The 278,978-nt window shown below is 40.1% G+C and overlaps 1 protein-coding gene and 2 long non-coding RNA genes across 9 annotated transcripts; 1 reads left to right on the plus strand and 2 right to left on the minus strand.

The window, feature by feature from the left end:
* Positions 1 to 2,789: 2,789 nt before the first annotated feature.
* Positions 2,790 to 230,145, plus strand: exoc3l2b (exocyst complex component 3-like 2b). 7 transcript variants are annotated; one of them, XM_076281811.1, is made up of 14 exons: positions 2,790 to 3,023; positions 5,156 to 5,186; positions 76,803 to 77,291; positions 113,087 to 113,313; positions 168,073 to 168,748; positions 170,444 to 170,558; positions 170,901 to 171,011; positions 171,759 to 171,859; positions 178,220 to 178,333; positions 181,985 to 182,120; positions 186,216 to 186,338; positions 186,531 to 186,686; positions 205,306 to 205,427; positions 229,043 to 230,145. In XM_076281811.1, exons 3-14 carry the CDS (start codon positions 76,825 to 76,827, stop codon positions 229,320 to 229,322), a joined length of 2,628 nt encoding a protein of 875 aa, XP_076137926.1. In that variant the 5' UTR covers positions 2,790 to 3,023; positions 5,156 to 5,186; positions 76,803 to 76,824; the 3' UTR covers positions 229,323 to 230,145. The 7 variants fall into 7 exon arrangements, with proteins under 7 accessions (XP_076137926.1, XP_076137925.1, XP_076137922.1 ...); XM_076281807.1 differs by having other exon boundaries at positions 2,795 to 3,023; positions 5,156 to 5,191; XM_076281806.1 differs by lacking the exon at positions 2,790 to 3,023 and adding an exon at positions 4,850 to 4,992 and having other exon boundaries at positions 5,156 to 5,191.
* Positions 90,743 to 91,449, minus strand: LOC143121015 (uncharacterized). Its single transcript, XR_012986354.1, has 3 exons — positions 91,417 to 91,449; positions 91,158 to 91,317; positions 90,743 to 90,827 (listed from the first exon to the last, which is right to left on the minus strand). It is a non-coding gene; the product is annotated as an uncharacterized LOC143121015 (long non-coding RNA).
* LOC143121016 (uncharacterized) lies at positions 135,226 to 143,503 on the minus strand. Its single transcript, XR_012986355.1, has 3 exons — positions 143,438 to 143,503; positions 135,385 to 135,442; positions 135,226 to 135,245 (listed from the first exon to the last, which is right to left on the minus strand). It is a non-coding gene; the product is annotated as an uncharacterized LOC143121016 (long non-coding RNA).
* Positions 230,146 to 278,978: the final 48,833 nt, after the last annotated feature.

The raw sequence follows: 278,978 nt of genomic DNA on the forward strand, positions 1-278,978 counted from the left end.
AGACAAGTAAAATAAATGTTTTTTTCTTTTTAAAGCTGTCATCGTCATAGGCACGATATTTAGGCTACCTCTGTTAAGCCTACACAAAGTTGCGTATTAAGGAGTATTCTGATCGGGGAAACCTTTCGTTCCGCAGTTCAATTGTGCCGCAGGCCAATAAAGGCAAGCGTGTTTGCCACTTACATTTCTGACGTCTGATAGGCCTACTTCACACTGCTGCAAGTGCATCAAGAAAGGTCCCGCCTTACACCATGTTAATGGCCAATCGTAGACTAGGATTTGGGGTGGCACCTGGGGTGGCCAATCGAATCTCAAGGGTGGCCTGTGCCACACGGAGCCACCCCTCTGGCTCCGCCCCTGTATATATATTATACATACATACATATACATAGCCTAAACATTATGATGCTCCGGACCTTTGCTTGAGGAAATTTTCCATAACTGGACCTTGCTGAAGATTAATTGAATACCCCTGGTTTATGGTGATGAGAAAGGTAAAAAAGGCATGGGGGATAACAGATTTTTATTAAATTAATCAGATAAGAAATCAGTCATGCACACAAAGTTGTGGACACTTCATGAAGTATTCAAAATGTATCATGGCATATTGATATGAATTAGCATTTGAGTTCATTGATTATGTTAGCCTATGTTAGGCCTGTGGCTCTTAAAATGCATTGTATGAATATTAATATTCCATTTCTAAGTCATCCTTTCACATTCAACTAGTAAGCCTAGGCTAGGCTATGCAGGAGAAACAAATAGCCAATGGGCCCATTAAATAAAAGAAATATACACTGACTATGTCAGCGGAACTAAAATAACGCTTGATCTGCACAACCTTCCTCTTAACACAGGGAATATACACAAAGAACAGAAAAAATGAAAAAAAAAAAACATGTTGCTGTGCACGGTCGCTGTGTTTTCGAACTGACTGCAACGACAGCAAACTTGAAAGTAGCTCGAGAAAAGCGATCACTATTGACAGAGCTGCATCAGAGCCCGCTTACGGAGAGCCGGATCTGTTGCAGTTCCGCTAGGGGCGATCACGAATAAGTGCAAAAACAATGGGGATCTTATGGAGCTTCTATGGAGCTAGACGGCTAAATGTGTCTCTTTCACCTGGTTGTAGTTGAGAAATCAAAGATTTGATTGTGGTTTCTGCAAGCTCAATATGGATTATAGGTCAAAAGTTGAATGAACGAGTAGTCACGTCCTTTCGATTTCTTACAGATTGGGTTGTTGTTGCCCACAACACACTAGCTTTCTGCTAATGAATGACGTCATTGACACATTTGAAAGGCTTTTTAGAACAAATAAGTGACTCAAAAAATATAATACTCAGCGGTTTGTATTTTATCTGCCCCCTCTTTCGACTGCAACATTCGATTTTCTGGGCAAAAAATTATATCCCGAGAAAAGTGGATTTGCGGGGTACAGCTCCATAGACCTCCATTCATTCTGCACTTATTCGTGAGCGCCATCATGTGGAACCAGAAAAGGAACGGCAACCAGTTCAGAAACCGGAAGTTTCCCGAGAGTGGCGGTTCTCCTCTTATTAGACATTCTCTGGCTGCATAATTGCTCGATGTTGCGATAAACACTGCCACCCAATGGCCGAAACTTGTATTTTTTAAGGTGGAATCGAAACTTAGTGATAAGGAGAACCGGAGGCGAACGTGGAGCCAACTTCAGCGTTGTAGTTCTGCTTTGCAGTGGACAAATTGCACCTTGTCTTCTTTTCTATGTTTGAAATTATCCCGTAACTTTGGACATTCGCTGCCTTTTACGGACGGATTCTTGGCTCTCTGTCATCTCGCCAACTTAATTCTGAAAGTGGTGTGCAGGTCAGTAATTACAGTCCGTGTGAAGCAATAATCCCTGAGCTGAGTAGGCCACATAACGCAAATGATAGGAATTAAACAAAGCTTTGAGAGAATTTTCCTCGATAATTTTTTGTAATCAAATTATTGGAATTACTCGTAATCGTTTCAGCCCTATAAAATAGAGTCAGCATAAAATGCCTATACACAGAGATGTGTCTGATTAGTCCCATTAAGCCGCAATGAATATGTTGAATATCTGTATCTATCTTTTTCTGGGACTTCTTTGTTTTCAGAGGCAAACTGCTTATGTTACCACCACCTGTATCCAAAGTATATGGGTGAATAGAATTGCCCACTGAAGGTGATCCGACATACTGGGCCAAGAGGCAAAGGCGCCCATAAAGTCTAATGAACTTTTGAAAATTGCAAGAATGTGAGTGGCCGCACTCACAAATCTGATTAACAATAAAACAATCTTCACAACCTTAGAAATCCAGGGCTTCACTCGATGGGGATCATCCATTTCTAAAACTGAAGATGATACAGGGCTTCAGCCTGCAGCCTTCAGCCTAGATGTAACATCTACTGTTTCAAGGTTACCACATCCACATAAACAATAACCACCTCCAGAGGTCACCAAAGTGCTATTCCCCTGGCCTACCTCTACCCTGATGCACTAAAACAGAAGTTACATTAATTTTGTCTGTATTTAAACAGATGCCCCCTCTCTGTCTGTAATGCAAACATACACACAATCTCTTTCACTCATTCGCTCTCACACACACACACTTCTCTCTATATGAGATAGGTGAATGTACATGTATATGTGTATTATATGCATAGTTCCTCCTTGTTTCAGTCTTCCTACATTCTGAAAGAATTTTCCAATTATAAAATGCATGGGCTTATCAAAGCCAGCATCCATAGACTGACTTGACTATTCAAAAGGAAGTCTTCCTGTTGAGGCCTTTAGGCGCTGGGGGCAGGGGTGCTTGAGGAAAGGGGATGGCCCATTTCCTCAGGAAAAAAAGCATCACCGGCACACTACAAAACAAGCCTGCCAGGAAATATTTCCAGCCCGGCCGATCCAGAGGTTCATTCTGGTTTCACTGTGCCAGTGGGACATTATAGCCCAGCAACCGAGGAATTGGATATGCCACTACTGACAGATTCAACCGTTCTCATGTGCTGAGCAAGGTAAGAGTTGAATTTTGGGCTATGAGCTGCTCAGTTTCTAAATGCTGCCCCACAAACATTTTCCAGTTGTTTACATTTTTTGTCGATTTACAAAATCCAGCAGTGAAATAGACTGTTCAGAAGAATGGGGAAGACCTGTTATAATATCTGTAAATTGTTGTAAAATTTCTTTAATGTTTTTGATGACTTTGTTTGTTTTGTTTTTACTGTGTTATTTTCTTTTTTTTTTTTTTCATTTCTTACTTCCAGTAACTATATGCATGTGACAATACATTTCCTTGTATCCTTGTATCCTTGTATTTAGTTGAAATAAATATAAAGTAGGAATGTGAGGAATAGTTTAGAATCTGTTTGATTACTTTGAACAATATGCTTATAGCGTTATAGTTCAGCAAGGGTATCTTTAGAAAATTTGCAGAGAGAGCAGCTACAATCCCACATGTATGAAAATACACCTTCCTATTAATTGTTCTTGTATAATACTTTTGGCTCGCTGAGATTGTATCTCCTAATCTCAATTTCTTGCTTGCATCCTTCAAATCTCAATTAAAAAACAATCTCTTAGTCTTTTCTTAGAGTTGTTGTAGGCCTGCAACAATTCCATGCATGATTAACTGCAGGTAGAAATATAAAGGAGATAAAATCACATCTCACAAGCAAAAATGTAAGATGTGAGTCAAATACTATTCATAAGTGGCTTCCATACCATGGAGATACTAAGCCATACAAAGGAGAACAATGTGAGTGTAATTCTTTTTCTCCCTGTGTGTTTTGCTCAAGAAAATTGCAGAATATTTTGTAACTCACAAAGATTTCAAGTGCCAGTAGGCTAACTTTTGGCCTAAGCAGACCCATTTGTCCACTTGGATCACATAGAATGCAACATGGCCATGTGAAGTATTTTACTGATAACTGAAAAATCAACCAGTGGATTTCCTAGAGAAGATCAGATGACAAAAGTGGTGCACCGATGACAATAGTAAGAGGTACTGAACTCAGCCCTGAAAATGCTTACTGGACTATTTAGGCTGTTCAGGATCACAAAAGACAAAGAGCTGCTGGCATTTGGATGCATCCACTGTTTACATGTCAACTCCTTAGCTATTTACAACAACAGAGTGGAGGATCTCAGTTCATGGTGGTTATGTTCAATGTCTTTCTCAGCTACATGTTTGCTATTCCAATGTTTTGTAAAGCAGATGGCATAGTGACAGTCCTATCATCTCCATATTAGGTGGCAACCAAACATTTAACAATGATGTTAAAATGATCATACTACATCAAATCATAATACAGAAGTTGAGTTTTTATTATTGTATAAGATAGGCTACATCTGTCTTTGGCACCAGTAACAACCAATGACATAGGCACACTAATGTAGGCCAACATTAATTTCTTAAAACAGTTGCAAGTATGAATTAATAGGTCTACATGTTTCTTGCACACACGGTTTAAGATGACATGTTTTTATTTACTTAGTTCATGGATAATGGTGAGCACCATCCATTTATTTATCTAATTTATTTATCAAATTTAAGAATCTCTGTATCCTCTGTCATAGCCTAATTCCATCCCAAGTTGGTGGAATTCTGTAGCCTAATTCCATTGGTAGATGGATAGATAGGCTACTGCTGAAGCCTACTGAAAAGTTGTTCATGCATTAAGTATAGGCCTATGTGAATTCTAGACATTGCAGCATGATCACCATATTAAGGGATATCAAAAGTGGTTTTAGTGCACAAATATTATCTGATTCATTTATATTATGGCTTGGGATAGGGCTATTGAAGTGGTAATGCTGTGTGAAAGTGGTAGACCTCGCCACGTCTGCCAGTCAAGGGTAGCCTAGCCTAGTGTAGTGTAGTCCAGAAGGGGATTTTTTTTGGTAGGCTTGTCTGTCCGTTTTTATAACAATGACATCGAGCTCAACAGTCATCAAACACCAAGAAAAGTCTGGCGCTCCTCATAGGTTGGTAGGCGTAGGCGTATCATTCCTGTGCGGGAGTCTTGAGGAACCATCCCCTAGGTTAAACTCCAACAAACGTTGGTAATTGATGACACATCTTTTTGGTCTGCAGCGAGCCGCCTAGTAAAAGTTAATTCACCTGGATTTCTTTTTATTTTGGCATTAGGGTACGGCGCTTAAGGATCTACCAGACATGGGTAATGTGAGTAGCCTAACTTTTTACTTCTATAGTAGCCTAACTCGTCAATCAATGTTAGCCTACGGAGTTTGTTACGGAGGGCAAACGGCAATCTTCAGAATTGTTTTAGCAAAACATAGTTCTAACATAAAGCCAGTGCCACGATAGCCTAGAGCCAAAGAATAATAAGCTAACTGCTTTAGCATCTGCATTAGGCTATAATTCATAACTAACAATTTACGGTCGAATGGTTATTAAATTATCACGGGACAAGGGGCACTCCATAAGTGGGTGTAGCCTATTCTGGATTGTAATTGTGTGACCTTCACAACACAGGTGAAATGGAATGGTTAGGCTAAATGATACATCCAGTCTTAGCTGAAAATTAAGCCATAAGAAATAGCCTACAGCTCAGAAATATCCAAACATGTCGTTTTTCCGCCATATAGTAGGCCCTATATTTTCTTTTCAGACAAGGTTTACTCTATAAAGTAGGCTAGGCAGCATTGTGACTAGACTAACGTTAGACCTTGATCTAGCGGCTTGGGGTTAAATATTGACCAAATATACCAAGAGGTAGAAAAGGGTGTGTGATTATGGAAAAACACCAGGTTTATGGCAGTTTTATGGTAGGCTAGGTCATTCTCCTCTGTAGGCTGCCTTGCAGTTTCGAACCCTTCTAATAAGGACTAAAGCCTTCTAATGATTGCTTAAAAAAAATTAGATAGGCCTAATAGGCTACCATTTTAAAGGCCTAGCCTACATCAAATGGAAAGAAGAAAAAATTAAACCAAGCTTGCAGCTAAAAAGCCAAAAGTAGGCTATAGATATGGAGAGAGAGAAAGGCCTAAATGCTGAGATAACAATGGCAAGTTAATCTACACAATCCAGTCAGGAGATTAGGCATCACAGGTCTGTCCAAAAGTTTTCTGTGACAATCCAGATAGCAAAATCAGATTGACAGATAGCTGGTGGTATGCCGCCGGTGGTGTGCCACTGCTGTTGGACCACCATCTCTTTAAATTTAACTTGTCATGAATATTAACAAAAGTTAATAAAAATGATATATGGAGTATAACTGAAAAAATGAAGAAGATTTTAGACCAATAGTGGCAAAATATTGGGCAATTTGTCTGCAACCCGTCAGCGGACCGCCAGAGAACCGATGAGCAAAATGACAGCGGACCGCCAGCTATGCCCCCAATGGACTGACAGTGGTCCGCCAGCCTCTTGCTATCTGGGAAACCATGGACGGATAATGAATCGCTGGGCCCCTGGGCACAGATTTGAAAAGTGCTCCCCTGAGCAAATAAACACAGGCATGAAAAGTGCTCCCCTGCCCTGGTTAGTAACTCTGGCGGGTTTTGTGGAAATGGATTTAAGGCATCTTGCTGTGAAAAAAGATGCCAATTGCAAAGCATGATTATCACACATAGTGTGACCCGTGTCATTTGACTGAGGGGCCCCATTCAGATATCAGGAGTGAATAACATTACCCATAGTATATGATTAAGGGGCCCTATTAAGACATCACATAACATAACCCGTGTTATGGGGCACTATTGAGCCATCTCTGCCCATAACTCCAAAAATGAATTATGTCCGCTGCATTTTTCATTTTTTTTTTACTTATCAGTAATTTTGTGTCAGTGATTCGTGGGACACTGAAAGACCAGGCTGCACAAAACCTGGTGGGCATGTAGCCCAACAAGGATGTACATTATACTCTTTTGATCCTGTGAGGGAAATTTCCCGTGATCCCGTGAGGGATGACATAGAACCATTGATTTTCGTTTTGATCCATCGGCCACCCACTGCACCGGACCCTCTAAAAAAGAGGGTAGGGTGGAGACCGATGTCAAGAACCGTAGGGCCTAACCACTCATAGCGCCACTTAGTTAAAAATGAACTCATGCACGCACACACACTTACACACGCACGCACGCACATACTGTACATAAACACACAGACACATACACACACACACAGACACACACACACACACACACACATATACACACAAGATGTCTGATATATCAGCTTTGATAAAAGAACACCACCTCCAGCTAAACCTCCTGTAAGACTGAACTACTGGTCTTCCCAGCCAAACAAAAAAGAGCAAATAAAAGTCTTTAGAAGAAAAAAGAAAAAGATGACTCCAGGTCAAGAACTAATCAGTCTCACCGGCTTGATGTAGGCTACAGGTCTCCAGTGGTCTCCCTGAGCGTAATACGCGCCTCGCTTTCAAAGTTGGCGCATTAGCTGATAGCTGACGGCTAGGTCAGTCAGCTGACTGGTTTAACAACCTGCTGATCCATTCTCCACACCAATAGAGCTGGTAAGTCCTGCCTTTTCCGCTATCCCCGCTGAACCTCTAGATTGAAAAATCGTTAATGCAAGTGAATGTGAGAAAATAATTATTTTCTGGTCCCGTTTGAATTTTGCCATGAATGTGAACATATGTTGTCTGTGAATTTTTAATATAAATTTTCGTGTAAAGATTGCTACAATTGAGCGGGTTTGATGCGGTTAAACTTTGTGTGAGAGCACTTTGTGGACTACAACTTTCCGCTAGACAACAGCTAACTAGTTTCCCATAACAACCATCAGTTGGTCGAGATGTAGAGGGTTATTAAGATTGACTTTGAACACAGTGAACCATACAACTTTACAATCACACTATCATATTGTTAATGTATTGAGTGAAGCTAGACATGTTTCGAATATTTTTGTTACTATGTGTGTTTATTCCTGACGTTACAAAAACTAGCATCTCAGTTAATGTTAGCGATTAGAGCTAGCTCACGTCACAGGCGACATGTAGTCTTTCTCGTTATGTCTTTTCCACAACTGATAGCCGAAGAATCATATAATATACTGTCAAACTCGTAACATGAAAAATTATATTAAAAATTCAGACAACATATGTTCACATTCATGGCACAATTCAAACGGGACCAGAAAATAATTATTTTCTCACATTCACTGGTACTGCCTGCCGAGCATTTATTAGTTTATCATAGATCCGGCTCTCCACACACTTTAATCCGGCCTGCCGAGCATTTAATTATGTTATCATAGGCTGCTCGCTATTTTTTTTCCAGCAATAGACGACGTCGTGGTTAACTTTAGGCTACTGCAAACTGCTTTAGAACATTTACAATGTCAATGTCAAAACAGCTTGTTACATCGAGATGCATAGTATCTCCATTGCAGGAGATCTAACTTATGTTATGCTGCTCCATTTAATTGGGAACACATTTGAGCGTGCACAAGAGGGAGAGAGCGCGGTAGGTTCCAGCTGGCTTGTTATATCTCCTTTTTATTAAAGACTTTCAAAAGGAAATCGTGATTGCAACAGTAGTTCCCTGGTCTGACGTTGTCATACTCAAAGCTTGAGACGGGGAACAACTGGTGGCTGTGGGGTGGTGGAGGCGACGTCGAAGTTAGCTTACTGAAAGTAGCAAGGAGGGGAGTTAGACACAGAAGTTTTTAAGAACCGCATTCGTTTCCTATTGGTTCGTAGTAGGCTGATTGAATGAAGGGGGGGCGTAGGCAATGTGACTGTGAATCGACTGTGATTGGCTAGGAAATTAATGAATGGATGTTGTGTTGAGTTAACTTGCTAGAAGTACTTCTCCTGAGCTGTGATTGTTGTAGAAAGAAATGGTAGTTTTACGGCTCCTACACACAGTTGCGTGCGTTGCAGTGCTGGAGACGCATCCCATTCACTTTACATGGGCTCACGTCATCCGTTGCCGAACTGAATCGTGGATCCGTTGCGTCGCGTTTCTCTTGTCACTCGCGTTGATAAGTTCAGCTGTTGCTGCACCGACAGACGGCACCGGGCAATCAAGCCAATCGACGGACGGCACCAACCAATCAAATTACCCTTTTACTTCAAGTCATTTGCATAGCTACCGTCGGGAACACCCACTGGCATGCGTTGACGGAACGCAACTGTGTGTAGAAGCCGTTAGCTAAGTTCTATAGGGAACTTGTAGTCACATATTCAGTTCATAACTTGCTAACCAGTCATTTAATTGCAACATTAATGGCATTAATGATGAAAACAACCATTTCTAAGTGACTCCAAACTTTTGAACGGTAGTGTACAATGGTCTTTTCCAAAACATACATGCAAATCCTCATACATGCAAAAACAATACATGGATACTTCTTGGACATAGCATATGATCCTCATGCCAAGTCTTGTGGCTACTCAAAGGAAGTAAGATAATAGGTCAATACAATATACATTCTTCAGCATTTTCTTGTCCTAGTATGCTAATCGTAATATTACTGCCTCAGGCAGAATATCCCTAACTCATGACAAAAGGGGTCGCATGACCTTTATTAGGAAGTTGTGACATGGAGAAAGCAAATGACAGCCAAAGCAAAGTTGATGCGTAGAATTGAATATACAGAAAAGCATACACATAATGAAAATGTAATATTAATCATCTCTATGTAATTCATGTAGATTAGTATTCATTTCTAATACATATAAACATATTAGTAATCACTTCCACTGCATAAGATTACCACAGTAATTCCTAACTTGTCTCCTCTGCACTGTAGTTTAAACGTTAGTCTAATGCTGTAGCTATAACTCTGTAGTTTAAAAGATTAAATATTAAAATAGCTTAAATGTGATTAAATATTGCTGTAGTTATAGCTATGTAGCTTTTTGGAATTTGATTTTACTAATTTCCAGGTCTGGATAAGTATGGAAAAATGAAACAAGGGCATTATGGAGAAATATTTGTATTTCCAGACTATTGCATCTTTAGTACTAATCTAGTACTTTTTTGGAAAAGAATTGCTAGCTTCATGGTCACATCTGTCAGTCAAAATAGCCCCACATTGATTTGTACCAGGGGTGTCACTAGACGTAGAACTGCACTGGGGAACAAGCCCCCCTAGGGAGGTCCGGGGGCATGCTCCTCCATAACGGAATTGTGCATATTTTAACATTTAAATGCATCAATCTGGTGCGCTTTGAAAAGAAATTCAAAAATTAGATTTGCTCATTTTTATCTATGGATGGAAATATTTGTGCTGTAGCCAAAACTGTATGGCACACACAGGTGGAATAGTTTTGATGATGATAGCCTACAGCAATAAGTTCACAACTACAAAGCATATTTGCTGAGTTTCACAGTTGAAATGGAAATTAGGGCTGTCTAATCCTGTTCGATTTTTGAGACATATAAAGTGTTCATTGAATCGATTGTAAAATCGATTTTTTATGTCTAAAGACGTTTCCATTTTCAACGCCAAATATAGGCCAATCCACAAACAACTAATGTAATGCCTTTATTTGTCCCCCAGTGGGGCAATTAGTTTTGCAGCAGTAAGAGCACACAAAATTACAAAAAATACATAAATACACATAATATAATAAATAACATGGTGCACATCATTATCATAGGTGAGTAAACTACCTTTTCCTCCTAGCTTTTATAAGGGAGACAGCAGAAGGAACAAAGGAGTGTTTGAATCTATTTGTTTTAGCAAATGGGAGTCTGAGCAATGAACCTGATGGTAGAAACTGAAACTGTTGATGTAGAGGATGAGAACAGTCAGACAAGATGGAGTTTGCTTTCTTAAATAGCTGTTGGGTCATTCCACGTCAGTTCAACCAGGGCCCACGCACTTAGGTCTCAAAAAATTCTGAAGAAATTACCAGGTGTACCTATGTTACCCAGGAGACACACTGTAAAATTACTCTTATGTAAGATCAATACTTTCCAAGATACAGCCATACTTTCCAAGACACACTAGAGATGCGCTGATGGGCTATTATTTCAACCATAACTGCATAGCAAAACTTATCATCCATCAGCACCAAAGTTTTTTGACCAATTTTCAAAACCGCACCCGCCCACCATCCGCTGGTTGTTTATGGCTATATGGGTGATGCAGCGCTGCTGACGTGAGGCTAGAAAGCCCTTGCCTGTTCTAGAAAGACTGATCCAATGCAGCAAATATATTAAAAGGCTAAAGTCGTACATTGGCTATGTTGTAGCCTATCCCCAGAATATCAGCAGCAAACTCAGTCTCTGTCTCGCAAAACAGTCTCCAAATAAAACGCACATCGGCCTGTTGCCTATTCTGCCAGCTTGTGACAATATATCGTCCAAAATGCTTGATTGCATTGCATTCTCCACATTTTTAGCTAAATTTTCATGTACCACATCAGCATTTTTGTTCAGTGAATCTTTTCTTGGAAAATCGCCACGTTTCATGTTGCGTGGCCGTAGCATTTCTATCAACTACTCGTGCAACTGTATTTAAGTCGGGAAAACGTGGATGTTTTTAATTACTTCTACGCTTAGTTACGGTGAGTGCACGTACCGACACGGGAGAGGTATGACTCAACTCGTGAAAGTTAAGGTAAGAACATGTATTACTACTGACATTGGGTGGCATGTTCCTTTAAGAATATTCGCTGAAATTATCCAGGTAGCAAGTAAAGCGTGTTATAGACATGAACTGAGCAATACTAGCTGGCTAGTTAATGTAATGTAGTTTAATGAACATTGAAAATCGGCACCTGAAAGCAACAGGCAGGTGCAAAGTAAAGTGATTATAAAGGCTGATGCAGACTGGTGATTGGTCGGAAGTAATGAATGAATGAGTGACGCATGCATTGAGTCTTCCTGACAGAATTTAACGCTAACGCTTCCATTTCTATCAGAAAGACTCAGGGAGGTACAATGCAAGTTAACACGCGTTTTAATCCATCAAAGGATATACAAAAGGCATAAGCAACAATAAGACAGGGCATAGGCCCCGTCCTCGGTCCAGGTCACCGAGTGTGCAGACCCTTGCAGATCCTGCCGGTATGAGATGGCAGGGGCGGAGCCTACCCCCAAAGAATAAGAAATAAAGATACCCACCAGAATGCTTAGATGGTCATCCTCTCTGAAATGGAGCATAACAATATTAAACAGTGCATGTTGTATTATCCGGTTGAGCTCGGGAGATGAATCAGAGAAACACATGAAGAATATACTATTAATAAAATAACTGATGATTTGATGAGGATGACTATGATTATGATTATGGATTCAACCACCTGTGACTCAAATTCTGAGATTGATTTAAAGTTATGGAAGGGAATTGAGCTTGCAGATGTTCAACCCATTGAACAAGACTGCTTGAGTGACTAGTGCTTGCAGAAGCTTAGCTTAAGGGTTAACTAACAACGTGCAGGGCGATGAGCTTGCGATTACAAATGCTCAGGGTCAGTGTAGGGGATAGAGCCTTCAGTTGCAGATGCTCAGGGTCAGTGCAGTGGAATAGAGCTCGCAGTTGCAGATGCTCAGGGTTAGTGCAACGGGATAGAGCTTGCAGTTGCAAATGCTCGGGGGACAATGAGCTCGCAGTTGCAGAAGCTCAGGTTAGTGCAGAAGAAATAGCGCTTGCAGTTAAAGAAGATTATGACCTGCACAAATGCGACCAAGCCAGTACGGGCACCAGAAACGAAGAGATGAGTAACATGATTAAATTTAGATAACCACCACCAGACATTTGCAAGAGGAAGTACATCGATTACAAAATGCTCATTACTGCTGAGTGAGTCTTCAGTAATTAAGAACTCAGTAACCGTACAGTCCATAGATTCTTGTGAGCCTTGTGACGAGCAATGGAGTAGCTAGCTCTTAATTGATAAGCAAGTTGATGCAAAATATTACAGTTTGTGAACTCCATTTGTTACGGTTCAATGGTGAACAGAAGCTGCAAGGACAAGATGTACAGCAGATGAAATTAACAGATACTGTCCATCCGGCAGAGGTAAAGCCATGTTAAAGAAAGCTAAATAGCACAACGTATAGGCCTACTATTAGGATAGAAATGTAAACAAAGCAAGGTTTAGATTAATGAATTAATTATGTTGACTTACCCAAAATAACAGCACGGTGTAGTGTCCATGATAGATTATATCCGATTTAAGTACGACCCCTAAATGTGATAACTGTTTCCGTGAGCAAGCCGCATCCTGTAACGGAATGGAGCTAAAGCAGATCCAAGGGCAAGATGGAGTGAGGCCATGCTTTTGCACCTTGCTCTTGGAAAGGCCCTCCAAAATAAGATGAGCAGCATAGGTAACGTTAGCTAAACAAGACAGGAAAACATGAAATAGACATTGTCCATGGGTAATAACTTCAGAGAGAAAGGTATAGAGAAACAGATAGAAAGCTTGAGCACTCTCTGGTGAAAAGAAGAAAATGACCAGCATGGTCTGCAGCGAAGTCGAGGAGCTTGCACAAGCTCAGAGCTTTCGTAAGCTCGGTTCTTGCATGGCAAGAAGGTAATGCAATGTGGTGCAAATCCCTGTGGAAAGTGCTTAATGATTGTTCGGTTCGATAACGATTGATGATTGTGATTTGATGATTGCGATTCGAGTCGACTGTCGAGTCGCGTATGTATATGATGAGTGAAGTGGGGTGATTGTAGGATATAAAAGACATTAACTGTTGTGATGTGAGATTACCCGAGGTTTTGCTTGCAGAAGCTAGACCAAGGGCGGCGGTGCGTAGTGACTAGAATGTATTAACACTTTATTCTGTGCCTAAAGTGCCGGCTGTGCATAGTGACTGGAGAAGAGTGGCTCGGGTCCATCGTAATTAATATAATGCTTTAGCTGAGCCGAATTACCACCACCAGACCTTTGAAAGGTAGCTTACCTTATTTGACGCTTGCGAGAGCTATTTGCGCATCTAGAAGGGCTTGATCCTGAGGTCTTATATAGGACTCGTAAGTCGACGAAGACCATCTTCTGAGCAACTTGATCGAGGATGCAGGTAATCCTAGAACGGCTGCTGACGTTGCAGCGCCGATGCGAAAGGAATGGCCAGTATATTGGGAGGTTGAGAGCCCGCAGCTACCAACCGCTGTCGACAAGTGGATTCTGAACCATTGTTTAGACATAGATAACCCGGTGGGTAGAAGAAAGAGGTGCATTAGGAGAAGTGTGTGGGCGAAGTTTAAGATAGTTGATCATAGAAGTATAGGGACAGAAGAGTTATTTACTTTATAATCTCTGATAATGACAACAGAACCTGAGGTGTCAATTTTAGAATGTTTCAGAAATACATAGAAGTGGGAGGAGAAGAGGATGGCTGAGCAAGCCAGATCTTGAGAAGGGTTAAGAACCTGGCTGTCAGAACAAAATTCCCCGGAGCGCATGAACCCATAGAAAGCCATGAGGAACACGGCTTCAAGGAGTGAATTGATAGGAAGTGAAAAGAGAGCCAGGGTTAACTAACCAACAGCAGACCTAAGGACACAACAGGACAAGACAAAATACAATCAACTAGGGCTGGGATAAACGATTATTTTTTAAACGATTAATCTAGCGATTATTTTTTCGATGCATCGATTAATCTAACGATTAATTTTTTCAGTTCGATTTCGATTCGATTATCGATTATCTCCCCATTAATTCACTAATAGCAACTTATACATGTTTATTTACATATCTGAATGAAAAAACATGAATTATTTAACACTGCAATATATGTTTATTGCTCTTAAGATTCCAAAATAAAAGACTGAAGTGCAAGTAACTACAAGTGCAAAGTAATGTATTATTAGTCAGAGGTAGCATTCTATAAAGTTTCAGTTAGTCATTTTAAGACGTTCGTGTGGGAATCATGTGTGGATGCAATTCGTAACGTAGTTCAAATAACAGTTCGTACTTCTCCTTTGGACAAGCACTTTTGAGTCTTGGAAAACATTTTTCCATTTCCATCTGGATTTTGCAAACAGAGTCAATAAAATGAGCCCTGCATGAGTAATACAACCAGCTGCAAGTAAGCATGCTAAACTTGACATCCAAACAGTATTCTAACGTTAGCTTTGAGATAAGGCTACTGCTTGATTGCATACTGTAACTTAACTTCGTTTAGTCTCCTCAATGTACTATGTTGTGATAAGACCTTAGCAGAGTTTACTTTAACTTTAATGCAGCGGTTTTGAACAAATTTGCGCAGCATGGTCACAATGCTAATCGGATTTAATAGCAATGTAGCCCACTGTGTTCTATGCAGTGCTTCTATGTGGCAACAACAATCCTTCAACAATCGTGAATATTTTGTTAAACGCACATGCAGAGGAGGAGCAGGGGCTCGTTACGAGAGAGAGCGGGCGGGGCGAGGAAAGGCTGTGTGAGTAAGTGGTAAGTGCAGCTCAATGAAATTATTTTATCTTATCTTTAATTTAAATAGCAGGCCTACAACATAGAGCATCAATGTGTGGTGGCCGGTTTTGATTTCGTGGTGCCCAGCCACAGATTAGTCAACGTATGGAAAACACTGAAGGTGTAAAATTAAAAATATTTAGCAGCACACGTTATGCGAATCGACGCTCATATTTTGCGTCGACTTATTTTTTGCGTCGACGTCATCGATTACGTCGACGCGTTGTCCCAGCCCTACAATCAGTACACTAGCACTTATGGATGGTCGCTGAGGATGGTTTAGCATTTAACTAAATAAAGACAAAAGATGGAAGAGTAATCCTCATCATGCTGACTGGGTGAAATAAGATTAAATGTGAAACAAGCACTGCTCCAGAGCCAAGAGTAAGTGGGTGTTTATAATATGTGAACCAGCATCACAGACCTAGTAAATTAAATAGTTAGAGTGAATTGGTGATGTAGCCTAATAATTGCTGGTTGATTTGATTATATGACGATTGAGAATTATGTGATTGAGATTCGAGGCGATATGGATATTCGATAGTGAATTGCAAAATCTAATGATTTAACAATGCAAGTTCACTATTCTGCTGCTCCTACTGTGGTGGGATAAAGACCTGAAGGGTTAGCGTATAGCTTAGATGAGGAGGTAAATAAGTTGACATCACATGACCTGGATGAAGTAAGATTAAATATGAACCAAAGCACTGACCCTCGATGAACGTTTTGGCTATAGGCCTACGTGAACCAGCCCCGCATCCCTGCATGAAGTAGATAGTTACGGTGAGGGTCAGTACTCCACTGCCGACAGATGCATACCCTTAAATTAAAGAGAGAGGCATTTACATTAAACGAAGAGGAGCTGCTCCTGAAATGGAAAGATTATTAAGATGTTAAGTAATGAAGAAATGGGAAGGAATGCCATCCCTGTGCTTGCGGCTGCCGTGACGTAATGGGAGATTACGAATGACGACAAGCAAAGTGCATTATGCTTGGAAAAAGTATGAGTGAGTGCAGTATTGGCCTGAAGGAGAGTTTGTGCCTGCTAGAGGTGTTGCTCTTTTGGCAGAGAAGAGTTTGAGGAAAGATCTTGTTCTAGTCCCTACAGCCTGAAGACCTGCAAGGAGGAATGGAGTGGTTAGAGAGGAGACATAGCATTTTCAAAAGGACCTAGCAGGCAGGCAAATAAACAGCCATGATTTACGTTGCCATTAGTTAAATCAACGAACACAATGTATGGGGCCTACATATTATGTAGACACATAACCAATGACAGTAACAGACAATAATGATCAGCCAGACAGGAGAATGAAAATAAGATTAATATGGCCTTCAGGTGCATCGGAAATATTATGGGTTAATGACAGTAGCCTAGAAAGGGACAGGGACTAGGAAGAGTACTTTTGTCCCTGTTGGCCTTCCATACACGACAGCCTGACCAGCGAGACAATTTGCCTAGGATGTGGACCTAGCAAAGCTGTATCATGGCAGCTTTGGCAAGGAAACCATCACCAGTGTCGATAACTGGAGTAACGGAGTTTTTTTTTTTTTTTTTTTTAAACGGTTCCGTACATGCATGTTAACAGCGTAGCCTGATAAGTCTGACGGTTTTCGTCAGAAAAGTTTAGCAACCATATTTGCGTTGTTAGCGATACGACGTTAACCTCATTAAGCAACTAGGATCTAACACGAGACTAGGGTGAAAGAGAAACCTTCAAGCCGCGGAACTTGTCTCTTTCCGTTGATAAGACCGGGCGGACAACCCGAACGGTGGCAACAATTTGGCCTACCTTACTCTCCGACGTTTACGAGCTACTATCCTACATGGAAACCCCCGAGACTTTGGTGAGATGCGTCCGACTCGGTTGAAGCGAACGTAAGGTAGGCTAAGCTACTATGACTGCATCACATGTTAAAGTTGTGGCGAAGTGAATGACTAGCTACCCGTGCATGGATACGGAACATCGAAAATCGGCACCTGAAAGCAACAGGCAGGTGCAAAGTAAAGTGATTATAAAGGCTGATGCAGACTGGTGATTGGTCGGAAGTAATGAATGAATGAGTGACTCATGCATTGAGTCTTCCTGACAGAATTTAACGCTAACGCTTCCATTTCTGATAGGCCTATTTGACAGAGTAAGCATATTAACAGAGAGGTTTTATTTTAAATTGTATCATTTTCAAAAAAGTATAATTATTGCAAGTTGCACTACTTTTTGTATTGGTTTTATACAAGATGTTTGTGAAATTTGCTCAGTAAAACTTCTGTATTTTGACTGCAATTGTCTTTGCATTCTGATTAGATTCTTCATTAGAATCATGAGTGGCTCTTTGTAAACAGCATCATTTTCTGGGGCCATGCAAAACTGCATTTCCACTAGTGTGGAGTTATTCTACATCATGACAGTAAAATAGACCATCCTTAGTCAATGTACTGCACCAATTCCTCTCTCAACCTGTAGAAAATGCTGTGAACATCTGATTATGCATGGTAAAAAAAATACCGTCATATACCGTGAAACCGTAAGAATTTTGAAAAATACCGTGATATACATTTTTGGTCATACCGCCCAGCACTACTTCAGGGTCTGAATAGCAGACCTCACAAGTCTGAAAAATCATTTTGGTTATCATTTTCAGAGCACCTAAACACCTTGTGGGAATATACAAAGATTTTTTAAATATGTTTTTCTTTATTCTCCATGATCCCTTCTTTTTGAAAACACCAATTTGACTTGTCTTATGCAAATCTTTATTTTTTATTTCCCACCCTGAACATGGGCAAAATGCCCCATTGACATCAAATATGTTATATATAGGGTCACCACACTGCCACCTGTGGTTGTATAGAGTAACCTGTGGTAGCTCTATACAAAACATATTGATGTCAATGGTGCATTTTGCCCATGTTCAGGGTGGAAAGTGAAAAAGAAAGATTTGCATGAGACAAGACAAATTGGTGTTTTTAAAAAGAAAAGAGAATAAAGAGAACATGGAGATTAAAGAAAAAAATATTTAAAAAATCTTTGTATATTCCCACAAGGTGTTTAGGTGCTCTGAAAATGAGAACCAAAATGATTTTTTAGACTTGTAAGGTCTGCTGTTAAGACCCTGAAGGAATTTATTTTCTGTTCATTGTTTTTTGTGAGAGTGTTTCTACTTATCTCAGTAAGGAAAATAAATCAAGAGCCTATGTTGAGTACAAATATGTCTTCTGAAGGCTTAAACAGAGCCCAGCCAAAAACTCCAATAAAATTTGTATCAACTTTGAGGGACAGCTATGACCATGCAGGACTATCCAGACCAAACATGACGATTTTGCTACATACTATTCCTATTTATGTACCAGCATGCAAAATTTGAGCCTCCTACATAGTCAAGTCAAGTCAAGTCAGATTTATTTATAAAGCGCATTTAACATGCACATAGTGCAATCCAAAGCGCTCCACAAACAAGACACATAACAACAAGACAAAAGATGCCTGATGGAGCGGCGTAGTCGCCAGCGTACCCATGACATCAAGACAAGACAAATACATTTAAAAAATAACAAATACAAAAAATGCCGGACGGAGCGGCGTAGTCGCCAGCGTACCCGTGACACCAAGACATACAAGACAGACAAATAAACAAATAAAAAAGAAAATATATTTTAAAAGGGGAAAAAGTGATGTTAAAATTAGTCCAATTTCCAAACCAGCTGAAAATGTCCAAGGGCAATGATGATCCGTGAAAACTGCGCACAGAGCTGTGTCTTTACAACCGATGCAATGCCAACAAAGTTCTTTAGCAACTGACCAACCCGGTGAATTCACTGGCAGTCTGAAGATAACGTTAACGTTAGAAGCTAGGCCTGCTAGACTGCAGTCTGGAGATGATGGAAGCACAGTCCAAAGTACTGAGCGATCGTGTAGATCCGCAATTCGGTGGACTTAACATTAGATAACGGTAGACTTACATGGTTTAGTTCTTGCGCTGTGGGCTTGTGAACTTTGACAAAAAAAAAGAGGCTGAACAAAATCGACACCCCCTTCCCCCTGTAAAACTGGCTGTATCTTGGAAAGTATTGATCTTACATAAGAGTAATTTTACAGTGTGCCTCCTGGGTAACATAGGTACACCTGGTAATGTTTTCAGAATTTTTTGAGACCTAAGTGCGTGGGCCCTGGTTGAACTGACGTGGAATGACCCTGTTTGTTGTAGAGATCCTGTAAAGTTTCTTGTCCAAGCCCAATAATTTTGCTACTAACACTAACAACCTTGTTCAGCAGGTTCCTCTCCTTTACCCTCAAGGACTGAAACCGAAAAATTAAGGAGAATGTAATAACAGACTCAATAAAAGAACGATAAAACATAGTCATCAGGGTAGAGTCAACGTAGAATTTGGAGAGTTTTCGAAGACAAAAAAGACGCTGCTGGCTTTTCTTATAGATCAAGTCAGTATTTTTCTCAAATGTCAGCTTGTTGTCAAGAAAAGTGCCTAAGTACTTATAAGACTACAGATTCGACTGTCTGACCATCAATCACTATGATATCCGGAGAAGGCTGCACACTTCTAACTAACAGGCATTAGGACGAACGTAAAGAGGGCGCAACACAGCAGCTGATTGAAACAGCTGTTTCCGGTGCATAAAATTGGTGGGAATTTTCTTTTTAGCTTTCGCAATGCTTACTGCACTTCGGAATTCTTTTATATTCTTATATTCTTGTTTGTGAATTTTGTTACATCTATCTTTTTTATTTGTTTAATTCGTTTAAAATTAATAGTGTACATATTTGGTTAAAATCGATTCCCTATTTTAGTTTTCGAAACTTGTGTTGTTTGGTCCAATCGATTGTGCAATCGATTTTCAAACGTTAAGTGACAGCCCTAATGGAAATGGTCAAAAATAGTACATTTCAGCACTCCATGAAATTATGCAGAAGTGGTCACCTGTGTTGTTAAGCTAGTTATCTTGGTCATTGTAATGGCCATCTATAGGCTACATGCTATAGCTTCCTTTTTCATTCTTGGCTACCAATCTGGAAAAGTATGATTTGTTTTCCCTCATATTTTTGTGCAATGTCACTAGGAAGTACAGAACCCTAGAGGGGTCATTGCAATAAATGTTTTGGTATCCAGAAAACGTGCGCTCATTTTACTAAATCGTGCGCACATTTTACGAAAGCGGGAACCCTGCTTCTGCATATTAGCGTATTAGCATACAACATAGTGTTATATTGTATCTATCTATAAAGCAAGAAGCGTCTGTGTGTGTGTGTGTCTGTGGCATGCATATCTCGCTGACCGTTTGTCAGACTGACCTAAGATTTCGTATGTGGCTCGCGCGTGGCACAGGTGTGCACTCTCGATTTTGAAGATTTTTGAATGCATATTTCAAAATATGCTTATTTATGTAGGACGTTTATCGCTGCACTGCACTGTTTCCAAGGGGACCAGTTTCAGGGGAGCTCTACCCCATGGATCGTGTACTGACAGTAGCTAGGTCCAGAGAACGGGCTCTGCTAGGTCTCACTTTGATGATAGTCAGTCGCAATTTAAACGGATTACTCGGGAACCGCTTGTGGGTTAAGATGCAAGATGATTCTCATGTCTGACCTCAACAATAAAGACTCCCTGTATGCAGTTTGCTTGCATAAAATGATTACTTGCAAAAACACGACAACAAACACGGGTATGTAGTGACCACTCGAATAGACTTTCAAGAGACTTTGACTAAAACGACAATTCCGACTGCAAGGTCCCAAATTGAAAGCGATAGGCTAATGCCACATAGCTAACGTTAGACAAGTTGCAGACTGAGCGACGGCACTTATCACGCCATCAAACACGGGTATGTATGTAGTGACCACTCAAAATAAAAGTATGTGCAAGCTTCGAATAGCATTAGGAAGTTATTCAGTAAGCTATACACATTTAGCCTTAACTCAAAACAGTTGTCATTATGTCATTCTGATCTGTAGAAATGTCACATGCAGCCATGCCTAAATTTATTAGAGGCCACATTAATTATAGGCTAATATATTATAATATTCAGTATTCATTATTGAATGCTTAGCTGGAATGATGTTTCCCTATCATCCTATTTTTTAAAGCAGGCATACCTGTGGGCATGTAGCCTAATTGAGCTACGGGTTTTCTTTAGGAATGGCATGTTTGAACGGGCACTGCACTAGTTATATTAACCCTTAGAACCCTAGACTGTTTTAAGGGCATTTTCACTACCTTTAGTTAGAAGCATTTAACCTGGTCATTGTAAGTGCCATATTGTGTTTTTTTTTCAGCAGAGTCTAGGCTAAAATCTGCCACAATTTCATGTATTTTGCATTGATTTAATTTTGATTTTTAAATAATAAAAATCCAAAAAGCGTATATTTTGACATGTATCTCACCACTACAAGCTGGCAGCTCGACTTGCCTTTCATATGTGTGTAGAGCAGACTGTCCTGAATCTGGCAATATCATTGCCATGGTGGAGGAATTCTCTGGGGCTGAGCAATTTACAGACATGTGGTGTGCGCCTTACAGAAATGAATGCCATTTTTTTAATTTAGTGATTAGAAATGACCTTTCTGCGCTACATATCTGTGACACGAACTGATCTGACCTGACTTGACCCGAGTTTACGTGTTAGCCTGTGTGTGCCTATGGTGTCTGCACTCATGATTCTCTACAAATTTTTACTGCATTGCCATGAACAAAGTAAAGGCAAAAAAGGTGTTTCTTTGTCGAACAAATTGGGATGCAATGTGAGCCTTGAATTGGATGCCATGCAGGAATTTGCTAGGATCTCAAAACCGGATTATGAACATTCTTTGCCATAGAGAAACACACAATAGCGTTGGATTATAAACATGCTTTGCCACAAAAACAGACAAAAACGTGAGGTAAGTTGAGCTATATGAAGTTATTATTTTGCTGTCACTTCGTCTGTTTTATAACCCAGAAGGATGTACTTGGTATCAAATGATAGCTCTGTGTCTCCTCTTTCATAGACATGCGTGGCATATCTATCCGATCACGGGTTCGTGAGTAATTCAAACGAGAGTAATGGGTGCGCAGAAAAGTATGTAAATATGATGCAATTTAATTTAATTTAATGATTTTCTTTCATTTTCATACTTTAACATACAGACAAGTGTGTGGTCTCGTTGGAAAGCCCCACTTCTGCTCTGTCATGCAATAAAGGTTTCATCTCGCTGCGATGAACAGTTGCGGAGCTATTGTGAAATTTGGGCTTTTGAATTTTCTTGATGTTGTGTGCTTACCAATACACATTTTGTAATTGTCTGTGGCTCAATGGGATAATGCCTTGTACTGGTGATCCTTAGGTTGAGAGTTCAAATCCCACTTAGAGCATTATAATCTAGGTGCACATGACATCCTGCTATTGCTCATTTAAGATTCACATCATTGAACAGCACCTGAATGACTAGAATAGAGTACAATTAGAATACTGTTGGGTTGTGGAGGTTAGCACACTAGAATAGAGTATTGTTAGAATACTGTTGGGTTGTGGAGGTTAGCATCTTATCGACTCCGACACAGAACCTACCCCCCCTTCACCTACCACCACAAATACAATTAAATTCTGTGGGAAACACTGCCTTCCATTATCAGACCCTTAATCTTATCCACGACAAAAAAATAGTCCTGTAGAATAGAGTATTGTTAGAATACTATTGGGTTGTAGAGATTAGCACACTAGAATAGAGTATTGTTAGAATACTATTGGGTTGTGGAGATTAGCACACTAGATTAGAATACTGTTGGGTTGTGGAGGTTAGCACACTAGAATAGAGTATTGTTAGAATACTGTTGTGTTGTGGAGGTTAGCACACTATAACGTTACAGCTACTTGTCAATATGGACTTGTCGTGCAAGGCAAGTATAACTGTATAATTATAGGCCGTTCATCTTATTGACTCCGACACAGAACCCACCCCCCCTTCACCTACCACCACAAATACAATTCAATTCTGTGGGAAACACTGCCTTCCATTATCAGACCCTTCATCTTATCCACGATAAGATTTAGGATAGGATCTACAATTAGGTGTTAATTAATATTACTACGCTAACGTCGAAGTACTCCCAAGTGCTATTGCGCCACACATTGTAGTTCTCCTGTTTATTCGCTTGGAAAATCGCCACGTTTCATGTTGTGTGACCTTACACATTTTTATCAACTACTCGTGCAACTGTATTTAAGTAGGGAAAACGTGGATGTTTTTGATTACTGCTATCTTCCTCTCTCTATGGCTACGTCTGAGCCCGCTAGCATAGCAACATGCTAACACATTCGCGCCGCGCACCAGAGAGTTTGAGTGCACGTACCAACACGGGAGAGGTATGACTCAACTTGTGAAAGTTAAGGTAAGAACATATATCACTACTGACATTGGGTGGCGTGTTCCTTTAATGTCTACCCTTAACCCTTAGAACCCGATTGACGCAAAGTGCGTCAAAAAACACACCCTTTCTTCTCTGTTACATTGCTCCGCGACTGTTCATCGCAGCGAGATGAAACCTTTATTGCATGACAGAGAAGAAGTGGGGCTTTCCAAAGAAAGCCTGCACACCCATTACTCTCGTTTGAATTACTCGCGGACCCGTGATCGGATAGATATGCCACGTATGTCAGATGAAAGAGGAGACACAGAGCTATCATTTGATACCAAGTACATCCTTCTGGGTTATAAAACAGACGAAGTGACAGCAAAATAATAACTTCATATAGCTGGACTTAGCCCACGTTTTTGTCTGTTTTTGTGGCAAAGCATGTTTTATAATCCAACGCTATCGTGTGTTTCTATAATGGCAAAGCATGTTCATAATCCGGTTTTGAGATCCTAGCAAATTCCTGCATGGCATCCAATTCAAGGCTCACATTGCATCCCAATTTGTTCAACAAAGAAACACCTTTTTTGCCTTTACTTTGTTCATGGCAATGCAGTAAAAAGTTGAGAATCATTATGAGTGCATGCACACATGCTAACACGCAAACTTGGGTCAAGTCAGGTCAGATCAGTCCGTGTCAGAAATATGGAGCGCAGAAAGGTCATTTTTCATCACTAAATAAAAAATGGCATTTATTTATGTAAGTCACACACCACATATTTCTGTAAATTGCTCAGCCCCAGAATATCCCTCCAACATGGCAATTACATTGCCCGGTTCAGGACAGTCTGCCCTACAAACACATGAAATGCATGTAGAGCTATGAGCTTGCTGTGGTGAGATACATGTCGAAATATAAGAATTTTTATAATACACTTTTTATATTTTAATTATTTAAAAATCTAAATAAAATCAATGCTAGTACTAATACATGAAATGATGGCAGATCTGGATAGCCTAGACTCTGCTGAAAAACAATATATAATATGTGTGTGTGGCACTTACAATGACCAGAATAAATCCTTATAAATAAAGGTAGTGAAAATGCCCTAAAAACAGCTTAGGGTTCTAAGGGTTAAACTCTTTTTGCGCTTATTCCCAGATCTAGGGCCTTGTAGATAATCAAGTTTGCGCTGCCTATGAATAATTATTTTCATTATACAGGCCTTGGTTTTTGGATTCATTCTTGATATAGACAAGGAACAAAATCTGAGATGGTGCAGCAACAACCTTATCTGATTTTGCACGGAATAGCCCTCTTGCATTTATGATAAATACTGCCAAGGTGTTCTCAACAGGGAGGAAAAAGAGTGAGACAGGAAACGCATGTGTGTGGCATGCAGACCTCACTCAGCCTCCTAGTAAACATCTTTAAAAAGCATAGTTTATAATTAGAAATGGAAATTTGTGTGTGGTTAATAAGACTGACACATGTGTGCAAGAGTGGTGTTCCTTTTTTGTTCTTTGTATCATGTGACACATATTTTATTTGTGTATTTCGCTTATGTGTTCTTCCAGTTTAATTGAAGCTTTTTTGTGCAGTACAACAATTTAGAACTGTCCTTTTTGGTGATGCCTGCAATTAACATTTTTATTTTAAAGTGGCTTTATAAGTGCTGATTAATAGTTAAATTCAGAATGTCAGACTGAACAATCATTCTAACTGTGACCAATTGTCAGTGACTGCACCTGTAACTGCAGCTAGCCACTAAAGCCAATTAAAATCAGACAAATCACTATTTATCTCAGTATTTTGTTCACAATGTGCTGATTAGTCAAAATATTTCCAGCTTAACCATGCTCTTGCTAGGGCTATTTTTCACTTGTTCTATTTCCTGGGAGTTTGTATCAAGGTCTAGCAAGCACTCACACAAACCAATGTGAAAAGGGGAAGTGATTAAGCATTGTTCCTCTGTCAGCAGCAGTAAATATCCTAGTTGGTTTGCTGGAGCAGGATGTGTGTGGGAAAGGATAAACATGATGTCTTGATGAAGGTTAAAGGGTCCAAAACCTACGATATAATTATCTTAATGATCCAGACACTGAACCACTGATGGACAATTAAATTAAATGACCAAAACCAGCCTAGTAAATACTTGGGTTATACTTGGATAATAGAGAAGAGAGAATAGAGAAGTTATGTTTCCTATGTTTCCTTGTGGAGTTTAGTGGCAAAATAGGTGAGTGTACAAAACACTTTGTCTTTGTATCTGTTGGTTCAACTAGTGGGTATTTGAGGCAAGAGCCAGAGGGTAGGGCCTGGGGTTCAGGTAGCAGCAGTATTGTCAGGCAGAATGGATTTAGCACTTGTTTATTATACAATTCAGATAGACCTTTCTGTTGAAGACACACCTTAACTTAGCTAGCTACACACCAAGCTTAGCCAGCTTTCTCAGAAAATAAAGATGGTGCTGACCTTTCGTACACAACATATTGTTACAGCCAAAGTTCAGCGTGTTACCAATATAATCCCCACATACTTGTATTGCTCGACCGAGTTGGAGTCCTTATTCCTAAAATCAATACACATGTCCTTGGTCTAAGTCACATAGTCCAAGAAGGTTTTAAGACACCGGGCCCTATCGTGTGCCCAGTGTAAGGTGGTGCAAAGCAAGTTAACCTTTAAGTTAACAAAAGTTAATCTTTTGTTAACAAAATAACAGGCCAGGTCTTTTTTTGGCTTTGCAACATTTGAAGGTATTTACAACATTGTACAAAGAAAAGTTCTCTTTTTGGACAGGAATTTCGTTGGTAAAATTATGTTTGTCAAATCTTAAATAAAACATGTTCAAATCCAGCCAGAACTGTATCCGATACAACAGCCACCCTTTTCTTTGCTTTTTCATTTAACTGACCATGGTTCTTACTAGTGTTATCACAACACCAAAATTATTGTTTTGATACCGATACCAAGTCAAGAATTGCGAGATACGAGAATTGGTTTTCTCATCAGATATAGAACAAACAAAGCCCTGTTGCAAAATGTGTTTAAAGGCTGTTGCTATCAAAGGTACCACATTTTCTATAAGTCGCTCTGGAGTACAGTGGGCATTACTTCAAATTGGCCGGCTTCACACGTGACCTCACGCGCGATCACACGATTTTAATTTGTATTTCTCCAGTGACGCTGCAACAACCCAAACAACCAGCAGATGGGTCTTGTGAGCAGGATGTCTCGTGAAAAGAAATGAAGCCTTGTCCCTCCCAATAGAGCTACAGTATCAGTCCATGAGTAGGCCTACTAGAAGGCATTGTTTCAATTTATTTTATGCTATTTGGCTACGGCATAAGGCTTGGCTACGCATTAAGGCTTAACGTTCACTTAACGTTCAATGAAAGAATGAAGCGGCTATTGGCTCGCGAAATAAACAGCGGCTGGAAAACCCTACACAGACTTCACTACAGACTTTAGTAGACTGGTTTAGAAATAATTTAAGAGCCAGAAATATGCCTGCCCTGCCCTAATAAAGAAATATTTGGTTAACTGCGAGTGAATCCCGTTTGCAGCCGTAGAAGAAATGTATACGCCCTGGCTGTCAGTAGACGGAGGAGGAGCGCACAGTCTACGAACGCACGCGAAGCTGCAGCTCAGCGATTTAAAATGGCTCTAAACCACTTTGTATTAAGTTTTAATGACTCAAAAACGTCATTTTTAGAATCCGAGAATGAAGAACGCATCAGGTTCATTAAAAAGTATTTTCTATGCGTCACGAAAGGCTTCAGAGGGTGTGTTACAGTTAACACGATAGTACCCAAATTTCGATAGCCACAGAATGGACTGAATTTGGTATGTTTTAGGAATCATTAGCCTACATGCTTTTGGCTACTTCAGGACATGGCCGCCGTCACCAGTATTGCCACGGCAATACTACTTTTCATAGTAGTATTGCCTGGCAATACTAGTTTTCATACATGAGGGACAACGTCACAAACTGCTGCTGCGCTGCGCTTATCATCAAAGGGTTTTTCCCCATCATGCATTTATTCTACTGTCAGTGACTGACGCGAGAGAAGCGGGTTCTGTGTTGCGTTCATTTCAGTGACTGGCGCGAGAGAAGCGGGGTCTGTGTTTTGTTGCATTAATTTATTTTCATTGGGCGTGCCCTGCCGTGCCGTCCACATCTCTTCAGCACCGCTGCAGCAATGGCAACTCTTCGTTGAAGTTTTAAGTGGTGTTCCATGGTTTTCTATAGGCCTAAATCAACATTGAATTAGTTATTGGATGATATTAAAAATAATCGGAATTATTTGTGGTTGAACTGGAAATTTCAACTTGGTGATCAAAAAGTTTTGGATTTCATGTTGACCGCGAATTCAGAGCATTAAGTTACGTTGTGTGAGTTAGCTAGCCTAGTCTAACCAAATCTGTTTTGTCTTGTGACAGTCTCCTGGTTCAATGGTTTCCAGTTTCATAAACGAGGGTGTTACATTGGCCGTAGTCTAACTACAAAATCCAACCTAATAACATTAGGCCTAGGCATTGCGTTGATGTTTCTCCATTTCTTGTTCTCTTCACCTATCAGGCAGCCAGTGACGTTGGAAGTGGGGGTGCGGCCACCCCCGAAAAGCACTAAGACATTTTCCTTGTAGACATAGGCCTACCCATGGTTACACTAGACCGGCATCTGTGCTCTGTTCCCAGAGCATGCTTTCTCTGTCTATGATCTTCAGGCTTATAGGGCCTCCTCCACAACACTGGCGGAGCGAGGGGGTGGCTTCAGGGGCTCAAGCCCCGAATCTTTTTTCAAAAGCCCCAAATCTTTTTTTTTTTATGTGTTTTAAATTTCCAACAAATCTAATTTCTAATTTAACTAGCCCCTAGGTTTCTCTATAAATGTTACAAAATATCAAATATTAATATATATATAATATATAGTAGCAAATATATCTTATTTTCAAAGCCCAATATTGACAGATAATCTGATTTCCCACACGATGAGTTTAGGCAATGCCAGAGCCGTGTTGAGATGTAGCGGTTTACGTCATAAACCTGGCAGGAAAGTTCAGAGCGGCTTCTGGAGGGGCGCAGTCAGTTTAAACAGCAAGCCGGTAAGAAAAACTATTGTCAAGCTACTGTACCCCGGAATACAAAAATAAACTTCAGAAAGACAATGTTTGTTCTGTATTCACAGAGTCTCAATGACCGAATCAGTAGATTTACCTGTTGTCAGTCGAGTTCGTTCAATTAATTTATTGTACACTAGTAGCCTAGTATTAGCCTAGAAATTTAGACGCACCCTAGCGGCAGCAAATTACATTTGCTGCCAGGGCTAGTCTAGCAACTCTCCGTTGGCTTGTGAGCTCGAAAAATTAAACTTCTATCAGGCCAATCAAATCGTGTATAGAGTCGTTAGGCAGGCTTAACATAATGATTGATGGCTACTTAAAAACAAATAAGATAATGTTGCTGTTGTCGAACAGTATGACACGAGTTAAGCTTTTATTAAGTTGGCAAAAGTTTGAACTAGCCAACTAGCTCGGCTGGTGGGAAACGCATGGTACTCATAGCGCTGTCCTATTGCGTGCAGAGGGAATTTGAAAGACAACCGATTATCCCGCCCGTCGGACTGAGCACTGCGAACGGTGAGTGCCCAGACCCTACATTTTAATGTGGGTCTGGCTCGTCAGGCTAGCCTAGTATATGAAACGGAGATGTAACAAGGCTACCAGCGGGATTTTGAACTTGCATGTTTCATGCATTTTGGGGCAAAACATACCTTCTTCGACATTAGCAGATGTTATCCAACACCCCACTTCTCCACTCAGGTCCAGATTACGAGTCGAGCATGAGCCCAGCACAACCAACGTTAATTATTGGCAGCAGTCAACCAATCAGCAAGATATAGCTAGCTAGTAACTAGGCCTAGGGCAAAATAAAATATAGCCTAGCCTAACTGATTACAGGGCCTATACATCGCAGGATTGCGGATATAGCGCATGATTTATTCAAGTCCCGCAACTCTAGCCATCATAATACGAGAAATTCCTGCACACATTTTACGATGTCTAGTAACGTTAATCTATTAATGGAGCGGCGTGAATGCGGGACTGGACGGACCAACTTCTGACTTGAATCGAACGTAACCCCATGCAGAGACACACACACACACACACACAGAGAACCACTTTGCAGGTGCGCTCTTTCTCTAGATCTCGCAGCAGGACTTGTCACCGCTAAAGTCAAGTTATGCATGCTTCGATTTACATCAACTGCTTCCCAGGGAAAGAAAACAAAGGTTTAGCGATCAGGAACTGTCAAGAATGCATAGGCCTAGGTTAGTCAAGTCAAGTCAAGTCAGTTTTATTTGTATAGCGCATTTAACGTGCACAGAGTGCAACCCAAAGGTTAGGCTACTTTCACTTTCTAGAGTGCGCATTCATTAGCCTACGTAAAAGATGCTTCATACCAAAACAACGATCAAACATTATCAAATGTATCATGACGTGTTGTCACAAAGACGTACTCCAATTGGAAAATCGAAACCAAAATCATGTAAGTGTAAGTGTTGTTCTCTCATTGACGCCTGCAGGCCTATAAGGAAAATGCGATTTCAGTTTGTAAAATGTATCCTCCCCAACTGAATTAATCCCCTTATGTGAAGCACTGAAGGGGGGAATTTCCCCCCATTTTGAAAAATTAATTTTAAGCCCTTACAGGCTTTAAGCCCGGACCGAAAGAAAAATAAACGAAACAATATACCTGATTAGAAAATATTTCTTAATTTAGTGTTCTCAAATGAAGAGACACGCAATTAGGGGGGAAGTGGTGTCAGCGCTCATCCAATCTGCGCGTCTGCTGCGCAAGTAAAAGTGAACCACTGGAGATGGCGTGTGTAAGCAACAAACAACGTTATTTAAAACAATGAATGAAGCGGGTCTTGCTGCCCCCCCCCCCCTCCCTCCCAATTGAGCTTGGCAAAAAAATCGGCAATACTACTTTTACTACTACTACTAGTTAGTTTATTTGGAGCTCCTCAAAAAAGGCCAATTGTTTTTCATAAGGGTAGGTTTTCAGAACAGACAGGTCACATACAATCCACTTGGCTTTTCATAATTAGAGCTGCAGCAGATGTCACGCAGCTCAGAATTGATCATTACACACTGTGTTCATAGACATAAACTGTTTGCTTTTGTTTTACTAATAATTAAAAAATAATATTAAAAATGTCAGTTTGGGTTTTCGGAACACATATTTGAATGGTAGTTTATGGATACATGACTTGGGCTTAGGAAGCAGTCAGTCAGTCATTCCTAAGTTTGATTAGGCCTTAACAAGCCCGCAGTAAGCTACAATGCTATGGTTCAGCTTATTATTTTAACCCTGTGTGGGTCTCTTAAAAAATGCATCAAGTATAATTAATAAATGTGGTTTTCTGTGCAACATATGCATACTTTGCTAATGTTTCAACCCGCCTGTTGTCCATAGCCTGTCAAGAGAGTGGCACTGGAACGATTTTAAGGCTATTCGCATAGGCTACTCAATGGTGCTATTTCACACGCATTATAGCGACCCCCACTCACCGGGGCTAGGTGGGAGGTGTTTTAATAGCCGATTGGTGTAGCCTACAGTGGACTAGGGCTGTCAATTGCTCAAAAATGACGTTTGTATTTTCCCTCTAAAATAAACACATGTATTCGAATATATTTGAATATCTAGGCCAGGGCTATTCAATTACAAATTCATTTGGGCCACATTTTAAAACCACAGACTTGAGCCGGGCCACACATTTTCAGCGACCAGAAAGCAGGAGGTAATTATTCAAACCAACACAAAAACAATGTTTATTATTTGATTGACCTTTCAACTTGGCAACAATGAATAATGTCACTTCAACAATAAAATAGTTATAACCAACCAATTGAGGTAGCCTAGTAGCAATAATTTTTTTACACTTTTTAAATAACAAACCGAAGGAAAAAAATACCCTGGTACATATCAAAGTGCATAAAAACAGAGCCTACAAGAGGCCTAACATTTGCTTCCCCTTTGAAACCAAAATAATACAAAATAATAATACTCAAAGCAAGTAAAAGTTATCTGCTGCACATGAATGAGAAGATTATCCACCCATTGCTAACTGTTTTAAATCATTCATTTTCATTAGCATATTATGCTGATAGGCCTAGCAGCAGTTATGCCTACCCTGCATGCTGATTTTTTAGTGGGAGAAGTGACATTTTTTAGTCTGAATGAGTTCAGTGATTTTTGGCTCATAAGACGTCAATGCAATCCGAAGGCACTGGTGAAGGTTACTGTCAGTCAGGGAGCAACGAGTTGCTTTTGATTGCATCCATGTGTGAAAAGATCCAAACATACTGAGCACAAAGATTGCTACTTTCTTAACGTATCAATTCAGGTGTTTGAATATGTCGCTCAGAAAGCACACATCAGCCATGAAGATGTCGTGTAGTATGCGATCCAGGTGTGCCTCCGCTTTTTTGTGCCTGCTGCTGCGGAGAAAAGTTGCGATTTCCTCTCGGAGATCACAGATGCGCTCCAGTGCCCTTCTTTTTGACAGCCATCTGACATTGTTGTGTAAAAGCAGGTCGTGGTGCACTGCAGACATATCTGACAGCAGCTGGTGAAATAAGCGATGTTGCAGGCTTGATGTGGAGCGAATAAAATTGATTGTGGCCATCACATTATCCATAGTAATTTTAAGCTGATGCCGTCTGATGCACAATGCAGTGTAAATGCATTAACTGAGGAGCAATAGCAGACCAACGTGCTACCAAACCACTTATTTTACCGGCCATGGATGGAGCACCATCTGTCACAAGCATGCACACACGTTTCATGTCCAGACCATTTTTTTCAAAAAATGCGGAACTATTCCCAAAGACTACCTCGCCAGTTGTGTGTCCTTTCAATGGCAGTAGGCCGAGCAACTGCTCTCGGAAGTGTTTGCCATCATAAAAACGGACATAGATGCACAATTGTGCAATGTCTGTTTTGTCTGTAGACTCGTCTACAGCTACAGACATGACATCAACCTTTTTAAGTTCACCCAACAGTGTTTCGAATACGTCTGTGGCAAGAATATCAACCCTACGAATGTTTGTAGTGTCTGACAGGGGAACGTCTTTAATAGCAGATGTCACACTTGCTTTAACTTTAGCGTCAACTAACACTTCATCCACCACGGCCAACATACAGTCTTTCATGGTTTTGGAGTCAGTGAATGCCCTCTTCTTTTTGGCCAATATCCATGCAACGCGAAGTGAAGCTGCTGTAGCCCTCTCTTGTGCAGTGCATGACCGCACCATGGTAGCACAGCTCCGGTTGTAGGATGCAATCAAACTGCTTTTACAGCCCTCTCCGAAGAGCCCTCGGGGAAATTTGTCCGGAATGCCGCGTGTTTTTCAATGTGGTGTCTACGGACATTATATTCTTTATGAACAGTAATGCACTCATTGCAAATCAAACACATTGGCTTTGCGTTTGCAGCGGATGGCAAAATAAAAAGATACCTGTCCGTCCACGTTGGGTTGAATCGACGGTTTTCATCTGTAATTTTACATTTTGGGGTTGAAAGAGACATTTTATTTTAAGCGCAAACTGCAAACACCAACTCAGGACCCTGCTCTGCGCTGAACTATGCGCATCATTATGGGTCGTTGCCAAGCGACGCGCAGAGTTTTTAAGGCTTTCCCAAACTAGCTACTTGGCCCTCCCTTATTCATTTTCCCTCGCTTTTGCCCATAGCCAGAATGCATGAATTCAGTGGAATTGAGTAGGGCTAGATCGAAGTAACTAGCTTCGGAAAGGGCCCTCGTGTGTCCGTAGGACTTTCAGTGCGTAGCAAAGCCTATATCTGATTGTGAGCAGTGTTTTCCTTTTCTGTCTGGACCATCGGCCGGGCCACTCGGAGGCTGCGTCTGGGCCGCATGCGGCCCGGTAATTGAATAGGCCTGATCTAGGCTATATTTGCGCATTATGTCAATGACGCGCATCACGTCATCTGTTTTTAACTTTTTGGAAACTTTTGAATTAACTGAAAGAAGATAAATATTTTTCGTTAGTTTTGGAAGTTTATTTTTACGTAGCCTACAATGGCCAGTTCGACAAAGCCGAAATTGTTCCTTTTTGAAACAATGAGTGAGCAGGCCGTACATTTGTATGGTTATATTGCTTGACAGGGGGGGGATCCCAAGCAGCTTTCAGCCATAAGGCTACTTTTCCTAATTCACCCGGCACTGATATTCAAAATGTTGAAAACTATTTCGGCATACAAGCAGTTTAATTAAATGTAATTTTCGTTACAGGCTACTTGGTGAAGCTTGGCCTCATAGATGCACTCGTGCCTTAGATGACAAGAACATTTTTCACGTTATAGGCCTATTAACTGACCGCCCGATTCACGTTGGCTGGGGGGCCCATCAGACATTTGTGCCCAGGGGTCTATGAATTGTTAATCCGGCCCTGCCCCCAACAAATCGCACCTTTCCACCTCAGGGATCCACAAAGAATTTTAAGGTTAAAAGTAGCTCCTAACTGGCGAATTTAGGAGCAACTCCTAAAAATAATGGGCGTGTCACTTCTAACTTTAGGACACCTAAAAGTAGCACCTAAGTCTGGGACAGCTTAAAAGAAGTCGAGAGGACTCCCTAAGACCTATTCACAAACCGCTTTTTGTGGCATTTCACGTCGCAATGTTTTGAAATCCTATGCGGCTACAGGAGCTTCCAATTGCGAGGAAACAATTTTGCATTGTAGGCATAACTAACTGATGCAATAACGCCACCAACAACAACCAAAACTAGGCTACTCATTGTCAACATGTAAATTAAATGTAACATTTCATTGTGAATCAAATATAAATGTTCTCCTCTTTGCAAACGTAGGCATAGGCTATGGTGACAGATTATTTTAATAATGTTACAAAGATACTGCATCAATCCGTATGTTTCATTAGGCTACTAGGCATTTGTTTTGCCTTACTCTTGATTCATTTAGGCTAGGCCTTTTTATTAACCCTTAAGAACGTACCGTCACACTGGTGTGACGGCCGTTAACTATCCGTAAAAGCGTACCGTCACACTTTTGTGTTTGGAATGTTGCTACATAAGTATTCTAATTGCTGCTTAACAATGGGCTACCACTTGTTGGCTAACATGGGCTGACATTGTACATTCTCAAAGTCAAAGATCTCTCGCAAATCACTTTGCCACTACCATTTTGTTATGTCCACATTTTGCAGATCTAGTTTATATTATGATTGTGTGGTCGGGCTATACATGACAAAATCAACGGAAGTGGCAAGTATTGGGAAGACGTTTACTTACAGGAGGCTACAAATGTTGCTAGCTTCACTGCCATTTATTGCCATATTTCTGAATGTCAGTCATTACACCAAGCACAATAAAACAAGCAAAATTTGTGCTTTTTAAAAAAATAAATGATGATGTTATTCAGTGTTTAGTCAAATCTCATGGCCACTGATAAGATGAAAATCAAAATGACCGCGAAATGTACGGAATGCTGGAAACAAACATCGTTCATTCACGAGCTATGTAGCTTTGAGTAACGCACGCGGCTCAGGAAACATAGTTTGCTACATTCATGACATTAAAACTCGCACAAGAAATGCGCATACATCTTTATCTTGTCCCATTATAATCACAGCTTTATTTGCGCAATAGCAGTGCATCCATCAAGTCCGTCAATGCAAAACATTACAGCGACCGGCATCTCGAAGTTCATTCATTCAGAAAACAATCGTAGTATTTACAGACGCTATACAATTTCATCGATAATATTAGTCATGGCACATTTGAAAAGGCGTCAGCTTACTGATGAAGAGATCAGGGTTATTTTTACATCTAATGACGACTCTGATGTGGACATCAGGGAGATATCCCGGGTTTCTCACGCAGAATACGGGAAAATGTCAACATTCGTCCCCCAACGTTGGAAGAGTACAGTATTAGTCCGTTTCATAATTGCAAGCTCGTGCATTGGTCAGCTAAACAATACAACAAAGTAGCCTACTTTATTTACGCCTAACAACAGCCTATATTAATTTGGTCAACTTTATACAGCCCTAGCAAGGCTAAAGTTCTGTAGCCTAATCGATGGCCCTGTGCGCTGTCATTCTCTCTCCTGCGCAAACAAAATGTGTGCGTTCCAAGTAGCCTATAGTGCGTAATTCTTCTTCATAAAGTTGAACAAATGCATTTGGTTATTTTAGAGATTTTAGAGAGAAAATATAAATAGCCTGTCATGCAGTTTATGGGCTTTAGTGCAGAGTTGGGAAGTTATGGTAGGCCAACTTGGAGTGAATATACAAACAGGGGAATTCTTTCTCTACTCGTAGCTGAGTGGTAGGCCGATACACACAGCGTTCGGCCGTAGCCTACACTATGCAGGTGCCACTGAATCGTGCTCTTGTGCATCTTAAATAGTCTCACTGTCGCCTTCAAGCAAGCAAAACGTTGCTTTGAAAACATCTGTTTCGTTGGAAGGGCAAGGGTGTAGCAACAGGACAACAGTACAGAGACTGACAAGTCCGATGGTAGAGCTAATGTTATGAGATTGTTAAAATACGGGATATTTACGGGAAAATATTAAAACGAGAAGACAGCGGAAAAAAAGTTAAAATACGTGAGAAACCCGGAAAAAACGGGAGGGTTGACAGCTATGATGTGATCACATGATGAAAGCATGTGTGTGTGTGGTACTTTGCAATATTCACGTGAAATAAAACAGATCAGGCCATGCTGCATTGTATAGATTGTAGGCCACCTAATAATGACTATAGAATGTCAGTGTAGAACGCTAGTGACGCAGCCCAAAAAACTCACCCAGTGGAGTACGTTGGTTTAAATAAAACCTACGTTCTTAAGGGTTAAGTTATTCATCATCTTCCGTCCTTGTGTAGGCCTAGCGCACGCATTCTCAGACCCGTCACCTTGCTCGTAAAAAAATCATCATATCGCATCTCTTCTTTCACACAAACACACGCGTATTTGTGGGTGTTTTTGCGAGGTAACCAGTTATGCCATGTTTTTGGAGGTGAGATCACATAGTAAGGAGCTGGCTCAAGGGTTATAAATGTATTTTGTCGTGTTTCGTTGTATAATGAAAGCACAGCTTTTATAGCCATAGCGATCATTTTTAGTAGTTATGCTAACTAGCATGTTAACTATGCTAACATGTTAACTATGCTAACCATGTAACTTAGCTAACCTAGCTAATCATTTTTAGTAGTTATGCTAACTAACATGCTAACAATGCTAACTATGCTAACCATCAGTGTTGTGCGTGAACGAGTTCAAAAGAACGCTCATTTTTTCGTGAACGTTGAACTGAACGCAACACATTTTTTAATAAAGAACTTGAATGTGAATTAGTTCACATTATGTGTCATGAACGGCAGACATCACTGTAAATAAACGTTGGAATTTGTTATCCATTGAAAACTGAGTGGCATTTGTTTTCTCTTTTGAAACGCAACGAGAGAAAGTTCCTCCCTCCTGTATTCTCGCTGGTGCCGCTTAAATCATGTATCACCAGACAGAAATGGTTTTGACATTGTGTGCGCAATGCATTGCGGGCAACGTAGTGTCCGGCTGAGAATAGTTGAATAGCATACTGGCTTCCGCACAACGTTACCCGTGATGAATTGCAGCAGAGCGGGGTAGGCATAGCAACGCCGCGTAGCAGGCAACAACGAGAGCGCGGAGGGCTGGAGGAGCGAGAGAGAGAGAGAGAGACAGACCAATGACGAGAGTGAGAGAAAGCGCTGCAATTTAAAAAAAAAAGGCAGTGGAAGTGATGGCACGGAGACTGGTCTGCCTTGTCTGTACTGCTGCAAGTTTCATCACCTGGTAAGAAACCCACAATTGCAGTGTCATGAGCAAATGTCTACAATGAGCAGCTTCAAAGAACGTATAGTGATTTCTAGCTCGTAATAATGTGAAAAAAATTATTTATTTGAATATCTCACGAAAAAAGTAAAATGAACTGAACTTTGAACTAGTTCAGAATTAAAATTGTGAACTTTGAACGTGAACTGTTCACTTTGAGCATGTATGAACTGAACTTGAACTAGTTCAGAAAAGCTGTGAACTGGCACAACACTGCTAACCATGTGACTTAGCTAACCTAGCTAATAATTTTTAGCCGTTTTGTTAAAAATGCTAACGATGCTAACATGCTATGCTAACCATGCTAACTAGCTACAGTGGGTAGGAGTCATAGTTGATGTCAAGTGTTGACATAGTTGATGACAAGTTAAAAGTTGTTGATGGACAGCTAGTTTAATAGATAGTTTAATAATAGTTTAAAAGTAGACTGTTTAAAAGTTGAATGTATATAGTTTAAAAGTTGTTGATAGACAGCTAGTTTAATAGATAGATAGTTTAATGATAGTTTAAAAGTAGACCATTTAAAAGTTGAATGTAAAAAGTTCAGTAGTTTAATGGGTTACATTGTTTAACCCTTTCGTGCCCATGCCAAACATTCCATTTTTGGTGCTGGATGACCTCCTTACACAAAAAAACGTATTACTTGAGTATAATACATACCATCAATGGGATATACATACCACTGTAATCAGAAGGATCAGTTCTATCAAATGATGTAAAATACATATGGTAATGTTGATACAGTAATGAACAGTCTTTGAAAATCCTCTCCAAATGTATACCGAAATTTGTTAAAATGTAATTTCATTCACATAAAAATTAATTTTCATCATATTTCTATACGAGATAGAGAAACATATAGAGTGTATGACATGTTCAGCAAGTTGTGGGCTATTTAACAAAACAGACTGAATTGGAATATCATTAACCTTTCAAAAGTTATGATAAATTTAGTGATCAGTGTAAAAAAATGCAGGAAACGGGATTTAGAATGTTGACAGAATTCCCATTCTTTTTCTCACCAAAAACATAAAAGTATGCATAAAAACTAATAATGAAGTCAGACACAATGGTTTAGATTGATTTGGTCCATAAGAATAAACCATTTATTTGTAAATAAGCAAATGCTACAGTCAATAATAATGATATATAAAAGAAAAACATGTACCTTACCGTAAGTATACTGTATATTTATTGAAGATCAATTCTGAATAGAGACATAAAATACATTTGATTCAACAGATACAACTTCCTTATATAAATTAGTGTAATATGAAAATGATATACATCTATAAAATGTATTATTTATGAAAAGCTAGGAATACAATCAACTTCAACAACACTCAAAAATCAATGTGTTCTAAACATTTGAAAGTGGATTACATAGAACAAGCCTGCCACACACAAACACAAACACACACACACACAAACACACAGAGGAGGATAGGGAAAGGTGGGGTGGGGAACCAGAAGGTTAAACACAGAAGACCTATGACTCATAACGAAACGCATCCCCTTCTGTAGAATGCCAAATCTGACAGCAATTTTGTTTACCAAAAAAACAAAGTCACCTACTGCTAAACTCCAGGCCATACAAGCTACTTTAGTGTTATTATGTATTGTTTTTATAACAAAGCCAACAATTTTTCTTTGGGTCCTGCTGTACAGAAATATGTACTTGATGAAAAGACGACAAAGTAGTAGTTGGAGCAGCTGAAGGCGAGGCTGAAATTTGACGGAAATGCCTGCCAGCTGTTGTGATAGATTTTCTCCAAAGTCTTTCTGGCTGTAGCTACCAAACCTAGGTACAACACCAGATTCTGCATTGCCAAATTGAAATTAGGGCTGCACGATATTAGGAAAACATGCGGTATGCGATAACATTATTGAGTACTGCGATAACGATATATCTTGCGATATTTAAATATTTAATGTTTTTCTCCAACCTCATACGCTGCACATCCCACGTTATTAGGCTACCGGCATGCCAAGTGCAGCGGAAAGTGAAAGTAAGGGGCACATCGCACAGTCCAACGAAGTAGGCTAAACAACTTTTACAAATAACGAATCCTGATTACCTCTCTGCTGCTGTCTGGGGCTTTTGCTAAATGCAAATCATGAAATACAAGCCTTACAGTGAAAGACAGATATCTTCTGATCCTATAACGAAAGAAATTGTTTATTTTAACACAGTGGAGAAGGACGCATTTGGCGTTATGTTTGTAACACGTCATCCTTAATAAAACCAAAATATTTCCATAGAACAGACATGCTTTTCCTTTTAGTCACCAATTCCTCTTCACCTAAGTGTAACCTACCTTGCTTGATCTTCAGCCATCACGACATTAGCTCCCGCCTCAACACCTAAAACACCACACACCTAAACTGGTAGGGGACGGACTTCTAGGGCAGCATGACAGCTTCGGTTTGGTAAAATATGTTGACATTCAGAATGTGAATACACCATAGACTGTATGGAATGCGCATGGCACAGAAAATGTATCGAAATTTATCGAAAATTAAGTAATCTTTGCGGTATGTCCATCGCAAATGTTGATATCGCGATAACGATTGATTTTAGATATATTGTGCAGCCCTACTTGAAATAATAAGAAACTACTGACAACGGCAATGTCAATGGAGAAAAAGTGTACACAATATGTATTTCTCATTTGGTCAACGCTCCCTGATCCCTTCAGAGACTTGGTTCCCCAGTAGCAATGGATATTAGGGAGGGAAGTGAAGTCCCATGTCAATGATCAGTGTTTCCCACAGAATTGGATTCAATTTGTGGCGGTAGCTGACTTTGACAAGGGTGGGGGGGTATTAAGATCGTCTTGGTAGTGTAGGTCTAATTGAGTGCCTGTCACTTTTTAAGACGTTTGAGGGAACCCTTGCAATTGTAACACAGTTGAAAGGCTGCTGATGTGTGGATGCAATTCATAAAGTTTTCTACATAGTTAAAATAAAGGTTCGTACTTCTCCTTGGGACAAGCACTTTTGAATTTTGGAAAACACTTTTCCATTTACATCGGGATTTTGCAAACATTCAGTGTCAGAGTCAATAAAATGACCCCTTCAAAGAAATTGACAAGCAGCTGTAAGTAGGCTAAGCATGCTAAATTTTACATCCAAACAGTATTCTAACGTTAGCTTTGAGATACTGCTTGATTTCATAACTTAACTTAGTTTAGTCTCTTCAATGTAGCCTACTATGTTGTGATAAGACCTTAGCAGAGTTCACTTCAATGCAGAAGTTTTGAACAAATTTGCGCAGCATGGTCACGATGCTAAGCGGATTTAATAGCAATTTAGCCAGACGTCTTCTATGCAATGCTTCTATGTGGCAACAATAATCCTTCAACAATCGTGAATATTTTGTTAAATGCACATGCAGAGGAGTGGCAGCGGGCTACGAGAGAGAGCGGGGCGGGGCAAGGAAAGGCTGCGTGCGTAAAAAGCGCAGCTCAATGTCAATGCAAAGATTTGACCTTATATTTAATTAAAATTAAATTAAATTAAACATAGAATATTCATCTGTGGCGGCCGATTTTTATTTCGTGGCGCCCCGCCACAGATTAGTCAATGTATGGGAAACACTGATGATCAATCCCAGAAAACTGTGAAACTCTTCTGGGGTCTCTTCGTCCCATGCCCCTGTACTGTGTGTTTGCATACGACGGCCTACTAAGCACAACCTCCCACCCGTTCCGGTTGGTAAAACCACATATGCCTGGGACAACAACATATAAAAAACAACATAACAAGTCTATTTCACAGTATTTTAGTGGCAGTCTACACCACCCTACGCACGCCACCTAAATCTATACCTTCTTCCTCCATCCTCACATGGTCTTCAACATTGTGAGCGCAAGCTCATCAGCAGTCAGCTACCTCTTCAGGCCTGTAAGGAGGTCTGTGTAGGTCTTGTCATCCTCCATCTGAAACAACAGTAAAATCATACAAATGTAATACCTTTATTAATTTAAAAAATAAAATCACAAAACTACAGATGCGTGCGTGTGTGCACATACATACACAAGAAGAGGTAGCCTAAACTATTATAGCATTCTGAGTAACTTAAAAATATTTAGAAGTATGAAAAGTCATTTTATTACACATGGGTTTAGCTACCCTAAATCTGATTGCCTGGCTGGCATTAAGATAAAGACAGATTACATTTCACCTAGTAACTAACTGCTGAAATGCAATAATGACATTTCTGACATACAGTAATATGTGATTTCACATCATGTTTTCTATAACTAGCTGCTACATATTGAGAAGAGTAGAATATCAAGTCATGCCATCTTAGAAAATGTTGAGACAAGCACGTCTGATGTTTGTCATTTAGAAGTTAGCAAGGTAAAACAGTTCACTACAAACTGCCTAGCGAGGTAACAACCAGAGGAGAGGCAATAAGTTAATTAGCACTACATTTCTGACAGAATCCGTGATTTCACATCTTGTTATCTACAACTACATATTGAGAGGAGTAAAAATATCGCTCAACTTATTTCATGTAAGAGAACGCAACTTAGAAACGCGGCGCCCATTGATTTATTCAACTTTGGTATGCTATACTGACTTGCCAATATAATGCTTACCTAACAAGCAAATTGGTACTAGAAAACAAACTTACTTACAGGTTATATACTAACAGGTTTTTAAATGAAATTGTCAAATGAAAATAACTGATATCAAAAGCAAACGAGAATACTGCAAGCAGTTCAGAGTAATGCAGCTAGCTAAAGTTACATGACGATGCACTTAGCCCCCGCTATGCCATAATGTTGACGCTGATGAGAAAGCATATTACTGTCAAATAACATGATTTTATGACTACAAATTAAGATTAACCATAACTAGAAACTATGTAAAAACATATATTACCTCAGTTTATCCAGCTGTAAACTCCAACGAAGTGCAGGTGGCATCTGGCGGTCCATGTCAAAATGTACGACTGAAGTGAAAAGTTTTTTTCACGACTCATCTTCAAGTATCCAAAACATTTCGCGCCATAAACCCCTTAACCAATCATATCAAATTGAAGCTTATGTTGTCAGCATTACGGGGAAGATTTCAGAAATAAAATCAGTCATTGGACAGCTGAGATATTAGATGATTGGTCATCGTTAAAATTAGAACGGTCGGACTTGTAAGGGTTAACAGTGGATTATTGTAGTGAGGACTTTTATTTTGAAACAATTTTGGGCAGAGGAAGCAGTTGAACAGGATGTGTAGTCTTAATAGGGCCAGTTTGTATGCTTAAAGCCTGAGACTGGCAGTTGATCCAGGTGGCCTGAACACCTGCCATAGGATTCTAATTGCTTAACGACCGTATTATGATGTCATAATCGGCAATGTTAAGTCTATGGGGATTTTTTAAAAGTTTTTCTTTAATAGTTTAAAAAGTATAAAAGTTTCAAAGTTGAAAAGACATAGCAACCCGATATGTTTGAAGACCTACGTTACAAAGTTTGAATGAAGTTTCTAAGTTAAACTGTTCAAGAGAAATTGCGTATGGAAAAAGTGGTAAGCGGAATAATAAGAAGAAGAAAAACTAGAAACCAGTGCATGAAAATGCTAAAGTTTGATGTAAAATATCATGTATAGTTAAAACAGATAATACAGAGATGGTTACTAAGGTGATGCTAGGATAGACATGGTGGTTGCATAGCTTTATAAAAGTTGATAGTTTAAAAGTAGACTGTTTAAAAGCTGAATGTAAGTAATGTAAGTAATGAAAGTTGTTGATAGACAGTAGATAGTTTAAAAGTTGATAGACAGCTAGTTTAATGATAGTTTAAAAGTAGACCGTTTAAAAGTTGAAGGTAAATAGTTTAAAAGTTGTTGACAGACTGGAAGTTTAATGAATGTTGATATTCAAATAGTTTAATGGCTGTGTATAGGTAGATATTTGACGATAACTGAAAGTTGGAATGGCTCTAATGTTTGCTAGCAGTTATGCTAAGATTTTTAACTATGCTAACCATGCTACTTAGCTAATGTTTTATAGCAGTGCTAGCAATGCTAACATGCTAACCATGTTACTTAGCTAACATTTTCTAGCAGTTTAATGAATGTTGATATTCAAATAGTTTAATGGTTGTGTATAGGTAGATATTTGACGATAACTGAAAGTTGGAATGGCTCTGATGTTTGCTAGCAGTTATGCTAAGATTTTTAACTATGTTAACCATGCTACTTAGCTAATGTTTTATAGCAGTGCTAGCAATGCTAACATGCTAACCATGTTACTTAGCTAACGTTTTCTAGCAGTTTTGATAAACATGCTAACTATGTTAGCAATGCTAACATGCTAACTATATAATAATAATAATAATAAGCTTTATTTGTATAGCACCTTTCATACACAGAATGCAGCTCAAAGTGCTTTACATTTGAAGCATGTAACAAAATAATAGTCAGTCAGTCATTATCAATCACATTTCTTCATTGCTGGGCTGTTTATGATCGATCCACTCAGCAACATATCAAAAATATAGAAAATGACATGTCATAAGACTGGCAGCCTTAACCCTCTTACCCCCCACAAGCACGCCATATGGCAACTGTGGCAAGGAAAAACTCCCATATTCCAGGAAGAAACCTTGAGCAGAACCTGACTTAATAGGGGGAGCCCATCTGCTTCTGGCTGGCAGCGCCCTCCAATAGCAACAGATGTAGAATATTCTGATAAAGTAGTCTACAGAATAAGATGAGTTAACTAAAAGCTTTCTTGTACAGGTATGTTTTCAGATCTTTTTTAAAAATATTTACTGAACTCGCCTGCTTGATGTACAGAGGCAGGGTGTTCCATAGTTTTGGGGCATAATGGATAAAAGCAGCTTCTCCACTTTGTTTGTGGAGCACTTTGGGTACGATTAAAAGATTAGAATTGGATGATCTAAGTTTCCTTTGTGGTTGATAAGATATTAAAAGCTCAGAGATATATGAAGGTGCTATGCCATTCAGAGCTTTGTAAGTAATTAACATAACCTTAAAATCAATTCTATAGGAAATAGGGAGCCAGTGCAGTTCAGCCAACACAGGGGTGATGTGTTCTCTCTTCTTAGTCTTAGTTAAAAGTCTAGCCGCAGAGTTCTGTATGAGTGCCAATTTCTTTAGATGTTTTTTGGGAAGACCAGTGAAAAGTGCATTGGAGTAGTCTAACCTGCTAGTGATAAAGGCGTGAATTAGTTTTTCTGCATCTTGTTGAGTTAAAAAGGGCCGCACTTTGGCAATGTTTCTCAAGTGGAAATAGGCTGTTTGAGTAACTTTACTGATATGGGGCTTAAAACTTAACTCTGCATCTAAGATGACACTGAGGCTTGTTACTTTTGGTTTGACCTGGTGTGCCAAGTTCCCCAGATTACTAAGAACAATATCTCGCTTTAGTTTTGGTCCCACCAAAAGTACCTCTGTTTTGTCATCATTTAGTTTCAGAAAATTTTTGCTCATCCACTGATTAATGGAGGTTAGGCATGCAGTGAGGGAGCAAAGGCCATCTGGGTTAGTTGGCTCCACAGAAATAGCAGCTCCCCTGGGCCACACCAAAAGGCAAGTCATGTTTTTCAGATACATGATCTCCTAGACTGATATAAAAATCTCTGCCAGTAATGTAGGTTTGAAACCCGTTTAGAGCATTATCAGAGAGACCCACCCACTTCGCAAGGCGGTGAATTAGGATGCTATGATCAATGGTGTCAAATGCCGCACTCAAATCCAGAAGAATAAGGATTGAGACTTTGTTTGAGTCAGTAGCCAGTCTGAGATCATTGACTATTTTTACTGGAGCCGTTTCTGTGCTGTGCTGCTTGATCTAAAACCTGATTGGAATTTTTCAAGGATACTGTTTTCGTTGAGGAAGGTATTTAACTGATTAAAAACAACTTTTTCAAGTACTTTGCTCAGGAATGGTAGATTTGATATAGGCCTGTAGTTGCTCAGATTGGTATGGTCAAGATTTGACTTTTTAAGTAAAGGTTTCACAACAGCGGTTTTAAAAGCAGTTGGAAATATACCTGTTTCTAATGAGGTATTTATTACCTTGACAATAAAGGGAGCTAAGCTATCATATACTTTTTTGAGGAATCTAGTAGGGATTGGATCTAAAACACATGTTGAGGAGCCGGTTTGAGTTATAATTTTACCAAGCTCAGATTGAGTAATAGTGCTAAAGGACCTTAATTTTGGGGGGCTGTTTTTGGGTGTACTATCAAACATATTACTTGTGTTAGCAATAGCCTCCCTTATAGAAATTACTTTGTTTTTGATGAAGTCTGCAAATTCTTCGCATCTTAGAGAGGTTGCCTGACTGAGTGTATCAAAAGGTGTTTGATGCAATAGCCTATCAATGGTAGAGAACAACACCCTAGAGTTTCCACTGTTTTCAGCAATTACCTTAGAGAAGTGGTTCCTTCTCTCATTCCGAATAGCGCTATTATAATTTGCTATTTTTTCTTTTAGAATGGCACGGTGAACCTGTAACTTAGTTTTTCTCCATGTTCTCTCAGCTTTTCTACGTGATCTTTTTAGATCATGGATATTTTCGTTCATCCAAGGTGTCAGTTTGCTACAGGGCCTTTTTTTAATCTTTAAGGGTGCCACTCTATCAAGCATAGCGCCTAATTCATGATTGAGAGCCTCTACCATTTGATCAATGGGATGATGTAAAATATCTAAATTTGTGGAGTCTATAAGAGCTATGAACTGCTGTTCTGCTCTAATGTCCAAGAGTCGCGATTTGATTGCAATTTCGGGATGAATTTTTGGAGTATGTAGTACTATATTAAAAGATACACAATAATGATCAGACATATTTATATCATTTACTGATAAGACTGTGACTTCGATCCCTCTAGAAATGACTAGATCGAGGGTGTTGCCAAGGTTGTGGGTGGGTCCTGTAACATGCTGCTTTAGCTCTAAACTGTCCAACACATTAAGGAACTTACTGGCTTTAGCATCAGTTGTCTTATTGACATGAATATTAAAGTCGCCATTTACAATTATCCGATCATAGCTAGTGATGATGAGCGACATAAGTTTAGAAAATTGGTCGAGAAAGCCAGCCCATAGTTTAGGAGGGCGGTATAAGGTTAATAGAAGTACAGCTGGGTCAGCCTTCAGAGTGAGGGCAATGTACTCAAAGGAAGCGAATTCACCAAAATTGACTCTAGTGCAACTATATTTGTTTGAGAGAATGGAGGCAATTCCACCACCTTGTTTGCCTTGTCTAATTGAGTGGAAGAAATTATAATTTGGGGGACAAGTTTCAACAAGAACAGCTTCGCTGTCTGAAGTCAGCCAGGTTTCAACAAGAAACAGAAAATCCAATTGTTTTTCACTAATAAAATCATTGATTGCAAAGGTTTTGGTAGTAAGTGCACCTATATTCAGTAAACCTATGTTAGCTGAAAATGCCTCTGGCTTTTGAGGAATATTCTGAAGTATGGAAAGAATATTTGTTAGGTTTCTAGTTTTAAATTTGTCTTTTCTTTTTACTATACGTTTGGTAGAAATCAATGTCGGAATAGAACTATAAGCATAAGTCATGCTATTGCATGAAGCAGCTTGATCTATGGTAGTAGTATTGTATGTTACCCTGCAGAAAACATTCTCAGACCCATCCACATGTATAATGCCATTCGAATCAATACCTGGGGGGCGTGAATCTGTAATATTTTCTACAGAATGTCAATGCCTCATTTTTGCTAAAATATTAACCATGTGACTTAGCTAACCTAGCTAATCATTTTTAGCAGTTATGCTAACTAGCATGTTAACTATGCTAACCATGTTACTTAGCTAACTTAGCTAATCATTTTTAGCAGTTTTATTAAAAATGCTAACAATGTTAGCAATGTTAACATGCTAACTATGTTAACCATGCTAACTAGCTACAGTAGGTAGGAGTCACAGTTGATGACAAGTAACAGTTACAATGGCTGAACAGTTAAAAAGTTCAGTAGTTTAAAGGGTTAAATTGTTTAATAGTGAAATATTGTAGTGAGGACTTTTATTTTGAAACAGTTTTTGGCAGAGGAAGCAGTTGAACAGGATGTGTAGTCTTAATAGGGCCTGTTTGTATGCTTAAAGCCTGAGACTGGCAGTTGATCCAGGTGGCCTGAACACCTGCCATAGGATTCTAATTGCTTAACGGCCGTATTATGATGTCATAATCGGCAATGTTAAGTCTATGGGGATTTTTAAAAAGTTTTTCTTTAATAGTTTAAAAAGTATAAAAGTTTCAAAGTTGAAGACATACCAACCTGATCTGTTTGAAGACCTACGTTACAAAGTTTGAATGAAGTTTCTAAGTTAAACTGTTCAAGAGAAATTGCGTACGGAAAAAGTGGTAAGCGGAATAATAATAACTAGAAATGCAATTCCAAGGAATTACCAGTGCATGAAAATGCTAAAGTTGTGATGTAAAATATCATGTATAGTTAAAACAGATAATACAGAGATGGTTACTATGGTGATGCTAGGATAGACATGGTGGTTGCATAGCTTAATAAAAGTTAGACCGTTTAAAAGTTGAAGGTAAATAGTTTAAAAGTTGTTGACAGACTGGAAGTTGAATGAATGTTGATATTCAAATAGTTTAATGGCTGTGTATAGGTAGATATTTGACGATAACTGAAAGTTGGAATGGCTCTAATGTTTGCTAGCAGTTATGCTAAGATTTTTAACTATGCTAACCATGCTACTTAGCTAATGTTTTATAGCAGTGCTAGCAATGCTAACCCGCTAACCATTCTACTTAGCTAATGTTTTCTAGCAGTTTAATGAATGTTGATATTCAAATAGTTTAATGGTTGTGTATAGGTAGATATTTGACGATAACTGAAAGTTGGAATGGCTCTAATGTTTGCTAGCAGTTATGCTAAGATTTTTAATTCTGCTAACCATGCTACTTAGCTAATGTTTTATAGCAGTGCTAGCAATGCTAACATGCTAACCATTTTACTTAGCTAACTTAACTAACAGTTTCTAGCAGTTTTGCTAAACATGCTAACTATGCTAATAATGTTAGCATGCTAACTATGTTAACCATGTTACTTAGCTAACTTAGATAATAATGTTTAGCAGTTATGCTAACTAGCATGTTAACTATGGTAACCATGTTACTTAGCTAACTTAGCTAATCATTTTTAGCAGTTATGCTAACTAACATGCTAACTATGTTATCCATGTTACTTAGCTAACTTAGCTAATCAATTTTAGCAGTTTTGCTAAAAGTGCTAACTAGCATGCTAGCATGCTAACTATGTTAACCATGTTACTTAGCTAATCATTTTTAGCAGTTATGCTAACTAGCATGCTAACTATGTTAACCATGTTACTTAGCTAATCATTTTTAGCAGTTTTGCTAAAAGTGCTAACTAGCATGTTAGCATGCTAACTATGCTAACCATGTTACTTAGCTAACCTAGCTAATCATTTTTAGTAGTTTTGTTAAAAATGGTAACAATGCTAACATGTTAACTTTGTTAACCATGCTAACTAGCTACAGTGGGTAGGAGTCATAGTTGATGAAAAGTGTTGATATAGTTGATGACAATTTAAAAGTTGTTGATAGACAGCTAGTGAATGTATATAGTTTAAAAGTTTAGAAGTTGAATGTAGATAGTTTAAAAGTTGTTGATAGACAGCTAGTTTAACCCTTAGAACCCTAGGCTGTTTTTATAGTAGGGGGGCCTATGTGTCTAATTTGGGGGCCTGTGGGATTCGCATGTTAATTTTTGGAGAGTGTTATATCTTTGTTCTAGGGGTTCTTAAGAGTAAAAAAAAACATGTCTCCATTTTTTTTATGGTTTTGAAGGACCCAAATCAAAGGTAAAATTCAGAAAACATCAAATTTGGTGTTTTGTCCATAAACCTCACATTGCTGGTATTATAGCATAGGGTTTGGTGCCAAAAAGCAAAGATATTCTACAAGGTAGTGTGCAAAAGTGGGCCACATAAACAATACAACATTATAAAACATTTTTAGGCTGATGATTGATCTATTTAACAAGAAATTGTGCCTAAAATTCTAGAAATTGTCTGCTTAAAAAAATAATACTTCAATATCAATACTATCAATTCATGCCTATTAGTGTGCTTGAGTGTAGGCCTAGCCTGCTCTGTCAGTTCTTGTCTACACCCATTCAGAGCACAAAGTGCAGAGATCTCTGTTAAATCAAGTTTAATAGACTTTTACATAGTACCAGCTGAAGTCTGTAAGGCCTTCCGTAGCCTATGTAAGTGTGAAGAAAAAAAAGGGTAAAGGATCAGATAGACAGACAGGTGTGTGTGTGTGTGTGTGTGTGTAAGAGAGAGAAAGAGAAAGAGAGACACTACCAGCATGGACGGATTATGAACTTTCAGGCCCCTGGGCCCAGATGTATTAAGGGCCCCCCACTAATTGTTGCGGGGGACATTTTTTTACATTTATTTGATGTGATTTCCTGTATTCTGGTGCATTTTGGGGATGGCCAATACTTTTATTCAATCAGATTCATAGCCTATGTGTTGAAATGATGTGTTGATATTGAGTCAGTGAGGATAGGAGCAGGCTTCACTCAATTTGTCTATTTCTAAACTTTAAGAGTGCTGGCCTGGATAGTAAAAGAGTATGTATGCATAGTGCGGCCTCTCTCCTATTTTTCGTGTTGATATTGAGGCAATGATTCCATGCAATGGCTTGGGCCCCCTGACTCCTTGGGCCCCTGGGCTTGGGCCCGGTAGGCCCGTGCAGTAATCCATCCCTGACTACCAGTGACAGTTGGCTGATGATAGCTGGCAGTGATATAATTTAGAATATCGAATAACCTGAAGCACATAGTGCTCTGTTCTTCATGGTTGGTGATATTAGTGACCTTCGTGCCTTCTACATTTGAGCAAGCACATTTTCATAGTTCATGGTGGCACAGTCTAGTTAGGTTATATTCTGAGGTGTGTCTTTCTGTTAGTCAGGTGATGGCACACATATTCTAAAAGAAACAGATTTTGGGCTATGTATCCAGTGGCAGATATGTGTGAACTGGTGAATGACCCATCACTAGAGACATATGCCAAATTTCTTGTTTTTGTCCATGAGAGAGTATGGAGATGGGGATCACAGATCAGCCAACGATTACATTGTTACAGTGCAGTTATTTTACAACAGAACTAAGCAGTTTGGCACAGGAACTGCTACAAATCCACCTGTAACAGTGAGCATCTGCAGCATGCTAAGATTCGCTACTAGAAATCATGTGAAGCAGGCAGGACTCAGTGTCTTCAGAAACGACGTGGTAGACCATCTTCTGAACCTGCAGCAACACCTGCCACTGCATCAAGTCCATCTAGGGACTTTGTACACTTGTTCAGCAGCAGCTGCTGCCAGCATAGATAAGTGCTTCTTCTGTCAGAAGCAGACAAAAGAGTGTCTTCATGAGGTGTCCTCTTTCAATGCAGGCAACCAACCAAGAACTATAAGTAATATTTTGAAGTCAGTGACTTTTAACAGGTAGCCAGTGTAAAGATGCTAGGATGGGGGAAATATGTTCATATTTTTTTTTGTGTGTGAGCAGCTGCCTTTTAAATAAGCTGTAAGCTCTTTAGACAGGTATTATTACAGCCAGCATAATAGCATTGCAATAACATTGCAATAGTCTATCCTTGAGATGACAAAACATTAATTTCTCGGCATCTGGTAAGGATAAGGACTTCCTTATCTTTGAAATGGTCCTTAAATGGTAAAATTAAGTTTTGGTGATCTGTTTTATGTGATTACTTAGTGCTAGGTCCTGGTCAATTATAACTCCCAGGTTTTTAACACTTGTGGATGAGGTCAGTGGAAGATCACTATATGAAGCCTGTGATGTGGATAGGATATCCCTCATCTTTTTAGAACCTAAAACCATGACTTCTGTTTTATCTGAGTTCAAAAGCAGGAAATTATTCGTCATCCATGTCTTTATATCTCTTATACATGTGTCAAGTTTGGCTAACGGGGTTAATTCATCAGGTTTTATAGAGAGGTATAGTTATGTATCATCTACTAAACAACAGGGGCCCCAGTACTGAGCCTTGAGGCACTCCATATTTTACCATAATCTGGGTAGATGGTTTATTATGGACCTGTACAAATTGTTGACGGTTAGGAAGGCATGATCTAAACCAAGCGAGTGCTGAGTCTTTGATGCCTATCAAATTTTCAAGCCTAAGTAGTATGTCATAGTCTATGGTGTCAAAGGTAGCGCTGAGGTCCAGGAGGACCAGTAGATACAAGGCTAGGTTTTTTGAGGGAGGGCTTAATAACAGATGTCTTAAACGACTGTGGTACATGCCCTGATAGAATTATTTATAATCTAGAGCAAAACATTATCCAGGAAGGGGAGACCAGTCTTAAGAAGGTGAGTACAAATAGGGTTTAGTAGACTAGTTGTAGATTTTGATGAGGAAATTGTGGAGTGGAAGTGAGATCTAATATGTTGTGTATATGTAAATGAATAAAATGTTGTTTGAGGTCTCATCTGTGATTCTGTGATTTTGCTATCTTTCAGCAATGGAGTATGTGTATTTGGTGAAACTGATTGGTTATTGATCTTATCTCTAATTGTTTGACATACAATCATAATACTGACATACAATCATACTGTTGAAAATAAGAAAATAACTGTTTTGTGAACTTTATTCAACATAGCCAGTGATTTAGGCGAAATTTATGGTGTTAATTATAGTGAAATATACAATTTTACAAAAATAGGGTTAAAACAGGTTAAATAAAATGGAGACATAATTTTTCTCCATGTTCAATGACCTCTAAAGACAGTCCAACCACTCTCCAAAAATTAACATTTCAATCCCACAGAAACCACATAGGCCCCCTGACTATTAGGGCATTTTCACTACCTTTATTCATAAGGATTTATTCTGGTCATTGTAAGTGCCACACACATATATTATATATTGTTTTTTTCAGGAGAGTCTAGGCTATTCAGATCTGCCATAATTTCATGTATTAATACTAGCATTGATTTTATTTAGATTTTTAAAGAATTAAAATATAAAAAGTGTATTATAAAAATTCTTATATCTCGACATGTATCTCACCACAGCAAGCTCACAGCTCTACATGCATTTCATGTGTGTGTAGGGCAGACTGTCCTGAATCGGGCAATATAATTGCCATGTTGGAGGGATACTCTGGGGCTGAGCAATTTACAGAAATATTTGCTGTGTGATTTACGGAAATAAATGCCATTTTTTATTTAGTGATGAAAAATGACCTTTCTGCGCTCCATATCTGTGACACGAACTGATCTGACCTGACTTGACCCGAGGTTGTGTGTTAGCCTGCATGCCTGTGTGTATGCAGTCATCATAATTCTCAACTCTTTACTGCATTGCCATGAACAAAGTAAAGGCAAAAAAGGTGTTTATTTGTTGAACAAATTGGGATGCAATGTGAGCCTTGAATTTGATGCCATGCAGGAATTTGCTAGGATCTCAAAACCGGAATATGAACATGCTTTGCCATAGAGAAACACATGATAGCATTGGATTATAAACATGCTTTGCCACAAGAACAGACAAAAACGTGGGGTAAGTCCAGCTATATGAAGTTATTATTTTGCTGTCACTTCGTCTGTTTTATAACCCAGAAGGATGTACTTGGTATCAAATGATAGCTCTGAGTCTCATATCTATGCGATCCCGGGTCCGCGAGTAATTCAAACGAGAGTAATGAGTGTGCAGCGTTGGTTTGTGTACATGACGTTATTATTTTGCAGTCACTTCGTCTGGTTTTATAAGCCAGAAGGATCGATAAACGTGGTACCAATGGATAGCCCTGTGCCCCCTCTTTCATCTGATATGCTTGCCATATCGATGCGATCACAGGTTCGCGAGTAATTCAAACTAGGGTAATATGTGTGCAGGTGAATGCAGAGAAGTATAGACTGTAAATATGATGCAATTTGATTTTTTTGCACAAGTGTGTAGTCTCGTTGGAAAGCCCCACTTCTGCTCTGTCGTGCAATAAAGGTTTTATCTCGCTGCGATGAACCGTTCCGGAGCAATGTAACAGAGAAGAAAGGGTGTGTTTTTTGACGCACTTTGCGTCAATCGGGTTCTAAGGGGTAATAGATAGATAGTTTAATGATAGTTTAAAAGTAGACCGTTTAAAAGTTGAATGTAAAAAGTTCAGTAGTTTAATGGGTTACATTGTTTAACAGTGGATTATTGTAGTGAGGACTTTTATTTTGAAACAGTTTTGGGCAGAGGAAACAGTTGAATAGGATGTGTAGTCTTAATTGACCCAGATTGTATGCTTACAGCCTGAGGCTGCAGGTGGCCTGAACACCTGCCATAGGATTCTAATTGCTTAACGGCCGTATTATGATGTCACAATCGGCAATGTTAAGTCTATGGGGATTTTTAAAAAGTTTTTCTTTAATAGTTTAAAAGGTATAAAAGTTTCAAAGTTGAAAAGACATAGCAGCTTGGTCCGTTTGAAGACCTACGTTACAAAGTTTGAACAAAGTTTCTAAGTTAAACTGTTCAAGAGAAATTGCGTACGGAAGTGGTGGTAAGCGGAATAATAATAACTAGAAATGCAATTCCAAGGAATTACCAGTGCATGAAAATGCTAAAGTTGTGATGTAAAATATCATGTATAGTTAAAACAGATAATACAGAGATGGCTACTACGGTGATGCTAGGATAGACATGGTGGTTGCATAGCTTAATAAAAGTTGATAGTTTAAAAGTAGACTGTTTAAAAGCTAAATGTAGATAGTTTAAAAGTTGTTGATAGACAGTAGATAGTTTAAAAGTTGATAGACAGCTAGTTTAATAGATAGTTTAATGATAGTTTAAAAGTAGACCGTTTAAAAGTTGAAGGTAAATAGTTTAAAAGTTGTTGACAGACTGGAAGTTTAATGAATGTTGATATTCAAATAGTTTAATGGCTGTGTATAGGTAGATATTTAACGATAACTGAAAGTTGGAATGGCTCTAATGTTTGCTAGCAGTTATGCTAAGATTAAAAACTATGCTAACCATGCTACTTAGCTAATGTTTTATAGCAGTGCTAGCAATGCTAACATGCTAACCATGCTACTTGGTTAAAGGAATTATCCGGAGTAAAATGCACTTTAGATCGATTTACGGATGATTGGGGGTACATACGTTGAGTTGACATCAAAATCATGTCATTCGGATGTGTTTTTCAGAAAGTTCGTTTGTACCGTTTTCAGTCACAACTCGTAGCCTGGAAGTGAGCGGGGCATTTCAATTGCGCCGCTACAAAACGCTATTTTTATACCTCTTCTACAGTTCCAAACAACATAACACTTGCGTGGTAGTGAGTAGAGGGTCCCTAAAGCCAAACCGAAGTATCCCGAGGTCTTTATGTGGTCGAATAGAGAGTCCAGAATGAATTTTATCAAGCCAGTACCTTTCCGGAAATGTTGCCATCTTTGCCGCCATCTTCAGGGGAAAGTCCGTAGGAGTCTTATTGCTGAGTGTGTTGTAACACGCTCTGGAAATTCACAATTTCGTCGCCGTTTAAAAAAAAAAAAAAAAACATAGCTAAACTTTGAAATGCCCCGCTCACTTCCAGGCTACGAGTTGTGACTGAAAACGGTACAATCGAACTTTCTCAAAACAGATCCGAATGACATGATTTTGATGTCAACTCAACGTATGTACCCCCAATCATCCGTAAATCGATCTAAAGTGCATTTTACTCCGGATAATTCCTTTAACTTAGCTAACGTTTTCTAGCAGTTTTGCTAAACATGCTAACTATGTTAGCAATGATAACATGCTAACTATGTTAACCACGTGACTTAGCTAACCTAGCTTATCATTTTTAGTAGTTATGCTAACTATGCTAACTAGCATGTCAACAATGCTAACTATGCTAACCATGTGACTTAGCTAACCTAGCTAATCATTTTTAGCAGTTTTGCTAAAAATGCTAGCAATGTTAGCAATGTTAACATGCTAACCATGCTAACTAGCTACAGTGGGTAGGAGTCATAGTTGATATAGTTGATGCCAGACAGTCAGGAAACAACCGAGGACGCAGCCGCTGCCGGTAACATAACATGCAAACATTTACACAAAAGTTTGTGCACCAACCTGTATGAAATAAATGTTATGCATAGTAAATAGTCTTTGTGTTTAGTAGGGTTGGGCACCGAAACACGGTTCTAATATGGCACCGGTGCCGACGCAAACGGTAGTAACTGCATCGAATAACAAGTGGATTTCGGTGCCTCATTTCGGTGCTTAAATAGCGTTTTTTTATTTAATTTTTTTATACGAGGCATCACTGCACCATCTCTAACGTCTTGCTCTGATAGCAACACATCCAGATACAGTTAGCTAACATAACACTGGATGCACCACATGGTTATGGTTATGGTTATGGATTTAGCAGACGCCTTTGTCCAAAGCGACATATAAATACAAAACAACATAATAATATTTAAAAATGAACAGGGAACAGATTAAAATCTAGGTCAAATATAGTAAGGAGAATAGTTGTAGTACACAATAATATCAATTCAATCAATAGCCTAATAAAAAAGCCATATAAAAAAGGGGAAAGGCAATAATAAAACAATAATGTCAATTCAATCAATAATATAAAAACAATAACATGCTAAGACTACATTAAGGAGAATATCAATAATAAACAATAATGTCAAATTAATTAACAGCCCAATTAAAATAAAACAACATTATATAAACCATAACACATAAGCGCTTAAACAACTAAGTATATGTTGAATAGGAATGTCTTTAGACCCCTCTTAAACGACCCAAAACTACCACAGGAACGGAGACCACTGGGCAGTTCATTCCACCAACATGGAACCACTGAAGAAAAGAGTCTGGAATTAGACCCAGTTTTTATGACTGGTCGACACAACATACGCTCACCAGAAGACCGCAGTGGGCGGTTGGGGATGTAAGGCTTGATTATTGAATTAAAATAACTAGGAGCAGATCTAGTTAGTGTCCTATAGGCCAAAGTGAGAGATTTAAATTAAATTCTGGCTACTATAGGGAGCCAATGGAGAGTAACTAGGAGAGGAGTTACATGTGTCCTCTTTGGCTGATTGAAGACCAGGCGTGCTCCATAGGTGAGTGGACAGTGTTTGACAGCTTGCGTGAGCCCAAGTAGCTTACTTAAGCGATATCGCGAGCTCCTGTCAAAATCTAGCAGTGGGCCTAACTACACACAAGCAAAAGTCTATGAAACAACATCAACAGTAGCCTATATATACAATATCCTTGCTAATGCGCTAACTGACATTTATTTGAAATGTTATCAGCAAAGTTGTAGGGTGAAAACTTTATTTCACGGTGTGTTCTAAACAACATAATGGCATGATATTAATCTTTCATGTGCATGAGGCCCATATAGCATCACAATGAATATGAATATCATGTTAAAAGTTAGCTGACAAAAACATAAATATGTAGGTTACATACCTGATGTCACTGAGCTGTCAAAGAGGCTACGAAACCATCTCCGTATTTTATCGCTAATTAAACTCAGCTGACTGGTGTTAGCGCATAGCATAGTTGCTGTTAAAATGCCTACTAGGCTAGCGCTGGGAATCTAAACACTTCCACACCGACATGTAGCCTAACATGTTAAAAACTATTGCGTGTTATGGGTTAAGACATGACATTTCTTGAAGCATTTGGGAACACACGGAATTAACTGGAAAGTAGAGTCCCTGTTAGATTAGCTTGCTTGCAAATGCCATTGTCCATGACCTGGCAGTTATATGGCAAGCGGTTTTAACATACCTTATGGCAAACTGCCTACACTGGGTAAACTTGAAAGCGAGCTTACCATTGTGTGTGCATGCATGGCAAGCTGTTTTAACATTTAAATATATTATTCGTAGGAGCAATGAGATATTGATAGCAAATTGAATATAACAGTTCAATTTCATTTTCAAATGTGTCTTATCAATAAAAAAAGCAATTCATGCTTTAAACCAGGTGTCTCCAACCTTTTTGGGAATGAGGGCTACCTGAAGACCCGAAATCATATGGAGGGCTACTCATTTGAAACAAACAGACCCTCACCCCTTTTTTGCGAGGGTAGTCCTCCTAAATAATAGGCCTATGTGATTTTTACTTTTAAATTAGTCTTTATATATTAAGTAACTGTATTTTCAGCTGATTCTTCAATACTTTAATATCAATATGCAACACTACCAACATATTTGTTCAGTTTGTTCATTTCAAAGTTTGCATGGGGAATCTAATCTTAATTTCTTAACAAAAAAAACAACAATATTTTTGTGCAATTAATAAATTGGGTTTAAATAAATAAATAAATTTGTACCCAATTTATACCCACCCACCATTATGAATTCAGGGGTTGTTTAAGTTCTGATTTCAGTGGACAATTCGATTTTAACATTTCAATTCACCCACCCCACCCTAACATATGAAGACCTCTTTTTAAAGTTATTGCACACCTGAAATCTCTCCATGATCTGACAAAAAAAGGTAATGCACAGTCCTGCTCAGTCAAGCATGCCACAAAATTGTCAGCGCTATTATACGGCAGTAGCCTACGGAGGAGAAAAGGCCTGTGAGCTAAAGCAATTGTTTTTCAGTCCTTGAACAATCATGCAAGAACCGTATTTGATGAACATAGAATGGCCATAGAACATTTGCAAATATATGCTTCCATTGGCTACACCAGACGAGCAAGTTTTTTCCACTTTACTGTCTATGCGTGCGAGCAGCGTGTATGCGCTCCGCTTCCGTTGTCGTTTAAAGATTGAATGGGAAACGGATTTGGCGCCAAAGGCTAAAATTTAACGAAGCTACAATTTGTAAGGTATCACCAATATTAATGTAATGTTATAGATCTATGAGTACATACATTCTTAAAATGGTTCTGGTCTAGACTTAAGAACCATTTCGGCACCGGCACCGTTTTGAAAGTATCGATTTAGCACCGGTATCGGATAAAACCCAAACGATACCCAACCCTAGTGTTAAGTGTTAATTTCCATGTACTTGACTTGAGTGACGTTGCTTAATGTGTCTGTGCATTTGTTTGTGTGTGTATGCGCGTGTATAAGACGGCATAGTCCATAGTCTGTGCCGTCAGGGCATTAGATATGTGCGGTCACATTTAGGACTGTCACACGCTCTCTCGTGGCTTTAGACGGTAATGTTTCATGTACAAAGACGCAATTAATCAGAAATAAATAATGTAATCTGCATCGCTTTATTTAACAAACTGCAAGCAATAAGAGTATTGAGTTCGCTGTGAGGCCAAACCCAAGAGCAGAGCCTATCTGTTAAGACAGTCGATAGGCTATATGGTAACGAGCTGTGTGCGCCTGGAAAGACAATAGAAGATGCTTTCTGAATAGCATAGCGAAGACGGCTCTGGTCATCCCATACCCTCCCCCCACTTCCTGTAGCCTACCATTATGAAGGCCTGCGGGGAGTAGCCTAAAACGACTCGTTGCTGTTTTGGGACATTAAGCATTTTCACGTTAAGCCCCCCTCCCCCATTCCCTTCTTTCACAAGCAGTGGGGGAGCGCGGGGCACAAAGTAACACTTTTTGGCTTTGGCTAAATATTTCTAAAATCATTTGAGTTTCACTAGTCACATGTTTTAACAAGCAACACTTGTTATTGAACTAGATAACAGACGAGTGTCGACAATTGACTTTATTTTCCATACGGAGAAATAACAGGGGAGTCTAACCAAGGTCAATCTTGGCAAAAAAAAACCCTCAAACCTGAAAACACATGAGGCAAAAGTGCAAAACATCACAAAACTAACTAAACTAACACACGCATATTTTTGTATTGCAATCATTGCAGCCTACAGTTGTAACAGCGCGTTACAACTAACCCTGCTGGGTCACGTTTCTTTTAAGATAAGATAGCTCCTATGTGTTGACTACATGTTTCAAAACGGTGTTCATTTTTAGCCTACAAGATGATTATTAGTCAGTGAGCTGCACCAACAACTCAGTAATCGAAAGACAAGTAGCCTACCACTTATTTACTTTGATGCCTTTAAAAGACGTTTTGCTGTAGATCTACATGAAAACACGTCCATACGGACTGAAAATTTGTGGAACACTGTCTCATAGTAGGCCTAATGTGGTTAACTGACGAATATGTCCCGATCAACCATCTGCAACTAGGAAAAAAGTCCATGTTACATTTAACCCCGCGTTACTTTGTACACCGCGCTCCCCTGCAGCTTTCTGAAGCGGTGTTTCTGAAGCTGTAGGCCTAACAACACATACCACCTTGACGTGAAAAAGCTTAACGTAGCTTATGTCCCAAAATGGCAACAAGTCGTTTTACTCCCCGTATGCGCTCATTATAAAGAATGTTTAACGTGTCACAAAAACAGCTATCAATTAATCACCAAACGTCTTATAAACAAGTCTTGCCAGGAGCAACACCTTGCAAAAAATGATAACAATAGGCCTAGGCCTTTATACTCTGCTCCTGCCTAGATTCGAACGCAGAACTGCCTGAAAGTTGCAGATCTGTTCTGGAAATGCGTGCATTAACCCACTCGACCGTCAGACAACGCTATCTGCTTCGAGTAGGCCTATTGGGTAGGACTGTAGCCTACACTGGTTGCTGTGGCACAGTCTTGAGTGACCGAATTCGTTTTCCTTTGTCATATGAATGCTGTCATTTTGTTAACATTACTGTTAAGGAGATGCTGTAGGCAAAGGCTATATTTCAACCTCGTTAGTGTAGTAAAAAAAGAACTATTCACGAGGTTTCTGGGCAGCATATTTATGTTCTGTTAGCAAGCGAACTTCTCATGACTGCCGACAAAGTAGCCTACTGCCAGCTGACGAAGCTCTCATTTTAAAACATTACTGAGAGACAGGCACTGTACAATCAAGAAATCTTGCCACTGAATCCAAAGCTATGTTTAACATTATGTACAAAGCTTATAGGCTACAGTGGACTAGCATGTTGCAGGGGCTGCTAAAAACACAGAGAAACAAACTGAAAACTCGGCCAATCACAGCCCTTGCTCGGCCAATCACAGCCTCTTGCTGTCCGGTTCGACCGCAGAACGCCACAGCGGACTATGCTGCCCCCAAGCAGCTGCAGTTGTACTTACATTTCACCCAGCTGCGTGAATCACCTTGATCGTGAATGAAGTGTCAATTTTTAACTGGGACCCACTATAGGGTTCATGTCAGTTAATATGAATTAACATTTAAAAACATGTTCAATTATATATTTTTCATCTATAAGTCGCACCTGACTATAAGTTGCAGGACTAGCCAAACTGAAAAAAAGCGTGACTTCTACAGTCGTAGAAACATTTTCAAACTATCCTGTATGATAATGCTGGCCTTAGACCACACACTTTTCAAGGGATTTAGCAGTTGGCAACAAATGCCCAAAGTTGGAATGAAATCATGGGAGTTTTAGCCTACTGCACGTGGCACACTCATCTATCGCATAGGCTATGTAAGGTGCTGAATCAAGTGTTGACGTTACGACATATCAAGTGTCTTGGTTCATGCAAATAGTGCTGTGGGCAATTTATAAAAAACAATAATGCACCAAACAAAGTGGTTACAGCCGTAGCCTAGCCATGTGATTATTAAGTGTGCTTGCTGAAAGCAGCACACTTATTGTTCTTCTTAAGTTTTCTTATTCCTGTAAGCCCGCTCCTAGACCTTTTGAGATATCGCCACCGGTCCAACTCTGGAACGTTCGGCCGGAACCGGTGTAGTGTGGAAATTGAAAATGATGTCACTGACCCTTGTCATTCTTCCGCCATATTGGATTGAATAGAAAGCGAAACTAAAGTTTCACAGGTCACAAATGTGGTCCGAACTTCACGAAACTTGACGTACATGATCCTTGGACCAAGCCTCACAAAAGTTACAGAAAGGATTTTTGATTTTCAGAAGCGTTTGCCCGTCACAGCCAAACAAAATCGGCGGCGAAGCTCCGAAACAGGAAGTCGTCCATATCTCAGGAACACTGTCACATATCGATACCAAATTTTGTGATTGAACTCGGGACTCCAATGTGAGGGTGCATAAGCTAAAAAAAAAAGAAAACATTCCTAAAGTTTCCAGCATTTGGCAAACCACCCAGCCACAATGTCTCCGGGCAACCTTGCCCAATCATGAAATCCTTGCTCTGCCATGGGATAGTATGGACTTACGAACTGAAATGGTAAGGAGAACATTAGCTATATATTGCTGATGTAGTACAGTTATTTTCACATTGACGGTATTCAAATTACATTTTTCATTATTGTTAAATATCATGATGGGAGAGTATTATTAAAAATGTTACAAGTATGCAAATGCATATTTTACGGGCATTTAGATTTTACTGTGTTGTTTTGTTGTAAAGACATGCAAGGCATTCTGGGCCGTAATGAACAGTGGTCGGCAGCACTCCATAGGCTACGTATTAATATGAATAGGTGTTTCTGTAAACCTAGGGACAATAAACAGCTATCTCTGTTACAAAAACGAGCTGGTAATCGCTCATTGAAGAGGGAACTATGATAATAAAAAGATTGTTTTCCTAAAAGCATGGAGTTGACAAAAGAATAAGCAAGCAATGTCACGTTAATGTTAAATAGCCTACATCTGAACGCTAGGTAGCAACATTGTATTACATTTCACCAGTGTACTTGAAATACGGTGTGAGCTTCACAAGTAAGGAAGGTGCAAATATTATGTAATTTATCATGGGAAATTATTGGAAATGTTATTTCTTGTTTATTGTAATTGCAAACCACACACATCCATTCGTAATCACACGTACACTTTTAATACCTTGAAAAGACTCTCATTTCCTAGCATTGCCTAGCAACTCAGCCTTCAGAGCAAAGATTCTAGAACAGAGCTTCAGAGAGACACATTTTGAGTTCGTGGCCAAGTACCTAAAATATCGGTTTCCACGTGTATGTGCTGAATGGTGTGCTTCCTTTATGAAAGTAAGTGTTTTATAGAGTTACAGACATAATGAGTCATGTTGTAGTGGTCCACATAAATGTGCCCCTTCTGTTATTAGAATGCTAAGCGGAGATTTAACATCATTCATTTCTTGTGTGGCTAGAAGCTAGCTAGCTATGTCATAGGGAGGAGATGTTGCTGTAACGTTATGGGATTTATGTTGCTTAGCGTAATGCCATGGTCATTTGATATGAGATGCTTGTACTCGTAACTTCGTCACTCTTAACTTTAGGACTCCTATTTTTTTTTACTAAGAGTAATTCAGGAAGCATTTTAGCCCTAAAAGTAGCGCCTGAGTCTGTGACAGCTTAAGCGAGGACTCCTAATAAGACCGATTCACAAACAATGTTTTGTGGTGGTATTTCACGTCGCAATGTTTTGAAATGCGTCTAACAATCACGAGGGAACAATTTTGCATTGTAGGCATAACTAAGGGATGCAGTAACACCACCAACAACAACCAAAACTAGCCTACTCATTGTTTACATGTACATTAAATGTAACGTTTCATTGTGAATCAAATTAAAAGATTCTCCTCTTTGCAAACGTTGGCATAGGCATATGGTGACTTATTCATTTAATAATGTTGCTGCGTGAATCACGGTAAGCGCGAATGAAGTGGCCACTTCTTAATGGGACTCACTGTATGGAAGTAGGCTAAAATAGAGATGTTTCAAATAAGATAAGGTTAGGATATGCCCACTTGACAACGGCAGAGATAACTGGCCTTTGGCCATAGCAACCATCCATTTAGAACGACTGGCCTTCATAGCAACCAAGGATCTTAGCTGTGATTCATGTAGCTACAGTATGCATGCAATGTGAAGCAAAGTATAGAAAGGTGATGAAATATACAGAGACAGGTCAAGAAATATAGTGCAATGTTGACAGTAGTATACAGTTGATTTACAGAAGGTGGTTTAGAGTAATATGAATTAAATATAAATATGTGCAGTGTATTAACAGAATATAATAAAACAGAATATGGATATTCAATATGACAAATATATAACAGATATGTACATAACATACAGCTAGTATAAAGATCAGTAGAATAACTATGTATAAATGTAATTACAGTAGGCCTATGTACATTTGTAAATAAATAGAAAACTATGGGTGAGAGGGATAAATTAATTTTATTTAATCGTAAAAGTAAATTGCATTCAATTAAATTGCAATTAAAAATCTTTCCAGTAGCCTTTAATGTCACGCAAAAAGTACAACCAAAGCTGAGCTTGATCAACTAGAACGTCTAAAGAACCAGAACTTGAGTGTAGTTTTTTGCTGGGTCCCAGGCCATGTTGGTCTGAGGGGAAATGAGAAAGCGGACAGTGCTGCTAAGCAAGCCCTCAATGAAGAAGTCACAGAATGTCAAATCCCTGCCCCAGACCTTAAACCTATACTGAACGCTTACATCTCAGATAAGTGGCCATCTGAATGGGATTAATGTACCAACAACAAGCAAGGAATGTGAATTTTGGCACATTTTCATGATCCACTGGGTCGTTATGGGCCACACAAAATATAGTGTTGCTAAAATTACTCCTATTGTGGCTATTAGAGACATGCGTTCATGAGTATCCAGCTACATTCAATGAGTTAAGTAAAATACATTCACACACACACAAAAAAACATCACTAATGTTGTGGACATTCCTTTATTCTGAGATGCATCAATAGGCTCTCAAAACAATCCCAAACAGACATAAGGTCTTTATAGAGCAAATCCATATAGATTATTTGTCAAATAAACCAGTAAAACAGAATTAGGGGATGGAATATATAACATTCACACTCATAGCTCATATTTTAAAAATAAATCAGTGAAAAAGTAATGTGACAAACAAGCAGCATTTTAATGCCTTAGTCATATTTCATAATTTCAATTTTTTCTCTAGGTTACCTGATAGCCCAGTTTGAGAGGTGCAAGACGCGTGACATTATTTATTTTTGCAGCCAATCACTGCTGTTGTTTTATTTTATTGATTTGATTTTAGTCATAGAAGCTAAATTCGAAGGCAGGCCACAGGTAAAATCCAACGAACCGCATTCACCCCGCAAAGGCAATAGTTGAATAGAGCTTTTGAGGTATTGCCACTGCTCCAACACTGAAAAGCACTGTTAGAATGCTTGGATCAAGCCAGGTTCAGCATAGTGTATGTCACTGTCTGCTCACGTTGGTGACCGGACCAGGGCAAGCACACTTCCGCAGTTCCCGCCGGAAATGCAGTCTAGTTTGTTATTTAGTTTTCAGTGTTGTGCGTGAACGAGTTCAAAAGAACGCGTTCATTGAATACGCTCATTTTTCCGTGAACGTTCAACTGAACGCAACACATTTTTTAATAAAGAACTTGAACGTGAATTAGTTCACATTATGTGTCATGAACGGCAGACATCACTGTAAATGAACTGAGTGACCTCTGTTTTCTCTTTAAAAACGCAACGAGAGAAAGTTCCTCCCTCCTGTATTCTCGCTGGTGTCCCGCTTAAATCATGTATCACCAGACAGAAATGGTTTTGACATTGTGTGCGCAATGCATTGCGGGCAACGTAGTGTCTGGCTGAGAATAGTTGAATAGCATACATAGACAGTGAATTGCAGCACAGCGGGGTAGGCATAGCAACGCCGCGTAGCAGGCAACGACGAGAGCGCGGAGGGCTGGAGGAGCGAGAGAGAGAGAGAGATAGACATACGAGAGTGAGAGAAAGCGCTGCAATTTAAAAAAAATGGCTAGTGGAAGTGATTGCACGACTGGTCTACCTTGTCTGTACTGCTGCAAGTTTCATCACCTGGTAAGAAACCCACAATTGCAGTGTCATGAGCAAATGTCTACAATGAGCAGCTTCAAAGAACGTATAGTGATTTCTAGCTCGTAATAATGTGAAAAAAAGTATTTATTTGAATATCTCACGAAAAAAGTAAAATGAACTGAACTTTGAACTATTTCAGAATTAAAATTGTGAACTTTGAACGTGAACTGTTCACTTTGAGCATGTATGAACTGAACTTGAACTAGTTCAGAAAAGCTGTTAACTAGCACAATACTGTTAGTTTCACAGAACAACTCAATGACCTGCCCGAAAATACTTCTTCGGATCTTAACACTTCACCTGCGCATACTAGCCTAAATGATCTAACACTGCAGGGGATATCACACATGTAACAATACTGCAGAAGCACGAAAATTTGAGGCCCTAGGGTAGTATTGGTCGTTTACAATCCTTGTTGAGTTTCCGTTGATATCTGGTGCAGGATGGGAAATAATTTAAAGGAATCTAGTTCTATGATCTTGCTGCAGTCTTGTTTAGTGACAATACAAAATTCCTAGTCATTGCAAAATCATAGTCTGTGTAATCTGACTTTAACCCTTAGAACCCGATTGACGCAAAGTGCATCAAAAAACATACCCTTTCTTTTCTGTTACATTGATCCGGAACTGTTCATTGCAGCGAGATGAAACCTTTATTGCGAGACAGCGCAGAAGTGGGGCTTTCCAACAAGACTATGCACTTGTCTGTACGATCAAGTATGAAAATAAGAAAAATCATGGAATTAAATCAAACTGCATCTTTACTTCTCTGCGTTCACCTGCACACCCATTACTCTCGTTTGAATTACTCGCGAACCCGTGATTGCATAGATATGGCAAGCATATCAGATGAAAGAGGAGACACAGGGCTATCCATTGGTACCAAGTATATCGATCCTTCTAGGTTATAAAAACAGACGAAGTGACTGCAAAATAATAACGTCATGTACAAAAAACAACACTGCACACGTTACTCTCGTATGAATTACTAATGAACCGGTGATCAGTTAGATATGCCACGCATGTCCAATGAAAGAGGAGACACAGAGCGATCATTTGATGCCAAGTACATCCTTATAAAACAAAGAAAGTGATGGCAAAATAATAACTTCATATATTTCAACTTTTCCCACTTTTTTGTGGCAAAGCATAATCCAATGCTATCATGTGTTTCTCTATGACAAAGTATGTTCATAATCCGGTTTTGAGATCCTAGCAAATTCGTTCATGGCATTCAAGGCTCACATTGCATCCCAATTTGTTTGACAAAGAAACACCTTTTTGCCTTTACTTTGTTCATGGCAATGCAGTAAAAAGTTGTAGAGAATCATCATTAGTGCACACACAGGCTAACAAGCTCGAGTCAAGTCAGGTCAGATCAGTTTGTGTCACAGATATGGAGCGCAGAAAGGTAATTTTCTGTATATTGCTCAGCCGCAAAGTCCCCCTCCGCCATGGTTGTTATATTGCCAGATTCAGGACAGTCTGGCCTACACATACATGAAGTCATGTTCAGCTGGCAGCTTGCTGTGGTGAGATACATTTCAAAATGTAAGAATTGTATAATACGCTTTTTGTCTTTGTATTATTTAAAAATCTAAATCAAATCAATGCAAGTATTAATATAAGAAATGGTGGCATATCTGGGTAGCCTAGACTGTGCTGAAAATATATAGCATGTGTAAATGGCACTTACAATGACCAGGATAAATGCTTACTTAAGGTAGTGAGAATGGCCAAAAATAGTGTAGGGCTCTTAGGGCTAAATAAAAAATTATTTATTTCCGTAAGGCACACACCACATATTTTTCACATTTGCTCAGCCCCAGAGAATCCCTCCACCATGGCCAGATTCAGGACATTCTGCCCTACACACACATGAGTCTGGTGTAGGGCAGAATGTCCACAACATCTTGCGCCACTGCGCTTTTTGTATTTTTTATTATTTCAAAATAAAAATTAAATCAATGCAAGTATTAATACATGAAATTGAGGCAGATCTTGGTAGCCTAGACCAGTGTTTCCCAAAGTCTGGGTCGCGACCCACGGGTGGGTCGCAGGAGAATTTATTTGGGTCGCCAGCCCAGCACAATTTATGTTGTGTTATAGGTCTAACTGATACCATTTGTCATTTGATACCAGGAAAGTTAACAGTTTTCTATTAGGATGTAGTTTGTTAACTACCACAGTTACGGTTTTGTCATAAAAGTTCATGAAACTGGCGCATGAAACTGGGGGACGAACGCATCGCAGAGGGGAAGCCAGAGCATGGATATCTACCTCTCAAAATGAAACCGTTCTGTGGGGCGCCTGTACCTCGCAGTTGCAAACTGCAAGGGACATGAATCCGCCTATTTGCACGAACATTAACAGATACAGTTCCTCAACTTTACCGATTAAAATCTAGTGACTGTGCTGTCTACTAAAGCAGACATCCATAGACCGGATAAGGATATTCAATTGCATGCAGATAGTTTCGATTGTAGATGCAATCTTTAAAGTTAATAGCAACCTCCTCACATTCTTATTTCTGATTTAAAATGCACAACAGTGCATTATATTAGGTTACAATTTAAATAGACATTTTAAACACTATTTCCCTCGTTTTCTACCTCGCGAACTCCAAAGTAAAGGAGCATTCTTCCGGCTATTGCCCAAAAGCCTCTTGTTCTGATATAAAGACTATATAATATAATACAACAATACAATATAACGACTTGAGTTATTTGCTGTTTACATCGGAATTGACGTCCACAGTGTTATGGACCCATTTGTCTGCAACGCAACGTAGCCTACATGTTTTTTTAGAAATACAGAAACAGCTTTACTATGCTGACGAATGCGCAACATGCGAGAATTTCCCCAAACTCTCGGTTGCGCATTAAAACGTATCTTTTCAGTAGTCATTTCCAACTTTTCACGCTGATGGTGCTCAAAATGCAACACTACCGTGTTCAAAGCAGGATCTATCTATCTAGATCCTATAGCAATGTATGGTTGGGGGAGGCATAGAAAAGTTGGAGAACCTGTGACCTAAAACAATGTTGGTGGTTGCAGGGTAGATTTGAAGTGAAATGGGTCGCGATGGTCTGTCATTTTTAAAAAGTGGGTCGCCAGAAAAAAAGTTTGGGAAACACTGGCCTAGACTCTGCTGGAAAAAAAACTATATATAGCATGTGTTTATGGCACTTACAATGACCAGGATAAATGCCTCTAACTAAAGGTAGTGAAAATGCCCAGTCTAGTGTTCTAAGGGTTAAAACCTGTGACTTTGTCTTTAGATGCGGGAGCGTCTGATAGCCTACTGTAGACTTTCAACAATCTTTTCAAAGTCTTCTGATATATGAGTATCATAGTTTTTTCTTGTTGTCGCTACTTTCACCCCAAGGAGAAATTTCTATCAAATCAAAACAGGGAAAATCAAAACAAAAATAAGTCTAAACTTGTTTTGGCAGGGGCGTAACTATCGGTAAGCAGGGTACGCAGTTGCTTACGGGCCTGGTCCAATCAGGGGCCCGCATCACACTGAAATACATGATTGACGGCCGGGCCCCCTATCGCATTAATCGTCACTCGCTACCGGGCCTTTCACAGTAAAACGTTCCCTCTAAGAATGTCATCTGCCTACATAAATACATGTATAAAGGAATTACGCAAATTTACTGGAATAAATTGTGTCAACATATTTTACTGATCATTAAATACATGTTTGTTTCGAATTGGGACCGGGAATTGTGGGATATTGTAGCCTAATTGAACCTGCGTGCGTTCAAAACCGTATTGTTGAACTTGAGACAGAGAATGGAGTCGTTGTCAAATTACAAACACAAAAGTGGCTTGAACCCTTGTAATCTAACCCTTGTTCACTTCTTATGCTCGTTATGCACTTATGGGGTTAAGTAAATTAGCATTTATTCATTCTATAGTTCATGCTACGATTATCTTTGTTGGACCAAACCAAGTGATAAATAAACTTGTTTGCGTTTGGGAGCAATGCATCTTTTAAAGTTATTCATTAGCCTTCAGGTTAGTGTAGAATAATGATGCCCAGGGTGCGATTTGTAGGGGGGGATGGTGAGGATTTCCCCCCCCTCTGGTTTTCCTATCCCTACCTCTGCTAAATTATTTTTATCGTCGGGGGGGACAACATTTATCCCCCTCTGCCCCTCATATTGATTAATGCTACTTCATATAAGTAAAGCGCTGCAACGTGAGAACAGTCTAGTAGGCTAGCCTACATAATAATCTGACATCAGAAACGCACCATCAGCACTGATGCTGCTGACAAAGTGGCTGCGTGATAACTTAATTTGGCCTTGATCGTGCAGGACATTTCAGAATGTCAAGTGTGTAATCCATCATAAATGGCTAGGTTCAATGGAAAAGTTAGCTGGACAAATGAAAGAAAATGAGAAGGATTCAGTGAAGCATAATAATTTTTTAGAACCTTCAAAATTAGAAAACCGATGCAACTGAGATGGAGGACAACTGCACGTAGAGTAGAACGTAGGCCTATTGTCCGAAGGAACTTACATTAAATGAGGAGATATTTGCTGAATGTCACAAAAAGTGTTACAGAAATTGCTTGGCATCGCTTATTCAATGGCTCTCTACCGAAACACCTGTAGTTTGCAGAGGACGAACGAGAAAGCACTCGTTTGATAAATCAGCCAGTAGTAGACAAATAACTTTTAGAAATAATCTGTACTGCAAAAACGAATGTTGGTGGGTATTTAAACTATCTAGCGGGTGTTTTAACAGCTGCAAGAAATAGAAGCTTCATGGTCTTTATGTTCTGGTTCGTAAATTATTTTCATAAAACTTCAAGTTGCCCTATAACTTTACTCTCCAAACTCTTCACTGCACTGTAGGCAACTGACAGTATGATAGGCTATTTATTTTCTGTAGGCTACAATAAACACATTTATTTTTTCAACTTTTGCAATATTACGCACTTGGCTACTGAACTTGGTTACTGAACGCAAATCAGCAGGAGAGAGAATGCACGTAGCCTACGCAGCATGTAGCGCAATGTGTAGGCTATTTGGTTACCAACTAACACTGTTAGCCAATTCACTAACTTAAGACTTCAGTGCCATACAACGTTTTTTTACACAACAAATACAGAAAGGATGGAGGCAGCAAAAGTAGAGAAGTCATTTCAGATGGGGCAAGAACAAGGTGAATTTGTATGCTTGTCAAAACGTAGTCCTACCATGCATTAGAGGGGCTGATCATCATACCAAGCACACTCGCTGTTTAAAGTCATATACCACGGTAAACTAAAACTAAAATGTTACAAAGGTGGCAAAAATAATATAGGGTATTATTAGCCATGACATTACTAGGCTATGAATCGTTCGTTCATTTAAAAAAAAAAACAATTTTTTTGGGGGTGTGTGTGTGTGGGGGGGGGGGGTTTACAAACTTATTCAAAATCATCCCCCCCTCTGGTTTTTACACAAATCGCACCCTGATTATGCCTATTTGCTTCACCCATTGGCCATTTTAATGGTTTAAAGTTTAGGTATTCTCCATCAAGTAGATGCATGCAAAGATGCAACATATTAGCTGTCTAATATTGTTCATGTTAAGGACATTGGAGAAAATATGCTTCCATCTGCATAAACCTATGCTACTTACCATTTTTCCTAACAATTTGATTTGAATTTTCAGTTTCATGCAGCCCACCTGTGACATCCATAGACATCTCTGCTTGCCTACTCACATCATATTTCGGACGCACCTATCTGCGCTCACGCACAGGAGAGGCTACTTTCGCTTTCTAAGAACGTCAAAATTACGTTATTTTGGAAGGGGGGCAGCTCAGTCGAAGAGGGCAGACAGTGTAGCCAGAAATGTTGAAATAGGTGGGCACATAAAAAAAACGGGTGGGCAAAGCCAATTTGATTGAACATAAGAGGGGCCTAGATTAGATACACCATACAAACAATGATACAATGATAGGCATGTTATATTTATGACATAAAAGTGTAATTTATTGAATGCATTTGATCACAGCTGACAAATTACGCAGAAACATTTTCAACTGGAGCAAAACAATGCATGAACGTAGCTTCAGCGCGTTGCATGATACACAATTGAGACAATAGATTGGCCATATTGGACAACTGCAAAGCCTTAGGCATGTTAAATTTATGACATGAAAAGTGGAACTTATTGAACGAATTTCATCATAGCTGCATGAGAAATTACGCAGTCGACTAAACATTTTAAACTAACGCAAAACTGCATGAACCCAGCACCGGTGCATAATAAAACATAAATTGAAGCAACAGATGGACCATTGGACAATCCTACCTCTAAAGGCTTTCCTTAGGCATGCTACCTTTATGACATAAAGAGAGGAATATTAACGCATTTCAGACAGCTGACAAGTACGCAGAAACATGTTACAGAGCTGCCGACTGTTCGCGATTTGACAGATTCTTGTGCTCTCAGCAGAGTGCGGTCTTGCGCGTCTTTTTTAGATGGTGAATGTTAACGAAGGAAAGCCCTCTATTTTGACGGGCATGACTGACAAGTATACAGTAGGTAGGCTTTTGCTATGTTCCTGGCTAAATGAACACGAATGATTTATCATTAACGCAATTTCATATTGTCACCAGCAGTGTTTTTTCATGTGTTACGTGCGCCCTCACCAGTATTTTTTTTGTTGTTTTTGTGGTGCACGTACTCCTGATATTGTCAGACATGTCATCGCTTATATGCTGTGTCTCAAGGATCTTATCCTGTCCTATTCATGTTAGACTACTCGTGGACATTACGTCATCACATGCTGTAGTAGGGGGGCCCGCCTTGATAATCCTGCATACGGGCCCGGTGTTGGCACGTTACGCCACTGTGTTTTGGACAATTTATTTTGTATGTCATTTGTAGTTTGTTTTTAAATAGGGAAAAATCGATTGAGATTTTTTAAGCCATATCGCCCAGCCCTATATCTGCACTCGCCGTGGTGTCATAGTCAACGACAAAACAGTTCTGCACAGTTAATTACTTTCATTATGGACTGACAAGGGGTTACCATATAAGCTTACAGCTGGGAAAATAAGTATTGAACACGTCAACATTTTTTCAGTATGCATACTTCCAATGTGGCTATTTGCATGAAATTTTCACCAGACATCTATCTATAAAGCAAGAAGTGTCTGTGTGTTTGTGTGTCTGTGGCACACATATCTCGCTGACCGTTTGTCAGACTGACCTACGATTTTGTATGTGGCTCGTGTGTGGCACAAAGGTGCGCACTCTCGATTTTGAAGATTTTTGAATGCATATTTAAAAATATGCTTATTTACGTAGGACTTTTATCGCTGCACTGCACTGTTTCCAAGGGGACCAGTTTCAGGGGAGCTTCACCCCATGGATCGTGTACTGACGGTAGCTAGGTCTCACTTTGATGATAGTCAGTCGCAATTTTAAAAACGGATTACTCGGGAACCGCTTGTGGGTTAAGATGCAAGATGATTATCATGTCTGACCTCAACAATAAAGACTCCCTGTATGCAGTTTGCTTGCATAAAATTATCACGCGGATTTTGCAACAACACGCCAACAAACAAGGGTATGTAGTGACCACTCAAAATAAAAGTATGTGCAATAAACTGACGTTTCGAATAGCCCAGGCTACATTTTTGACTTGAGACTTTGACTAAACAAACGACAATTCCGACTGCAAGGTCCCAAATTGAAACGAGCGATAGGCTAATGCCACATAGCCAACGTTAGACAAAAGTTGCAGACTGAGCGATGTCACTTTAGCCTCGTGAGACCATCCTGATCTCGCGAGCTTCAGGGTTTCACTCGCAGATCAGTGGATACTTTCCGTTAAAGAAAATTTGGAGCAGTTCACCAAACGAACGTCCAATCAGCGTTGGCTTTGAGGCGGGTTGAGGTGTGACGCAACGAACAACATGACGGCATCCACAGAGATGAGCATAGCTATCGCGCAAGTTTTATTCAAATTAGAAAGTATTCCTGGGTAAACTGTGAAGCTATGAGTCTCAGCCATGCAGCTGGGAGGAATGAACGACACAGACATCCTCCACGGCTGATTCCAGTTCATAATGGAGGAATATACTATCTTCAGAAGTGTAGGGCCTACCGTGAAAACTTGATGGGAATTGTCGTTGATTAGGTTCATAAATGGTAAGTTAAAACATCTTAACGTTTGTCACGTTACCTAACTTAATTGTATGTTAAACGGCATTAGAAGAATACTTTGTTCATCTAATTGGTTGATTTGGCCCGTCGATAACCAACAAAGGTGGTGATAGACAGATGGTTTATCCAATCAGCTAACCAGTATGTCCGCCCCTTCCCAAAAGTTCTTCAATGAAAAGTTCCCAGATGGATATGCGGAGCAAATCCATCTGGCGGAGTCAGGTTAATGTCACTTATCACGCCATCAAACACGGGTATAATGACCACTCAAAATAAAAGTATGTGCTATAAACTGACGCTTCGAATAGCATTAGGAAGTTATTCAGTAACCTATACACATTTAGCCTTAACTCAAAACAGTTGTTAGGCTTATGTCATTCTGATCTGTAGAAATGTCACATGCAGCCATGCCTAAATGTATTACACATGTATTAGTGGCCACATTAATTATAGGCTAATATTATAATATTCAGTAGCCTATTCATTATTGAATGCTTAACTGGAATGATGTTTCCCCATCATCCTATTTTTAAAGCAGGCATACCTGTGGGCATGTAATTGAGCTACGGGTTTTCTTCAGGAATGGCATGTTCGAACGGGCACTGCACTAGTTAATATTAATTTAGGTAATCCACCCATATAAAAAAATCCAAACATTAATGTCCATAAGTTGAGTTATAAGTAACCAAGTGGAATGGCACAGGGAAAAAGTATTGAACACGCTAAGAAAAAGCAGTACACAAAGGCAAGGAATGGCAAGGAACGAGCTGGAACCTATACGTAGTTAGAGAGTAATTATCCCTCCTATCTGTGCAAATTAATATAAGATTGGTTAGTACATATTGAATGGCTATAAAAAGGTTTTTCGTTACCAAGGTGTCACACAAGAAACATTTCATGATGGGTAAAAGCAAAGAGCTCTTCAATGGAACTGGTTACAGATGCATTTCAAAACTTCACAATCATCCAGTAAGCAGTATTGGAGCCATTATTTGCAAGTGGAAGGAACATAACTGCATCATCAGTATAAGTATACTCTTTTGATCCCGTGAGGGAAATTTGGTCTCTGCATTTATCCCAATCTGTGAATTAGTGAAACACAGTGAACACACAGTGAGCTGAAGCACACACTAATCCCGGACCCCTGGAATCTTCAATATTAAAATACTATCTATTTAAAAGAATGGGCCAAAATCACACCTGAATACTGCAACTGATTAGTTTCGTCATACAGGAAATACCTTGAAGCTCTTCCACAAAGTATTTAAGAAATTTCAGTAGCCGTGTTCAATACTTTTTTCCTATGCCATTCTACTTTTTTACTCATAACTCTACTAATGGACATGTTTTATATGTGTGGATTACCTAAATTGATACTAATGTCTAGTGAACATTTCATGCAAATAGCCTCACTGGAAGTACACTTACTGAAAAAAACGTGTTTACGTGTTCAATACTTATTTTCCCCGCTGTATATCAGTCCCTCCAGGAATTCGCGATGTTGCAATCGCAACAATTAACGCAAATTCAGCAAATCCTCGTGAATTCTGGGCGACCTCGCAATTTTGTCCAAACACTGCAACTTTTTCACAAATTTGACCAATCATCATGGTTTCCCCGTGAAATTTCACCTACCACAACAGCCCCTCGCGCAGAATATTGACTTCCTGCCACACTCACTTCTGCAGACACCAGAGACTGCCCTATAACTTGTTCACTCCTCACTCCTTTTTAATGACAATAAATAGAAGGCTAACGTTAATGATCTGCTTTACTTCCATCTGTCATCTCAACCTAGTGTTGCTAACCTGCCTAAGCTATGACAGTAAGTTAATTAAGGCCTACTTGGTTTACTGACATTTGAGTAGGCTACAATATGCAACCCATTGGCGTTTACACCTGGAGATGTCCTTTTAGCTTGTGTCATGTTTGCTAGCTTGTGGGCTCAGTTTGTGTAGTGCAGTGCTACCAAAATCATAGAAATGAATAACATTGTAAGACATTTACCTCTTCTATTATCCAAGAATGATTTCATACGAGTTATTTTTTAACATTTATTTTAACTAATGACAGAAAACATCCCGAATTCTACCCACATATCATAATGCACTATGCAAAAAGTTATTTCCAGTTGTAGCCGAACACAGTGAGATGCAAGCGTTCCAATCCACTTAGATATGCAGGCAGTCAATTAGACTTACACACCACCAATGTAATAACATTAAAGAAAAGTGTAGTCTAATAGTTTAAATCAATATGAAATTACTAGATACTTAGTTGGCTATATGTAATTATGCAAGTCACAGAATATGAATTATTAAAAAGATATGAACTTAATATGAATTACAACATATATGAATGTATTGAAACATATGACATTATGCCATCTCTTTACGGGGCGGTCTTTTTTGGACAGTTCTACGAAAGGTTATACTGCTTTGTGAATTACCCCAGTCAAAGTATTTACACAAATAAAGTAGGCCTACTTTGATTTTCTGTAACCATTACTATTTACCTTTACTTATCCTTTTAATAAGCATCAAGATGATCAGTGTAATTTTGGTCTTACTAACCTTAATTACCCTCAATTAAAAAATAATAATAAAAAAAAAATCGCAACTATTTTTGCAATTTTCACTTCCTCTCGCAATTTCTTCGCAACAAGCAGCTAAAAACACTGCAACTTCCATCGCAATTTTTTAGAAAAGTTGTCGCGAAATCAGGCATCGCAACAATCTCAAAAAATCCTCGCGAAATCCTGGAAGGACTGGTATATGCACCTTTCGCTATAGACCAGGTTTTTCTTGGTCAGCGAAAAGTTTTTTTAGTTTTTGCACAGTTTTTGCACAGTCTGGTGGATCAGATCTTAGGCAATGCTTTCATGAGCCTTTGGATGAATACAAACAACAGTCTGCAGGAATTCCCTAGATAGAAAGGACGTGTGGAAACAGAAAGCAGTTTGATATCATTTATGCAAAGTTTTTGTCTAACTAATGTAATTTTGCACCAGTGAAAACACATTAGTATTTTTTTTTTGTTTATCTGTTTTTATAAGCTGATGTGTGGGTCATTAACTGTCTTGGTAGATTATTATAAAAGCTAGCTAGCTTTTTAAATCTCTGTATTTTTGTGTTTCTAGTGTTTTTTTGCTAGACAGAGGCATGCCCATCCTTAAGAACCTCCCCACTCGGCTAAAAGCAGGCAGGCGGATGAGTGTGGAGGCTGAGCTGGGCAGTACATGTGGTGAGGTAATACTGCACAACATGAGCCTGAATCCCAACCCTTTTGAGAAGCAGGCATCTGAGCCGGGCTGGCAACCAGGTCGCCACGACTCCCTCCTAGAAGGTGGCGTGCCCCATGACCGCAACCCTTTTGATGATGAGGAGGATGAGAATGAAGCTAATGAGGTGCGACATGGAGGATTAGGGAAGGCCTCTATCAAGGGAACACTGGATCGTATCCGTGGAGCGTCTCCTCTCAAAACCCTGGGCAAACTAGGGAAGGGCTTACGCGTGTCAGTCAAGACCAAAGGCAGTGCCACACCCTCCCCTCAAGGTTCCATTGGAAACCCCTCCCCAGTAGAGAGAAAGAAGAAAGGCCGTAGGAGCTCAGAAGGCAGCCTGCTCCGGTGAGAACATACAAAAAAACACACACACACAAATAGACTACGTTTACACGAAGCAGGGTATTTTCCTAAACGAATATCTGGCCATCTACGTTTGCAAATAAAACTGCATTTACACGAGACCGTTTTTTTTTAAAATGTGTTTGCACGAACCCGTGTACATACATGCTGTCATGAGCACGCCAAACCACAGTGGCAGTCTAACGATAAGCTCAAGCTCACATTAACCAATCAGAACCCTGAAAAGTCGCATGTGAGAACATGTAAATGTAAATATTGGTCGCACATTTGATGTACTTCTGTCTCATACTGTGACGTTGGCTGCCCAAAACTCCGTTTACCACAGTTTACAACCAAACGCATAAACGAAGTTTTCCAAAAAAAATCACTTTGGCCGGAGTTTTTTTGGATAACCGTTTTACGGGGCAAATTCTCCGTTTGCGTCTAAATGAAAGGCTCAAACGTAGGGAAATGTATTCGTTTATAAAAATACACATGCTCGTGTAAACGGGGTCATAGACACACACGACACATTCTGTAGGTACAGTATGTATTACATTGTGTACAAGTTAGTCATCATCATCCTCAGTTAGCCTGGAAAATCCAGACCCTGTTAATCTAGAAAGATTAAGGGTCTGGCAAAGAGCAATGTAATGGCTCAACTCGAGGGGCGGCAACAAGCATGCATTTAAAAATCTCACTGCACGTTATTGGATAACACTAGACCATGTTTACTCTGAATGATTTCGGACTTCGACGCAATCGGGATAACACTACGACCAATGTGTACTGTCGCAGTACACTGTTGCAGCGCTGTCTTCATCAGTTTAGCTGGTTCCCCGGAATGCAAGGGGAAAAAGTAACGTGCATCATTGCTCTTTGCCAGAGTGTCTCGCAGAGACAATTCCATTGTGCTCTCGCGAGAACTCTGGATTTCCAGGATAGTCCTCAGTCAGTGTTAATGAATAAAATCCAATATTGTTGTGTTTAAAAATAAAAGTCAAATACGCCTGCTGTTTAAAGAGTTGGGGCGCTATCTTTCCCTCAATGCATCGTTCATGTTCCTAGATTACACCCAACACAGTGATCATTATTCTGCCAAGTGCACAGCGTACGGGCGTGTCAATAAAAAAAGCAAATAGTTGTGGTCAGGTGCATGATCACAAATTGCTATTTTAATGCCACTAAAAATGATAACACCACTAACCAAAAAATAAAACTGGTCTAAAGTGAAAGGCACATGTTCTCCACAGCTATTTTGAAGACACGCCATCATGAACTGTAACGATTGGTGAGACCTTAGCAACAAGTCCCAGTCAACACGACTAGTGTGCTTATATTAATGTCCTTATGATTTTTCGAATTTCATTCAAATATTATTGGGCTAACTATTGCTTTTTTCAGAATCAGCTTTATTGGCCAGGTTTGCGTAAACAAACAAGGAATTTGACTCCGGTTAATCTTTGCTCTCAAAGTACAACACTCACTTAACATATAAGAATAAAAAACTGATTATAACTCCTTGAAAACGTTCAAATTCTACTCATTATCGAAATTTTAGTACTGATTTCGACAGATTTGTGACAATGACACAAAGGAGGAAGAAGACGGCTGCTCAAAAACAGCAAAAGCAAGAAAAAGACACCGAAAGACGAGAGCTTTCTGAATCTGAACACGAGGAGGAGGAGGACGGCGAGTGTGAGTCTGAATCTCTTGACGATAACTCCACAAGTAACCCCAGCACTTTGGATGTCATGAATGCAATAAAAGGAATGGAAAAGCGAATTACAGTAAAGATAGATGGGGTATTAGAAAGGGTTTAAGAAATAACCGAAAGAGTTGAAGAGGCGGAAGGACGCATTTCGGGGGCGAAGTAAACCAACTTAAAACTCGCATTACCACTTTACAATCCGAAGTGAAGTTGCTGCTAGAGAAAACGGACGAGATGGAGAATCGGAGTCGGAGAAATAATGTGAGGCTGGGGGGCTTGCCGGAGAACGAAGAAGGACGAGATGCGTGCAAGTTCCTGGAAAGTTGGATTCCGTCAATCCTAGAGATGAAGGATAGGCCTACCGCACTAGCACTGGAGAGAGCACATAGAATTGGCCCACGGCCTCAGTGACGCCAATGCTAGGCCAATTCGCCCGAGAACTCTCATTATGAAGTTTCTCAACTACAGACAGAAGGAAGAGGTTTTGCAGGCGGCCAAAGCTAAAGGGACAGTAGAATATAAGGCGCAAGCTATCCGATTCTTCCCCGACGTCACCGCGGAAACACACAAGAAACAGAGGGCTTACGATGGAGTGAGACAGAAGCTACGGCAGAGGGGAATCGATAAGCATCGTGTCGTCTTTCCTGCGAGACTGCTCCTCACCTACGAAGGGAAAACCGTGCTGTATGACACTCCTGCCGAGGTGGAGCCTCGTGGAAGGACTGGGTAACTGAGGAAGAGAGGTGTTATTTAAAACTGACTTTGCCATATCTTGATTTTTGTCCGCAGTTATATGTTTAAAGTAGGCCTATGTTTAAAAAGTTAATTGCAGATGGGCTATATCCTAATCACTTCAGACAGACAGTATCAGCAGATTTTTTTTCTCTCTTCTTCAGTCTTCAATCTTTTTTCAACGAGGTGTCTGATGGATAGCCTTTTTGTGTTGTGTTAATCCAAAAAGAGGGATAATCAGACTGAAGCCTAGTTTGATTAACAGAGTGTACCTACTCTGAACAAAGTTATTCTCAGATTGAGATCAGCTAAGTTAAAATAGGCATGTTTAAGGCCTGTGAAATTTGAAGTTCACTTTGGTGAAAATCTGAGTAGAATGATACAACAAGGTAAAGGGTTGTGTCAAAAGTAGTAAATTGAGAGAGAAGTTAGCTCCTCACAGATGTGTGGATCTAATGTACCCATACAGGGAGCAAACACAGAGGGGGGAGGGGGGATACATAATGGAAGGGTTTGTGTGAAGGGATTTAAAAGGTTCAGTTTCAGAGTTTTGGTTTGTGTGGTGCTTATTGTGTTATTGTGCGTGTTTTTTGTTTTTAGTTTTAGCTTCTCTTTGGTAGGTTTATCTCATGATATGAAAGGGGTGCAAAAGGTGAGAAATTACAGTAAAAACTGTGATGTCTGAAACTGAAAAGGTGAAATTCATAACTTGGAATTGTAGGGGAATGGGTAGCCTTAAAAAAGTGAAACAAGTAATGGACAGAATCAAATTACTTCAGGCAAAAATAATATTTTTGCAGGAAACGCACATGACAACAGGGGAAACAATTAGAATACAGAGGAGATGGCAGGGTCAGGTCTTTTCATGTTGTTATGATGCCGGATGAGTGATGATACTCGTTCACAAAACCATCCCCTTGCAAGTTGAAAAAGTAACAAAAGATCCAGTTGGTAGATATATTATAGTTGAGGGCTTTTTGTAGGTAAAGTTAATTTCATTAATGTGTACGGCCCTAATGATGATAGTCCTGCTTTCTTCAGTGATTTGTGTCTCTCAATATCAGGTTTAAGAGGACAAAATAGTATGGCAGGTGATATGAACTGCACACTGGATCCAGTGAAAGATCACTCAACTGGCTTAGATACTACACATGCAAAATCTAGGAAAATAATAAACCAATTTATGAGAGATTTTAACATGTTGGATATTTGGAGACACCTTAACCCTAGTTCTTTGGTTTACTCATGTTATTCTGGGACACATAAGTCATAATCACGCATTGACTACTTTTTGGTAACAGCAACACTGCTTGCAAAGATTACAGATTGTACATATCATACCGTGGTAATATCTGACCATGCTGCTGTATCATTAACATATAATGATAAAAGGATGACCAACACACCTCCTAAATGGCGATTGCAGGCAGGATGGCTACAAGACCCTTAATTTGTAGAATTTTTGGGTAAACAAATAGACTTTTATTTTGAGATAAATACATCTGAAACATCCGCTTGTATAAGATGGGAGGCGTTCAAAGCCTACATTAGGGGTCAGATTATTGGATTTTGTAGCTCAAAATCAGATCAGTGAATTGGAAAGGACTATATATCAGAATAGGGTAGCAAATAAAGATGAACATGATAAATTACTTATTTTAAGGGCCCATTATAACGAAAAATCAGCAGTAAGAGCGGCAGCAAAAATCATTAAACTAAAACAGAATTTCTACGAACATGGAGATAAAGCAGGAAAATTACTTGCTTGGCAAATTAAAAAAAGATAAGAGGAACGGGCTATTGTTACAATTGAAACACCATCAGGAAATATTACAGATCCATTAAAGATAAATTAAGGTTTCAGAGACTATTATAATAATCTATATAGCCCAGATATCTCTCCTAACAATGAGTTACGAACACAATTTTTAGATGACCTTGATTTGCCTCAGATTTCAGAGGAAGATCAGCTGAATCTTGAAGAGGGGATTAGTGTAGAAGAGATATCATTAGCTATTGATGCAATGTCATCAGGAAAAACGCCAGGTCCAGATGGCCTTCCCATAGACATATATAAGAAATTAAAAAAGAAAAACTGACAAGTCCCTTTATAGATATGGCAGTAGAGGCATTTGAATCGGGCCTTCTTCCAGCATCAATGAGACGAGCACTAATCACACTGTTACCAAAACCAGGAAAAAACAATACAAAATGTGAAAACATGCGCCCAATAAGTCTTCTTATTTCAGATACTAAAATATTATGTAAAGTGTTGGCACGAAGATTGGAAGCAGTATTACCTAATTTAATAGCAGAGGACCAAAATGGTTTTATACAAAACAGACAAGGATTTCATAACGTAAGAAGGCTTCTCAACATCCTTCATAACCAGCGGAATGCGCAAGACACTGCTGTATTGTCGCTAGACGCAGAGAAGGCCTTCGACCGTGTAACGTGGCCCTATCTATTTGATCTATCTATCTATTGCAGTTAGAAAAAATATGGTCATTGCTGGAGTTAAAGTTGGTCAGATGGAACACAAAATTGCTTTATTTGCCGATGATGTTTTCCTCTTTCTTAAAAATCTTAGTCAGTCTATACCGGCTCTTTTAGAACTTATAAGAATATTTGGGAAGATATCAGGATACAAAGTAAATCACTCAAAAAGTATGTTAATGCTACTAGACGATAATGATAGAGTACAATACCAGAACAATCCTACAATGTTTCATTTAACTGATACTTTTACATATCGGGGAATACGAATTGTACCTAAACTTGAGAACATAGTTTCTGTAAATTATGAACCATTATTTTAAAAAATATCTAATTCTATTGATAGTTGGACATTACTACCCATATCCTTAATTGGTCGCATAAATGTTTTAAAAATGAATATTCTGCCCAAATTACTGTACTTATTTCAGAATATCCCTCTATCACCCCAACGAACCTTTTCATGAGACTTAATAAGTTATTCACTAATTTTATTTGGAACAACAGACGTCCCAGAATCCGCCTTTCACTTTTGTACTTGCCTTATGACAGAGGGGGGCTCCAGTGCCCTTATGTGCAATGGTACTATTGGGCTGCTCAGCTCAGAACTATAATGTTTTATTTTTCCACAGAAGGTACCCCATCGTGGGTTAATATGGAATCAGTTGAAGTCACACATGGTCTGACCTTAAAAAGGTACATATATTCAGCTAATCTTAAATATCACAGGAAAAAATGCTCAAACCCAATTGTTCTTAATATGAATAATGTATGGTATGTGGTGAAGAAATATTTGTGAATTCCTAATAATCTGTCTTGTTATAGCCCCATTTGGGGTAATACAGACTTCAAACCAGGAAGATTGGATGCATGGTTTAAAAGTTGGTCAGATAAAGGGATAAGGTCCATAAAAGACTTGTATTCTTCAAACAAACTTATGTCCTTTAAGGAAATAGTTAATAAATGTAATATACCAAAAAATCATTTATTTAAATATTTACAAATAAGAAACTTTATTTGTGTAGCCCAAAAGAACTCTTTAGACATGCCAGTACTAAACAGCTTAGAGACAGAAATGGTAAAAGACTGCTATGCAAGAGGCTTAATTTCACATACCGTAAAACTCCAAATAATAGCCCGGGCTTTTATTTTCCCAAATCGCCAAACTGCACCGGCTAGTATTAGAGACAGGCGTCTATATGAGACAGGCCTTTAATTCCCTTTACACAAAACTTTTCCTTTGCAAAGATGGAAAATATTATCGAATTAATTATTTCAAACACACTGAATGTCTACCTATATGACTAGGCTATCTGATGACAATTACGGATCATCATTCATTTAGTGTTGAGATGTTATTCATTGAGTGAGATACAGTAAGATCCAAATAGCGGGGATAGCCAGAACAGATGAAACACGTTTTAATTAAACAATTTACAAAGAGATCGTATCACACTGAAAGCTCATATTTTGTCACTAGCAAATAGCCTATATCGGTCCTTTGTCAAATACAGTTGCATTATCAGCCCTGACCAAAACCGTTCAGGAATTATTTATGCAAAAGTGGAACGTGCTTAATGTTTCATTCTCCCTCATTTTCGGCACGAATGAAACAGCATGAGAGAGCATGAACCATATTGTGTCTCCCGTTTTGTATTTGCCAAATTTGACAACAGTCTACATTCAAATTATAGCCTACTTCCAGGTGCGCGGGAACATATTTTTGACCAGGGGTGCTGAATAACAAAATAATCATGGATGTCCGACGATTTCTCCCCCAGCATATGATTCAAATTTAGACCGCTAAATACGCCATTTCAGCGCTGTGTATGAGTAGGTCTAAGAGTGAGAAGTTTTATAATGCCCTGGGCAGCCACATTCCACTGCAACTATGCGCAGCACTTGCCACTCCGACTCATCAATAAAAACTGCGCGCGCACACACCAGTCCCATAGAAGCGCACTTGACTTTACATCATTAACCTATTTCAGTATATATCCAGAGAATGTCCGTAGACGGGCTCTGATATAGCCTAGTCTAAGGTAAATTCCTTTTCTGACTTCTTTCTCTTTATCACCATGGCATTTAGAATAAATAATAACGTTCGCGAACCGTTCTGGTTTTGTTGCCAGCATAAAAACAAGCTTATATCGGTCTATCCGCAAATTTTAAACACAAGGGATGAATTGAACGATGACGAACTCGGACATATAGGCAGGCATAGTTCATATTGGAAAAAAAGTTATACAATTTGGAACTCTAGCTTTTCCCCACCGCAGCCTTTAATGCCATCTAATCATAACGTGCGCAGTCTGCGCCATAGCCTACTTAAGCCCAAATCACACCCAAGATTCGCAACGAGATGAGCAGCAACTTGATGCAACATTCTAAAACCTTGCAACTGTTACCAGACATGTGAATGCTTTGCGACGGCTTGTAACGACGTGCAACATCTAATTCACACTGCTGTAACCTCCGTTCTGTAACGGTTTCGTGTCATTGCGAATCTTTAAACAGACGATCTGACGGGTTTTAGAAGATTAAATACAACCCGAAACTAAAAAACAGACCAGGCCTCTACTGGAGACCGGCCTTTAACCCAAACCTGTAGCCACGCCAGGCGTTCCCTCTTAGGGACTCGGCGATTATTTGAAGTTTTACGGTATATACAGAATTATAATATCAGGATCACAAAAATCATCAGTTAATAAATAAGAAGCCTGGAAGAAAGACTTAAAAGAAGATCTGTGTTTGGGTGATTGGACAGAGGCATGTAAGGAAGCTCTAACACAAACAATAAGTGTAAGATTGAAGTTATTGCAATATAAATGGTTGATGCGGACTTACACCAGCTATTCTACACAAGTTCATTGTATTTGGGAGTGTGAATACATAATGTCTTTCTGGAAAGGGGTGAGGGATATTTTATTAAAATTACAAGTATCAATGGCAACTAACATGGTCATGGAAAAAAATAACTTATATAGTGAAAGGTAAAAGCAACAAATTTGAGGAGATATGGTACCCATTCTTATCCTTTCTGGAAGAGGGTGGAGGTAATGGGATGTCAGATGTGAGTAATACTAATTCCGACTGAGAAGCTTTTTATTTTTACTTTTATCTTTATTTTAGGTTTTGTTTTTTCTGTTATTATTGTTATTTTAATTTGGTGTATGTTGGGATTGTATGGTATTTTTATTGTGCTGTACTGTCCTTCAATTTCTGTGTTTAATGTGTAATTGTATGAAAGTTAAAATCTAATAAAAATATTTGGAAAAAAAAGAATAAAAAACATAAAAAGAATAAAAGAATACAACAGAACAGTAAGAATAGAATGAAGGGCAGTAGAATATGGCTATGTATGAGAATAAATATACAGGGGGGGTAGGGGGGTGGTGCGGCTGGGGATGACCGCCTCCTTGTTGTCCCCGTCATGATAATGTATTAATAAAGCACTATGCAGGTCTGGTTATTCCTTCGCTGTTTCTGGGTTTTCACCGGATTAGGGCTCGCATTTTTCACTACACAGCTCTAATAATAACAATAATCTTTGTATTTAACGTGTTTGAAACATTAGTGCCATTATTGGAATGTGTATCACTTTAACAGCATTGACGGGTGTTAATATGGGTGTGTTAATGGGTGTGGGTATATAAGATGGGCTACATTGTTACCTTGTTGCACACTGAAGAAGGCACACGCCGAAACGCGTATGTGCAAATAAAAGCATAGTGCGGCCTCTCCTACTTTTCTTTTATGTATAACTATCCAGGTCAGCACTCTTAAAGTTTAAAAATAGACAAATTGAGTGAAGCCTGCTCCTATCCTCACTCACTACACAGCTCCCCCTGCAGCTTTGGTAGCAAGTGACTGCTACGCTAAACCCCCACTAGCTAACGAGCTAGCCATCAAGAAACCAAGCTAAACACATACAGGGCTCACAATAAAACGGTCGAGCAAACACATCAAACCACATTACAAAGACAAGTTCACCCAAGGGTAGGATACTTACAATTTCAACAGCAACAAAGCCAAGTTGGTTCCTGTTTTGCAGTCTTCTTCGAAACTACAATCTGACTACATTTTCGAAGGCACGATTGGATACCTTCCTAGCGCCACGATTGGATACCTACCTAGCGCCAGATTTCGGAGTGCAGGGGACAAGCCGAGATGGGCTATGAGACATACGTTCACACTCGGTATCATGTTTCAAAACACTTTAGGTCAAAATCACACCGGAATTCTCCTTTAACATAGTCGAAAAGTCTTGAAATTTGGCACACACATCAGGTGTCACACAAAGCAGCTAGGTAAAAAAGCTTGGCCCCGGGTATGGCCCAGAGACTCGCTAGCGCCCCCTTACGCCCCCTTAAATGACTGATCCCGTGGTGGGCATATACTTTCAGCTACACACACCAAATTTGGTAGGTGTCTGTATCTCCCCAAGATGAACAACTTTCGTATGTACAATGCATTAGCCACGCCCAACAGGAAGTGAGGTATTTGGGATTTTTTGCAGACTAAAATGTGATGAAATATGTGATGAATCATGATGCCAAAAAAGGTGCTTCCCCTGGGTGAAAACCCATGAAATTTGGCACAGACATCAAGTGGTACAGTGCATAGACAGGGACAAAAGCTTGGCACCGGGCGTTGCCCAGGAACTCCATAGCGCCCCCTTATGTCACTGTGACTTGTGGTTGGCATATAGTTTTAGATACACACACCAAATTTGGTGGGTGTATGTAACTCCCAAAAACAAACAACTTTTGTATTAACATGCCATTAGCCACGCCCACAGGAAGTGAGGTAATTGAGATTTTGTGGGTTGTGGACATGATCGATCAATTTTAACGTACTCCTCCTAGACGGTTGATCCGATTCATGTCAAAGTTGGTATACATGACGCCGAGATGTTCCTGATTATAAATTGTGAAGCCTTTTTTTGATATGTTGTAATTTGACGAAATGGCGAAATTATTAATTTTAATACCCTTCCACATAAACAATAAATGTGTCATAATTCACCATGCATGGCTTGAAATGTTTTAAATTTCACAGGTCATTGAAGACCATGTTAATGATAATATTCACATGCCCATAATGCATGTTTGGCATAGCGCCACCAACTGGCAACAGAAAGAATGGCAATTATGCTGATTTCACATGATCAATTTGAACATACTCCTCCTAGACGGTTTGTCAGATTCATTTGAAATTTGGCAAACATTATGCCAAGATGTCGCTGATGTTAAATTGTGAATGGATTTTTGAATGTTGTAATGTATTTGATATGATTTTAATATCTCACCACATAAACAGGAAATGTGTCATAAATCACAGTGCATTGAATGAATGGTCTGAAACTTTTCAGGTTAATAGATATTATGATTATGATGATATCCAGACACCCAATGGGCCTGCCTGGCATAGCGCCACCACCTGGTCAAGCAGGAAATGTGCCAGAAATGGACAATGCCTTAAGTGATTGATCTGAAAGTTTACAAACATTTTGGATATCATTATTGTGATGATATTCACATGTGTAATTTTTAATGCCTAACATAGCGCCACCATCTGGCCAACCAAAAAGTGTATCAGAAATGTTCTTTGCTTAAAATAAATGGTCTGAAATTTCTCAGTTTAATATATATTATGATTATGATGACACCCAATGGGCCTGCCTTGCATTACGCCCCCACCTGGCCAAGCGAGTAAATGTGGCAGAAAATAAAATACAAAAACAAACAGCACACGCATCAAATATGTACATTTCACAAACGCACCACGTCGGTGCTTTGTTGGATTCCGACATGTCACGGGTTGCGGCCCGCAGGTGCTCGGGCCCGCCATTGCCGCTTGCGGCTATATTTATTATTGTTATTCTACTTTTTTGCTGTCCTGTTTTTGAGGTAGTTAACATGGTCGAAAAGTCTTGAAATTTGGCACACACGTCAGGTGTCACACAAAGCAGCTAGGTACAAAAGCTTGGCCCCGGGCATGGCCCAGGGACTCGCTAGCGCCCCCTTAGGTGACTGATCCCGTGGTGGGCAGAGACTTTCAGCTACACACACCAAATTTGGTAGGTGTCTGTATCTCCCCAAGATGAACAACTTTCGTATGTACAATGCATTAGCCACGCCCAACAGGAAGTGAGATATTTGGGATTTTGTGCAGACTAATATGTGATGAAATATGTGATGAATCATGATGCCAAAAGAGGTGCTTCCCATGGGTGAAAACGCATGAAATTTGGCACACACATCAAGTGGTACAGTGAATAGACAGGGAAAAAAGCTTGGCACCGGGCGTTGCCCAGGAACTCCATAGCGCCCCCTTATGTCACTGTGACTTGTGGTTGGCATATAGTTTTAGATACACACACCAAATTTGGTGGGTGTATGCAACTCTCAAAACCAAACAACTTTTGTATTAACATGCCATTAGCCACGCCCACAGGAAGTGAGGTAATTGAGAATTTGTGCATTGTGGACATGATCAATTTTAACGTACTCCTCCTAGACGGTTGATCCGATTCATGTCAAAGTTGGTATACATGACGTTGAGATGTTCCTGATTCTAAATTGTGCAGCCTTTTTTTGATATGTTGTAATTTGACAAAATGGCGAAATTGTTCATTTTAATACCGTTCCACACAAACAATAAATGTGTCATAATTCACCATGGATGGCTTGAAATGTTTTAAATTTCACAGGTCATTAAAGACCATGTTAATGATAATATTCACATGCCCATAATGCATGTTTGGCATAGCGCCACCAACTGGCAACAGAAAGAATGGCAATTATGCTGATTTCACATGATCAATTTGAACATACTCCTCCTAGACGGTTTGTCAGATTCATTTGAAATTTGGCAAACATTATGCCAAGATGTCGCTGATGTTAAATTGTGAAGGGATTTTTGAATGTTGTAATTTATTTGATATGATTTTAATATCTCACCACATAAACAGGAAATGTGTCATAAATCACAGTGCATTGAATGAATGGTCTGAAACTTCTCAGATTAATAGATATCATGATTATGATGATATCCAGACACCCAATGGGCCTGCCTGGCATAGCGCCACCACCTGGCCAAGCAGGAAATGTGCCAGAAATGGAAAATGCCTTAAGTGATTGATCTGAAACTTTATAAAATATTGGATATCATTATTGTGATGATATTCACATGCGTAATTCAAAGGCCTAGCATAGCGCCACCATCTGGCCAAGCAGGAAATGTGCCAGAAATGCTCTATGCTTTGAATAAATGGTCTGAAACTTCTCAGGTTAATAGATATTATGATTATAATGATATCCAGACACCCAATGGGCCTGCCTGGCATAGCGCCACCACCTGGTCAAGCAGGAAATGTGCCAGAAATGGACAATGCCTTAAGTGATTGATCTGAAAGTTTACAAACATTTTGGATATCATTATTGTGATGATATCACATGTGTAATTTTCATGCCTAACATAGCGCCACCATCTGGCCAACCAAAAAGTGTATCAGAAATGTTCTTTGCTTAAAATTAATGGTCTGAAATTTCTCAGGTTAATATATATTATGATTATGATGACACCCAATGGGCCTGCCTTGCATTGCGCCCCCACCTGGCCAAGCGAGTAAATGTGGCAGAAAATAAAATACAAAAGCAAATAGCCCACGCATCAAATATGTACATTTCACAAACGCACCATTCTAAATTGAGAAGCTTTTTTTAATATGTTGTAATTTGACAAAATGGCGAAACTATGAATTTTTATACCCTTCCATAAAAACAATAAATGTGTCTTAATTCACCATGCATAGCTTGAAATGTTTTAAATTTCACAGGTTATTGAATACCATGGTAATGACAATATTCACAAGCCCATAATCCATATTTGGCATAGCGCCACCCACTGGCAACAAAAAGAATGACAAGAACACTGATGTCTTATGATAGATTTGAATGTACTCCTAGACGGTTTGTCAGATTCATGTGAAACTTGGCAAATATGATGGCAAGATGACGCTGATGTTAAATTGCGAAGGGATTTTTGATATGTTGTAATATGTTATGATTATAATATCTTGCACATAAACAGGAAATGTGTCAAATTCAAAGTGCATTGAATGAACAGTCAGGTTAATAGATATTATGATAATGAGAATATTGAAAAACCCTATTGGCCTGCCTGGCATAGCGCCACCACCTGGCCAAACAGGAAATGTGTCAGAATGGGCAATGCCTTAACTGATTTATTTGAAACCTAGTAGGTATACAATATTGGAAATCATTATTGTGATGATGTGCACATGTGTCATTGACCAAGCATAAAATGTGCCATATATGTTCTATGCTTTGAATGAATGCCTGCGCTACACAAGTAGTGCGAAGGACGGAAGATGATTAATAACTGAATAAAAAGGCCTAGCCTAGTATTAATGTTTTATTAAAGCTGTTGTGCTTGTTGCTCCTGGTTGGGAGGCAGCTGGTGGTTTTTCCTCCCACCCTCCCTATCCCCAGCCCAGTAAAACCACCTCTTCACAGCCTCCTCAATTTCTTTGTTTGTAGCAGATAAGCAGGATGGATTTCTCCTCACTGCATCTGTAAATGAGAACATACACAAAACAAGTTTTCAGTGTCAGTGATTTAACAGATTCTAAACAGCAATAATGTATGCTACAATCTTCTTCACTATGCGGACTGTAAGCATTGTCAAACAAACTAATCATCTGGAAGATAGGTGTGAAGGTTCTGTTGTCTTCCACATTGCAAAAATGCTTTGAGTTCAGTTAAATTCTACTAAGAATTGGCTGACAGTTGAATGATGGTTTCAGCCTGATATCCCTATTGCTACAGGAGCCTTTGGGAAAAAAAATGTCAGAGCCGAGAACAGGATCTTTGTGAACAGTGATGAACAGTTTAAATGCTTACCCATAACAACTGATTTGAGATGTAATTTCTCAAACGGGATTTTCCCGTTCAATCCCCGCCATGACATTTTCTTGGCCAGATTGTTCCTAATGGCCTGCTTCAGTATGCGCCAGACACTGTCCTTCACATCCACTCCCCCTGCCAATCCAAGAGTGATGACCTATAAAAGAACCAGTGGTATTATTTACTCAAAATAAAAGTACTATTGTTTGATAGATCACTCAGCATACCATTCTAAGAGAAATCAAAAGGAGCTCACCAATTCCTGGTGAAGGTCCCTGCTTGCGAGGTCGCGCTCCAAGACGTCCAGTGCCCCCTCATCCCCAGGGGAAAATAAGCAGTATGCCTGGTGGTGGTGCACATCTGACCTCCCTGGATGGATTTGTGGAGGTCCTGAAGAATGCGGATCATGGTCTTCTGCTGGTCCAGCAGAATTTGTTGGTTTACCAACAGATCACGCAGAAGAGCTGAAAAAACAAGGGGATATTAGCCTATGATAGTCCTGCACCTAAATATCTTATAGCCTACTGTTTATGTCTACTAGCCTATTGTCTATGTTCATTTCCTACAACTTGCTAGCAGATCCCGTTTGCATTTCTCGATGTTTTCGAAGGTAACGTACATACATTTAGCCTGCCATACTTCACATCTAAAATGCCTTCATGCACGTTAAATGCAGTTTTATAGGCCAAATGCAGGTAGCCAATGATCGGCTCACTGAATTATATGACAGGCTATTTACATGTAACGGTGTGGAGGGCATGACTGGCGTTTATAACATATAAACGAATATTCTGAGTAACTTGATGTTAGCAATGACAATGTCTTTTAAAAATGAGAATAAACGCGACTTACCTTACGTTGTCTGCTGGCAAACTGATGTGAGACTGGGGGCTCTTCTGGGCATGGAATGTTCAAAATTCCCGGCGTTTGCACAGCCTTTTGGCAAGCCAGAGAGATGCCAAAGTGCACCCTTAAGTCATGCGATGCGGTCCCGCTCATCAACTTTTCAGCTGGGTTAACCAGACATAGGCCATAACTAAGCCAAAATTGCATGGCGCCCTTTATGTATTATGGCAAATCATAATTAAGCCACAGGTCGCCCAAAAGACTTCGAGGGAGCTTTTCCTGTGCCAAAACAAGCCCAAAGAGGCCAAATGTATACCAAAACAAAGCCAAAATGATTTGCTATCTGGGCCGCGATTGAAAGCTCCTGTTGCCGCATAGGCTATCGCATTTCAAAACATCGCAACGTAAAATGCCACAAAAAGCTGTTTATGAATAGGTCTTAGTGAGTTAGGAGTCCTCTTGACTTCTTTTAAGCTGTCCCAGACTTAGGTGCTACTTTTAGGTCTAAAATGCTTCGTGAATTACTTTTTGTGAAAAAAAATAGGAGTCCTAAAGTTAGGAGTGACTAAATTCGCCAGTTAGGAGCTACTTTTAGCCTTAAAATTCTTTGTGAATATGGCCCCTGAATAAAAAGGCCTAGCCTAAATGAATCAAGAGTAAGGCAAAACAAATAGCCTAGTAGCCTAATGAAACATACGGATTGATGTAGTATCTTTGTAACATTATTAAATTATTCTGTTACTATGCCTACGTTTGCAAAAGAGAACATTTTAATTTGATTCACAATAATGTTACATTTAATTTACATGTTGACAATGATTAGCCTAGTTTTGGTTGTTGTTGGTGGCGTTATTGCATGTTAGTTATGCCTACAATGCAAAATTGAACCTCACGATTGGAAGCTCCTGTAGCTGCATAGGATTTCAAAACACGGCAAAATGCTGCAGGTTTGTGAATAGGTCTGTGAGTTAGGAGTCCTCTCGACTTCTTTTAAGCTGTCACAGAGGTGGGAAGGTCCAGGCTCCATTTCTTTTTACGAGACACCCTGCTCACTTGAGACATCTACCGGTTGTTTGGGTTGTTGCAGCGTCGTTGCAGCGTCACTGGAAAAATACAAATTAAAGTCGCGTGATACCGTGTCATCCCGCGCGCGGACCGTGAGTGAAGCTGGCCAAGTCGAAGCACTGCCAACTGTAACTTAATTTGTCATACACACATGGGAAACTGGGAATTTTTATAATAATAAGTTTGAGGAGAACATATATAATTTTTAGAAATTATCCTTAAAATTCAACCCCAAAAAACACGAAAATATCAGTGTGTTAAGATTAATCTAATTTTTCTCCCAATTTCTGTTGTAGATAGAGAAAAACATGGACGTCGTGGCGCTGCTCTTGTGGTGACCAACTGTGTATGGCATAGTGTTTTTTGTTATATTGTCTGTTTATCAGGGTTTTTAACGTTTTTATGTTCGTGCATCATCTTCCTCTTTGTTTTTTACGTTATAACGATATAAGACACTGCTGCTTTTTGATCTCAGAAGGCCTAAGATACAGAAAACTTAAGATTTGGAGTTGCATAGTAACGGAACGCGAAAGGACGCCGCTTTTGTTTTTGTATCAAGCTACCGCAACTTCATAAGGCTACTTTTCGATTCCATCAGCCATGGGATTCTCTGATTGGAAAACTGGAAGCAGTCTCCTAGATACACAAGGAAATTTCTACTAAACTGGAGAAACCTGCAAGCTGACTTGCTGACTTGTTCATGGATAAGCCTATGGAATATTCCGGCGGAGTTAACTCAAGATGACAATCATAGAAGACGACTAAGGAAATGGGGTAGGAAAGCTGGTGTCAGAACTAAACTCAAAAGAGAAAGTAAACACAGAGCGCTACCCTCTGTCATCCTTAGTAACGTCCGTTCCTTAAGGAATAAGATAGACGAGCTACAAGCAAATATTAACTACATGCATGAATATAGGAATGCTTCCATCCTGGCGTTTACGGAAACATGGCTTGATAGCAGCATAGATGACCATGCACTCTTTATTGAAGGCTTCAACACTCTGTTAAGGCTCGATAGAGACAAATGTAGCACTGGAAAAGCACACAGAGGCTGAGTTTGTCTTTATATCAACAACCGCTGGTGCTCTACAGCTATCATTCGCGAGAGTCTGTCCATGCCTGGGCTTATAAATCTCTACCCCTCCCTCCTCTGGGAACTGCTGATCATAGCTCTATCCCCCTTGCACCTGAATACGCACCAGTTGTCAAGAGAAGAGAGAACGTGTTTAATTCTATAAAACAGTGGACCGAGCAAAGTATTGATGAACTAAGGGCATGTTTTGAGTGTACATCTTGGGACATATTTTTACAACCTGATCTCACCCTAAATGAGCAGGTTGACAGTGTTTCATTTTATATATCTTTTTGTGTAGATAATATCATCCCCACGAAAGAAATCACCATCTTTCCCAATAATAAACCTTAGGTCACTAAAGAACTTAAGGCTATCCTGAACAAAAAGAAACGACTGTTCTACACTGGATCTGTGTTGGAGAAAAAAACAAGTCAACAGAGAGGTGAAGCAGGCCATCAAAAAACTAAAGCAGCGTATAAAAGCAAGATCGAAGAGAAATTCACACAAGGTAATCTCCACGAGGTCTGGCAGGGTATTAAGACAATGGCAGCAGTCAACACTGTGACTGACTTCAGACCTGTGTGTGTGGCTGGCAACAGTGATGAATCCCTCCCCAATGAGCTTAACTCTTTTTACACCAGGTTTGAGAAAGATCACCAGTCTCAGTTGGCGGATATCATCAGTAGCTTGACCCCGAGTGACCCCATCATCATCACTGTTGAGTCTGTGATGGAATGTTTAAAGAGGACACAGATCAAGAAAGCTCCTGGTCCAGATCACATCTGCGGTTACCCACTGAAATACTGTGCTGAGCAACTTGGAGGAGTTTTCCAGCAGATATTCCAGAGGTCTCTATCTACTGCCAATGTCCCACAGTCATGGAAACACTCCACAATCATTCACAATCCCAAGAAGAGCAGCCTTAAAGTCCTGAATGACCTAAGACCCATAGCCCTCACCTCCCTTGTTATGAAGGCCTTTGAGAGGATTGTGAAAGCTCACATTATCAGCGCCACAGCTTTAAAGATGGATCCTCTTCAGTTTGCATATCGTGCCAAAAGAGGGGTGGATGATGCCAAAATCTACATATTGAATGCCATCCATGAACATGTAGAAAGCCCAAATTCTTTTGCCCGGCTCCTATTTGCAGATTTCTCATCTGCCTTTAACACCATTCAACCTCACATGCTGGCTAAAGAACTTATGGACTATTTCAACCTGGATCATCAGCTAATTCTGTGGATTACAGACTTTCTGACCCAAAGAACACAGACAACAAGAAGTTCTCTGACATCAGATACACGTCCACTGGCTCACCCTAGGGTTGTGCCCTCTCACCACTACTTTTCATCTTGTACACAGATGACTGTAGAAGTCGCCATGCTGATCGTCATCTAGTGAAGTTTGCTGACAATACTGTTCTCCTTTCCCCGCTACATGGTTCTGTCCAAGATCACGGGCCTGTCCTCAGTGAGTTTGTGGAATGGTATGATAGCTCCTTTTTGGAGCTAAATGTTACAAAGACCAAGGAGATATTCATTGACTTCACTAAGCGTAGAGGAAGCAGGACTGCAACTACAATCCATGGGGAACCAGTGGAAGTTGTACATGAATATAAATACCTGGGCACTGTCATTGATGACAAACTGCGTTTTGACTCTAATACAGAGGTGATTATTAAAAAATGTCAACAGAGGCAGTATTTCTTGAGGAAGCTTTACTCCTTTGGAGTGAACAGGAAGATTCTCAGCATTTTTTACACGTCCTTTATTGAAAGTATACTGACCTTTTCATCCATGTGCTGGTTTCACTCCCTCTCAGTCAAAAATAAGAAACACCTCCAGAGCATTGTGAACACATGTTCATGCATGTTCATTGGCCACCCTCTTCAGTCTCTGACACCACTGCACGACAAGGCAACACTAAGGAAAGCCAACTGCATCCTAGAAGACTCTACCCATGTCCTACACAGAGTTTTTAAATGGCTGCCCTCTGGCAGGCGTCTGCGCTGTCCTCTGGCTAAGACTAACAGGACCACCTCCTCCTCCATCTCCTGTGACTAACCCCCCCCCCCCCCCTTACACTTCTGTCCAGTGTTGGGAATGTTACTTTAAAAAAGTAATTAGTTATAGTTACTCACTACTTGTTCCAAAAAGTAACTGAGTTAGTTACTGAATTACTCTACAATAAAAGTAAGTTGTTACCAGGGAAAGTAACTATTTGCGTTACTGTTAAAAAAAGTTGCTATCTGTCAAAGAATTTGGATTTTTTTGAGCAGTTTCACAAGTCAGTTGAAATGAGTAGATCAGACAGGTGTTTGTACATAACTTTCGATATTTATTGCACGTTGACAGAAAGCAAGATGTTTATTCTGCACTTCAAGTATTATCTTTGTAAAAAAAGTAAACAGTTACACCATATAAAGTGCATTTAACTCTAGCAAATTAAATCAAATTCTACCAACCTGAGACAACTGGTCAAGTAAACAACCTGTACCTCCAAGTGTTTTGTTCACAACAAAAGTAAACTTTTAAACAACAAAAAAGTGTGTATAGCTCTGTAGTCTTATTCTTAATTAAACAAATCAAACTCCCAATCTCAGACAACTGGTCTGGTAGACATTCTGTACTTCAAGTATTTTCTTCAAAAGTAAACAGTTAAATAATATAAAGTGTCTTTGCAGTAACTGTAGCAAAAAAAAAAGAATTCATCCTCTATGGCTGAGCCGGTGCTGAGGCTGCGCATTGGTGCGTTGGTACCTGTTGGCTGGTCTTCATCTTGGGCACTTTTCCGGCATTCCGCCAGCAGACTTGCCTTGGCGTTGTCCTTCCTTTCCTGTGTCCGCAGCCAACGTAGTTTAAATCTGGGAAGTGTCACCACAGCCAAGACGGCAGTCTCACTTTCCAGCACCTCTGCGAATCTGGTTTTGATTGCCTGAAATGAGACACACACACACACACACACACAGCATTACACATTATGAGCTAAGAGATATACATTTAATTTTACTTTGATTTCATAATTCATAATTAATTAATATTTCAATGTATGGGAGTATGTATTCAATGCATTTGAAGAAATACTAGCTCTTACCTTGACAACAGCCTCTGGAAGGTCACCAAGGATTTGGAGGCCAGTCTTCAAGTCCAGGGTCTTGGAGATCAATGTCTCCAGTGTGGGTAGGAGGGTGCCATAGAAACAGTTGTCTTCGCCCTAAAGAATGTCAAGAATGTGCAGTATTCTCTGAGGAACTGGTACTCCCAATCCGTGATGGCCTTCAACCCAAAATTGTAGGAAATGGTGTTCAGCTCGGCGATTGGGAATTCACAGACACAAGCAACAGCATCATGAAAGGAGTTCCATCTGGTCGTACATGGGACAAGGAGCTTCCTTTCAAGGACTTCGTCCACGATCTCTGCAGCCGCTGTGGAACGGCTGGCCTTGTTCCACAAAGCTGTGTATTTGGAGGTGGCACTTATGTACACAGCTTTTATGCCTGGCCTTGAAAGTAGCCACTTGTCCACATCAGAGCATGAAATAAGGTTTGCTGTGTGCAATGCACATCTGTGGTGTGGTGGCAAAGTCACAACATCCTCTTCCACATCCTCTTCCACATTCATGTCTTGTAAGGCATCATGAAGGTCGACAAAAGTCACATCATCATCATCATCCTCCTCCCCAGAGTCATCACCCTGAACGGGCTGGTAAACTTTAAAGGCTTTTACAAAATTCGAACCATTGTCTGTGACAGTAGCTGTGATTTTGTTAGAAATGCTAAAAGATGAGTGGATATTGTCCAGTTCAGTAGCAATGCTGTCAAACGTATGACGGCCCTTGAAACGTCTGCAGGCCAAGGCTGCTTTCTTTCGCTCTAGGCTGTGTGGATCTAACCAGTGGGCAGTCACGCCGAGGTAACTGCGGTTGTGCTCAGTCCAAATATCTGCCGTTGTAGACAAATAGTCCAACTCCTCAAAACTCTTTTTAAGCTCTGTGTTCATTTTGGCGTACTCAGCATCTAGGTATTTAGCAAACGTCTTTGAGCATGGCGTACAGGCCCCTGCTTTCCTAGGTATTTTAGAAATAATGGCTCGGAATGAATCATCCTCCACCGTCGATAATGGCAACATACTTTTAACAACATACCTTCCTATCATACGGTTGACTTCAGCCTGTGTCAAAGGTTTTTGTTGTAAGCCAGAAAGATCTAGCTTTACCTGCTTGGAGGACCTTGCTCGAATCCTTCTGTGCTAGTGGATGGCGAGCTATCATCTGTGGTGGTGGAGGTATCGGTGGTTTTGGCCACGAGCTTTGTAGATGCGTGTGTCGTTGTGAGATTAAATTAGAGTTGCTTACAACGGATGTCGACATTCCTGGACATAATGTACACATCACTTGCACGTTCTTGCCTTTGACCGCAATGAATTTGAAATAGTGGTTATATCTCCACCTTGAAAATGCCAACTTCTCATCGGATTCCTCACTCGCCATCTCTGCTTCTTCGAATCTCTGTTTCTGTGTTGTGTGTGTGTGTGTGTGGCGCATGTGCTGGCATGTGTGTAAAAACACTGGCTTTGATTGGCTACCATGAAACATGACTCTGCCTTAGCCAATCATAATAGCTTACTTCGTTATTAAGCTTATCTCCTCATTAACTATGAGCCATACCAGAGTTGCTTTCGGGTTACAGTTTATTCAATCAATGCATAGTAACGCACCGCATTTAACGTCCAGTAACGGTAACGGCGTTGTAACGACGGAAAAAATAATTAGTTAGATTACCCCATTACTGAAAAAATAACGTTGTTACCTAACGCCGTTATTTTAAACGGCGTTATTCCAAACACTGCTCCTGTCTGTCCTGTTCTTTCTTTGTCTGTCCTGTTCTTTCTTTTGTCCTGTCTTATATGTTGTGTTATGTCTTATATATTGTGTTATGTCTTATATGTCACTATGCCTACATAGAGAAAATTGCCCCTCGGGGATAAATAAAGTTTTTTGAATTGAATTGAATTGAAACATAGAGTGTATGGGAGATTCACAATTTTGTCCTCTACTCAGTGATAAAAACAGAATCAATGTGTCACCTTTTGTTCAAAAGTTATGATGAATTTATTAGACGCCCTTGTGAGACAAAAAGGCTTATTGTGTGGCCATGCTACATGGCAGAGATAAGATATACCCACCACTGTAATCAGGAGAACTAGCCCTTTAAATGATACACATCATAGTTAATAAGTTTGAGTGTAACACACATTGTTTTTAAACAATACCTTCCAAATTCAACATCAAAAAACACGAAAATATCAAGATGAATCTTACTTTTCACCTAATGTCTATTGTAGATATAGTGTGTAAAAGATATACAGTGTTGTGTTCTCCTCAGTGAAAAAAACAGAATCAATTTATCAACTTTGGTTCAGAAGTTATGATTAATTTACTCAACTGCAAGTCGCAATAACAAGTGTTCTGACCCACATCTGACCCAAAAATACACAGATATAATGGTCATGTAACAAAAATAAGATGTTTTACCATCAAAAAAGATGCATAGCTCAATAATGGATGTCTTACTGTACTCTGAAGAGGCTAACTCAATTGTCGGGAGGACAGATAAAGGCTGATATACAGACTAGCTGATGGTAACTGCTTCTCTGTGTGCTTCATTCTACTATGAAAACAAGAATATAGAGACACTGGCACATGTGTTAGGTTTACGAAAGGGGAAATAAATCATTTTATTTAGAAAAAGTCTTAAACAATTTCATTAAATAACCAGGAACAACAACAGGTAAATAACATAAACATATGTTTACAAATAAGCAGTAACTATTAGAACTACAAGAATGACAAGACAACAGTATAACAAAGATCAACAAAATACTTTAACATGGTGAACAAAACAACATTGTATGCATATATATATAAACATAAACAATTAAGACGTTAGAAGAAATTCAATACATTTAACAACCATACAGCATATAATTATCGATATTATTTGCCCTATACATAAGGCACTACACTAATGGCACATTCACACCAGATCCGTGGTGTGCGTTGTCACAGCTTGTTGTGAATTTAGAATTATTTTCCAATCAGGCCCTGACCTTATATTATTTTACAGTCCTGTACTATGGATGGACTTTGTGTAAACCCCTAGTTAGAAATTACAGAAAGTAGAATTGTGTGTGTTGTTTCCGCAAAAGTTCTTGTGTGAATGTATTCTGCGTGAGATTCGTAGTAAAGACGTTATGTTGAAAACACTCGCCTTGTTCTTTCACTATAAGTTATTATTAGTATTACTATATTACATTTTGGTGCCGAAAACCCGGGACTGCAGACTGAAGATTACAGTAAGAATCAACGAAATGGAAAGGTAGACGGTAACGAACTACAATGGCAGAAGAATTGGAACGAATGAAGCGAAAGCGCACAGTGATTCGCGCCGCTACGACCAAGGTGTTAGATCGGATGGAAGAGGAATGCAGTAAGAAGAAAGGCGGACTGCGACAAGCTTCGGGAAATGATGGCTGTATTGTCAACCAAAGAGGAAACTTTGATGGACTTGGACAAAGGAATAGAAGAAAGAACCAAAACGGAAGATTTGGAAACAGAATTGGAGGGTATGTTGGAATATGAAGAACACATTGTTACCCTAAGATTCTCATTGACAACGCGCGTGATGAGCGAGGGGATAATAGTGGAGCGGCTAATCAAAACAGAAGAGCTGTGAAACTTCCTAAATTAGAGATTGAGAAATATGATGGAGAAATTAGCCAATGGCTTGAATTTTGGACTCAGTTTGATTCAGCCATACACAGGAATGATACACTGTGCAAAAGAGAGAAATTTAGTTATTTGAAATCCTGCTTAACTGGAGCTGCAGCAAGGTGCATCTCAGGACTCACTATGACTGAACAGAATTATGATGCAGCAGTGCAGTTGCTTTCAAACCGTTTTGGAAGAAAGGACATTGTTATCAGTTCACACATGTCCAAACTATTGAACTTGAATCCTGTGAAAAGATTGACCAATGTGGCTGCACTCACAAATCTTTATGATGAGAAAATACAAAAGTGAAATACAAATTCGAAGTTTGGAATCCCTAGGTGTGCACAGTGATACCTATGGTTCACTGTTATGCCCTGTGCTACTACAGCTGATACCAAATGACATTGCTTTAGATTACACAAGGCAGACAGACTCTGATGAATGGAAGGTGCCTGAACTCATTCAGTTTCTCCATAAGGAGGTGCAAAGCAGAGAGAGAGCATCGCAATTGACAAGACCAGATGGTGGACAGGGAAGCCAAACAGTCAACAAGTATGCTCCCTTTAAAGACAAGTATAAAGGAGCTAGCTTGGCCACAGCAGCCGCATTACACACAGCAAGCAATGCTCCTCAGACATGTGTATACTGTAACAGTCCCACTCACAACCCAGAAAACTGTCCAGATAGCACGTTGACCACTCGAAAGGAAAAACTCAGAAGTTAAGGGAGGTGTTTTATCTGCTTGGGCCCAAAACACAGAGTTGAAGGCATTTCATGCACCATATGCAGTCGTAGACACCACCAGTTCATCTGTGATCGAGCGGAACCACAACCAGATATTAACAACTCTGATGCTGTTTTGTCCTCTATATCCAGTGAGGTGAAATGCAACGACCGTCGCCACAACACTGTATTGCTTTAGACTGTCAAGGCACAGGCAGAGGGCCCACATTGTGCGATGCTTGCTGGATGGAGGAAGCCAAAGAAGCTTGTTCATGAGGGGGTAGTCAAAATGCTTAAACTGCCAGTGGTGAAACAGGAGACACTATAACTTCATACCTTTGGATCTACAGAGCCACTGACAACAAGGCGTAACATTGTGAAGGTGCTACTGCAGAATGTGAGTAACCCGCATCAGAGGATTGAGATTGAAGCAGTCGAGACCCCTCAAGTGTGTGCTGCTCTCATCAGGGTCCCTGGTGAACATGTGCAAAGAGAATGTCAGAGAAAGGGCTTGTATCTTGCTGATTTTACACAAGAAAAGGCAGGTAGCCCAGAGTTGGGAGTGCTAATCGGTGCAGATTTTTATTGGCAAGTAGTATCTGGCAAAGTTGAGAGATTAACAGAAGCTTTAGTTGCCATTGAAAGCTGCCTCAGATGGGCTGTTCAGGGACCAGTGTCCTCCTCCAATGTAACCGACATAGCATGCATGCAGATTTGCACAGGAAGGGACATGCAAATGTCAGAACAGCTACAGTCCTTCTGGGAACTGGAGTCTTTGTGAATTGTTGAGCAGAAGTCTGCAAGCAACGATGAGGTGGAGGCTCTACAGTGCTTTGAACAGAGCCTTACATTTAAGGATGGACACTATCAAGTTGGCTTACCATGGAGGCCTGACAAGCCCGACCTCCCAGACAATTTCAAAGTAGCAAATAGGAGATTTGAAAACCTCCAGAAAAAAATCAGAAAGGATGTGACATTGTACAGCCGGTATAATGATGTAATCCAGGATTACCTGCAGCAGGGTATCTGCGAAGATGTGTCAGAGAGTACTGGACAGGGAAAGGTGACATACTACATGCCACATCATGCTGTCCTGCGAGAGGACAAGGCAACAACAAAATTAAGAATCGTCTTTGATGCATCTGCCCATGAAGAGAGCTGTCCATCTCTAAATGCCTGTTTCCTAACAGGGCCAAACCTCAATCCAAATCTCCTAGACGTCCTGATCAAATTCAGACTGCACAAGATAGCCTTTACAGCAGACATCACTAAGGCTTTCCTGCAGATGGGCCTAGCAAATGAAGACAAGGATGCAGTGAGATTCCTGTGGCTCCATGGACCTCCTGCTGAGGCTAGTGAAGCAGAGCCACGCATAATGCGAATGTGCAGAGTGGTGTTTGGAATTTCACCAAGCCCCTTTCTGTTGGCTGCTACAATTAGAAACCATCTTAGGCAGTATGAGAAAGAGCAGCCACATACAGTCAAGGCCTTGCTAGAATCCCTTTATGTTGATGACTATATCTCCAGCTCAAATGATGTGAACGAGGCATACTCAATCACTACAACGGCAAGGAAGATCTTGTCCCATGTCCACATGAATCTTTGTAAATGGGTCACCAATTCAGCTGAACTTCAGGCAAAATGGACTAAAGGTGAGATGGAATGTGTAGCAGACCCAGACACTACCGGGGGGGGGGGGGGGTACTCAAGGTGTTAGGGCTAGTCTGGAGAGCCGAAAAGGACAACTTTGTGTTCGACTTGGAGGCCTTAACAAATATACTGAGAGACAAGAAAAACACGAAGAGAAGTGTAATTCAGACTACTGCCCGTATATTTGATCCAATAGGTTTCCTTGCTCCATTCACCATACGTGTAAAATGCTTGTTTCAAGAATTGTGGGAGAGGGGCTTAGAATGGGACGAGGAGTTGCCAGCAGACCTAGCTAAGAGATGGAATCAGTGGTGTTCAGAGCTGCCACAGCTCCATCTAGTGGCGATTCCAAGATGGTACCACATTGAAATACCGCAAAGACCCCAAGAAAACAAACTGCATGTGTTCTGTGATGCAAGTGAAAGAGCTTACAGTGCTGTTGCATATTTGCGGGGGGAAAATGAGGATGGTGATGTTGTGACCAGCTTTGTTGCATCAAAGTCTAAGGTGGCTCCCTTGAAGAAGATAACTTTGCCAAGGCTTGAGTTAATGGGGGCTTTAATTGGTGCAAGGCTGGGAAATCATTTAGTAAAGCCGCTGAATATGGACAAGAGTCAGTTAACGATGTCGACAGATTCCATGATTGCTTATCATTGGATACGTAGCACTGCACAGAGATGGAAGCTCTTTGTGGCAAATAGAGTGACTGAAATACAGAGCCTTACTAATCCTGAGTCCTGGACCCATTGTAATGGCAAAAACAATCCTGCTGACCTACCCACAAGAGGGCAGAGTGCACAGAGTCTCATAAACACTGAGTTGTGGTGGAGGGGACCTTCCTCCTCTATGGTAGCCGCTGAACCACCTGTAATTGATGAACCCTCTATAACCAACGAAGCAAACGCAGATCTAAGGACAGGATCTCATGTTGCTGTTGAATTAACTAGTGCTGAACAAATTGAATTGCTGTTGGACCTGACAAAATATAGCAGGTTAAAAATTGTACTGAGAATCACAGCTGGGTGCAGCGGTTCATTGTCAATGCCCGCTCACCCTGAAACGAACAGGAGAACTTACTGCAGAGGAGCTCATGACCGCCGAAACATACTGGGTGAGGATGATCCAAGAATGCAGTTTCAACCAGGAAATAAATCAACTGAAATCAGGGAAAAACGTTGGAAGAGATTCAAAAATCAGATATCTGGAGCCATTCTTGGATGCAAATGGTCTTGTCAGTTTGGGAGGGAGGTTACAGCAATCCGAGTTCAGTTTTAGAGAGCGACATCCATGGGTGCTACCCAAGGCGCACCGATACTCTGAGTTGCTGGTTCAACATTGTCATGAGGAGGTAATGCATGCTGGGGTGAGGGATACTCTAGTGCAGTTGAGGGAGAGGTATTGGGTTCTAAGGGGGAGGCAGCTTGTTAAGCAGATTATAGGACATTGTTATATTTGCAGAAGACTCAAGGCAAAACCAGCTCAGCAGGCAACAGCCCCCTTACCCCGAGATATAGTTACGGAGTCCCCGCCATTTCAGGTGACCGGGGTCGACTGCTGGCCCATTGTATGTCAAGGCTAATGGTCAACTGAGAAAGGCATACATTGCTTTATTTACATGTGCTGTTACACGGGCAGTACATTTGGAGTTGGTCTCAGATCAGACTGCAGAAAACTTTCTACTAGCCTTAAGGAGATTCATTGCCAGGCGAGGATTATGTAAGACCATTTACTCTGACAATGCAAAGACCTTTAAAAGAGCCAACCAGGATTTAAAGGAATTGTGGAAATAATTTAGAGTAGGTGAAGTCATTGAATTCTTCACAAACAAAGGCATTACCTGGAAATATATTGCTGAACGAGCAGCTTGGTGGGGGGGGGGGGTTCTGGGAGAGGCTTGTGAGGTCAATAAAGGAGTGTTTAAAGAGAGCCACACTGAACTTTGAGGAGTTGAGCACCACGCTCACTGAAGTAGAGGCTGTGCTTAATTCTAGGCCTCTGTCTTATATACACGATGACGCCAATGAGCCCCAGCCCCTAACTCCTGCTCATTTTTTGGTGGGAAAGCGATTGACTTCTTTGCCACCCAAGGCTTCAATTGAGTCGCATACAGGTAGTGTGAACAGAGAGGACATGTGTCGAAGATGGAAATACAGAGAGAGACTTTTGGACAGATTTTGGAGATGCTGGAAGAAGGATTATCTAATAGACCTAAGATCGGCTCATCGATGTGTAACGCCAATGGCCACTACACTGGCCATTGGCGTTGTGCTTGATTGGAGAGGACAACACTCCTAGGCAGACTTGGAAAATGGGACTCGTAACAGAACTGTTCCCTGGTAGAGATGGACTGATTCGTTCATGTGTTGTGCGAACATCAACTGGCAGACTGCTCAGAAGACCTGTGGAGGTTAATTAGATGATGAACTGTAGTTCATGGGGCGGGTGGATGTTGTGAATTTAGAATTATTTTCCAATTAGGCCCTAACCTTATATTATTTTACAGTCCTGTACTATGGATGGACTTTGTGTTAACCCCTAGTTTGAAATTACAGGAAGTAGAATTGTGTGTGTTGTTTTCCGCAAATCTTTAAGTTCTTGTGTGAATGTATTCTGCGTGAGATTCGTAGTAAAGACGTTACCTTGAAAACACTCGCCTTGTTCTTTCACTATAAGTTCATTACACAGCTGTGGCATGTTGGTGTGTGTGTGTGTGTGTCCATCTAAGCCTAGCAGACGATGGGGTGTAAATGCTATTGGAGTTGGTGTCTCTGTCTGTGTTAGAAGGATAGGCAAAGTGTATGCTTTCTACCTGACATGGGACTTGACCAAACTCAAAATAAAGAAATTGTCAGATAAGAAAAGTACAAATTGAATTACAAATCTAACTAAACTATTATCACTATAATCCCTGTCATTTTTGTTATAAGCAACACTCTTATCACAACCAGAAACATGCTTTCCCAGCTGAGGATGATGGGAGGCTTTGGGTCATGTTTGCCATCAGCAGTCGGCTGCTTTCATCCCAGTCAGAGGCGCACCTTGTCAACAGGCAAACCAAGCAACTGCTTGGAGCCCCGAACCGCTAGGGGGCCCCCGACCTGGTCTCAGTGCGTTTGCCAGTGGGTCAAGCGAGAATTTGAGATTGAATGATGTATTTTGCGTGCTCCTGCCCTGTTGTACCTACAAACAGTACGTGCATATGTAGGCCCTATGCTATGGCCTTATGAACAGCGGATCTGTGTTCAAAAAAGTTCAAAGAATCCGCATATATTTAGGCAACTGTGGTAAACGTCAATCGAGGGTGCAGTGATGACGGATCAACATCGGATTTTGCCATTTAGCCTACTCAATGAAGTTATAGTAGGCTAATGTTAATTGCCAGAAAGATTGAACATGGTTTGCTACATCTATACGACAGTAAACGTCAGCTAGCTAGCGGCAGTTATAACTAGTTAAGCAAGGAGATGGTTAACGTTATGTTTGTATTAGGGCTGTCAGCCATAACATGTTAATCGCGATGCAGTAAGGACCAAGCATACACGTTAATTTGTTAGAACCCGATTGACGCAAAGTGCGTCAAAAAATAGACCATTTCTTCTTTGTTACATTGCTCCGGAACTGTTCATTGCAGCGAGATAAAACTTGAGTGACAGAGCAGAAGTGGGGCTTTCCAACAAGACTATGCACTTGTCTGTTTCTTGTTTGAATTACTCGCAAACCCGTGATCGCATAGATATGGCAAGCGTATCAGATGAAAGAGGAGACACAGGGCTATCCATTGGTACCATATCGATCCTTTTGGCTTATAAAAACAGACGAAGTAACTGCAAAATAATAACGTCATGTACACAAACCAACGCTGCACACCCATTACTCTCGTTTAAATTACTCACAGACCTGTGATCGGATAGATATGCCACGCATGTCAGATGAAAGAGGAGACACAGAGCTATCATTTGATACCAAGTACATCATTGGTTATAAAACAGACAAAGTGACAGCAAAATCATAACTTCATATAGCTTTACAAATTTGTATCTGTTTTTGTGGCAAAGCATGTTCATAATCCGGTTTTGAAATCCTAGCAAATTCCTGCATGGCATCCAATTCAAGGCTCACATTGCATCCCAATTTGTTCAACAAAGAAACCCCTTTTTTGCTTCTACTTTGTTCATGGCCAATGCAGTAAAACGATGTAGAGAATCATTATGAGTGCATACACCAAGATACATTTCAAAATATAAGAATTTTTATAATACGCTTTTTGTATTTTTATTATTTAACATAATAACCTAATGGTGATATAACATAATGGTTATAAAACTTGTCGGTAGGGCCCCCTTGGAATTTTTGCTTGGGGCCCCCACAGACTCTAGAATCGCCTCTGATCCCAGTTGCACGTACTTCTCTCCCTCCATCTAAAATAACAAAAAAGACAGGTCTGATAGTGAATAGGTTGTTTAGTTTTATTTTACATTACTTCCACATACAGTTAAGAACAAAATTATTCATACCCCTGGCAAATATTGATGTAATGTTGATTTTCTCTTGACCAATATGTTTGTTTTGACTGAAAATGACACTGCCACATGGCAAAAGGTTGTAAGACAATGTGTTAGAAACATGGAATCAAAAAAATAGTCGTTTTTATCTTTTTTTAACATTTTTATGAAAAATGGCATGTCAAAAATTAGTCATACCCTTTTTAAATAATCAATGGAAACATCTTTATGTGCCATCAAAGTTCTTGAAATTGTTCTTATAATACCTACCAAGCCTCTCCATGCCTCCACAATGATTGCAGACTGCACCTTTTTAGCAGTAATCTGGGTTTTGAGACAAGAACGATTATTTACCATCACTTTGGCCTTGTGCTATAACTTTTTTGACTGATTGAGGTCTGGACTCTGGCTGGGCCACTCTAAAATGTTGGCATTGTTCTCTGTTAACAATTTCTTGCCTTGTTTGGCTGTATGTTTTGGATCATTGTATGGTTTAATGGTCCAATGATGCCTATTGGGGCAGGTCTCTTGGCACACTGCCTGATCTTTTACTCCAGAATCTTAGTGTACTAACTGATTAGTGATGATTGAGCAACATCATCAAATTTGTTTAATCATCTTTTTTGGTTTAAATTTGTTTGCTTAACTGTTTTATTTTGGCTATTTTACCATACTCTAAAAACTTCCCCATTTAATTTCTGTATCACTTTCTCTCTCTCACACACACTCAATCTCTCTCTCTCTCTCTCTCTCTCTCTCTCTCTCACACACACACACACACTCACTCTCTCTCCATCTATCTCTGTTAAACAGTAGGCCTATTACTCGCTTATACATCACAATATATCTATCATGCTAACTAAAATACATACATGATGATACATCATCACATACCCTTCACCATACCTAGAGATTGGCATGGGTGTTATTTCAGTTAGCCTATTAGGTGTACTGAAATAACACCCATGCCAATCTCTAGGTATGGTGAAGGGTATGTGATGATGTGGGGCTATTTTAATTCCAAAGGCCAAGGTAACTTTATCAGGATGCACAGTATTCTGGATCCATGAAATAACTGGCCTTTAAAAATAAAAATCTGCCTGTCTCTATGGGAATTTAACATAGGGGTGGGAATACTTATGACCCCTGTATTTTAAGGAAGAACATTGATTTATTTATGATACATTATTCATTCACTAAGAAAATTGGTGTCCTTAAAGGTTAGATATTTCCTCATTTTCAAATTCTTATTTTTTTTTATATATATTTGGCCTGTTGAAAAACCTTATACGTCATTGACCCAGGTTGCTAGTGAGAAAATATTGGTTGTCAATTTTAAATTTTAATTTAATTTCACTTATAGAGCGCCAAAACCTTACACGTCCCGTGGCGCTTTACAGAATGTAAGACAATCAGAGAAAAGAAAAGAAGGCCCACGAGTAACAGGGGCGAGGAAAAACTCCCTAGAATTGGAGATACATAGGGCCCATCTCATTTCTCCCCCCTTAAAACTTCCACTTGGTTTAGATTGCCCTCGACAGTAAAGTCCCCTCGATGAGGGAAGTGGGGGTGAAGATCTTTCCCTATGAATTGGGACACCGTTATATGTAAATTAGCGTAGCGAACATGCTCACCTACGTCACGCGCAGCGTCGACGTGTCTACCGGTAGTAGCCTACTACTATTTTCATTCGTGTTCATGTGAACGCCGGAACACACATCCTAAATATTGACGAAACTACCCAGATCAGATATATAACGTTATTTGATGGGCAGACACTCTTAAAGCACTCAGCAGATATCATGAATATCGTCAGATAGTTTTGTGAGATATTTTCTAACATTAGTGTTCAAAACTCAACAGTCCATTGGATGTGCATCAAACTAACATATTCCAACATATTTCGAAATAATATGCTTTTTTGCGAAACTAAATGAGCAATGCAATTGTTCCTTTCCAGCGGTGTCCGCCATCTTGGTTGAAAACTTTGGCCAGCTCGCTAAGCTAGATAGATAGATAGTTACTTTATTGATCCCCAAGGGGAAATTCAAGGGTCTCCGTAGCATACAGACATCACACACAACATGCACTTACAGCAGAAATGGTAAACATAAGTATAAGTATAAACATATAACTAAACTCCACTGTATAATAAAGACAGTAGAAGATAAGAAAGATAAGAAAAACTAACAAAACTAAATACTAAATACACTACATAAATTAAATTAAGTCCAATGTGCTTGAGGGTGATCAAGCATAAGACGCTTGTAGTAACAGGGCCGGGACTGGTAAGGTGCTAAAGGGAGTGAGTGTCATGGTGAATGTGCAAAAAGTAGTCCAACCATAGTCCTTAGTTATGTGTGCATGACAAGGTGCTCAAGAGAGTGAGTGTCAAGGTGCAAAAAGTACAACACCAACAGTGCAAAACACGGTATCCTGGGTAATTTCATCTCCCACTTCGTTTTAAGCCTGCATCGGTCCTGGCTTAATTTTGAGGGTTGATTTTAAGGGGAAAATAGCACTTCCCCTTGCTCCCTAAAGTAATGGGACACCCTACCCCTACACGTGCATGCGCAAAAACGAGGGTTAGGGCAAAAATCTAGGGGAAGGGGAGGTATTGGGACGGGCCCATATAGAAAGAAACCTTGAGCAGATCCACGACTCAAGGGCCTGACCGATCTGCCTAGGGTCAGTTACAGAATAGTAAGGTCTGTATGTGATAAGTTAGTTAGATGTAGAGAATAGAACATTGTGTTTAAAGCCACCTGAGGTGTACTGTATGTTACAAGAGGTGGGATGGTTACATACATATCCAGTATGATAATGCATGAATCCTATTTAGTGTCAGAAAGTTCAAATAGTCCAGTGTAGGAAATGGAATTGTCCAGGGGGGTTAGGAGTTGTCAAAGGGCAAGTAGTGGGTCACTAGGCTGCATGGGCCAGGAATCCGGGCATGGGAACAGCAATAGGCGATGATAGGGCAGTCGTAGGGATGGGACTTCAGGTGAGATGAGTGAGATGAGGGCCAAACACAAGGATGGCTGATGACTGGTAATGGTATACCTCACAAGTGAGGTAAGGGGGGAAGAAAGAGAGATATATGGTGAGATGGTTAATATCAATAAGTATATCAATGATATAGTCAGTGTTGTGCGATATAGTCTCTAGTGACAAAATATTAGCTGTGTTGTAGGCTACGATATTACCCGCACCTGTTTAATTTATTTCATGAAACAACCCACGTTTGACTTCTACTTCAATAACTCCTGAACAGTTTCGTTCAGAGCTGAAAATGCAACTGTATTTGATGGAGGACAGATATAGTTGCTAGTGACAAATTATAAGCTGTCAGTGTTGTACGATGTCTGTAAATTACGTTTAATTAAAAACGGTTTCATTCATGCCCAGGGCTGCACGAGTGCTCGTAGGCCTACCTTGCAGGTGGCTCACACACACACAAAGGCGAGGTGGAGGGGTGTCACCCTGACTGGAGGGGGAATAGGCACAAACAGCACATTACTGTACATAAGTATTCAGACCCCTTGTTATGACACTTACAGTTGAGCTCCAGGTGCATCCTACTTCTATCAATGGTCCTTGAGATGCTTCTACAACTTGATCGGAGTCCACCTGTGCCTAAATTAATTCATGAATCCAATGAATGGACAATGAATAGAGCAGAGGCCTACATCTGTCTATAAGGTCAGCCTATGGTGGCATATGTTGAAGAGAGAGGCTGTGTCACAAGCAACATAAGCAGCTTGTGTCACACATATTACACCTTTCATTGTTCTTGGAAATTAAGATATTAATAAGAAAAATACTATAATTCTACAGTATATCTTCTACCATCTCTACCATGGCCTATCTCTCCTCCCTCTCCTGAACGGAGATTGTGTATTATCTGAATAGAACAACTAATGAAGTGTTAGAAATTATGCCACCCTACTGGTGCCCTGACTGGGAGATATACAGTACATAACTGAACATATCACTGATTTTATATACTCATTATATACTATATTATAGGCGTGGGCGATATATCGTCTGCGATAAAATCGTGATTATTGTTTTAACGATGTGCAAATTTACATTGAGTATTTAAATTACTTATGGGGGAAAAACACTCGAAATCACGCATTGAAACCCCATAAATTCACTAAATCCAGGAGGTGTATGCAAGAGAAGCCCTGCTGCAGCAGAGCAAGTGTCACATGATCGCTGGTGGGTCCACGTTGTCACACGCAGGCCTAATGTTTATTTTGTGTAGCGAGATCAAGACTTAGCCTACTTGGGATTTTGTGCAGCTACTTCTGTTCACATAGCATTGATGAGACAGTCACATTTTTTCTACATGGTATTATATGGACATTTGCCTTTGAGTATTTTAATAGTCAGTTGTAAACAAAGAACTCTTCTCATGTAACCCTTTTGTAAATGGACTGAAGTTCGCTCTAAATATCTACGTGTATCGATTATGCTAACCGTTAGCATCTCTATGGGATTTCTCATATACATTAGCCATAAGCTAACGCATTAGTTTCTATTCTGTAACTTGGAATGCTAGCCTACATGATTTCTCTTCAACAAAGCATCGAAGGAAATAACTTAGATGTACTCTGTTGGTCTGCTTAGTTCAGCTTCAGACTTTCTCTTAGGCCTAGTCATCTTCTCTAATGTAGCTGGCTAGACCATGTCATTGCCACACACACAAGTGGACAAAATTGGAAATGTGTCATAGAGTGACAATGCATTGGTTGATTTGGTTAAAAAGTCACAGGATAGGTTATTGGTTATTATTGTATTGATGCTATTCATAAATAATGAGCTGTAAAGTAACTCAGACTTCTACAATTTTTTAAAAAGGATATCGACTAATTATCGTTATCATCAAAATCACAAAAAATATCGAGATATTAGTTTTTGTCCATATCGTCCACCACTACTATATTATATACTATAAACAATAATTTTATTTCTGTGTACTAATTTGAAGGAAACACTTTTTATGGTTTATGGCAACAATACTATATCTCAGTGTTATGCAAATACTGTGATGTGATGCAAATACTGAAATTGAGATTCCAGACACAACTGATGTAATTTGTCTCTGCTTTGCTTTCCTCTGCTTTTTAAATGATGTTGCAGAACTCATCAAGTTATTGACAGCTCCATTCCACTCCAACTTCTGGTGTGTTGTGGTGTTTTTCTATTGTTTTGCTCTTCGCTGTTACCATTTATCACTCTGGTCACTTAAGTTATGTTCTGTTTTCTAAACTTGCCATCCTTAACAGCATTGCAGGGAGATGTCGAGAGAGTCTGCGCAAAGAAAGCCTGCCCTCTGGAGATCTCTCTTGTGACAGTGATGCTGACCAGAGCAGCCGGCGCCTCTCCTTCCTGAAGCTTGTTGGTCGAAATAAGCACAAGAGGGAGTCAAGTTTGGACCAGTCATCCTCCCAAGGGCCTGAAGAGGGGCCTGTGGAGGAGTTCCCTGAAGTGAAGGCCAGGGAACCCCTGTCAGGTATGACCTGATCTGGCCCATGGGGTGTATTATAATAATAACTAGAAATGCAATTCCAAGGAATTACCAGTGCCTGAAAATGCAAAAATTGTAATGTAAAATATCATGTATAGCTAAAACAGATGGTTACTACTGTGTTGCTAGGATAGGTATGGTGGTTGCATAGTATAATGAAAGTTGATAGTGTAAACGTAGACAGTTTAAAAGTCTAATGTCAATAGTTTAAAAGTTGTTGATAGACAGATAATTTAATGAATATTTATAGACAGACAATTTAATGAATATTGATAAGACATATATTTTAATGAATGATGATGGACAGATAGTTTAATGAATGATGATAGACAGCTAGTTTAATGGATGTTGATACACAAAGTTTAATTAATATTGATAGTTTAAAAGTAGATAGTTTAAAAGTTGAATGTGGATAGAGAGATAGTTTTAAATGGATGTTGCTAGGCAGATAGTTTAATGCATGTTGATAGGCAGATAGTTTAATAGATGTTGATACAATCTTGATAATGAATCTTGAGGTGGCAGTGATAAACGTGATCATAGTGTCCGTAGGGGACGTGGTACAGACAGCAGGGATCATAAAAATAGGGCTCTGAAGAACTACAAAATCACCTGATATAGGAACAGATTAATTAGCTCACTTTATGGTAGGCTATAGTAGGCTTTGTGGTCATAGTAACGCTTTACTGATGCTAGTTTGTGGGCAGCCGTGGCCCACTGGTTACAGGGATTAAAGTGAAAAAAAAAAATCGTTTGACTGAACTTTTTTCAGGCCATAAGTCATACATTGTTCATATCTATCTATAGAGATAGCACCCCTTTTGAGGTCACGACCTATTGATTTTTAATGTACAAAAAGATGCAAACAGCAAAGGGAGTATTCACCTTATTCACACGGCGGCCATTGTTTAAACCAAAACTACAGGGGCTACAGGGTACACTTACTATATAATTAATGCCACCTACAGGTGAATGCATAGAACCTAACAATCCTATGGTTTGTGTACCCTGTAGCCTCGTTTTAGCCGCCAATGGCCGCCATGTGAATAAGGCGAATTGAGAGTGTTTTTGATTGAGATTACGTTTTCCTGATGAACAAAACAATATTTCAGTACCATCCCTGACCATTGCTGACAAGCCATTGCTGTTCTTTTCTACTGCAGCAATATTGTAGAAGGGCTTTAACTTACACTCTTATTTAATTACTTCAGGCCAAAAGTGTTTAAAGGGGAGATTTTTTTCTTTTCTTGTCAATATGCAATTCAACACCAAGTAAAATATATAAAATCAAGTTTGCAAGACTTCCCATTTCCTCATCAAAGTAACGAATCAGAACATTCGAGATATTGTTCATATTTCCATTTGTTGCCTCATCCGCATTTAATGAAAACGTGGTAATTTTGAGTTTTACAGACAACAGACAACTTTCAGCCACTGTGCGTCGCTCTGCGACTATACGTTGCTCTGTCAGTAGCCTGCCTGCCGCCCCTTCTGAAAAACAGGAGGCTACCTTTAAACATAATTGTTGCCGAGAGGAATCCCAGCCTACGAATTCAATAACAAAATAAATCATGCATAATTAAACATTACCTCGATTTAGGCTACTTGGGTATGGCTTAAGGCTTGGCTGCACACAGTGGTAACGAAAATTGAAATCTGCTTTTGATAGCCTACCGGTGCCGCTCCACAAAACGGAAAAATACCTAAATTTGCTGTCTACGTTATTGTCAGTATGGGCGTGGTGTAGCCTACACAACTTTGTTCAAAATTGATGCATTCAAGTTAACTTTGCAAAGTTAGTGCTATAGCCTACTTATCACAACGTTGTCAATCGCAAACGCTAATTTATTATAGAGAAATAACTGTTCAGAATTAATCTGTAGCCTAGGGTAGGCTTCTGCAGAAAACAATGTTGGCGATTTAATACTATCTAGTGACATTTTTAACAGGCTACACAATAGAAGCTTAGACAACTATGACGCACGTTTTGGTTTCATAAATTAATTTATCCTACTTCTTGACTGCAATCTAGTCAATTGACTGCTTGACAGGTTATTTTTATTTTTCTGTACAATAAACAAATAGGCTACATCTGCTTTATGCTGCAGAATTATGCACTTGGCCAGCCTATAGAATTGGCACATTTTGGAGAGAATAGAGAATGTACGCACACAAGAATCTGTAGGCTATGTGGCAGGTTACCAGCAAACAATGTTTAATGCATTAACTCAAGATCTCAAACATTTTCTAAACAATAAAAACAGAAAGGTTGCATCAGGCAGCAAATGTAGAAGAGTAATTTCCAGTGGAAGAACAAAATGCTGAATTAAGCCCAAAGATATGAAGGCATATCTGGCAAGTTGTTTTTTATGAAGACGTAAATGGTTGCGCTATAGGCCTTCAAGTTGGCAAGAAGGAGACATAACGCGTGAGCATGCCACACTATCCACAGCTGTGGTAGCGGGGGTAGGAGGATTACTGTAGGCTTGCCCAAAATAGGCTAAAGGCCTGTGGTTTGCGCAGCCTACTACAGTAAGTAGGCTAAATAACAGACCCGCCACAATATGCGGTATGATGATTTTTTACGAGCAAGATGTTTTTGGTGCCCTACACGCACCATCGCATCGCATCTTCTTAAATAACAATGATCATCAGTAATATTCGACCATTATTTTATGTAAATGGCCTATGCATTGGGTTAGACACCAGGGGCCATATTCACAAAGCCTTTTATCTTACCACTAGGAATACTCCTAAATAGCAATAAAAGATTTTAGCTAGGAGTTTCTCTTATTCAGTTATTCACAAAGCCTTTCTGACCTACTCTTAGTAAGGAAAAATGACAACTCCTAAACTAAGAGTGAGTCTTCATTGCTATGGATGACGTCATTACTCATGCACGAGCTTGACTGAAGTGACCACCTTGATTGGCTGATGATTGTAACGCGGGAATGATTCCAAACACCTCCCTTACGATGAGTGGCAGGTGACAGGTCTGAGAATGCGTGCGCTACACAAGGACAGAAGATGATGAATAACTGAATAAAAAGGCCTAGCCTAAATGAATCAAGAGTAAGGCAAAACAAATAGCCTAGTAGCCTAATGAAACATACGGATTGATGTAGTTCTTTGTAACATTATTAAATTAATCTGTTACTATGCCTATGCCTACTTTTGCAAAAGAGAACATTTTAATTTGATTCACAATAATGTTACATTTAATTTACATGTTGACAATGAGTAGCCTAGTTTTGGTTGTTGTTGGTAGCGTTATTGCATGTTAGTTATGCCAGTGTTTTTCAACCTTTTTTGTGCCACGGCACACTTTTGACACTTAAAATGTCCCACGGCACACTAACATCCTATGTGAAGAAAAATAAACTTACCATAGCCTAAAATTTCAAATAATACACAGATATGGCCTTATTATGGCTTCTATGCAAGACCTGCTCAATAAAACAAGCGCCCTCTGTTTCATTGGTAGGTGACTATATCTAATTTAATTGTTGTTGAACTGGATATGTGATGATTCTGTGAATACTGGATATGGGGCCCCCGTTGTACAATGCCTGCATACCACAAATAGTGCAATCATACAATCAATGAGAGCATGTGGTTATAAATTCTTTGATGCAACAGTTGCTTTTCTGGACCAGTGAGCGACATTTGAGTTATGCCTACAGTGCAAAATTGCTTCCTCACGATTGGAAGCTCCTGTAACCGCAGAGGATTTCAAAACAGGCGAAATGCCACAAAACCGGTTTGTGAATAGGTCTGTGAGTTAGGAGTTCTCTTGACTTCTTTTAAGCTGTCACAGCTGGTGGGAAGGTGTGCAGGGCCGGATTAACTGGGCACAAATGTCTGATGGCCCCCCTGCCCCCCAGTCAACGTGAATCGGGTGGTCAGTTAATAGGCTATGCCGAAATAGTTTTCAATATTTTGAATATTAGTGTCGGGTGAATTAGGAAATGTTCTCAAAGTAGCCTTATGGCTGAAAGCTGCTTGGGACCCCCCCTGTCAAGCAATATAACCATACAAACGTGCGCACTCATTGTTTCAAAAGGAGTAAATTCGGCTTTGTGAGAACTGAGCTGTGGACGACACGGCACGGCATGCCCAATTGAAAATAAATGAACGCAACGCAACACAGACCCCGCTTCTCTCGCGTCAGTCACTGACATGAACGAAACACAGAACCCGCTTCTCTCACGGCAGTTACTGACAGTAGCCTAGAATAAATGCATGGGGAAAAATAATTCCCCATGACAAAGACATCGTAAAACACTGAAAGTTAATATTTTGTCACTATAACATACATCTGTCCTTTGTCAAATGTGTTATGTTCCAAGTAGCCTAGTGCGTAATTCTGCAAATACAATAACAAATACATTTGCTTATTTCACAGAAAAATATAAATAGCCAGTTAGGGTCTACAGTGCAGAGTTGGTAAGTTATGGTAGGCCAACTTGGAGTGAACATACAAACAGGGGAAATTCTTTCTCTAGTAGCTGAGTAGCCTCAGGTGCGCACGTAGACATAAGGCCGAACATGCAAGCGCCAATGAATCGTGCTCTCACGACAATCACGCCGTTAAACTTAAATAGGTTAACATCATTCTAAGTTCGCCTTCAAGCAAGGAAAACGATGATTTGAAGACATCTGTTTCGTTGGAAGGGCAAGGGGTAGCAACAGGGCAACACAGAGACAGGCCCGATGCAGGGCTGTTATGAGAGTATTAAAATATGGGATATTCTACGGGAAAACATTAAAACGGCAAGACAGCGGGGGGGAAGTTAACCCTCTAGGCGCCACGGTCGAGTTTACTCGACAAGATGCGGTACTGAATAAAACGGCCGATTTAGTCAAATAGGGTGTCATATTTCGTTCGACCTCCACTCCACTAGATGGCAGACATGTCATAAGTCATCCCCGAGTCCAAAAAAGGTCATGCTTTAAACAAAACTTTCGCGCTACAGCTGCATTGAATCAGTGCGTGCAATACCGGAGCTAGTGTGCGTGTGAGCTACTTTATCAGAGCGATATTGTCAACGTCAGCGAGTATTTGCATTAGATTATCATCTAATGGCATCAAAAACGTTTACCCCAAATGAAGTGTTGGGTCTTCTATTGATCCTGAAGGGGAATATCTGCCTTCAGAAAATGACGGTGATTCGTTTAGTGAGGCTTCAGATGCGTCCCTGCCTTGCAATGATGCAGCTGGACAAAGTGAGAGTTTAGCTTACACCAAGCACAAACATTGATTCGTTAGCCCAATGTCAGTGGTGGGAATAATGTTTCACGGGGTCGGAGTGTTCATCGGGAAGTTAGCAGGGTGTTAGTGGTGTGGCGAACGAGGCTGGAGGTAATGTCCATGTAGCGCTAGCTTCTGTCTTCTGACCGTGTGCCTCTCCGCAATCGGAGCCTTTGTCTAATGCCACTGGGTATGTTAGACGAGGTCGAAGTGCTCATAGGACAGTTAGGGGGGGGAATGTAGAGGCAGTGTGGGGAGTCGCAATGAGAATGACAGTAGGCCTAGTCCGAGCTGTGCAAATTCTCTCCACTCGGCGCGCGTGGGAGGTAGATCTGGCCATGCTGCTCGCAGCAGGAGCAGAGGTGGTGACACGGGGCAGGGGAGCCATTAGGCCATGCATAGTCTATCACAAGATGATGGGAATGCTGGCCCTGTATGGATAGGGAGTCATTATCTCTACAGCCTGCTACATAAAAAAAAGAAATGTCAGCCATTTAGCCTATTAGTAATGATTTACACTGTTGATTTGCTATCTATTTCCCTGACCATTTAGGACATACACTATGTGTTCTTTTTTGTGTGTTCATGTCCTTGTGATGTGTGTGTCTTTGTCAGCTAAGAAAACAACAAAAAAAAAAAAAAAAAAAAAAATTGTCTCAAACATTGTCTCTTGTCTTGTCTCGTCATCTCACTCCTGATCTGTGCCTTGCCGTAGCAAGTGAGCTTTTGAACTAAACAGGTCTTGTCTACTTGTGTTTGTGTGTCATCTGAATAATATATATATGTGCCCCATTCATGGAATCAGAGTGCCTACTGTATGTAGAAAATTGAAAATCTCTACAGCAAAAGGCCAGCCTACCGCTATATGCATTTGGTTTGTTTCTGCCATTTATTAGTAATGATTTACACAGTTTGTTTACTACTTACTATTTACCTGAGCATTCAGTATTGTCCAATATAGCAGTGTTTCCCAAAGTCTGGGTCGCGACCCACGGGTGGGTCGCAGGAGAATTTATTTGGGTCGCCAGCCCAGCACAATTTATGTTGTGTTATAGGTCTAACTGATACCATTTGTCATTTGATACCAGGAAAGTTAACAGTTTTCTATTAGGATGTAGTTTGTTAACTACCACAGTTACGGTTTTGTCATAAAAGCTCATGAAACTGGGGGACGAACGCATCGCAGAGGGGAAGCCGGAGCATGGATATCTACCTCTCAAAATGAAACCGTTCTGTGGGGCGCCTGCCATGACCTGTACCTCGCAGTTGCAAACTGCAAGGGACATGAATCCGCCTATTTGCACGAACATTAACAGATGCAGTTCCTCAACTTTACTGATTAAAATCTAGTGACCGTGCTGTCAACTAAAGCAGACATCCATAGACCGGATAAGGATATTCAATTGCATGCAGATAGTTTCGATTGTAGATGCAATCTTTAAAGTTAATAGCAACCTCCTCACATTCTTATTTCTGATTTAAAATGCACAACAGTGCATTATATTAGGCTACAATTTAAATAGACATTTTAAACACTATTTCTCTCGTTTTCTACCTCGCAAACTCCAAAGTAAAGGCGCATTCTTCCGGCTATTGCCCAAAAGCCTCTTGTTCTGATATAACGACTATATAATATAATACAATATAACGACTTGAGTTATTTGCTGTTTACATCGGAATTGACGTCCACAGTGTTATGGACCCATTTGTCTGCAACGCAACGTAGCCTACAACATGTTTTTTTAGAAATACAGAAACAGCTTTACTATGCTGACGAATGCGCAACATGCGAGAATTTCCACAAACTCTCGGTTGCGCATTAAAACGTATCTTTTCAGTAGTCATTTCCAACTTTTCACGCTGATGGTGCTCAAAATGCAACACTACCGTGTTCAAAGCAGGATCTATCTATCTAGATCCTATAGCAATGTATGGTTGGGGGAGGCCTAGAAAAGTTGGAGAACCTGTGACCTAAAACAATGTTGGTGGTTGCAGGGTAGATTTGAAGTGAAATGGGTCGCGATGGTCTGTCATTTTTAAAAAGTGGGTCGCCAGAAAAAAAGTTTGGGAAACACTGCAATATAGCATACAGAAGGTGAGGGACATTTTGGGGGGGGGGAATGGTGCATTTTATCATTCAAACATGCAACTTTTCATGAAAATTCTATAATCCAAGATGGCCGCCACCATATGACGTCATAATATGCAAATTAGATATAAACATTTAATCTCTACATAAACTTTGGGTCATCCTTAATATTTCTCTAATTTATAGAAAGTCTCTATCTCTGATCACTTTTAAGATATAGCCTTTTGAAATGAAGATGTCAAAATCGAACGTTTCGAAAAAAAAACTCTGGCGCCTTAAAGGAACACGCCACCCAATGTCAGTAGTAATATATGTTCTTACCTTAACTTTCACGAGTTGAGTCATACCTCTCCCGTGTCCGTACGTGCACTCAAACGCTCTGGTGCGCGGCTGGACTGTGTTAGTATGTTGCTATGCTAGCGGGCTTTGACGGCAATTAAGCGTAGAAGTAATCAAAAACATCCACGTTTTACCGACTTAAATACAGTTGCACGAGTAGTTGATAGAAATGCTACGGCCACGCAACATGAAACGTGGCGATTTTCCAAGCGAATAAACCGGAGAACTACAATGTGTGGGAGTACTTCGACCTAGCGTAGTAGTATTGTTAACACCTAATTGTAGATCCTATCCACCACAGAGTTTAGAATCCATGCTGGATCGACCCTCAGCCTCTCCCTCCCCTCTGAGCGAGAGAGAGGCACACACACTAGAGATGCGCTGATGGGCTATTATTTCAACCATAACTGCATAGCAAAACTTATCATCCATCAGCACCAAAGTTTTTTGACCAATTTTCGAAACCACACCCGCCCACCATCCGCTGGTTGTTTTAATAGGCTATGGGTGATGCAGCGCTGCTGACGTGAGGCTAGAAAGCCCTTGTCTGTTCTAGAAAGACTGATCCAATGCAGCAAATATATTAAAAGGCTAAAGTCGTACATTGGCTATGTTGTAGCCTATCCCCAGAATATCAGCAGCAAACTCAGTCTCTGTCTGGCAAAACAGTCTCCAAATAAAACGCACATTGGCCTGTTGCCTATTCTGCCAGCTTGTGACAATATATCGTCCAAAATGCTTGATTGCATTGCATTCTCCACATTTTTAGCTACATTTTCATGTACCACATCAGCATTTTTGTTCAGTGAATCTTTTGTAAATTGCTTTACAATAGCGTCGGGCCCTTGTCAGCAGCCTTCGGCTTGCCTCTGCCACTATTCACTCCTTGTCTTCCGATGTCATTTCTGAGTCATCTACAGATGTTTACACACATTCACCTCCCTAAATAGAACCAACTTGATTGACTTCAACCTGTGTTATATCCTAGATGAGACTGCCTGGGTTATTTTGTTTCGATATTAGCCTATAGGCCTATATAAAACACATAATTGTAGCCTACCATTCAGGGAATAGGCATTTAAAAGAGAGACAGAGAGTGAAATGACTCAGAAATGACATCGGGCGATGGCAGTGCGAGATGTTCAGAACGTAAGAGCTAAAACTTCTACAAACTCAATAACATCCAGCGGAAAAAGAAGGTATAGGGCCTACGAAAAATAGTCGGAAAACTTAGATAAGGCAAGCAAGCAAGTTTGGCGGTTGTTACTAAAAATGTGAACATGCACGTTGTGCGGTGGACTTTCAGAATGAATGGAGTCGGAGTTTCTTTAATAGGCTATCGAGGCGTCATATTTGTCCGATGGCCTGCTATAAAATGCTGTCTGTCTGAAAAAGACGCGCTCGTGCAGTCAAAATGAATGGGAGTCTTCAGAACAGGCTTGTCAGTCACCCTGACATAACAGTGTGTAAAGTAGCCTATAATGTGAATGACTTGTTATTTTATCAAGGATTTCTTTCTTTTTGCAAAAAATAAAGTACAATAGGCATTAATTAGTAGGCCAGGAGCATGTTGAAATGATGTGGCAAATTGAGTTTTTTATTACAATGATAAAATTGTAAAAGGACGTGACCGAAGCTGAGGCAAGCCTGGCAATAGGCCTATAGGCCCGACGGTAATTGTAAAGCAATTTACAAAAGATTCACTGAACAAAAATGCTGATGTGGTACATGAAAATGTAGCTAAAAATGTGGAGAATGCAATGCAATCAAGCATTTTGGACGATATATTGTCACAAGCTGGCAGAATAGGCAACAGCCCGATGTGCGTTTTATTTGGAGACTGTTTTGCGAGACAGAGACTGAGTTTGCTGCTGATATTCTGGGGATAGGCTACAACATAGCCAATGTACGACTTTAGCCTTTTAATATATTTGCTGCATTGGATCAGTCTTTCTAGTACAGGCAAGGGCTTTCTAGTCTCACGTCAGCAGCGCTGCATCACCCATATAGCCTACATTAAAACAAACTGCTGTGCAGTTATGGTTGAAATAATAGCCCATCAGCGCATCTCTAGTGTGTGTGCCTCTCTCTCGCTCAGAGGGGAGGGAGAGGCTGAGGGTCGATCCAGCATGGATTCTAAACTCTGTGGTGGATAGGATCTACAATTAGGTGTTAACAATACTACTACGCTAGGTCGAAGTACTCCCAAGTGCTATTGCGCCACACATTGTAGTTCTCCGGTTTATTCGCTTGGAAAATCGCCACGTTTCACGTTGCGTGGCCGTAGCATTTCTATCAACTACTCGTGCAACTGTATTTAAGTCGGTAAAACGTGGATGTTTTTGATTACTTCTACGCTTAGTTGCCGTCAAAGCCCGCTAGCATAGCAACATGCTAACACAGTCCAGCCGCGCACCAGAGCGTTTGAGTGCACGTACGGACACGGGAGAGGTATGACTCAACTCGTGAAAGTTAAGGTAAGAACATATATTACTACTGACATTGGGTGGTGTGTTCCTTTAAGGGTTAAAATATGTGAGAAACACGGAAAAAGTTATTAGATTATTAATCACATATGATTATTTGTGAAATTGTGCAAACAGGCGCAACACATTTGAAAAGGAAGGACTGGTAGCATGCAAGCTCACGGGAAAGATTGATTTAAGAACGTTATCACAGTGTGTGGCTGTGGCGCAAAGCAGCGCGGGCGGAAGACAGCGACAATTGGCAGGGGAGGGTCATGTCTTTTGTAACAATTCTGTCGGAGGGTCATTGAACAATTTCTAGCAGGCAAGGGAGGGTCATGCAACTTTTGACTGAAGCACTCAAAATTCCTCCGGTGGCCTCTTCAATAAATAACGAACAGTCCCTAGATTGCTGCTGGGCTATATGTCTTGGTTCATGTCTGTTAACAACTCATTGCCGTCAAACGCGTAGCTCGCGGTTGCATCCATTACAAACAAACATGCAATGTGAACGTCTGGGATTGGGAAGAGCACTAAATGCTCTACTGAATAAGCACGAAGTCAAACCTTTAAATGAAAAACACTCTTTAATAATCAAAAAAATAAACCGCTAATGAAGTAAACTTGTGACCATCAAAAATCGTTTATCGCCTGTAACTCCGTGATAACAGGACGTAACAGGAAGGCATGATGTCTGTCTATCATCGTTGCACTCGGAGAAAACCAGAATGTTTCATTTGTCCTGCGTTTCTTCTACGGCTGCAAACGGGATTCACTCGCAGTTAACCAAATATTTCTTTATTAGGGCAGGGCAGGCATATTTCTGGCTATTAAATTATTTCTAAACCAGTCTGCTAAAGTCTGTAGTGAAGTCTGTGCAGGGTTTTCCAGGCTCCATTTCTTTTTATGAGACACCCTGCTCACAAGAGACATATGCCGGTTGTTTGAGTTGTTGCAGCGTCGTTGCAGTGTCACTGGAAAAATACAAATTAAAGTCGCGAGATACCGCGTGATCCCGCGCGCGGACCGCGAGGGAAGCTGGCCAAATCGAAGCAATGCCCACTGTAGATATACTAAAAAATACATTGTACAATTGTCCGTTACAAGACCTTTGTAAGAGTGTTTGAATGACGTCAAACGGTTCAGTGGTTTTAGTGTCATTAAACGTCAAACTTGGTCGGAAGAAGAATAATAAAAATAGACGATAATAATAAGAAGAACAGTGATAATAGTCCATTGCATTTACATGCAATACAATAACAGATAATGCAAGCACAGAGATTGTTGCTAGGGAAGACATGGGGCCAGTTTCACCAAGCTATTTTAGACCAGTCTTAATTTTACCTATATACTAGTGCATTACTAATGCAGGAATAAAACCTATGGCTTATGCTTGTAAGCAAAGTTTCTTAACCACTACCACCATTTATCAGCAATCCTGTTTATAAAATACTATGCTGGTGCAGGATTACATGCATATTTATCAAAACACTGTATATTTCATATAGTCTATGTGCATATTTCTATTGTTATATATCCAGCTTATACTTTTTACATTTCTAAAGTATGTTTCCAAAAATGGTTGAAATTAAATCTACTTATTAACGCCAAGTGAGTTTAGAAGAAAAGTTGACCTGACCTCAACCGATCTTAACTGGTTTACCAAAGCCACTTTTTAGGGCTGCTCCATGGTTAAAATGGTGTGGAAGAAATGTTATGGTTTCCACTGTGAAGTTTAAGTGGAGAATGCAGAGGGCTTTGTATGCAGTTTACCCTCTCCAGGATTCTGTATGTATGTCACATTTTTAGATGACTGTTGAAAACACTTAACACAAAGAAACAATGCATACTTGAAATTCAGCAGCTGTTCTCAAGTAGCAGCACATTCCTTAACTATTAGCTACTATGAGCACTACACAATGGAACCTTTATAAGCAATCCAAGGCATTTTTCTTTTGCTACTGGGCTCCCTCTACAGTTGTGGACTATATGTATTTTACACAACTGTCGTAAATACCACTCATGACTTGCACCCTCCCCCTGGACATGGGACATGGACATGGCAATGTTGACTGATTAGGTAATGTTAGGACTCAATGCAAATAGTTGGCTGTTACACAATTGCCAGTCAGTGGCGCATTTAAAGGAATCTGCTTCTGCTGCTGAGACCATATAGAACAGTTATTCCACTAAACCACGCTTTACTAAAACCTAGCGTAGTATAGCCTTCACGCTTTTGCTTTTGTCTATTATTTGAACTCATTGGCAAAGAGAAACTAACTTCACCGTGGTGTCAGTCAACGACAAAACCGTTCTACACAGTTATTTTCACTATTGACTGACAATCGGTTACCATCGAAAACATAGACTGGAAAAAGCAACACTTATCCTAATAATGTTCGAATGACTGAATATAACTGGGAAGCTCATGGTGCTACCTAATCTAATCTGGTGCTAGCGAGTCCCTGGGCCACACCCCCGAGGCCAAGCCTTTGTCCCAAAGCATTGTTTCACCAGGCTTGTGCAAAATTCCAGAATTTAATTGAAACTGGCTCTTAAATTCCAATTCAATTCTTGAATTTCACTTGCATTTCAATTGAGGTAGCAAACAGGAAGCAGAATTGCAATTCGATTGTGCACAACCCTGTGTTTCACATACCGGATGTGTGTGCCAAATTCCAAGACTTTTCGCCCATGGGAACATCTTAAAACAAAGGTTAAAAAGTGAGAAAATAAAAACTAGACTGCATTTCCGGTGGGAACTGCGAAAGTGTGCTTGCCCTGGTCCGGTCACCAACGTGAGCAGACAGTGGCATACGCTATGCTGAACCTGGCTTGTTCCAGGCATTCTAACAGTGCCTTTCAGTGTTGGAGCAGTGGCAATACCTCTAAAGCTCTAGGAGAGGGCTATTCAACTATTGGCTTGCGGGGTGAATGCGGTTCGTTGGATTTTACCTGTGGCCTGCCTTCGAATTTAGCTTCTATGACTAAGATCAAATCAATAAAATAAAACAACAGCAGTGATTGGCTGCAAAAATAAATAATGTCATGCGTCTTGCACCTCTCAAACTGGGCTATCAGGTAACCTAGAGAAGAATTTAAATTATGAAATATGACCAAGGCATTAAAATGCTGCTTGTTTGTCAGGATACTTTTTCACTGATTTATTTTAAATATATGAGCTATGAGTGTGAATGTTATATATTCCATCCCCTAATTCTGTTTTACTGGTTTATTTGACAAATAATATATATGGATTTGCTCTATAAAGACCTTATGTCTGTTTGGGATTGTTTTGAGAGCCTATTGATGTATCTCAGAATAAAGGAATGTCCACAACATTAATGATGTTTTTTTTTTGTGTGTGTGAATGTATTTTACTTAGCTCATTAAATGTAGCTGGATACTCATGAACGCATGTCTCTAATAGCCACAATAGGAGTAATTTTAGCAACACCGTATTTTGTTTGGCCCATAATGACCCAGTCGGTCATGAAAATGTGCCAAAATTCACATTCCTTGCTTGTTGTTGGTACATTAATCCCATTCAGATTGCCACTTATCTGTGATGTAAGAGTTCAGTATAGGTTTAAGGTCTGGGGCAGGGATTTGACATTCTGTGACTTCTTCATTGAGGGCTTGCTTAGCAGCACTGTCCGCTTTCTCATTTCCCCTCAGACCAACATGGCCTGGGACCCAGCAAAAAACTACACTCAAGTTCTGGTTCTTTAGACGTTCTAGTCGATCAAGCTTAGCTTTGGTTGTACTTTTTGCGTACCCATAGTTTTCTATTTATTTACAAATGTACATAGGCCTACTGTAATTACATTTATACATAGTTATTCTACTGATCTTCATACTATTCATCCTGCACATAGACTTATTCTTACTACTCTTATAATGTTGTTTCTGCACTACAATGACACTGTTTCCACACTGCACATAGCTGTATGTTATGTACATATCTGTTATATATTTGTCATATTGAATATCCATATTTATTCTGTTTTATTAAGTGTGCTTGCAAAGCAGCACACTTATTGTTCTTCTTAAGTTTTATTATTTTTCCCGTCTCCCTAATTAAGTGTGCTTGCTGAAAGCAGCACACTTATTGTTCTTCTTAAGTTTTCTTATTAGTGGGTTTGATCCAGCAAGCCCACAGCATGGCTTGCGGAGCAAGCCCACTATTGTTCTTCTTAAGTTTACTTTATTTATTTATTAGTGGGTTTGATCCAGCAAGCCCACTATTGTTCTTCTTAAGTTTACTTTATTTATTTATTAGTGGGTTTGATCCAGCAAGCCCACTATTGTTCTTCTTAAGTTTTCTTATTAGTGGGTTTGATCCAGCAAGACGGGCTTGCGGAGCAAGCCCACTATTGTTCTTCTTAAGTTTTCTTATTAGTGGGTTTGATCCAGCAAGCCCACTATTGTTCTTCTTAAGTTTTCTTATTAGTGGGTTTGATCCAGCAAGCCCACAGCATGGATTTGCCATGCTGTTGTTCTTCTTAAGTTTACTTTATTTATTAGTGGGTTTGATCCAGCAAGCCCACTATTGTTCTTCTTAAGTTTACTTTATTTATTAGAGTGCATGAAAATGCACTCTACTGTTATCCGATTTATTCTTATTCTTATTATTCCGCTGACATTTTTTGTGCGTTTAATGCGGCTTCAACCGTTTAACATAGAAACTTCATTCAAACTGCGTTGCGTAGGTCTTACTTAGGTGACTTCAGCTATGTATTTTTCAACTTTGTAACTTTTATACTTTTTAAATTATGAATTAAAAACTACTAAAATTTCCCCATAGACTTAACATTGGCGATTATGACATCACAGTAGGGCACATAGAATCCTATGCCAGTGTTCTGGTCACCTCCAGCAACTGTCTGTCTCAGGCTTTAAGCATACAATATGGCTCTATTAAGACTACAGATCCTGTTCAACTGCTTCCTCTGCCCACAACTGTTTCAAAATAAAAGTCCTCACTACAATAATTCTATATTAAACAATTTAACCATTTAAACTATCCAACTATTTAACTGTTCAACTATTCCAACTGTCAGTTATCATCAACTATGCCTCTAGCCTACTATATTAAACCACCACCTACCTAGCAACCAATTTAGCAACCATTGAAATTAAGCATCTATGTCAGTTTCTATAGCAACCAAGATGATTATACTAGCAAACCACTGTAGTTACTCCTTTATTTCTGATAGTAGCCACCATGGACACCCTAGCAAACGATTTCAAGTACCCTAGCAACAGCCTAGCAACCACATTCACAGTTAAAACCTAGCAACCAGCATAGCAACCACCATAACTACTCTACCAACAGTCAGTTGTCATCAACTTTGACTCCCGTCAACTGTTTCCTCTCCCCACAACTGTTTCAAAATAAAAGTCTTCACTGCTATAATCCCCTATTAAATTATTTAACCATTTAAACTATCCAATGTTTTAACTGTTCAACTATTCCAACTGTCAGTTGTCATCAACTATGACTCCCGTCAACTGTTTCCTCTGCCCAAAGCTGTTTCAAAATAAAAGTCCTCACTACAATAATTCCCTATTAAATATTTGAACCAATCCAACTGTCAGTTGTCATCAGCTATGACTCCCGCCAATTGTGTCCTCTGCCCACAACTGTTTGGCAGCCTGGGCTTTTCAGTCAACTAGTGTGATCAACTCCCAATCTACATTCAACTTTTAAACTGTCTACTTTTAAACTATAAACTTTTATTAAGCTGTGCAACCACCATGTCTGTCCTAGCGTCATTTTCATGCACTCGTAATTCCCTGGAATTACATTTTCTAGTTATTCTTCTTCTAACGCTTTTTCTGCGTCTAATGCGGCTTCAACCATTTAACGTAGAAACTTTATTCAAACTGCGTTACGTAGGTCTTACTTAGGACAGGTGTGGAATGTATTTTTCATATTGGTAACTTTTATACTTTTTGAACTATTAATTAAAAACTACTGAAAATTTCCCCATAGACTTAACATTGCCGATTATGGCATCACAATAGGGCACTTGGAATCCTATGCCAAGTGTTCCGGCCAGAGCCATATGGTTCCGGCCACCTCCAGCAACTGTCTGTCTCAGGCTTTAAGCATACAATCTGGCTCTCTTAAGACTACAGATCCTGTTCAACTGTTTCCTCTGCCCACAACTGTTTCAAAATAAAAGTCTCCACTACAATAATTCCCTATTAAATAATTTAACCATTTAAACTATCCAACTATTTAACTGTTCAACTATTCCAACTGTCAGTTATCATCAACTATGCCTCTAGCCTACAGTACTATATTAAACCACCACCTACCTAGCAACCAATTTAGCAACCATTGAAATTAAGCATCTATGTCAGTTTCCATAGCAACCAACATGATTATACTAGCAAACCACTGTAGTAACTCCTTTATTTCTGATAGTAGCCACCATGGACACCCTAGCAACAACCTAGCAACGACTTCAAGTACTCTAGCAACAGCCTAGCAACCACATTCACAGTTAAAACCTAGCAACCAGCATAGCAACCACCATACTACTCTACTACTCTAGCAACAGTCAGTTGTCATCAACTTTGACTCCCGTCAACTGTTTCCTCTGCCCACAACTGTTTCAAAATAAAACTCCTCACTACAATAATTCCAATTTAAATAATTTAACCATTTTAACTATCCAGCTATTGTTCAGCCTTTCAAACTGTCAGTTGGCATCAACTATGACTCCTGCCAACTGTTTCCTCTGCCCACAACTGTTTCAAAATAAAAGTCATCACTACAATAATTCTATATTAAAATTTTAACCATTTTAACTATCCAACTATTTAACTGTTCAGCCTTTCAAACTGTCAGTTGTCATCAACTATGACTCCCGCCAACTGTTTCCTCTGCCCACAACTGTTTCAAAATAAAAGTACTTACTACAATAATTCCCTATTAAATAACCTAACCATTTTCACTATCCAACTATTTAACTGTTCAGCCATTCCAACTGTCAGTCGTCGTCAACTACAACTCCCGCCAACTGTTCCCTCTGTCCTCAACTTCAACTTCAAAATAAGTCCTCAATACAATAATTCCCTATTAAATAATTTAACCATTTAAACTATCCAATTTTTTAAATGTTCAACTATTCCAACTGTCAGTTGTCATCAACTACAACTCCCCACCAAACTTTTTTCTCTATCTGACCTCCATCTTTTTACTTGGATTAGATTTTAAACCAGTGTTTTTCAACCTTTTAGTGCCACGGCACACTTTTGACACTTAAAATGTCCCACGGCACACTAACATCCTGTGTGAAGAAAAAATAAACATACCATAGCCTAAAATTTCAAATAATACACAGATATGGCCTTATTATGGCTTCTATGCAAGACTGACCTGCTCAATAAAACAAGTGCCCTCTGTTTCATTTGTAGGTGACTATATCTAATTTAATTGTTGTTATGAACTGGATATGTGATGATTCTGTGAATACTGGATATGGGGCCCCCGTTGTACAATGCCTGCATACCACAAATAGTGCAATCATACAATCAATGAGAGTATGTGGTTATAAATTCTTTGATGCAACAGTTGCTTTTCTGGACCAGTGAGTGACATTTGGGTAATTTTCTGCGGCACACCTGATGATCTCTCACGGCACACTAGTGTGCCCCGGCACAGTGGTTGAAAAACACTGTTTTAAACAATATTCAACAATATTTTATTCAGCTGCTATGTCTTTTCAACTTTGAAACTTTTATACTTCATAAACTATTAAAGAAAAACTTTTAAAAAATCCCCATAGACTTAACATTGCCGATTATGACATCATAATACGGCCATTAAGCAATTAGAATCCTATGGCAGGTGTTCAGGCCACCTGCAGCCTCAGGCTTTAAGTCAAGTCAAGTCAGATTTATTTGTATAGCGCATTTAACATGCACAGAGTGCAACCCAAAGCGCTTCACACATTGTTATTGACACAGACTAACAAAGACAATAGATGCCGGACGGAGCGGCGTAGTCGCCAGCGTACCCATGACACCAAGACATACATTTAAGAAATAACAAACACAAAAGATGCGGACGGAGCGGCGTAGTCGCCAGCGTACCCGTGACACCAAGACATACAAGACATACAAGAAACAAATTAATAAATAATATAAATACAAATTAAAAATAAAATTAGTCCAATTTCCAAACGGCTGAAAATGTCCAAGGGGCAAAGATGACCCGCGTGACAACTGCGCACAGCTGTGTCTTCACGATGCAACACCAAAAGTTCTTAATAACTGACCAACCCGGAGAATCCACTGGCAGTCTGGAGAGCACTGGAAGGACAAGACAGTCCGAATTTGTGATGGGCGACCCTGCTGATTATCAGCTCGGTGGTCCTAGACAGTGACCGTTTGTTGTTTCATGGTTGACGCGGTCATCAGAGTTTCTTAGCACTCAATCCAGACTCCAGGCACCGGTAGATGCTAGCATAGCAGCTCGCATGTCAGTCGCAGCTCGGTGGTCGTGGCAGCTGCAGATCTCTTGCAGATTGAGGCACCCTTGCTGAGCAATCCCTCCGTCCAGACATTGGATGTGCAGCGTCACGGATGGATGAGGGACTTCAGAGACATAAGGCAGGCTAGCCAAGGCGCTCATCAGCCCAATGGAAGCTGGTTAACGTTAACGTTAACTTGACGTTGATGGTGTCAGCCGAGTTTGTTAATCAGAAAAAATGACTAAGAATAATACAAAAACGTAAAACGAAAATAACATAAATAACGAGTGATTACATTTAACTTGAAAAATAAATACAAAAAATTAACAGAACATTACATAAAATTACGAACATAACATAAATACAAACAAAAACATGATGCCAGACGGAGCGGCGTGTCTCGCCAGCGTCCCCGTAACCTGAAGCATACAATCTGGGTCAATTGAGACTACACATCCTATTCAACTGTTTCCTCTGGCCAAAACTGTTTCAAAATAAAAGTCCTCACTACAATAATCCACTGTTAAACAATGTAACCCATTAAACTACTGAACTTTTTACATTCAACTTTTAAACGGTCTACTTTTAAACTATCATTAAACTATCTATCTATTAAACTAGCTGTCTATCAACAACTTTTAAACTATCTACATTCAACTTTTAAACTTTTAAACTATATACATTCAACTTTTAAGCAGTCTACTTTTAAACTATTATTAAACTATCTATTAAACTAGCTGTCTATCAACAACTTTTAACTTGTCATCAACTATGTCAACACTTGTTATCAACTATGACTCCTACCCACTGTAGCTAGTTAGTATGGTTAACATAGTTAGCATGTTAGCATTGCTAACATTGTTAGCATTTTTAACAAAACTGCTAAAAATGATTAGCTAGGTTAGCTAAGTCACATGGTTAGCATAGTTAGCATGTTATCATTGTTAGCATGTTAGTTAGCATAACTACTAAAAATGATAAGCTAGGTTAGCTAAGTCACATGGTTAACATAGTTTACATGTTAGCATTGCTAACATAGTTAGCATGTTTAGCAAAACTGCTAGAAAATGTTAGCTAAGTTAGCTAAGTAACATGGTTAGCATAGTTAAAAATCTTAGCATAACTGCTAGCAAACATTAGAGCCATTTCCAACTTTCAGTTATCGTCAAATATCTACCTATACACAGCCATTAAACTATTTGAATATCAACATTCATTAAACTGCTAGAAAACATTAGCTAAGTAGCATGGTTAGCATGTTAGCATTGCTAGCACTGCTATAAAACATTAGCTAAGTAGCATGGTTAACATAGTTAAAAATCTTAGCATAACTGCTAGCAAACATTAGAGCCATTCCAACTTTCAGTTATCGTCAAATATCTACCTATACACAGTCATTAAATTATTTGAATATCAACATTCATTAAACTTCCAGTCTGTCAACAACTTTTAAACTATTACCTTCAACTTTTAAACGGTCTACTTTTAAACTATCATTAAACTATCTATTAAACTAGCTGTCTATCAACAACTTTTAAACTATCTACTGTTTATCAACAACCTTTAAACTATCTACATTCAGCTTTTAAACAGTCTACTTTTAAACTATCAACTTTTATTAAGCTATGCAACCACCATGTCTATCCTAGCATCACCGTAGTAACCATCTCTGTATTATCTGTTTTAACTATACATGATATTTTACATCACAACTTTAGCATTTTCATGCACTGGTAATTCCTTGGAATTGCATTTCTAGTTAGTGGGTTTGATCCAGCAAGCCCACTATTGTTCTTCTCAAGTTTACTTATTATTAGTGGGCTTGATCCAGCAAGACCACAGCATGGCTTTGCCATGCCCACTATTGTTCTTAAGTTTTCTTATTAGTGGGTTTGATCCAGCAAGACCGCTGTGGGCTTGCGGAGCAAGCCCACTATTGTTCTTCTTAAGTTTACTTTATTTCTTTATTAGTGGGTTTGATCCAGCAAGCCCACAGCATGGCTTTGCCATTCGAATGAAACCCTGTTCAATGCCTTGCCAGCACTAAGTGTAAAGGTAATGTAAAAAAAGATGAGACAGCGCGAAGCACTGTCTCATCTTTTTTTTAAAGCCAAACCATGTTGATACAGGTCATTAAAAAAAAAATATATATATATATATATATATATATTTTCCAAATCCATTCAGCCCAGTTCAATGCCTTGCCAGCACCAGTTGTAAAGGTCATCGCGCTGTCTCATCTTTTTTTTAAAGCCAAACCATGTTCATATAGGTCATTAAAAAAATAAATAAATAAAGTATTTTCCCAATCCATTCAGCCCAGTCCTATGCCCAGCTAGCTCCACTCAAACCTAGTCATGTGTACAGTTGTATAGATTATTACATTGAGAAACACACTTTCATACAGATATTATGCACATCCACGCATCACTACTCTTCAAGTTAAGTTACTCATCATTGCCCGGCAAGAAGTCCACAATCAATTCAATTGTCTTGCCACGATCTGTGGAGCTTACAGACAACGTTATATTACTATAGGTTCTGTATGCTATTTAAAGCCGACCTAACGATGAGTCCCTTCATGACGGTGTGTTGCAATGCATTCTGGGTGCTGTGCTGTGATCCGACGGCTCGTCACCTGACCCACCGTGTCGTGTTATTTCAATGGGATAGACAGCAGCAAGTGCGTTATTGAACGTGAAACATTACAACAAACCAAAAACGAGTGTTATTACGTGTTAGCATGCTTACATTATAGTGTCAATTATATATTGCGAGTATAATTAGTTTGCAATATCAATCTAAAATATGTTCTTTGGTAGTTCTAACATTGAACGTTTGTTTCCTTGCTGGACATTAGCTGTTATTGGATTCCTACATTTGCCTGTATCACGCTACATATACTTTACTTACATTGTCAAAACGTAGGCTATGCATTTTGTATCCTTTTTGTGTGTGAACATTAGATCCAGTGTCCTTTTCAGTTCGTTTGGTGAGATAAAGATGAAGGTGCACCCCCCCCCCCCAAATCTGCACAACTTTGATCATTGTAAGACTAGCAATAAACGTCTATCAAATATATAAATGGCATTCAGTAGCCTAACAGCTTAAATTTTAAAAGTTTGATCAATGCATTAAATCTGTTCAGTTCTTTTAGAGAAATAGCATAAAGGTGGGCACCACACAGCCTTGGTAACATTTTAAGAGTAAGCCATAAACATGTCAAAAACACATAGGCTAAATAAGAATCAATTACAACTTAAATGTCCTCTGCATCCTTGGTCCTGGATAAGCAGAACAGGCACAGTGGAGAATGGAGGGAGAGAACAAAGCAGGTAACACTCAGTGTATACTTGGGACAACACATTAAGTAAGTAGCAGAAACCTAAGCAAGAGGCCATCTCCAGCAAGAGTTTTACATACCCATACACAGCTAACCATTTGCAAGGCTGGTTGGGGGTGCCACAAGTCCACACAAAAACTATAACAATAACAACATGAAGAATGTTTTTGTTGGGGATTACTTTCAGAGTAATCTATGCCCTATTAACCTGACTACACTTTTCAGTTATCCAAAAAAAGACATTTGTCCTACTTACAAAGATCACTGACCTAATGAAAGGCAATGCCCTCGTCACATCAGTCTCTTCCATGCAAACTTCGCTATGTATTTGACAAATTACTTGGCAAATAAAGCAATCAAAATTACACCAAGAACACCAACACGAAATGTACAATTACTGAAAACTAAATGAACTGAAACCGATCATTAGTTGGAGCAAAAACTCCTAGGCTACTATACAGACGCTATACCTACTGTCCAGTTTTGCTAAAAATGCTAACTAGCATGCTAACATGTTAGCATACCAACTATACTAACCATGTGACTTAGTTAACTTAGCTAATCATTTTTTGTAGTTTTATTAAAAATGCTAACTAGCATGCTAGCATGTTAACTATGCTAACCATGTTACTTAGCTAACTTAGCTAATTATTTTTAGCAGTTTTGCTAAAAATGCTAACTAACATGCTAACATATTAGCATGCTAACTATGCTAACCATGTTACTTAGCTAACTTAGCTAATTATTTTTAGCAGTTTTGCTAAAAATGCTAACTAGCATGTTAACATGCTAGTATGCTAGCATGCTAACTATGCTAACCATGCTAACTAGCTACAGTGGGTAGGAGTCATAGTTGATGACAAGTAACAGTTACAATGGCTGAACAGTTAAAAAGTTCAGTAGTTTAAAGGCTTAAATTGTTTAACAGTGAAATATTGCAGTGAGGACTTTTATTTTAAAACAGTTTTTGGCAGAGGAAGCAGTTGAACAGGATGTGTAGTCTTAATAGGGCCAGTTTGTATGCTTAAAGCCTGAGACTGGCAGTTGATGCAGGTGGCCCGAACACCTGCCATAGGATTCTAATTGCTTAACGGCCGTATTGTGATGTCATAATCATAATGTTAAGTCAATGGGGAAATTTTGATTAGTTTTTAATTAATAGTTTAAAAAGTATAAAAGTTACAAAGATGAAAAATACATTGCCCGGGTGTCCTAAGTAAGATCTACGTGACAAAGTTTGAATGAAGTTTCTACGTTAAACGGTTGAAGCTGCATTAAGTGCGTTAGAAGAAGAAGAAGAACTAGAAAAGCATTTCCTGAAGGAAATACAGTGCATGAAAATGCAAAAATATGATGCGTTCATATGGTTAAATTATTTCCTTGGTAGATAAGGTTTAATATAGTTGGAATGACTGAACAGTTAAATAGGTTGATAATTGAAATGGTTAAATTATTTAGGCAGATAGTTGACGATAACTAACAGTTGGAATGGCTCCAATGTTTGCTAACAGTTATGTTAACTATGTTAACAAAGATAATAATGCTAACCAAATTACTATGCTAACTAGCAGGCTAACAATGTTAAAATGCTAACTATGCTAACCATGTGACTTAGCTAACCTAGCTAATCATTTTTAGTAGTTATGCTAACAATGTTAACTAACATGCTAACATGCTAACCATGTTACTTAGCTAACCTAGCTAATCATTTTTAGTAGTTATGCTAACTATGCTAACTAGCATGCTAACATGTTAACTATGCTAACCACGTGACTTAGCTAACTTCGCTAATCATTTTTAGCAGTTTTACTAAAAATGCTAACTAGCATGCTAACATGCTAGCATGCTAACTATGCTAACCATGTGACTTAGCTAACTTAGCTAATCGTTTTTAGTAGTTTTGCTAAAAATGCTAACTAGCATGCTAACATGCTAGCATGCTAACTATGCTAACCAAGTTACTTAGCTAACTTAGCTAACTAGCTACAGTGGGTAGGAGTCATAGTTGATGACAAGTAACAGTTACAATGGCTGAACAGTTAAAAAGTTCAGTAGTTTAAAGGGTTAAATTGTTTAACAGTGAAATATTGTAGTGAGGACTTTTATTTTGAAACAGTTTTTGGCAGAGGAAGCAGTTGAACAGGATGTGTAGTCTTAATAGGGCCAGTTTGTATGCTTAAAGCCTGAGACTGGCAGTTGATGCAGGTGGCCCGAACACCTGCCATAGGATTCTAATTGCTTAAGGCCGTATTATGATGTCATAATCATAGTGTTAAGTCAATGGGGAAATTTTGATTAGTTTTTAATTAATAGTTTAAAAAGTATAAAAGTTACAAAGCTGAAAAATACATAGCACACATGTCCTAAGTAAGACCTACGTAACATAGTTTGAATGAAGTTTCTACGTTAAACGGCTGAAGCTGCATTAACCCTTTGCAGACCGCGCCGAACATTCCATTTTTTCATACTCGATGGCCTTATGGCACAAAAAGGCTTATTGTGTGATTATGCTACATGACAGAGATATAATTTACCCACCATTATAATCAGGAGAAATGGCCCTTTCAAATGGTATAAACTAGAATTAATAATTTCGAGGAGAACACACATATTTTTAAAAAAATATCTTTAAAATTCAACCCCAAAAAACTCAAAACTATCAGTTTGTCAAGATTAATCTCATTTTTCCCCCAATTTCTGTTGTAGATAGAGAAAAACTTAGAGTGTATGGGAGATTCACAATTTTGTCCTCTACTCAGTGATGAAAACAGAATCAATGTATCACCTTTTGTTCAAAAGTTATGATAAATGTATTAGACCTTTGCAGACGGCACGAAACGTTCCGATTTTTCATACTTGATGCCCTTGTGAGACAAAAAGGCTTATTGTGTGGCCATGCTACATGGCAGAGATAAGATATACCCACCATTGTAATCAGGAGAACTAGCCCTTTAAAATGGTACATATCATAGTTAATAAGTTTGAGTGTAACACACATTGTTTTTAAACAATCCCTTCAAAATTCAACATCAAAAAACACGAAAATATCAATTTGTAAAGATGAATCTTGCTTTTCACCTAATGTCTATTGTAGATATAGTGTGTGAAAGATAGACAGTGTTGTGATCTCCTCAGTGAAAAAAACAGAATCAATTTATCACCTTTGGTTCAGAAGTTATGATTAATTTACTCATAACTGCAAGTCGTAGTAACATGTAGAATTTTTAAAGAGTAGGATGTTTTCCTTTCTTGGTTTGACATCTGACCAAAAATACACAGATATAATGGTCATGTAACAAATATAAGATGTTTTACCATCAAAACAAGATGCATAGCTAAATATAGGATGTCTTACTGTACTCTGAAGAGGCTAAATCAATTGTGGGGAGGAAAGATAAAGGCTGAAATAAAGACTAGCCAGATGGTAACTGCTTCTCCGTGTGCTTCATTCTACTATGAAAACAAGAATAAGAGACACTGGCACATGTGTTAGGTTTACGAAAGAAGAAATAAATCATTTTTATTTAGATAAGTCTAACAATTTCATTAAATAATCAGGAACAACAACTTCAGGTAAATAACAAAACATATGTTTACAAACAAGCAGTAACTATTAGAACTACAAGAATGACAAGACAACAGTATAACAAAGATCAACAAAATACTTTAACATGATGAACAAAGCATCAATTCATATTAACATTCACACATATAAACAATTAAAACATTAGAAGAAATTCAATACATTTAACAACCATACAGCATATCATTTGATACAATATATAATTATCGATATCATTTGCCCTACACATAAGGTGATACACTAACGCCGCATTCACACCAGATCCGTGTGTGTGTTGTCACAGCTGTGGCGTGTGTGTGTGTGTGTGTGGGTGTGGGTGTGGGTGTGTGTGTGTGTCCATCTAAGCCTAGCAGACGATGAGGTGTAAATGCTATTGGAGTTGGTGTCCCTGACTGTGTTAGAAGGATAGGCAAAGTGTATGCTTTCTACCTTACATGGGACTTGACCAAGCTCAAAATAAAGAAATTGTCAGATAAGAAAATTAGAAATTGAATTACAAATCTAACCAAACTATTATCACTATAATCCCTGTCATTATTGTTATAAGCAACACTCTTATCACAACCAGAAATACGCCCAGTTGGGCGAACACACACACACACACACACACACACACACACACACAAACATGCTTACCCAGCTGAGGATGATGGGAGATTACTCTCCTCCTCTACCACATCATTGTCTTCCTCTTCATCCAGAAACTACCCATCCATGTCCCATGTCCATGCCACCGTGGTCCTTGGGGTCATGTTTGCCATCAGCAGTCGGCTGCTTTCACCTCAGTTGCACATACTTCTCTCCCTCCATCTAAAATAACAAAAAATCACAGGTCTGATAGTAAATAGGTTGTTTAGTTTTATTTTACATTACTTCTACTTCTATAATCTTAATCACCACCAACCATGACTCTTTTCACTAAAAGTATTATTGTCACTGGAGGACTCCAATATTGCTTGGAGAGGTAACATTAGTCTCAGAGCTCACTAGGTGTTATTGCCTTGGCTAAACCATACATAGCATACCAGCTTACAAGCAAACATTGATTCATGAACATAAGTCAGGAGGTATGACAGAAAACATCTAAACAGCGTATGCATACACATACACACTGTGCATAGGCTACTGCAGTTGCGTAAAGACAAAACACCCCCTTAGAAAATAATGTGTCGACGAGTAGGCTTGGGTGTATGAGCTCCCATCATAGTTAGCCACCCAAAAACCTCATAATCGTTAGCAGCCAACCTTACAGCCTAAAAGCTAAACAATACTAAGACACATTTATAACAAATCTTCAGTCATGTATTCATGAAAACAGCAGTCAATGAATAAAATCCTTACGTTACACCCTCGGTGATCAACACAGTCTTCACGTCGGTAACGTAACATTAACGTTGTCATTCATGTCAGATGTTTCTATCTAAGTAAGCTAAGCAACTTGGCTACAAACAACTGTAAATTGTGCTATACATATTACGAAGAAATGAAAGGTTTATTTGACAATAAAATACCGATTAGGTGTACTTGACATAAAGTTGGCAGTCATGAAGCACGGGAGTGAACTTTATCGCAACTACGCGTCAGGGACATGTTGCAGCCTCTTCTGATGCTAACGTTACCTAACTTAGCTAGTTTTCTGTATCAGCTGACAAGCAAGGAACATCGTTCAAAATAGAACAAATCGTTAAAATGTCAGTCCTAGTAGGTCTGTAATCTTGGTTGACATATAGTAACCCCCCAGAAATTACTGAAAATAATGAGTTTACTAAGGATTACGGTGTGCTAAAATACCAGCTGTCATATCAGCTGAAGTGAACACACACACGCATTATGTTACAGCCATGCATACAAGGTGTAATTACCAGCAAAAATAACTTTTAAAAACGATTTTGAAGTAATAACATGGATAACAAGTAGTAATAACATTAAAAGACTTGTTTTTACCTCAGATGATCCAGTAGTTTCTCCTTTAGACGACGTCAAGATCAACGATGCATAGTGCTTCCTGCTGTTTTTCCTCTAGTGGAGGGAGACGTCAACTCTTGATTTTTCCTTCACGTAGTAAAATAAATTCGCGCCACAAATCCCTTAACCAATCATATCGCCAGAAAGCCTGTGATGTGACGTTTTTGAGGAAGTTTTCATTGATAAAATTGGTTGGGGTATGGCTGAGTTATTAGACTGAACGTCATCGGTACTGGGGTACCGAAATTAGAGCGTGCGGTCTGCAAAGGGTTAAGTGCGTTAGAAGAAGAATAATAATAAGAAGACTTTTGGAATAACAGTATAGTGCATTTTCATGCACTATAATAAGAAGCCTAGGAAGAACAGTACAGTGAATTTTCATGCACTGTAATAAGAATCCTAGGAAGAACAGTATAGTGCATTTTCATGCACTATAATAACTTATAATAGTCTAGGTTTTGCTCCTACTGCTTCCCCTGAAATTCATAGTTGAAATCCCCTCGTTCACGAGTCGTGGACACTAGCCTATATCATGTCATGTTCAGCCCACGGTTGAGTTCATAACGCCATAAAACTCGCCAGCTAGCAAGCTAGTCTATATCAGGTTTAAAGACAATAATCACATTAATTTCCTCCATTTTTCACCTGAAGAGCGTTAATCACAAACCCATTGATAACCAGCACATCTGAATATAGAGTTACCATGCTGTATGGAATGTATTTTATCAATGTAGCATTTAATATGAGAACAGCTTTCGAGTTCCCCCTCATAGCATGTCTTACGTTAACACTATGTATGTGAATGAGCTGACTAGCTAACGTAAGCTAGTAAGCTAACGCAATCAGGTTTGAAAAATATAGCATTATAAACATAATAAAAAATCTTTTGACAACCAACCTATCATCTAGAGTTGCCCTACTACAATAGGCTAACCAAATGTATTTTGTCTGAAATTCATTATTGACGTAGGAACATTATCTTTAAGCTAGCCTCTCTCCACATCAAGGTTTGCAGGCTAACTTTTGGCTTTAACATTTCGGTCAACATTTAAGCTATAAATATCAGTTAAACAAGCAGCACAAAATCCTCAAAGAACAATACCAGTATCTACTAGTGCAGTTGGTATAGGAAATGCATATGACAACTTTAATGCAATTCCAAGGAATTACCAGTGCATGAAAATGCTAAAGTTGTGATGTAAAATATCATGTATAGTTAAAACAGATAATACAGAGATGGTTACTACGGTGATGCTAGGATAGACATGGTGGTTGCATAGCTTAATAAAAGTTGATAGTTTAAAAGTAGACTGTTTAAAAGCTGAATGTAGATAGTTTAAAAGTTGTTGACAGACTGGAAGTTGAATGAATGTTGATATTCAAATAGTTTAATGGCTGTGTATAGGTAGATATTTGACGATAACTGAAAGTTGGAATGGCTCTAATGTTTGCTAGCAGTTATGCTAAGATTTTTAATTCTGCTAACCATGTTACTTAGCTAACTTAGCTAATAATTTTTAGCAGTTATGCTAACTATGCTAACTAGCATGCTAACATGCTAACTATGCTAACCATGTTACTTAGCTAACTTACCTAATCATTTTTAGCAGTTTTGCTAAAAATGCTAACTAACATGTTAACATGCTAGCATGCTAACTATGCTAACCATGTTACTTAACTAACTTAGATAATCATTTTTAGCAGTTATGCTAACTAGCATGCTAACTATGCTAACCATGTGACTTAGCTAACCTAGCTAATTATTTTTAGCAGTTTTGTTAAAAATGCTAACAATGTTAGCAATGCTAACATGCTAACTTTGATAACCATGCTAACTAGCTACAGTGGATAGGAGTCATAGTTGATGAAGTGTTGACATAGTTGATGACAAGTTAAAAGTTGTTGATAGACAGCTAGTGAATGTATATAGTTTAAAAGTTTAAAAGTTGAATGTAGATAGTTTAAAAGTTGTTGATAGACAGCTAGTGTAATAGATAGATAGTTTAATGATAGTTTAAAATAGACCGTTTAAAAGTTGAATGTAAAAAGTTCAGTAGTTTAATGGGTTACATTATTTAACAGTGGATTATTGTAGTGAGGACTTTTATTTTGAAACAGTTTTGGGCAGAGGAAACAGTTGAATAGGATGTGTAGTCTTAATTGACCCAGATTGTGTGCTTAAAGCCTGAGGCTACAGGTGGCCTGAACACCTGCCATAGGATTCTAATTGCTTAACGGCCGTATTATGATGTCACAATCGGCAATGTTAAGTCTATGGGGATTTTTAAAAAGTTTTTCTTTAATAGTTTAAAAAGTATAAAAGTTTCAAAGTTGAAAGACATAGCAGCTTTGTCCGTTTGAATACCTACGTTACAAAGTTTGAATGAAGTTTTTAAGTTAAACTGTTCAAGAGAAATAGCGTATGGAAAAAGTGGTAAGCAGAATAATAATAAGAAGTTGTTGCCTAAGAAGAACAGTACAGTGCATTTTCATGCACTGTAATAAGAAGAAGTTGCCTAGGAAGAACAGTACAGTGCATTTTAATGCACTGTAATTAAAAAAGCGTCGTACATTCGTCTACTTACCACTGACAATATCAGGCAGAAAGCAATGGAAGTGAATGGGGCTACAGCCGTGAATGTCAAAGTTTGAAACTGTTGAGCTCAGCATAAAGCGGAAGTAGCGTGGAAAAAGCGCCGCCATTGTTTCCTATGGAAGTCTATGGGAGTGTCGCAACTCTCTTTTTATATGGCTCTGGCTTGAACCAGAGCGCTTGAACTAAACGTAGTAAAAATAAATAGCTACCAAGGCTCCAAATAGCAACACACTACACCGTAGCATAATGAGGGTATCTACATGTAAACCGAAGCATTCAGAACTGTGTAAGTCTACAGGCAGTTTATTAAAAAGAAAAACAGTACCGTTCACGTCTCGTTCACACAGACGGGCGCCATCTTGAGACAACACAATTCTCTGACACAACTCTCTGGGATGTGGCGTAATCTCGCGTGAAACCTTGTTGCCAGAACAGCAGGGAGAGGTAACAGGATAGCAGCACGAAAGATACACAGGATGCACACGGAATTCGAACGAATTTGAAGACATCGAAGAACGAACCCTTTTAGTTTGATGGACGTCCTTATCAGTCTATGGTCTAACTTATGAGCGTGTTGGGTCAACATCAACGATAAGTAAGTTAGGCTAACGTAAACGTTAGCTATTTGCTGTTGTCATATGCTATATGCTTTACGTGATGGCCATTTATCACACTGTTTGCAATGAAGTGAATGGAGTCATTGAGGTACTACTTTCACGAAGTCTGTAGTTCTGTTTACATGTATCTTATCGTTGAACAGCCTACATGGTTATCTTCCTTGGACTTCGTAGATGTAGTTACTACAATTTGGAAGCGAAATTCGAAGTGTAAATATGGTTTTAATGTGTAAACAGAACTACCGCGATTTTGCGAGCTAGAAAAAGGAAGTGCAGTGAATGGAGTCATTTTAGTTACTACTTTCACGAAGTCTGTAGTTCTGTCAAAATGTATCTTATCGTTGAACAGACTACGTGGTTATCTTCCTTAGACTTCGTAGATGTAGTTACTACAATTTGGAAGCGAAATTCGAAGTGTAAATATGGTTTTAATGTGTAAACAGAACTACCGCGATTTTGTGAGCTAGAAAAAAGGAAGTGCAGTGAATGGAGTCATTTTAGTTACTACTTTTACGAGGTCTGTAGTTCTGTCAAAATGTATCTTATCGTTGAACAGACTACATGGTTATCTTCCTTAGACTTCGTAGATGTAGTTACTACAATTTGGAAGCGAAATTCAAAGTGTAAATAGGGTTTTAATGTGTAAACAGACCAACCGCGATTTTGCAATTAAGTGAATGGAGTCATTTTAGGTAGGGCTACTAGGCTCACGAAGTCTGTAGTTCTGTCAAAATTTATCTTATCTATGAAAAGACTACATGGTTATCTTCGTTAGACTTCGTAGATGTAGTTACTACAATTTGGAAGCGAATTTCGAAGTGTAAATATGGTTTTAATGTGTAAACAGACCAACCGGGATTTGCAATGAAGTGAATGGAGTCTTTTTAGGTAGGGCTACTAGGCTACTTTCACGAAGTCTGTAGTTCTGTCAAAATGTATCTTATCTATGAACAGACTGCAAATATGGTTTAAATGTGTAAACAAGACGCCTGATGTTTAATATATGTTAATGAATGGGCACAGTATTATTGTGTACAGTAATGGGCTATCAGTAGTATGTAAACAGTTCATGTGTTATGTGATTTACATAAACTAGTAAACAGGGTTGGGTAGTAACGGATTACATGTAATCTGGATTACGTAATCAGATTACAAAAATCAAGTAACTATAATCAGCCCAGATTACAATAAAAAAATTGTGTAATCAGATTACAGTTACATTGTTAGGGATTACCTGATTACATTTTATCATGCAAACAATGAAACAATGAAACTTTTTTATGACAGCCTAGCTATCTTTTAATTTGACAAGCAGTTCATTCGGATGTTCACATTTTTTAGACTTTTTTAAGATATAGTTAAGAACAAAATTATTCATACCCCTGGCAAATATTGATTTTCTACTTACCAATATGTTTTTTCTTACTTAAAATGACACTTGCACATGCCAAAATGTTGCAAGACAATGTGGTAAAAACATGGAATAAAAAAAGTGTTATCTTTTTTAACATTTTTATGAAAAATTGCGTTTTCAAAATTATTCATACCCTTTTTAAACAATCACTGGAAACATCTTTATTTACCACCACAGCTCTCAAAATGGTTTATATAATACCCACCAAGCCTCTTCATGTCTCCACAATGATTGTAGACTGCACCTTTTTAGCAGCAATCTTGAGTTTGAGGCAGGAACGATAATTTGCCATCACTTTGGCCTTGTGCTCACTTTTTTGACGGATTGAGGTCCGCTCTAAAATGTTGATATTGTTCTCTGTTAACCATTTCTTGCCTTGTTTGGCTGTATGTTTTGGATCATTGTGTGGTTTAATGTTCAAATGCTGCCTTTTGGGGCAGCCATGGCCTACTGGTTAGGGCTTCGGCCTTTGGGCTTGCTGGTTCGACTTCACTAATTCACAGATTGGGATAAATGCAGAGACTAAATGTCCCTCACGGGATCAAAAGATATACTAACTTACTAACTTACATACTATTGGGGCAGGTCTCTCGGCACACTGCCTGATCTTTTCCTCCTAATCTTAATGTAGCCTCTTGTTTTAGTGTTACCGTTTACTTTGAGAAAGTTACCAGGTCCCCCTGGTTGAAAAACATCCCAAAATAATACATTTCTCAACCACACAATTGAAATGGACATGGTGTCATTTGGGTTTAATGCTTCCCTTTTTTATGCCAATCTCAGGCCATGTCCCTGGGTCACAAAAATCCAGTAAAAGCTAAATTCTTTGTCCAGGTGTGCCCTTATAAGCTGAGTTATGCATGTTTGGAGAAGAGTGGAGAAAAATAGAATGAGAATTCTTTCATCAATTCTGTGGTGGTGTCTTTTACTTAATGGGCATATTTATTGAAGTAATCCTAAAGTAGCATAGGCTTCGCCATGCTGTGGGCTTGCGGAGCAAGCCCACTATTGTTCTTCTTAAGTTTACTTTATTTATTAGTGGGTTTGATCCAGCAAGCCCACTATTGTTAGTGGGAAGCCATGCTGTGGGCTTGCGGAGCAAGCCCACTATTGTTCTTCTTAAGTTTTCTTATTATTATTATTATTAGTGGGTTTGATCCAGCAAGCCCACTATTGTTCTTCTTAAGTTTTCTTATTATTATTATTAGTGGGTTTGATCCAGCAAGCCCACTATTGTTCTTCTTAAGTTTTCTTCTTATTATTAGTGGGTTTGATCCAGCAAGACCACTATTGTTCTTCTTAAGTTTTCTTATTATTATATCTTCCTATAAGCCCACTTTTTGGCCGAACTACTGCTCCTAGACCGTTTGAGCTATCGACGCGGTTCAAACTCCAAAAATTCAGGCCCGAACCGGTGTAACTTGCTTGTTAATTTCGTGTCGCTGGCCCTTGTCGTTTTCGCGGTATTCCTGTTTTTCGGCGTTTTTGGGCCCCATTGAAATGAATGGCGGAATGTTCAGAATTCAAATTTCGATTGTGACATCACAGCTCTAATTGCTTAAGCTTGCACCTGGAAGAGTTCTAAGCCACCTGGCAGAGCTCTAATGGGCTGGGCTGGGCTGTCTGTGTATATGAAGGTGTGTGCATGTAACTTTTGACCCGTATGTCCGATTTTCATAAATGAGGTACCGTTGGAATCCTTGGATGAGGCCGAGTTCCATGCCCCTGATCAAACCCACTCTTGCAGTTCCTCGGAACCGCAATTCTAGTTATTTATTATTCCTGTTCACCCACTTTTTGGCCGAACTACTGCTCCTAGACCGTTTGAGCTATCGACGCGGTTCGAACTCCAAAAATTCAGGCCCGAACCGGTGTAACTTGCTTGTTGATTTCGTGTCGCTGGCCCTTGTCGTTTTCGCGGTATTCCCGTTTTTCTGCGTTTTTGGGCCCCATTGAAATGAATGGCGGAATGTTCAGAATTCAAATTTCGATTGTGACATCACAGCTCTAATTGCTTAAGCTTGCACCTGGAAGAGTTCTAAGCCACCTGGCAGAGCTATAATGGGCTGGGCTGGGCTGTCTGTGTATATGAAGGTGTGTGCATGTAACTTTTGACCCGTATGTCCGATTTTCATAAATGAGGTACCGTTGGAATCCTTGGATGAGGCCGAGTTCCGTGCCCCAGATCAAACCCACTCTTGCAGTTCCTCGGAACCGCAATTCTAGTTATTATTATATCTTCCTGTTCACCCACTTTTTGGCCGAACTACTGCTCCTAGACCGTTTGAGCTATCGACGCGGTTCGAACTCCAAAAATTCAGGCCCGAACCGGTGTAACTTGCTTGTTGCTTTCGTGTCGCTGGCCCTTGTCGTTTTCGCGGTATTCCCGTTTTTCGGCGTTTTTGGGCCCCATTGAAATCAATGGCGGAATGCTGGGGCTTTATGACATCACAGCACCTCATTACTTGCATCTGGTAGAGCTCTGCTGCTAGAGTTGATTACTTGCACCTGGCAGAGTTCTAAGCCATCTGGCAATGTCTAATGGGCTGGGCTGGGCTGTCTGTGTATATGAAGGTGTGTGCATGTAACTTTTGACCAGTATGTCCGATTTTCATGAATGAGGTACCGTTGGAATCCTTGAATGAAGCCCAGTTCAATGCCTTGCCAGCACTAAGTGTAAAGGTAATGTAAAAAAAGATGAGACAGCGCTGTCTCATCTTTTTTTTAAAGCCAAACCATGTTGATACAGGTCATTAAAAAAAATATATATATATATTTTCCAAATCCATTCAGCCCAGTTCAATGCCTTGCCAGCACTAAGTGTAAAGGTCATGTCGCGCTGTCTCCTCTTTTTTTAAAGCCAAACCATGTTCATATAGGTCATTAAAAAAAATAAAATAAAGTATTTCACCAATCCATTCAGCCCAGTCCTATACCAAGCTAGCTCCATTTGAACATAGTCATGTGTACAGTTGTATAGATTCTTACATTGAGAAACACACTTTCATACAGATATCATACATATCCACGCAGCATTACTAATCAAGTTACTCATCGTTGCCCAGCAAGAAGTCCGCAATCAATTCAATTGTCTTGCCACGATCTGTGGAGCTTACAGACAACGTTATATTACTATAGGTTCTGTATGCTATTTAAAGCCGACCTAACGCTGAGTCCCTTCTAGACGGTGTGTTGCAATGCATTCTGGGTGCTGTGCTGTGATTCGACGGCTCGTCACCTGACCCACCAAACAACAACTCTCTGGGATGTGGCAAATATCGCGTAAAAACCTTGTTGCCGGAACAACAGGGAAAAGGCAACAGGATAGCAGCACGAAAGATACACAGGATACACACGGAATTTTGATGGACGTCCTTATCAGTCTAAGGTCTAACTTATAAACATGTCGGGTCAACGTCAACGATAAGTAAGTTAGGCTAACGTAAACGTTAGCTATTTGCTGTTGTCATATGCTAGTGCTATATGCTTTAGGCTACGTGATGGCCATTTATCACACTAATTTTAGGTACTACTTTTACGAGGTCTGTAGTTCTGTCAAAATGTATCTTATCGTTGAACAGACTACAAGGTTATCTTCCTTAGACTTCGTAGATGTAGTTACTACAATTTGGAAGCGAATTTCGAAGTGTAAATATGGTTTTAGTGTGTAAACAGACCAACCGCGATTTTGCAATGAAGTTAATGGAGCCTTTTATGTAGGGCTACTAGGCTACTTTCACGAAGTCTGTAGTTCTGTCAAAATGTATCTTAACCATGTAGTATGTTTATAGATATCTTCCTTAGACTTCGTAGATGTAGTTACTACAATTTGGAAGCGAATTTCGAAGTGCAAATATGGTTTAAATGTGTAAACAAGACGCCTGATGTTTAATGTTAATGAATGGGCACAGTATTATTGTGTACAGTAATGGGCTATCAGTAGTATGTAAACAGTTCATGTGTTATGTGATTTACATAAACTAGTAAACAACATAAATGTTAAAAGCTGGTATTGTGTTTCCTGAATTCTTACATTCAGGCATTCAAATGAAATGTAATTAAATAGCATATCAATCATGCAACAATGCAAAAACAATGAAACTAGTGTAGGCCTAATTATATTTTACATTAGTAAAGCAGTACTCTGATGTGCATGCTTTCACAAACTTTTGTGAACAATCTTAGCACTTTAAACATTGACTGTTTTGAAGTGCATGTATAGCAATATAGTATAAAAATAATAATAATTGTGATGATATTACAATTTGATGGGGGGTGGGAGGAGGGGGTGGGTTCATGTAGGTGGGCCCTATGACCCCAAAGTATGCCTTGACTGGGCCTCAGGTCAAAGAAGTTTGAGAAAGGCTGATGTAGACGACAAAGCAGCAAGGAGGCGTCGTGTGATCATTTAAACAAGTTTTATGACAAGGTCGATGAGGGTGGGAAAAATCGTACATTTCTGTGCAAACTTTGCCCAAACTTCAGTCACATTGTCTTTTAAGAAAATGCAGTCCATTTTTCGGTTTCAGCAGTCAACAACCTTGACTATTTGAAGATACTAATCTATTGTGTACAGTAATGGGCTATCAGTAGTATGTAAACAGTTCATGTGTTATGTGATTTACATAAACTAGTAAACAACATAAATGTTAAAAGCTGGTATTGTGTTTCCTGAATTCTTACATTCAGGCATTCAAATGAAATGTAATTAAATAGCATATCAATCATGCAACAATGCAAAAACAATGAAACTAGTGTAGGCCTAATTATATTTTACATTAGTAAAGCAGTACTCTGATGTGCATGCTTTCACAAACTTTTGTGAACAATCTTAGCACTTTAAACATTGACTGTTTTGAAGTGCATGTATAGCAATATAGTATAAAAAAAATAATAATTGTGATGATATTACAATTTGATGGGGGGTGGGAGGAGGGGGTAGGTTCATGTAGGTGGGCCCTATGACCCCAAAGTATGCCTTGACTGGGCCTCAGGTCAAAGAAGTTTGAGAAAGGCTGATGTAGACGACAAAGCAGCAAGGAGGCGTCGTGTGATCATTTAAACAAGTTTTATGACAAGGTCGATGAGGGTGGGAAAAATCGTACATTTCTGTGCAAACTTTGCCCGCACTTCAGTCACATTGTCTTTTAAGAAAATGCAGTCCATTTTTCGGTTTCAGCAGTCAACAACCTCAGAACTGACCCTTCAGGCCTCTCAGGAGGCACTGGCCTTCTAACCTAGCGACCACCTGAGCAACCAGCATGATTGCCCTAGCAACCAGCATAGCAACCACGTTATTTATGCGTTTTAGCTTATTGGATGTTGCGTTGATGCAGATAACTTTTGATCGATCCGTGTGCCCGATTTTCATAAATGAGGTACCGTTGGAATCCTTGGATGAGGCCGAGTTCCGTGCCCCAGATCAAACCCACTCTTGCAGTTCCTCGGAACCGCAATTCTAGTTTATTATTCCTTTTCACCCACTTTTTGGCCGAACTACTGCTCCTAGACCGTTTGAGCTAACAACGCGGTTCGAACTCCAAAAATTCAGGCCCGAACCGGTGTAACTTGCTTGTTTCTTTCAGCTCTAATTGCTTAAGCTTGCACCTGGAAGAGTTCTAAGCCACCTGGCAGAGCTCTAATGGGCTGGGCTGGGCTGTCTGTGTATAATGAAGGTGTGTGCATGTAACTTTTGACCAGTATGTCCGATTTTCATGAATGAGGTACAGTTGGAATCCTCGAATGAAGCCCAGTTCAATGTCTTGCCAGCGCTGTCTCATCTTTTTTTTAAAGCCAATCCATGTTGATACAGGTCATTAAAAAAAACCATATATGTATATTTTCCAAATCCATTCAGCCCAGTTCAATGCCTTGCCAGCACCAGTTGTAAAGGTCATGTAAAAAAAGATGAGACAGCGCAAAGCGCTGTCTCATCTTTTTTTTGCGCTGTCTCATCTTTTTTTTAAAGCCAAACCATGTTCATATAGGTCATTAAAAAAATAAATAAATAAAGTATTTTCCCAATCCATTCAGCCCAGTCATATGCCCAGCTAGCTCCACTCAAACCTAGTCATGTGTAAAGTTGTATGGATTATTACATTGAGAAACACACTTTCATACAGATATTATGCACATCCGCGCAGCACTACTATTCAAGTTACTCATCATTGCCCGGCAAGAAGTCCACAATCAATTAAATTGTCTTGCCACGATCTGTGGAGCTTACAGACAACGTTAAAAAACTATAGGTTCTGTATGCTATTTAAAGCCGACCTAACGATGAGTCCCTTCATGACGGTGTGTTGCAATGCATTCTGGGTGCTGTGCTGTGATTCGACGGCTCGTCACCTGACCCACCAAACACAACTATGCTTGAACCAGAGCACTTGAACTAAACGTAGTAAAAATAAATAGCTACCAAGGCTCCAAATAGCAACACACTTACACCGTAGCTTAATGAGGGTATCTACATGTAAACCGAAGCATTGAGAACTGTGTAAGTCTACAGGCAGTTTATTAAAAAGAAAAACAGTACCGTTCACGTCTCGTTCACACAGACGGGCGCCATCTTGAGACAACACAACTCTCTGGGATGTGGCGTAATCTCGCGTGAAACCTTGTTGCCAGAACAGCAGGAAGAGGTAACAGGATAACAGCACGAAAGATACACAGGATGCACACGAATTCGAACGAATTTGACATCGACATCGAAGAACGAACCCTTTTAGTTTGATGGACGTCCTTATCAGTCTATGGTCTAACTTATGAACATGTCGGGTCAACGTCAACGATAAGTATGTCATATGCTATATGCTTTACGTGATGGCCATTTATCACACTGTTTGCAATGAAGTGAATGGAGTCTTTTTAGGTACTACTTTTACGAGGTCTGTAGTTCTGTCAAAATGTATCTTATCGTTGAACAGACTACATGGTTATCTTCCTTAGACTTCGTAGATGTAGTTACTACAATTTGGAAGCGAAATTCGAAGTGTAAATATGGTTTTAATGTGTAAACAGACCAACCGCGATTTTGCAATTAAGTGAATGGAGTCATTTTAGGTAGGGCTACTAGGCTCACGAAGTCTGTAGTTCTGTCAAAATTTATCTTATCTATGAACAGACTACATGGTTATCTTCCTTAGACTTCGTAGATGTAGTTACTACAATTTGGAAGCGAATTTCAAAGTGTAAATATGGTTTTAATGTGTAAACAGACCAACCGAGATTTTGCAATGAAGTGAATGGAGTCTTTTTAGGTAGGGCTACTAGGCTACTTTCACGAAGTCTGTAGTTCTGTCAAAATGTATCTTATCTATGAACAGACTACATGGTTATCTTCCTTAGACTTCGTAGATGTAGTTACTACAATTTGGAAGCGAAATTCGAAGTGTAAATATGGTTTTAATGTGTAAACAGAACAACCGCGATTTTGCAAGCTAGAAAAAAGGAAGTGAAGTGAATGGAGTCATTTTAGGTACTACTTTCACGAAGTCTGTAGTTCTGTCAAAATTTATCTTATCTTGAACAGACTACATGGTTATCTTCCTTAGACTTCGTAGATGTAGTTACTACAATTTGGAAGCGAAATTCGAAGTGTAAAAATGGTTTTAATGTGTAAACAAGACGCCTGATGTTTAATATATGTTAATGAATGGGCACAGTATTATTGTGTACAGTAATGGGCTATCAGTAGTATGTAAACAGTTCATGTGTTATGTGATTTACATAAACTAGTAAACAACAGAAATGTTAAAAGCTGGTATTGTGTTTCCTGAATTCTTACATTCAGGCATTCAAATGAAATGTAATTAAATAGCATATCAATCATGCAACAATGCAAAAACAATTAAACTAGTGTAGGCCTAATTAAAATTTTACATTAGTAAAGCAGTACTCTACGGAGCCCTCCGGGTGACATGGGGAAAAAAAACATGAAGAAGAAAAAAAAAACGATGCACTTTTGCGGGATCTCATTGCGGGTAGTGCTGCTTCTAACGACTAATCTTTCGACTAATTTTTCGATTAGTCGACTAATCTAAACGACTAATTTTTTTTTTAAAAATCAAGTGTTTGTTATTTCGTTGTGTCCGTTTTATTTTGAACTCAACTGAAGGGGAAACATAAAATATAGATCACCCTACTTTTGTTAGAAGCATATTAAGTGAACTGTTCAAAAACGTTATGTTTTTTTTTTTAAAAATCACCCATTTAAAATGATACCATCAGATCTAATTTCAGACCTTTGATATACTTTATTTGTATGCCAGTGTTGCCATGGACATAGACAATGTTCAATGTTTGTCAAACTTCTTTGAACTGAGGGCCGATCATGGCACCTACATGAACCCACCCTCCATCAAATTATCATTTTATCACATCACAATTATAATCGTTATGCTATATTGTTATACATGCACTTCAAAGCAGCCAATGTTTAAAGTGCAAAAAGTTTGTGAAAACAGAGGACTGCTTTACCAATGTAAAATATAATTACAATAGTTTCATTGCTTTTGCATGGTTGCATGATAAATACTTCTCAAAACAACAGCAATTATATGGGTGCCATTGTTTTGGGATGTTTCCCTAATGCAAGCATTATACACTGGTAGGCAAATGGAAAGAATAGTGACATGATATTTAATTCTGCCACAATAGCTTTTGGCCATGTTATGCAAATTTGACTATACAATACAATGCTAGATAGTGTATTAGTCTGTGCTCTGTTTTTTATGGAAGTTGTATAAATCCACATCGTTCTATTAAATGTTGTTTCATAATTAAATAACCTTCCAATAGGTGAATCGGAGCTTTGCTACCAACGTTATCGAGTGGTTTCAGTTTCGCTCGCGCACACGCATGCTTTGAATGAACGCTCATAACACCATTTAATTGTATGCCTCTGACACTGATTGCAGAAACGTTTGTTTTCTTTTTCTGTCGGTCCGCGGTTCCTTGATCAATTGCGCAGCAAATTATCAGACGAACCCCCGGGAATAATTCCACTCCACCAGCAGTGTCCACGTTGCGGCCGGTGCTCGTCCGCGGCCCAAAGTTTGAGAAACGATGGTCTAGCCAACTTTGAAAGGCGACAGGAGTTGAGGACTTTGCAAATGTCAGCATGTTCAAAACAACTAGGCTACAGGCACTTTGTGCGTCTTAAAACATAGGTTAGGCTACCTCACTTTATCAGTTGGCTTGAACGCTAAAAAAAAAATATGCGTTGTGACTTATTGAACATGGGAAATAACGCGCACCTTGATTGTTGATATCACGGGCAGCGGCATATTCATTTTAACGTTTTTTTTGTATGAATAAATAAATGACACGCCGTTGCGTTGTCAACGTGAGCCACTATCTTCACTTTATTTATTGCAATTTCCACAATACTATATTAGTCAGAGTCTGGACTAGCGTACTATCTTAGCTCCCCCGCTTAACTGCCTAATAATGAATCGCGCTGAAAGCAGGCAGGCACGCAGCTTTGCTACATGCGTTTCCACTTGCGACCTTAGCAGGGTTTAAAACATGACTGCCAAAGTCTAAGTAGCCTGTTTAACATCCAAAGACAGTCGTCCTTTTCAAGAGTTAATAACATTACAGTGAGCCATTTGAGACGGGAGACCAAAAATAAATAGGTGGTCAATAGTAAAACGACTCTTCGACTAAATAAATTGCCGTCGACTAATTTTCATGGTCGATTAGGTCGATTAAGTCGACTAATCGCGGCAGCACTAATTGCGGGATCTCGCAAAGTTTTGCCAGATCTCGCAAAAAGTTTTGCGAGATCTCGCAAAACTTTTTTTCTACTTTTGGAACTTGCTGGGCTTCCTACTTGACCCCAATAGGCCCACAAACCACTACCGCCAGATGGCAATCGTATCATGATACTATGATTGCTCTATCACTGTTGCGTGTTGTGGGTTTTCTGGACACATTACATAGGCCTATGACACGGGAGGGAGAGAGAGACACCTGCGTGCAGACACGCACACACGCAGGCGCGTAGCAAGCGTGGGGGATGTGGGTGTTATAATGTACACAGTTTTGCTGGAACACGATTCTATCCCCCACACTTTTTGTCAGATTAAATTGAAAGTAAAATATGGAAATAAACGCTCCCGTAAAAACCGTATCTATAAACGCACACACAGAGACACAAATAGGTCTGTTGATTTGATTGAACGGTCATCCAGCCAATCACATCAAGTTAGGTGAAGAACCAGAGCCGCTCTGATCAAATTCAAAGTGTACGTCTTTCAAGGCTATGCTGCTGCTTGGGTCTGCATTGTAACGTCTGCAGTGAGCAGATTTCGGATAGAATTGAAATGATAATTGTTACCGCATTATGCTAATTTAGTAAACCAAAATTCATTGTCTGACTGACAGTTTTTGTCACAATGCAGGGAGTCAAAGTGAAAGCGGGGTGCGTGCACCAAGGCACCTGTTTCTGCAGGAAAACCTTTGGCTACTGTTCTCAGAGCATTATGCTTTCTCTGCCTATGATTTGCAGCTTTTCTCAAACTATGGGCCTCCTCAACAATTAACCTACTACTGCTCCACGTAGCCGCGAAATTAAGTTATGCCCGGTGCTTCACATGTATGCTCATTTGCAGCATACTGTAGTGAATGGCGTTTATTGGCCACGACGGCTACGCCCCCACCATGTGGATTAATTGCAGTAGGCTGCAGGTGAGGTGGGACACCTGTGGCTTGTTGGGGGCGTGTGATTGTTGCTGGTAAAGGGGAGATAAAGAGAGGCTGAATTTGGACACGACAGGACTCTCGGCGTGTTGATTAGTGCGGCTGGACGGGGGGCATTCCGCAGCACACCAGACGTTGTGGATTACTTGCGAAAGTTGTGGATTACTTGCGAACATTGTGGATTACTTGCGAACACTGTGGATACTTGCGAACTCTGTGGATTAGGCTACTTGCGGATTCTGAATTATCTCTGGACACAGAGTGTGGTCAGTCTCATAACGCTCCAGGCTGGAGCTGCTGTACGGACTAAATCAGTACTTTCTCAAAGCCGGTCATAGGACCCTGTGATCTAGCTCAGTCTACTGATTGCCTTGTTATTGCAGTCTAGTGTGGCCTACTGTGTGTGTGTGTGTGTGTGTGTGTGTGTGTGTGTGCGCGTGTGTGCGCGCTTTGAGTTTAGCCCCCGGCCGGGGTTAATGGCCAGTCCCTTCCCCTAGTTTAACTCGGCCATAGAGAGGGCAGTGATAGAGCGTCAACAGTGATAGAGCAATCATAGTATCATGATACGATTGCCATCTGGCGGTAGTGGTTTGTGGGCCTATTGGGGTCAAGTAGGAAGCCCAGCAAGTTCCAAAAGTAGAAAAAAAGTTTCGCAAGATACATAGGAAGTGTCCATATATGGATCACATAGCGTGATACAGGAAAAACAGAGCTTTCCAACGGTAGTACACATGATATGTTTTGGACCACGGTAGTGCATACAAGGTTAGAATTAGAACTTTTGCTGAATTTAGGAGAAATATACAGGCGCGAGTAGACACAATATAATGAAATAAACACCTAAATGTGTAAATCAGACTTTTTTTGTTGTAGTAGTGTGATAGTATGTTACCTTAGCATGTATTCTATCTCAAAATCTCGAAATTGACCAGTGCATGAAAAAATGATGTTTTCACCTGCCGTGTCTCGCCTTAAAAAGTATTTTCATTGTGTCATGAAAGGCTTCAGTTACAGTTAACTCCATTTACATGAATTACAGTTAACTCCATTTATTGTTCTCTTCACCTATTAGGCAGCCAGTGACGTTGGAAGTGGGGGTGCGGCCACCCCCGAAGTGCACTAAGATTTTTTTTTGTAGACATACCCATGGTTACACTAGACAGGCAACTGTGCTCTGTTCCCAGAGCATGCTTTCTCTGTCTATGATCTGCAGGCTTATAGGGCCTCCTCGACGAGGAGATTGCTAGTCTGCGGATAATGTGTGGCAATTGAATCGCGGACTGAAAGAAAAATAAACTAAACATTTTCCTGATTAGAAAATATTTCTTTATTTAGTGTTCTCAAATAAAGAGACATGCAATTAGGGGGTAGTGCTGCCAGCGCTCATCCAATCTGTGCGTCTGCTGCACAAGTAAAAGTGAACCACTGGAGATGCCGTGTGTAAGCAACAGACAACGTTATTTAAAACAATGAATGAAGCGGGTCTTGCTGTCCATGAAAACAACATAGAGACTGGCTAGTATAATCCAAAAATGTAAATAACAGGTCTTTCAATTGACACGCAAAATTAGACTGTTGTAGGCTATAGCCTAAGTTAAAAGTTGAATGGGCATAAGTCACGACTAGTTGAAACAGAGGTAAATATCGTAGCAAATAGCCTATCTTGATGACACAGCCTTTAAACATTTAGCCTACCGGTATTTCACTCTCGCTGGAGTGAAGACAGAACGGGCTGTTGCGCAAACAAATGAATTTGGGATTGGGAAGTCTTGCGTGTTGTACGCAGTAATTCGTTGATCTTGTCAACACAGTCTTTCATTTCCTTCCTGTCCACATCCTGTCCATTTTGGGTAGCCTAGGCCTAGGAGTTGCGTGACCAACTTTTAAACATTTCTCGAGGGACCCTGGGGGGCATCAGACATTTGTGCCCAGGGGTCTATGAATTGTTAATCCGGCCCTGCCCCCAACAAATCGCAGCTTTCCACCTCTGGGACAGCTTAAAAGAAATCAAGAGGACTAACTCACTATTTCTTAAGACCTATTTACAAACCGTTTTGTGGCATTTCACGTCACAATGTTTTTAAATCCTATGCGGCTACAGGAGCTTCCAATGGCGAGGAAGGAATTTTGCATTGTAGGCATAACTAACATGCAATAACGGCACCAACAACAACCAAAACTAGGCTACTCATTGTCAACATGTAAATTAAATGTAATGTTATTATGACCGCCGCTAGCGAAGCGGTCATATAATGATTGTCAATCATTATATCATCATCTACTTCCTGAATTTTTGGTCAATGATACCCGGGACACCGAAACACTGGTGCACATGAAATTTGGTGGGTATGTAGCCCCACTAGACTTTTACGGAAAAATTTCGTTTCGTCCCCGGGGGCCACTCCCCCCCCCCGTGCTGGGCCCCCCGAACCGCATAAAAAGCAGTTTTTCCTAAATAACTACCTGAACCGTGGCACTGAGGATGAAGAATCTTTTATGGTATGTTTTTAGTGTTCAGTTTAGTGTTTAGTCTCAAGGGCCCACATCAACCTGGCCCATAATCACTCATTTGTGATTTGCACCCCCCCCGGTAAAAAATGAAAATGCAATATCATTCTGCTTTAATCGCCCCTATCTTCAGTTAAGATCAGAACTGCACCAAATTTTATGTGTATGATTGACCTGGCATTCTCTGGGGGTATGCCAAGTTTCGTAGAATTTCATCCATGGGGGGGTCTAAAAAAATGTAGGTTATGTGTACATTTAGTGACTGTACACTCATTGGCCTGTAGATGGCGGTGCACACATATACACATGCACACACACACAGGTACGCACATACTATCGGTATTAGAACGGCCGATACATAAAACAAATTCAGACGGATTAAAAGAAAGCCAAATATTCATCATCATCATCATGGCTGCATTTCCAGTATTGGCGATAAGTAGTCGTTTGTCCACTACATGGCGCATCGTTGCAGTGAGACGTAATTTTGTTGGAAGTTAAAAGTGGGTTGGAAAAACAATGGACGCTTCCTACAAGGACTGTAGTTTACCGCAGAGAATGTCTAATAAGGATAGGACGATGTTCACATGAAATGTAATTCCCATTTCTTCTTGAAGCCGAAATAAATCTGAGAATGTTTATCGGACATGCTTGGTTTTTACTGCAGGTACGTTAATCTAATAATATCAATAAGGACCTAGGTACAATAATGTTACCGTTAGTGTTGGTTGAGTGATGGAGGCCAATTTGATTGCATTTGTAGAAAACTATAAATGTGGTTATACCAAGCAAATTGATAGCAGCACTATAATTGTATCTTTCAACTGTCATTTGTTGCACGTGCTACAAAAATCATTCTGTGCAATGGAAGATTTACCAACGTTACACCGGTCTGATACAGTTTTGCCTATACATGCGTGAGACTGAGACGCCTGTTTATTTGTTTGAAGTGCATGCAGGGTGTGAGAGGGGAATCGATGTGCTTTGATTCCAGCTTGGTAGTTGTAGTCTGTGAGATTAAAAAGCACGTGTGTGTGAAGTATCCAAACAATGACACCTTCATTTCATTATGGCTACTTTAGCAACACACCTTAAGCTACTGTGTAGTGCAGGGATGTCAAACTCATGTCAAAATGGGCTGCTTATTTGTGGCCCGCGAGGTCATTATTCAATCTGTATTAGAAGTGGCCCGCCGCGTAGTTTATACAGCGCATCCATATCTGAGCTGGCCCGACAGTATTCTCTTCAGCGCATCCGCGTTAGAGCTGGCCCAGCACGCTATTCTATTCAGCGCATGAGCGCAGCCCAGGGCAACGCAGCCCATCAAGTTGCTACATACTGTACAGTGTATCATACACCGATAACACTTCATATCCCAAAATGCGTTGCATCGTTAATGCCGCCTTTTCTGTTCATAAACAAAACATGTATCCATGCAACCAGACAAACTGGCGAAGCAAAAGATTGATAATCTGAGCTTTCAAGATAGGTGGGAAAACTATTATATGTTCAAACCCGTTTGCTTGGTATGTGGATTCACCGTAGCTGTCACTAAAGAGTACAACATAAAACGGCACCACGTTGAACGTGAACTGTCATGACGTGAACGTGAACTGTCATGAGTTCATGACGTGAACTGTCATGAACTGTTAATAGTTAGGCTACAATTACAATTTTGATAGTTGTTAAATGTTTTAGTTCACCTGCAAAAATAGGCCAATATATTTTTTCTATTCAGATATTCAATATATTTTTTCTATTAGGCTATATTCAGAAATGCCTGCATTCTATTTTTTCTTGTGTGTGTATACAGTTTTAATTCAATAAAAACATCGGTTATTCAATGTTGAGCTTGGCCCGCGACATACTCCCAGTTCTTAATTTTGGCCCCCTGTGAATTTGAGTTTGACACCCCTGGTGTAGTGGGTCCCATTTAGAAGTGGCTACTTCATTCGCGCTTTCCTTGACTCATGGAGCTGCGTGAATTTTATTTATACAACCTTTCGCACGATATTGCAGTTTAAGTCCGCTTACATACTGTAAGGCGTAAGCCATTGGTTTCCAAAGGAGATTTTTATTTGTGTCGCCAGCATAGCCTATTGATTGACAATTTATGTTGTAAATAGGCCTACCTTATAAGCCTACCTGTAGCTTAGGGAAGCTAACAGCTTTCTATTAGGATCTAGTTTGTTAGTTACAGTTTTGTCATAACTCCCTGATGCATTTTTGCATTTAGAATAGCCAGAGCGTGGATATCTCAATCGGAAAATTAAACAATATCGGGCGCCTATGGACTAGGCTGGGTGAACCCAGCCTGATCTGCCCGCTATTTATTTTTTGATTTCTTAAAAGATTGGTCTGGTGAAAGCCAGACAAGCCATGGACCTCAGTTACACAATGCAAGGGAACATGAATCAGCCTATATTTGCACGAACAACAACAGCTCTTAAACTTTGGCCCGTTAAAATGTGTATGAACAGTCTAGCGACACATTTCATCAAGGCCCATTTAGACATGTCAGTTATTTACACCACTGGTTAGATGTAAAACAGCATTTCGTTTCAGACTACTGTTACTTAATTTGTGCATTGACAATAAAGTATCACATGAACTAAAGATGACTAAAATCTTATGCAAAAGAAGAAACATTCACAAAAAATCAATCTATCCAAAAAATGACCTTTATTTTTGATAGCTGTTGAAAACGGCATGGAACTGACAGAGATGTTTTTGTTTATTAATAAATAAATAAATAAATAAATAAATAAAAATATAACATTATGCTGATACCTTTTGCTTTTCCAAAATACAATGTAGCCTACAGGTGTAAGTGACCTTTCATCAATCCAGTTGCAATGGATGAACTGTGATGAACTGCCCTACTTGTGATTGTTTAGAGATTTTAAAGGTTTTATAACAATGCTACAACTTCTTTGGCTATTCTACAATCTATTCACCTTTTCAGCGCCAGTAGGCTACTTTCTGTGCAGCCGCACACACACACACACACACACACACAGGCATACCAAACAAGCACACACAAAAGTTTCAAGAGTGGGGGATGGAGTAAAAGATGGAGACAAATTGATTAGGGTGATTTATTTTCGCGGAAAGGATGTCCAGGACTGAGCGGCGGTCATATTTTGTACCGCTATGCGGTACATCTAGTTGTGAATCAAATTAAAATGTTCTCCTCTTTGCAAACGTAGGCATAGGCATAGTGACAGATTAATTTAATAATATTACAAAGATACTGCATCAATCCTTATGTTTCATTAGGCTACTTGGCTATTTGTTTTGCCTTACTCTTGGTTCATTTAGGCTAGGCCTTTTTACTCAGTTATTCATCATCTTCCGTCCTTGTGTAGCGCACGCATTCTCAGACCTGTCACCTGTCACTCATCATCGTAAGGGAGGTGTTTGGAATCATTCCCGCGTTACAATCATCAGCCAATCAAGGTGTTCACTTCAGTCAAGCTCGTGCATGAGTAATGGCGTCATCCATAGCAACGAAGACTCACTCTTAGTTTAGGAGTTGTCATTTTTCCTTATATTAAAAACTTCTAGCTAAAATTTTTTATTGCGATTTAGGAGTACTCCTAGTGGTAAGATGGTCGAATATTACTGATGATACTTAATTGTTATTTAAGAACATGCAGTGCGCGTAGGGCACCAAAAACATCTTGCTCGTAAAAAATCATCATACCGCATACCACCTATGGAAACAATAAGTCAATATATTAGAGATATCAAGAGTAACGCAGGGATGGACGTTACAGTTATTCAGTAACTGTAACGAATTACTTGTACTTTGTAACGCGTTACCCCCAACACTGATAATAACGTAGATAGCAAATTAAGATATTTTTTCATTTTGTGGAGCGGCACCGGTAGTCTTTCAAAAGCATATTTCGATTTTCGTTAACCACTGTGTAGCCAATCCTTATGCCATACATATGCCAAGTAGCCTAAATCGAGGTCATTTTTAGTTATGCATGATTTATTTTGTTATTAAATTCGTAGGCTGGGATTCCTCTCAGCAACAATTATGTTTAAAGGTAGCCTCCTGCTTTTTCAGAAGGGGCGGCAGGCAAGCTACTGACAGAGCGACGTACAGTGGCAGAGCGACGCACAGTGGCTGAACGTGGTACTAAAGCTTCACGCAGCTTCACGTCACGTAATACGCTGAAATGGCCATTCGCTTCAACCTCTATAGCGCATATCACAGCTTTGATTCCCTGTATGCTTAACTCAAACAAATTCCCAGTGTTAACTTAACCCCCGTCTTGACACGCCTCAGGTCTGTACCATCCACAATATCTTAACAAACAAATCAACATCACAACATGATTTAATAGCGCAGTCTTTGTGCAAATGTTTGTAAAGCCATTGTTCACGTTGCGGCAGGAAAGCAGTCTTTGCCAGTGACAGACGCACTGCGCTCTGTCACATTTAACATAGCAGAAAGTAATCTGAATGAACACCCTGAAACTTCTTAGGTTAATGAATATTATGATTATGATAATGTCTACACACAATCGACCTGCTTTGCTAGCGCCACCACCTGGCCAAGCAGGAAATGTGCCAGAAATGGGCAATACCTTAACTTATTGATCTGAAACTTTTCAAAATATTGAATATCATTATTGTGATGATATTCACATGTGTAATTTCCATGCCTAACATAGCGCCACCATCTGGCCAACCAAGAAGTATATCAGGAATTTGCTTTGCTTAAAATGAATGGTCTGAAATTTCTCAGGTTATTATGATTGTGATGACACCCAATGGGCCTGCCTTGCATTGCGCCTCCACTTGGCCAAGCAAGTAGATGTGCAAGAAAAAAATATGCAAAAACGAATAGCACACGCATCAAATATGTACATTTCACAAACACACCACGTCAGTGCTTTGTTGGATTCCGAAATGTCACGGGTTGCAGACCACAGGTGCTCAAGCCCGCCATTGGCTATATTTCTAATTATGTTGTTGTAATTGTGTAATTTGTAATGTATTGCATGGATGTGCACTGGTGCGCGTTCATGGATGATAGAAGGATGGTGCGTTGTGCACCCGCCCATATCACTGTTGATAATGCGCTCTTAAAATAACATATGAACAACTCGCCATGGACTTCTGACCAGGTTTCTCTTGGTCAGTGGCGTAATGCATTTTAGGTAGTGAAAGATAGCGATTTTTAGACAATGCGCCAGACCACTCCCTAGGTTGTTAGTTGCCACACCTCCTGGCAAATTAAACGTGCAAAATACAAAAATTTACTTTGTGCCGGGTGGAAAACAAGTTTTCAACAGTGAAGTTTTCATGTAGTTACTGCAATTGGGTCTGTGTACTTTGTCGTTCATTTGATATCTGATTTTGAAACTATACATCCAAATTCGAAAAATGGGTAATTTTAATCTTGTTAATATTGATGACAATGTGTTCAAATGGAAAACGAGCCATATTTCATTTAATTTAGCCCTCAAAAGTAGAATGGTGTGTTGTTCTGGTTGCATTATTTTACAAATTGTCTAAGAGAACAACCTTGCGTTCCGAAATAGCTTCCTCGTAGGCGAACAATGCCCCTTATGAAGAAAAATGACAATTGCAAATTAAATTAATATAATTTCGAGCCCTTTTCAATAAACTCTGTTTCATACAGAAAATTAATCTTTCAAGCTCCTCTAGAAATGGCCCATCCCAGATGAAGTTAATCTGAATAGGCCAAGAAAATGCTATCAAGGCTTCCCTTATCTGATCTCTTTTTGAATGTGATATGCTGGTGCAGGCAGGGTTTTGGCACAATTCACAAATTATGTTTATTAGTTTGCTGTCTACTTCCTCTGGGCAATGCAGTGATGCAGGAATTAACTTCTCTTATGTTACAGTCAAAACATAGTCAACATACTGTTGTCTTGCTTTAGAAGGAATATTTAACATAACATGTAGAATGTAACATATTTAACTCTTTTTCACTAAAAGAAAGTGATGGGGGGGAGGGGGATAACTGATAAAACAAAAAGATAAAACAAAAGCTTGTGAGTGTACAGAATTCTGTTTTCCGTAGCCATCACCATTATAACAACAAGGAGAACATTGACTTTCCTTCCTTAAACTACTTTTAAAGCCCTATAATGCATTGTGTTTATATTTAGATGTCCTTCCTGTGGGTTTGCTTGCTCACTGTGGAAGTTATGAAAATGTATGATATTTATGACTGGGCCAGATATCTGATAGGCTACCCTAGTTTCAAGAAAAGAAAACAAAAACATCAACAATTTTAGAGACAACGTACATTGTTTTAGTGATTTAATATCTGACTAATTAACTTGTGTTTGCTAGTCATACAGAATATCACTGGCCTCCCCACCCACCCCAAGGTCATTATGTTCAGTTAAAACAGGACTAGATGGGAAGAGACAGTTACATAATAGCACCCAGCCATACTCAAATGCACGAGGGAAAGCTGAAGAGACAGCTGCTTTGTCTGCTGCTAAACAACACAATTATTGCCATTATTGAGTAAAACCACAGCTTCAAAACAACTGTACATCAGCAAACCATTTTAAATCAGATACTGACCATAAAGCTCTGAGGGTGATAAGATCAATACAAGCAGATGAACAGACATCTACATTCTCCAGCACTCCTTTAGCACTTAAGAATGTGATGAGTCAGTGTTATATTGGGGTTATGTTAGTTCATACTGTAGCTTTGTGAGTAGTCTGACTACTGACTTAAAGGCCCGTACACACCAGATGCGATACGAAATAACAGTGTGAAAATGCGAAAAATTCGTGTGCGAAATTTTCGCACTCAAAGTGTACACACCAAGTCCGATGCGATTATTTTAATATTTCGCATTCTATTTCGCACTCACGTCACGCAGGTTCACACAGCGACTTTCAGTAAGCAGGGAGAACTCATAAAATCATCAAGATTTGAAACGGATTATAGCCTTGATCATTCATTGAACCGTGCATTGGCTTGAGAGGTGCTGGGGAAATTCCTAAAGCTTACGGCCATCCCTTGTCTATTCTACTTGTGCTATTGTGATTCTACTGTAGAATGTACAATTCTATTGTATTCTACTTGTGCAGTCGAACCACTGATGGAACACATAAGTTGGTTGGGCTCATTAGTGCACCCATACTGTACACCCACCCCACTACACAACACACACGCAACCAGATTCTAACGCTAGGCGGGAAGGGACATGATTGTTGGCAGTAGCCTAGTTTAATGAGGATACGCTTTTATAGAGTTAAGCATTCTTCCTTGAGAAAAATTTTAACTCCGAGTCCGGGTAAATAGACGGACACAGAGAGGTCAGCAGGGAATGACGAGCTGATTTTGGGCTGAGCTCAACGTTGCGCTCTGCCCCACATTGAGCCCAGCCCGATCTGCAAGCTGCAGCCAGGGGTGCCCACATATTGGACTCGAGGTATGCCATTTGGGCGGACTGGTGTAGCCTAACAAGTTGTAGGATAGGCATGGCCTCATTTAAAATGTTACATGCCAAAATGCTATACGCCAACACGCTATAAAATGGCCATAGCCTATATCATGTACATCTCACAAAACCATTTCACACGCAGGCTACGTCAAAATGTATCTGCTAAGGAGCGGAGGCAGAGACAGCCTGTAGAAATGAGCATGGGATAAAATCGCACTGCTGCAACAAGTGGTAAAAATTGATCAGCTTGTATGACGATGATCCAACACACAGCAAAAGCTAATAATGATAGCCTACCAGTTATTAGCTTACCTTTATAAGATCCACAGAAAGTTTTTCAGAGTTCCACATTGGGCTACTTCAGTTATGAAGCATAAAGCAAAGTTAACGCACCAGGAAATGTGAGGCAAAATTACGATAGTGGTAACCCTGGACATAATGCTGTTGTCAGCAGCATAGCCTATCATGACCTATTCTTAAAACTTCCATTTCCATGAATGCATGTTGTATTTTTTCATTGCAAATATGTGCAGTGAGAAGTCCTCTGTTCACTGCTGTAGTGAGATTTCATTCTTTTTGGTTGAGTGTAAAATGAGACGGTGGTAAGAAGTGGGGAAAGCTGTCTGTAAGGAGTTCGCACTACGTAAGAAGTTCGTCAGGAGTACTCTTGAACACCTGAGAGAGTCTACTGTAACGTAAACTCTTTGTAACTTTGGCATATAGGCCTATTGAGGAGACTAGTCATCGTGAGCAGTAGGATCACCCAATCTATCATCTTTTTTTCTGCTCGTCGTTCTATTGTGACATCAATGGAACCCTGCAAAATCATTATTTGATTGGTCAACAGCTCTTTTTCGCATGCGAAATTTCGCATGAAATGAGACCGTTGCGAAAATGTTTTTAATCGCAACGAATTTCGTCCTCGGTGTGTACAGACTAATACGAATGCATGTGTTTAATAGGCTGCGTAATTTCGTGCGAATATTTCGTCTGAAAAATCGGACTCGGTGTGTACACACCGAGTCCGATTTTTCAGACGAAATATTTATGATGTCCTGTCAGGAAAGTATGTGGGATGGATGGTGAGATACAGTCTGTACTACCATTGTTTATGGAGTGTCTCACTGAAATGTTTAATACCACTGCTCCTGTCAAAGAAATGTCTTTCTAAAGTTTTTGAGGAGGATTTTGCTGTGTACTTGAAAATGCATGTTCCTTTTAAATGAGCACATATGCATGGTGTTACTGTGGTCAGAATAATCTTTCATAGTTTGTTGTTCTATAACCTACGGACTCGAGTGGCTTATTGTTTTTTCTAATACGGCTACCACATATACCTGGCAAGATTTCACCAAATTAAGGAATGGCAATGATAAATTTAATGATTTTCATAGATAATCATTCTTCCACAAAAAGCAAAGCCAAAACCAAGCAACGTCGAGACACAACAACTCTAACTTTTGTATCAAGTTGTGGTAGCGCAGTAATATAGAACAAAATGAGGTCAATGTGTAGGGTTGTACTTTATTAAACAATGATTCAGCCAATCATAATTAAGGAGCGTAACTATCTATTTTATCTGTTTGGATGTGTTCGGTTGTCTAGTTTATTTTGAGATCATGGTTGCTAGTTGGCCAGTTCACCAGAGGAGCATTACAATAGTCAAGAACATACATAAATCAGAGATTTTCAACTGATTGTGATCCAGGGACCATCATTCTGATTTTAAGTAACCTGAGGACCACCACTGTATAAAAATGAGTGATTCCCACATTAAAACTACATTATTAAAAGCATGGACAGTGACCACCAGAAATGCTTTGATGGAGTGCCACTGAAAACCCCTGAAATAAATTAAAGGTAATATTTAGTGTTCAATTGGGCCATGGAAATATAATAGACACCATTTGTGTTTGTTTTGTTAGTGCTGGAGATTTTGCAGTTGGTGACCAAGAGAGACCTGTTTCTAGCTGACACACACATCCTGGAGCTGGAGCAGGAATGTGCAGATCTGGCTGCATCCACTGTTATTTCCCCATCAGCAGGGGGCACTGTGCCAGAAGACATGGCCTCTCCTGGGTCCAAGGACAGTGGGAGGCGCAAGGCCAAGGATGTGGAGCTCCTATATGAGGCGCTGAAGAAGGAGATGTGGGAAGTTGTCCGACAGGCCCTGCATGTTCCTACTGCTGGGCCTAATTTGGGGCTGGTGGTGCAGGTTCTCCAGCAGGAGGAGCAGGCTGACAGTACCTGGGCAAATGGAGAGAAGGCTGCTATTGGAGGGCCACGGCCACGGCAAATGAAGAATCAGTGGAGGGAGGCTGTGGCTGAGGCAGCTGATGGCTGCCTGCCTCAGGCAGGGGAGGTGCAGTGGGGGGAGATGTTTATCTACCTGGACAAAATTAAGACCTGCATGTTAGAAGACCTCAAGGCTGCTTGGCTCAATGTAGTGCCAGTTTACCCCAAGGAGTATGATGCATTCCAGGTATATGTGCAGAGCTACCACCAGGCAGTATCCCGTCGTTTACAAAGCATTGTGGATAGCCAGCTGCACTTTAAAGACATCTACTCCCTACTTGACTGGATCTACAACATTTACAACAGGTGTGCAGCAACAGGCATCCTTTAGATTCCCAGTAGAAAATGTATGCTTATTAATATAATCTTGCTTCTCTTCAGAGATAATAACCAATGGGAGTCATTCTTGGATGATGTCATTGATCTGAACCTGATCTGAACTGATCTGATCTCCAGTCATGCAACTCTTTTGCATGCCACTGCCTATATAAGGCCACACTGCAGTAAACTGGTCTGTAGGCATTCTGAAGCGATCCAATAGTCGAGTTTACTTTATATAAATCAATGAGAACACGCATTGCATACTACTGCGCCTCATTGACTGTATTCACCCAGAACTGTGCACAGATGGCATGTGGTCATAAAAGCAGACGACAAAGTACAAGTCAGGCTCATGTGTGTATTAGTGACTAACCACAGTAGATGCAGTGTCAGATTGGGACAACTCACTGGCATAGGAGTAGGGTTGGGTATCGTTTGGGTTTTATCTGATACCGGTGCTAAATCGATACTTTTAAAATGGTGCCGGTGCCTGAACCGGTAATTTGTTTTTAAAATGTTTTAAATTAAAATGGTCTAAAGCATGAATTGCTTTTTTTATTGATAAGACAAATTTGAACATGAAATTGAACTGTTATATTCAATTTACTATCAATATATCTCATTGCTCCTACGAATAATACATATAAATGTTAAAACAGCTTGCCATGCATGCACACACAATGGTAAGCTCTGCTTTCAAGTTGCCATAAGGTATGTTAAAACCGCTTGCCATAGAACTGCCAGGTCATGGACAACGGCATTTGCAAGCAAGCTAATCTAACAGGGACTCTACTTTCCAGTTAATTCACTGTGTTCCCAAATGCTTAGAACCGTGTTTCGGTGCCCAACCCTAGTGCCAGTGAGCTGCAGCTGTTCATTTGACGCCACGGCCCACCATTTGGATGCATTCACTTGTCAGTGTTGGGCAAAGTTGTCGGCCTACTGCCAAAAGCTACCAGCTGTGTGTGTACCACACCCTGGTGGTACACTCAGTGAATGAGTCCCCTGCTCTCTTCATGCCTATGAGTAGCCCTCCTATGTAGGGTTGGGCACCGAAACACGGTTCTAATATGGCACCGGTGCCGACGCAAACGGTAGTAATTGCATCGAATAACAATGTTGATTTCGGTGCCTCATTTCGGTGCTTAAATAGCTTTTTTTTCGTTCTTTTTTTTTTTTTTAATACGAGGCATCACTGCATGTCATGCGCCATCTCTAAGGTCCATCCATGGACACAACCCATCTGTGGCTCACCCAGCCCAAGAGCATGTCTATGTGCAATGTGTCTGGAGAGTGCCAGAAGGCTAGTTCTGTCCAGCTTTGCTTGTTCACTGTGAGCTCCCTGTATCTGTTCCATAATAGGTGGACACGGTGGCTACTCAGATTGATTTTAAGTCTGGCTTTGTTCTTTAAGTGCTGGTTCAAAATCATATTGATCACTGAAGAATGCAGAGGACTAGTTTATTGCGAAGTGGCCTTATATATGCAGTTGCCCTTGGAAAAAATCCCTGAGACGGGTGATTGGAGAGCAGCATGACTCCCATTTGTTAACATTGTGAACTGAAAGAGAAAACTTCTTTTTCCTGTATGTAAACTCTCTTAATATCTCAATTTATATATATTATTCTTTGACACCTTTTTTTCAGCCATGTTTTTGTCTTCTCTCACAATTGTTTGCAGGGATGTTCTAGGAATAGTCAGCACAATGACTACCATCAGCCACTGGAAGCTAGCAGCGCTGTTACCCTCTGAGGCAACTGACAAACTTGAACTGGACTGCCTGAACTCAGTCAGGGTAAGGCCATTAGTTCAGTAACCTGCTGGTGAATTTCTTGTCTTGGTATGCGGAAAGGGTGAACCTGAGGCACTTCCTATTCACTTTAAGTGGTGGACAAACCCAGCATCTCGTTACAGTAAGGCATTTCAGGGTCAAGTCATGGTTTTCCTGTCCACAGTCGTCATCACACAATAGAAGCCCAACACATTCTTTCCTTTGCTACATTATGCAACTCCTACCTAAATAGGGAAGAGCCAATCTGGACAAAATATTCCAGACATGTTGTGAAAGTAACATTTTTATGATTATAGCAAACAAACAGTTGCATTCTAATATTTGATGTTTGATGCCCTGTTTTAGGGAAAAGTGACCAATGAGCTTTCCCGTTTGCTGGATGAGGAAGAGAAGAGTTGGAAGGAATGTTTAAGCTCAGAGGACTGCCAGATCTCCTTAGCTGATACTGTCACTCAAGTCAGTTACCAACAGGACATGTTGAACATATCTCACAGAAAATCTGTACTTTACTTGAGCATTTCATTATAAGAGTCCTGTTATAAACATGTGATGGCAAATGCCAACTAAAATTAGTTAAATCAATCAGTGACAGACAGTACCCCATGATGATGACATGTTACTAATATAGACTTATTAATTGTCAGTATTACCTAAGTGCAATGTCACATTACCCTGGAAATCCAGAGTTTTCGCGAGAGCTCAATTTGAATTTGCTCAGCGAGTTACTCTGGCAACGAGTAATGATGCTCATTACCTATGCCCATGAAACCGAGCTGCACCAATCGTCGTAGTCCAGAATCAGTCAGTAAACATTGGTCGTAGTGTAATCCAATTACGTGCAGCGATATTTTCAAATGGATGCTTGGTGCCGCCCCTCGAGTTGGGCCATACTTGTGGCCAGACCCTTAATCTGTCTAGATTTCCGGGTCTGGATTTCAAGGTTAATGTCACATAGTGTTAAACCTGAACAGGCACCTAGGCTTAACCCTAACCCTAACCCTAGGAATTCTGGAATAAATGCCTCCGTATGTGTAGCCTTTTATTTGCGGATATTATATGTATATCAGTAAAAGTTGCATGAAGATAGATGGCCAAAGGCACATGGATATAAATCTCTTCATTCTGAGTGGTTGAATTGGTCTAATAACAATGTGCTATTATGGTTGAGTCAGTACTTTGTTTTTATTGTATGTTATCTTAAAGATGTTGCAGGAAGACCTAGACAGATCAGCTGCAATAAGCAAAGACCTTGGGGCTCGTGTGTCCCAGTGCAGTCTAAATGGGTTGGCAGACTTCCTGTACAGGTGAGATTCACCAGCTTTAGAAGATGTTATATGATAACACATAAGAGCTGTTTTATTGAAGGCTTTACAGTATTGAAGTATTGGATATTGGGGTGCAAATTATTGTGGCACATGTGTTTTTGTTACAAATAATTTTCTTGATGAGGTGATTTATTCCCATCAAGATTGGATTTTTCCTCAGTGTTTTCAGTGTGAGACCAAGATAAATCATCAAAAGATTCCAGGGGTGCTAATTGTGTAGGGCTGTATAATGGTATAACATGATTTGTACCACAACAAACACACCAACAATTATTCATCAGCATGTATGTGATCTGGAAAAAGGGGTATTGATATGAAATCATTAGGTAATTTAAAAGAATTCCTCCTGATTATTGCAGACCTACGATACAAAATTATACTATACTACATTAGAGGTGTATATGGTGTTCCTATTCAGAATTTTTTTCCCCGCTTTTTTCTGACCCCAAAAACAGCAGCAGTAACAGCAGCTAGAAAACGTAATTCCAGGGAATTACCAGTGCATGACAATGTAAAACCTATGATGTAAAATATAGTGTTAAAACAGCTAACTTAGCTAATGTTGGCTAGCAGTCATGCTAACTATGTTAACCATGTTACTTAGCTAATGTTTGCTAGCAGTTATGCTAACAATGCTATACAGATTAGGGGTTGTAACCGGAGGGTTGTCGGTTTGAACCCCGACCAGTAGGCACGGCTGAAGTACCCTTGAGTAAGGCACCTAGCTCCTCACCGCACCCGAGCGTAGCTGTAGCAGACAGCTCACTGCGTCGGGATTAGTGTGTGCTTCACCTCACTATGTGTTCACTGTGTGCTGATCGGTCACTAATTCACAGATTGGGATAAATACAGAGACCAAATTTCCCTCACTGATCAAAAGAGTATAATACTTATGTTAACAATATTAACTATGCTAACCATGTCACTTATTTAATGTTTGCTAGCAGTTATGCTATACTAACCATGTTACTTAGCTAGGTTGCTAGGCTGTTGCTAGTGTATTTGACATGGTTGCTAGGCTGTTGCTAGGGTAATTGTGGTGGTTGCTATGCTGGTTGCTAGGTTAATCATGTTGGTTGCTATGTTGGTTGCTAGGTTGTCATTGTGGAAGAGGTTGATAGGTTGTTGCTAGGGTACTTGAGGTGGTTGCTAGGCTGTTGCTAGATTAGTTGTTGTCGTTGCTGTGCTAGTTGCTAGGTAATCTCATTTGTTGAGTAACTATAGCAACCGCCACAACTACCTTAGCAACACCTTAGCAATCATCTTAATGACCCTAGCAACAACCTAGCAACCACCACTATAATGTCAGCCTAGCAACCACCATAGCAACCAACATGATTACCCTAGCAACCGTCATAGCAAATGCTTTATTTTGCATAGCAACCACCATATGTCCCCTAGCAACAACTTAGCAACCATCTGAATTATATAACAACAACCTAGCAACCACTACTATGTCAACCTAGCAACCACCATAGCAACCAACATGATTACCCTAGTGACCAGCATAACAACCACTTTATTTGGCATAGCAACCATTATATGTACCCTAGCAACACTATAGTAACTATATCGGCATTATTTGTTTTTACTCTGTATAATATTTTACATAATATTTTTTGCATTTTCATGCACTAGTAATTCCTTGGGAATTGCATTTCTAGTTACTATCATGATGTCATAATGGCCAATGTTAAAGCCTGTGTTGCAGGTTAAACACCACTGTTGATTAATGGGTACATAAAGCACTCAATATATGTATATCATTTTAAAAATGTCTCCAAATGGTGTTAAAAGCCAGTTTTTGTTGTTTTTAGCATTAGCGGGTTTTTTGTACGCAATTCCGGTGATGACGTCACTTTGGGGACTACTTGATCTGCGCTTCATTCATTTCAATGCATTTCAATGGACATCGCGGTTACACTTTCAACATAAAGTTTGTATATTTACACTTCGAATTTCGTCACAGCATTTATATCACAGCTACCCTATGATCTACCAATGGTAATAACGGTGCCTGATATCAATTTAGTATTTTTTCTGAATTTCGGGAGGTCTCATTTTTTGAGGGTATATGTTTTACATTCATTCCTATGGGAAACGGTCGCGGTTACACTTTCAACATAAAGTTTGTATATTTACACTTCGAATTTCGTCACAGCATTTATATCACAGCTACCCTATGATCTACCAATGGTAATAACGGTGCCTGATATCAATTTAGTAATTTTTCTGAATTTCGGGAGGTCTCGTTTTGGTGGGTATGTTTTACATTCATTCCTATGGGAAACGGTCGCGGTTACACTTCCAACATAAAGTTTGTATATTTACACTTCGAATTTCGTTACAGCATTTATATGACAACGACCCTATGGTCTAACAAAGATAACAATGTCTTCCGATTTTATAATGCAATTTTCTGAATTTGAGAGGCCTCGTTATGAGGCTACATAATGCACCTATTCAGTTCAATGTATTATGCTTATAACATTACGACACTTTTTTTGTTACTGTCAGTGAACAGCACCGAATGAAAGTCAACATTCTTTATATCTAGTGATAGTGATCATGTCGTTAGTTCAGATAAGTAGGCTACCACTTAGTCAGAAGATCAGAATATGAAGCATCATGATGGCTAGCTGGGCTAACTTTTTAGTCCCACCTGTGAGCCACCCCAGTTAGATAACTTAGCTTCTAGCCGCCGCCGATTAGGCTGGTCGTGTCTTCAGCATGAATATTTTCGATAACTACTGCTCGTGATTGATTGCCATTGACATCGTCAGGGTACGGCTTACCAAAGAGGGAGATAATATGGGCAAGTCGCAGTTTTGCAGGTGCTTGTGTGGGCTGTGCCGTCCCGATGGAAACTGTGGTGGAGAGCTGCAGTAACTAGGGAAGTGAGTGCATTTCGGCCGCTGGTCGAGGAGCTCCCCTGTGACCAGCATAATGACATGATCTATCTAGCTATCTATCTGTCTATATACATATCTAGGCTATCTATAGCCTATCTATTTATCTATAATCTGCGCTATCTACTGCTGAACAATCCCTTACTCGTCTCTCTTTACTCCTCTCTCGTTACTCTCAAGGTTCTCAAGGTGGGCTTTGGTCTGTAGTCTCCCCAAGGTGACATAATGCAATGCATTGTGGGGGAAAGGAGAATCACTTCAAATGCTGTGAAATAGTACCTGCTTTTTCGTATTATATTCCGTTTTGTGATACCCAACAACATCAAATACAATGGATAACAGTTGAAATGTTTTTTATCAACAAGCAAATTGTGCAAATTCATTGGAAAATGAACCCTGCAACACGGCCTTTAAGTCTTTAATTACAGTGCATGAAAATGCACTGTACTGTTCTTCCTAGGCAACAACAACAACTTTTTCTTATTACAGTGCATGAAAAAGCACTGTACTGTTCTTCCTAGGCAACTTCTTATTATTATTACAGTGCATGACATTTTTTTTTAAATCCCCATAGACTTAACATTGCCGATTATGACATCATAATACGGCCATTAAGCAATTAGAATCCTATGGCAGGTGTTCAGGTCACCTGCAGCCACTTTTTCCGTACGCAATTTTTCTTGAACAGTTTAACTTAGAAACTTCATTCAAACTTTGTAACGTAGGTCTTCAAACAGATCAGGTTGGTATGTCTTTTGAAACTTTTATACTTTTTAAACTATTAAAGAAAAACTTTTTAAAAATCCCCATAGACTTAACATTGCCGATTATGACATCATAATACGGCCATTAAGCAATTAGAATCCTATGGCAGGTGTTCAGGCCACCTGCAGCCTCAGGCTTTAAGCATACAATCTGGGTCAATTAAGACTACACATCCTATTCAACTGTTTCCCCAAAACTGTTTCAAAATAAAAGTCCTCACTACAATAATCCACTGTTAAACAATGTAACCCATTAAACTACTGAACTTTTTATATTTAACTTTTAAACTGTCTACTTTTAAACTATCATTAAACTATCTATCTATTAAACTAGCTGTCTATCAACAACTTTTAAACTATCTACATTCAACTTTTAAACTTTTAAACTATACACATTCAACTTTTAAGCAGTCTACTTTTAAACTATTATTAAACTATCTATTAAACTAGCTGTCTATCAACAACTTTTAACTTGTCATCAACTATGTCAACACTTGTCATCAACTATGACTCCTACCCACTGTAGCTAGTTAGCATGGTTAACATAGTTAGCATGTTAGCATTGCTAACATTGTTAACATTTTTAGCAAAACTGGTAAAAATGATTAGCTAGGTTAGCTAAGCCACGTGGTTAGCATAGTTAGCATGTTAACATGCTAGTTAGCATAACAACTAAAAATTATTAGCTAGGTTAGCTAAGTCACATGGTTATTATAGTTAGCATGTTAGCATTCTTAATTTTTTAGCACAACTACTATAAATTATTAGCTAAGTTAGCTAAGTCTCATAGTTAACATTGTTAGCATAGTTAACAGCATTAACATTATTAGCATTTTTTTTAAAAAACTGCTGGAAAACATTAGCTAAATTAACTAAGTTAACATTATTAACTTGGTTAGCATTATTATCTTTGTTAACATAGTTAACATAACTGCTAGCAAACATTAGAGCCATTCCAACTGTCAGTTATCGTCAACTATCTACCTAAATAATTTAACCATTCAAACTATCCACCTATTTAACTGTTCAGTCATTCCAACTATATTAAACCTCATCTACCTAGCAACCAATATAGTTTGTTTTTACTCTGTATGATATTTTACCTCATATTTTTGCATTTTCATGCACTGTATTTCCTTCAGGAAATGCTTTTCTAGTTTTAAATAGTTTTTAATTTATAGTGTAAAAAGTATAAAAGTTACAAATATGAGAAGTCATTGCAACCTGGTCCATTTGAAGAACAACCTTACCAAGTTTGAACAAAGGTTCTAGGTTAAACGGTTGAAGAGAAATTGTGTGCAGAAAAAGCGGTCAGCGGAATAATAATAAAATCCTGTCAATGCTGTCATATCAAATTGGAATTTTGACTCATTGACCTGAGACTGAGAGTCATGACTGGGATTTAGTGTGATGTCAGAGGCAGCCAGATTTGGATTCAAAATGTCTAGGTATTTTAGGGAGTTCATATTACTTCAAGGTTCATAGGGCATTTGGAGGAAAAACAGCCCCAAAGCAACACTGACCCTCCATCATATTTAACAGTAGGCATCAGCATCTTTCTATGTTCACCAAACAACCCTTGAGTGTTTGTTGCCAAAAAGCTCAATTTTCATTTCATTTGTAGTTAAATGCCTTCTAAATAATGTATTAGCATGGAGGTTGAATCTGATGTTTTTTGGAGATTTGGTGACTTCAAGTTGCTACTTTTTTACTCTCCAACTGTGATCCTTATGGATATTTTTGCCTCACTATCTCACCATCCTCCTCACTATCTCACCATCCTCCGCACTGTGCATCACTGACAAGACTAAAGTATTGTGAACTTTGAAAGTGTACAGAGAGGTACACACAAGACCTGTTTCTGAAGAAAGCACATTGTTTGACTTTGTGTTCCAGTAATGTCAAATCAGTGGGCATGTTCGACTTCTAGTGTTGTGCAGATCTGGCTGAATGGCATGTTTGTAATGTAAGATTTAGCCAGATCTGCACATCACTGCATGATTGAACGCGCCCACTGATTTGAGTTTGGAAATTGGACTAATTTAACATGATTTTTTATTTTCTATTTTATTTTTTTACTTTTCTTTTGTTCATTTGTTTGTTGTGTGTCTTGTATGTCTTGGTGTCACGGGTAGGCTGGCAACTACGACGCTACATCCGGCTTCTTTTGTGTTTTGTTATTTTTTAAATGTATTTGTCATGTCTTGATGTCACGGGTACGCTGGCGATTATGTCGCTCATTCCGGCATCTTTTGTCTTTTTATTATGTGTCTTGTACGTGGAATGCTTTGGGTTGCACTCTGTGCGTGTTAACTGTGCTATAAAAATTAAACTGACTTGACTTGACTTGACTACCGCAACCCAGGTTGTTTTAACTCCGGATTTTTCCTTTAAGGAGGTTTGTAACACAGAATTAGTTAATATTGCATGATTTCTACAGTGCAAAGTTTAAAGTGTAGAGTCCACTGCTTAAACACATTCAAGCCTTCGCAAGTCAGCTGATGCTTGGAACAAGAAACATGAAAACTAACAGTTTAACACTTAATATCATCTGATCCTCCTTGAATGCCTAGAAATTGTGGCTAACATTTCTCTGTGGCTGATATGTTTATTTGATATATTATTTCTGGTCCTTAATTAATAATCTCCTATAAATGTTTCTATAGCTTCCAGAGGAAAGTTGAAATGTTCCTTGAACCTCTTGTGTGGGAATTTGGAGAAGATGGAAATGGATACATTTCTACAATCATTGCTCTGGTCAACTGCTGTCCATCTTTTAGGTTTGTTGGTGTGCTTTGCATGGTCAGATGTTTATGAACATATACATTTGGAGACAATGGTGTGGACTAAATGTGGATGGGTAGAATTACTGCATTGAAGTACCATTATGTTTTGATCTGAAACAAGCAAGCTAACTGCATAAAAGGCTTATAAACACCATAAACATTAGCACTGACAAATGCTTGCTGATATGCTATGATATGCCTATGAAAACACTAAGTGTCAAATTGTTTCATAGGGCTCTAATTTCAATCCGCAGCATGCACTATGAACAGGCTTCCATGCTGCAGAAACCACACAGTGAAAATAAGTGGTGATTGCAATATTTGTATATTTATTGCTTAACTCATTGAATGCCAAGCTGTTTTCGGAAGCTTTGTCCTAGAGTGCCAGCAATCTAGACCATTGTTGATGATTTTTGTACAGCCACAGCATATTCTGTGTTATAGCTATGAACACATACAATGGCTCGTTTAAAAGGTGAGGCTCTCAGTGGGTGCAAACCGTGTATTTCTACACGCCTCTGTTCCTGAGAAATCCCAAGCTAAACAGTGGCTAGTTTTCATCAAAATCACTGTTTTTTTTTCTAGAAATGGAGATATAACGTCTTTCATGAAGTGATCAGCGAGACCTGGCGAGACTGCCACCTAGTGATAGACCCACGAAAATGGCCTGGTTTTGAGATGACGTGCATGCGTCACTGATTCGACCCAAAGCGGCAATCGAGTTATGATAAAATGTCCAGATAAAATGTCCAGATTGTGCGTTTTCATGAGTTTTCGATCGTCATATATTTAATTTCCATTCATCACAGAGTTCCCAAAATCACATATAAGGTGTGTTAGAGTGTCTAGTTTCGTAATTTAAAAAAAAGCTAAAAACTTAATATTACGTTTTTGGCACTCAACGCATGGGAAGGAAAAACGTAATATTACGTTTTTGGCACTCAATGAGTTAACAAATAGCATTTTTGAACATTTAGGGCCCGAGGATTGTATCATATTCCCCCAGTGATAATTATAGTGCATGCACAGTAAAACAAGGGGTAAGATGTGATCAAAGGTACAAAGTGGGCAGAGTCAGGTGTCAGGAACTAGTGAAAAGTTTGGTTAAAGCCGACCAATAGCATTGTTGAGCATTACAATACCATTAAAGTGAATGTGCTAGACGCAATTACAGTAGTTTGTTTATTGCAATATTGCTGTGGGCTTGGATTTTATCCTTTGTTTAACCAGGGTAGTCACATTGAGACAGAAATCTCTTCCAAATGAGCCCAGGCCAAGAAAGGTAGCACCTAATAAGAAGGAAAACAAAACATACAACACAAATTTTCAATTTGTTTTCAATTATAGAGCGCCAAAACATTACACATGTCTCATGACGTTTCAGAGTGTTAAAACATTCAGAGAGAGGAAAAACTCCCTCGAATTGGAGATACATATAGGAAGAAACCTCGAGCAGATCTACGACTCAAGGGCCTGATCCATCTTCCTAGGGTCAGTTACAGGGCAGTAAGGTCTGTGTACATGATAAATGAAAGGTTAGTTAGGTGTAGAGAATAGAACATGGTGTTTAAAGCCACCTGAGGTATATGTTACAAAGAGGTAGGATGGTTACATATCCAGTATGATAATGCATGAATCCTATTTAGTGTCAGAAAGTTCAAATAGTCCAGTGTAGGGAATGAATTGTCCACAGGGATTAGGAGTTGTCGTAGGGCAAGTAGTGGGTCACTAGGCTGTGCGGGCCAGGAGTCCGGGTAAGGGGACAGCAACAGGCGGTGGTAGGGCAGTCATAGGGATGGGACTTCAGGTGCGATTAGGGCCAAACACAAGGATGGCTGATGGCTGGTAATGGTTTACATCACAAGTGAGATAAGGGGGGGAAAAGAGACATATAGAGTGGGTTAGTATTGTTAGTATTCATTAGTCATGATGGTAATCATGATGGTTAGTATTTCAATGGTACTATATAGTGTTATACTAGAGAGAAAAGGCAAGAGAAGGAGAGTAGAGAGAGGGGGGGGAGAAGAGGGATTGAACGGCAAGACAGAGAGAAGAGGTAGGAGGGACAGTTGAGCGAGAGGGAGGGAAGAAGAGAGAAGATGGGTTGTACGGCGTGACGCATGAAAAGTCCATGACAGCGCTATACTATAGCAGCATAACTAAGGCGTGGTGAGGGGTAGTCAGCACCAGCGCAGGTATGGTCAGTGACCACCATCGCACGCATGACTGGGGTGCCAGCCACACGACGACACAGCAGGGTGGTCCATTCCAAAAAACCCTGAGGTGGTTAAAGTTCCACACTGCACCATACCTAACTATGGGAAGCACTAAAGAGGTATGTTTTAAGTTTAGACTTAAAAATAGGGAGGGTGTCTGCTAATCGAATTGAGGGAGGGAGATTATTAAAACACAATTAAAAGTACAAATAGGAAACAGAATAAAGAAAATATAGCAAAATGTAAAAGCATTCACAGTGACAGTGAAGTTAGAAAATTTTCAATACAACATTTAAAATCATTGAATTCAACTTCAGCTTTCCCATCCTGATTTACTGCTGATCCGTAATATGCCACCTCAAAAACGTAGGTATAAGAATTGAGACTTGACGTGAGATCCGAGTGGTGACACCACTCACGTTCAAATTGATAAATTCCATGCTTTCCAGCAGCATGAAAGAAGATTTGCTCTTGGGGTCCCCCTACAGTTGAGAAGGGCAATAATAAATGAACTAAGTGTGCGTCTTTTTCAACAAACTATGAGCATAATTCCTATACAATATAGAGGGAATGCACCGACAGCAGTCTGTAGAAAGAGAGCTCCGAAGTAGCCTGTCTATTTGTACTCTACAGCCTATAGCATAGCAGCTCTTTTCCATTTCGATGCCTGCTCAGAGTGTTGCAGGTGCCGTTCGCCCTATTAAGAATTTATGTGCCATCAAAATGTTTTTGGAAACATAATTTTAAGGTAAAAAAGCCTTTAATGTAGCAGGCTAAAACGGCCCTAATCTAGTAGGTTTTTCTGAGAAGGAAATCAGAAACTTGCTTTTAAATTTGATTTGCATAGGCTTGTTTAAGCTGTGTTAGTTTGTGCGTCATACAAATTAGAGCCTGTTGTGTTGCTGATTTTGTTTTTATTGCCTCCTGAAAGTGATGAGTAAAATGAGTTTTTGGTCAGACATAGATGAAAAGCTTGAAAGTGTAGCCCTCATACTGTTTGCTGTTCCTAATCCACATTTTCAACACTTTGTCTCCAAGTTGTCTCCAGACTATAAACTGCCATGATGTTTGAGTAAAAGTTATGTCCGGCCAGTGAGGATAGACTAAACCGTATCTTAAATGTGATTGAGTATATGTATGGTAATGCATTTATTGCATTTGTGACCCTTTTTGCTGAATTGTGCTAATTATGGCATTTACTTTTATCTAGATTTAACCAAGTAAATGATGACGCACACTTGACTTACAGGGTGTCTGTTTTGTTTTGCTTGTCTGTACTATGTGACCCTGTGTGTGTGTTTACTTCTCTGTGTGTATGTGTGTATTTAAATGTTTTGGTTTGTTTGTGTGTGTGTGTGTGTGTGTGTGTGTGTGTGTGTGTGTGTGTGTGTGTGTGTGTGTGTGTGTGTGTGTGTGTGTCCATACACAGGAGATTTGTGCAACAGTGTCAGCGTTGTGAATCTGCTGCTAGTGCAGACTCTGCTCACAGAGCCAATGCTTCCCTGGATAGAGTCATGAACCTTGGAGTGAGACTTTTAAGTGACAGACTTTTTGAAAATATAAGGGTAAGTGATTATGATATGCTACAAAAATATTGCCTGAGTAAATTAGATCATTAGCAACTTTGTAAAACAGCTTAAAAGATACTCAGGTCAAACAACAACCTAGGGTCTATTGTTGGAGGATAAGAAGTGTACATTTTCATTTGGGACCAAAATAACAATGATAGGTGTAGTTTTGAATAAAACTAGAATATGCATTTAATATGGAATAATATGCAACTGAATTGCATATATCAGAGCCTTATGGAATAATATGCAACTGAATTGCATATATCAGAGCCTTTGGGGGCAGCTTAACTACGTCAAATGAAATGGCTCTTTTAAGCCATTAACTAGGCAATAACTCTGGACAGGGGCGGAGCTACGTGGTGGCCAGGGGGGGCCACGGCCACCACTGGTCAAAGCTTGGCCACCCTGCTGGCCCCCCCAGCTCCGTTCAGTGAAAAGTAAAAAAGAAAAGAAAAAAGAATTGCTGCCATTTTCGACGGCACTTTGCCAACACTTTGCAAAGCAGGGACTGAACCAATTACTGCACTCTATCTACGACCATTGGCCTAGTCAGGAAGTGTAGCCCATGGTTGTGATCAAATCGTGAGTAGGCTAGGCCTAGTGCAGCAGCAGCAGCAGCAGCGGGACAATTCAAGTCATCTGTTAAAAACACTTGACAGTAGACTAGGCTACTACTTAACCTCAGTAACAACAGGTGAGTTGATGATGAGTTGGAACATTAATGCTAATAAGATGTTAGAATGTGTCACAAATCATAGCCAAGTGAGCTGCGTTGGGCTGTCCTTAGTCTGACATTGAAGTGTGGGGCTGATCAGAAATAATCGGATGCCTGCGGTAACGCTGTTACAAAAATAGGCTAATAGGGCCTAGGCTAGGCTACTTTATATAAAAAACATAATTTGCTGACTGCGTGTGGTTCTTGCCATAGCTGGTCAGGCAGAGGCTGCTTTGCCTGAGTTCTTTGTTAGCCTACATTGCTCCAGAACTGTTCATCGCAGTGAGATGAAACTTGAATTGCGTGACAGAGCAGAAGTGGGGCTTTCCAACGAGACTAAACTCTTGCCTGTGCGATCAAGTATGAAAATAAAAAAATAAAAAATCATGAAATTAAATCAAATTGATTCATATTTATAGTTTACCTGCGCACCCATTACTCTCCTTTGAATTACTCGCGAACCCGTGATCGCATAGATATGGCAAGCATATCAGAAGAAAGAGGAGACACAGGGCTATCTATTGGTACCAAGTATATCGATGCTTCTGGGCTATAAAAACAGACAACGAGACTGCAAAATAACATCATGTACAAAAACCAACTCTCGTTTGAATTAGGCCCTACTCACGAACCCGTGATCGGATAGATATGCCACGCATGTCAGATGAAAGAGGAGATACAGAGCTATCATTTGATACCAAGTACATCCTTCTGTGTTATAAAACAGACGAAATGACATCAAAATAATAACTTCATATAGCTCCACTTACCCCACGGTTTTGTGTGTTGTAGTAGCAAGGCATGTTCATAATCCAACGCCATCATGTGTTTCTCTATGGCAAAGTATGTTCATAATGCGGTTTTGAGATCCCAGCAAATTCCTGCATGGCATCCAATTCGAGACTCACATTGCATCCCAATTTATTCGACAAAGAAACACCTTTTTGCCTTCACTTTGTTCATGACAATGCAGTAAAAAGTTGTTTTAGAATCATCAACACAGAACACGCAAACTCGGGTTCAGTCAGGTCAGATCAGTTCGTGTCACAGATATGGAGCGCAGAAAGGGCATTTTTCATTACTAAATAAAACAAATGGCATTTATTTCTGTAAGGCGCACACCACATGTCTGTAAATTGCTCAGCCCCAAAGCCCCCCTCCACCATGGTTCTTATATTGCCAGATTCAGGACTGCCCTACACATACATGAAAGTCATGTCCAGCTGACAGAGATACATTTCAAAATAAGAATGGTATAATATGCTTTTTGTCTTTGTATAATTTTAAAAATCAAAATTAAATCAATGCAAGTATCAATATGAATTGGTGGCAGATCTGGGTAGCCTAGACTGTTCTGAAAAAAATATAGCATGTGTAAATGGCACTTACAATGACCAGGATAAATGCTTATAACTAAAGGTAGTGGAAAAGCCCTTAAAACAGTCTAGGGTTCTAAGGGTTAATTTCTTAATTCAGAGCCATGTTACTTACAGCCAAGTACTTAGAGTGGATATCAGAAAGAAATATAGTTTGGCCATCAGTATAAGATTAAATATCTGAATACAATATTTGTAGTATTTATTATTGTTCTTTAACATCATTTGAATAAGACTGATTAAGTAAGGTGCATTATCATAATGTACTTTTTTATAGCATTGGCTTATGGAAAATGATTTGGAGTGGACAACAAACTGACCTGTGTATCAGTGTTGGCTTTACACAATGTATTACCATTATTAAAATAGGCTATCCTAATCTTCAAAACTTTTTCAGTAGTTTTCAAATAGTAGTTTTGATTCCCAAGTGCCACCTCAATAAAAAGTCTGGACCCAGCTGGCCCCCCCTATAAAATAATCCTGGCTACGCCCCTGACTCTGGAGGCCATGATAGGCCATGCATGACTCAACTCTGGCCTTGTTACTTAATATTTTTAACCATTAGGGGATTTATTATTACGCATCTGCTTTTTTCTGCCATGAAAGTGGTTGGGCAGCAAATACTACAAATCAGACAAAAAGTGAAAGTAAAAGTTAGAAACTGAACCAGAAACTGGTCCCTAAACACTTCACAGTACCCAAAATTTGAGGTACAGCACCCATAGGTTAGAATTAGCATATCATTTGGCTAATATCTACGTTAAGCTAAGCGGTTTTCCGGTCCATGAAGTAGAACCAATATTATTGTCAATTTAAAAACATGTATTTTTTTACCATTACCGGAATGTGTCAAAGACGTTGCGAAAATATAATAGCGGGGGAAAACTCACAAAACATCGTTTTATTATTATTTTTGACCAACAAACCAACCAGGAAGTAAACTGAAATGACCATGGGACGTTTGTAGGGAAGTCATTTCCTGTCCAGGGGTGGGTGTCACTCCCTGATGTGAGTCGTTACTGGATGTGAGGCGTGCATGTTCAGATTGATAGGTTGATAGGTAGCTATCTATAATTGTTATTGTAGGTCCATTTTTATTAGATTTATATTACAGAAGTCTCTCGTTATCAGGTTCTTGTAGGCTACTTCAGCCTCTAATCTAGAACTGACATCAGAGATCATGCCGTGAAAATGTGATGCCTAACGCTAAATAAGAAATTACTGCTATGTAGGCTAATGTACCTATGTCATTATTCTGTGGCTAACAGCAACATTCGTAGTCGCAAAGTTGCAAAGTGATGCATGCGCAACTCACATTCGGTAGCGACTCACATCGGGGAGTGACAATGGGTAGATTAACTAGATCAGCAACAGCGCCATCTATCCATAGACCGTAATTCACCCAATGGCTGGAGTTCTACGGGTTAAATGCAGTTATTTACTCAATCCCAAAGAAAATACATATCTGTTTAACCTGGCACCATCAGCACAGCCTCTGAAACAACAATCACAAATCCCACAAACTGTATAAAATGTGGTACAAAATAAGCAAACACAACATGCTTGGACCAAGTTAATTGTTGTTTTGCAGCCTATTTAATTATTGATCTGTCTCTGATGGAACTCCCATTCCCAATTTCTTTCACTTACTGTACCAACTTGTGAGTTATACCTCTACCCTACTGTATTCAGGCTAGATAATATGGACCCTAACCCCCTTCAAAATACCAGAATATAACATATATCAAAAGCATATATTTGCACACTATCTATTATATTATGTTAACAATTACCACCAACATGGTTGTGTGGCAATAAAGTATATTTATCTATCTATCTATCTATCTATCTATTTATATATATGATATTGCTTGATAGATAGCTTCTGAAAAAGACTTAATTTGTTTTTATTATCTCCTCCTAACACACATGCTCAATATGGTACTTCAATAAATTCAGTTTCCAATTATTTTTCTTTTTCTCTGTCACCATCTGAAGCCTTTCTTCGACAAACTGGTGAAAAAGAAGTGGCTGAATAATCCAAGTGTGTTTGAGCCAATAGAGACGAGTATCAGAGAGCACTTCAGGGGCTTCAGCAGGATGGCCAGTCCACCTTACCAGGCACTGTGCTCACCGTTATTCATCATATTTCATATTTACACTACACACACTGCAGTCATAAAATTCACCACCATTTAATTTACATTTTTAAAGATGAATATATTTAATTCATATTTAATTTTAAAGATGAATATATTTAATTCATATTTTTAAACTGTACCTTCAATGTCTGTGTTTATGAACTTGCTGTAGCTCCTTGTGGGTGATGTGCACAGGCAAGTGATGGTAGAGTATCTTCGTGCTCTAATGCGTGGAAGGATCATCTGCACATCACAGAAGATGAGACATAAAATGGCAGGTCGACTGCATGATGAAGGAAAACAACTTAAAATGGTCTTCGAAGATCTGGTTAGTAAACTTGTCACTGGGTAGTGTTACAGCGTGCATTTCCAAGGCAGAGCAAAATAGATCTACACATTTCAACATATAATTGTGTCAAGAACTGGGTCAAAAAGCAGGGCTACATAGACCCTCAAAAAGTTGTATTATTATTATTATTATTATTATTATTATTATTATTATTATTGTTAAGGCAGCAAAGCTTAGATTAGATTAGATTCAGCTTTGTCATTGTGCATTGTTGCTGTCCGCAACCCGTGACATTTCGGAATCCAACAAAGCACTGACATGTGGTGCGTTTATCAAATGTACACATCTGATGTGTGTGCTATTTGTTTTTGCATGTTTTCTACATAGGAAGCACTTGCTCACTTCCTGTTTGGTGTGGCGTTTTACACCGATGGTAGTCACTAGATGGTACTACATGATAAATGTGTAGGGTACAATAATACGCTTCCAAGTTATTAGTTTATGACATACATTTTGTGATATGCAGTGCAATACAGATAACAGTTGACTAGTTATCCTAAAAAACTGCTTCAAATCTACCCACTGGGTGACCCCCATCCCCTTATGTTCGTCTTAGGAAGGCCCAGAAACCTAAATGTACCAAATGTGAAGCAAATCTGATGAAATGGCTAGAAATGGTAGAGGTAAAACCTGTGAAATAGCCGTTCTATCTGTTGCCAGATGGTGGCGCTATGTCAGTCATGCATTATGGGCATGTGAATATTATCATTACCATAATAATCTGTGAAGGGTGAAGTTTCAGCCAATACATTCTGACATTATGTAGGATTTTGTGTTATTTAGCAAGATACTTAAATTTATTGTGTCACCATTTTGATACATTTCAACATCAACATCTTGACATCATGTTCTCTAATTACCACATGATTCTGATATACCACCTGGGAGAAGTGTGTCAAATATGATCATGTGCCACTAACGTAATTGATATTTTATCTGTTGTCAGATGGTGGCACTATGCCAAATATTAGGGGTGTAAAGATTTACCGATACGTATCGGTATCCGTTTGTAACGTGTAAGATACGGCTACATCGATACGTGAAGCCCCGTATCGAAATAAAACTGAAATGAACCGGTCGTTATATCGATTTACTTGTTACGAATCGGTTCACAACCTTTCCTGCTCGCTCAGACTACGTTTCAAGCAGCGCGTTCATCCCACGTCCGGTTTTGAAACTATACGTGGCACAGAATTGTGGGTAATGCAGTTCGTTTTTGGCTACATTCATTACCCAAAGTTGTCAAATTACCTCATTACCCATACATCTACTGCAACTTAAGCACGTGATAACTCGCACTCGGCCGTTTGTTTTACAGTTTTTACTCTTTTGTTTTTCAAAATCCAGCGCAAAATTAAACACTAAACAGCAACAATAGTCTGTAGAGTATAGCCTTACGTTTGATGAAGGGATTTCCTTAATGTTAAATAATAATTTGGCCCATGCTAAAACGATGCACAAATTATTAGCCAATTATTTTGTTCATATTCACTCAGACTTGTGGCATTATAGGTTTCTGCATTAGGTCTACCGTTGGAACAAAATAAACCCAAAGAGTTGACATTGATATGTAGGCCTATTTTATTCTTGTAGGCTATATGAGAAAAGGCCAAGAGTGTCTTAAGCACTGTTTTATTTTATTTCGGTATTGTCTTACCTCAACAAGGCTACAGCTCCATGAAAACAATCAGATATAACTCTATAAAATCTATAAAGTCTATAAAAAAATATGTTGTATTTGGCTGCTGTGTTTGACTGAAATGTAGACTATTCTTTTTTAATTTCAATACAGTATATGAAACAAACCTCAGTTTAGATAATCACATTCACACATTTCTTGGCCTAATTGACAACCATGACCATGATAACTGATAATATAAAATGAATGTGCACCTTGAGCAAATGATAAAAAATCTTTCAGAATGCTTTCCATTCTTGAACTGCATCGAATTACATCGAATCGCATCGCATCGAATCGTACTGAATCGTTTTTTATGAACATGTATCTTTTCTTGTATCGAATCATGCTATGTATCTAGATGCGAATCGTATCATCTTTTACATGAGAGATTCACACCCCTACCAAATATGCATTGTGGGCATGTGAATATCATCATTACCATAATAATTAACAACCTGTGAGGTTTGACCAATGCCAATCAATCCATGATGGGTTTATCACATATTTAACACATAGTTTATGTGGCGTTGTTTGTAAATTCATCATATCGATTACATCAAAAAAAGCTTTGCATTTTAGAATCAATGACATCTTGGCATCATACAACTTTGACATAAATTGGATCAATCGTCTAGGAAAAGTGCGTAAAAATTGATCATGTCCACAACGCACAAAATCTCAATTACCTCACTTCCTGTGGTTGTGGCTTATGCCATGTATATACAAACGTTGTTTGTTTTGGGGAGGTACACCTACCAAATTTGGTGTCTGTAGGTGAAACTATATGCTAACCACAAGTCACAGTACATAGGGGGGCGCTAGAGAGTCCCTTGGCCACATCCCCGGTCAAGCCTTTGTTTCTGAGTATTTATTGAGACTCCTGATGTGTGTGACAAATTTCATGAATTTACAGAGGCAACATATTTAAATGAAACTTATCGCCATTTCAACATATTACAACATGTGAAAAATATCTTTGCACTATAACATCAGCAACATCTATACCACATTTAACATGAATCGAATGAACCCCATACATGAAATGTGTCGGAACACAATCTCTAAACTAAATGTCCCAGGTAATGTGTATTCTGTGTAATCCGGTGTCCTGATGAGGTTGTTTTTTGCCAATTGTTTTACAGACGTTCTGAAGTCGAACAAGTGAAATCAAAAGCAGATTACACCCTATTATTTTCAAATATTTCATTGCGATTCATTTTTTATCTTAACCGTATGTGAACTTCAAGTTCAAGTTTATTTATATAGCACATTATCATACAAAATGTCATTCAATGTGCCTAAAAGAAACAAAATAAAAGATTAACAGCAATAATAATAGTAATAAATACAATAAAATAATAAAAGAGATCAAGGGGGAAATAAGACTGAATGAATAGGAGGTAAAATATTAATTAATAAATAAATAAATAAAAATAAACCTAAAAACTAATCAATAAATGCAGAATGAAAGTTCAGGTTTTAGTTTCTTTTTAAAACAGTCTAGTGTTGGGGAAAATGTAATATCTATTGGAAGCTGATTCCAGCGCTGTGTGGCATAATAGCTAAATGCCATTTTCCTTGTTTGGTTTTAACCCTGGGGACTATTAATTGACAGGTTCCAGTACATCTATACTCCATACTAGGTGTATATTGGGGAAGCATTTCAGAAAAATATTTGGGGCCAAGTCCATTCAGTGACTTATATACTAGGAGTAGAACCTTGAAATCAATTCTGAAATTAACTGGGAGCCAATGTAAAGATTTAAGAATGGGTGTAATATGATCTCTCTTTTTAGTCTTGGTTAACAGTCTAGCAGCAGCGTTTTGAATTTAATCTGTCTAATGGACTTCTTGGGCAGGCCAGTTAGGAGACTATTACAATAATCTACCCTACAGGATATGAAAGCATGAATAAGCTTTTCTAAATCCTGTCTAGAAACAAAATCTCTGATCTTAGCTATGTTTCTGAGATGCCAGAATACTGATTTAGTTATGCTTTTGATGTGATCACAGTGTTTCCCACAGAATTGGATTCAATTTGTGGCGGTAGCTGACTTGGACAGCTGACTATGCAATGCTTCTATGTGGCAACAACAATCCTTCAACAATCGTGAATATTTTGTTAAATGCACATGCAGAGGACTGGCAGCGGGCTACGAGAGAGAGTGGGGCGGGGCAAGGAAAGGCTGTGTGCGTAAAAAGCGCAGCTCAATGGCAATGCAAGGATTTGACCTTATATTTAATTTAAATTAAATTAAATTAAATGAAACATAGAATATTAATCTGTGGCGGCCGATTTTTATTTCGTGGCGCCCCGCCACAGATTAGTCAATGTATGGGAAACACTGGATCATTCATAGTCAGGTCTCCATCTAAGATGACTCCCAAGTTTCTTACATGAGTCCTAGTTGTATGTGCTTTAGATTCTAAGTAAGCACCTATTTGTGCTCTATCCTCTTTGTTACCAAATAAAATAATCTCAGTTTTGCTCTGATTAAGTTGTAAAAAATGCTGCTGCATCCACGTATTTACTTTTTCAAGGCAAAGACATAAGGAGTCAATAGGACTCAATTTATTTGGTAACAATGCAAGGTAGATCTGCGTGTCGTCTGCATAGCTATGATATGCAATCTTTTACTCTTGAAATATTTCACCAAGGGGGAGCATGTACAAATTAAATAAGAGTGTCCCAAGAATGGATCCCTGTGGCACCCCATATGGCATAGTATGTTTCTCAGATACATAGGTACCAATAGAAACAAAATACTCTCTGTGATCTAAATAAGACTTAAACCATCTAAGGACAGTATCAGAAAGCCCTACACAACATTCTAGTCGGTTGAGAAGTAATACATGATCAACCGTATCGAAAGCTGCACTAAGGTCTAACATTACCAGGACAGTTGTTTTACCTGAGTCTGTATGGCGGATATCATTTAATACCTTTACAAGTGCAGTTTCGGTACTGTGGTGTTGCCGAAAGCCTGATTGTAGTTGATCATAGATGCCATTTGTATTTAAATAGTTATTGACTTCACACATTTGTATTGATTTTTAGCCAATTAACATGCATCATTACATCCCTAATGTATATTCATATGTGTAAACCTTTCTATATAATTTGCAACTGTTATTATGACCGCCGCGCAGCGAAGCGGCGGTCATATAGGTTTAGTCAGATTTATTTTTTTATTTTTTTATTTATTTATTTATTTATTTATTTTTTTGCATGTCCAAATTTCCATCAAGGATTCCCGGGACACTGTAAGACCGGGGTACACGAAACTTGGTGGGCATGTAACCCCACATGGATAGCATGGAACCTCCTGTTTTCGTTTTGATCTGTAGCCCCCCCGCTGGACTGGACCCCCCGAAAGGAGGGTAGGGCAGACACAGTTTTCTGTGAATATCTCGAGAACCGTAGGGTTTAGGAGGAACATTTTTTTTTTGTATGTTGATCTCAAAGGGCCATGTCAACCCATTCCATAACCACTCATTTCATGTATAGCGCCACCTAGTTAAACACAAAAAAATAAAAATGAGGTGTTGTAATCGCAGTTATCTGTGACCTAACATAGTCAAAACTGCACGAAATTGGAAGTGTAGGATAATTATTACACCCTCTGAATGCACGCCAAGTTTCGTGGAATTCCATTCATGGGGGGCCACACAATAAATTAATTTATGTTACTATATACCAACTGGCCTGTAGGTGGCCGGAGACAGTTTTCTGTGAATATCTCGAGAACCGTAGGGCCTAGGAGATCCACCTTTTTTTGTCAACCTATCCCATTACCACTTATTTCATGTATAGCGCCACCTAGTTAAAAATTAAAAAGCAAAACATTAGGTGTTTTCATCACAATATCTCTGGCTGACATCGTCAAAACTGCACGAAATTGAAAGTGTAGGATCATTATGACACCCTCCGAATGCATGCCAAGTTTCGTGGACTTTCGTTCATGGGGGGCCTTACAATAAAATAATGTATGTGTACATTTAGTGACCGTACGCCAACAAGGATTCCCGGGACACTGAAAGACCGGGGTACACGAAACTTGGTGGGCATGTAACCCCACATGGATAGCATGGAACCATCACTTTTCTTGAGAACCGTAGGGCCTAGGATGACCAATTTTTTGCGTATGTTTGCCTCCAGGGGTCATGTAAACCCATTCCATATGCATACATGTGCATAAACAGATACACACGCACACACATACATTCACAGTAATCCTACGTATGACACATACTCACACAGTAGACATATATACGCATGCATGCACATGCACACACACACACCCACCCACACACACATAAACATAAACATGTACACGCACACATGCACACAATTCAAGAATTTCTCAGAATTATGAACAGGCAAGATGGGGGTGGGGTTGTATATATATACTTGTTGTCTAGCAGATACCAGTGAGAATTGAGTGTGTATAATGCAATTCAGTGAGACAGTTAGAATCATATATGCCTTTCAGCGTGATTTATTTTTGTGGAAAACATGTGCTGGACTGGGCGGCGGTCATATTTTTTACCGCTCTGCGGTACATCTAGTTTTTGTACATATCACTACATCCACTGTGTACTATTAGATTGAATGAATAAAAGATGTGTGACTGTGTGAAAGTCTGTTGTATGTATGCAGTGGTATAGTCTAGTTAGCTCAGTGTTGAGAAACAACAGAGTATGCAACAGGATCACATATTTAAGGGATTATATTTTGGCTTGTTATTTAGGCCAAGACTTCAAATCAAATTAAAATATTCTTTAAATCAAACCATATAGCCTTTGTGTCTTTCAGGTGGTTCCTTTCTTCCCCCCTCCCTGTTCATATTGATAGCTTAAATGGAAAACAAATCAGGCAGCATCTTTTAAGCCAGTATAGGTTCTAATTTCTTGACTGTGTTATGCAGGCTATAACTAGGGCTGTAACGATATGTGATTCAAAACCGAAATCGCGACACTCATATCCATGAACCTGTGTTGTTTCACGCAGTGCTAAGCAACACACATCTCCCGCTTTACTTCCTGGTAGCCTACGTTTTCCAAAATAATTAATAATTTCATACCTCTCGTTGCTTTCATTGTAGACTATGTGTTCAACTTTAAAAATTACAAAGAAGTCTGCACACTAGAGCTCAACACAGATCAACACAACAGTCCAAAAAGGCCAAGGTCAGTTCATAGAAAGGGACGCAAGTCAAACTCTTCATTCATTCCTCTAGGGGCTAGAGTGTCCAGTGTGTAAATCCAAAACGCTTCTTTTTTTAGAAGTAAAGAGTTAATATCACCCCCTAGTGGGTGTTTTGACCACTTCTATTCCACAGTAGCGCAGTGAAGAAACAGTGCTCTCACAATCGGTCTTCACTGCGCTACTGTGGAATAGAAGTGGTCAAAACACCCACTAGGGGTGTTTCTATGAACTGACCTTGGCCTTTTTGGACTGTTGTGTTGATCTGTAGCATGGTGTAATATAGGGTGACCAGACGTCCCGAAAAATTCGGGACAGTCCCGATATTCAAGCAGTTGTCCCGAATCCCGAATCCTGCTCTAATTGTCCCGAAAATTATACTCAATCAGAATACTGAGTAGTTATTTTCTGATAAACATTAAAAACTGTCCGTAGAGAGTCTGAGTCGACTGCATGCAGCCCCCGACGGCAGCTAAGTGTCTGGATGCAGCCCGGCTACTTTGTTTCTTTTTGACGTTCTATAATTAGGCGCGAATATGCACTGATTTCGCGAAGCCGAGGACATTGAATGTGCAGGCAGCGCAGCAGGCAGAGCCAGCGTGTGTGCAAAAAAAATACGTCGGATGTTCGGCCTAATGTCCATGTCGTTTTAACATAATCTACTTAATCTAACAATCATTTTGTATTCTTACTTAATGACCCATAATTTTGGCAAGGCTTGTTATTAGCTTTAGGCTATTATCCTTATTCTGAAAGGTCTGATTTGCACTGTTACGCAGTCATTGTTTTTTTTTTCCCCCACAATGACATTTTGAGTTCATGATTTCTCTGTTGTATTTTGAGGCAGACTTGATGTTTGAATAAAAATTCCCCCCCCCCCCCGCGAAAAAAAAAAAGCGTCCCGAATTTCAGCCAATCTCATCTAGTCACCCTAGTGTAATATCTTTCTGATCCTGAATTCCAATCTGTTAGTTTTGTCCTGATCGGTTCCTTCTTTGATGTTGTTCATGCTGTATATATCACACATATTGATGTGGCTGCCTGTAACATTTATGTAATTTTTGCATTATTCATTACTCCTCAATGTGATCTATTGGTACTATCTGGTATATGAGTGCATTGAAATACTGTTGTGCTTTGTGTTATTTATTGCACGTTGGCACTTTATTGTATTGTATTTATTGCATTTTTGCACACTGCATTTTGCTCACTAGCACTTGAAGCACTTTGCACTCGGCACTTTAATCACTTGCATCATGTGATGTCAGGTGTTCAATTAGTATGGGCTGCTAGGTACCTGTCTTATGTCTGAGGAAGGGCAGTGTGTCCCGAAACGTCACATGTGGTGAATAAAAGAAAAAATTAATGGAGCTCTAGTGTGCGGACTTCTTTGTAATTTTTATTGTCACTTTTTGAGTCCAGCACCTACTTTTTTAACATTTAGATGTGCGCACCTTTTTCTACATTATGTGTTCAACTTTACCAAACAGTATAGAAGTAAACCCCCTCTCCTTGCCCCGCTCTCTCTCGCTCTCCCTCCCTCTCTCTCTCGCGCTCAATGGACACACGCAACTCGGCCAACACAATCTAAACTAGATGTACCGCATAGCGGTAGAAAATATGACTGCCGCTCAGTCCTGTACATCCATTCCGCGAAAATAAATCATATTAATGAATGAAATGAATTGAATCTTCTACTCCATCCCCCACTCTTGAAACTTTTGTGTATGCTTGTTTGGAATGTGTGTTTGCACACAAAGTAGCCTACTGGCGCTGCAAAGGTGAATAGATTTGTAGCACTTGCCAAAAAATTTGTAGCATTGTTATAAAACCTTTAAAATATCTAAACAATCACAAGTAGGGCAGTTTATCACAGTCCATCCATTGCAACTGGACTGATGAAAGGTACACCTGTAGGTTACATTGTATTTGGGAAAAGCAGAAGGTAGCAGCATAATGTATTTATTTATTTATTATTAAACAAAACAATCCCTGTCAGTTCCATACAGTTTTCAACAGCTATCAAGAAGAGAGGTCATGTCATGGATTTTTGTGAATGTTTCTTCTTCTACATATGCATAAGTTTAGTCATCTAGTTCATATGATATTCAGCTTTATTGTCAATGCACAAATTAAATACCAGTAGTCTAAAACAAAATGCCGTTTTACCCAGTGTTGCAAATAACTGACATGTCCAAAAGGGCCTTCATGAAATGCGTTGCTAGACTGTTCATACACATTTTAACGGGCCAAGTTGAAGAGCTACTGTCCGTTATTGTTTGTGCAAATAATATGCTGATTCATGTTCCCTTGCATTTTGCAACTATGAGGTCCATGGTTAGTCTGGCTTTCGCCAGACCAAGCTCAATCTTTTAAGAAATCGAAAAGGAATCGCCGGCAGATCAAGCTGAGTTCACCCAGCCTAATCCATGGTAGGCGCCCGATAGAAATATTGTTTACTGGCGCCCCCCCCCCGTGACGTGTTCGCCCCCGGTTTCAGAGCTATTCTAAATGCAAAAATGCATAGAGGGAGTTATGACAAAACCGTGACTGTTAACATAAGCTATATAAGGTAGGCCCTATGCTAGGCCTATTACACAACATAAATTGTCACTAGGCTATGCTGGCGACCCAAATAAAATCTCCTTTGGGAACCAATGGCTTACAGCATCAAGTGGACTTAAGCTGCCACCTCTTGGCGAAAAGTTAATAGTTTTGCATATCAGTACATTTCACGCAGCTGTGTTAATCAAGGCGCGAATGAAGTGGACACTTCTAAATGGAACCCAACCCACTGTACAGTAGCTCAAGGTCTATGGCTAAAGCAGCCATAATAAAAGCGTGATCATTGTTTGGATACTTCACACACACGTGTTTTTTAATCGCATAGACTACAACTACCAAGCTGGAATCAAAGCACATCGACTCCCCTCTCACACCCACGCACTTCGAACAAACAAAAAGCATCTCAGTCTCACGGTATTAGCCATAGGCTAAACTGTATCGGACCGGTGTAAGGTTGGTACTAAATCATCCATCGCAAAGAAGGATTTTTGTAGCACGTGCAACAAATATGTGTAGGTACAGCCCTGCCCTGGATACATCTCTCAACATGCGCTCTAAAACATTTGTTTTAAATGGAGATGTAGATCATCACGGGTGCGTTAATAAATTGACATTGCGGCGAGTTGACACAAATGATTCACTTTGACGAATTTATGTAGTTTCAGTCCTAGTTACTTTACTTTGAGCCATGCTCTTCCTTACTTGAATCACCTTTGAAAATAAAGGGTTGAAGTAGCCTATATGGGTGTTTGGGAATGAACGTTGACTCAGATGCTTTTTGAGACTTTGAGCAGAAATGTCCCAGCCCGTTGTTTAGGATGCATCATATAGACAGGTTATCTTTCAGGAAGCCTATATATTTTACATTAGAAAACCATCACGTAGCGAACGTGTTGTGGCTAACTCACTTAGCTCCTGTTAGTAGCCTAGGTTATGGTCATAAGCAAATGAGGTGACAGTCGAAAGATACAATTAGTGGTGTTATCAATTTGCTTGGTAGCCTATAACAACCGCATTTATGGTTTTCTACAAATACATCAATAATGAAATGGGCCTCCATCACTCAACCAATGCTAATGGTAGCCTAACATTATTTTACCTATGTCCTAGGATATAACCATAGACATATAATGTCTATGGGATATAACTTGTATAAGATTAACGTAGCCTACCTGCAGTAAAAACCAAGCATGTCCGATAAACATTCTCAGATTTATTTCGGCTTCAAGAAGAAATGGGAATTACATTTCATGTGGAAATCGTCCTATCCTTATTAGACGTTCTCTGCGGTAAACTACAGTCCTTGTAGGAAGCGTCCATTGTTTTTCCAACCCACTTTTTAACTTCCAACAAAATTACGTCTCACTGCAACGATGCGCCATCTAGTGGACAAACGACTACGTATCGCCAATACTGGAAATGCAGCCATGATAATGATGATGAATATTTGGCTTTTCTTTCATCCTACTAAATTTGTAATTATGTATTGGCCGTTCTAATTGCCAAAAACGGTAGTATGTGCGTGCCTGTGTGTGTGTGCATGTGTGCACCGTCATCTACAGGCCAATGAGTGTACATTCACTAAATGTACACATATCCTACATTTTTTTAGACCCCCCCATGGATGAAATTCTACGAAACTTGGCATACCCCCAGAGAATGCACATCATACACATAAAATTTGGTGCAGTTCTGAACATCTTAACCCTTTAGGCGCCAGAGGTTTTTTTCCGAAACGATACATTTTGACATCTTCATTTCAAAAGGCTATATAAGTGATAAGAGATAGAGACTTTCTGTAAATTAGAGAAATATTAAGGATGGCCCAAAGTTTATGTAGAGATTAAATGTTTATATTTAATTTGCATATTATGTTGTCATATGGTGGCGGCCATCTTGGATTATAGAATTTTCATGAAAAGTCGCATGTTTGAATGATAAAATGCACCACTTCTTTCCCCCCAAAATGTCCCTCACCTTCTGTATGCTATATTGCACAATACTGAATGCTCAGGTAAATAGTAAGTAGTGAACAAACTGTAAATCATTACTAATAAATGGCAGAAACAAACCAAATGCATGTAGCGGTAGACTGGCCTTTTGCTGTAGATATTTTCCATTTACTACATACAGTAGGCACTCTGATTCCATGTATGGGGCACATATATATTATTCAGATGACACACAAACACAAGTAGACAACACCTGTTTAGTTCAAAAGCTCATTTGCCACGGCAAGGCACAGATCAGGAGTGAGATGACGAGACAAGACAAGAGACAATGTTAGTATTTTTTTTCTTTTTGTTGTTTTCGTTGATGTTTTTTTGTTTTTTTCTTAGCTGACAAAGACACACACATCACAAGGACATGAACACACAAAAAGGAACACATAGTGTATGTCCTAAATGATCAGGGAAATAGATAGCAAATCAACAGTGTAAATCATTACTAATAAATGGCTGACATTTTTTTTTATGTAGCAGGCCTTTTGCTGTAGAGATAATGACTCCCTATCCCTATCCATACAGGGCATTCCCATCATCTTGTGATAGACTATGCAAGTCAAGTCAAGTCAAGTCAGATTTATTTGTATAGCGCATTTAACATGCACAGAGTGCAACCCAAAGCGCTCCACATATCAATTTCAATTTCAATTTCAATTTATTGTGCTTATAGAGCGCCAAAACATAACACATGTATCATGGCGCTTTACAGAATGTAGGCAATCAGAGAAAGAAGGAAAGAAAGGAAGAAAAGGAAAGCAAGAGAGAGGCCCATGGGTAACAGGGGCGAGGAAAAACTCCCTAGAATTGGAGATATATATAGGAAGAAACCTCGAGCAGATCCACGACTCAAGGGCCTGACCCATCTGCCTAGGGTCAGTACATGACAGTAAGGTCTGTATACATGACAAATGCATATGATAGTCGGGTGTAGAGAATAAGATATGGTGTTAAGCACTTGAGCTGAAAGTTACAAGAGGTGGGATGATTACGTATCCGTTATGGTAATTCGTTATTCCTGATTTAGTGACAGAAAGTTCAATAGTCCAGCATTGGGATTGTCCAGGGGAAGGGAGTTTTCGAGGGGCATGTGGTGGGTTGGTGGATGGGCCAGTAATCCGGGCAGAGTTGTCATAGGCTGGTGGTGGGTCGCTAGGCTGTACGGGCCAGGAGTCCAGATAGGGGGCAGTAATAGGGCAGTCGAGGATGGGACTTCAGGTGAGATGGGTGAGAGGAGGGCCAACACACGGATGGTTGATGACTGGTGATGATATACCTCACAAGTGAGGTACAGTAAGGGGGAAGAAAGAGAGATGTAGAGTGGGTTAGTATATAAGACATATAAGACATTGTCATTGACACAGACTAACAAAGACAATAGATGCCGGACGGAGCGGCGTAGTCGCCAGCGCACCCGTGACACCAAGACATACATTTAAGAAATAACAAACACAAAAGATGCCGGACGGAGCGGCGTAGTCGCCAGCGTACCCGTGACACCAAGACATACAAGACATACAACAAACAAATTAATAAATAAAATAAATAAAAAATAAAAATAAAATTAGTCCAATTTCCAACCGGCTGAAAATGTCCAAGGGCAAAGATGACCCGCGTGAAAACTGCGCACAGCTGTGTCTTCACGATGCAACACCAACAAAGTTCTTTATAACTGACCAACCCGGAGAATTCACTGGCAGTCTGGAGAGCACTGGGAGGACAAGACAGTTCGAATTTGTGATGGGCGACCCTGCTGATTATCAGCTCGGTGGTCCTAGACAGTGACCGTTTGTTGTTTCATGGTTGACGCTGTCATCAGAGTTTCTTAGCACTCAATCCAGACTCCAGGCACCGGTAGATGCTAGCATGGCAGCTCGCAAGTCAGCCGCAGCTCGGTGGTCGTGGCAGCTGCAGATCTCTTGCAGATTGACGTTAGGCCCCCTTGCTGAGCAATCCCTCCGTCCAGACATTGGATGTGCATCGTCACGGATGCATGAGGGACTTCAGAGACATAAGGCAGGCTAGCCAAGGCGCTCATCAGCCCAATGGAAGCTGGTTAACGTTAACTTGACGTTGATGGTGTCAGCCGAGTTTGTTAAACAGAAAAAAGGACTAAGAATAACACAAAAACGATCGAAAATAACATGAATAAAGAGTGATTACATTTAACTAGAAAAATAAATACAAAAAATTAACAGAACATTACATAAAATTACGAACATTACATAAATACAAACAAAAACATGATGCCAGACGGAGCGGCGTGTCTCGCCAGCGTCCCCGTAACCTAGCAATGCATGACCTAATGTGTGTGTGTGTGTGTGTGTGTGTGGGAGAGGGAGAGAGCGTGTCACCACCTCCACCATGCGAGCAGCATGGCCAGATCTGCCTCGCGCGCGCCGAGTGGAGAGAATTTGCGCAGCTCGGACTAGGCCTACTGTCATTCTCACTCCCCACACTGCCACTACGTTCCCCCCTAACTGTCCTATGAGCACTTCGACCTCGTCTAACATACCCAGTGGCATTAGACAAAGGCTCCACCACGTTACTGTCGCCGCGATTGTGGAGAGGCACACGTTCAGAAGACAGAAGCTAACGCTATGGACATTAGGCTACCTCCAGCCTCGTTCGCCACACCACTAACACCCTGCTAACTTCCCGGTGAACACTCCGAACCTGTGAAACATTATTCCCACCAGTGACATTGGGCAAACGATTCAACGTTTGTGCTTGGTATGGAGTAAACTCTCACTTTGTCCAGCTGCATCATTGCAAGGCAGGGACGCATCTGAAGCCTCACTAAACGAATCACCGTCATTTTCTGAAGGCAGATATTCCCCTTCAGAATCAGGGTCCGCGAATAGAAGACCCAACACTTCATTTCAGGTAAACATTTTTGATGCCATTAGACGATAATCTAATGCAAATACTCGCTGACGTTGACAATATCGCTCTGACAAAGTGGCTCACACGCACACTAGCTCCGGTATTGCACGCACTGATTCAATGCGCTGTAGCTCAAAAGTTTTGTTTAAAGCGTGACCTTTTTCGGACTCGGGGATGACGTATGACATGTCTGCCATCTAGTGGAGTGGATGTCGAACGAAATATGACATCCTATTTGACTAAATCGGCCGTTTTATTCAGTACCGCATCTTGTCGAGTAAACTCGACAGTGGCGCCTAGAGGGTTAACTGAAGATAGGGGTGATTAAAGCAGAATGATATTGCATTTTCATTTTTTACCGTGGGGGTGCAAATCACAAATGAGTGGTTATGGGCCAGGTTGATGTGGGCCCTTGAGACCAACATACCATAAAAAGATCTTCATCCTCAGTGCCACGGTTCAGGTAGTTATTTAGGAAAAACTGCATTTTTGGGGTTTCGGGGGGCCCAGCGCGGTGGGGGAAATTTTTCCGTAAAAGTAGTGGGGCTACATACCCACCAAATTTCATGTGCCCCGGTGTTTCGGTGCCCCGGGTATCGTTGACCAAAATTTCAGGAAGTAGATGACGGGGGGGAAAAAAAAAAAAAAAAAAAAAAACTTTGACAATCCCTATATGACCGCTTCGCTGCGGTCATAATAAATGTGGCGGTCATAATAAAACATTCACAATCGTGAAAGCAAGGACGCATAGAAGACGACTAGCTAAATCACTATTAAATCCGCTTAGCTTCATTAGCATGCTGCACATATTTATTTAAAACTCTTGCATTCAAGTTGACTGATCATTTCAATACCAATGTTTCCCAAAAGAGCCTGTCCCAAGGAGAACAAGTATTACCTTGAAACTTAAACACACATGGGAAAACTGAACAGTCCAATCAGTAGAATATGTTAAGCTAGCCAACTACCAGCTACTTTGTTTACAATGTGTCCAGGCTTCAACCAGACAGCTGAATTAAAGAGGTAGAGTTGTAATAGAAGATAGTAGGCCTAGGCCAGGGGTCGTCAACCCGCGGCTCTGGCTCTTTGATCCCTCTGATGCGGCTCAGCTCTTGAAAATAATTATTTGATAATTATTTATTTAATTAAAATGTAGGCTATTTTATTTTAGTTCGTTTATTTTCAAAATGTAATATTTTAGGTCTATCTGAGTAGCCTAATTTAGCCTAGGCCTAACTTTCCACCTCACTTGACTCCATAAGTAGCCTGCACAATATTGTTACATTCGCGTTCCATGTCAATATCAAATAAAATCACCGATTTCCCTCCATTTCAGTCAACGAGAACACTTTAATTGTTATTGTTGATGTGTGCGACTGATTCTGAAAACGCGAAATGAACTGCCCGTTATATATCGCACACTGCAACTGTTCGGTTCCACTTGCATGTGAGAAATCTTTCTCACATATGAAAAATATAAAGACAAACATGCGCTCGCAAAACCGTCACATCCATAACGGCAACACAATGCCATGGTATTTAGTTGGCGTTATGGATATGACAGTTTTGCGTGGAGTTGCCCTTAAATGGTGACAGCCTCAATTCTGGCATGAAACTTCACCTCACTGAATATGAGCCAGCCAGACTCCAAGGCCATCACCAAATCTAATCTCTGGTAGGCCTAATGTTCAATTTCGCCAATGACATGTCAACGAAAATTGAGTGTTGTGTTGTTAGCTATGATGTTACTTTGCATACCAAAGGACACTGGAAAAATAAGGGGTGGTGTTTAGCCTACATGGGAAGCCTAAGGCCTATACTTCGTCATTCCACTTTACATTTCAAGTTACATGCACATTAAAACTAGTAGAAAATGTATTTAAAAATCTCTGTTGAATGAGTAACTATATCCAAACTTTTTCTTGTAACTGTCTTTATGTGGCTCTTCTGAGATTAAAAAAATAATAAATTTGGTAAAAGTGGCTCTCCAGGCAAAAAAGGTTGCCGACCCCTGGCCTAGGCTATAGGCTAATCTGTATAAAGATCTGTCATTTAAGCGCGATAGAGGGAGCTACGAGTTTTGGGAGGAGCGTTTCTTATGTAGGCATAACTTAAGCACCTTTCCAGCTACGCACTCCGTGGGGCTGTATTAAGGTTGAGCGCAACTACAAGGTGAAACAGCATATTGCATGATAGTTCTAAATACATGTAGGTTACACATAACGTTAGAAATGAACATTGCAGTATCAAATTTGGTGCTTAATATACTGATACAGCTTCATGTTTTTCCCCATTACAGTGTCACACGGTGGCATATTTCCTGACATTACCTTATCCATGAGGCTACATTGTTAAAGGTGCTCTAAGCGATGCCACACGTTTTTTAGGCTAAAACATTTTATGTCACTTACTGCAAACATCACCTAACCATTCGCTAGCTGTCTGTGTCCTTAATACACTGTAAAAAGATGCGATCTCTGTGGACAGCCCAGGCTACAAAAATGGCAACAAAAACAACCTGGGCAAACCTAGCCCATAAAAACATAACAATCTGCTCTAGCAAATCAGAGTTTCAATTGCACGGGAGCAGCAAGGGAGGGAGGGGGAGGAAGTAGCGAGCTAGTTCTCTGTTTTGGTTTGAAAGTCAATAGAAGCGACGTTACCCAGCATCGCTTAGAGCAGGGGTCCCCAACCTTTTATGTACCATGGACCGGTTTGATTCCTATTTTTTTTTCACGGACCGGGGGGGGGGGGTTCGGGGGTTCCATGTTCCATATGTGTTGTGCATGCATTACTTGAAAAGAACTAGCTCCAGTTATGTATAAACAGTGAAGGTAACGATCTCTTGTGAAAAACGTGAACTTGAAGAAGTGAAAATTGAACAATATGAACTATAAGTGTGAACATGCTTAACAAAATATGGGAACAAAACATGGGAACTAAACGTGCTTTACGAATATAATCAGTGGGAGCCCTGCTTGTTTCCCTGCAACAAGAAGCTTCCATCTGGGGTGATGGAAGACAGCGACACCCTCAGTGTGTTTGAAATGTCCAGTCGATTGCGCAATTTGGTCTTAGTTGCAGTCATTGCTGAAAACCTGGCCTCGCATAGATACGTGGTGGGAAACGTTTTCAGCGCTTTTACGGCTATATCGGGATATTCTGCTTTGGTTTTGATCCAAAAACCCGCCAGAGAGGTTTCCTTATACACACTCTTAAGACCACCGTCATTTGCAATTTCGTTCAACTGCTCTTCCTCCTGCGCTGACAAGTTAGGACTATTCGGGATATTGACTAATGGGTTGCAGACCCACTCATTGGTTTGCCGTGGATCTTTGGAGGATGGGAAGTAACGTTCAAACTCATTTGAAAGCGCAACAAGATGATCGCGCACCAGCTGCGAGAGAAAGGGCCCTGCCTCAGTCTCTCCCAAAACCCCCACTACTCTTTGGAACATATCAAATACACCCCGGTCCACCCGTCGTCCCCACAAATCAAGCTTGGCTTTAAATGCAGCGACTTTATCTGCCAGTTTAAAGTCGTCATTCTCCCCTGGAGTGACAGGTTGAGGTCATTAAGCAACCCGAATATGTCACACAGGTAAGGAGTTTTGACACCCAGTCCTCATCACTAAAATGTGCAGCTAACGGTGACTTTTTTTCTGTAAGAAATCTCTGCAGCGGCTCTCGTAACTCAAACACTCTGGCCAGTGACCTGCTAAAGATGCTTGTTTTTTGTTGCTCATTCTAGTAGTTTAGCGAACTTAGTGTGACACTACCGTTCGCCAAGAACTGATCAAGTGAAGTGAGCTGACCTGAGGCTGCGCAGCGCTGAAGGCAATACTGTATGTACAGTAAAAGTGTTGAAGGCGGGACAGACAGACGTAAGAAAATAGACCTTGCAAAATGCAAACATGCGGGCAATCAAACAACTGTATATAGGCCTATGCCATGTAAAAACGTGACATTATTGCGAATTAAATTTAGTTTAGTTTGCATGCATTTTTTTTAAAACTCATGTCGTAGGCTACGGCCCGGATAGGAATGTCCTGCGGCCCGGTGGTTGGGGACCGCTGGCTTAGAGCACTTTTAATAGCTAAATTGTTATTCTACTGCTGTAGCTCGTATGTTAAAATTCTTAAATGTTACTCTATTGCTGTAAATCGCTTTGGATAAATGGGTCTGCCAAATTAATAAATGTAAATGTACATGTACATTCACTCACAGGATCTTCTATCTATATGTTTGTGCCTCTTAGGAATCACCCTCCTCATGGCTTGATAATGCCATCCCACACTTATCAGAGATCATCCTGTTAGAAGATACACCTTCCATCCAGATGGAAGTAGGCATCCTGGTGCGTGAATTCCCTGATATGCGGTAAGGACTGTGTAGTGCACTCTGACCAAAACAAAACAACTTTTAAAAGGACGTACAGTCATGTCAAGCTTAGTACATATAAAATGAAAAGGTGTCTACTTATGTAGTAGGGACAGTCCCCCTGGAGCAACTTGAGGTGAAATACCTTGCTCAATTACCATTTTGGAATGGGTATCTTCTTTCTTATCTTCTTTCATTTATTCTGTACTTGAAAAAAAAAACATTCATGAAGGGAAAAGAAGGGACCATGAACAGAAAGATGCCTTTCTTAAAGGTGTAGTCAGTGATCGTAAGTGATTTCAAGCCCATGACATTTTTTTTGTCACATTCCATTATAAAACAAGTTTTCCCAAAAACTAGCCAATATTTCAAAAATTCTGTTAGGGTATGTAAACTTATGAACACAAGTGTATGATGTTATTTAAAAAGACTAGTATCATAACCATTGCTATGATGTAGTAGCCTATTAGAAACTCTGTTGGAACATTATAAAAACACATAATAGCTAGGGCTGTCAAAATAACAAGATGGCACTGTTGACAGTTCTTTGCGATTTCTGCAGTAAGGAATTTCCATAGGCTACCAACGCTTTAGAATAACATGTGCTTATTAGGTATTAACAGTGCATAATAAGCAGTTAACAATTCATTACTAACAGTTAGTTAACTGTTGTTATCCTTTAATAACATTAACTAACTGTTAACATGCAGCTTGCAAGTGTTAATAAGCAGACTTTTAAGGTGTACACTGAATGTCTACCCATATGGCTATCCGATGACAATTACGGATCATCATTCATTTAGTGTTGAGATGTTCATTGAGTAAGATCCAAATAGCAGGGATAGCCAGAACAGATGAGAAACTTTTTAATCAAACATAATTTCCAAAGAGATCGTATCACACTGAAAGTTCATATTTTGTCACTAGCAACCTATATCTGTCCTCTGTCAAATACAGTTGCATTTTCAGCCCTGACCAAAACCGTTCAGGAATTATTTATGCAAAAGTGAAACGTGCATAATGTTTCATTCTCCCTCCTTTTTGTCACGAATGAAACAGCATGAGAGAGCATGAATCATTTAGTTTCTCCCGTATTTTATTTGGCAAATTTGACAACAGTCAGCTTACATTTCAAATCATAGCCTACTTCTTTCTCTTTATTGCCATGGCGGTACGCATTTAAAATAAAGAATAACGTACCTTTGTTTTGTTGCCAGCATAAAAACAAGCTTACCATCTGCCTATCCGAAAATTTGAAACAAAAGGTATAACTATCACGGTTAATTATTGGGGCAGACTTTAACACAGTCTGGGACCACTCTGTAGACAGGACGACTGTAGTTGAGGGCAGTGATCAGAAAGCAGCGTCTAGTGCATTAAGAAAATGGGCTCATGATTTTTCAGTAATTGATATATGGCGGGTTACCAATCATAATCGGCAAGACATCTCTTTTTTTTTGGCAAGACATGAGTCATTTTCTAGAATAGACTTAATTTTTGTATCTAAGGATCTCCTTGAAAAGGTAAGCATGGACATGCTCCCCCAGCCTTCTCGGACCATAAGGCTGTCATCTGCAGGTCTAACCTTTCTGAATCTCGCTGAATCTTGAATGTGTCATGCACAACAACGTTTCTCCAGAATCACTCCATTCATTACTCCGACAGCGTGTTAAATTCCTTATCAATCGCACGCGTCAAAACCATTACTTTGAGGGAGCCCGCCCCACCCGGGCACTTGCAATAAGCCTGTGTGCCAGTGAAAATTTTGCGCTTATACCTGCCATTAAAACATCAGAAGGAGCTCTGGTAACGGACCCCAAACTAATTAATTCTACCTTCCGTTCTTTTTATTCCAACTTGTACAGTTCTGAGGTTCCATATGATTCCTCTAAACTTTAAAATTTATTCTGCGAAAGAGGAAAATCTCATAAAGAGATAAATATTTTTAACAAAAACACGTTGCTCACAATTATTTGCACCCCTGCTTGTAATACCTTCTTAAGCCTGCCTTTGCCAATAAAACAGCTTGTAATATTCTCCTGACACCCCATAAAGTTGGAGAATACAAAGCAAGGGATTTAAGGCCGTCTTTACCAAATCTCCCCAGATCATCCAGATTCCTAAGTCCACACTTGCATTCTCCTCTTTGACTCACCCCATTGTTTTTCTATGGAGTTTAGATCAGGGGACTGAGATGCAGTGTTGTAATATAACGGAGTACAAATACTTAGTTACTGTACTTAAGTAGAAATTTCACGTATCTGTACTTTACTTCGCTATTTAAATTTATGTCAACTTTCACTTTTACTCCACTACATTTCCTAGATAAAATGTATACTTTTACTCCGTTATATTTCCACTAAGTATCTTCGTTACTCGTTACTAAAACATAAAATTAGAAGAAATGTGTGCGACAGCAATAAGGGAGGTTTGGCGAATCACTGCTCCTAGCATTACGCACGCTCCGCACGCTGCACGCTCTATTTCAGTGCTTGTTTGTTGCTAAAGGAGGAGGACGCACAACTGAAACCACCATGAGCACGAGCAACTACTGGAGGACCTCCCATTATCATAGACGACCACCCCGACGATAGTGGTGAACTCGGCGAACAGGGTAGTGGTGAAGATAACGTCATACACCCGTGGCCTTATTTGCAAGAAATGTTTCTGTACATTGGCAGCTTCTGTGAAGCTGAACACTCCGCTAACTGCCTCAGCGGCCTGTGAAAGGCTATTTAGCATTGCAGGACTTGTCTTCAGTCCAAGAAGAGTAAGACTGAATCAGGCCCGGGGTGGGTAATCAGGAGAATTCACGGTGGACCGCTTCACTTTTGGGCCGGTCGAGGAAAAAAATATTGACATTGGTCACATCTATCTTTTCTTAAAGTAGGACACGTTCCGCATTCTGTGCATGACACCAATGCAATGACTCTGCATGGGTTGTAGCCTACGTGAGGGAGTTCTCCCCTCCCAAAAAGAGTTGGTTGGGTGAGTCCATAGCCCGTCTTTTCCAAAAAGTTTTCTCAGATACGGATAGCCGAGCCGGCCCTACAGTAGACACAAGCGTCAGGAAGGATGGATGGTAGAAAGAGGCCAGGAGAGACTGAGCAGCAGATCAACCAGTCGACCACTGAAAATGATGAGCCCGAAATTAGTGATGAGGAAGCTATGACTACAGGGACAAGTAGAGAGGATAAATTAAAATTATTTAATGTAAGAAAGAGCAATTACCCTACATGATAAACCTATATGCCTTGTTTGCTCAGAAGAGGGTGGGCTAAAGGAGTAGGCTAAATCACCAAACAACAATATAGCCTACCCATGCAAAAAACATGTAGCCTAAACATTAGTTCAATATGCCTCTTTGTGGAAGCATGGGATAGGCTACATTTCAAAGGCTTTCTTTCTTTCTGTTTTTGTTAACTTGTGGAATAGTGGAATATTTTTTTGTTAACTTCTCAGTTGAAGTGAATTATTATATAACCTTTACACATTTGTTGAACTACAGGATAGTAAGAGCTGAAATGTTGCTTCATTTATCCAATTTCCACCACTATGGAAAACGTGGGCCGGTCTTGGGCCTGAAACTCCCGGGCACTGAATTCTGGCAACTTTGAAAACCAGCTTCTTTTAAAGATGAACAGACACCTTTTCAGTTTCAACTAATGACTGGCATATTAGTAGGTGCTGGACATAGGTGGCATGTGTGTGTGTGTGTGAGAGTGAGATGGTGACCTGGGGAGTAAGCCCTAGAAATGCTCATACCACATGACCAAAATGTTCTCCCTACCAGCAGGTCTTTTTTTTTAAAGAAATAAGTTATTTATTTTTCATTTTAATTTAAAAGTGAAATTTCTGTTTCTGATTTTTTCTTTGATGTCAGCTCTAAAAATATGCTGTTTGTTCTTTGAACTTAAGACAATTGTGCCTGAAAAGTCCTAGAAAATAATGTGATTTTGATTTGATGAGTAAGATTAAGACGATATGGGAACCCTGAATATGCTTTATGCTTTACTATAAGAAAGCCAAAATAAAGTTAAATAATAAAATAAAAGTTAAAAATAAAACCGCTTGCTTTTTACTTTTTACTTTTACTTCAAATACTTAAGTACATTAAATATCAGAAAATTACTTTTGATACTTAAGTACAGTATATATCAGATACTTTAAGACTTTTACTTAAGTAATATTCTAATAGGTAACTTTCACTTCTACCAAAGTCTTTCTAGTACGATACTTGTACTTTTACTCAAGTATTGCTTTCTAGTACTTTATACAGCACTGCTGAGATGGCAATGGCCGAAGCTTGATTTTGTGTTCAGTAAACCATATTTGTTTTGATCTGGACATTTGCTTTGGTTCATTTTAATGTCTTGGCAGAGATTGACAGATTTCCTTTGAAAATGTTCAGGTTTTTCTTGGTGTTCATGATACCATGCACTGTAATTAGGTTCCTAAGGCCTTTGGGAATAAAAACAGTCCCACAATAGCACAGCCCCTCCACCATAATTCTCATTAGGTATGGGGTTCTTTTCAGTATAGTAGTTCTTCTATGTACGCCAAACACACCTAAAGTGTTTCTAGCTAAAGAGCGCAATTTTCATTTCATCTGACAATAGACCACACTTCCAGACAAAGACACTGTACCATTCAGTAACTCCTGCCGTTTACATTGGTAATTAAATCACTGGACAGGCCTTTACCTGGCATGCCCTCTAAATAATCTATTAGCAGTGAGGTCATTTTTGAAAAAAAAATTGGGGTACTTGGTGACCCCAAGATGATGCCTTTTTCTGTAACTTTCTTACCATCCTCCATAATGTTCGTGGGGGCAAGATAACCTTGGGTCTTTGTCCAAGCATGTTTGTCATATTTCCAGTTGATTACAACCTGTTAATCATTGTTTTAACTGTAAATATAGGCATTTTCAACATAACAAGTACCTAGTTTTTATAGACATCCCCTGACTTACAAATGTCAACACGCTTTGTTTTTATTTAGATTTAGTGTATTTTCTTGTCTTTCCCATGTTGAAAAATGACTAGAGGATTTAGCCTCTGTGTCACTTTATTTTCATACCTTAGTGAAAAAGAAAGTCATGAACAACTACTGAAAGTTCAAAGACACTCTAATTAACTTAAATAAGTTGAAATTAGATAGGAAAATGCTTCTGTTAGGTTTTATATATAATACTTTTTTTTAGGGGTGCCAATATTTGTGAGCAACATGTTTTTGTTAAAAATATTTATTTCTTTATGAGATTTTCTTTTTTCTCAGAATATATTTGCTTCCCTCATTGTTTTTATTGTGAGATTACAATAAATCACCAACAGATTAATTTTTATACCTGTTTTTAGTCAACTTTACCAAAGGTGCCAATAATTCCAGAGGGTACTGTATATATAAAATTCTGATTGGCCGAGAGACATTCCATGAGTTGGAATATCCCTGGACATTTCAGCTCAGACTTTGCACAGCTAATAATAAATCATTCTACAATACAATGCGAAGATTCTATAACGCTTTGACACAATGTAGCAATAACTGTTAAACTAAAATTAAATTAAAGTTCTCATATCCCAGCTCTCCACTATTTTAAGCAAAGGGTTACTCCTTAGCAAACCATAACGAAACAGTGCTCCACCACATCTGTTGATTAAGCCACACAGTCAACTCAATGTAAGTAAGATAAACAAGGATGTTAATTGTTCTCAGCATTGCCAGCATTATGTATAATATGTTGTCACTTGGAGTAGACTTGTAGATCACTAACATTAGCATAGTTAGCTAACTGCTGCTAAAGTACTAGCATCATCATGTCAGAAAAGAATGGGACTGTGCACAGTAGTGTAACATTTATTTACCATAAATGAATAAAGTTGAAGTGGTTCTGCAATGTAGGCTACAGTGTTGGGCAAGTTACTTTTAAAAAGAAATTAGTTACAGTTACTAGTTACGTCTTCCAAAAAGTAACTAAATCAGTTACTCAGTTACAAATTATTAAAGTAACTAGAAAATGTCCGAGGAATTACCAGTGCATGAAAATGCAAAACTTTTATTTGAAAACAGTTGTGGGCAGAGGAAACAGTTGGCGGGAGTCATAGATGATGACAACTGACAGTTTGAATGGCTGACCAGTTAAACAGTTGGATAGTTTAAATTGTAAAATTATTTAATAGGGAATTATTGTAGTGAGGACTTTTATTTTGAAAAAGTTGTGGGCAGAGGAAACAGTTGGCGGGAGTCATAGTTGATGACAACTGACAGTTGGAATGGCTGAACAGTTCAATAGTTGAGTAGTTTAAATAACTAAATTGTTTAATAGTAAATGAATAGATGTGCATCTAGAAGTGAAAGAAAGTGGTGAAGAGAAAATTGAGCTATCCAGTTCAATGGAGAGAGACACAGAGAAGAGGTTCCATTGAAGTTGCTGCAGTCAGTGAGAGAGCACAGGTGCAGTTGATTGCATTCTAAGTAGGGCTTACAATCAATTAAAAAAATCTATCTAATTAATTACATACTCTGTGATTAATTAATATAAATTAATCGCATATATATTTTTTTTCTTGTGAAAGTATTTTAAATATTTAAATTCAAATGAATCATTGAATAAGTTCAAAAACTCTTTTATTATTATTTTCACTGTTCAAATAATGGCCATAATAATATATGATATGACCTAATATGCTGAGGAAATAAATTCAAAAGTGCTTCGGGAAGAAGTTTTTTTCACATACAAGGCATTTCAGGCCACAGATATAACCTAGGGGACACAATGAAAATAAATTAACACTCCCCTCAATGTCGACACTATTTCTTTGCATTGATGTGGACTTTAGAGTTGACAAATTCCGGTGGTATGCATATTCCTTGCTGCAGACATTGCAGAGGACTTTATTTTAATCAACACTTTATTTTCATCAACACCATCAGGCCGTTTTTTAAAAGTAAATGTTCCAATCAATGATCTAGGCAGCACATTTTCTTCTCTTTCCTTCATTTTACAGGTTACTAACTAGAACGGCTCGGGGTCAAAGGTCATACGGAATCGATTAATCTGCACTATTTTTTTTAATCAGTTATTTTTTCTCAAATGAATTAATCGAAATTAATCAGTTATTTTGACAGCCCTAATTCTAAGTTGTTTATAGCCCTTGGAATGTGCATTATATCCTTGTAGAATGGAGAGACACAGAGATAGTTGGCCTAGTTGAGCAGAAAGCAGTTGATTCAGGTGCAGTCAGTTAAATTGGCTCTGTGAGGGGGCCTAGTTGAGCAGCTGGCAGTTGATACAGGTGCAAATCAGTTTGATTAGCCCATTGTGATGTCATAGTACCAATGCAAAGTCTATGGGGGAAAATAAGCTTGATTTACCGGTATGTTAATATCTCAAAGTATAACGTTTACAAAAAACAAAAATACATTCCTCAAGTGTCCTTTTCAAGACCTACGTTACAAAGTTTGAACAAAGTTTCTACGTTAAACGGTTGAAGCTGAATTAGATGCAGAAATTTGGTGGGAAGAATAATAAGAAGACGACTTCGGATAACAGAACAGTGCATTTTGGTTATGGTTATGGTTATGGATTTAGCAGACGCCTTTGTCCAAAGCGACATATAAATACAAAACAACATAATAATATTTAAAAATGAACAGGGAACAGATTAAAATCTAGGTCAAATATAGTAAGGAGAATAGTTGTAGTACACAATAATATCAATTCAATCAATAGCCTAATAAAAAAAGCAATGTAAAAAAGGGGAAAGGCAATAATAAAACAATAATGTCAATTCAATCAATAATATAAAAACAATAACATGCTAAGACTACATTAAGGAGAATATCAATAATAAACAATAATGTCAAATTAATTAACAGCCCAATTAAAATAAAAACAACATTATATAAACCATAACACATAAGCGCTTAAACAACTAAGTATATGTTGAATAGGAATGTCTTTAGACCCCTCTTAAACGACCCAAAACTACCACAGGAACGGAGAGCACTGGGCAGTTCATTCCACCAACATGGAACCACTGAAGAAAAGAGTCTGGAATTAGACCCAGTTTTTATGACTGGTCGACACAACATACGCTCACCAGAAGACCGCAGTGGGCGGTTGGGCATGTAAGGCTTGATTATTGAATTAAAATAACTAGGAGCAGATCTAGTTAGTGTCCTATAGGCCAAAGTGAGAGATTTAAATTTAATTCTGGCTACTATAGGGAGCCAATGGAGAGTAACTAGGAGAGGAGTTACATGTGTCCTCTTTGGCTGATTGAAGACCAGGCGTGCTCCAGCATTTTGAATCAGCTGTAATGATCTTGTTACACAAGCGGGTAAGCCAGCTAATAGTGAATTACAATAGTCCAGCTTAGAGATGACCATGGTCTGAACAAGAAGTTGTGTGGAATCTTGTGTCAGATAAGGTCTGATCTTCCTAATGTTGTAAAGCATAAACCGGCATGATTTTGCAATAGAAGCTATATGCTCAGAGAAGTTAAGTCGGTCATCAATTACAACGCCCAAGTTTCGTGCCGATCTAGTTGGGGTCAGTGAAGTTGAGTCAAGCTGGATGTTAATCTGTTGGGGAATAGCTGTTTTAGCTGGAAACACCAAAAACTCTGTTTTTGAGAGATTAAGCTGAAGGTGCCGATCTTTCATCTAGGCTGAAATATCCTTAAGGCATGCAGAAATCCGGTGGGAAACACTAGAGTCATCAGGTGGGAAAGACAGGCATTTTCATGTACTGTAACTAGTTACTTCAGAAAGTGACTATTGTGTTACTTTTTTTTAAGTGATTTTTTTTTAAAATCTATTTTTATTAACCAAGAACAACAAAGTTACATACTTACATGAAATACATTTGTTTTACTCTTTAATTTCCAAAGAAAAGAAAAAAAGAGAAAAGAACCTCCCCCTGTCCACCCTCCCACCCACCCTCATCAGAACCTCTGTGCGTCTTAGTACAGTATGTCACCAGTCAAACCAAAGACAATAGTAAGTATCCAGTAATAAAAAATAAAAAAACAGTGGTACATAAAATAATATTGCAGACTTATTTAGGCCTTGGCCATCTTAGTGCTTAGGGAATCTCAGGAAGGGACTTAAGTTTTTCAAAATATGTCATTAATGGGTCATTGGACCCTATAAGTGCATTCTTTATCTTTTCCAATTTCAGATACTTCATAAGATCAGTCAGCCATACAGATACTTTTGGTGGGTATGGGGATCTCCAATGTAACAGAATTTGCCGCCTGGCAATCAAAGTTGAAAAGGCTAATATATCTTTATACCTAGCAAGTCCTATATGGTCGCTCGGCACGGATCCAAAAATTGAGGCTCACATTCTATTTCTATAACTTCAGATAATGTTCTGTAAACCCCTAACCAAAATTGATCCAAGCATGGGCATGACCAGAACATGTGGGTCAAAGTTGCTGGAGCGCTATGACACCTGCCACAATTGTCATCCATGCCTGTGAATATTTTTGCCAGTTTAGCTTTAGAAAAATGCATCCTATGTAAAACTTTAAACTGGATTAATCTTAGACGAGCACAGGATGTAGTCCCATTGACCCTACGCATATCTTCCTCCCATCTGGTATTGTCTCTCCTAGTTCAGCATCCCACTTTACTCTAATCTTATCCAAAATATTGTCACCATGGGAAGTGATGATGTTATAAATTCTGGAAATAAGTCCCTTTCAATTAGAAGACACTTCCAAGATATCCTCCAAGACAGATGGATCTGGTTCATTTGGAAAATATGTCATATTACTGCGAATAAAGTGGTAAATCTGTAGATATCTAAAATGATTTGAGCAGGAGAGATGACATTTTTCGCATATGTCATTGAAACTTGCAAATACACCATCCTTATAAAAATCTTTAAATCTGACAAGGCCTTGCCTGTTCCATTCCAAGAACGTTGCATCTATTCTAGCTGGAATAAATGAGTGATTATGGCAAATTGAAGTTTTAGAAGTTACTAAAGCTGGGAGTCGGAGGTTCACAGGTCAATGTGGCCTTGGTGCCCCCTTCTTTCAATATTCTGCTTTGCTTCCGACTAGCCTATGGCCTGTCAAAATAATCTTAGCATTCACAGTGCAAATTGATGTAGTCTTTTACGCAGTGGAGAAAGTGACAGCGCACGGCAAGAAAGAAAGTGCGTCCAAATTCACCCATTCTTCTCTGTTGAACTACTCACGAAGTAGCCTACTTCTCACACAGACATTACATGTATCGCATCACATGAAAGAGCTTTTTCTCAGCTTTTAAACGATGTTAGCTGCTAGTTGCTGTGGTAAATGGTACGCGAGAAAAGTAACTTTAATTTAATCATATTATTTTACACAGTTCTGCACCCCTACCCATTCATCTCAGTGGAATACTTTACAAACTCTTCCCTCAACACATGACAAACCATATATTGGGATAAACAGCAGATCTTACCGAACTCAAGGGTGTAAATAATCCCCCTGTACAGTTAGCCATTCCAGAGTAATCCAGTTTTGAATTTGCAGCAAATTTATACATACATGTCTCCAACTTTGGGCTTTAAATTTCACTGTCACAGTGTGTTTAAATTGTTCAGTACATTATTTCATAACAGGCCAAATACAAAACAAATGTTACAAATATCGCCTAGATATTTGTAAATATTAAAATCAGAGGATATACAGCTGACTAAGAGTTTGTCAAAGTAGCCAATGATCACAAAATGTGAACTGTGCTTAAATTGTTCCATTTATGATTTCATAACAGGCCAAATAGAAAATAAATGTTAAATATAGCCTAGTAAATATTAAATAGCCTAGTAAATCTGTAAATATTAAAGTCAGATGATTCTGATCATATTCTATGTAATATGTCATGTTTCATGTTTTTGTCATGTTTCATAGTGATGCAGGTCTACTACTGTGAATAGGCTAAATACAACTTTGATCATTTTTATGTATGTAAGTATTGTATGAATACTGTATAGTTAAGTTTGGCCTTGGTGCCCTGACGTGTGGCCTTTGTGCCCCCTGCCAAATATGCCCAACTGAAGGCCAAGTGGCCTTGCCCCTAAAATGATGAAATTCCAAGCTTGGGTACAACAATAAGTCATCTGCATACAAATATACCTTATGGGTTAAACCCTATCTATGAATTCCACATATTTCTGGCTTTGTCTTAAGCACAATAGAAAGAGGTTCAATAACTAGAGCAAACAAAAGTGGACTAATTGGCGATCCCTGACGTGTTCCCCTCGTCAAGGAAAAGAACTTGGAATGATTCCTATTGGTGACTACTGATTAGGCTTGGGTATCGAATATCGAGTATTGGTTGGAACCGGGACTATCTTTGCGATTTTCCCGGAATCGGTCAAAAGTTTAAATTTCGATTCCTAGTTTCAATTCCCAGTCCGCCGACCAGAAGAAGAAACGGCTGAACACCAACGAAGAAGCGCATAGTTCATAGAATTAAAATTCATGGAGAATGTCAGACTATTTCATTCAGAAAGCAGGGTTCCCACGGATCCTTAAAAAATCTTAAATACAACTGAATTTTCGAAAGAGAGGTATTAAATGTGCGTATGGGACCGCCAGCGAGTGCAAGAGAGCGAGTAATGTCTCCATCCAGTTTCCTGTATTTAAAACGCAATTGTATAAGTGACTAGGCTATTAGGCTACGGGAGGAAGTGTAGTGGTTGCAGAGTGAAGATGTTTTTCACGGGTTTGGTTAAAGGTGTGAAAATGGTAATAATACAGTAGGCCTATGTACAAAATAATATGCCTGACGTTTTCGTGGTGTAGCTGAGGCCTGAGAGATAGACAGGTAGCCTACGTGGAATGAGGGAGCCTATGGTAGAATGAGCGGGAGAAAGAGTTGGTAAGCCAGTTAGCGATAGGTTGGCCATATGTTCGAATTTAGGCCGGACATATGGATTTTAAAAGCCCTGTCCGGCGCAGCCTCAAGCCAGACGCTCATTTGTTCTCCTTTTTGGAGTTGCACTTGGCATCTAAAGTCTTTGCTCGGACGCAGCATCGTTTCACAAATGGACGCGAAGACTGCTGGTCAAATTATGTGCAGTGCTTCGCAATCAGGAGGAAATACTGTATATGTTAAGTTGATCTGTTTGCATCTTTCCAGCGTGTGTTGCTGGCCTAGCCTAGGGAAGAAAATATCTGTCTAAGTTATAATAGCCTACCTGTAATATCTGCCAGCTTGCTTGCCAGCGTTTCCCAGTAGGCTAGGCCTACTTCGCAAAAGTTGTGAAATATAACCACATATTTTTTGAATGTTGGCGACTGCTACATAAAAAAAAATATGTGCGTTCATAATACGTGCGTGCTTGAGATGAAACCAGCAGTTTTCAGCAGGATCATGCGAGGAGGACCTGTCTCTTAATTAATTTAAAACAAGTCAATGGTTTTACAATGTTTCAGTCAAGCTTTGGTTGGTTTAGATACAACTGGTATGCAAAATGTAAAGTAGTGGATTAACTTTAATTTGCTGTGCTGCATATTGGACAATAGATGCACATAGTAAATGATATAAAGTAGGCTTATTAAAATATGTAAATAGCTTAGTCTAACTTTGTAAAAAATATTGAAGGGAATCCAGTCCAGTGCAAATGTCTTTGGCAAGTAGCCCTAGGCTACTACAGACACAGGTGAAGAACAGTCAGCCTCAGCAGTAAGCAAAACCAAATATGTACAGCAGTGGTCGCCAACCCGTCGATCGCGATCGACCAGTAGATCTTTAGGACTTGACCAGTAGATCCCGAGAATAACAGGACAATTAAAAACAGTCACCAAATTCCCACATGTTCGGCAACGTTTGCAGGGTGTAGCCTACATTTCAGCGTGGGATAGGATAGCGCATGATTTATTCAAGACCTAGCCATCATTAATGCGAGAAATTCCTGCATACATTTACAGTGCTGTCTGATAACGGTAATCTAATAATGGAGCAGAGTGAATGCGGGACCGGACGAACCAACTTCTGACTTGAACCGAACGTAACCCCATGCAGACACACACACGCGCACAGCACCACTTTACAGGTGCACTCTCTCTCTCTCTCTCTCTCTCTCTCTCTCTCTCGCAACAGGACTTGTCACCGCTGAAGTCAAATTATGTTAGGTGCTTCTATATCAACTGCTAACTGACAGAAAATAAAAAACAAAAGTTTAGCGATCAGGAATTTGTTCTCCATTTGAAGAATGTAATCGATTGCGGACGTGCACAGACACGGAGTGCATTGTAGGCCTAGGCTTAGGTTACTTTCACTTTCTAGAGTACGCATTAATTACGTGAAAGATGCTTCATACCAAAACAGCGATCAAACATCAAATTTATCATGACGTATTGTCACAAACACTTACTCCAATTAGAAAATCAAAACCAAAATCATGTAAGTAAAGACTATGTTAAAGTGTTGTTATCTCATTGACGCCTGTATAAGGGGGTGGAGGATGTGATATTTTTGACCTGATACATTTGCCTAAATAAAAGGCCTTAAATTGGAAGTATTTTAGCTTTGATTTTCTTTTGACGCTTCAAGGTAGATCTTGCCTTTGTTCAGGGCGAGGTTAGGGATCTTGGGTTCAAAAAGGTTGGTGACCACTGATGTACAGCCAGCTTCAAAAGCAAGCAGCCCAGACCCTAAAATTGGGCATTTATAGCTGTGAAGGTAATTCACACACAATTATTTTTCTTTCACCAAAATATATTTGGTAACTTCTGTAGACATCCAAAATGGGGTGTGGGTTAAAATTAGTAGGAAAAAAAAAAACTATTGCATAAACAGTCATATATATCTTTTTGTCGTGGTATAGTCTTAATTTTCATTTAGATGTCTTGAAAAGGTCTTAAAAAGTCTTTAAATTTGTACTTGGAAAATGTGCAGATACCCTGAGAAAGACCGTTGGTCAGCTAGTTCATTTAAAATATCCTAAACTTTTTTTGACCCTGCCTTTAAAAAAAATCGGAATTGAGAATCGATAGGAACCGGAATCGAAATAAGAAATCGGAATTGGAATCGGAATCGTTCAAATTGAAACGATACCCAACCCTACTACTGATGCCTTTGGGCTGAAGTATAAAAGCTCAATCCATGATCTAAAATTGGGGCCAAAACCAAATCTACTGAAACATTCAAACAAAAAACTCCACTCTACCCTATCAAACGCTTTTTCAGCGTCCAAAGAAATGACCACTTCAGCCACCGCACTGGACGCTGGTGAAGGCGACGCACATTTGAAAAAGAGTGCCGTTCCGTCATAAAACCTGTTTGGTCCGGGGAGATCACCTCTGGCATAACTTTTTCCAACCGTGAGCCAGTGCTTTTGCCAATATTTTTATATCACATTTAAGGAGGGAAATAGGGTGATATGACCCACATTGCTTTCTGTCTTTCCCTGGTTTTAACAGTAAAGTTATAGAAGCTTCAGTCAATGTCTTGGGCAAAGTACCATTAGCTTTTGAGTCGTGAAACATTTCAAGTAAAATTGGAATTAGTTCCCCAGAAAATTTCTTGAAAAATTGGCCCAGAGTTTTTCCACTTTGCATGGTCCTAACTGCATCCGCAATTTCGGTGTGTGTGACAGGGAACTCTAATTCTGCTCTACTGCATTAATTGTGGGCATATTTAAATTGCAAAAAAAATTATCCATAACTGTATTGTCTTTAGGAGCTTCAGATGAATACAAATTTGAATAGAATGCCTGAAATGTATCATTAATTTCTATAGGATCAACTGTAAGTTCCCCATTATCTTTCATAATACAGGAGATATGTTGCTCAGATGATCTGCTCTTTAACTGGTGGGCTAAAAGACGACCCGACTTTTCCCCATGTTCATACATAATGCCCCATGATTTCAACAACATCCTTTCAGTTTTTTCTGATGCCAACAACTCCTACTTAGCCTGAAGTTCTACTTTTTCTTTATAAAGTTCTGGGCATGGGGAAGCTGAATACTGAACTCACCTGTATAGCTTTGATCAATCTTTCTTGCTCTAAACATCTGCTTTTATTTAACATGGGTTTATATGAAATAATATTTCCCCTAATAAAAACCTTGAGTGTCTCCCACAAAGTAGTAGGCGACACATCATCACCTCTGTTAAATTCAAGAAAATAATCAATGGGATGACAACATTTCTTTCAATTGAAGTGTCCAATCTTCATTGAGTGTACTCCATACTTTTGTGTAATAAAGATAGATCTAAAAGTGCCGGAACATGATCCAATTATAGATGAATATTATTTTTTTTTAACCAAAGACAGCAATGCAGAATCAATGACGAAATAATCAATTCTACTATATGTATGGTGTACATGGGAAAAATGCATGTCTTGCTCAATGGGAAACAGAAACGCCACGGGTCAGTACAGCCTACTTGATCCATGAACACTGACAGTCTCTTTGCCATTTTGGAGGGAGAATTAGAGTTTGGATTGGAATGATCCAAAGATGGAGTTATTGTACAATTTAGATCTCCTCCAAAAATGAGAGAATGGGAATTGAGACTTGGTATGGATGCTATCACTCTTTCTATAAATCTCTCATTGTCCCAATTAGGGGCATATACATTCACCAGTATGACAGGCTTTTGCACCACCTGAAAATAGTCCCTGTAGGCTAATTTCCAGCAACAAGGTTGAGCTGCAGCAGACAAATTGGTTAGTGACTGGATTATTACGCCTGAATGAGAGTATAGTGTCATGTCAAATCAGCCTAGAAAATTGGCACATTTCATTTTCTGTTGGTCTTATAACACTTTCTAACTTGAGAGGAGACAAGTTTTAAATAGAAAAATTACCGGAAATCTTAGTCACTTTTAAATGTGATGCTAGCAGGCGAGATGCTAATGGACTAATTCGATTCAATGATCTATGCTAGGCTGGAGCTAAAAGTGGTATCGCCAGACTCAGAGAACGGCTGGATGAACTGGAGAAAGGTAAAAATCAATTGTTTAACTCAAGGGGAGGTGGAAAATTAGTGTAATTCCCCAAAGGTGGAATATCCCTTTAACTGGGGATGCACAATTAGCACGTCATCACGAGCAGGTGCATCACGAGCACTCTAACTTTGCGTGGAGCCAATTGAACCTACTACCTACTAAAAAATACGGGTTAGTATGAAAATGTCCCCTTAATTTGTGTCAATGACAAATAAAATTACATAGGCCGAACTAAACCTTTTTTGACTGTCCAAAAACAACAGACTGAACCTTTGCAAAATATAGTCTACCCCTACTATCGTTGGATTCAAACCAGCGCTTCACTGACAAATACAAGACTAAGAGACTGACATGCTATCTAACACGCCACCAAAGCAAAATTTCTTCGACCTTTTAGGCATGGGCAACTTTGCCATGTTAATTTGGGATACAGTAGAAGCCTTTTCACAGAGATTCAGAACGTTTTCCACAAGTGCAACAATGCTGCATTGCATTGTTTTGCTGGCTGTAAGAGGGATAGCCGAACTCTTCTAAAGACAAAATCAAGTGCCAAAAACAATGGCCTCACTGTAGGCTATGGGTCTAAAATCGCCAAAGTTTGGCTTGCCTACTATATTGCCCACATTAAAATGATGTAGCAAAAGATATAATCTGCTGCATGCTATTTCGAGAAAGTTTGAGGTGGCGCTTCTGATAACGGACCCGCCTGCCATGCATGTGTTCCGTGAGGCATGGGTTCAAACCTCGCTGACATTGCTCATGTTTTTTCAGTACAATTTAATTTAACAACATTCTAACGTAGCCATTCAAAATTATAAGTATGTAGGCCTACCGAAGCAAACTAACTCCCTCCACCTTCCCAAGTTAGCATGAGCTGCAGGCTGCACTCTCCCAAATTGACATGAACTTGTGGAGTAACTGCTCTGTGGTCTTCAACTAATCACAGAGATAAGGTTAGTTTTTGTAAATGTATTATGGACACATTTATACCATAAATGTTTGCGCAGACTTCTTTATTGCACAGAAGTAGGTTTAGTGTTATGATTGATTCACATCTGCAGTAAATCCGTAACAAGCCGGTGGGGGAATGTTGTTGGGACGTTGACATTTCAATAGGAAATCGTTCAAAAATCCGCAAAACATGGGACTGCATATCGGGCGCATGGCGGAGAGTTACCACTTGTAGACTATCTTTATCATTGAGACATGGCAACGTTATAACTAGGGCTGTCAATCGATTAAAAAATTTAATCCAATTAATTACATACTCTGTGATTAATTAATCTAAATTAATCGTGTATATAATTTTTGCTGTGAAAGTATTTTAAATATTTCAATTCAAATGAATCATTGAATAATCAATGGTGATGATGAGTGACATTAAAGTTCAAAAACTCTTTTATTATTACTTTCACTGTTCAAATAATGGCCATAATAATCTATAATATGACCTAATAGGCTGAGGAAATCAATTCAAAAGTGCTTCGGGAAGAAGTTTTTTTTTTCACATACAAGGCATTTCAGGCCACATATACAGTGGGCATTACTTCGATTTGGCCAGCTTCTCTCGCGGTCCGCGCGCGGGATCACTCGGTATCACGCGACTTTAATTTGTATTTTTCCAGTGACGCTGCAACAACCCAAACAAGCGGCAGATGTCTCTTGTGAGCAGGGTATCTCGTAAAACGAAATGGAGCCTGGAAAACCCTACACAGACTTCCAGAAATATGCCTGCCCTGCCCTAATAAAGAAATATTTGGTTAACTGCGAGTGAATCCCGTTTGCAGCCGTAGAAGAAACGCAGGACAAATGAAACATTCCGGTTTTCTCCGAGTGCAACGATGATAGACAGACATCATTTGGACAAAATATAGAGCATCTTAACCTCCGTAACCTCAGCCAAATGCCAAACGTCCTGTTATCACGGAGTTACAGGAGATAAGCGATTTTTGATGGTCACAAGTTTACTTCATTAGCGGTTTATTTTTTGATTATTAAAGAGTGTTTTTCATTTAGAGGTTTGACTTTGTGCTTATTCAGTAGAGCATTTAGTGCTCTCCCCAATCCTAGACGTTCACATTGCATGTTTGTTTGTAATGGATGCAACCGCGAGATACACGCTTGACAGCAATGAGTTGTTAACAGACATGAACCAAGACATATAGCCCAGCAGCAATCTATCTAAAATAACACATACTTGAAGTACCATTCATGATGGTCGTGGGAAGTTTACATAATTTAAGCTGTAGGATGTTTCGTTATAGGTACTCAATGGTGCTATTTCACACGCATTACGCATTTCACACCCTATAGCGGGGCTAAGTGAAGCCTACAAGTGGAATGTTCAAGTAATAACACAATCCAATGTGTTTCTCAATTGTCCCCCGCTGACCACCTCTAGATTTTGCAACGACCTTACATGACACAATGCCATAAAATATGCCAGTTTTTAGGACACAGAATAATGTTTGTAATGATACCAGTTACGTTTAACAGTAACATAAGTGTAATGAGCTATTCATTGTCGAAGGTGAAGTGAAATTCTATGGAAGACAAACATTTGCCGATATCATTGGATGGGGGATACTTTACTTTTACGTAGACTACAATGGCCAGTTCAGGCAAAGCCGAAATTACTTCTTTTGAAACAATGAGTGAGCAGGCCGCGCATTTGTATGGTTATATTGCTTGACTTAAATCCCAGAGAGTAGGCTACCGCACCCCACAGTGATGGGCCTAGCGGTCTTACGCGTTCAGTGTAGGGTATAAACAAGCTGAGAATTTAGCGGTGTCACGTCTGCCTGTCACAGACGCGGGGAGCTCTTTGAAGCTTGGGATAATGTGGTACAGTTACTACAATAACAGTATTTTATTTTACTTCTTATGGAATATTTTTTTTCACTTTTATAAAGGCTTTGTTGGAACAAATAGTAGTTGATTATAAAGGCAACTTTCGGTTGCAATATTCTGTGTGTTCTGGACTGCAGGTAACTTGTTAAGCTAGTGGTTCTCAAACTTTTTCTTTCATTCCCCACTTTGATCAAGGGGGCATTGACTGATGATAGTAGCCTGGCAAGCCAGACCCACATTAAAATGTAGGGTCTGGGCACTCACCGTTCGCAGTGCTCAGTCCGAGGGGCGGGATAATCAGTTGTCTTTCAAATTCCCTCTGCACGCAATAGGACGCAATAGGATATTTGTTTTCAAGTAGCAGGGAATTCAAGCCAAACCGTTGCAACTCTGCCATCAATCATTATGTTAAGCCCACCAAACGACTCTATACACGATTTCAATGGCCTGATTAAGTTTCGATTTCTGGAGCTCACAAGCCAACGGAGAGTTGCTAGACTAGCCCTGGCAGCAAATGTAATTTGCTGCCGCTAGGGGCGCTTCTAGATTTCTAGGCTATGATGATAGTGGAGATAACGTGTTATTCCGAGGCCTTTGGAAGTCAGCATCTCCGACGGTAGTTTTCGATGTCCCAAACGGAGAGTCATACTTTATTGTTTTAATGATCTCTATGCTACTCACCAAAATGTAGGCATGGGAACATGATGAGGTATCCAACTGTCGTGTGTTAAATTATTGTGATTACGTGCCAGTGGCTTTCAAACATTATGCGTGACTCGGACATCGAACGAAATGCATCAGGCTCATATCGTCCACGCATTCGCAAAATGAGGACATACATTAGACTGCTCAGATAATAACAGGTGTACCTCCAGTTTTGCACGGTTTTAGTCAAGTTATAGGCCGGTTTTAGTCAAGTTATAGGCCTGTTTACCTTTAAAGGTTCTGCATTTTGCAATGAGCAGTGCTTTCCCTTTTGAATTGGAAATGCTCTGTGTCATGGTGTGGGTGTGTGTGTGTGTGTGTGTGTGTGTGTGTGTGTTTCTATGAATTGTTAATCCGGCCCTGCCCCCAACAACTCACCTTTCCACCTCTCCACCTCTGGCCTATTGTCCAGGAGAAGGAGGGGCCTGAGACCTAGACAAAGTCATCAACAGAGTCATAGCACTGAAGGGAGAGGCAACTGGCATGTGATCTCCCCACGGGCCTTTGTAAGTTTGGACCATGATAGTTTCCAAACTTCAGTAGTCTGGACTAAGGTGGTTAATGACGTTTAGTAGCATGTGAACGGGCACACCTGCACATAACAGAGACTTAATGATGGACTACCTTAGTTTAATCCGTGAAATCTGTTTTTCTCAGGGTCATCAAGTTAATTCATTGGTTCATAAACTGACCTTGTAAATTAACCACTGCTTTGAATTAACGTTTAACACGTGTCATTTAAATGTGCTGGTGAAACAGTTGTGTAGTCTATTGTTATTTATCCCCTATTCACCCATACACGCCGTCAATTCCGTTGCGCAGCAGTTATTAGTCCCCTGTCCAAGAGTTCGAATCTGGGTTAAGCGTAGTTAGCTTTTGGGAAACGCACCCCTTATGTGTGATCAGTGGAATATTGGGAGGGAAGTGCCAGTGTTTTTTTGCACGTCTGCAGAAGTCAGCCAAATATTAATGTAATTCTGCAGCATAAAGCAGATGTATTTGTTTACTGTACAGAAAAATAAAAATGACATGTCAAGCAGTCAATTGACTACATTGCAGTCAAGAAGTAGGGCAAATTAATTTACGAAACCAAAACGTGGGTCATAGTTGTCTAAGCCTCTATTGCGTAGCCTGTTAAAAACGTTGTTAGATAGTATTAAATCGCCAACAACATTGTTTTCTGCAGAAGCATACCCAAGGCTACAGATTAATTCTGAACAGATATTTCTCTACTGGCTCAATTATCAAAAAGGTGCTTTCTCTTCGTCCTCTGCAAATGAAGCAGGTAGTTCCGTATAGAGACGTTAGAATAAATTAGTGTTTGCGATTGACAACGTTGTGATAAGTAGGCTATAACACTAACTTTGCAAAGTTAACTTGAATGCATCAATTTTGAACAAAGTTGTGTAGGCTACACCGCGCCAGTTGTAGTCTGCAGTTCAAGACACTGTTTTGATTTGCGTAGTTGCGTTACCCCCAACACTGACAATAACGTAGAAAGCAAATTAAGATATTTGTTCGTTTTGTGGAGCGGCACCGGTAGGCTATCAAAAGCAGATTTCGATTTTCGTTACCACTGTGTAGCCAAGCCTTAAGCCATACCCAAGTAGCCTAAATCGAGGTAATGTTTAATTATGCATGATTTATTTTGTTATTGAATTCGTAGGCTGGGATTCCTCTCGGCAACAATTATGTTTAAAGGCCTCCTGCTTTTTCAGAAGGGGCGGCAGGCAGGCTACTGAGAGAGCGATGTACAGTGGCAGAGCGACGCACAGTGGCTGAAAGTGGTACTAAAGTTTCACGCAGCTTCACGCCGCGTAATGCGCGACTGAAGTGGCCATTTGAAAGTAACGCACACGGTATAACTTAGGCGACACAATGAAAATAAATGAACACTCCCCTCAATGTCAACACTATTTCTTTGCATTGATGTGGAACTTTAGAGATGACGAACTCTGGTGATATGCAAATTCCTTGTTGCAGACATTGCAGAGGACTTTATTTTAATCACCATTTTATTTTATAACACCATCAGGCCATTTTTTAAAAGTATATGTTCCAGTCAATGATCTAGGCAGAAATTTTTCTTCTCTCTCCTTCATTTTACAGTCTAATGGTTACTGACTAGAACGGCTCGGGGTCAAAGATCATACGGAATCGATTAATCTGCACTATTTTTTTTTATCAGTTATTTTTTCTCAAATTAATTAATCAAAATGAATCAGTTATTTTGACAGCCCTATATAACCTATAGTTTAAGCATACATCAAACCAATGATGTGTTTGATTACTCATTAGAAAACAAAGTCCGTTGTAACATGATGATGAGACTTCATTCACGATGAGCGTCAATATCCATTCTCAGCTGGGTGGGGCATGTTCTACCTATTTTTATAACTTTGAATGACTGCTATAGCCCTTTTTTCTGCATACATAACGGTCATGGTTACTCTTAAGTTCATATTTTGTGTAGTGTGCTTTCATTCTCATTAGATGTTCCAATTCAAATGTTGGTCAGAAATAATAATAAGCTAATAAAAAACGAAAATAACTTGTCTTGTTTGTTTATTTGTATTTTCAAAATTTACGGATCAAGGCCTGCTGGGATTTAGGAATGTAGCCTCTCTTATTTCTGTCATTCGTGATTAAGCTCACTGAAAATGTATGCTTGATTCGGCTAGTGCTTGGATGTTCATCTAACCTTTTGCTAGGAAGTTGGATTTCAGTTATATTGTGAATAACTTCGCATAACACAATATTCATAGAATGAATTTCTAATGGATGAGTTACACGTTTCTTTTTCTTACGGTGTAGGGATAGCATTAGCCAGAGGGATGGCATGACAATGTTTCGACGCTCAACGTAAATCCTCTTGTTACAAGAGGAAATCAAATCAAATGTTTTTGAAACACTGTTGCACATACGTCATGTAATAATTGTATTTTTGTTGACATCTAAGTGACATTGCAACTAAACATGGGCTTTGTCGTCGAACATAATATACTATAAACCAACATTCGATATACAATTGCTAGATGGGCTCACATTGTTGTGACATTGTTTCAACGACGAAATGCCACATCCGACACTGCCAACCAATACCAATGTTGGGCCAACGTGTCCTTGCTATCTGGGCAATGTGATGGTTATACCCTCCACTGTACCCAAACTTGTTGACTGCATTTTTCATGTTTTTCAAGAATTAGAATTCTTTTCCAGTGGAGTGTCAGCTGTGTTGTAGCGGCTATTATTTTACTGTACCTGTTTACACAGACCTGGTTGGGTGTTGCACCTAGTGAATGAGCGTGTTAAGATGCTGAAGGATTGTCATAGTGTGTGTCATAGTTCAATAAATAGTTGCCTTGTTGTGCATAAACAAGATATTCAGTGTCCAAGTTAATATGAAAGCAGAATATAACAGAAAATGCTGTTACAACACAACTGATGCTCCACTGGAAATATAGAGCTGGCTAAAGAGCCTTCCTGGCATATAGACAATTGTCAAACCTAGCAAATAGCAAAAGGAAGGAGGGACATCCCGTAGCTGAGCTTCATGATCTAGTTGGTTGGTTAATATAAATGTCAGGGTCGCACCAAAGGTGCAGTCCTGCACTTTGACGTCAGTGTGGCTTCGTTGAAATTGGCTCGCTTTACCTCAGTTATTTCAAGTTGTGAGATTTGCATATGAAGCAGGTGACAATGAGATTTATTTTTGAGGTTCACTGTATGTCCATTTTACATACCTACTGCCATAATTCAACAACTCCGAAGTAAACACAGTTTAACATTGTATGTTTCCTTTAATAAGAGAATTGATAAGAACCGGTATCAATAAGCAGTATCATTATCAATAAAATCCTAACGATACCCATCCCCATATGCGATGATCAGATGGTCACATGCAGTTAGGACACAGAGTAAGGAATATACTTGTGAATACTACATAATGCCTGAATATAACCGTATATGGCACTTTTGAATGTTTCTTTGATAGTTGAAATGTATAACATTTTCAAGGCATGTCAACGTGTCTGACAGGTCTCAGACTCAGAAGTTTTAAGAAAGTGGACCCATGACCTATAATCTGCTCCCATCATAGGAAGAAGCATGTGTCTGCCATGCTGAATATCCGTGGGATGACTCGACACATGGAGAGGCAGGAGATATTGAACATTGTCAAGGACATAGAGATGTGTGAGAGCTTAGCTCAGCTGCCCCGAGACCATGCTCTCTTCTCAGAGGTCCCTGTTACTTCAGAGGTGCGCTGCCTCAACATGGCCTTCAGTCGCATCGCCCTGGCAACATCTTCATGCTTCTCAAGCCTCAGGGTGCAGCGCAAGAGGCCATTCCCTCGTGAGCCACAGGATGACATGTTGTAATCTTCAGATGTCAGAAATGATTTAACTGGGGAGGTTAAAATTAAAACCAACAATTGAAATTATGGTAAATGGAACTGTTGATTTGTTGTTTGTGTGCTTCCTCCCGCATCACTGTGTTCCTGTTGCTGTATGGTATCAAAGCTGGCAATGCTGGATAATCAACTGTCAGCTGGAAGACATGAAATTGTTTTATTCAGTAATTGAGAGGGAAAGTCATCCAAATGTGTAAAACCAATCAGAAGTTTCAAATAACAATATGAAGGCACTGAAATTAAGCACTCCATTTGATCAAAAAAGAGTGGTCAATGATTTTGTAGATGTATGCAAATGATTAAAGCTTAATCAAAGGTACTGTGTGGTGGTAGAAACCTAAGCAATATAGAAAATAATCATATTATATGTAAGAACTATTCAATTATAAATATTTAAATAGGAATATAGTGTATTTTTGAGCAATCATGTCTGATTGGATTAAGACAACGTATTTATATGAACAAATTGATATTATTTATTGTCAGTCTGTTTGGTGATTTGGGATATGCATTTGGTTCTCTTTAAACAATATTTTTGTACACAGTAATATTTCAGTACACAATTAAAGAATCTCATTCAATCATGAGCTATAATGTTAATGCAGTGATTGTATGTCCATCACATAATTTAATCCATAATTTAAATTGGATGATAGCTGGAGTGAGTGTAACCTCTGTCATTTCATTTTTTTTGTTTTGAAACGTAATGGACCGAGAGTGTTTTGATTTGAAAATGCTGGCAAAAGAGAGCAACAATGTCATAAAAAGAATAAAAACATAGAATGATCATGGTTCTGACTTTTTTTAATGACACAAATGCTCATGAATTTCAACAGATGGGAGAAAACAAATGTCTGAGTGAAACATGAGTGAAAAAAATAGTTTTAAGATACAGTAAAGTTTTTACTTGATCTTGCTTATGATTAATACTTATGTTCTGAAAAATGTTCATGTTTCAGTAAGCTATTTTACAGTAGTGGATTGTTCCACTTGCACAATTTTCCTTTTGCAACCACATCCAACTTTTCACATTGAACTTAAAACATGTGCAGGTCTTAGAGTGTATTTATATATGCATATGCAATACCAATTTGACATAACTTTTCATTGGTTTGAGGTAGAAAAAATAAACAGCTTTGCTGAAAAAAGTTAGTGATACTTACAGAGGCGATTCTAGGGTCTGTGGGGGCCCCAAGCAAAAATTCCAAGGGGGCCCTACCGACAAGTGTTATCACCATTATGTTATATCACCATTAGGTTATTATGTTAAATGATAAAAATACAAAAAGCGTATTATAAAAATTCTTATATTTTGACATGTATCTCACAAAATCTAATTTTGAGTGCATTGTGTATGCACTCATAATGATTCTCTACAACATCTTTTTACTGCATTGCCATGAACAAAGTAGAGGCAAAAAAGGGGTTTCTTTGTTGAACAAATTGGGATGCAATGTGAGCCTTGAATTGGATGCCATGCAGGAATTTGCTAGGATCTCAAAACCGAATTATGAACATGCTTTGCCATAGAGAAACACACGATAGCGTTGGATTATAAACATGCTTTGCCACAAAAACAGACAAAAATTCGTAAACGTGGGGTAAGTCCAGCTATATGAAGTTATTACTTTGCTGTCACTTCGTCTGTTTTATAACCCAGAAGGATGTACTTGATATCAAATGATAGCTCTGTGTCTCCTCTTTCATCTGACGTGTGTGGCATATCTATCCGATTACGGGTCCGCGAGTACTTCAAACAAGAGTAATGGGTGTGCAGCGTTGGTTTGTGTACATGACGTTATTATTTTGCAGTTACTTCGTCTGTTTTTATAAGTCAAAAGGATCGATATTCATGGTACCAATGGATAGCCCTGTGTCTCCTCTTTCATCTGATATGCTTGCCATATCTATGCGATCACGGGTTTGCGAGTAATTCAAACGATAGTAATGGGTGAGCAGGTGAACGCAGAGAAGTATAGACTGTAAATATGATGCAATTTGATTTAATTTCATGATTTTCTTTTATTTTCATACTTGATCGTACAGACATGTGCGTAGTTTCGTTGGAAAGCCCCACTTCTGCACTGTCACGCAATAACAGTTTTATCTCGCTGCAATGAACAGTTCCGGAGCAATGTAACAAAGAATAAGTGTGTTTTTTGACGCACTTTGCGTCAATCGGGCAATCTAACAAATTAACGTATGAAAGTATGCTTGGTCCTTACTGCATCGCGATTAACATGTTATGGCTGACAGCCCTAATACAAACATAACGTTAACCATCTCTTTGCTTAACTAGTTGTAACTGCCGCTAGCTAGCTGAAGTTTACTGTCGTATAGATGTAGCAAACCATGTTCAATCTTTCTGCCAATTAACATTAGCCTACTATAGCTTCATTGAGTAGGCTAAATGCCAAAATCCGATGTTGATCCGTCATCACTGCACCCTCGATTGACGTTTACCACAGTTGCAGTGGCGTAACTATAGTAGGTGCAGCAAGTGCAGTCGCACCAGGGCCCGTGACCTCCCGGGGCCCGTCGCTACCCCCGCCCTGCCTCCTTTTTTTTTTTTAGAACTTTAGAATGTTAGAGCACGGAGAGTGAAGCGTCACTTTGACGATCTATCGGAAGATGAGCGCTTAACCGATGCAGAGATACTTCAAAGTGCAGGTATTTAATGCAACTCTGGACATCATAATCAGTCAGCTCTCCCAAAGATTTGCAAGTATGCGGGAAACTTGTCATGTGTTTGAGTCTTTACGTCCTATGACCCTTCAACTCGCAGGTGATGATGAACTGCTTGAAAAGGCAAGACGTTTGTCAGACCATTATAGCAGGGACATTGCACCGACATTCCCAACACAACTCCTCTCATTCAGGTCTTGCTTTAAAGCAGAGATTTCACAGAAGTCATCTCAACTTGCCAAAATGCTGGTGGTAGATTATGACATAACATCCACATTCGGGGAAGTGTGTACTCATGTTGTTTCTGACATTGCCTGTGACTGTGGCAACAGCTAAGCGATCTTTTTCCAAACTCAAACTTATTAAGACCTATACCTAAGGAGCAGCATGGGGCAGGAGAGGCTCCGTGGGTTAGCTATCCTGTCCATTGAAAATACGAGAGCCAGAGCATTAAATATTGGGAACATCATTGACGATTTTGCACAATGAAAGGCTCGTAAGATGGCCTTCTTCTAATGGCCTAATTCACGCATATTGGGGATTGTATGCATATGAATGATTTTATTTGGTTTCTGGACGGTTAAATAAGTTAGGCTACATTAAGTTTTGTTTCTGCGCAGTGTGAGTTTATAAGCAAGCAATCTACGCTTGCAGTTTCAGCAGAGGGTTGAAGAGGCGCATTGAGTGTTCCCATAATTCCATGTGAGTTGATGTTAATGCAGTAGATTACCCTGGCCTGCAGGCTGTTAATAAAATAATTTTTTTATGTTTTCACATGTAATGGATATGTAGTCGTGTGTTTTTTATTTGAAATTGTAATCTGTAACTACTAAACTACTTCGGTGCCTCAGGCCCTTTGCATAAACAATTGAAGTCACCCTTAATGTGTATTGCATGTATCAGAGCTAATTCATCCTGGGCCAAAAGACGTTGGTATGGGGCACGCGGAGCGCTCTCGCACCTGGGCCCACCGTTGATTAGTTACGCCACTGCACAGTTGCCTAAATATGTGCGGATTCTTTGAACTTTTTTGAACACAGATCCGCTGTTCATAAGGCCATAGCATAGGGCCTGCACGTACTGTTTGTACAACAGGGCAGGAGCACGCAAAATACATCATTCAATCTCTATGGACGAAATTCTCGCTTGACCCACCGGCAAACGCGCTGAGACCAGGTCGGGGGCCCCCTAGCGGCTCGGGGCTCCAAGCAGTTGCTTGGTTTGCCTGTTGACAAGGTGCGCCTCTGGATACTTAACACTTGGTATTAGGCTTTGTAAACCTTTATTCCACAATTGTACCTTAGAATCACACACCATCTCACACTTTCCAAGTTAAACTGGGCATCATTCTGCCAAAAATGTGTGTGTGTTACACCCCCATAAATGCATGTCCCATTGTGGAATATGCCTTACAAAGTCTTCTTTATTTGGTGTAAAGGAGTAGCCTAGAAATCTAGATGCACCCTAGTGGCAGCAAATGCAATTTGCAGCCAGGGTAGTCTAGCAACTCTCCGTTGGCTTGCGTGCCGGCTTCATGCGTGATCACGCGACTTTAATTTGTATTTCCCCAGTGACACTGCAACGACGCTGCATCAACCCAAACAACCACCAGATGGCTCTTGTGAGCAGGGTGTCTCGTAAAAAGAAATGGAGCCGTGTCCTTCCCAATAGAGCTACAGTATCAGTCCATGAGTAGGCCTACTAGAAGGCATTGTTTAAATTTTATTTAGGCTATTTGGCTACGCATTAAGGTTAACATGCAATGAAAGAATGAAGCGGCTATTGGCTCGCAAAATAAAAAGCGGATGGAAAACTCTACACAGACTTCACTACAGACTTTAGCAGACTGGTTTAGAAATAATTTAATAGCCAGAAATATGCCTGCCTAATAAAGAAATATTTGGTTAACTGCGAGTGAATCCCGTTTGCAGCCGTAGAAGAAATGTATACGCCCTGGCTGTAGACGGAGGGGGAGCACACAGTCTACGAACGTGCGACGCTGCAGCTCAGCGATTTAAAATGGCTCAAAACCACTTTGTATTAAGTTTTAATGACTCAAAAATGACATTTTTAGAATTGGAGAATGAAGAACACGTCAGGTTCATTAAAAATTATTTTCTATGTGTCACAAAAGGCTTCAGAGGGTGGGTTACAGTTAACACGATAGTACCCAAATTTCAATAGCCACAGAATGGACTTCATTTGGTATGTTTTAGGAATCATTAGCCTACATGCTTTAGGCTACTCCAGCAGATTTCGTTAGTTTATTTGGAGCTCCTTAAAATAGGCCAATTGTGCAAAATCCGGGTCATGTTGGAGTAGGCAGCACATGTGAGGAGCTCCGACCTAACTTGCATGTTACTTTATCGAATTTAATCGAATTGAGATTAGGATCTCAGGACTGAAGTTATATAAGAATTATATTGCGTTATATGGCCACACGCAACTAATGGCTTCTACCAGGCAAAAACAGACAGCTTTGGTGACACGAAACACAATTGCAAATAAGCTAACAGCAATGGCTTCTCCGGCTAGTGACCGCTCTTCCAACGACGATGGAATAACCATGACACATCTGGTGGAAGAACTGTCCAAACAACGCGCTAGTTTGAAAGAAGATATTTCGACACTCATTCAGGATTCTCTTGGGCCGTTACACAATTCAGTGAATGCACTGAAAGAGACCGTGGACAGCTTTCAACAACGTCTGACTGCAACGGAATCCTTGGCTGGGGAGAACTTTGACAAGTTTTCGAAACCGAAGCAGCTATCAAGTCTCTACGAACCCAGAATGCTACACTGTTGGATCGTGTTGAAGACTAAGGTATGAGCTACACCAGGCGCGTAACTGAAGCGTTCCGTTCGCGACGTGTAAAATTCATTTTAAATGAATGGTCTATTTTTTTCGAATGTACTACCTCTGGTGTAGCTACCTCCATTGATTATAGTGGCAGCTAATTGTTGCAGCAGACGCTATGCGAACGTAACGCTTCAGTTACGCGCCTGGTGTAGCTTCACTGTTAGAAAATCGGTCACGCAGAGCCAATCTGAGGATTGTGGGTGTTCCAGAAGATAGTGAGGGTGTTGAGGACACTGTCAAATTTGTATCGAGCATGTTGATGTAGTTTACGGGCAATGCGTTGTTTGAATCTGCCCCAGCTCTGGAGAGAGCGCACAGAGTCGGCAAAAGGCCTGAAAAATCTGGTCTACCCCCACGTCCGTTTGTGGTATGTTTTCACCGATTTCAAGAAAAAGAACGAATGCTGCAATGGGCTAGACAGCACACAGTTACATACCGAAATGCTACCCTGAGGATATACCCAGATTACAGCGTCAGTTTATCTAGGAGACGGGCTGAATTCAATGACGTCAAACAAGCCTGTGAAGGGGATAAAATTCCAGCTACTCTACCCTGCCATCTTGCGAGTCACGCACGGAAATACTTTCAAATTAAACACACCAGAGGAAGCAAAAGCTTTCTACGACCAAAAGGTGATGGGTGAAGACAATTAGGACTAACTGGACTTCGGACTGATAGCCTTGTGGAGTCAGCCACTTTGGCTGCAGTTAGCTTGTGGCTAACGCGTCTGAAGAACTTTCCGAGCACAGACTGAGAATGTGAACTTGTCCCTTTTTGAGGTAAACTGTTATTTTGCTTAACCTACTGGGTTACGGGAACTCTTAGGATGATTATTGAATCGTGTTTTTTTTTTCTTCTTGGTAAGTGTCACTCATTTTTTTTTTTTTCAACTGATAATGGTCACCGGCTGCCACCTGTTGGATTTGGTTAACTAACGATATACTTTGAACTGCTAGCTGCTATAGTGCTAACCTAGCCAATTCATTTCTTTTATAAATAGGCTATATATGTGTAGCTCTATAGATGTGTGTGTATAGTGGTGTACGTGACTGGTGAAGGATTTTGGTTATTTGATTATTTGTACTTTGTGGTTAAGGTTATAATCTGAGAGCTTTGTAATATGCTATTCTGTTTCATAATGTTATTGCTAAATGGTCAAGGCTCTGTTTACGGTAGGATAGGATGTACCGGAAGGTTCAAGAGTTAGAACTAGGAGGGAGCCTGCAGTCTGCCCTTGTTCTAGCGGCAGACATAGTGTTGAGGGTTAGGAGGGGGCCCATCAAAGCAATTGATGGTATATTTAGTACTGGATGGGGATTGTATACTGCCCAATGGTATCTCATTTTGTTTTATGTGATGCTTATGTTTTCGGAGGTTTTTGGCAAATATTATGGGGCGCACTTTCTTCTATTCTTTTTCTTTTTAACAGAACATGTCGTATGATAACTAATGTCAGGGCTGAAGTAGGTGCAACATCAACTCATTTTATTACTTGGAATGTAAAAGGAATGAATGGGCTGAATAAGAGATCAAAAATATTTTCCCACTTAAAGAAATTAAATGCAGAAATAATATTTTTACAGGAAACACATTTGAAAATAGTAGACCAAGTCAGGCTTAAGAAGAACTGGGTTGGGCAGTTTCATTCTAACTTCAACACTAGAGCACGGGGGGCGGCGATCTTAATTCATAAAAAAGTATTATTTACTCCATCTCAGATAATCTCAGACCCCCAAGGACGATTTATAATAGTATCAGGGTCACTCTTTAACACTCCAGTAGTACTAGCAAGCATATACGCCCCAAATTGGGATGATGTCAGCTTCATAAATAAACTTATCTCTCTTATCCCAAATTTGAATTCACATAAACTAATTCTTGCAGGTGATTTTAACACCGTCATTGACCCAGCCATAGATCGCTCCAACCCAAAGACTTTAGTACGCTCTAAGATGTCTATAGCTCTCTATAGCTCTTAGTGAATTTGCAGAGCAGACTGGTAGTGTTGATCCGTGGAGGTTTCTCTATCCACATAAAAAGGAATTCTCCTATTTTTCAAACGTTCACCATACCGTAGGATAGACTTTTTCCTAATTGACAAAACACTTCTTCCTGCTGTAAAGAAGGCGGAATACAGTGCTATTGTTGAGTCAGATCATGCTCCAGTGTCTCTTGATCTTTTGTTTGCTCAAAACCTGACACAGCATAGCACATGGAGATTGAACACAGCCCTACTAACAGATAGTCACTTTTGCAATCTCATATCTAAGGCAATAGATGACTTTATGCTATTTAACAAGTCAGACTCTATATCTCCATCCACTGTATGGGTGTTCGGTTCTTTAAGATTTCCCCACCGAACGGGGCGCCAGGAGAGGACACGTTGTTATAACTCTTTGTGTTTTTATTTATTCTGATAGATGTTCCTAATACATTTCTTAGTCAACAAATAGCAGCCACAAATTGCAGGTTATAAACCTGTAAAATAGAAAGGCTATGGTGTAACCAACGATATTGATAGCCACATACAGAAATGAATATAGTATTATATAATATAATATTTAGAATGTTAAATGTTAGAATGTTATAAATATTAGAATGTACTTAGTTTTAAAATTGAATGACTAAGCAAAGCACATATATCAAAACACAGAAATTCAACAAATCCACACAAGCAATATTGCACATTAAACATTGCACTGTCACACAAGCCACATTGCATTGTCACAAATTAGCTAAGTCAATAAACCAAATCATCAATGTCAATATCACACATTAAGCCAATAGCCCAATCCACAAACAGTGAGTGTAGTTTTAAGCAGTATCGCTAAGCATAGCAATCAATTCCTATTAACTACATTACCCAACCTGCACTGCAAACAGGAAGTGACTCGTGACGGTGAAAACGCTCCAGTTTCAAACACAGCCATGGATACTATCAAGCCTACAACGCTTAACATCGGATTGCAGCAATGTTTTACCAGCGTGACCAAAGTAGCGGTTATCAGGCATACAAACCGCGCACATAGCACAGCAGTAGCGCAAACAGATAAACAAACGTAAACCGTAGCTCAATGGATAAAAACAGCAGCTTACCGGTGGCGCATGTCTCCTGACGAGACAACATGCCAAAACTAGTGCTCGCTCCCGCTTATAACCCGTGCTCATTCATTACTGGATTTTAAAACGTCACTATGGGATTTTACTAGTCCACGCTTCAACTCTTGACTGGCCCGTGCTTCAATCAGCTAAGTAAACCTCCCACTTATTCACCTGCGTTAAATTGTTACTGATCACCCGTGACGTAGTGAACGTAACACCTCCCACTTGACCGACTGATCATGTGATTCAAGGCGGTAACAGACAAAACATTTCAAAACTTTCAGATGATTGGTCGTCAACGAGGTCCACATGAACTGCCCTTGATTCCATGCAACAGAATACTATGCCCCAGACTTTTTTTCCTGTTCTTTTCTTGACCGCATCTTTGATTTCGAAGGGGCCAAAGAGGTCAAGTGTTGTATACTCAAATGGGTTAGCACGCTGTGAGTGTTCTGGCGGCAGATCACTCATCGTCTGCTGGCACATCTTCCCTTTCAGTTTGCGGCATATAATACAGTCGTTCGCAACTTTCTTTGCTAGTCTCCAACCTTGCACAATCCATGCTTTCCTCCTGGTGCGCAGAAGTGTGGCAGCAACACCTTCATGGTTCTCGTTATGAGCTTCTCTCACCAGCAACATTGCGAGCCATGAATGAAACGGAATTAGAGGAACAGCTGTTCCATCTTCTTTCCAGGACTGGATCCGTCCTCCACAGAGAAGGATTCCTGTGTTCTCGTCCTTGTGGACCACCAAACGATTCAACGTTGAGTCCAGGAACTGACTGCCATCTTGGCCTGCGAGGACCAGGTCTCGGAAGGCTTGCACTCTTTCCTCAGTAGACAGGATAGAACGGTTTGCCTCCCACTTTAAGGAGTCTGGTGCCTGGCATCTTTTCAGCCAGGTTTCTGCAGCCCGTCGAGTCCAGGCTATGGAGCCACATAGCCTGGACAGAGAACTGAAGCGTTGAGGTTCCACAAGGCGCACCAGTCCAATTGCCCAGGGCCTTCTCTGTCTGTCTGAAACTGATGTTACACCCGGGACAGCTGGTGATGGTCCTTCATGCTTGAGGTCTGCCTTGATGTCAGGCCCATTGGGGCCAGTTCTCTTTTTTGATTGGGCCCTGGTGACCACTGCGGAGAAGGCTTTCCGCTGAAGTTTTCCGACATCTTCAGCAGCAGAGGGTGTAATCTCACTTGCCATCTTCATAGGCCAGTCGGTCTCGGGCAATTTCAAAAACTTAGACCCTTCGTTAAGTGACTGACCCTTCGTTAAGTTCCTCCGGAGTTGCACCTCTGGTAAGTATATCAGCAATGTTTAGTCTGCCTTCAATCCACCTCCAATCTTCCACATTTCCGGCTTTCTGAATCTCGCCGATTCGATTGGCGAAAAAGGTCTGGTAGCCGTAGCTGTCCTTTTGGATGGCTGCCAGGATTGTTTGGCTGTCCACAAAGTGAATCCATTGCTTGACTTTAATGTGGCAGTGCTTTTCAAAATACTTTTTTAGACGGGTAGCGAAGACCGCGCCACAGAGTTCCGCCTTGATCACATCTCCCTTTTGGTCGAGAGGGGTGAGTTTAGCCTTGGATTCCACCAACTTCACTACAACTTTGTCTCCAGTTTCCCACCGCAGGTAGAGCACGGCTCCATAGGAGGATTCGCTTCCATCTGAGAACGTGATCCCTGTTGGTGGGCCTATGGCTCCAGGCGGCGTGAGGCTTCTCTCAAACCTGACCTGGCCAAGTCTCACGTATTCTTCAAAGAGCGTCATTGCGGCTTCTCGAAGTTTTGGTGAGAGAGGGGCATCCCATGTATCTTTAGACGGGTTGTCCTTGCCAGCTTCCTGGAATGATTCTCGTACCAACATCACTCCCTTCTGTTTGGCTGGTGAGGCAAGACCAATCGGGTCGTATAATGCGGCAATCTGGCTAAGAAGTATGCGTCGGGTAAGGGGATTTGGTGTTCCTTCCCTGACATCCTCCATGCTCAGATGAAATCCTGTCCTCATTTTCCCTTTTTTCTTAGAGAAGTTGATAGATGTCAGTAACCGAAGCTTGTCTGTCTCAGGTTCGTAGCCAACCCCGAGTGCTTTGTTCTCCCCATCACGCATTTGGTTGGGCAGTACCAGAGTCCTGGGTCCAGTTGTTTCTACACTAGAGTCAGCAGTTGTTTCAGCAGGGGCTCCACTCCTCCCACTTTGACGTGACAGGACCCATGGTTTGAGGAAGAAGCCTCCCGCTTTCAAAATCTTCTCCACTCCTTTGGTGATCCTTTCCAGCATCTTGAGGTCATCGTGTGAAGTCAGGATGTCGTCCACGTAGCTGTCTTCAGTCAGAGCCCGCCGTTCCTCAATCATACCAGCAAACTGAGGAAGGTTGGCCGTCTCCTTCATGGCAACTTGGGCGATACATCCTGCAGGTTTATCACCAATATTGACTCTGACGACTGCAAACACCTCAATGTCGTCCTCAGGGTTGTCTCTCCAGAGAAAGCGGTGGAGGTGGACTTCATCATCTTTCAGCCACACGGAGTTATACATCTTTTTTACATCACCCAGTGCGGCATGGAGTCCACTCCTGAACCTCAGGAGGACACCTCTGATGGGATTGAGGACATCGGGACCCTTGTGAAGGAGATCATTGAGACTTATGCCTCGGAATTCTTGGCTACTGTTCCACACAATTCTCACAGTGGTTGAGGAGGAGTGAGGATTCGGTGCAACCAGATGGCTGATGTACCATTTAGGTCCTTTCCAGTTGTCGATTTCCTTCCTTGTGAGTTTTGCAGCAGCTCCTCTTGAGACCATTTCATGTATTTGTTCTTTGTATGCAGCCTTCCACACAGGTTCCACAGGTGTTTCTGAAGGTTGCCTCCACTGCCTGTCGATTGTCTGGCAGTGTTGTGAGGTCTGCCTTCCAGGGATAGGCTATAGTGGGGGGAGTTGCTGTGTTTGTCCGCCAGCACGTATGTTAGGCATCCTTTTATCTTTTCCAGGTCCCGCTCTTCCTTGAGGGTCATTTCTTTTCCTCCAGGGGGGCACCTACCACACTTGCAACCGCCACATTGAGGACTGCACGCCGCTCCAATGCTGTCCCACCTGAACCACTCGAAGACCTCTTTGTTGGTAGTTGTGGTGCTCCGGACAAGCGCATTTTCTTCCTCTTCCTGAGGTATGATGGTCTCTTTATACGCCATCAAGGCTGCTCTCATGGTCCTCGCAAGGTGAGTTTCAGAGCGGTACACAGCCAGGTCGACTGTCTCCATGAGATCGGGATGGGTTCCCCCAACAGTCTTTCCCAGCGGGCCATCCCAGAGGACGAGGTCTCCCACAATCTTGATTGTCTGGGGAACAAGACGACCTTCCCGGTGACTGATAAGGAGGTCAATCTTTGTGGGACGGATCAGTTCGTCTCTGGGGACATTGGGGAAGAACTTCTGCAGCTGCTCGGCTGTGACTGATTGGGTCACCTCCGCGATGTATTCCAGGCCATAGCAGAGAATTCTATGCTCTGCCACTTTTCCCTTGGATGTCTTCACCTTCAGCCGCAGGGAATATCTTTTGGTCAGGACAGTCTTCTTCATCCCTCCGACTCCATGGACTATAAGCCTGATGTTCTCACCGCACAGTCCAAGGTGATCGGCTGCTTCATTGGTGATATAATTGGTGTCAGATGCGAGGTCGATTAGGGAGCCAATAAGGCAACCTGAGTTTGTAGTCACTTCCATCAGCATCATCACCACTGGATGTTCTTGCAGTTCATCTCCAGCCTTGGTGCATACAGTTGAGGATATTTTGTTTGAGAATGCATTCTTGTATTTCTCTCTTTGTTCTGGAGTAAGCTCTGCCAGAAAGTCCTCTTGTTTGTTGGTTAGGCCAAGTTTCTTTACTCCAATTTTGATGGTGCTCTGCTCCTCACTGCTGCTGTCCTTCCTTGGAGTTGGTGGCTTAGGACACAGAAGGTAATTGTGGCCCGACGCCCCTCCTTTCCGACAGTCTGCTTTTGGGCAGAGGTATCTGGGTGTGCATCCTTTCCCATCCTTGGAATGGGGCCGCAAACACTTGGAGCACAACCCTAGTTTCTTCAAATGGGCCCTTTTTCTTGAGAGATCTTGCTCTCTGAAGACCTTGCATGCAAATAGCCTGCCGGCATGGGAGTCATCTTCACAGACAGTGCAGCTGGGATGGTCATCCTTCTGACTTAGTGAAAGCCTTCCTCCCTCTCTTATCCGAGTAGTCTGCGGCACCCTTTTCCACAGGGCCTTTGTCTGCAGGGCTTGGCTGAATCTTCAAGAATCTTAGGAGACAATCAAAATGGTTCAGTGGAGAGAACCTGTTTGCCGGGTCAGTTTTGTGCATAATCCACTCCTTCTTAAGTGAACTGGGAAGTTTGCTTTCAAGCGATTGAGCAACAACACGGTTCTTTACGGCGTCCTCTTCACCAAGAATCTGGAGGTTGCACAGTGCCCTTTCCACAGCCTGGATCAATTCAATGGTTCTTCTGGGATTGTTTCCTTTGACGGGAGGAAGAGACTGGACCTCGTTGGTGATCATTAGGACTATTTTCGCCCTGTTCCCGTATTTGCTGTCCAGCAGTCTGAACATATCGTCAGCAGATCCACAGCTAGATAAGACGAGATCCTTCTTGACCTTTTCATGGAGACTATTTAACAAGTGGAACTTTTTTATACATTCCGCACCTTGTGGATTACCCAATTCTTGTAGGTCCTCCCACTCAAGTCTTCCAGCGGTAATAGTCCCTCATGTCACCAGAGAAAGTGGGTAGCCGTGCTCTTTCAAGGCTAATTTGAGGCTTGAGATTAGGGTTTCCTCGAGTCATTCCCGGGCTGCTTTGCAGTAAGATGGGTTGGGTGTTCATGTTTGATGCCCCCGTGTATGTTCTGGGCTTCAGCTTGAAATCGGCAGGGATGTCAGGGAGAGAGAGGAAAGAAGGATCTTTTAGCGGATCACCAACCACGCTGCAATCATCTCCCAGGTTTCTTTCTCTACCCTTTACTTGGTCTGCTTTGTCCTCCTCCAATTTGTCCAACAATGCCAGGACCCTTTTCTTTAGTGCCTTGTGGCGTGTCCTAAGATCTAATGCCTTCAGGCCAGGAACCAACTCTTTCCACTCTACCAGCATTTCTCCGAGTTCAGTGACCTCTCTTTCAACACCTCTATTCCTTAGCCTGCGGTCCTTGATTGACTTTTGAGGGCTAACTTCCTCTTCCTCTGCCTGAGTGATTGCTGACTCAGCCGTTTTGGCCTGCTTGAAAAACGCCTCCTCTGCGTAGCTGGTCCAAAAGGTTTCTTGGGTGGCTTTCTTTACCTCAAGGAACTTGTCCTCACACTCCGCTGTCTTTACATCAATCTGGTCTGCAGATCCTACGACCTCTTCATCCGTTGACTCCCTCAGGGCTTCAGCATACTCATGTCATACTCATCTGTGACTTTAGAAAAATCTGTCCTGAAAATCTTCCATTCCCTTAGAATCTCAGTCAGTTCCAAGAGTCCCGGTTTGGTCAGAGTATGAGCCCTTTTGGTGAATGAAGCCTGTGCTCTTGATCGCACACTTTTAAGCTTCTCCAAGTCTGCCATTGTTACTCCTTTTATGTCGACTGGAGAGCGGTCACTAACAATGTGTATACACGCTCCTTTATCCTTGATCAACGGGCAGTTCAGTTAGTGGAAAACTTGGGGTCAGTGAGAGGCCAGCTGGTTCTAGGTTGATTGAGCTTCCTTAATGAAGCAGTCCGTGGCTGTTTTTTGCTGCACTCAGTCCAGTGCAGTGGGCCTCGGTTTATAACTGTTCGGTTCTTTAAGATTTCCCCACCGAACGGGGCGCCAGGAGAGGACACGTTGTTATAACTCTTTGTGTTTTTATTTATTCTGATAGATGTTCCTAATCCTTAGTCCACAAATAGCAGCCACAAATTGTAGGTTATAAACCTGTAAAATAGAAAGGCTATGGTGTAACCAACGATATTGATAGCCACATACAGAAATGAATATAGTATTATATAATATAATATTTAGAATGTTAAATGTTAGAATGTTATAAATATTAGAATGTACTTAGTTTAAAATTGAATGACTAAGCAAAGCACATATATCAAAACACAGAAATTCAACAAATCCACACAAGCAATATTGCACATCAAACATTGCACTGCCACACAAGCCACATTGCATTGTCACAAATTAGCTAAGTCAATAAACCAAATCATCAATGTCAATATCACACATTAAGCCAATAGCCCAATCCACAAACAGTGAGTGTAGTTTTAAGCAGTATCGCTAAGCATAGCAATCCATTCCTATTAACTACATTACCCAACCTGCACTGCAAACAGGAAGTGACTCATGACGGTGAAAACGCTCCAGTTTCAAACACAGCCATGGATACTATCAAGCCTACAACGCTAAACATCGGATTGCAGCAATGTTTTACCAGCGTGACCAAAGTAGCGGTTATCAAGCATACAAACCGCGCACATAGCACAGCAGTAGCGCAAACAGATAAACAAACGTAAACCGTAGCTCAATGGATAAAAACAGCAGCTTACCGGTGGCGCATCTCTCCTGACGAGACAACATGCCAAAACTAGCGCTCGCTCCCGCTTATAACCCGTGCTCATTCATTACTGGATTTTAAAACGTCACTATGGGATTTTACTAGTCCACGCTTCAACTCTTGACTGGCCCATGCTTCAATCAGGTAAGTGAACCTCCCACTTATTCACCTGCGTTAAATTGCTACAAAAAGCATCATACTGGTATCAGGCCCCAGACCTGGATTGGTGCAAAATTGAGGCAAACTCTTGCTTTTCTACTTCACTCCGTTTTAATTACAGCAAAATTACCATTCTCACCATCCAAATTCTCATCTAGCCCTGTGGTAATATCCACTCTTAAAATATTGGCACAATTCAGAAAAAAATTTAAGCTGAAAGAATTCTCTGTGTATAGCCCAATTTGTGACAACCATCTATTTCCTGCATCCAGAATGGACCATACCTTCACACTGTGGCGTAGGAATGGTCTAACTATTTGCTAGAACTTTTATATAGACGGTGTCTTTGCCACTTTTACTGATCTTTCTGAGAAATTTCATTTACAGCGGTCAGACTTATTTAGATACTTTCAGGTCCGTAATTTTATTCAAAGCCAGAGTTCATCATTTCCTGCTTTACCAACAGACTCAGGACTTGAGAAAATTTTGCGGACTCCGGTTCAGCACAAGAGACTGATCTCAAACATTTAAAATATAATAACTTCTCTCCAGGAAACGTCACTAGAGCGGCTTAAAACCGAATGGGCTGAAGAACTAGGGAGGGAAATCACTGATGCAGTCTGGGACTGCGCTCAGGCTAGAGTTAATGGCACTTCATCCTGTGCCCGCCTTAGCTTGATACCAGGGGCGGACTGGCACCAAAAATCGGCCCTGGCATATTTGGCCCAAGCGGCCCTCAAATCGGTCGGGCACACCTAATTAAATACAAAATATTTTTGTGTGTCTGTCATGGAGCACTGAAAGTGATATAGGCCTCATTGGTTATCTCTCTGACTGATCAGAGGTAGGCATGGAGCATATGATCTCCATATTCAAGTAGACTAACAAGCAATTATTAAAGAAGAGTTTCTGCTTGAATTCAAAGTATCATTTCAAATTATTCAATGGGCTACAATCGACAGCAGCATCAAAAATTACTGAAGCCTATGTGTAAAGAGTTAAATTACCCAGATTGTCTTAGACATTAAAGGGGTGATAGAATGATGATATAGGGTATTTTGTGCTGGTCCTTAAGGTCTCTGAATAGGGTGTGTAACATTGGTTGGGCTGAAAATGGCATATGTGCTGTTCTATGTGCCCTAATGCAAGCCTGGTTGAAAGCCCTAGAATGAAACGAGAGGTTTTCTTCCTTGTATGGTATGCTCATGAATATTTAGATGAACTGCGTGCTGATTGGTTGGTTTACAACGAGCGAAGCTCCCGAGCAAAGTCGCAAACATGGCCGACAGCACTCACTGAAACAGCCAAGGTGGAAATACTATGGAGACATAGGTGTTGAACAGCATATTTGACCCTGAATCAGAGGAAGAATTTGAAATAGAGGAGCAACCAGTCGCCCATAGATTGGAAATGACTACTTCAGAGTGGTAAGTTTTGTCATTTACTTGAGTTTGCCACATGTAGCCCAGTTAGCTAGCTGTAATACTAGTGCACGTTAGTGTCGTAGACTAAGCTAAACATTAGGTTCATTTTTAGCATTTAAGCAACAGAAGTTATTTATTTGCACACAAACAAATGTTTTACAACTTGTACCCTTGTGCAATTTTTGTCAAGATGTCCAGTTAGAAGCTAGCTGAAAAGTTCGTAGCCAGTCGTGGGCAGTTCAGGCTATGCTGTAGTGAAAGGAGTGCTGCTTGCAAGGAAAGTAGCTGCTACTCGTTTTAGTCAGTAACGTAAGTATATTCTCCTGCTGAATAGGTAATCTGATTAGGAGTTACATACATTATTGTAGTGGTAATATGCGATCTTACAACAGGACGTCCAGTTAGCTGGGCAGGAGCTCTGTGCAGTCCGTAGGCTATATGACTGAAGTGAAACGAGTAGCCTACTGCTCGCGTCAATGAAAATATTACGTTTGTGTCAGTAGGTCTAATGTACTCGTGTAACTACTATCCTGCTGATTAAGTCATCTGATTATCGAGATTTTTACCTTCTTTCCATGTAGTAATGTATGATCTTACAACGGGACGCCCAGTTAGCTGGGCAGGAGCTCTGTGCAGTTTGTAGCCTATGGCTGAAGTGAAACGAGGTCAACGAAAATATTACTAGGCCTACTCTCGTTTGTGTCAATTCAAAAACACTTTTATTTATCCCCATACCATGGAGTAGAGTACAATAATCAAAAATCCTATAAATATCACTGTTTAAAATACAGTAGGTACAGTCTGTAGGTCTAATGTAACTATCCTATTGACATCTGATTGAGATTATTACCTTCTTTCCATGTAGTAGCCTAATATGTCTTACAACTGTACAATCTTACAACTCTGGTCACTAAAACTGGAGACATTTACTTAAGCTACTTTGTGCTTCCTGCTCATTCAAAATTACAAAATAACAGCAGGGAACTTATGTTTGTTTTTACAGGTTATGAGAATGGCCCAGGTTCCTGAGGAGCTGACCTGAATGACCATCATGGCCTCGCTCCGTTGTGCCTCTATATTTATTCTTTGCAAAATGCAATGAATATTTACAGAGCTGACCATGGCCGTTTGAGAATCGGAGGGATGGAAAGGTGAGGACAATTTGATACAATTTGAAGTTTTAGCAGTTACAGTATATAAATAAAATATTTTTTACCAATACACATTCATTATTGGTTCAGCATATTGCAAAAACACAGTTTGATCAACACCACAAAATGACAAACTTTTTTTTTTTTTTTTTCACAATCGTCCAGTGATACTCTAATGTAAAATATTTTTTATAGTAAAAAATTGGCTTTTCCACCCTGTTCTCGTTGCAGGCAATGAAGTGACTTGGCCTACAGGTCTTTTGTGAGCAGGTGCTGGGGTTTCCTTAGAAGGAAGCGTCCGTGTCATGATCCCCTCGTGTGTGGTGCTACGTATATGGAGGGAGCGTCCGGATACTTCAGGACAGTACGTTGGATTCAGACCCCTTGTCGACTGAACCGTGACTCATGTTCAGCAACAGCATCCTCCATGGAAGGTCGGTCATGCTGAGCACACCAGTCTTGGGGCACAGGAATCCGCTGGACGGCATCCCAATCAGGAAGAGGGTCTTTGATGATCTCGAAGAGGACAAGAAAGAGGACTTATATTGGATACTGTAATACAGTGCATTGTAGGCTGTATACTGTACAATAAACAAATTGTATGGCCCTGAACATTGTGCTTTGTTTACAGTACTGATGATGATTTCGACACCAGTAGCATCAGGTCTAAGACAGCCTGTTGTGTGTGAATCGATAAGTTATTTTTAGTGCCTATACCAGGAGTGGGCAAACTGCGGCCCGCGGGCCGGATCCGGCCCGCCAAGCACTTTCATCCGGCCCGCCGAGCATTTCATTTAGTTATCAGGCTGCTCGCTATTTTTTTCCTGCGATAGAGACGACGTTGGTTAGCTTTACTGCAAACTGCTTTTCACTCTCCTTAGATAACGTTTACAATGTCAATGTCAAAACATCATGTTAAATAGAGATAACATCATGTTAAACTAAGTTAACTCTTAGTTATCTCCTTTGCAGCAGATCTAACGTGAACATTATGCAATCCATTTAATTAGGAACGCGTCTGCACTCACGAGAGGGAGAGAGAGCCGCAGGTTCCAGCTGGCTTGTGATTGTTGATAATTGATATCTTCTTCTTATAAGAAAGTTTTAAAAGGAAATCATGAAGGCAACAGTAGTTCCCACTACTGACCATTTAAAAACTGTGAGAGGGCCCAGCCGTAGGTACAGCACTAGCCATAGCGGAGCAGGCAGAAGATCATTGAGAAATAAACGTGAATTAAAGCGTCTGTCTTAAAGCGACAGTGCACAATTTATACATTTGTTAAACAGCATAAAATTAGCAATATTTTTAAGCAATTAATATTTTAAAACAAATACTTTTCATACTAAATTATAGGCTATAAAAAATTTATTTTTTTATGCGTGTGTCGTGGGGGGGTTGTTGTGCGGCCCGTCGGCCAATTTTCAAAACCCAATGTGGCCCTTGAGCCAAAAAGTTTGCCCACCCCTGGCCTATACTGTTGCACATTTTGATTTGTTGTTCGTAATAAAAAAATATATTTTATTAAACTTACAAATTGTTTGGCAAGTCTGTACATAGTTTCTCCTTGGCTGTCTTCTGTTGTGGGGACTCAGCATTCTCATTGAAGTGCATGGCTGCAAGATAAAAACCTTAACCAAACAACAGAAATGTTGTAACACAAGTGAGTCACTTTTGCATGCACACACCAAGCTGTTAACTCACAGCAAAAGCATTTGCTAATATTCTAAGCCCCACAAGATGCCACACTTGGAGCATCTGTTTGGCATGCTGCGTTTGTCATGTTGTCATTCTTGTAATGTTCTAAAATAAGAACGTGCAAATAAATCCATTGTATTTAGCAGTGGCGGACCGTCAGGGCCTTCAAAGCCTTCTCTGAAGGCCTAACTATTTTCAAACGAATTAAAAATAATAGTGTCTTTAATAACATTGTACTTTAGCATTTATTATTTGCTTCTGCTTCTCCTTCCCCGATCGTTCTCGACTACTGATATCCCACCGCTGTCCGATATGTGATTTGATTGGCAGATCGTGTGAACAAATAGTGAGGGGGTGCGATACATTTTTATCCAATCGCACGTCTTCTCTTGTTAAGTCCCGCATCAGGCCTTCACAAGGAATCACTGCGTTTACGGTACCTCAGGCTAACCAGCTACGGCATAACTCATAAGCATACAACATATCATTTCGAGTGAAAAAACGAAGAGAAAATCCAAAAAAAGTCAAAGGTACAAGACTGTGTACATATTTTCATTTCCGAGCGAAGGAACTACTCATCCCATAAACCACCGGGCCTCACTGAAAAATATATAAGCAGCACGAACCAGCGCGAAATATTTCATTTCCAACCGGCGACAGCAGCGAACCCTTTCCTCCAAACAGTGATATTTATATAGTGATTGTGCAGTTAATAGCAGTTATTTCAGGAGTAATCGTGTAAATAATAGTGTTTTGATATTGAATTTTATATTTATCATCGTGTATTTTATATCGTGTGTGTGAAAGCGGTTAACGTTAACGGCAGTGCTTCATAACGTTACCTGACTCATCCTATGCTGTCATCACTGCTCAGTCGGGCTGATGCATGGTCTGCTCTTGGACCACCATATTCAGTTTATTAATTTGCCGTGAATTATTACACAAAATGTTCATTAAATGCACGAAGTATTCCTAGGTTAATGATTAATATGAATCATACAGTATGAAGGCTACAGTAGCCTAGCTAATGTTAACTAGCACTGCTAGCAGCATTAACATTACAACCTCCCTGCTTAGCTAACTCACCACACTTTTGTAGGTCTTGTCCCTCATGCTGCTGACCCTTACAAAACCCACAAACTGACTCTCGGACACACAACAGTCAATAATGTGACCCGATTTAAAGTGGCTTTCACCCCTTTGGACACTCACTAAAACATAATATTCATACCTGTGTTGCAGCATGTAGGCTAATGTTAGCTGCATTATGTAATGACATACAATGTCGGAAATGCTAAAGGTTAGCCTGTCGGCTAGTGCTAGCCTACCTGAAAAGTTTGACTGTTTAAACTAACATGCCGAAGAGTAGTTAGGAGACGGGGAGGCTGGGATATCGTTCCAAACTCCGGTTATTTATTTCTCAAAAGGATGTACAGGCTAAGGTACGGGTAGCAGGAGGTGTCCACTACAAAATAACAAACTGATATTGATAAATTACGTCTCAATCTCTTGTCATTCACTCTCATCGGCAGACAACACAACGCAACACAACTCACTCGCACGTAATTCACTTCTACTCTGACTAAACTTACTAGACGTCTTAGAACCCCCTATTCTATTCCCTCCCCTTATCAATCGCTAACCTATCCGAACCCCTAAATATTCCCTCCCGGACACCTCCCCCCAATCAAAACACATCAGAACTTATTGACACATTCTATGACACAGAAGGGAGAGGGAGACACAGACACTCTCGCACGCACACACACACACACGCGCACACGCCGGGAAAACAGAAGACACAGGGGAACACAGGGGAAAGTCCAACATGGGGCAAATAGCCTCGGCGCTACACTGCCCCCCCCCCTTTAAGTTCCTCGCCCTCGAGGAAAGATGGCCTCATCAAAGCGTCGAGGCGGGCGAAGCCCTCTCCTGGGCCTCAAGCTATACGCAGGCTGATGTTGCTGGAGCCGCTGCGGTGATGTCCCCGGAAGCACAGCACCAAGGGGCGACACAGGAATGTCGTCCGGTGCTGCCGGTCTTCGGTGGGCGCGTGATCCCACGTCCGCGAGCCGGTGAGCTGAGCGCCTACGAGCCCTCTCCTCCCTGTGGTTGTCAGGCGCAGGCGAGAAGGAGCACGCTGCCGCTGGAAGGCCCTCACCTGCTGGTCTCCGCTGGGGCCGACGCCCGTGAGCCCTCTCCTCCCTGTGGTCGTCAGGCACAGGCGAGGAGGGGCATGCTGCCGATGGACGGCCCTCACCTGCTAGTCTCCGCTGGGGCCGACGCCCGTGGGCCCTCTCCTCCCTGTGGTCGTCAGGCACAGGCGAGGAGGAGCACTCTGCCACTGGACGGCCCTCACCTGCTAGTCTCCGCTGGGGCCGACGCCCGTGGGCCCTCTCCTCCCTGTGGTCGTCAGGCACAGGCGAGGAGGAGCACGCTGCCGCTGGACGGCCCTCACCTGCTGGTCTCCGCTGGGGCCGACGCCCGTGGGCCCTCTCCCCCCTGTGGTCGTCAAGCGCAGGCGAAGCGGGGTTTGGCCAGCACAATCCCAAGCCTGGTTGAACCTGGTTGCCTCCAGGTCCACCTGGCGCTGCGTGTTCAGCTCCTCCAGGTGTTCCTGGAACACTCCCAGGGACCAGGGCAACGGGATGACAGACCTCGCCCTCCTCTGAGGTTCCCCACCCATCCCCTGGCGCTGCGTGTCCAGCTCCTCCAGGTTCAGGGCAGTTCACCCCAGGGGAACGACGCGGACTTCCACGGACAAAGGGATTACGATCCCCTCGGTACGGAGCCAGCCTATCACGGTGGAGGACCACACACCGCGCTCCAGGTCTTTTACGGATGCGATATGTCACCTCCCCAACTCTCTCTACCACGTACGCAGGCCCGTCCCACGCTGAGTCGAGCTTGGGCGACCGTCCTTTTTTCCGTTTTGGCCCATACACCCAGACCAACTCACCCACAGTAAAGTCACGTCCTGCACTATGGTGGTCATATGCTCTCTTCTGCCGAATTCCAGCTTGAATGGCTTGATGGCGTGCAAAGTCGTGAGCTAGCTGGAGTCGGTCCTGCAGTTGGTGTGCATACCCAAGCCCTGCAGGGGCATCTGGAGCATCTGGGGGTAGGCCCATGAGGAGTGAGGGTGGGGTCCGCAGCTCTCTACCAAGCATCAACAGCGCTGGAGTACAACCTGTGGACTCTTGGACTGCAGTGCGGCTTGCCATGAGGACCAGAGGAATCTGCAGGTCCCAATCTCTCTGATCCTGCTGCACACACAAGGCTAGCTGTTCGGCAAGGGTGCGGTTGTACCTCTCGACTAGGCCGTCACTTTGAGGGTGGAGAGCAGTGGTTCGAGTCTTCCGAATACCCATCCGCTGACAAAAATCTGCAAAGGTGCGGGACTCAAAGTTCCGCCCTTGATCCGTATGGAGTTCTGCAGGCACTCCGAACCGAGCAAACATGCCTCCAAGGAGCACCTCAGCTGTAGTACACGCGTCTTGATTGGACACAGCGTACGCCTCGGGCCACTTGGTGAAATAATCCACAGCCACGATGATGTAACGGTTTCCCCGGGGTGTCAACGGTAAGGGCCCCATCACATCCACAGCTATACGGTCCATCGGATAGCCTACCCTCCTCTGCTGAAGTGGAGCATGGGAACGGCCCACGGGTCCCTTACGGGCAGTGCATGCGTCACACCGGCGGCAGTAGGACTCTACATCCCTCCTGCACGTGCTCCAATAGAACTGTTGCCGCACACGCTTCAGTGTCTTTTTCACCCCAAAGTGACCCACTCCAGGTTGCCCATGCATGGCTGCGAGGACCAATCCGCAGCTAAACATCGGGACAACAGTCTGCCATTTAGGTAAACCTGTTGCAGGCTCCACCCAGCGTCTCTTCAGCACCCCGTCATGTAGGGCCAACCCATCCCTCATGGACCACAGGCCCCTCACTGTGAGTCCATGAGCAGCTACATCTTCCCAGGATGGGCGCTGTCCAGCCTCCACTCAGCTGATCACAACCTGGAGCTCTGGATCTTTACGTTGTTCGGTAGCCCAGGACATGTTGGAGGCCGGTAGTATGGCTCGGCACTGAATGGCTAGCAGTTCATCCTCTAACACGTCAGGCAACGTGCCCTCAGCGCTACCAGGTAGACGACTGCACTGTGGACACGCAGCTGAACAGCTCCTCCTGGACAGCCCATCAGCATTCTGGTGGTTTTCTCCCTTCCGGTGCTGAATCTCAAACTGAAACTCCTGTAGCTGTTCTATCCAACGGGCAACCTGACCCTCTGGCTCACGGAAAGAGAGGAGCCAACGCAGGGAGGCATGGTCAGTCCGGACCACGAAAGGAAGGCCACACAGGTAATGCTTGAAATGACGAACAGCTTCGACAACGGCTAACAGTTCTCTCCGGGTCACACAGTAGTTGCGTTCAGCTCTGTTGAAGGACCGACTGTAATACTCGATGACCCTCTCTCCATCTGCAGTCACCTGGGATAGGACGGCCCCGAGGCCTACATTGCTGGCATCCGTGTCCAGGATGAAAGGGAGCTTCGGGTCTGGAGCCACAAGGATTGGTGCACTACAAAGAGCCAGCTTCAGATTGTCAAAAGCACGTTGTTGCTCAGGCCCCCAATGAAATTTCTGTTCCCTCCGAGACAACTGGTGGAGTGGGGCAGCCACAGTGGCAAAGCTTGGAACGAAGCGGCGGTAGTATGAAGCCAGACCCAAGAAAGACCTTAACTGTCGTAGGTTGCAGGGGGCTGGCCAGTCACGAACAGCTTCGGTCTTCCGGTGTTCAGTAGCAACCCCCTCTCCAGTCACGTGGTGTCCAAGGAAGGTGACAGCGCGTTGCATCAGACTGCATTTCTCTGGGTGTAGCTTCAGGCCGGCTTGGGCTATTCTTGTGATGACTGCATCTAGATGACGCAATGCAGACTCAAAGTCTTTGCCATGTACGAGCAGGTCATCAAGATACACAAGACACCTTTCTTTGGGAATTCCCTGCAGCACACGCTCCATCAGCCGCTCGAATGTTGCGGGCGCATTACAAAGCCCAAATGGCATGGTGTTAAACTGCCACAACCCTGTCCCCGTAGTGAACGCTGTCTTTGGTCTGGCATCAGCAGCGAGGGGCACCTGCCAGTAACCAGACCGGAGGTCCAACGACGAGAACCACTTCGACCCACCCACCTGATCCAGGGACTCGTCAATCCGGGGTAGTGGATATGAGTCCTTAACAGTCACCTCGTTGAGCCGCCGAAAGTCGATACAAAACCGCCAGCTGCCATCCTTTTTTGGGACCAATACAACCGGAGAAGCCCAGGGGCTGTCAGAGGGCTCGATGACTCCAGCAGCCTTCATTTCCTCCAGACACTGTTCTGCAGCCAGCTGTCGAGAATGGGGCAAGCGAAGTGCACGTTGACGGATAGGGGTTGCATCACCAGTGTCAATGCTGTGCTGAATCAACGGGGTCCTACCAACATCACCGGGGGTTGCAGCAAAAACAGCACGATGATGGTCCAGCACAGCCCATAGCATCTGTTTTTGTGACTCATCAAGGCCTACGCTGTTGTCCTCCCACAACTGATGGATGGTGTGTCTCTGTGTTGGTGCATCAGTGACCAGTGCTGGAGGCTCAGGTTCCACTACAGCAGGAAAGGGGCGTAGGGGAAGTGGAGTCTCGGACCCAGAGCAGGCTGCTGAAAACGGCACAGGAAGGTCTGGGGTAGTGGTTATGGTCTCAGGTGCTGGCGGGTCAGGATTCTCAGCCGCATGGAGCACGCCAACACAGTTTAACAGTGGTCGAAGGGGTGAGGGGCTGAAACAGATGGGCGCAGTGTTTGACTCTCCAAGTCTGAGGCATGCTGCCCCTAGGTCAATGACAGCCGCTGCAGCATGAAGGAAGTCAATGCCAAGGATACAGTGCTCAGGAAGTTCAGCAACCCAGACGCGTATGAAAAAGCATTGTCCAGCCACCTGGATCTCCGCCTCACACTGGCCGACCATAGGCACATGCTCGCCGGTGACGGTAGTTAAAGGGACACTGGGGGGTTGTAGTGCATGGTTCACTAACAAGCTGGGGTGGACTAGAGTGACGGTGGAACCAGTGTCTATTAAAGCTTTAACTGGATGACTATTTACAACAGCAGATACATGACAGCACTCGACTAGGCCACAATCAGATGAAACAACACTGACGGGAGACTCTACACTGCACACAGGACCAGGAGACACTCCCATTCCTCCGGTCCCTTCCCGTTTCCCTGCTGTAAAGAGCCAACAGCTGAGTCCAGTGTGGTGCAGTCCCGGCGCAGGTGGCCTCTCTTGCCACAGCGCCAGCAGACGGCAGAGTCATGGTCAAAAGAGGTAGGCCTACGAGCAGATGGAGGATGGCTACCATCACCTGGATAAACGGCAAAGGCCCTAGGACGGCTACCCCAGCTGTTCGCGGTTCTTGCTGGCTGTTCGTCAAAAATCCCCTCAATGGCATGGGCCTGCTGAAGCGCCTCTTCGAGAGTGGTGGGTTGCTGCAGCCGCAGTTGTTGCCTAAGCCTCTCGGGTGTCAGACCACGAATAAATGCATCCAAGGTGAGGGCATCTCTCACTTCCACATTAAAAGATGGATAGCTGCACTGAGCTAAGTGCTGTAGGTCAGCCATGAAAACACCCAGTGTCTCCTTGTCCTGCCGCACACGTTCCTGGAACTGCTGACGGCGTGACACAGTGGGAGTGGTGTCACCGAACCGACGAGACAATGCCCTGTGTAGAACATCTGCCTGGGTCACCTGGCTGCCGCGGACGTCAAGAAAAACCTGCAGCGCATCCCCCTCCAATGCAGCTGCCAACTGCCCCACTCTATCCTCTTCACTCCAGCCATTAGAGTTAGCCATTAGCTCAAACTTTTCACGAAAGGCTTCATAAGAGGTACGGCCATCGTATCTGCCCAACTTCAGGAAACTTCTATTACGCACAGGTTCAGGTGCAACCAGAGGGGTCAGGGGGACAGACGGCCCAGTCTCTGTGGCTGTAGCATGCCCGCCGGTAGAATGACTGACCCCCCAGTGAGGCCCAGTCACTGGGGAGTGAGCACACTGATGGGGTGAAGGTCGAGTGTCTGGCAACTGTGTGGTGTTCTCTCTATGTGTATAAAATAGACGGGTTGCCTCGTCGGAGCCTTTTTGCAGAGTGTTTGCCGCAATGCTAGTGTGTTCGGATGGGAAATTAGCATGCATGCTAAGGGGCTCAATATCAAGGAGCTGATGGGAGTTGCAGGCGTTTGGTATTGGACACATAAAACTGGGTGGTGTGGGAAGTGAAGGAGCAAAAAGTGCTTCTGTAGAAGAGGACTCGACTTTATTTAGAAGGCAATTGGGATGTGAATCAATTGAGCAAACAGTATTGCTGCTACCGGAGTAGCGACTAGCTTCTCCCGCTAGCCAGTTAGCTTCCGACAGCGCAGGGCAGCCACCACTAGCGCCGCTAGCCACTATTGGCGTACTAGCGAACCGGATGTTTTTATTGAATACTTTCCGGTTGATCTCTTCGCCGTTGCCAGTAGCAACAGGAAAACGAACGTGAGTGTCACTGTCAGGGGCACGAGCGTTAGAGTCAGGGCTTAATGAACATTCGGTTCGTAGTAATGGCAGAAAGGGGTTATTGTGAGACCATCTAGCAATAGCTCTCTGTCCCTCCGGACCTCGGTGGTCCTGCCCATGTCGGGGCACATCCTTATCAGGGTCCCTAGTCTGTCCAAGTAAAGGGAACGACCTTACCAGCCCAGCGATGTCATCCATTTTCGGCAGAGGTAACGATCCCACTTCCAGACACCAGTGTAATGCCGAAGAGTAGTTAGGAGACGGGGAGGCTGGGATATCGTTCCAAACTCCGGTTATTTATTTCTCAAAAGGATGTACAGGCTAAGGTACAGGTAGCAGGAGGTGTCCACTACAAAATAACAAACTGATATTGATAAATTACGTCTCAATCTCTTGTCATTCACTCTCATCGGCAGACAACACAACGCAACACAACTCACTCGCACGTAATTCACTTCTACTCTGACTAAACTTACTAGACGTCTTAGAACCCCCTATTCTATTCCCTCCCCTTATCAATCGCTAACCTATCCGAACCCCTAAATATTCCCTCCCGGACACCTCCCCCCAATCAAAACACATCAGAACTTATTGACACATTCTATGACACAGAAGGGAGAGGGAGACACAGACACTCTCGCACGCACACACACACACACGCCGGGAAAACAGAAGACACAGGGGAACACAGGGGAAAGTCCAACACGGGGCAAATAGCCTCGGCGCTACAGTTAGCTGCATTATGTAATGACATACAATGTCGGAAATGCTAAAGGTTAGCCTGTCGGCTAGTGCTAGCCTACCTGAAAAGTTTGACTGTTTAAACTAACAATTACAGTGGTCTATTTGATAGTGTATTGGCCCTGACTAAGTTCGTGTGATGTATAAACCCCAATCCTTGTTGATACAAGTACCAATATTCGTCAAGAAAGTTTTTAATCACATTAAGATTTTCGCCATAGGCAGTAAAAAAACTCCTCCATCTTTGTCAATATTTTTCCGCTGAGAAAGTTTCAAACTATGACCATAACGGCCTTTCCACCAATCAGAGGCATCACTGTGGGATTGTGGGATTGTTCAGGATTGTGGGTAATGAAGTACTTATCCAAGAGATCGCGAATAAAAGGCATTTATCTCAAAACAAGGTTAGTGCCCCACGAACTCTTGGTGTCTATAGGAGCATATACAATCGCTTAGTACAACCGTAGCTGGTTTTAAGTCTACCACGTGCAGTTAAGTTTTTATGGCTTACACCGCAATTGTCAATGGAGAAATTGCATTGACTTTTTACATCCGGCATCGGCTGTGGGCGGGACTGTGCAGCTCTATGTTCCAAAAGAATACCCGGAACCGTTCATCACAAATTTTGACGTCTGTTTTACGTGATGAACTTTGTGAGCAACTTCTGTCAGTCAGACAGACAAACATTCACTGGAAAAGTACATGTCACACTGACATGACTATGGTTATAGTTATGAACAGAAAATAACAAATGGTCGCACTCCAAAAAGTCTTTTCTTGCTTTTAATTCATTTTAGCACAGGGGTTAATTGACAAACGTTTCGGCCTGATGGCCTTCGTCAGTGTGTTACATCCCTATGGCTACTTCCTAGTTTTAAATAGACAAGTTTATTCAATTAGTAGCACCTGTCCTCATTAGCTCCGTGAATTCAACAGGCGCTCCTACACATCAGGCCTCACCGGCCGTTCATCAGTCGGAGCGCTTGGTGTCTCCAAAATGCAACACAATAATTTACATTTTAACAACGCATCACCACATATCGTATAGTCAGACAATGATAAATACATAAGACAATAACATGTCAGTGACACTCAGAATGACACAATCACAGAAATGACGACAGATCAAAGTCTTTTCCCTCTGGTGACATAGAACGTAGGCGATACATCCAGAAAGACTCCCTCTGAAGGAGCTTTTTGTCTGTATCTCCTCCTCTTCGAGGTCTTTGTACGTGCTCTATACCAGTGCATTTCAGATCTTCTAAAGTGTGATTTTTTTCTATGAAGTGTCTTGCTACAGGTGAAGTTATATCATTCCTACGGATGGCTGATTTATGTTCACTCAGTCTTGTTCTTAATTGTCGCGATGTTTTCCCAACATATAATAAATGGCAAGGGCATTGCAAAAGATAAATTACGTTTTTCGTAGAACAATTTATTAATGAATCTATTTTGTACAATTCTCCCGTGTGAAAGCAGCTGAACGTATAGGTACCTATCAAATCAATTGTGAATACACATTGGCATATTCTAACAACAGACACCTCTTTGAATAACACATTTGCTGCACCACCTCTCTTCACTCATAAAAGGTCGAGTAACTTAAATAATCTATTGGTAAGGTCGGACGTCATTCGCACAGGGAAGCCCTCCTTCATCAAGGGGTGCTTCCCTGGCAGAAATTGTGCTGCTTGTCCACACATGCTAAAAACCAATACGTTCAGCTGCTTTCACACGGGAGAATTGTACAAAATAGATTCGTTAATAAATTGTTCTACGAAAAACGTAATTTATCTTTTGCAATGCCCTTGCCATTTATTATATGTTGGGAAAACATCGCGACAATTAAGAACAAGACTGAGTGAATGATATAACTTCACCTGTAGCAAGACACTTCATAGAAAAAAATCACACTTTAGAAGATCTGAAATTCACTGGTATAGAGCACGTACAAAGACCTCGAAGAGGAGGAGATACAGACAAAAAGCTCCTTCAGAGGGAGTCTTTCTGGATGTATCGCCTACGTTCTATGTCACCAGAGGGAATGAATGAAGACTTTGATCTGTCGTCATTTCTGTGATTGTGTCATTCTGAGTGTCACTGACATGTTATTGTCTTATGTATTTATCATTGTCTGACTATACGATATGTGGTGATGCGTTGTTAAAATGTAAATTATTGTGTTGCATTTTGGAGACACCAAGCGCTCCAACTGATGAACGGCCGGTGAGGCCTGATGTGTAGGAGCGCCTGTTGAATTCACGGAGCTAATGAGGACAGGTGCTACTAATTGAATAAACTTGTCTATTTAAAACTAGGAAGTAGCCATAGGGATGTAACACACTGACGAAGGCCATCAGGCCGAAACGTTTGTCAATTAACCCCTGTGCTAAAATGAATTAAAAGCAAGAAAAGACTTTTTGGAGTGCGACCATTTGTTATTTTCTATGAGTTCCCTGGATTACGCACCCACAAAGAAACGAGAATAATTGGGAGAGCGCGGTGTTGGCTAAGAAAAGGACTATCTATAGTTATGAACAGTAAATTGACCGTTTTTGTTTAAAAAATATATATTGATACACGCCTTCATTAAGCAAAATAATATAGGCTAATGTAACGTTACAGTGTCAGCTGGACTACATGTTAGCAAGATGCACATAACGTCAGCTAGCTCTGCACGTAGCTGGTAACCTATGCAGGAATTGGTAAGTTTTGTTTCATGTTTATTTGATAACATAGACTTGTAGTACAGTAGTACTATAGATGCTTGTTATCTGGCCCTTTTCTATATAAAAACCGATGACTGTCCTGTGACACCTAGACACTGTCCTGAGACAGTTAGCTACCGTCCTGTGACACCAAGCCACTGTCCCTGTCACCAATGACAAATGTTCCAAATGTGAACCACTTTGAGCTGCATTCTGTGAATGAAAGGTGCTATAATTAAGCATATTGTTATTGTTATCATTATTATGTAGAATCATTTATGTCTTTGAATCATTGTACATGTATGTATGTGTGTATGTATGTATGTATGTATCTTAGACATTTTTATTTGTTTTGTTTTAAATAAAAGATGTAAATTGTTTTACATAAAATTGTACATGTAAAAATCCTTCTTTGCTTTATAATTTTTGAATTTTCAAAGTTGTTTGTTAGACTTTTTAATAAAGATGACTTGTGCTTTAAAGTAGTAGCTCTGGATTTGTGTTTTGTTATCAAGTAATGTTCAAGCACAGCTGACATTCAGCCAACACTCAGTCAGATCAGTTAGTGTATGGGCCAGTGCATGCCCGGGGACCCAGGCAACCCTCAGCCAACACTTTGACCTGGGCCGACAGATAGATTGATAGATAGATAGATAGATGCTTTATTTGTCATTCACACAACATTGGAGTATGAAGAGAACAAAATATCAAGTACTATAGTGAATAATAAATAAATACAATATGACATAAGTGCTTGTTTATGGAAGTCCACAACAACCGTCTCCTTGGTCTTGGTGAGTTTGTTTTTCTTGCATAACAAAACAATAAGTCATTTTATGGCGTATGGGCCACACTTGGGGCAGAGCAAATCTTTATGTCAGTTTCCACTGATTGGGCCATGGCTGGGCATGGGCAAGGATGGGCAGTATTTCTAATACATGTATTTAAAATATGTATTTCAAATACAAAATACTATTTTGTAATTTGTATTTTATTGAGATGATGAAAATGCCTTCCTATTTTGTATCAAAAAAAGTGTTAAAAGAATATCACATCACTGCTGTGTCTGATTAACTCAAACTTGTGTAGCCCACACGAACCACACCACAATGTTAGTGTCACTACAGCACTGAGAATACCAATTTGGGTGTCCTGGCCATTGATGACCATGCTTAAAAAAGAGAAATGACATCGATACAGTACAGTTGTGCACTATCAAAAACTCTGTCAACGATAACAATTTGTTCTATACAAAGGAAAAGCTTGTGCGATTGCATAAGGAGGTACAAAACGGACAACAGCCACTGATCAAATTCAGATTGTCATGCAAGACTACCGGATCTTCGGTCACTTCTGCCTCTCCCATATCTGGAGAATCTGTCAGAGAATGATCTACCTGCTCTACCTTGGCTAACTGATGATGTAAGTGTTTCTTTGGATTTCCATTAGAAATCAAAATCGTAAGATCAATGCATTGTCAATTGTCAGCAAAAATAAATGAATAATGAATTACTACCACAGATCGTAAACTGCAGGATTACTCAGATAGCAGATGGACATAAGGTAAGAATACATAAGGCAAGCGCATACTGTGCATGTGTATGTATTAACACAAATTAAAGTGTCTTTTTAAATGTTGTACAGTTCATGGCCCTCCCTACATTTGAATTTATTTGCTGGTGGCGTGATGTCGAAACCATTGGAGCGGTAACAGCACGTAACAAGAGCATCGTTGAGGTGTTATGCCAATAAACATATTATTTATCTGTTTTCTGAATATTTGAAACATTGTGTTACTGTCTTACCCTAGGGATCAATAAAGTATCTATCTATCTATCTATCTATCTATCTATCTATCTATCTATTTATCTACCCACTTTGGCAAACCAATTACTGAAACACAACAGAAATACATTTGTAATACATATGACTTTATACTCTTCATCGTATTTGCAGGGCCTTCAACAAGACATGGTTGTTTTGTTCCCCAGAGTTGTTGGTGGTACAACACCTGAGAGTGGAAACCATTTCATTCTTTGGGTAAATGTGAAAAATCTAGATTGTACAGAAGGACTATGTGAATAATGCAATAATAGGCTGTACATATTGGCACTACTATGCTTTGCTCATATTCTTCTTTCCACCACAATCTCAGGTTTTAGATGGAGACAAGAGACAGATCAGAGTGTATGACTCTCTGTGCCTTTACCCTTGCCCCAAGAACTGGGAGATTGGCATATTGAGGTAACTTGAAACATACAGGATGTATAACAGAATGTATAAATGAGTAAACATGTTAACGGTCACAATAGTGACCAGTGGGATAGAATGTTGTATCTAGATGCACACATACTTTTACACCTACACACACACACACACAGATACACACACAGAGAGATACACACACACAGAGAGAGATATACACATACATACACACACACACACACACACACACAGAGATATACACACACACACACAGATAGATATACACACACAGAGAGATACACACACACACACACACACACACACAAACACACACACACACATAGATATATATACACACACACACACACACACACACATAGAGAGAGATACACAGAGAGAGAGAGAGAGAGAGAGAGAGAAATACACACACACACACACACACACACACACACACAGATATACACACACACACACACACACACACACACATAGAGAGAGATACACAGAGAGAGAGAGAGAGAGAGAGAGAGAAATACACACACACACACACACACACACACACACACAGATATACACACACACACACACACACACACATAGATATATACACACACACACATAGATATATACACACACACACTCAGAGAGATACACACACACACACACACAGATATATATACACACACACACACACACACACACACAGATATATATACACACACACACATAGAGAGAGACACACACACACTCAGAGAGATACACACACATACACACACACACAGATATATACACATGGTTCTATTTTAACGAGCCGAAGCTCCTGGTAAATAAACAATGTTAACATATTTTTCATATTTATTATTGCCATTGGTCTCAGTGTTCATATTAGTTTGTAAAATCCTGTCAGAATAACTTTATTTTAACAAAAAACAATTTGAGCAATTTTTAATTGAGTACACGCATATTATTAAGGGCAGCCGTGGCCTACTGGTTAGCACTTCGGACCAGTAACCGGAGGGTTGCCGGTGACCAGGGTGACCAGTAGGCACGGCTGAAGTGCCCTTGAGCAAGGCACCTAACCCCTCACTGCTCCCCGAGCGCCGCTGTTGATGCAGGCAGCTCACTGCGCCGGGATTAGTGTGTGCTTCACCTCACTGTGTACACTGTGTGCTGTGTGTGTTTCACTAATTCACGGATTGGGATAAATGCAGAGACCAAATTTCCCTCACGGGATCAAAAGAGTATATATACTTATACTTATTCATCTACTTTTCTACATTTAAAAAAAATATATTTATTGATTACTTCAAAGGGTTGCTAATAACACATGATTTGCATATTTGCATGTCTGGGAAAAAATTGGGCTTAAATGGGTTAATGCTGCTTGCAGCTATATTGAAGTTATTTCTGCTCTATGCAAAAAAGAACAGGAAAACATGCATCTGTTTTCAAATACAGCCAGGCCTTTCAGGGGACATGGGACCTCTCAGAACTGTGGCGTCTTTGTCTGTACGGTATGTTAAGAATTATTATTAATCTGTTTGTTATAATATAAAGCGATACTCCACCATTTGGAGAAATACACTCATTTTCCACCTCCCCTCGAGTTGAACAATTGAGTTTTACCTTTCCCCAGTTCATCCAGCCGTTCGGAGTCTGTCAGTAGCACTTTTAGCTCCAGCTCATTGAAACCGATTAGACCGTTAGCATCTCTCCTATAAGAGATTCAATGAGCTGGAGCTAAAAGTGTCATTGTCAGACTCAGAGAACAGCTAGATGAACTGGGGAAAGGTAAAACTTAACAGTTTAACTCATCACTTAATTTCCCCTTATTGTGAACACAGATGGCTGAAATGGAAGTCCGGGGGATAAAACCAAGGCAAGAGATACTGGGTGGACCTCAGCTGGAATATCTCCGTCGCTATCATTCAACTTCTTTGATTTCTGACGTCTTGCTAGAGGTAATGGTTAGGCAAGGGGTGGTTTGGATGAGATGAGTCATTGAGTATTATGATTCAATGATTTATGGTGTGCAACAGTGCGTTGGGAAAAAATTGTTATGCCTTTTTAGACCCACTCTCAATTTCAATTGAGAAGAGTATGTTATGAACAAGGCTAGTTCACTACCTTGCACATGATGGGTAGATCATGTCTATGGCACTAAAGACTTAAATACTCCACAAATGAGTCATGTGACCACCAGGTGAAATCACACATTGAATTACAGGTAACCTGAACAGCTGTGGTCAAAAGGTGTTTCAGAAGAATGTCACATGTAGTCACATTTAGAAGAATGTAGTGGTGACTATCAGGAACCATGCAAGATCTGAACATCCTTAAAACGGGCATGAAATTAGTTATTAATTAATGAATTGCAAATAAATGTTTTTGTGGACATGTCGTTTCTACCAAGGAAATCTTCAAGAGTGTGGAGGACAGAGCACATCGGTGTATGGCAGAGGACATTAATGTGTGTGTGTTTCAGAAGCTGGACAGTGGAGGGTCAGTATTCCATTGATCATAATGTTGTGATATAAGTATAAAAGTTGCATTGGGTTTCTAAATCTTGGATTATCACTGTGTTCTTCACACCTAGCAAAATGTATCCAGAAGTGGAACATCTGATGTGGGTGCAGTCTGAGTCCTGTAAAGGATGGTTGCACACAGATTGTGCAGGCGTTGTGGCCCCTAAAGGCCAATTTACATGCGGCTGCAGGAGGAAACTGCCACTGAATGTGGATACGTATGTGGCTTCATTTATGTTTTTCCCCCTACAAGTGCTCTAGTAATGTAGTATTATACTTGATGTTAACAAATTGTTAAACTTCGTAGGACTCTGATGATTCTCCATCAGAATGGGATGGAGGGGCTTATGCAGCAAGGGGAGATAAGGCCGCATCTTTGGAACTTCGTCAGCGTTTGCATCATGCAAATAGCCATTTCAGCATCGAAAATGTTAGTGATTTTGAAAAAAGTATTTATGTAGATTTGTTTATACCTACCGTCTATAAACTGTCAAATAAGGAATTTGAAGATGACATCCGAAAAGCATTAGATTGCATAGAAAATTGATTGATATGAATACACTGTACAGTTTATGTAGTAATAATGCACTTGTTATGAATAACAACTATTTTAAGTAAACATACAATTAGTAATGCAAAAAGTTTTCGTTCTAAGATTCATTTCTCTTTTGTGGCCCCAATTAGTCCAGAAAACTGGCAAAAATGATACAGACTGCCATAATCTGTGATGAAGATGTCATAGATGTTGACCTTGTGCTCGACGTAATGATGCCTGAGGTAAGGAAATTTGAATATAAAAGCCATGCCATATTATGATCAGTGTGGTTTCTTCAGAATAAATAAACCAAACCATACCAAACATGCATATTGTCACTACATTCTCATGCTATTTCCAATTTGAAATCTGTTTGCATTTGAAGGTTTCCATCAACATTGTCACGAACCACGAGGGTTTCTGCAGGTTTCTGGCTGAGAGGTTCATGTCCATGCATCCGGCATTGGAGTAACAAAGCATTGCTGTTTTTTTCTGTATTTATACATTCTTTTTTCATGTATTAGTTTTTTATTTATTTATTTATTTATTTGTTTATTTATTTATTTATTTATGTCTTATTGGATTTCAATTTATTATCTTCATTTCATTATTTACTATATGTGTGTACTGGGGAAATTTGATTTTTTTTGGTGTTAAGTTTATGGTGTATTTTGTTCTGAGAGAGAACTGAACCATGCAAGGTTTTCCGTATTTAGATTTACAAAGCTTTTTTGTTTACAAAGCTTTTTTGTTCTTATGTTTAGAATTAAAATGTGTTCTCCAAAACTGTCCAGTTGTCTGTTTTTGTGATCATCTACCCATGGATGTCTACAACATTTGGTTAAGCAAGCCTATGACTTAACAGACCTGGGGGGTATTCCAAGTACATGGTTTAGTGATAAACCTGGGTAACTTAACTCAGAGTAAGTGGTAAACCTCCTACAACAAGAGCCCTATGGTATTGTTTTGTTAGGAGAATGAAGCCATACAGCTCTTCTATTAGGAGGTTTACCACCTACTCTGTGTTAACTAACCCAGGTTTGTCACTAAACCTCGTACTTGGAATACCCCCCTGGTAAGATGCCTAAATATTTACACATTTGCCTATAATAATTATCAAAACAATTATTATTTATTCTTAAAAAAATTGCTGGCACAAGGAGTTTCATTAATTATATTTCCCTTTATGCGTGCATGACGATAAACTACTTGAACTTGAACTAATGCTGCTTGTGGAATATCAACAATATACATTAAGTGTTTAATATACGTAGGCTATTTGTTGTAAGTAAAAAGTGATTTATATATTTCTTGGTTACAAGTAGCCTAGGCTACAAGTTAATAACAAATAGAACAGAAAGAGGTGGAAGGTAGCCTAATAGGCCTAGGTGGCATAACAAAACATTTCCAAAGCAACCGAGGTCGACAACGGATACTTGTGTTTTTATTTGGCGTTTTACCTAACTTTACACTTTCCACGAGACAACCATCATGACAGCGCTACACACCTAGCACACCTTTACACAAGACAGTTCTGCAAGGCACAACGTAACTTAAGCAAGACAATGCTGGATAAACAAAAACATGTTTTACAGCAGAATAATATTGGCCAGACGTCGCCCTACATTCAGCGTTGTAAGTTATGAACCCACTTTCTACAAGCCACATGTCTTCCTAACATCCCGACATTGAAATTGTATTTTCCAACGAAACAAATAAAGACAAAAAATAGCTTTGTTCGTGATCTGTCTAGAATCTTTGATACCACTAGCCAACTTCCGCAATACAGTGCCACAAGACAGTATGCAACTTCCGCAAGACAGTGCCGCGAGACACTACGCAACATCCGCAAGACAGAGGACAGGACAAACGTACGGTACACTACAGTTTCGGCTCTAACCGCCTCTCCTGAGTTTTGTGGAAATTATTGGTGAAATCAGACCATCAGACCAGGCTATCAGACATTCTAAAATAGCCAACAAGCATTAGCAGCATTAGGGCAATACACATAGATATACGGCAATACATCTGGTGACTTTTAGTGGTCACCAGACTTTTACACCATGACTTATAATGCTGGGCTTATTTCAGGGGATATGACGGATTACAAAGCAGCATCTTATAGTTTACGTAGAGCTATTAAAGATGCTAAGCGGCGCTATAGAGACAAAGTTGAAGCTGATTTCTTGGAGGGTGATCCAGCACAAGTGTGGAAAGGACTCCGAACCATCACTGGCTTTGAAAGAAAGTCCCCTCCTATGATGAATGTGAGTAAAGACCTCCCTGATGAACTTAATGCTTTTTATGCTCGCTTTGACATGAAAAACACAGACTATCTTGCACTAGCTGCAGCAGCATGTGAAGCAAATGAGGATGCACCTTTCTGTGTCTCTGAGGTCGATGTGAGCAATGCCTTTAGGAGGGTTAATTGTAGAAAAGCTGCTGGACCGGATGGAATTTCTAACAGGATTTTGAAATCCTGCGCTGCTCAGTTAGCTCCTGTGTTCACTTATATCTTTAACACATCATTGACTCAAGAGACAGTTCCTACTTGCCTCAAGCAGTCTGTTATTGTTCCAGTACCGAAAAACAAAAGTCCATCATGTCTGAATGACTACCGCCCAGTAGCCCTGACGTCTACAGTGATGAAGTGTTTTGAGAAGCTTGTGAAAAACATTATCTGCTCATCCCTCCCTGCCTCCTTCGACCCCCTCCAATTTGCTTACAGAGCCAACAGGTCTACAGAGGATGCCATCTCAAACCTCATGCACACCACCTTAACTCACCTGGAGGAGGGGAATGGGAATTATGTGAGGATGCTGTTCATTGACTTTAGTTCAGCATTCAACACGATAGTACCTCTCACCTTGGTCACAAAGATGAAGGCCTTAGGACTGAACACCACCCTGTGTCACTGGATATTTGACTTCCTCACCAACCGTTCACAAGTGGTTAGAGTGGGGGGTCTGACATCTGACTCATTAACCATCAGCACTGGTGCTCCCCAAGGCTGTGTTTTGAGTCCACTGCTGTACAACATCTACACACATGACTGCAAAGCCAACAGTAGTCATACCTCCATCATCAAGTTTGCAGATGACACAGTGATCTTGGGCCTGATTAGTAACAACAATGAACAGCTCTACTTGGATCAGGTTGATGAGGTGGCACAGTGGTGTCAATCTAACAGCTTGACACTGAATATCAATAAAACCAAGGAAATGGTAGTGGATTACAGAAGGAAGCAGCAGAACTACAGTTACACCCCACTAATGATCAGCGGGCAACCTGTAGAGAGAGTCACAAGTTTTAAATACCTTGGTGTCCACATTACTGAAGACTTAACATGGACTGTTAACACTCAATATGTTCTGAAGAAGTCCAGACAACGACTCTACTACTTCCCCCCCCCCCCCCCCCCACACACACACACACACACACCTACATGACTTTTAGCACTTTTACATCCCTCTCCCTATGCTGCAGACCTTTTATTTATTTTCTTATTCATCACACGTCAAAACACACACACACACACACACACACACACACACACACATCTGACTTTCTCCAACTTTTGCACATCTCTATAGAACTTTTTATTTATTATTTTTGATTTCTCCTCCATCTATCTACCCATGTCCTTGATTGCCTAGCCTTTCTGTCCCCCCCCCCCATCCCCAACACACACACACACAAAAAACACACACTCTTACATCATCACTGTCATCACCTCACATACATACAGCACACTGCTTGCTACAGTAAGCCTCCTCTACATACTTGGTGCACACTGCCCCCCCCCTCCCTACATACACAGCACATTGTCTTCAGGATCGATCTTCTCCAACACACATCCTCTACTTACTTACAGCATACTGCCCCCACCTACCCACACACACACTATACACACACACACACACAGTCACTGCTTCACTCCCCTCTTGCCCACACACACATCTTCACTGTCATCACTCACATACATCATACTTGCAGTACACTGCCCCCCCCCCCTCTCCCCTACATACACAGCACATTATTTCATCAGGAAGCTTCTCCAACACACATCCCCAACATACTTACAGCACACTGCCCCCGCCCCCCAATACACAGCACATTGTCTCATGAGGAAGCTTCTCCAACACACATATTGCACACTGCCCTCTCCCCACATACACAGCACACTATCCCATCTCCCTTGTCATCCCCCCAACACACACACCAAGACCCTTGGCAGTTGGGTTAGCCCCTTGAGCCGTGGATATGCCCAAGGTTTCTTCCTTGGTAAGGGAGTTTTTCCTTGCCCCTGTTGCTCTTGGGTGCTCCTTGTTGGTGCCCGCCCCCCCCCCAATCGCAATCCTCCCTCACCTTTCTTATGCAGCCCTTGCCACTTAATCTACTAAACCCCTCTTCTACTGCACTTTTTACCCCCCCATAAATGCACAAATAGGCTGACACCATACTTAATTTCACTGCATTTCTTACTTCCAGTAACTATATGCATGTGACAATAAACTTCCTTGTATCCTTGTATCCTTTTATGTTTAATAGCATGGTGGTGTGATGTGACATTTTTTTTTATAATTTCTGTTGAGACATTTTCTCATAGTGTAGGCCTACCGCGAAATAGCCTACGCTTGGCAAACACTGTAGGATAGCCTACTGTAGTTTCACGTAAGTAATCAGAGCAGTGTACCTAGAACAGTTGCACTGTAACGTTAACGTTAGAGCTACAACTAAATAGGAGAGCCACAGTCTGAAGCAAGTTTGCTGATGTCAGATTAACCCTTAGAACCCGATTGACGCAAAGTGCGTCAAAAAACACACCCTTTCTTCTCTGTTACATTGCTCCTGAACGGTTCATCGCAGCGAGATGAAACCTTTATTGCACGACAGAGCAGAAGTGGGGCTTTCCAACGAGACTACACAATTGTCTGTACGATCAAGTATGAAAATTAAAAAAAATCATGAAATTAAATCAAATTGCATCATATTTACAGTCTATACTTCTCTGCATTCACCTGCACACACATTACTCTAGTTTGAATTACTCGCGAACCCGTGATCGCATCGATATGGCAAGCATATCAGATGAAAGAGGGGGCACAGGGCTATCCATTGGTACCATGTTTATCGATCCTTCTGGCTTATAAAACCAGACGAAGTGACTGCAAAATAATAACGTCATGTACACAAACCAATGCTGCACACTCATTACTCTCGTTTGAATTACTCGCGGACCCGTGATCGCATAGATATGCCACGCATGTCAGATGAAAGAGGAGACTCAGAGCTATCATTTGATACCAAGTACATCCTTCTGGGTTATAAAACAGACGAAGTGACAGCAAAATAATAACTTCATATAGCTGGACTTACCCCACGTTTGTGTCTGTTCTTGTGGCAAAGCATGTTTATAATCCAATGCTATCATGTGGCAAAGCATGTTCATATTCCGGTTTTGAGATCCTAGCAAATTCCTGCATGGCATCCAATTCAAGGCTCACATTGCATCCCAATTTGTTCAACAAATAAACACCTTTTTTGCCTTTACTTTGTTCATGGCAATGCAATAAAGAGTTGAGAATTATTATGACTGCATACACACAGGCACGCAGGCTAACACGCAACCTCGGGTCAAGTCAGGTCAGATCAGTTCGTGTCACAGATATGGAGCGCAGAAAGGTCATTTTTCATCACTAAATAAAAAATGGCATTTATTTCCGTAAATCACACAGCAAATATTTCTGTAAATTGCTCAGCCCCAGAGTATCCCTCCAACATGGCAATTATATTGCCCGATTCAGGACAGTCTGCCCTACACACACATGAAATGCATGTAGAGCTGTGAGCTTGCAGTGGTGAGATACATGTCGAAATATAAGAATTTTTATAATACACTTTTTATATTTTAATTCTTTAAAAATCAAAATAAAATCAATGCTAGTATTAATACATGAAATGATGGCAGATCTGAATAGCCTAAACTCTCCTGAAAAAAACAATATATAATATATGTGTGTGGCACTTACAATGACCAGAATAAATCCTTATGAATAAAGGTAGTGAAAATGCCCTAAAAACAGCTTAGGGTTCTAAGGGTTAAACTAGGCTACTAAATGGTTTGGACACATCATTGTAGACCGGTGGCAGTGCTATATGTGCGTGCGAGTCATGAACATAAATTAGGCAACCCATAGCCTAAATATTTCAAGTAGTCTGCACAAACCCATACTTGAGTACACTTGGTGTTCACTTTCAATATGACATGGACTAAATTGCACGTCTTTACTGGCAGCAGCAGGCAGAAGTTTATAATGTACTTGTGAATATGGGTGGTAAATAAATAGCCTAGCCTACTTTGCTGCTGAGGGTGATCTGTTAACCAATAAGCAATCGGAGCATTAATTGTTTGTGTAACGAAGATTCTAGTGCTACAGACTCGCGTAAGAGAGAGAAAACTATTCCCCCACCATGAAATGCTGGGAAATTGCACACATTTTAACGCTGAAATGTAAAAAAAAAAATCTCCGCCGTAACGCCCCCCTATTATTATTTTTGTCAAAAAATATTCATCATTGAAGGCCTAACCACTGAACGCACGGTCCGCCACTGGTATTTAGACAACATATCGACTAGATATCATTTGAATTGATAACGTGAAGTTGTTTCCACTTCTGACGTCAAAAACGTATGTGGGTTATATTACAACTTAGCAACCAAACTCGTGTTAAGTTAGCTATCTTGCTGAGAACATAACCTGTCAGAGATCTCGACAAACATGCATAGTAAAATGTAGGTTAACATGACAACACAGGTTTTATCCGAATGACACACAGGAAAATTAAATAGCCTTGCCAATGAACTAAATCACACATTCTACTTGCTAGATACACGTTAGCAGCATAACTGCTTAGCGACAAAATAATACTTACAGCATGCGGTTGTGATGGTCGGAACAGCCCCTCAGTAACAGCAGCTTAGCAAATCCATCTTTAAACTGTCCAAGGTTTTGAAAACTGCCTTCGGTGAAATGTTTTGCAAATTAATAACGGAGTGTCGAACTTTGCAGGGATCTTCTGGTAGAAAAACATTATCCATGCCCCTCGAACTTTGAATCCTTGGGAAGACTATATGGAGTCTTCGCTTTCTTTGTAGCCTAAGTTTCAGCCTGGAACACTGCATTTACGACCGTGGCTCATTTTCGATATCCTTGAAGAACTGTCTGCTTTATAATTCCTGTGGATATCAACGAGCAGGCAGCTAAACTAGTGTTCGTCTCATCTTCGCTCTCCATTCACGTTCCTGGGCTCAGAGCACCAGTGGGCTGGTCTGTATGTAAATTTTGAGGCGTGACAAATGTACAGGCCAGAGCCAAATAAGGTACCACCTGCGAGTTTGCGTAAACTCGCAGCTTCGTTTGGATTCGCCCGTTTTATGGCGGGAGTTTCGAATTGTGAGATTTGCATAGGAAGGAGGTGTCGATGGGGTTTTGAAGTTCTCTGTATCTCCATTTCACCCACTGAACTATCGCTATTCATCTATGACAAGGTAAACTCGGTTTTGCATTCTATGACCCCTTTGATGTAATTTATACCAGTTATCACTGTAGGACAACTGAAACAACACAAAATAAACAGGGCTGTTGCTGGAAATATTTTATTCCTGTAGGCTATACTTCCTACCTACATTGCTGGTACATTTTGGAATAGTACAGCTACATGAACTAATTGTCTTTAGTGTCTGACAGTAGCCTAATGTAGGCCTATAGGTTATATACTGTAGCTTAGTTGGCTTGTGCATGACGTGACGTTTTGTAACCTACGTTTCCGTCAGTCTACAGTCTTTTATCCCTTCTTTACCATGATAACCCTCCCAGGATAGAACCACCACTCATGCCATCGATGTTGAATTTTGGGCGTCTGACGGAAACTGATCAATCTGACCATCAATTAACGTCGATTTGACACTATTTTGCTGTCCGGGTTTGCAAATCATTCATTTAGAAAATTTAAGTTGCGCTATTTGTTATCATAATCACAGCACGGCTTTACTATGTTATCATTAGGCAACCATATCATTACATTATCGCAATTAATAAGTCATCATAATCATCATAGTCAGCATGGCATGTCACAGCCTACCTGCTCCACCACTGAGTTCTTGTAGCCTCAACTAGGCTCGCACTCTGTCTCCACCACCTGCTCACTGTCCCTTGCTCTGTATATCCTCGTTCAAACTCAACGAACTTCAACATGTTGCTGACATATGCTAGCCTACTTGCTATATTGTATTGAAGCTTCTACATTGGTGTTCATTTTGCACAATTGTCACTACCGGCACCCGCCACAATTTCGTGTAGGCAACTTCAATTAACTTTTGATGCGCTCACAGAATCCTGGCTCTGAGCCAAAATGGGAGGGGTGGGGCCTGACGTGAACTGTTATTGGATCAGTCCAGTGTCAATATTGAAATGTAACCAATGGGCTGCTGATTGTCCTTCGTTTGGGCCGATCATTGGCCAAAATAATTAAATTATATATATATAGCCTTTTCTATCTGCCCAAAAGGTGCGTCGGCCCACCGGGAAAATGCCCGGTATGCCAGATGGCCAGTCCGCCCATGCTTGATACAGTTCAAGGTTTTTCACAGAATTTACTACACAAAATCCAAACTATCCAGAATTTATTCTGACATTCAAGATAGGTGTGAGTGCTGCAATTCTACACCAGCAGATATGTCACATATGTTTTGGACCTGTTCTAAACTAAGAGAGTTTTGGTCATATGTTTGCAACATTTTGAACGATGCTTTTGATACCAAAGTGAAACCCTCTGCAGACATGGCCATCTTTGGAGTCTTGATTAATGAGATCTTGTTGCCCACTGATAAGAAGAATGCTTTTGCTTTTGCCTCTTTGTTAGCCCGTAGAAGAATAGCTTTACAGTGGAAATCTCCTGATCCACCTGTCTGTCTGGCTCAGTGAACTAATGTTTTTCTTGAAATTAGAAAAAATTAAGCACTTCACCAGAGGATCAATTAGTGAATTTCACAAAATATGGGACCCGTTGATTTTGTATTTTGATAAGCTCAATACTCTCCCGTAAGACAATAGGGCCCTGATGTGTTTTTCAACCATGTGTAGCTAAAGGCATGTAAAATGTAAGAGTGTGGAATGTCCCCCCCTTTTTTTTTTTTTTTTAATACTGTTAAAGTTATTGTTGGTATTATTATTATTATTATTATGTACTTATTTTCATTATTATTATTATTATTATCCTTAATTCCAATTACTTTAAAGGCAGTAAGTGGTTGTTGTGGGTGGGTGGGTGGGATAATGTTAAACCAATTCAAGATATTCTATTTATATGCATCCTGTACAGTATTACCTTTCTTGAATAAAAAATATCGTTTAAAAAAAAAAAAAATAGGCCAATTGTTTTTCATAAGGGTTATAATTTTCAGAACAGACAAGTCACATAATCCACTTGGTCGGAACGATTTTAAGGCTATTTCGCATAGGCTACTCAATGGTGCTATTTCACATGCATTATAGCGATTGGCGTAGCCTACAGTGGACTAGGGCTGTCAAAATTGCTCAAAAATGACGTTCAAATTTTTTAATTAACTGAAAGAAGATAAATATTTTTTGTTAGTTCGGATTTTTTTTGCCTTAAAACCGATAAAATAATGCTTGCGTTACACCCAAATAGTGCCTATGCGCTCCTGAAGCGTTTACCGGCGCACAGATGATGACCTCATCAAGCTGCGTCTTGAAGCATACAAACAAGCGTGGATGGCTGCAGTAACAAACTTGCTCGCTCTGTTTCAACATTATGTCTGTGGTTTGGAATTGGCCATGGCCGTCGTAGCCCCTTGAGTTGGCCGTGACGCCCCTTTGAAAATCAGAGGTTTACAGGCCACGGTGGCCTTGGTGCCCCCTTTAAATATTCTGCTTTGCGTCCTACTAATAGCGATATATATTTAGCCTATGGCCAAATTACGCAGTGGAGAAAGTGACAGCGCAAGAAAGTGCGTCCAAATTAACCCATTCTTCTCAGAAGAACTACTCGCGAAGTAGCCTACTCATCACACAGACATCACAAGTATCACATGAAAGAGCTTTTTCTCAGCTTTTAAACGATGTTAGCCGCTAATTGCTGTGGTGAACGGTTCGCGAGAAAAGTAAATATCATTCAATCATAAATTCTACTGAAGGTTTTGCGTCCATCTCCCTACCCATTCATCTCGGTGGAATACTTCAGAACCCTTCATTTAACATATGACAAACCATATATCAGAATAAACAGCAGACCTTACCGAACAGAAAGGTGTAAATCAGTCCCCTGTACAGTTAGCCGTTCCAGACTAATCCCGTTTTGAATTTGCAGTAAATTTCAACATACATGGATGTCTCCAAATTTGGGATTTAAGTTTTACACTGTGTTTAAATTGTTCCACGTTATTTCATAACGGGCCAAATACAAAACAAATATTACAAATGTCGCCTAGATATCGGTAAATCAGAGGACAGCTGACTGTAAGAGTTTGTGAAAGTAGCCTTAATGATCACAAAATGCTAAGCATGCATCTAGGCTATTTGAGTTTCTTAAAGCTGAGCTGTGCTTAAATTGTTCAATACATGATTTCATAACAGGCCAAATATAAAATAAATGTTAAATATAGCCTAGATATCTGAAAATATTAGATGATCAGATGATTTACAATTATATGTAATATGTCATGTTTTATGTTTTTGTATGTGATGCAGGTCTACTGCAGTGAATACAACGTTGATCATTTTTATAGCCTACTACTGTATACTTAACTTTGGCCTTGGTGCCCTGACATGTGGCCTTTGTGCCCCCCACCAAATATGCCCAACTGAAGGCCAAGTGGCCTTGCCCCTAAAATGGTGAAATTCCAAGCCTGATTGTGGGTATGGTCCGTTATGTACTTCACCTCAAGCCTGAAGTATTTTTTGTAGCTCAAACAAATGTTTTCAAAATTGTGCAGTATAGTTGCTTGCCACATTGTAATTGACTCATATTTGTGCATTCATTCAATTAAGGTGATTGAGTTTTAGTTAAAGAAACAGTTCATGAAGCATCCTACAAATGCAGGCTCATTTAACACAGAAAAAGGGTAGCCTGTCATACACTATGCCTGTAGTTGGCTTTACATTCTGCTATGTTGCACATAGTTGTTCAGGTACAATGTTTTATCATTTGTGAAGAAGTCAAATTTGCCCTATTTGTTGTGGGCATTGTCAAGATTATCTCAGGGAGAGTGTAATCCAAACTGTTGTTTGAGACAATTAAAAAATAAAAAATAAACATGGCACTTTTTTTTCCCTAAATTAAGTTGAAGTATTTTTCTTATTTTGCACAGACAATGTTAACATTTGGAAAGCCTTGTTGCATTCAAGAATGCATCCAGTGGGGCATCACAATAACATTAAGCATGTTGTGTTAATTCCACAACAGGAGATATGTGATGTTACCTAAATTAGTTTTGAAGAAAAATAACCCACATATCGACATCGGTATCGGCTGATATCGGAATCGAAATTTGAGAGTTGGACAATATCGGCATATCGGATATCGGCAAAAAAGCCAATATCGGACATCCCTAGTTTAAAGGGTTAAATTGTTTAACAGTGAAATATTGTAGTGAGGACTTTTATTTTGAAACAGTTTTTGGCAGAGGAAGCAGTTGGACAGGATGTGTTGTCTTAATATAGAGCCAGTTGGTATGCTTAAAGCCTGAGACTGGCAGTTGATGCAACTGGCCCGAACACCTGCCATAGGATTCTAATTGCTTAACGGCAGTCTTAATAGAGCCATATTGTATGCTTAAAGCCTGAGACAGAGTATATAGTTTAAAAGTTAAATGTAGATAGTGTAATGGATGTCGATAGACAGAAAGTTGAATGGATGTTGATAGGCAGATTGTTTAATGGATGTTGATGGATAGTTTAATGGGTGGATGAGTGAATGGTTTGAAGAGGATGAATGGATAGAAAGTTGGAGGAAATGTGTCTTATATCCTTGTAGAATGGAGAGACAGAGAGAGTTGGTCTAGTTCAGTAGAAAGCAGTTGATACAGGTGCAATCAGTTGAACTGATTCTTTGATGGGGCCTAGATGAGCAGCTGGAAGATGATACCAGGTGCAAATCAAGTTAATTAGTCCATTGTGATGTCATCAGCCCATGTTAAGTCTATGGGGAAATTTTGAGCAGTTTTTAATTAATAGTTTAAAAAGTATAAAAGTTACAAAGATGAAAAATACAAAGCCCACATGTCATAAGTAAGACCTACGCAACGCAGTTTGAATGAAGTTTCTACGTTAAACGGTTGAAGCTGCATTAACTGCGTTAGAAGAAGAAGAATAACTAGAAAAGCATTTCCTGAAGGAAATACAGTGCATGAAAATGCAAAAAATATGATGTAAAATATCATACAGAGTAAAAACAAACTATATTGGTTGCTAGGTAGATGAGGTTTAATATAGTTGGAGTGACTGAACAGTTAAATAGGTGGATAGTTTATATGGTTAAATGATTTGCTTGGAAGATAAGGTTTAATATAGTTGGAATGATTGAACGGTTAAATAGATGGACAATACTTAACTTAGTTAACTTAGCTAATGCATTTTTAGTAGTTAGCAATGCTAACATGCTAACTATGTTAACCATGTGACTTAGCTAATCTAGCTAATCATTTTTAGCAGTTTTGCTAACTATGCTAATTAGCATGCTAACATGTTAGCATGCTAACTATGCTAACCATGTGACTTAGCTAACTTAGCTAATCATTTTTAGCAGTTTTGTAAAAAATGCTAACTAGCATGCTAACATGCTAGCATGCTAACTATGCTAACCATGTGACTTAGCTAACTTAGCTAATCATTTTTAGCAGTTTTGTAAAAAATGCTAACTAGCATGCTAACATGTTAGCATGCTAACTATGCTAACCATATGACTTAGCTAACTTAGCTAATCATTTTTAGCAGTTTTGCAAAAAATGCTAACTAGCATGCTAACATGCTAGCATGCTAACTATGCTAACCATGTGACTTAGCTAACTTAGCTAATCATTTTTAGCAGTTTTGCAAAAAATGCTAACTAGCATGCTAACATGCTAGCATGCTAACATGCTAGCATGCTAACTATGTTAACCATGCTAACTAGCTACAGTGGGTAGGAGTCATAGTTGATGACAAGTAACAGTTACAATGGCTGAACAGTTAAAAAGTTCAGTAGTTTAAAGGGTTAAATTGTTTAACAGTGAAATATTGTAGTGAGGACTTTTATTTTTAAACAGTTTTTGGCAGAGGAAGCAGTTGAACAGGATGTGTAGTCTTAATAGGGCCAGTTTGTATGCTTAAAGCCTGAAAGTGGCAGTTGATCCAGGTGGCCCGAACACCTGCCATAGGATTCTAATTGCTGTGATGTCATAAAGGGCAATGTTAAGTCAATGGGGAAATTTTGATAGTTTTTAATTAATAGTTTAAAAAGTATAAAAGTTACAAAGATGAAAAATACATAGCACTCTTGTCCTAAGTAAGACCTACGTAACAAAGTTTGAATGAAGTTTCTACGTTAAACGGTTGAAGCTGTATTAAACGCGTTAGAAGAAGAAGAATAAGAAGAACTAGAAAA

This window comes from Alosa pseudoharengus, unplaced genomic scaffold (assembly GCF_046254945.1).
Source record: "Alosa pseudoharengus isolate Yale_2024_CS ecotype anadromous, Long Island Sound unplaced genomic scaffold, YU_APseudo_1.1 YU_APseudo_1.1_scf_13, whole genome shotgun sequence".
NCBI lineage: Eukaryota > Metazoa > Chordata > Actinopteri > Clupeiformes > Clupeidae > Alosa > Alosa pseudoharengus.

Coding starts and splice junctions, on each gene's coding strand:
- exoc3l2b (XM_076281806.1), top strand. CDS start 4,937: ATGACATCGAGCTCAACAGTCATCAAACACCAAGAAAAGTCTGGCGCT. Junction 171,860..178,219: donor TTGGCAGACTTCCTGTACAG/GTGAGATTCACC, acceptor ATGTTTCTATAG/CTTCCAGAGGAAAGTTGAAA. Junction 182,121..186,215: donor GACTTTTTGAAAATATAAGG/GTAAGTGATTAT, acceptor CACCATCTGAAG/CCTTTCTTCGACAAACTGGT.